Consider the following 242,889-nt stretch of genomic DNA (forward strand, 5'->3'; position numbering starts at 1 on the left):
GTTAGGATGAGCAGAGGTGGGTACATGGGTTTTCCAGCAGTCGGTGCAGTGTGGGATTTTCAGGTGGAGGAGTTCCAGCACGAGACTGAGGGTGGACAGGCAGCAGCTGGCTGGTGGTCGTGGAGGTATCCAGGAGCTAGGCCTAGCGGAGCAGCGAGGATCAGGTAATTCAGGTAGTCTGAGCACCAGGGGATGATCAGAGCTGGTTCTCTGAGGAGGGAATAGATGAGAGAGGAATCAGAACAAGTTAAACACAATAACAGCAGCACAGAGGGCCAGAGTGTACCACTATTGAAGCAAAATCATCTGGCATCTGCCTCACGGAAGCCGCTCCTATTTAAGGCCTTCGCTGATTGGTCTTGATGAGCACCAGCTGGATCCCGTCAGCCTGCCACCCTGTAAATGTAGAGAAACCACTCCCCTGCAGAACCCAACACCAATTAGTTTGACATGCATGGCAGAGGACTGTTGGAATAACCAGGGCATGCCTATCTAGAAGAAGAAACCCACACAGACATAGGGAGTACATGCAAAAAGTCACAAACAGAGGAAGCTACAACTCAGAAGACAATTATGGTAATACTTTATGAATCCATTTTTATTTATTGTGTTCTAAATAAAGCATTAGTTAATCTAAGATTTTTCAAATGTTAGAAACAAAAAAGCTAACTGCTTGTTGTTTTTTTTCCCTTATTAGATTTTGGAAAGCACAGGCACTATGGGTTGCCACTTATTCTCTATTGCTACCAGAAAATGCGTTTCCATTAACCATAGAATAGGGCAAATTTAAATCAATGGAAACGCTGCAATTTCGAAAAAACATGATTTCAAATAAAAATCTTTTGTGATGGGATGAGGTGGGTTTTTTTGGCCATACCAAAATAGATATATTTCATAAAACGGAAACACTTTTTTTATATCACACTATGCCACATCATTATCAACTGAGCTTTCCCAAATTCTTTAAAGACAGATTCATGTGATCATATGTATCTTCTGACTTTGAAGAAAATAAACAAACTCTTAAAAATGATCTAAAAAAGTTTTATCTACTATCTCGGCAGACAGAGAGAAAAAATATCACGTCTTAATTGATCCATTGTGGCTCTAATCCCTTTTGGATTGAAAATATGAGAGAATATGAACCAAAATAAACCATTTCCTACTTTTAGACATCATTTGTTGGATACACAAAATCACATCTGCATATAATGGATTACAGTCGATTGCTTTAATTCTTTGGCTGTTAAAACATGCATGACAAGACATGAAGGAATGCATAAACAAGACAGCTTTCCAGTTCCAAGAAAGTGACCAGGAGATATCCATAGTGATCAAAACAGACAGCAATCTCTTGTACTGTCATTTAACTTCTTTTTTCAATAAAGGAAGAATACCTTGATTATTTTTTCAGATTGCAGTCTTTATGACATGAGATTACAGTAAGAGCTGTCAGTCTTCAAAAAGTAAAATATATTTAATTCTTACAAGAACACCTGAGCTCAAGTTTTCCCGTCTCTGTAATTACCCGCTAACCGACTTCATTTAAATATCAAAGGGCCATTCAGGAATGTGAGAACAAAGATGCCTGACACACAAGATTCTTTGTGTCTGTCCCAGCTCTCCATCGCATGTGTATCTCCAAATATGAAAAGTGAGGTGATAAAGCAAACTATAAGGCTTCCTAGACTATAACTGCAGAAATTTACATTTGTGTGATGTGATGTGATGTACAGAAACAGACTTCAAACTACAGCATTTCTCTTTTTCTTTAAACATATAAAGTTTCTGTAAACCCAAAAAAAGGTGTTTCAGTGGTTATTATTTGGGCTGTATCAACAGATTCCACTTTCTAATTTCTAATGTGAGATAATTAAGGGGGAATGGGCAGGAATGCCTCCTGACTCTACAGTGAATAACTAGAGTATGAGCCGATAAATGAGGTGTCTGACTGTCTGGGCTACGGCATTATCTTGAAGCTGCTATGTACACCTGCCTGCTGTGTAGGTGGTGAAGGCAGGTGACAGTATGAGAAAGAAAAAAATGAGGGAAGAAGAGAGTTTGCGGGGCAGAGAGTGAGTGACAGACACAACGGCTTACCGAAGGTGGAGACAACCTGACAAAAAAAAAAAATCAGAGGTGGGGGTGGGTGTCCATGGATATCTGGTGTGTTAGGTATGTGATAAGTGATAGTGGATTTATTTTTTTTCCCCCTGCCACAGAAGATAGTTAGGATACCTTTGATGGTGCCACACCCCCCTCAGAGCAGAGCACAGCTGCATTTGAAGCCAACTCATGACTTTTCATCCCATGCTCAGGACAAACATCCATCATGAGCGGTGCCTGAAGGTGAGAGGCTCTCAGCCTGGGGATGGAGGCCCAGCAGGCACCCATACCCCCAGTCTACCGCCAACTCTGTGCCTCTGGTATTTCAAACGGAATGGCATACTTTTAATCAAATCACTTGTGAAACAATGACAGATGAAACAAAAAACAAGACACAAAAAATATTTAAATAAAAGACCTCACTTTGCGGATGAATAATAAAAGAACCATTTGCTCTAACTTGGAATATATTGTCACTTCTCTCCTTCCAAGAATTTTTATCACATTTGGGAGGATTTTAATAAAGAATGGCCCACAAACTGCTGTCTAATATCTGAGTAATACTGTTTCATTTGCTATGAAAATATTCCGAGACCCAGCAGATTCACATCATTGCTGTGTTGCTGTGCAGCTGTCAACTAGATTATAATTTATGAGCAAGGAAATGTTCCACACTTCGCCTTACTTATCATCGAATGGCATATTAAGAAGGACCAAATCTGCCAGAATGCCCCGATTTAGCCTCTGGTCTCAACTGCTTGTTAATTTTTGATTCAGTGACATGGCCAAATGTATTCTTTTGTTAATATATTGTAATATCTTCAGCAATCTATTGACAATATGTTATTTTGTTGAACCACACAGGCGATTCATAATAAAAAATTCTTGATTATGGCTACATTCCTTTTAGAAAATCTACACAGAATATCAGCCAAAACTGATCCATGATGTGAAAGACTCATTGCCAATTAACACTAATGCTTTAGTAGGCCAGTTAAGGTGGTTCTGTCGTCTAGTTATTATTTCTAACCAGTTGAAGTTGCCTTCCTGTTGCACAGCCAGTTATTAGGTTAGGAGTCAATCATTTTTTTTGCACAAGATCAGTTTGGAAAGCTTTTCCCCCTTATTACTGTGAATTAATTAGAGGGGATTTTCTGTATTTAATTGTTTCCCCTTTGTAATTTATTTTGAGATGGAATTTAACGCAGAATTTTGACTTCATACATCAAAGTTTGTTTTACCTTGAAAACTACGTCTAAAGTGAAATCTGTATCACTAAACCTTTTTAATTGTTTACACAGAGACTAAGTTGTGTCACAAATACTAAAACATGGATTGCTTGGATCTTAAGATGACAAAATTATGCAATGTTGTGTAAGTTAATGACTAATCTTATTTGACTCCGCTCTGCAAATAAAATGAGTCATAGAAAGAGTCTAAACAAAAGAAATGCTTTTAGAGAGCGTTCACTACTAAAAGTCAGGCAAATGTTTTCACAATATAATTATACTTCAGTGTGGTATTTTATAATAGCAGATACTAAGTATAATTTGTGCTACAGCACTCTTCATGGTTCTGGCACTCCTGGTAGATGTGTGTAAAACAGTCTTAAGATAAAGTTATCTTTCATAGTAATACACTATTATCTTCCACATATTTTTAACAGCTAAACTCTTACTTGGAATATATTTTATTCAACAGTAAACAAATCATTCATTAGGCATATATTATACTTCTTAATTATTAAAGTTGTTGACAATATAATCAATTCTTCAAAATATATTGAAAACTTTTTTATTGTACACTTTTTATTTTGGATCAGAGTGCTGAGGAACTTTCAGTATGTAATTAATTATTTCTATCCTTCCTTGTAAAGAGAAAACCACATCTACTTAAACTCTTAAAAATAGGAAAGAAAAGTGAGCATTAAGTTCAAGTAAGCCATATGTGTCGTTTCTCCCAAGTCAGGAAACATCTACAAGACATATCTACTCACATACATTTATTCAGATCGACAGTCAGAGCTATAAGTGAAGGGTTTAAAAGTGCTGAAATTGTAACAAAACAAGGCTGGACAAGCACAAAGGTTAATCTTGCCAACCCTAACACCGAAGGAAAGTTAAAACCTCTTCAAGGTTTACGATTACATTTTTTTAAATGCTTTTTAAGGTTTGTTAAATGTAGAATGTTTGTTGCATGTGTGGACATCAAGGGTGTGAAAAATCCATGCACAAAGGCCAGTATGCTGCATGTTTAGCTACCTCCTCAACATGTCAATATTGTGCACAGGCCTGCTAATAAGCCATCATTTCATCCAGGTGTGTTGAACCAGGCCTCAAAAGCCCCAAAATGCACACATACAGTACAATATCAGGTAAATGGAACAGTAGCAATTACTCATTGGTGCCACAAAAGACTAATGCAATTTTCATAAAATAAATGATTCCCTCTTGAAGGTGTTCCCAACAGCTGTTTCCAAGAGACGTTGGCTCAAGCAATTAGTTATTTTGAAAGGGACTCAGACCAAGAGAAGCAAAAAAGGGGAAATAAATATTTTTGTGCTGGTCAAAAATAAAGCACAGTTTGAAAGCCTAAAATTATTCATTTCACAGATTTAGATTTCTCGTTTTTAGAAATGACAAAAAAAGCATTTTTGGTTATACCTAAACATAACCAATTACAAATATTATCTTATTCAATATTGTTTCAGTTCCAAAAAAAAAATAGAAAGAAAGCTTCTCTTTAAAAGTTTCCAATGACTTCTAAGACCGTGAAATAAGCCATTGGTGTGAGTTCGCTCACAACTTGGTCGCAGTCTTTTGACACTCTATTGCTCAAATTATCTGCAGATTTTACCAGCCATAAAGTCAGCAGCTGAGAGCCATAGGTTCCCTATAATGAACCTCACATTTTGCTCGGAATACATCTTGACACCCTTGATGAATAGAAGGTGGCTGCTTGTCACTACAACCCTGCATCTACAGCTGTATCTCCATTTTGTCAAGATGTCTTAGAGCTTCTGAACTTTGGCTATGAACTGACTTTTCCAAGATACATGATACTGGGTAACTTATTTAACCCTCTGATGCGTGAGTGACTGGCTATACAGTCTTCTGTGAGTGGGTCTTTTTTGACCCTGGTAACAATCAATGTGTTTTTATGCTACTTTTGTCATTTTGATTCAAAATAATGTTTTGTATAATACTTTCTACTGTGTTTTATTTCACACAAGAATTTTTCCATGTTTGAAATATTGTCATTTTTCACTTTTTAAAACGTTTTTAGAACAATTTGTAGAACATTTGTGACAATTTGCAGAACATTTTTAAAACAAAATGATAGCAATAGCAATTTTACGACAGCAATGATGAAATGTCAATAATGGACAATGTCCACATCCATTATGTGTGTGGGTGTGTGGGCATGGGGGATGCGAAAGAGCACGTTTCTTGAAACTAGCTAGCTAACCAAGCTAGCTCACATTACTGTCTGTATTCTATTGTGGTGTGTGTATCACACATGTGTGTATGTATGGGTGTGCATTTATCCATCCATCCATCCATCCATCCATCCATCCATCCATCCATCCATCTTCTTCCGTTTATCCAGGGTCAGGTCGCATGGGGAGCAGCCTAAATAGGGAGGCCCAGACTTCTCTCTCCCCAGCCACTTGTTCCAGGTCCTCCAGGGGAATCCCAAGGCGTTCCCAGGCCAGTCGAGAAACATAATCCCTCCGGGTCTTCCCCGGGGCCTCTCCCGGTGGGACGTGCCCGGAACACTTCACCAGAGAGACAACCAGGAGGCATCCTGACCAGATGCCCAAACCACCTCAACTGGCTCCTCTCGAAGTGAAGGAGCAGCGACTCTGAGTCCCTCCTGGATATGTGACCTTCTCACGCTATCTCTAGGGGAGAGCCCAGACATCCTACAGGGAAAACTAATTTCGGCCGCTTGTATCTGTGACCTCATTCTTTCGGACATTTCCCAAACCTAATGACCATAGATGAGGGTAGCAACTTAGACCGACCAGTAAATCAAGGGCTTTGCTCTTTGACTCAGTTCTCTTTTCACTACGACAGGCCGGTACAGCGGCCGCTTCACTGCAGATGCTGCACCAATCTGCCTGTTGATCTCCTGCTGCAATTTTCCGTCATTTGTGAACAAGATCCTGAGATACTTGAGCTCCTCCACTTGGGGCAGGACATCCTCCCCGACCTGGAGAAGGCACTCTATTCTTTTCCAGCTCATTTATTTATGCATTTACTTATATAGCTATGAATTTTTATGTTATTTATTGAGATGATAAAAGAAAGAACCTTGAACACATTGATCAACATGTTTTGCATGCCATTCAACACATTCCCTCGCTTGGTTTTCTTATCTAGGGTGTCAGACACACACAGAGACACACATAGATACGGACACACAAATAATACACGTGCACAATAAAGTATAAGTGGTAATATTAGCTAGTTGGTTAGATAACTAGTGTTGGCTAACTTTGAAGAAGGCTAATATGTTGATTTGTGACAATAACGCTGTCACAGTACTCATGATTGACATACACACAATTGTGAGGAAAAAAATAAAGATAATACTTATATGTAAGGGTTCTTGCTGTGTAGAATATTATTATTCGGGGGTAGTACTTAGGACTCAGTGTGTATGGTTCACAAAAAAAAATGTGTTCTTGACAGTCACAGTTGGTAAAAAACAAAGGTTCCAATTAAATTCCATAGGAAATGAATGCTGGTCATTTTTGACCCACTCATGGAAGAATGGAGTAGTAATATAAAACATGATATTTCTTAAAATGTATAGAAGGTAAATAAAAAATTTTAATTGCATGATATCAGTAACATATTTTTTGAGGAATACCTGGAATATGAAGTGATGAAAACTTTTCATTACAAAGATATTGCAAAAAGATGACCTCACCAGGTCAAAATGGACACACTTACGCATCAGATGATTAATTTATCCATACCTATATATCCATCCATCCATTTTCTAACACCCTTGTCCCTAGTGGAGTTGGGAGGGGTGCTGATGCCTATCTCCAGCTAACGTTCCGGGCATTCCAGGTCGCCAGTCTGTCGCAGGGCAACACAAAGACAGACAGGACACGCAATCATGCACACACACACTCACACCTAGGGAGAATTTTAGAGAGACCAATTAACCTGACAGTCATGTTTTTGGACTGTGGGAGGAAGCCGGAGAACCAGGAGAGAACCCACGTATGCACAGGGAGAACATGCAAACTCCGTGCAGAAAGACCGGGAATCCAACCCAAGACCTTCCTGATGCAAGGCAACAGTGCTACCTATGCCTATATAAATTGTGAAAAATGCATAAAATGTTCTTAATATTACTTATTAGCTGTGAGAAACTATGGAAAGGCCAAATATAATTTATGTATTTTAAATATTTTTACAGTTTCTCTAGTAAATAATATACTATCAAAGGTACACTCCTTACAAAAAAAACCAGGAAAATCACATATTTTCACATGTGATCACATGTGATTACATGTGTCTTCCTCCAACAAATCATTCATTCTGAATTAATTTACAGAATGTAAATATTTTGTGCTTAAACTATAAACTAGGAGGTTCAGTACTATCTGAAATCATCTAAAGCAGTTACTCCAGATTTGTGCTAGGAATATTTCAGTGACTCCTGTCATCTCATCACTGATGTATTTTCCTCTCACAATTCTGCAAAAGAACTAGCTTCAATTGAGTATGCCAGGAAAGGTGCCAGATATTAGAGGTGGCAGGAGGAAGAGAAAGAAAAAATGAAAAAACTGGTAAAAAGAAGTCACGCTAAGAAAAGATGGATGGCTGTTGCCAAGTAATAGTGACAGGCAAAAAGATGAGGAGACAGGTATCCATAATTTTGTCAAACAACATTATGGTGGAGAACCAGCTTCAAGAAAAGGCATTTGAGTTTATGTTGTCATTAACCAGCAACACTTGAACAAGCCAATCACCAAAGAAGTCAAAAATCAAATAAGGGTAATTTAGTGCACTGCAAACTCCTCAGTACTCTTCAAGAGGTTATTTGTGTTTAAGGAGACCCACCGACCCCTTTCGTCTCCCTTGTTCTTCTGGGTGCGTGGGTACAGCGGGGTGGACATGTGGGGGCGTGCGAGTGTGTGTTTGAGGTGTGATCGGGCATCAGTGGTACACTAAAGTAGAGAGTGAGTGGGACAATTCAGGGGCACGCCTGACGCAAGCAGGGGGGCCCAGAGGGGCCCGGCGGAGGCTGAGCCTACAGATGGACTCAGCAGGGAATGTGTGTGAGCAGTAGGAGAGCTGAGAACTCTGAAGCACGACTCCAGTAAACCTCAGAGGGAGCTGAAAAAAATCAGCATTCAAAGTGCAAATAAACTGTAGTGTGAGTGGGTGATATGCCATATCAGACCACCACTGTGTGAAAGTGTAGGTGCTTCTGTGAGGTCTCAGACTGGAACACGTTTTTGTTTTTTTTTTCTGTTTTATGGATGTTACAGATTACTGCTGGTCATATCTGGTGTTTATCAAGAAAGACTATAGGCTTTTTAAAGATGCTGGAATATTTTAATATTTAGTTGTCACTCCCATAGCTGCACTTACCAATTTCTTATCTGATAAAAGTCACAGAGGACTGGAACATATGAGAAACTTTTTTGATATTCCTCCATTTTTTATGTTAGTAACCAAATCTGCCTTTCACTGTTGTTATAGGATTGTGTTTGTATGTTTAGGTTTTTACTTAAGTTTTTGAATTTGATGAGGGAGAGGGGTTGGGAGGTTCCTGTGGTCTTTTAAGACCTAACTTATGTACTGTGATATTTCCTATCACTCTTCATTTTAGTGACCAATAGATGCTTACAGAGGATCTATTGGTCCTCTGTATAGCCACACAGGTTTGGTCCAAACCTGTGTGGCTATAATTGGCACTGCATTAAGTAAACCTGGCAAGGATATATCCATCTTGCTCCATTAGTGTAATTTTATTGAAAAGACATCAAAAACATGACAAACAAACAACATAAAAATGTGATTGAAAACTTCAAGTTGAACGCGGGATCAGTTAAAGATGCCTATTGATGTCTAACTGTCAGATTCTCCTTTAATTTGTGCAGCTTCCCCACTTGAAAAGGGATGGATACAAATACGCAGATTTTTTATCAACTCGATTCCATTCAAAGGACCAAGTCGTTTTCTTCATTTATCCTCCATTTATTTTTCAGTATTTCAGGACATTTCCTTTACCGAGATCCAGAAGCAGGTAAGACAAAAAAAATAAATAAAAAAATTCAAAGATCTCGGTAAACAAAAAAAAAAAGAGTTCCCCCTAAAACACACACGTTCCATTGACCAAATTGGGTTTTTTTTACAGTTTTTGTCAAAAACTCACATTTAAAAAAAATTTAGATGTTATTTGAAATGGAAATTTAATATTTCCCAAATCTCCAGTCTGCTACTTTATAAGTTTTTTTGAATTATTGCAGTGATGAAAAGTTTGGAGTTTTCATTTGAGTTGCAGTCATTAAGTTTTCTTCTGGATTTCTTTAATGCAGCTTCTTTCACACAGTTACATATAATAAAGTACATATAATACATATAAGTACAATGTATTTCACAGAATATTCATATTCCTGAAACAAATTCAAAATGTATCTTATTGAAAAATTCATCATTTAACATTTGAAATATCTTTAACATTTCTTACCTAGAGCACTTGATATACTGAACTATACAACACAATGAAGATACCATAGTGCCCTATTCCAAAAACATTCATTTTATTACAGCTTCATGAAACTATATTTCCAGATTAGCTGTGTTTGTTTCAGAAGATGCTTGTTTAATATTTTTGAAAGTTTCTCTTTAATGTAATGTCTGGTGGCTTTAAGAATAATATATTGTCATGAAGGAAGCCATTAAATGATGTATTTTGTTTGCTAAAACTCAACTACAACCATTTTTCACATCCCAGATTTAATGGTATTCTTGTCTTTTTTCTGTGGTTTATGATGACAAACACATCTGTTTTTCAAATTGGTTGATCATTAGCAAGAATAATCACAAGTGTGCAGCTCATAAACCCTTTTACTTGGAATATTTAATTAAAGTCAGACTTATGCGATCACCAAGCATATGTGAGAGAGGAGAAATTGAGAAGCTTTTTATTAATGTATTTCTAGAGATTAAGACATTTTTTTAAGGGAACTAAGAATTTTAATTGGAATATTGGAGCGGGGGATAAAAAAGAAAAATCCACAAAGAAATCAGTCCTGAGTGATGCTCCCTAAAAAGGAAAAAATAAGCTCAACAAAAAATGAAAGTCTCATTTTAAGTTTGATGGCTTGTAAGGAAATTGTAAGGTCATGCAGTACTCTCAGATTATTTAAAGCAACGCAGAGGAAATTAAGTTTAATAACAAAGCAGTGGCAAATACTTTCATAAACAAGCCAGTGTTTCACATTCCAGTTCAAAATAAAACAATATTTTAAGTTCCTTAAAACATTAAAAAAGCAAGATCATTGACTGGAACAAAATGGCCAGGATTAATTTTTATGTGCAGACTATTATTTCATTTTTCAGACTATTTATCCTGCAGACTTGCAAAACTCCTGCATCATCCACTATAACTGCCATGAATGATCGCCAAGAATCTGATTAAGCTATGCAAAAGTCACACAATTAAGTCCTCGACTCTGTTTATGCTATGATCAGGGTCATTTTTACATATTATGTTGAATTTGTGTGATTTACTAGACTGCTCTATTGGCATGTCACATAACTAGCTGAGGTGACACTCAGTGAATTTGGTGTTGCCTGCATGAAGCAGGTAATCAGACAGAAAACTTCAATGGGGAATTTAAAAAGAGTTTTTCCAGTTTACGTTCCAAAGACAATTATTATCATTGTCCTTGCAGCCCTCACTAATCAAGTTGTATGTGTCAGTGAAATAAATCATTTGACTTGGTGAAAATGCCCTAGAATTTATGTCAAAATCTGTTTATAGTGGCTTTTCGAACATAGTGTTTGCTAAAACCAACAAATTATCCAGTAATCTGCTTCTTTGTGTTGATCTAAGTTTGTATGTTTTTTGTTTTTTTACTTTTACAATTCTTACTGCTTACTGTCAGTTCCTACTGTCCCCTAAGTGATCTGGATGGTCAAAACATAATTTGAGCAAGTTCTGCATCCTCCATCTTTGGTGTCTCTTTATAGGTTCTACGGTATAAAGAGACACTGTCTCTTTAAGAATCACCATCACAATATCTATCTTTGTTGCCCTATAAATTGGCATTGCGGTTGTCTGTCTCACCTTGGCTTTTAAACTGGCAACAGATCTAGGGTTTCTGTCGTCTGATACCTGATTACATGCGGCTGTTACCCTTGAAGCTCAACAGAATTAGCTAGAAAAATAAATGGATGTTCTTATTTTTGTGGACATTTAGTTATGACTGCTGCAATGGTCTTGCGACCTGTCCAGGGCGTACTCCACCTCTTGCCCATTGACCACTGGAGATAAACACCAGCACCCCTCGCAATCCCAATAGGGAAGTGTGTAAGATAATGAATGGATGGATGAATTGTTATGATAGTGTGGCTCAATTAATCCATCTGTATGATTTCTGGCACAATATCAACGGCAATTATTTGCTGCAGCTCTCTTCCCATGTTTTTTCTTTTTCTATCTTTGGCAAATATTTTGGGGGTGGGGCAAAGGGTTGTCCTGTCTTATCAATGGTCTGATTCACATGTCTTTTTGTCTTTCACAATATGTAGACAGACGGTGCATGCAAACTGAACTGTAAAACCGCCGGGAATGGATTTTAGTGCTTGTTAAAAAATTCTGTAGTGCTGGACAAGTCTGTATTACAAAGATTGACCTGCTGTTTGTGAGTTTCAAACTGTGTTTTCTTTGAGAAATAATCTGTGAACTGTGACACCTTCAGCTCTTATGTTTCCTGCAGCGCTATTACATGATATTTCTTCGTTTTTTGTTTTTTTTTCATTTTCTTCTCACAAATGTTTCAGATTTTTGAAAAAGTTTTAATACCCAACAGTGCTAACCTGATTAAATACAAAGGCAGTTTTCAAATTGTTGTTTAATTTATGAAGAAAAATTAGCTGCCCTTCCTGACTCTCTAAATATGTAATTGCAATCAGACTTTTGTGATAACAAGTGGTGAGTCTTTCATTGCCTTGAAGGAATTTTAGTCCAACTCTTCTTTGCAGAATGTTTTTTCATTCAAATGAAATTTTTGAGCACAAACAGTTTGTTTGAGGTGATGCTGCATCTTTATAACCAGATTTAGTTCAGACTTTTTTTTTACTTGCAGTACATGTTTTCAGTTCAAAATTCGAAATCATGTGTTTTACATGTTGAATTTGTGTACAACTCAAACCAACCTAGGGGTGTGCTGTTTTAATTACACCATTTCAGTAGAGATCCTGGGTCGCTTAGAAGAAAATTAGGGGTTGAATTCTTTGACACTAAAATTTCTGGGTTGTGCTTATACAGTGTCATTAACAAAGTGTTTCGGTCTCTCTATTGACTACCAGCATAGTTTAAAAGAGATTCTAAAATGCTCTTGCTGATAATGTCCATCCTCTTTATTGGATTTTCCATAGGCCCTCCAGACTCCTCAAGTCTTTTGAACTTTTTTTTTTTTTCTTGTTTTTTTTTACACCTAGACAGGGAACCAAATAATAGGCATTCATTTTGTATTATGACCCGCACCTGTGGAGCAGTTTTCATGAGGACGTGAGGGAAGGCAAGAGTTTGGATACTTTCAAAACAGCTAAGGAAACATCTGTTCAGTTTGGCTTAAAGTTCATTATTTATTATTACACTCATTATCTTATTTTTGTTTTAGATGCTTAACAACAATATAACATTATTGTACAATTTCTACAGTATTTTGCATGATCTTTTTTAATTTGTTGGGGGGGTCAATTTTTTTCTATTTTTATGTTGTTGTATTTGTTATTGTGTAGTTTAGTCAGATGCACAAGTGTATTTCCTAATTTCCTTATTCCTTGTCCAATGCTGCTGATTTTTGTGTTTGTTTTCTTAGTTAATAATTTCTATCGGTGTTTATATGGTAATCCATGCATTTTTGATTTGTCTGTTTGAAAAATGCAGGTAGGCAGGCAGATAGATTATGTATTTCAAGCTTTGTGATTTTACAGTTCTTGCATCCATGGTGGAGAAATAGAAAAACAATTTTTTCTTTTTTTTTTTAAACAGCTGTAAAATAATCCAGTTGCAAACAATTCACAAAATGATGATAGTGGAAGAAACAGTATAAAAAATAACTGTGTATAAGAAGTCTATAATAAAATAAGAGATCACTGCTGCTTAATAATTAATTAAGCCTGAACACATGAAACAGATTTGTTATTCATAGAATCAACCATTCCTCAGCAACAAAAATGCATATACTATAGCTCAGAGACTTTAATTCACTAAACTTTTATTGGCGCTCAAAGCAGTAATTTGGTTTTATAAACATAGTAAAACAAACAACTAAAGCACTAATCAATAAAAACAATGGAACAATAAAAGTGGGTGCATAAAAAAACTATATAAAGCCACCAAACATGAACCAAAGCAGGACGAAAGGTCAGTTAGCACTGATAGTTCAAAATGCAAAGTAACATTTGTATAATAATTGCACCAATTATAAACTATTTCTTCTTAGTGGAGAAAGAAGTGTGTGTTTCTTAGAAATGTGTCCAGTCCAGGCTGGACGGTTTGGTAACAACCAAACTTGTCTGTCAGAGATTGCTGCTGCAAGCCAGCTACTTTGTTGGCAACAATATCAATTTTGAATATTGCAAAATATTTGTGTTTTGCAGAGAAAAATTTAAGTAGAATGAGAATAACCAAAATGTTCAAACTCTATCTGAAATGCTGTGAAAATTAGTGAAATGCCTAACTTACCTTCCAGTTCATAAGTAAATACTTATTTGTGTTGGTCTTCAACATAATAGCCAAATAAAACACATTAACGTTTATAGTTGTGATGTAGCATAACATAAAGGTCAAGGTCAACTTCAGAAGACATGTCCTGGTATTACTTCATTTAATGCTAAAAACTCCAAGTCATTTTTTTCCAATACTGTAATTGACAAATGCTTGGTGTTCTTTCTGCGAAACACAAAGTGCTCAGGGCAAGGTCTCCATCTTCTCTCTTTGCAATTGGTTATGACAGCAAAGGCACAGGTGACGCGGTTGCTACCATAAATAGTTTATGCAAATGAAATGCAAAAAGGTCAGTGAAGGTTTAAAAAGATGACAGAATCATTGCTTTTGAATTAAGTTGGTCGTTAGACCTTCTGAGATTAATGCGAACATTATTCCAAAGTTTCTTAATGATCACCTATTTGCTGTAAGCTGGTAATCCATGTCATATAGATAGGGTCATATTTGCATGCAGACCAAACGTGTCACCACCTTGGCTTCCTCCGCAAATAATCACAGCTCAGCTTTAGCCACGGCCACTCTGTCACGCTCGCCACAATGAAACAGAGGCAAGCGGTGGAGCCAGAGAAGGGGAGGGTTTGCCAAATTGAAAACACGCCACTCCACAGCCCTCTGGGTTCGTCTTTTTTTGTGCAAGGAGCGTGCCGAGTGGTCTGTATTTATGGTGGAAAATCAGATTCTACAAATAACATGGAGTCCCCTCCAGTGGCGCTGGAGACTCCTCGTGCAGTGCGGGCGCGTGGTGCTGAATGCGGGAGGAACAGCTTGTCGGTTCCCTCAGGAACAAACCTGCCGACTACATGCAGCTGTGCTGAGAATTGTCATTTTTAAATATTCAAATATTTAATCAGCTGAAAAGAGTTCTTGGAGAACGCATACACACTGTTGCGAAGAAAGAGGTCTGTTTTAGTAAGAAATATGTTCATATTGGTAAGAGGCTTTTTGATCAAACACAGTAAGATTTGGGTATTATGTAGGGTTTATCCAGAAGAATTGTAATTATTTGCATTCTTGTATTATTCTCCAACAGGTTGATTTTTTTTTTCTTTCACACAAACCATCTAAATCCACTTGCCTAATATCACTGCTTGTTGACATTGACTGAAATTCTTCCTGGAATCATTAGAAATCTTAGATGCTAATGCCTCTAACCTTCAGGTTGCTAATCTGTCTCTATGCTTTTGTGTTTGTTCTCTCTGCAGGTTTAGTTGACACAGAACATGATTAGACTGACAAATGTCACAGTTTCTAAAGAATCGTGTGGGAGTGTTTAGAGAGCAAAACAATGACTGCACTCAGACTTGCATATAAGTAATGTTTGATCCTAGCGTAGTGCAACAGACTCAAAATCCCTTAAAATCTAGGAGAAATGATCAATTCTTTCACAGTTTTAAGGATGGTATTTAGCTAAAATGTCTGTTTGACCCAAAGCATCTCTAGGACATGAGCATTACAAACAATCCTTACAGATGAAAGCACAAATGAAAAAAATCTATATATTAATCTTCATTCTTTTAAAATGTTTAATTTCCTCAAGGTAACTTTTTGCAAATTTTAATCCAGACTTTCTTTCTACAATGACTTTCTTCTGGTTACTTTTCCAGAAGTTAGAAGGTATACACAATTATTGAGTGATGGGGTGTACAGTTTAATAGTTTTGATGACCAATAAGTATTATCTTTTCTGGCATCAAACATAGCACATAAATGTCAAACTGCTGCCGGTAAGTGCTTTTTGAAGCTGGAAAATCAGAACCCATACTTAGTTTACAATTTTGAGAATAACTCTGCCTGCTAGCGAATAAAAACTGTTTAAATATCTGAAGCACCATCAATTAGTTGCGGTAAATTAACTGGGGTACCGCCCCACTGTTTATGATACACAAAGTGTGAAAGACATCATCCTTAATCATGCAATGTTTTCTTGTTTAGTTCTTTTTTCCCCTTCTTTATTGGGTGTAAAAACACAATCCCATTCCATGCAAGGAGTGTGGAGTCCCCAGACAGCTGTGTTGTTTACTGCCGATTAACAAAGAGAATGGAAGTCAAGACTGTGGCACCAGGTACTGTGAAGGAGGTGTCACAATACCACAACAGAAACACAGTAAGAAATTCAAAGCCCAGGAGACTTACGGAGGCACAGGGGAGGAAATAAAGAGCTAAAATTTAACACAGCGGAAATAACAAGGGGAAGGTAGTGGATGAGAAAGAGAGAGAGTGGTGTGTCCTAATAATCTTTGCTGTCAAACCTTTTAATGTAAAATACTTAAAGAGTTCCTTTAAATTGCTCCTGATAATTAGATACAAAAGAAGGAGGTTGAACATGTTTTATCGGTTGTTGAGTAAAAGCTGCTACCAGTGCACAAAAAGAGATCATGTCAAGTGCAAAAACACAGCTTTTGAGTGTGATTTCCCGAGTCAGATCAATATCTTGCTTATCATGATTGTTCTGCATGTAAAAAGTCTGTCTTTTCATGCTCAAGCTCCAAAATGATTCACTGTTAGCAAATATGAGCAGGTTGGAATTCATTAAAGTTTATTGATCATGCAAGGATAGAAATAAATCTGTTAATTTAGGCATTATTGCAAATATTTTCCTTGTCTAAATCCATTTATCACTTTAAATATACTAACATTGATTAAATCATCTACTTAATCAGGATTTCTTTTTTCCAAATACAGATATGATCAGCAAAGAAAAAATATCTTCTGATTAACAGACGTTTAGATCGAAATAGCTGCTAATATAAGACAATGAGGGTTGAACATGAGCTTTTAAGTAAGAATATGAGTGATTGGTGTTCTTTTTTTTGGCACTGGTGGCCTTTATTTGACAATAATCCAACAGGGAGGGTTGAGACAAAATGAGGAAAAGACATACAGTACATATATGGGACACCCGCTCTAACCAACGTCCTGAAGATTGGTGTTTTTGACTAAAAGTTTGGCTAAAATCATCTTGACAACTAGGAGGAGGTTGATAGGCCTACTGGAAAGTAAATGAAAAAGAAACTTTTTGTAAAAAAAAAAAAGCATAAAAGAGAATTTAATTTCTAAAACACATCAGTGTAATGAGCTCAATAATGAAATTATTTTAGTTTTGATAAGTGGCCAACACCTCAGACACCAATCTTCCAAGCAGGATGTATAAATACAAGTTTATTTTTGCCTCAAAGCGCTGACAGTGTTGAGAAACTGAATGGCACAAGGTGTTTATAAATACTGTTATAAATTGTATGGATAGCTAAAATTGCTGACCGATACTCACAAAATCAGAGGGAATATTAGAACAGTTTATTAATCATATTAGTCTTTAATTAAATTGATTTTAAAAATCAGCACTAGCTATTTTTGAATTAGTATTATGTACTGTTTTAGTAGTTTTTTCTGTCTTTTAAATACTCATTAGTAGTTAAACCTGCAATGATTTATTATGTAATATGTAAAATGTTAAGTTAAAATGACTGCAATGGTTGTTTTTTACATTCACAATTTGGTTCACCACTCAGGGGAGCATTCTGTCAGGGGAGGTCCAAGTTAAATATTATTTTGCAGTGATGTGACAATATATTGTGCGAATATTAAAAATACATTGTTATAACAATAACAGTTTAACATTAAAAACATGAAAGCATTTATTGTTGGGATATAATATTTACCTTACAACTTTGATGAAATGCAGATAACTGATGTGTTTACCTGCTTCAATTTGCTTTTATTCAGCAGCTTAGACAGTACTGTGATTATTTTGAGTGTGCTGAGAAGGAACTTAAAACACATAGGGTGTTACAGGAGGAATAACCAGTCTGATCTGATTGAGGTAGCAGCTAATTAATCAACCGGAAGGGTACGGGGGACTCCATGGATACAAGCTACTCCTTCTGAACCACATTCAGACAAGTTTTATTGTCAAGTAGAGTACCACCTCCAAGCTATATCTGGACACGGTTGACTGAAAACAGAGTTGGCCAAAGATTACTTCAAATAAGTTAATGTGCCAGCTTGATTTCTATGACAAATTGAACCCTTTTCCTTGTGCATAGATGGAGAGATTCATGGAATTTCTGAACGTGAAATATTTTATGTTTGAACTACAAAAACATACCAATCTAACATTTATATGACATTTGCATAGTAAATAATCATGTTCTTACTACATATAAATTATATTGTAAGAACATGAAAGGTTCTTGTCATATTGTGGTGAATATAAATATTGCAACAAAGTGCTTCTATACATTATTGTTAATTCAAAATGTAAAATTCTTAGGTTGGTCAAAGCACAACTTAATTATTTTACACTAAATAGAGACTCTTTGAGATTAAAAAAACTCATTTACAAAATATAAAAGTGTTTACTGTATTTACTAAATTACAAAGAGAGCATTTTTTTTATTACTTTGACAATAGGACAACCTAAATTTATGTGAGTCTATACCTATTTATACATAGGTATAGGTATACATGTGGAAAGCTAACATTATCCTGGGCAGCACTCACGCAAGAAACACCTCTAAGTGTCTGTATTTTCTTTTTGTGAGAATGTAAAATATTAACCTTTATTAATAATGTACCATGTCAGCCGAATTCCGTTTCTGGAAGTGCAACAAACAACCTCTAGTTGTTACTGCTAAAATCCTAGCTGGACTTTGCCACTTTTACATAGAGAACAAAACAAGACTCTTCCAAAAAAAGAGGAAGCATTCTGCTTGCTTTTTCTGACATTCCATGAGAAACTAATGAGAAGTTGCTTGACAACTACTGGAAGCAAAAAGACACATCTACCCAACATTACTGCAGGGAACACAAAGCTTCTTCAGTTTTCTAATATCCTAAAAATATACTTGAAGCGGGATTGGGAGTCTGCCAAAGGATCAAACAGGCACAAGTGGTGCACCAGCTGGTTCCATGGAGAATACCTTGATTCTTGCTGCAAAGAGACTGACGTAGCACCCCACAGGTCAAAGGATTAGCAAGACTGTTAGTGACAAAGACGAGTAACAGGAAGGAAGAGGAAGGTAGAAGGTGTCGGATTTTTGTTTGAGGTGCTTTCAGCTGTTTTGTCATTATGTGGCAGTTTGGAAACAACTGAAAAGCTTCACTAAAAAGCTGTCATATGAAATTAACTGCTGTCATTTTCCACAGGAGAAAGGCATAAACACATTTTTTATGAGCTAAACTCTGTTTTGGGTTGCAAATTTTTAAAGAATCATAACATATCTGTGTAATTCTATAGAGAGGTTGTTTAGTTGTTGCTTTTCTGTATCAAAATGTAAATGAACATGTTCTCTATTTGGTGAGCTTAGGTATAACAGCACAATGGCTTTCTGTCTCCCCTCCGTAATTAGGTTACCATTGCTTGTTCTCAAGAGGCTCAGTGTCAGTTGCTTGAATGGGCTATTATATTTTCTCTGCCCTCCCTTGCTCTTTTTGGATGTCTATCAGCACACCTGAACAAATATTGCAGAGCACTGTACATAAGACTCAAGCTGGGTAAATATACTGGCACAGAGATACAGTCAGTTGGTAGGAAATCTTTGCTAAGACATAGCTTAAATATAATTTGTATGAAAAAAAGGGCTTATATTGTGAAAGTAGATTTCCTGTCTGAATACACTGAAAATGTCAAATCCTAATTGCGTGAAGAAACTAGAAATGTATATATATATATATATATTACAGAAATATATTTCTGTAATATATTACAAAAATTGTTTGTCCTGTACATAACTAAACTGTGTAACTAAAGTTAAATGTTATCATAGATTCATACATAGAAATGTAGTTTTTATTTTTTTATTTTTTTTTGCAAATGAATATCGGAAACTTGGGGCCTACAGTTGTAATTAGGTCTTTTTCTGAGATATTCATCCCATATTGGAAACTATTCTGTTTCTGATATTTAAAAAAACATCACCAGAATATGATTCTGCCACAATTGGCATAGTTGAATTGACATTCAACAGAGTACCTCGACACATACCTGGAACAGACAGATGGTGAAAAAGGCCAAAACTATTCTGGACAGCAGAGAACATCCCCCTTTTAGAGGAATTTATTCTTCCCTAAGGTAGAATGAACTATAAAGAGCAACTGGTACAAACCTAATTTTGCTCCAAGAATAAGGAAAGCGCAATCTTGGCATGTTTTAGAGATTGTAATCCTTGTCAATATTTTGATTATTGATTAAGTATTGTAACTGTGTTAACATGTGGATGTGTTCGACTCTTTAACTAGAGATTTCATCCAGCTTTCTTCCTACAGTTGGCTTCCATTCCTCCTTGAAGCCCAGATTTGTGGAAACAACAACTTTGTCTTTGTCCTCTTTGTTGCTTTTCTGATGATACAGAAAGCAGAGGTTGCCCAAGGCAGCATCTCAGCAAGAAAGTTTCTCCTTGGACAGCCATGTCCATGTAGGTTTGCAGCTAATAATAATATGGCTAACTATTAAATTTTCAAATTTTACTTTATGGCCTAGCTCTTTTCAAACTTCTCCTCATCTTTATCCCTGACCTGCCTGATGTATTCCTTGGTCCTCATTATGCTGTGCTTTACTATTGACTTCTAACAGACTTCTGTCTTCACACTAAAAAAAAAAACACTTTTTTTTTTTGTATAAAACTAAAAAAAATATCAGTCTTCAGTCTGTTGTCCACTTCAGACGACAGACTGAAGTGGACACTCAGCAGTGAAGCCATCTACACGATGAGAGAGAGTAGACTGTATTTTTGAGGAAGCTTAGGTCCTTCAATGTTCACAGCAAGATGCTGCACATCTTCTATAAGTCTGTTGTGGAGAGTATCATCTCCTCTGACATAATCTGTTAGGGTAGCAGCATCAGAACCAAGTACTAAAAGAAGGCTCAACAAGCTGTTCAAAAAGGCTGGTTCTGTTCTAACACCACTGTGGGAGATCTGGAGAAAGAAAAATTCTTCACAAAATCAAGAGAATCACAAACAACCCAAAGCATCCGCTTTATGAGTCTGTCTTATAGCAACAAAGTGTGTTCATTCAGAGGCTTCTTGGGAACCGATGTAATACAGATTACTACAGGAGCTCCGTCCTGCCCACAGTAATCAACAACACTCTGAAGAACCTCGAATAATATGAGTTACAAAGTGATTAAATTCAATTTAGGATCAATGAAGTATTTTAATTGAATTTATTTAGAGATACCAAATTAAAGGAGGCTGAATACATGTGTAAACCACACAATGGAATATATTTTAGTTTGTAGTTGCAATGTGACAAAATGTTAACAAGTTCCAGGGATTATGAATGCCATTGCAAGGTGCTGCATACAATTTCTACGAGGATATGTGCTATCCATTTTAACAAGTACATGAGTATAGCCTGCAGCAGGTGGCAGGGACACTGTCCTCAGGGTGGTGAACCCAGATTCAAGATCTGGTTTGCCCCGGCGCTTTTGAAGTTTCCCCGAAAACACTTTGAACCTCAGCCAGCTCCATGGACAATGTTGTGTCGGTGACCCCTCACCTGCCCTGTTGTGAGGAAGGCAGCAACCAAAATGAAAACTCCCTCTGGTTGACACAAAGGATGCCCGGGCTTGTTGCAGCACTGTCAGCTTGACCAGTCAGGAATGGTTTGATCAATATTTCACATGACTGCTTTCTGCTGGAGCTTCCCAGTTCAGTTCAACGTGTATATCTGCCACCCGTGAAAATGGTGAAATATAATATTGAACTCAAAACAATTGTTAAGAAGAATGAATGCATACTTTTTTTTCTTTTTTTTTAATAAATGCATTTTTAATGGACTTACTTATGAACTGCAGGCAGAATCACATTTATTAATCTTAATCTTTTTTAAGAAACTTTGTTGATAAAGAGTCAGAGCACTCGCAGCACATTTTGGATGCTCTGGTGTTTATAAATCCATCCTTCATTACAGCAGCATAAAAAAAGGTTTGAAAAATGAATCGTAGTCATTTCTAAGTTAAGATGGCACCTATCAGCCTAAAATGAAAGCTGTGTTATTTTGTTTCTGCCGTTTTGAGAAGAAATGGGCACGTGTCATATTTTTCTACTCCCAGCAAACAGAAAGTTGTGGCTTACTAATTAAAGTCCATTACACCCCAATCAACTTAAAAAGTAAAATACACATTTAAAAAACAATTACGGTGTCACTGAAGATTTTGCTCAAATCTTTCAGCTTGAGATTTTTTCCCCAGCGCAAAATGTCACAAATTAAAGTTGTTGTTTTTTTTATTTTTTATTTTTAAATAATTGCAGAGGATTAAGGACCTGCATTAAGATTTTAAATTATTTTAAGATTTTTTAACACATCTTTCTCAAGGTTGCCAATAAGTGTGGAATGCGCTGTACTGAACAATCATAACTAAGTAATCTCTTCGCTAGCTTATAAAGTACATTATTCCCTCAGTTTCAGCTTGATTTTATCAACTTTGTCACAGTCAGCATTTGGCTCTAGAGAAGACAAAAAGTGAGAGCTTGAGACCAACAGAGTCAGTTTTGTTTTGGGGTTTTTTTCACTATTTTTAATCTTTTAAGACACAGGGGTTTTTTTCATTGTTCTTGGATTGTAGGATATGGATCAAATTCAGTGAGACAGTATGCTCTAGTTGGAGTGGCCAGGAAAGAAAGAGGAAGGAAAGATGGTAGTCTGACAAAAGACAGATTCTGTCGATAGCTTACAATCTGAGTGGGCTATTTCTAAGGTTTAAAAGCAGGTGAGGATCCTATTGGTGGATGATTAGAAATCCAAGAACTTAAGGCTGCATGAAGTGCAACTCATGATTTCATTGTCCACTCAATTATATGGCATCAATTCTACAATCTAAGCCAATCCATAAGAGTCTCTTTATGGCCAATGTTGTGTTGCCAAGATTTGATTTTTGACAGGAACCCATGAGAAAACAGAAAAAATTAACATATAAAACATTAACGCCACCCAAAAAAAGTTGGACATCCATCCATCGATCTCATTTGCAGGGTCATAAACACTTGCGCTGATATTTAGATCTGAAAGTTATAGCTAAGGACTGTGGTTTGATCTAAAACCACAGTCTGTAAATCCTTGCAGAGTGAGGTGGGAGGTAGAATGGTCAGCAATCACAAGGCTACAATAAGCATTTTTAAATAAATTTTATACTGTCTGGATTTGTTTGTACTAGAGATGAACTATCGATCAATTTCCAAGTCGGCAACACACAGACACTGAAATACATACAACTGATCACCTGGTAAACCAGACTGACATGGATCTTTAGGACTTGTGGAACATTTCCACAACATGAATAAAAGATTTTTTACATTGCATGTTTATTCCAGATGTGCACCAATCTGACAGAGTTAATGCATTTGTGACTGAAATATTCTAACAATATTTTTCAGCAATGGCGTAATAGTAATGTTACCTATCTTATACTATGCAGATTTATTCACTCGCTTGAATTGGTGGATGCTTGAAACTGACAGCATTAGAATTTTTTTCTCAGACAGTCAGATTAACTGTTCATAAAATAAATAAATAAATAAACATGATAGACATCACAAGAACAAGTGGGCTTGATGCAGCAGAACCCTGAATTTCACACTCTTGACCCCAATATACACATACTATTCATAGAGAAACTTAATCAGAAACAATACATGCACTTCAATAATGTGACTAGATGTTGCACAAAATCCTGCTACCTGTGCTAATCACTAACATCAGGCAATAAAGACTGCTTAACAAACCAGCAATGCAAACATTTTAGCATAGTTTTTTAAAACAAAATAAAGGTAAAATAAAGGTATGAATGATTTACCAAACTGAAAAGAAGTAAAGAGCCTCTAAAACAAACCAAAAAAATAGCTTGGTATACATGCATATTGCATAAAGAGAAATCAAAATTTGCAGGTCAGAGCTGTGCAAAATCACTGAGATCTTTGACAAAATGTTTAAATGTTGTGTCTCTAGTATGAGCTAGCATTTAGAAAAGAGAACAAAACAATTTTAAATCCCTGGTACTAAATAACTCAAACCTCTTTCATTTTGAGAAGTTTGATTCTAGCCTTGTTGGGCTAGAATATGTAACTAAAAACCAGTGAGTCACATGAACCCAGAAATAGAATTAACATGAGTATACGTTGGTTGACACATTCCCACTTGTTTTGTATAGACACGGAAAAACATGCTGAGGCCTCGTGAATGTAGAGATTTGTGTGTGGGAGCACAGTTGTCAGTCATCACTCACTTTTTGTCAATCGCAGGTTAATGTGTGACAGACAAACGGTACACACAAAAACCTTTATTAACAACCAGTGTTTGCTCCAATTAAAAAAACTCATTAATGGATCGGTTTACTTCAGAATGTATCACTCAGACTGTCTTTTACTAATATATATTTTTTTTCTTCACTATTCCAACCCAGAAATTGAAGGACAGCATGTTGCAAACAAAATAAATGTTCTGACTAGAATGTGTAAAATATGGATGTACTTCTAAATGAGGAAAAGGTAAATATAACAACCAGGATAAGAAAAATTCCATACAAAATTTTGCAGTCATAAAGAAAGACAGGTAAAAGTCAAGGCTGAAAGACTAATAAAAGTGTCCAAAAGGAAACTAAAATACAGCTTAAAAGTCATCCAATTAAAACCCTAAGGTAACTTTGATATCAAGTTGAGATTAAATGTAGTCAGCATGGATCCCTAAGGTGTGTCATCATGACACGTAGATTTTTGTGTTTCATCAGCTTGTTTTGAATTTCTTTACTATGGTATGATGTGTTGTTTTTTAATATCTTTAAGAATTAAGTGTCTTTTTTATTATTTTTGTTCCATATGCCTGGCAGTTATCAGGTCTGCATGTGGTGACTGACATTAAATGAAAACATACAGTTAACCTATTTATTTGTGTGTACCCAGATTATCTTTGTCTGAAATCACTACTGATGATTTGAAATATTTAACAGTGAGAAAAAAGCAAAACAGAAGAAATGCGCAGAAGGACCAGTTCCTTTTCTCTGCACTGTATATCTATAGTGCTGTTAAAGGACCCCAATGCACTTCAAGTAAGTTTCTGCAAAGTTTTGTGTTTAATAATGTCTTTTACTATTAAAGACTCTTGAGGTAACTTTAGACATTGGATAACAACAATCACTTTTGTCCAAATTAAAGCTATAGAGTCTGTCACACTTCACTTGCTAGGTCTGAACTCTCTGACATTTAATTTTGTTCAAAAGCAAAAATTACAGGCATCAAGCATTGGTTAGTTTTTGCTTTGAATGGTACTAGTCTGGCAGCTGTCCTGTGAATACTCCTCCATTAGCTGCTGCAGCTGAATACAAGCCTATGCTATCCACTTTCAAGAAAGAAAGCTCTTGAAAAATGAAAAAAAAGATTTTTTTTTTCCTGTTCTTGAGGGGTTGTCAGGTGATAGCGGATCTGAAACTAAGTACTTTTGGTCCTTTTATAATTTAGAAAGCCTAATTTGAATAATATTCTAAAAAATGCTCATTTATGGCTGGCTTTTTATATTATTCATTCTTTGAAGACAGAAAAGAAAGCAACACTCCTAAAAAAGTCCTTCTTTGCTTGAATGAGAAGTATTGTACACAGGCATATGAGTCCTATATGAGTGTCAAGTGTAATCGAACTCAGTGCATTGATAAGGTTAAATATGTATGCATGAGCTGAATATAAATCGAGTTCTGAGTCGAACTCTAAAGATTCAAGGCTAAACCAAGAAAATTAAGCAGCTTGTCCTCCATTTGATCTGTTTTGATTCATCCCACATGAGATAACGATCAGCTCAGTGATGTAGCTAGGATTTTATTTACTTATTTATTTATTTACACCTTTTATTTATTTATATGTAGTTTTAAATACCACCCACGTCTGCTCCACATTCTTCTTGTCTCCTCGCTGCTTAAGATCTAGGCGCTGCAGCAGTGGAGCTGACAGTCTTTTTGCTTTGTGATTCAAAGATTCAAAAGCATTGCTTAGTGCCTTTTTACATCTGCTAGTGAGGTTTTTGTACACATGCCAGTCTAAGCAGGAGACTTGTTTGTAAAATCAGTTTATTTTAGGGTGAAATATATGTAATTTAGAAATTGAACAAATCCAATTCCAGTCAACTTACCATTAATCAAGAATACCTACTTACCATGGGTAAGGCTGATGCTTGTCTTCCATGATTGCCTGTTGGGTTTGTAGCAAAGCTCTGGAATGGTGAATTCCCAATCACTGGAAGGAGAAGACCCATTGCTTTGAATGGAAGTGTGTTGGGGTCTTGTACTTGTGGATTCAGACAGAGTTGAAGAGCATCTCTAGAAATGCAGATATTGGTCTGTCAAGATGAAACCAGAACTGATAAGGGAAAACTTATGTATAGATACAGTATGTAGCACTGTCAATCAAAAGTCATACGAGGTTTGTGCATGAAAAGTGAGTTTGATCTATCTTAGTTTTAGGAAAAGTATACATAGTGGACCACAAAATTTTGCTACACTGTCTGCAGAATGAGGTAAGAAATTCTGGAAGTGTTTTTAAGTGATTTTCCTCCTATCAGAGCAATACAACTTTTTCCATGTTTGCAAATAACATAATGAGTTGTTGGAATGGTGTTTCTCAGGGTTCACTCCTAGGTCCTGTTTTGTTCCTTTTATACATCAGCTCCCTTGATAAGATTAGCAGTAGCTATAATAAAGTGTCTTTCCATTTATGCGCTGACAATATTAAATTCAATAGTCTTCAGTTAAATTCTGAAACCTTTTTCATTGCTCCTGTACAGAAAGTCTCTTGGGCCAAACAGGCTTAGTGTTCTGTTTGACCAGTCAGTTTCTCCAGACAGATACTTCTGGTAATAAGTTGCTTTTATCAGTTGAGAGGTATTTCTAAATTGACTGCGACATTGCCCAAATCCGATGATTAAGATGATTATTCATGTTTTTGTTTCTTTTCATTTAGGCTATAGTGACTCCTTTTCACTTGCTTTAGCAAATCTGCTGTTACTTATATCCGGTAAGTTCAGAGTGCTGCAGCGAGGCTCTTCACAAAACCAGACAGAAAGGCAAACATCTCACCAGTTTTATCTTCTCTACATTGGCTACATTGTCAAATTTAGAATTTATTTCAAACTTCTAATCTCATTTTTTAGAGCTCCTCATGGACAGCTCCACCTTCAATAGCTCACAGAAATGTTGATCTCTTATTCTTCAGATTGTGCTCTTTGATCTTCTGAAGGTCCCTAAAGCCCAGATTAAAACTCCAGGTGACCTGTCCTTTCAGGATAGTAACCCCCAGGCTGTGGAATGTCCTTCCCCGTCTCTCCTTGGGGCCGACTCAGTTGATCCCTTTAAAAATCAGATTAAGGTACTTTTATTCAGACAAGCTATTAGTTCAGTGGTATTGTTGTTATCAGTTCTTTCTGTCTTTGTTTTATATTAAGTCTATATCAATATATATGTGAAACACTTTGTCATTTTATCTAAATGTAAAGGTGATGAATAGATAAAGTTTACTCACTAACTAAAACTATCTCAAGGGTAAGTCATGTCAAAAACAGAAACCAGAGTTTTTGACTGACAGTGTTTTTGTCTATTTAATGTGTGAATCATATTCTTTGCAGACACGTGTCTCTACTTTCTTGGATCAACTTGTGTCTCAGATGCTGACTTAAAGAAACCTTTGTGGAGGCGACAGAGGAGATGAGCCTGCACTGCAGCTTCCAATAGGTCTCCCTCTGGAACACGTCTTTATTTAGACATGCAAGAGCTCTGCAGCAACTTATGAGAGAGGAAGTGATGTTTAAAGACAATAAAACAAGAGGCTCACGTAATGTTCATCTGTATATGCAACAATAAAAAAAAGTGACATGAAAGATTTGTTTTTCAGGCATAACATCAGACATTTTTTTAAATAGAAATGAGATTTTTCTTTTGTTTGTTTTTGGGGGGTTTTTTCCCCAGATTGGGTTTACTGAGGTAGCTTAATTTTAGAACAGAATCACAGCAGAACCACTTGCTGAATGAGGACACCTATGGATCAAATTAAATATTGCAGCAATCAAAACACATTCTCCCTTTCTGTTGTAGCACAAAAATACTACGTAAATAAAATGTAACAAGTTATGCTATGATAAGTATGGGTAATTTAAGCAGGGAAATAAAAAAAAACTGACATTCTGATCCAACTGTTTTTGTTTTTATCACAGCAAAAGCTGGCTGAATAGAAATAAATCCTAAAGATTCATTCTATGGTATTTAAACTAATAAAATTTAAGCTAAGAAAGAAATCACATTCTGCTTTATTACATATATAGCCAAACCCACTATCCCCCATGACTCACTGCTGGTAGTCATTCATGTTCTCTAACATAATCTTGCCCAGAGTGGGGGAAGCAAGTATGGCAAACATTAACCTACAGTACTTAAGCTGCTATTTTCTCAGGGGGATTTGGAAGGATTTTTATACTTAGAACTAAGTGGCACACTTCAGAAGGAGGAGCAGACATGCATTGACTAAAGCTACTTAGTGGAAATGACACACTAAATTGAAAATGAAGGGTTTTTTTAATCTCTTGAATAGAATTAAATTTCGTACACAGCATTGATTTCATTGTTTGCTTCTTGTGCAGATATATAGAGACTGCTCTAAGGTAAATTTATTTTTCTCTGTGTGTGGGGGGGAGGCGGGGGGGTGGATGTGTCACAAACGACTTCACTCTCAACAAAGACCACTTGATTTCTCTGCAGACTCTCATTAAACTGGTAGCATCAAGAATACTTTATTTCCCAGAAATACACATTTGCCTCATCATTTTTAATCAGTACAAGCATTGATTTTGATTTTGATTTTGATTTTGATTTTGATTTTGATTGAAGAACTTGCTTTGGCCTTCCAGACTTGTCTCAAAAAAGCTTTTAAAAGCGGTTTAATAGGGTAATTGTTTAATGTTTTTTAAAAAATATACCTCAAAGAATCTGCTAACTTCTGCTGTTTCACACACACAAAAAGGTCACGTTTTCTACATGCAGCACAATCTTAATGCAGGCAAAGTGGGGATTTTTTGTTTGTTTGTTTTGTTGCATGTTTTCATTATTATTTTTCTTTTGTGGTCAATTCATTGCATTCTAAATAACAACCGGAAAGCACTACTTGTGATCGGCTGATTGGAAAAAAGCAGTTCTGACAGTATCTGGCATACAGTGTTAGGATCTAATTATAGTGAGAACTGTAAGGTTTTCAACATTTTATATACATTTTAGCTATGGTTAGGACAGATTCCCTTCGTTTTTTAAGCAGTTATTGTAAAAGTGATTGACAGGAAAGACGGATGTCAGATTCAAATCATCTATTGCCCTCAGTTGATCATGAAAACCCTGCTACAGACTCAAGTCTTTTTCTGCCTAAAAAGGTTTTCATGCAGGACTGTCCTGAACTCAATCCATCTTCTCATCAACTCAGAGTCCTGAGCACACCATCACACAAAGCAGTAACGTGTGACCAGTGGTTACTATGAGTACTTCACAGAACCGGTATGTTCATGCAGAGAATAAATTACACATAGGTAGACTTCATTAACTAATTAGATGAAAGCAATAGGTTGCGCTGGATTTTATTTATGGGTGTTAAAGTAAAGGAGGCTACATACAAAGGCTTCTTTTTGGACCTTTATTTATATAATTCTTGTAAAGCGTAAATCCTTTTTGGTCCACTTTGGTTATGTACCACTTTGCATTGCTCTATCACATAAAATCATCTTAAAACCCATTAAAGTTTATGGTTCTGTATATAATTACTGTAAATTAATTATTTGTGAGTGTATACTTTACTTATTTAAAGATTACTAGCATGTTGGAAGGACTATTATTTAACAACCCATGACTTACTGTTTCTCCTGTTTGATCTAGATGTCATGGCAGACAGGCCCATTCTCTTTATCACACTTCAAAATGGAAAAGGCACAAAAACATGTTTTTCAAATGAGGCAGATGTGTGTTGATCTTCATGAGTTAGACATTACAGTAACAAGATGAAGATAATCACCTAAATTTGCCCATATGTGCAATCATAGCGATAGAGTGGATGGCAAAGTACATAGCAATCTTCAAATCTCACTGCTACAGAAATACAGCAACAAAAGATTAATTTATGTTAAGGATTCTTACACTAGTTTTCCATAAACCCCAGTAATATTCAGTAAAGGGACAGCTGCTTTATTGAAACATTCCCATTTATTTTCCTTGTGTTGATAAGCAAAATGTCTACAGACCACTCAACAGTTTGTCACATTAATAAATAAAGAAATGCATTCTTTTATGTGCAGGAAATGTGTCTAATCACAGCTGTGGATATCTCCTTAGTTATGCTTAAGCCCGCTCCCTCAGTTCATTACTATTTCATGACCCATGGCCACTTTTACTCTTAAAACTGCATTACATTATTTACAAACTGGAAACAATTTGACAAACACTGTACTACAGAACAGGGAGTCACAAATTAACAGTGAATTATGAATAAGTATTTCATTTTCTACGCTTTGTTACATTAAGGTCCTTTATGTGGTGAGGAAGGAGGTGTTATCAAAAGAGACATGTCCCACACTGCTGTTTGTTTCTGTAAGAAGGGAAAAAAATCAGATCCAGAATAAATATATTTTTGCTTGATTCGTATATGATCTAATGGAATTGAAAATTTTCATGAAGAGTTTTTTCTCTTCATGATCACAGGGACAGAAAAAGAAAGGACGAATGGAGAAACTGGAGAGACAATGCCAGTACGATTATCAGAAAGTCCCAAGCAACAGGGGATATAGTAAGAATGAAGATAATAAATGACTCATTCACACAGTTCTTAAACATTCTGCTGTTAATCATAATCATTTGCCATTTTCTTCTTGACTCGTGACTTTCAAACAAGCCTGAAATCTGAGAGAAAGATTGATACACTGATGCTACTCTCCTGTAAGTGGTGTCCAATATCCCTCACATTCCCTTCAGTTTGGATCTTTTTTAAAAGACTTCCCTCCAGGTCCACTTTCAAGCTGGCTACTCCGGCTGTTTGTTCAGATCTATATCAATGTTAGAGATAGAACCCATTCCTCTGATCTCCTCCATCACTGCAAAAGAGAGGGAGCATGCAGATGATAAACACCACACTTTGAAGGGTTTGTGAACCCAAAACGCTGATTGATAGATAGCTAGTTAACTATGTATAGCTGACTATCTAGATAGATAGATAGATAGATAGATAGATAGATAGATAGATAGATAGATAGATAGATAGATAGATAGATAGATAGATAGATAGATAGATAGATAGATAGATAGATAGATAGATAGATAGATAGATAGATAGATAGATAGATAGATAGATAGATAGATAGATAGATAGATAGATAGATAGATAGATAGATAGATAGATAGATAGATAGATAGATAGATAGATAGATAGATAGATAGATAGATAGATAGAGATGTGAGGCACTCTCCAACAAATGGAGGGAATTTCATATCAGATGATAAAAGACTGTCTACATTTATCAAAATCTTGATGAATCATTCTCCAGAAATGATGAAAGTCTGTCTAAAAAGATTTTATATCTTTATATAGCTCATGAATGTCTTTTCTGTCATTTTTATAAGAAATATTGCCCTAACAACATCAGTTACAGTTGCAGTTTCCTGCAAAAGTATTCTCTTTCCTTGACCTTTTTCACACTTTGTCATGTCACAATCTCAGACTTCAGTGTATTTTTTGGGGGGGGGGGGGGGGGGATTAATGAGATAAAACAACACAAAGTAATAAAAATAATTATGAAATAATTTTTTTTACACCTAGAGTATAAATTTCCTTTGTGTGTAAGTTCAATGAAACTGTATCCAAGAACACCAAAAGGCAAAGACAAACAAAGCCTTCAACATTTTGTTGAATCAATCATCTTTACTTTCTTTTTTCTTTTTCCTTTAAAGAAACTTTTAATCAATCATATAAAAAAGCACAATTTATCTCTATTAACTGTGATGATCTGATACAAACATTTGGGCATCACTGAAGTGTAAAAGAATAGAAGGTAAAGCAATAGGTTGTGCTTTATTTGGGACAAAATCAAATAAAGCACTGGTTTGATTTTAAGAGTTAAGAGATTTTAATGTTACAAAGTAGCAGCTCTGCATTGTTGTTGTATTTAGGAATGAAATAGAAAAGGTGCACTGTGTTTTCAGCAGGCTGTGGCTACAGGTTAGATGGGTTTGTGTGGGGGGGTGAACTGTCAATTGTAGCCCTGCAGAAGAAGGAGTGTAAAGCTCTATCGGGACAGTGGCGGTTCAGAGTGACGAATGTGACTGCAATTCAATCAAGAGCAAAATGATAGCAGCCTGGCCCTTGACCAATAACAAATTGGTGGCAGGTATGTCATTAATTACACCTTTTTCATGTTCTTCTAGCATTGCACTTTTTATCTCCTGGAAATTTTCCATTTTCAAATGAACAGACAGATTCCACCCAACATCATGCTCTGTTTTCAGTAAAGCTTTAGCATAAAAGAGCTCTTGCTTTGTGTCAGATACAAAGACCTACCATGACGTACACGCTGCAGGGATCCTGTTGTTGGGGCAGAAGAAAAACATGGTCTATAACATCACTTTTGGCCATGTTGCCTCAGACCTACAGGGGATCTCCATTCCCGGTTAAACGACGAGCCGCCACCTGTTCTCATTTCATCTCTCTTGCATGCTCGCTGTGCCTGTTGGACCACCGGTGAAGGGCAGACACCCAGGTACTCCGTGAGGAATGGAGGCAGGGTTCCTATTCAGAACTGTCCCCCTGTCTATATCCTGATGGCTGCCACCTGTTCACCTTCTTCCACCCCTTCTCCACCACTACCTCACTGCACACACACCTTGCTCTCGTTTGAGCAATGGGAAGATTTTTCCAAAGGAAATGTTCTATTGTTTGAGTCACAGTGGGGTAAAGAAGGGAGGCGAGTCGATGATCCTCTATTTCCAGATGCCTCTATTTTGAATTATTATATAATAATAATCATCTTGTAACTCCGTCTTGGTCTTCAGTCTATTTAGCAATCTTCATTTTGTGTCTGTCTGGTGAATTTGGGGTTAAAACATGTTTGTTCTTCATTCAGTGAAGCAAGTTGGACAGGGAGTAACATTACTTCAACATTAGGTATGTAGAATTTAAGTATGATGCATTAAAGCTACCCCTAGAAGTACTTTTTTTTCTCAAAAGGTTACTAAGGTAAATCCAGTTCTAACCCCCTCTACCATCTTTGATATTAAAATTAGTTAAATGATCTGACACATGTTTTTTTTTTAAAAACTTATAAATGCAAAGTTGTATTTAGCATGTCATCATAACTCTCCATCGCTGATTCTTCCAAAAGGGAGGTCTTGTAACACTCAAGAATCTCATTTGCATTATTTCTTGCCATAGAATAAGACAATAAACAATCATGTACTACAAAAAAGGAAAAAAAAGTAAAGCTTGCACAAGGAAAAGCTTGCACATGAGGAGTTACTTCCTTGACAGATTATCAGTCAGATATCAAAGTGGCCAAATCCGTCTTTCCTGACACCCTGGAGCTGGGGCCATCTGGATCGGCCATTTTCTGGTCATTAACCACGCTCACATCTCCAGGATGTTCGATTTCTTGCTCTCTCGGTGCAAATGAAGCTGGCTAACTCAGTCTTTACAGCCTCCGCCTCTTTGTTTGCTAAATTCTGTCTGTTGCGTGGTGCAGGAGAGACGCCGTTTTTGGAAATGGACCGCGATAAAAGGCATCTTGATCTGGGCACCGTACAGCATGATGGCGTGAGCCGCATAGCTGCAAAAGCTGAACTTCAATAAACATACTCTCTCTCTCACATACATAAGGGAGAGTGTGAAGGATGATCACAATGACTACCACGACGAGGTGTTGCATCTGCGGGGACCTGCTAATGATGAAGGCAGTTGCATCTCTAACGGGACTAATTGGGATTCAGAGAAATCGAATGTAATGATAGATGGAAAAGGACGGCGACTCAGCGGTGCCTGAAACTGCTGGCAAAAGATCAGAGGCATGAATAGAGCTGAACCTTTTACTCAGGCCTCAAAGTCATCTGTTGCCAGCAGGCAACTTTGCTTTAGCATTACAAGCTTAGACTCAAGCATCATTTTCTTGTTGTTGTTTTTTGTGTGTGTGCCAGTTTTAAGCAATATACATGTTTGCTGGCCAGTTTAGACTGTCAACATATTCCCTGTTAGGAGGTGAAAAATGGGTGCATCACACAGCGCAGCAGATGGCAGGAATGGCTCATCAGTCTGAAACAGGAGACGAGTGATGTATGGATTCCCCCAGAGGAAACACTTTCAGAGTATGAGCCACACTGGGAAGACATTTTGCTCACAAACCAGCGGTTTTGTGTCCATGCTATGCACTAAAAGAAATATATAAACACATTCAAGCTGTTCACCTTTTGAGATTTAAATTACCTTGTACAATTTTTTAAAAAGGCATCCAGAAGTTGAATCACTCGAACAACAAATATTAGTACATTCCACCTGAATCGCACAGCTTTGCAGCTCCTTCACAGTTACCGTAGGTCACATCCAGGTGAGTTGCACCTGGTCACTTTTTTGGACACAACAGTCCAAAAAAAAAGTTGGACTGTTGTGTAAGAAGCTCAATAAAAATAACTCCTTTCAGTATGTGAAAACTCATATATAGCTTTGTTTCACAGAGTGAAATATTTCAAGCCTTTATTTTTTCAGCTTTTGATAATTATGTCTTAGTGAAGATGAAAACCAGAATCTCAGCATCCCAGGTAGTGAGAATATTACATAAGATCAATAAAACTTATTTTAAGCAGAAATGTCAGGCTTCTGAAAAGCATGTTCATTTCTAAGGACACGTGAAGCGGCCTTCAACTCACCTTCCTCATAGATTCTCTACAGGCCTCAGGTCAGGTGAGTTTGCTGAACATGAGGAGTCCGACATTTGCAGTGCATGTGTAGAATCCGTTTGTAGTGGGTTTTGTTGCGCTGATTTCAGTCTCAGTGCACTTCTTATGAATCTACCGCAAATTATCTGATGGTTTTTGCTTGAAAATCTTGTCAAATCTGCAATTATCATTGTTGTCAGTGACAAAAATATTGAGCTATTTCACAATAATGTATTTTCTTTCGATGCTTCTTTGACCAATGCTTTAATTTTTAGGGAAAAAAATTATAGATAACTGCAAGTGAAATAAGTTTATTACTAACACGTCTTTTTTCACAGGAGCAGCAGATGGCATGAAACGAGGGGTGTGAAAAATATAAAAATGATCACTGCAAACTAACATTGCTAAATTTAAAACTTTAGGAATGCTTGCAGAAAATAATGAAGTTGTGAAAAAATAAGTCAGGTATCTGAGCAAGTCATTGCAATGGCATAAAATGAAAACTTAACTCTTAGCTGAAGAGTTTATATAGCATGATGATCGTATGTAAATTGCCTTCTGGAGCAAATTAAATTTGACTGAATATAATTGATATACACCAAATTTATGGTTTGGTGTACAGTACAGACCAAAAGTTTGGACACAACTGTGTGTCCAAACTTTTGGTCTGTACTGTATATCAAATCATAATTTGATATACACCGAGTTTGACACTTTCCCTACCTTTTTAGGGTGATGTTAAAAACTTTGAGACTTGACCATTCACCGTTTCTTCTCTACCAGTCTAGTGCTTTTAAACTTAGTATTTTTGCAGAATAGCAGATGAATCTTTTGTTTCAAACTAATATCCACTGGGTGGTAATTCAAGGAATGTTGCTTTGTACAAACTAAGCAGGTCTAGAGAAGGTGGTTCGGTCAGCATCTGTTACCACTATTATTGCTTCATAGTGGACCCTGTCCTTGTTTTGGTTAAACCTGCAGAAGGTAACTCTTATTTTAATATATATATATATATATATATCTATATAGATATATTTGTTTGCATTTTGAAGTTCATTTTGGGTGCACGAAATTAATTTAAACAAAGCTTAAACAGAGGAAAGGGAATTGTAGTCGTAGATTTACTTTATGGATCATGCATAATAATTCAAATTAAAGTGTAATAAAAAGCCCTCCTTACTGTGCCCCTTTAAAATTCTGACTAACATACTCTTTTTTTTTTTTAAATCACTGTCATTTATGTTCTTAATGAATGATGGATGAGGTCAGCTGGTGTAACATAAGCAAAAAAATAAATAAAAAAATAAAAAAAACCTAGAAGTACCTTTTTTTTGTTTTACCTTTTAATAAACTCTTTAACCGTAATTGAGCCAATCAGTGCACATGGGTCTATAAAAAAAGCTTTGTTAATTGCAGTTGTGCTCTCCAAAATCCTGCAGAGGCCATCCACTCTCTGGCTCATTTTTAATGTTACAGCATACACTCTAAGCCAAAGTATTAACCAATTATTTGCATTTGGTAAAATGGATTCAGGCTATCACATTGCTGAAGGAATTTTAATTTGTCCCTATATGTTGAATGAGATGTACTATCTATTTAACATGCCTCAATAAGTGTTAATAACTGACATTTTTCTGCTGCTGTTTCAATATTTCACCCAGAAACACACGTAGCAACAACGTGTCCTCCAAACAGCCACACAAAAGTGAAGCACTGAAGGGAGGAAACATTAAGTGGAAGAAGCACCAAGGTTAGGGGGACAAACATCACATTATCTAGACAAAATTCAACACTGAAAAGATGGCGTGTCACCTCATGTCAAGTTCATCTCTTTGAAAGCAAACCCTTCCCAGTTAAACTGAGCGCATCGTAAAAAAAAAAAAAAAAAAAAAGAGTTTGAAAAGTTGCAAATTAGAAAAAAAGTAAACAGCAAAAACAGAGAGGAGTCCTTTTGTGATGATGAAGGCATCTCAATATGACATGCAACCACCAGTGCGTGCCATGAATAAATCATACTGAACCGGGCAGAGAGAGTAAACAGTTATGCATCTTCACCTCAGATGCCTGGAGAGGCCTGTCAGACAAAGAAGTTAACAAAGTCTACCTCCTCATCAGCATGCAAAGCACATTTCAGTAAACCAAAGTCCAATCCTGACACCATGCCCTTCTCCACTGTTTCCCCAAAGATCTCACACTTTCAACAGGCAAGTTAAAGAAAGCACGGCAACACTGCAGTTCGTTTTTACCCTGTCTGCTTCACTCTGATGTTTTTAAAGAGCACCCAGATTGCCTCTGTAACTTACACAGCCAGAGCTCAAGGTTTAGCTGCCAATTTGTACTTACTGCGGATAGACTCATTCAGACCTCCATAATATCACCTGTTAACACAGCTGCAGGCATGACTTGGCTCCTAACAGGTGTTGCTGCATCCAAGCTTTGCTCTGATGCAAACCATCTAGACTCTCCGCTGAATGTAAAATTGTGGTTGGATCTCAATAAAATTAGCATATTGTCAAAAAGGGTATTTCAGTAATTCAACTGAAAAATTTAAGCTCATGGAGATTCATCACACACATTAATAATATATATTGTAAGCACTTCTTTCAGTTAATTATGTCTACAGCTAATAAAAACCCCAAACTCATGTTTCTCAAAAATGGTATTACATAAGGTCAACAAAAAGTATTTCAATATAGAAACATCAGCTTGCTTCAAAGTATATCCATTTAATGCAGAGTATATGAACTCTGAGGCTTTAGGAAAGGCAAGGTTCCTTTAAAGCAGCGTTCAGCTCGTCTAAATTGCTGAGTCTGGTGTGTCGCATTTGGCTTTTGACAATACTTCAGACTCTGCAGGGTTTTGTTCAGGCGAATTTGCTGGGCATTTAAGCACAGTAACACCAGGGTCATTAATACTAGGTTTTGGTGTTTTTGGCAGTGTAGCCAGATGCCAATTTCTGCTGACAAAAAGCAGCATCATAAAAAAGTTCGTCAGCAGATGAAAGCTGTAAAACTCCCCTGGTAAACCACAGCACTGATTTTGGACTTAATAAAATCCAGTGGGTCAACACCGGGAAACACCAGAATGAGGAAGCTTCCTCGGGGACTTCTATTTTTGTCTTCACTTTTCCTCTGGACTCTGGAAACTTGATTGTCTTACTGAAATGCAGAATTCCACTTTTTTTGATAAGATTAATTGTGGACCACTGGGCATTTGTCCGTTCCCGTTTCTGATTTGCCCAGTATAGATGCTTCAGGAATGGCTGAACACAATGATTGTAACAAGCCACAGGCAAAACCTTGAATCTCTTAGCCAAACTCTTCAATGAGGTTCACATCACAAATATCTCATATTAATGTTGTTTCCATCATACTTTTTTCCCCTCCACTAAACTTGCAGTTAACTAGATAAAAAAAGTTTTTAAATTTAAAACAGAATAGTTATCACAGTAATTCAATTGTTTCTGTTAGAAGAAAATCATGTGAGTATGCATGAATTTTGATATTATTGATGTATACATGTAAATAATCATTTTATTAAGACTACACACAACAATTCGTCCTCTTTTTTTTAGAATATAGTTTTATTTATAATCGGCAGATACAAAAAACTCTTTAACTGTATCCAAAATGTGCAATAAATCATTGATTTTTTTTTTCTCCAAAAGAAAATACAAAAAGACTATCTACTTTGGAAAGTTGACAACCAATGTAAACTGGAGTGAACTGGTAATTCTACAGAGGCTCTACTAATTAATACTAATTCTCTTTTAACTGACTACAGTCATTAACAAATTGCAAGTTTTGCTTTGCTCTCCCAAGATGACAACCGAGTCATTATGTGTACATACATCTAGAGTGGCAACATTCTAGTTCCACCATTGTTAAATACAAGAAAGGCAATAATATCCAAAAGCAGCACGAATGTGTAAAACACATTAAAGGAATTTTCAAAATTGTACCAAGATGTTAATGTGAGGAAAAGAAAAGGGAAGGTTTTGTCCAAACATGATGTCGTAAACAATTACCTTCAATGACTGAGATGCACAAAGGGAGAAAAAAAAGAAAGAGTATGTTAAGTGCTTAACAGCTGTTACTAATTCAAATCAGCAGTCTGAACAATCGTCAACCTCTGGAATCGAACAATGAAGGCTTTAATGCACAAGCATACCGTCTGAAAAGGATTTGAATGTCGAAATCAAATGATTATTTCAAAATTAAAATGGAATTATAATTAAGATGGATTGAACACTATAAGAAAAAGAGACTAACATTTTGTCTTCACATTTTGACTGAAAAACATCCTCACATACACAAAAGGGTAAAAAAAACAATTTACATCCACATTCTCGCTATGATCCCATATCTTAACAGCCAATTAGGAATAGCTTTGAAATTATGCTGGCATGTGATCCCCTTAAATCACACAGATATGACCCCCCCCCCCCAAAAAAAAAAACAAAAATAAAAACAATTTTACTCTTACAGTTATATGAATACATCATGACAAATCTGTGACTTTTCTTTATAAATCTCCATCTGAGGGAAAACTTGAGGCAAAGAGAGGTTCAATGAATGTTCAAGTGCAAATTATGTGTCATTGTAGTCCTTATGTTCCCCATGCTTTCAGAAATGGGTCTGCAGGCAGATAACAGGATACCTCAAACAAGCGTACATTCCTTTTGTACGGCCCCATCCCCCAGATGGCAAATGTCACAAACGACAACAAAAACAACTCAAACAGTATAAAGAAAAATACATTTCTTGTAATATAAAAAAAAGAAAAACGTCCAGCCAGTTTGTGACATTAAGAAAAGAAAAAAAATCTCTCTATACAACCAAAACACATCTTAAATCCTTCATTCCTATACAACTCAAAGCCTTAAAACTAAGTGTTTAAACATGCAAACACCATTTAAAGATCCTATCTAGTTTCCGCTGTGCTTCCTCAGACGTCTCCAGCTAACTACAACTAAAACTATACCCTAAAGACCTACCAAAGTTGCCAAAGACATTTTGCAATACTTTTAAGGACACTGATGTCAAAAAAAGATGACCATTCATATTGTGAGGTGACAATTCCCTGTCAATTATCCAAATAAAGCACTTGCGTAGCATACTGTGTGCTCTTCCCTTTACTCTGACGCCATCAGCTCATTATAACTTGTGGTAGTGCAGCTCTGAAAGGACAGACTCGAGACGATATGAAAAACGGCAAAAAAAAAAAACTCTTCAAAATCTTTAGAACACCAACGATGGCATGCAGGTTTGATTTAACTTTTATCACATGCCAATACCTTGACATCCCTTCCAGGTTGGAGAAGACTCCTTGACCAATGTTTCCCAAATCTGTATTTCCCAAAGGCCTGCACCATCTTTCCTAGGTCCATATCTTCTTTCCAGCATTATGTTACCACTAGTACTACAAATAGATTAGAGATGCACCGAGAAGTCAGTAAATCCCCCAATATTCTGGTTCTGGAAACTAAATTGCCAGAAACACAAATTTAGATTTTTTTTTCTGATCAGCTAAAATATACCCAAGCTTAACCAGATGGTGTTAAGCTTAAGCACAGTGATCGGTGTGGAAGTCATTGCTGTTGGAAGAAAGTGTTCAAAAAGAAGAAACAGGAAGCACAGAGATGCTTTTGGTTGTTTAGCAGGAAACAGTCAGTTGTAGAACATGTCAAACCGTTGACCAAAAATCAGAGAGAGCAAGGGGAAGGCTGAATAAAATACAGCAAAACTGCTTTAACTTTTGCTTTCGTCTGCCATGGAACATGTTGAATCTATAAATGATTGAAGCCTTTTAGAATTCTGAAGATCCTATATTGTCTAGATGCAGACCGTTATGCTACCTGTGCTCATTTCTACTAACATGCTAAAGGCAATTTAAACTTCAATTCAATAATACCGTTTTAAAGTTATTAGTAAAGCCCTGTTTTGTACAAAGATGACTCTCTCTCACAAACACAATGTGGCATCATCTCTTTTACTAAAAAAAAAAATTACTTATTACCCCTCACGGCAGAAAAGCTAGGGAGCTTGGGGCGGGGGGAGTGTTTGAAAGCTGTTCCTGCGTTTTCCTCTATTTTAGTACTTAGACAAATAATCTGTATCAGTGGACAAAAGCTTTCGAAAAACCACCAATTGGAAATTGATGATTCTCGGTGCATCTCTAAAGGTAACTTAGTCGAGATTTCACATGAGATGTCTTTTAGTTGCAGAATGAATGAGGGCAAGGCTTTCAGACTCCCCAAGGTAAATGCAGTTGTGCACTGAATAACCTCTGATACCAAATTGTTTTCTCCCTGTTCAACACCTTCTCCCATGTAGTCCGACAATCTTAAAGCCTTTACTACATGCAGACAACACAAGCATTAGTGAAAAACTTAAACCTGCGGTGGAGATTTTGCAATATTTCAAATGCAGAATTGTCATTTTAATGTTACATTGTTTAGTCCATACATTTAGTTGATGCCTTTTCTAGAAAAAAAAAAGCACCTGCATCCAGCAGTAGAAGTACCATTAGGCTTGAAAAATGCATAATGATAAAATGCAGCCTTACAACTTTAAAGCTAATTCTCAGCCCAGCTATTGAAAGCATCCTAGTGGGTGACAAAATCTGGACATCTTTTGCTGTTCAGCTTTACACAGTTTGTCCTTGGCTTAGTACTTTAGTTAGCTTAAGAATTTTTGACACATAAAAATGTCATTTATTGTCTATGTTTGTACATCAGACTTTAACATTATTTTAAATGCAAAATTTCTCTATCCAAAATCTTAAGTTGCAATTTGATCATGCCTAAAGCAGTAAAAAAGACATTTCAACATTTAGAAAACTGATAGGCAAAAGATGTGCAAAGTCAGCCTGCAGAGATGAAAAACCAATTGTAGCAAACATTCATTTCTGTAATGTACAATCCAGTTGATAATGCAACACATTTTCAATTCAAAGAAGAACTTTATTTTTCCCAACTTGCTCAACTTTACTGTGGATAATTAAGAAACTTCTATTTTATGTTCACAGCCAAACAGCATACATCCATCAAAACTGCCAAATGTCTGCTCTTCATTGTTTCCAACTAAGCTTACTTTGCTTTTCACTTCAGCCACATTTTTGCAATAGATTAAGTATTACTAAATGCAGAACCTTCTGAACACCAGAAAAATAAAACATCACAGAAGAGTGGAATGGACAAGACAGGGTCACTTAAACATAAATCAGGAGCTACCAGAACCAGTCGTCTCAAACTGTGGTCGTCTGTAAACCTTGTGTAAAAATCTTATGAACACAAAAGTGCAAACTGCTACCACTGCCCTGTCTATGTCCTCAGTAGTGCTTCTCCTGTAGGTAATCTTTCATCTTGTTGGGTAAGGGCAGTTTCTGGATGAGGTCTATCCTTGTGTATTGTCTAATGACAAAGCGGCAAAGATACTGCAGGGAACGCACTTGCATAAATCGAGATACTGGGTTGGTTAGTCTGACGGGGTAGGTTGCAGACCCTGGAAGGCGAGACCTGGAATAACAAAAGGCTCCGTTTTCTGAGTCTCTAATGGAGTGTTCAATTAAATCAACGATTGATGTGTGACCCTCGACATCAGGCTGCTCGTAGAAGCTGAAGCGTCCGTTGGAGTGTTCGATGCGTGTGTGAAGGGTTTTGCTCTGCGATCGGAAGCTCAGGCTGAGCAGGTACCTGTCGTCTGAGCTGTCTCTGACCAGGAACGAACCATCGGCCAAGTTGATCAGCTTCTCCTCTGCCTCCCACCGTGTGATTGGACCCCAGTACCAGCCCTGCCTTGCAAGCTTCTTAAGCTCCTCGGTCAGACTGGTTACGACCATCGGTCCACTGCTCTGGACTGAATCGTACACTCGACTGACTCCAGGAGCTGAATTTGGGTCAAAGTTAAGGTGGTGTCTTACTCTCTCTGCTACCTGGCTGTCTGTAGAGCTGAAGCTGGAAAAAGTCCTAGGGATGTGTCCGTTACTTGTCATGGGCGGCAGAAGGGGGCTGAGGGGAGGTGGGACTTCCACCCGAGAGCTTTGGAGCACCATACCAGCAGAACCTAAAAGAATACTATTAACTGAGGTTTCCATAAAGAGGTCTGCAGGCATCCCATTAACCAGTTCATGCTCGTCCTGTCCCTGCTCCGTGTGGAGGGACCTGCTGTCTGCCTCTGTCACTACCTCCATGGGAGTAGAACTATCTAGGCAAAAGGAGTGGGACCCTTCTGGGTACATTCCATCATCTGAAGGCATTGTATACTGGATATAGTCCTGGGGCGTCAACCCCAGCACCACAGGCACATCATTTTCGTCGATGTTTAGATGCAGCTCACCGTTTTGTGGTTGTTGGAGATACTTTATGGACTCTGCTTGGTCCTGAAAGAGCCCTTCCATCTGGAAGTTATGAAATTCTTTATGAACACCATTTAAGGTGGGACTCGGGCAAGGAGAGTGGACCATGGCTTTAACCTTTACCTCCATCTTGATGCATGCCTCGTCAGAGTTGACCGGTCGCAGAGGCCACGGCGAGGGGCTGTAATGGTGACTCCGCAACGATGCTGATCTGAGGGGTCTCTGGGCTTTTACTTCATTGCTGATGGGCACAGAAGATGACGAAAAGTTGTCGTCGTCATCTGCCGAACACAAAGCTGATGAGCCACCTTTTGCTTTTGCCTTTTGTTTGGCAGACAGCCTCCTCTTTAACGAACCCATTAGGCCCTCACTCTTCGATCGACTTTTATTTTGGCCTCCTTTCTCGTCCTCACAACCAAGATCACACCCTGAAAGGTCTTTGGTGTAGCAGCCTCCAAAAAGTGATTCCTCCTTAGAAAACTCTGTTGTCACTGAAGGCTGCTGGAGCATGACAAAGTCACCCTCCTCTTTGCCCTTTATGCTGAGGGACTTGCGGATCGTCTTAAGGCTTATCTTCTTCATTCTGACAGGCCCTCCAATGTGGGGGCATGGGACGGCTCTCCTGATATCCTGATGAAAGCACTATCCACAATGTCCTTCCATCAGGCCACATGAAACAAGTCATCCATACAGTGGATCCAAAAATCCCTGAAGACAAAAATAGACACATCTTAGTCGGCTTAATAATAGATTCTAAAATAATACATTTTCTGGTTACATTGTTTTTGTTTTATAATTAATAAAAGAAATACCATTTCAAAGTTCACAAAAAACAAGTTTGGAGAACTCGCATAATTTCCCTAAGGTGCCAGAGATACTTTTCTACGCAAGATAAGGTTACTTTCAAAACAAAGTGATATAATGCTTTAGAATATTTCTATCCATATCATGTTTAAACTATTGGTAATAAAGTCTATATAGTTGAGATAAAGACATTTTTCCCCCAACTGTTATTGTAAAGGATATATTCACTATTACGTAGTTAGATTTGATGCAACACAGATCAGATGACCTCTCAAAACTATGAGAGGCAAACTATGAAAACCCAGCACTAATGTACCCAGGAGTACATTAGTGAAAAAAAAATTTAAAAAATCCAGATTTTCCAAAAAAAATAAATGTTCAAAAATACAAAATATGATTAATGGATGAAATGGATTTATTGCCCAGCCCTACTGTCAGATGTTACAAGATCACAATTCACCTTCAATGTTCCAATCTTATTTTATTGGAAAACCATGAACAAAACTCTTGAAACAATGCAAACTTGCATAAGGTAGTACTCTAAAATATAAATGAAAAGCTTAGAGAAATGTTGCCCAAGCCACTAAATTATCTAAACTTTCATTTTTTAGAGAGAAAATTAGGGAACAGAGCTGATTTTCAGACCTTTGCATAGGTATATAAAATTTGTGAACAATATGCAAGCGTCAACCGATCACTGATAACAAAACATTAAGGAAATTGGGGCGATCGATGCATGAATGACTGCAATCCCAGGATTGTGATTTTTACCCTGCCTGCATTGACATTCTGTTATTATTAAAAAACATGATATCAATCTATAAAACAGGACTTTTTTTCTTAAAATCAAAGTTTGACTGCAAAATAGAAGGCCGAGGTTGCAATTTGCTAAAATAACGAGGCAGCATCCTTATAATAAAATGTTATATATTTTAAAAGTCAGAAAATGTGTGGATCTAGTTAGAGAAGATTTGTTTGCAGAAGCAATCACAGAAACTGCCCAATTATGTACACAAAATAAAATCAGCTTTAGCCTTTCTGAAAGTATATTTGGCACATTTCCTACACTACAACATAAAAGTCAACTCTAGATACAAACAACTAATGAAAGAGTTAAAGATGAAAAAAACAGGTTATCCACAGGGAGTGGGGAAGACTGTAACCAACTACAAATGCACAGAGCCACAAAACAAGCATTTTTGGTAAGAGCTGCTAAAACCCTCACACATTACCTATCTGAACTGTAATGGAAAAACTTAGATGGACCTTAAATTGAGTAATTAAGCCTCAGAGTTAAAAAAAAATCTTACTGAGGCACTTTTGCTGGAAGAATTGGAAGAAATCCCCACAAATAGAAACAACTACACCACAACTAGTAACTATGTTACCTTCAGTTGTTATAAAAATGCTGGATATATCTAACATGACTTAAAAGAAATTTGGTGCCTTGATAAAGACCTATATCACTTTAAGAAGCTCCTACTCTTTTCAACACTCAACAAGTCATCAGAACAATGCTCCTTTATGATGCAGTTTACAACTGTTCTTAGGAGCACTTGACTGAGAAGTTGTTGGTATGAGCTCAACAGACCAGCACTTCCACCAGGTGTTTGCCAATTGCTGCTGTCGCTAGTCTGGAGGAACAGAGTGGGGAAAGCGTTGGTAGTTTTGCTCTGTGAAGCTGAATCTTCGCTGGGAACCGCAGTTCAGAAAGGGAGCTTTGCGTAAACAGACGGCGCTTTGTGAGAGCAATGTTTAGACACCCCAAAATGGCTGCCACAGGACATCAAGGACTCCTCAAACAAGCATGAAAGAATCAAAGCAAACACTCCAGGTGTGTTTTTGATGAGGTAATAAAATTATATAGATCTCAAAAACGTAATTTTACAAAAACACCCCCGCCCCACGCTTTAAACATGTAAAAATGTATATGGAAGGTGAGTAAAACATTTCCTTTTACTGAATACTCTTCAAATGATTAGGTATGTTAATGCAACAGGCTGACTTTACTTAGAAAATGGTTTTACCAATTGACCTAATAAATTGAACAGCATTGCACCAATCTATATGTTTGGATTGTCCTACTTTTGTGTTTATGGATAGGACTAGTTTGTTTTGACATAAATATAAAAACAATATAGTCTTGCTTAAACATTAAAATAAATGCCATTCATCATGTTTTACTTTTCTAATCAGATCATCTGGATTCAGCAATAAAATATTACAATCTGTTCATGTATAGTTCCAAAAAGAACTCTTTAGTTATTAGAAATTTTGAATCATTAAATATTGTAGACATATATATATATATATATATAATTCTGTTGAAAATTGTTCTAGGATCTGATAACATGCCAATTGCTCTATGGGTGGTTATGCAGCTGATATTTACCTTCAGACTCGACCCCACCTACATATGTTTACCTTGCATCATGCTAACATGGCTCAACAGTAAAACATTTCAGTCTTTCAGAAAGTATTTCCCAAATCATGTGAAAGTTACGGTTATATGTTTTTTCAACATTCAGAATCGTTTTTGCAAAACAGGACCACGTGAAGCTCTGAAACTGATCTGTTTGAAAATCAAGACAGCTGCAATCTGATTACTCACCATTATCTGCAGGAAAATGGTGACTCAGTTGGGTCAAATTCCACTTCCACCACCTTTCATTTACTGTTGAAATGAGCAAAAGCAAGTTGATATGCAAAGGTCTGTCAATATAACTCAAAATAAGAGGCCTTATAAAAAAACATAGCACCTAAAGACATGCAAAAGTCATAAACGCCTTGTGCTAAACACTAAAATTAGCCAGGTATGCCCTGACCTGGAAAGGCCTACGGACACAAGAGCATGCTTGGAGGTTAGCTACGTTTGTTAGCATTCTACTTATATGCTTTAAGTGTGAATACTCCAAATTCTTTCAGTCGCTTTTTAATTTAAAGATATACATTTCTCCTAAAAATATCCTACAGAGACGCCCATTATGTCATTAATGTTAAGACTGCGTGGAAGCCAACACGAAACTGCTGTTAGCAGACCTGTGAAAAGTAATTTTTATACGTTTAAACTTATCTAAGAAAGAATACAACATTGTTTCTTACCTTGTCGCTCCCAGCTTTATTTTTGTCGTAAAGCAGTGTATTAATGTTTAGTTATCCGTCAGTGAAAACACATTGAGAAATTATATGGTCCTTGGCGATTGTTGGCTAACGTTAGCGTAGCTACTGCTACCTTACTACCTAAGTCAGTTAGCTTTGTTAGCGTTCTATGTCGAAAACATCACCGCCACCGTCCCTCTAGTTCACTTCTGCGGCAAAACAAAGCACAAAAACACAAACATGGACGGACTTTGTAATTTTCTTTACAAACGGGTACTATTGGCGGCTAACAACGGCATAATTGATAGTACATCTTTTAACCTAGGTCAGCTAACTCTTTGTAGCTCACGGCCTCTTCCTTTCTTCCTTTGTTGCCTGTTGAATTGTGGGAGCTGAGTCGGTGTGTGTTCACATGCAGCGAATCAAAAGGCAGCAATCACCACATCCTCCAAGCAGGCGCAGGGGAAACATCACTCCGATAATAATAATAATAATAATAATAATAATAATAATAATAATAATAATAATAATAATAATAATAATAATAATAATTTGATTTGTATTCTTCTAGTTGGGTACAAGATAAAATTCTCATTTGGCCTATCTTTATTCATGATGTGTCAGTAAAAAGAAAAAAAAAAAAGATTTCAATCAGCATCAACCAGCTGCAAATAATAATCTTTTCTGTAATATGTTTTTAAATTATTATAAATATACTCGGACTAGTTACCACTCGAAATCAATTAACAATCTAATTTAATCAGTTTAAAGTCACTTTTTGTGTGAAAGTATGAAGCAGTATTTACTTATGTGGTACTAGATATTAAAACATTTGAGGGCCAGCAATTTGCTTGGACAATAAACAGAGGATGTGAGTTATGGGTTCATCTTTCTAACACCTACGCCTTCATTAATATTCCCAGTCGACTCAATCAGACCTTGAGACATGATTGAAACAATTCACTTGTCATAATTCGGTGACATGTTTGGGTCATTAAGTGACAATTAGTCAAAGACTGATTCAAAGGGATTGTATGCCCAGTGAGTCATGGGATTTTGGCAGCCACATATGCAACCTGAATAGCCGTATTGTTTGTTCTGACTATATCATATCAACCTAATACCTCAACATATGTTTTGAAATGAATAGGGTTTGAGATGAGAGGTGAAACCTCTTCAAGTATATGAAATTTCCTACAAACACAAAAAGTCTCTGCAATGTTTCATTGTGACATCCATTTATGACTTTCTAAAATATTGGTGTAAACTCATTTAGTTTATAGTACTTACCAGACTTTAACAAGTAAAACTATCCCTATTTCACCATATTTTCACTAAAATAAAGGAAAATGGTAAAAAATAAATAAATAAATGAAAAGTAGCCATCAAAGACAATACTCAGGTACGAGTAAAGCATTATTCTGCATTATTCTGCACTTAAGTATTGAGTAGCTGAAAGTAACATCTGATTCAATATTTTACAATGATCAATCAATCAATCAATCAAATTTTATTTGTATAGCACATTTCAGCAGCAAGGCATTTCAAAGTGCTTTACATCATAACAAACACAGAATCACAATGCAATATAGAATCAATCATTAAGTCAAGTTACATCAATAAATTTGTAATTGATTACATTTCAAATACAATCCTAAACAGGTGGGTTTTCAGTTGAGATTTAAAAGAAGTCAGTGTTTCAGCTGTTTTACAGTTTTCTGGAAGTTTGTTCCAAATTCGTGGTGCATAGATGCTGAAAGCTGCTTCTCCTCGTTTGGTTCTGGTTCTGGGGATGCAGAGCAGACCAGAACCGGAAGACCTGAGAGGTCTGATGATATCATCAGACCAAAAATTATAAAGTTATTTGGAAATTCTGATATTTTAAAGACTACAATGAAAATAAATAATAACATTTCACACCAGTTATTTTATTATATTTTAAAATATTCCACTATGGATACATACAATAATGTTTTTGGCTAAAAAAAAATTTGAATAGTTTGTTGCTTATGATAATTTGAGTTTAAGAGCCCAGGAGATCTAAACGATTTACAAATCAGTGTAAACGGGTTTAATAAATGCATTTGTCTGCTAAAAACTAACATTGACTAATGTCCAAAAAAAATGGAAGATATTTTGCACAAGATAATTAAAAATATTTTAAGAAAAGCTTGCTTCAGGGAAGCTAAAGACAAATGAACAAATGATGACTTTTAACAGCATTGTGACTGTTGGAAGACTTGATATGCACAACCATGAGGACATCTATTTTCCATTTACACTGTGATTATTTGAAACTTGCAGAATAAATCCTTCACTTTATTGTGTTCCTTGATGAGAAACCAAAGGAGGCAAGCGCTCTGCCCTGTATGTCTATTGTCATTCATAAAGCATGGATAAACTTGATTTGATCAAATTTTATTTTAAACTTGGAATGAATCCCAGTGATGTCTACCAACCCCATGTGGTTAAGCACAGTGTCATCATTAGCTGAAGACACTTGATTTGTCTGTCTAAAATGCACAGCTTGAAACGCAAACAATGTTCAGATATTGAGCAAGCTGCTCTTCATGATGGCTTGATTTCATCTTAAAAGTGTCTGCCAATCAGTTATGATGTTTTGGCCACAGCTTGATAACTCAATTCCCGTGTCATAGTGTTTTTCCCACTGATGTCACCAGGGGAGCTCCGTACAAAGACAAACACAAGCACAGCAAGGAGTGGAGACAGAAGTACGGGATGAAAGCTTCCCAAAAAATAATTTAAGCCCCAACAAGTGTTTATCCGTTGAAACTGAGACCTCTCTATGTTCTGAATCCTCTCAAATCAGACTGTTAATGGATACAAACTAAGACAGGGTTTTCATCACTTGCCTACAAAGAAGGGAAACAAATTTATTAGTGGTGATCGACAGTTCTGTTTCTCTGCCTCGTGGGGGGTCAGCTAGAACCTTTGTTACATGAATTTGCTTCAAATATTTTTATTAAATAAAAATGTTTATAGATTAGATAAAAATGAAAAACTGTTTACTACCATACTATATAATAGCATCTTACACAAATATATTTTATTCTGATTCCCTCTGATAGACCAACATTAAGTGGCTTCTCAGTGTCGTGAATGTGTTTGTGGATTCTTTGTGAAATCAAGAAAATTACAGACACTCCCGAGCATCCTCTGTCCGAGAACACTATATAACAACAGTCTTCAGTCAGAGGCTTCTTCAGATTCACTGTAATATTGACTGCTATGTTTATTTTCCCTCTAGGATTAATACAATATTTTTTTATTTAATTTGAATTGAATTGAATGAAAGTGATACATGGCTTGCAATATCCCTTACAACTAACTGTTTAGATAAAATATTGATCTGTCAAAGTCAATCAATCGAAGCAAACCTAAATCCAAATGAGAATTTGTAACACATCTTCAAAATGTGTATTCACAGATATTATCCAAGATTGAGCTGTTTTGTGAAGAAGAATGGGTATAAATTTCAGTGTTTGCCCCAATGGATAGGAATGACTCAAGATAATTTTTCATGGATTCATCTGGCTTTTTCTTCTTAGAGACTGGTTTTAAAATTTGACTTTTTGCAATCAATCAATCAATCAATCAAATTTTATTTGTATAGCACATTTCAGCAGCAAGGCATTTCAAAGTGCTTTACATCATATCAAACACAGAATCACAATGCAATATAGAATCAATCATTAAGTCAAGTTACATCAATAAATTTGTAATTGATTACATTTCAAATACAATTCTAAACAGGTGGGTTTTCAGTTGAGATTTAAAAGAAGTCAGTGTTTCAGCTGTTTTACAGTTTTCTGGAAGTTTGTTCCAAATTCGTGGTGCATAGATGCTGAAAGCTGCTTCTCCTCGTTTGGTTCTGGTTCTGGGGATGCAGAGCAGACCAGAACCGGAAGACCTGAGAGGTCTGGAAGGTTGATACAATAAAAGCAGATCTTTAATGTATTGTGGTGCTAAGCCGTTCAGTGATTTATAAACTAACAACAGTATTTTAAAGTCTATTCTTTGAGCTACAGGGAGCCAGTGGAGGGACTTTAGAACTGGTGTTATGTGCTCTATCTTCCTGGTTTTAGTGAGAACGCGAGCAGCAGCATTCTGGATCAGCTGCAGCTGTTTGATTAATTTGTTGGACAGACCTGTGAAGACGCTGTTGCAATAATCAATACGACTGAAGATGAACGCATGGACGAGTTTCTCTAGATCTGGCTGAGACATTAGTCCTTTAATCCTGGAAATGTTCTTCAGGTGATAGAAGGCCGACTTTGTAACTGTCTTTATGTGGCTTATGTGGTCTTTATGTGCAATAATACAATTTTATGTGAAAACAAAGTATGAAACAAACTCCTCCTAAAAACAGCTTCTTTTTTCTGAATCATACTAGATCTAAAATGCAATAATGATTCCAAATATGTGTAAATTTTTTGTAAACTGAAGTGTGGAGTCCATGCTGAGGCAACAAAAATGTCAAAAAGCACGTCGGTTTAGGCGATATTAAGTGGTGTTGATTTTATTTCATAGCTTATTGAATGCTCCTAGGTGATCTTCAAGATTTCATTTTACAGTCTTATTTCTCTACAGCCTGCAGCCTTTATTCAGGACGGTCTCTTAAATTTGCATTCACAAAACCTCAAGATGGCTCTCTAACGATCTGCAAGTGTTTCACACAACGGCAAAACTTGAACTCTGAAATGAAACATTGGTTCCCTAATTAGTGTCACCATTGTTTTAGAAGTGGAATGTGTTTACCGCTGCCAGGCTAATTTGGTCCATATACCGAACATTACATTGTTTTTTCCACGCTGTCAAGTGCATGGCAGTCCTTCCCCAACCTGCTTAGTAGCTGTGCACAGACAGGTTCCATGCAAAGACTCTAATTACCAGGCCCTATTAGGGTTGATCAAGCTGCCTCCTCTTGATGTGTCGACGCAAGAAGGGTGGGCTTGTTGAGGGGGGGAGTAAGGAGGGGCTGCAGCTATTAGATATAGAACCAAGGACACTGAGAAGTACAGAATGCAGTGTTTGAACAAGCTAAATTAGATCTGACAAACAAACTTTAGTGTGGTTGATATTTGTTACTGGAGCGTAAAAAGGAAGTAAATATGCAGCTGTGGGAATAACCGAGCTTTTCTTATCATGACAGGGTAAACAGATCAAACTGTTTCTAATATCTGGACTGCTTAAACTTTTTATTAAAAAAACTGTTTGTCTGAAAAGGGATTTATGACGGCATATGAGGGCCTTAAAATGCCAAAATTGACTGAATATTCTGAATAGCAAGTCAAGATGAGCAGCGTACACAAAGCTTGGGCCACACCGTTTAATGAGATACCACTCCATGTGAGGAAGCTCCTAGTGTTTCATCTTAATTTCAAATGAACGCTGCATCAGCCATAAATTATTTGCACAATATGTCTGTGCTTGCTTCAGCTTTGGCTGAGGCCTTTGACTCGACTACTATGCCGGTGGGAGGTTTGTCGGAGGGGAGCTGTTGTTGGGGGATGTGGACCTGTACACCCATCTTCATTTCCTCAGCACTCCTAGCAGAGTGTTAAGACTGGTAATGCAGGCATGTCAAGTATGTAGCTTTCTTTCAAAACATAAGTTTGTAAAATGACTCTGTGGATGTGCTTTATTATTTATGACACGAGTTGTTGAACAGGTAGTTACACGTTTCATTTTTACATCATTTTAATTGGGAGATGTTATTTTATTACTATGTAGAGTGTTCAAATCTGAATGGCTGAAAACATTTTATAGTAAAAAGACTTAATAATGATCACATTTTAGCTCCTTGAAGATATTCTTACACCAATAAAATAAATGAATAAAATTGATATCAGAAGGTGCATACCTTTTATTTGTGCATAGATTTTTAACCACTATTTCTTGAACAGAAATCATAATATTTAAAAGTTAAAAGACATTTAATGAATTGCTAAATTCCAGTAATTTTTTGAATTGAGCTTAAAGAAATAAAATTGTTAAATTATAACTAATTAATAAGATATATTCTGTCATCTGGTTTGTGCTCCCACTTAAAAAAGCATGGATTGTTTGATGTCTATACCTACTTATGAAGCTTCTTAGGAGCCTGGCAGGCGGTGTACACTGTGAACAGGCTGCCAGTCCATCAGAAGGCAGGGCAGAGAATTAAAGAACTAACAGCCAAACTAGTAACTTTGACTATAGCACCAGTACTGTTGCTAAACTAGTCAAAGTTGGATACAAGCCTACATTGTTGTACTTCAATACAGAAACTGCCTTAGCTGCTGCAGAGCAAGCTAAAGCTATATGCAAACTTTTAAAAAATAATTCCATGAAGGTGGCTTGTGAACATATTACAAAAAACTAACAAACGCCATTCATTCGCAACAACCATGAAGATTAAGAAGCCCTCTTCATTAGTAACTTTACCAATACCTAGTGCTATCACTAAAGTACAGTAGTTAGAAAAACAATTTTATTTGCTCCAACACAGATACTATTGCCTACATGTCTTAAAAAATCTGAACTTTTATTATGCTGACATATTTGTTTTGAAAATAACCCATGTCAACTTTCCAAAACTATTGCTTTCTCCTGGGCACTATATACAACCAATGGAAATGGATGGGTTATTTATTTATTTATTTATTACCAAAATTAATGTGCTAATACTGTTAGGATCATTACTGAAAATTATATTGAAAAATTGTAATGGCTAACATTTAATGGGTGTAATGACTCTTTTCATGGTATTCCTCATTTTTAATACTTCTTAGAAAAGAATAGCAGAGAGAAGACTAACAATTGAGAAGTATTTATCTTTCGTTGACAAGGACAGTATGTACAAAGGTTGAGCATAGAGAAGAAAAAATTACGTTTTTTTTTTTTTTTCTAAACTAATCTCTGCTAATTTTTATATTGCTCCTTTAGCATCTGTCTCCTGGAGATTCTTTTTGATTTTTCTCTGTCCTTGTAATTATTTACATTAAAAAAACAGTTAATAAATATAGCTCATTCTGAGTTTATTTAATTTCTTTTTGATTCATCCCACTAAGATGATTTTTTTTCAGCTTGCTCCCACATGTATTTCATGTATCCTAACTAAGATCTGTAAAGGGTCTCAATGCTGAACATGAAGACTAAATCATTTGATTGAGAGAATGTTTTATAAAGAAGCTCTGAACACTCTGAATCACCAAAAAAGATTCATTCAGATCCATTCAGTTAACTCTAATATATTTTAACATATTTAAAAAAGGGAAAAAAAACAACTCATGAAACCTCAGAAGCACTCACCCAACAAAAGATGCCAGAAGAGGCCAACAAAGACACAAACATTTTAACTGTTTCACAAGAAACAAAGAAATTGCGGTCTTGCAGTTACAGTAAACAGAGGAACTTTTCAAAGGGTGATATAGTGTACATGCACAAACAGAATAATATTGGTGGTAAAGAAAATTTAAGAAAGAAAGACCCAAAAATGTTCCATTATGTAAAACAATTTTGTTTAAAACACCATAAAAATAGCTTTTGCCATGAATTGTCACTTCAGTGAGAATCTGAGACTGCAGCATTATTTGTTTTTAATCTTTCCATCACTTTTCTTCATTCAAAGATAGGGATAAATAATAGTTCCCCTGAAAACAGTTCAGGATCATAAACTTAACAAAAATTATGAGGATAGAAAAAGAAAAAAATCTCAAAAGTAGCATAGCTCTTTGTTAGTCCTTGACGAAGGCATACCCAGAATTTTCTCTCAGTTATTACATATATAATCTTTGCCTGCAGGCTATATGCTCATTAGAGTCTACCATTATGTTAGGAGTTGAGTTGGTCATTATGTATATGACCAAAGGAAGGTTGTTGTACTTGAACATTTTAGAACCAATGTTGAAATAATAATAATAATAATAATAATAATAATAATAATAATAATAATAATAATAATAATAATAATAATAATGCTTATTTAATTTCATGTTGTTGGTGTTCCCTGCACCATCCATCTTACATGGCAGAACCATTGCCAGACCTCCATATCATGTTGGACTCTATTGTAAAGTAATAAAAAGACATGTAAAAATATGTTATTCTCAGGGAAAGGAGAAATACTGTAAATTCTATAAGTGCAAGTAAGTGAGACAAGTCCAGCAAGTGTATTTCAGTGTACACACTTCAGTCAAAACAATGACAAAGATTTCTAGAAAAAAAAACCCGGCTTGAAAGGGCTTTTCTGTGTGAAAAACAACTCCTTAAGTATTTCTGTCAACTGCTGGTAAAAAAATCTCAGCATACTACTGGATATGGTATTCTGGAAATAAGTTGGAAATAGCTCATTTGACTTTGGCAAATTGCAAAAAACATATGCTTAAATCACTAGAAAACATTTTGTAGTTTTCGTCCTCTCAAGCTCTCAAAGCATCACTGTCTTAATATGTTTGTAGAACATTCACTGCAAGGCTCAAATTAATTATAGAGCCTAAATCCCAATGGAATTCTTTAAAAGTGTGATTACATTATAATGATATCAAATCTTTTGCTAAGCATATTAATTATCACCCTGCTGACTGAACTTATCAGTGTCACATTTCAAGTGTGAGAGCTCATGCAGCTGGATTCATTTTTACACAGTGAATGATAATTTTGTTTTAGTCGAATGTTTAAAAAAGTAATGTGTACAGACCTTAATGCTTCTGAGAATTACTGTTGACGGGGTTTAGTGAACGAATATGTGACTCAACTCTAAACTTTGAGTCAAGGTGAACAATTGAGGGCAAAAGTTCAGCGTGAAATACTTGAAATAAATTTTTAATAACGTATGAAATCAAAATAATAATAAAAATAATAATATTAAAGCTATGCATAAGCATTTCTAATATGTCTTTAGATAATAGAAATAATATTTAATCAATTGATGAAATGTCTAAATCCATTAAACTGTGTGTGTGAACTGTGTAAACTATATTTATTTCTGTTTTCATTCAATTGTAACATATTTATTGTGACATATTTTCAGACAAATGTACTGAAAACATTCAAATTGTCACAGTGGCTGGTCAAAAAGGCCATAGCTTTGTTACCTGTACAAAAGAACTGAGGATTACATTGTAAATACCACTTGACCTATCGAACCTGCTTTTGATAGGTCAGGAAAGATAAAATAAACTGATAATGTCTTGCAATAAAGGACATTATTAAACAGAACTACTAAAACCATAGCTGCTTTTAACATGTAATTAAGTTTTCATGATTTTTAAAAAAAACCTTTAATATCAATTATGTATTTAACGACTCACTAAAATGTTTAAATAATTATGGATACATTTATTTACTTATAGGTAAATAAATTTAAACTTAAATAAACTAGAGAATAAACTTTATGAATTTCCAATGTTGTTCAAAGGTATTGACTTAATTAGAAATGTCTGATGTATTTGTGACATACACTGAAAATGGCATCTGTTTATGGAGGACTCCATATCTATTTAACTTAGAGACGTGAAGCCTTCTGAATAACAAAAAGATAGACGTGAACATTTACTAGAAAGTAACAGTCTGCTACCTTTGTAAGAATGTTTACCCATGCATAATTTCTACATTTTTGTCAATGTGCTATTTTATGTATTCACTTTAAAAAAAATTGTCCTGGCTACTAAAAATTTCAATATATCTCTTGGCGGTAGGTTAATTTCTCCTTCTGAAATTCTGAAAAGAATACATTTCCTACACAATTGGTGTACCTGAATGCGCCTTGGTTCTGACTTGTACAGGAAGCGCGGTGACGCTGGCGCGGTTGTTGAAAACAAACCCGGGGAAGTTGTTGACATGTCGCTTGAAGATAGTCAGAGTTTAGACACGCAAACCGCTGCAGAGCTTCTAACACACGGGTTTTGAACGGAAAGCCGTAAGACATCATAAAGCTAAACATGGAGTTATCTCCGCTTATAAAGAAAATAGGTAAGCCGAACCGCTAGCTGAGTTTTGCTCAACTTATCGCTAACACAACCCTAGCGATGAAGCCGTTAGCATTTCAGCTAATTTCCCGTAACTTCCCGTGCATAACTTTGCTTAAACTCCTTTCCAACTGTCTATTTTCAACTCACATGATTGCTTTCCTTAAATCTCAGGTCACTCTTTAGTGGAAATTAGAGTTCGAGCGCTGAAGAGCATCTTAAGTAAGCTGGACCATTCCCTCATCACTGTGACTGACATTGTTCAAGAAAAGATGCTGTTTGTGTATCTGCTTGAGTGGTTCAATTTCCCGGAGGTTCCAATGAAAGAGGAAGTCCTTGGATTGCTTTTAACATTAGCAAAGGTACATAATGCAGTATGTTTCCAATTTAGAAAACGCTATGTGAGACTTTGGCTGAAGAAAAACATCGCTATATTTTAAAGATGACTAGTTTGTTATTGTTAAACTAAATATGTCAGCTGGACTGAATAGTATTTAATTGTTAACAGTTTCCTGCAAGTCTTTAGTGCGCTCTATTTCTATTACGTATAATAGGAATATCTTTGATTATCAAGCCTATTCTTTTTTCCTGTGTTCCAATATCCAGCTGGAAATGCTTCATAAGCTTACTTAGAACATAAGTAGAATTTATCTAAAGTAAAAGCTACTGACTAAAGCTGTACAGTCACTATATTATATTTTATTGTCAATTTCCTCTCACTGAACCACAGTAGTTAACAGCAAAACTCACCAGGTTTTCAGCCAGACACTATAATTGATCATTTTCACCTAGTTTGACTGATTAGTGATTTACAGGTCAAACACTGAAGCATAAACATTTTATATCTTAACATTCAAGTGCATAAAAACAAAACAAAACAAAAAAAATCCTATCATTTTCAGCCAGTCAACAGCAACAACAGAAAACATACAGTTGTTGTTTTACTTACAGAAGAAAGAACAAATCTGACATACATAATTGGCGCATATTTTGATGTTGAGCTGTATCAAATGGCATGCATATTTTGCATTCCACTAATATATTTAGCCCTGGATGCCCACACTTGACATATATTTGTAATGATAGAGTAATTATTTGGAAGAGTGGTTTTGTTTATGAATGTAATTTCAGTAAACAAACTTTACACATAGCACATGCATATCCTATCTGACAAAAACAAACAAAAATATCTAGATTTTAATTGTAAATGTGAATCGGTTTATTAAACAAACATTTTTTGACCTAAAAGGCCATATTACAAATGCTGCAAAATGCATTTGTACACATTCAGTGTACATAGTCCACCATCAACACAGCCTTGTGTTCTTCAGTTTTAAAACCACAAGATTACATCATTTATAAATTTGAGTCAAATTTTTCAAAAACTTCAAGTATTGGAAGATTAAAGATGAATTGTATTTCTTGTGTTTAATTCAGGTCTGTTCATAAAATTCAAAATAAACAAATATCTATCTTCCGAGTTTTCCAGTGATTGCCTTGAATACAAATGAATCAAAAACTTTAGAGCATCAGACTAGTTAAAAATTATTTTTTCTCATTTTGTGAGTGTTTATTTTGTTTGTTTTTTATGTTCAAAGCATCCTAGTTCAGCGCAGATGCTGAGGGATGTCGGGGCGGTGGACTTTCTCTCTCAGCTTTCTCCTACAATCGAGCCCAGACTGCGAGCTGTCATCGATGGAACCCTGGACCAGCTGTTCCAGCTTCCTGAGCTAGTCCCCAGTCATTCAGCTGTCTACTCTCATGGACCGTGCAGCACAACTACAACAGGTGTCACAAGCTGAACCAAACATTTCTTTTACCTGCGAATGATTTTTATTTCACTGTGCTAAATTACAGCTGGCAAGTTGTCCTTTTACCTTCTCTGTTTAGCAGAAAATAGATGTTCTGTATCTAAGATGTGCAGTAACAAATGTCCTGTCTATTCTGCAGCCCCAACACTTGTTCAAGTTGACGATAATGTGCCTAAAATGGGTTATTTCCACAAGAGTATGCACTACAATACAAATGTCCCATCTCAGAAGATGGCAGGTAATCTTTACCCTCGCAGCTTTGTTTTTTCTAAAGGCGTATCCTATTCTTAATGTAAAGATTGATTTGTATTTTTATTTTTTTTCCCTCCTTTTATGCATGCAGTGCGTGAATCTGTGAGATGTCTGAAATTTTCTGTATTTCCATGGCTGACTTTAACAAACACGGACCGACACATACTTTCTTCCAATGAGAGGTAAGACATAACACAGCTTTTATTTTTCTTGTTATTTTTTCAGCTCCTGGCACGCTTCAGTTTTTAAGTTCCAGAAACTTTTGAATTTATGCCCAGCTCTGCTAACAGGATCACATTTATTTTCTGCTGTTCTTTTTTTATTTCAATTACTAGCTTATATAATGTTCATATTCAAAGTTTTTTTTGCGTATATTAAATATATCCACACTCATTAACTTGATGCAGCTCTCTGGGGAGCAGCAATCCTAACATGGTGAGGACAACCTGTGAACTTCTGTGTGACGTCATTCTGCAGGACTTTCCAGCAGAAATCTTCCTGCAAAGGCCTGGAATCGTTAAGGTAGTTTGAATGATCATATCTAAACAATTGTTAGTTGAACATACAATGCTTTGCAAAAGTATTTATACATCTTGAGCTTTTTAACATTTTTGTCAGATTGCAACTAAAACATTAATGTATATTGGGGGATTTTATGTGATTGAACAACACAAATTTAAAGTCATGGCTTAAGTGTAAATTGGACAGAGACCGAATTGGGGTTTCCAAAATTTTTTTTACTAATTGTCTAACAGATCTCAACCCCTTTTGCTGGAATGTCTTTAATAAAACCTAGTGCCATCAAATGCTTCGTTGTATTTAATTAAATCTCAACATAAACACAGTGTTGCTGCACCGTATGTATTGATACACCTGGAAAATAACTTTACAAATCAAGAGTAAAGAAGGTCATCATCTAAAAATGAAATGTCTGCATTCAGTATTCCAATTAAAACATGAACAATTGCAAAACAAAATAATAATAAAAAATGAAATTAAAATCAATGTAAAATTGAATAAACTTCATACAAAATATATTAAGAAATATGTATGGAGTTTAAAAGAAATACATTGATATTTACAGCTTTTTAAAATCTGCATTAAGAGTCTAAATAATCATCTACACACCATTTCTTCTAAGCTTGGTGATGGCGGCATCATGCAGTGGAGATGCTTTTCTTGAGCAGGGTCAGAAAAGCTAGTCAGTTGATGAAGATAAAATTAAGGTCATGTATATAAAAAATAGTTGGGTGTACAGTAAAAAATGTAAATAGACTTTATGTATTTAATATTGTTAATCTAGAAATTTGCATCGCTTTTAAATGCTTTGAGAATATTCTTAACTTAAACCGAAAGCGACATTTAGACATACTGGAGGAGAAGTGCAAGACTTCTTCTTTTTCTGCAGTTGCTAGAATGACCAAATTTCTGTTAGATTTATGTGATTGTTGCTTCACTGTAAAAAAAAAATAAAATAAAATAAATCAAACCAAAGAACAGCTTTCTTTTGGAAAACATCAGCTTTGGATACTGTGTCCTCGATCCTGTTGGAGCTTGTGGGGTTGCAGTTCTCTCAAGGTTTCTTTTTCTTGTGAGTAGAAGATTGCTGTGAGGATACATATTGGCTACCATGTACGTACATCATGGAAGGTGTGAAGGTCAGTGCTGCTCGGGCGTTCTGTTGCCTTACTTCTACCAAGAAATAGTCGTTCGCACTTTGAATAGGCACTGACCTTTTGGACTCAATACTGTGGAGACGTGTCAACAACGGATTCCGACATTCTTAAGTCTTCATTCTGTGACAAGTTCAGACATTCCTCATTTACAGATGCCTCTTCATTTATCTGTTGAGATTAGGTGTGTTTATTTTTGACATGTTGACATGTATAGATTGTAGTTTGATAGCATCAGAGTGACTTTGTTGACTGGGACTTCGTCTGAGTGTCTGAGGGAATATAATTTTGCCCAAATGAGCAACTATCAGTGTTGCAGTTTGGTTAATAAAGTGGGGCTTAAAATTACATCGGTCTCAGGGCAACATTAACACACTGTCACCCAGCAGTCTTATGTTTAGAGGAAAACATATCTGGGAAATGCTTTTCTTTGTGTTGCTTTCCCCTCATTTTGAGGTTTTACTTCAGTTAAGGGAAAAAAAAACAACTTAAACTTAGACACACGTCTTCATTAGCAACATGCGACAGGAAATTAGAAGTGTGAACAAATTACTGCTTTAGTAATTCAATTTCCAGTTGCCCTTTTTGTTTATTGATTCCTCCTATATTTTCTCTCTCGTTGTCTGGGTCAAGATTATGTATTAAAAGATGTATATTATTGCTTCATGGATTATACAAACTAATACAAATCTATAAATGAATAAATTAGATTTTTTTTTCATTAGTTATCCAGCAATAAAGTATGATGACAACTGATGCTCCCTTTTTATCTATTCTTTTTTCTTTTTTTTTCAGAACCTTTTGTTGCTTCTCAGGGTGGGTTCAGGTAAAGGTGAGGTCAGCTACCTCCACTCATCTGCTATGTCCTGCCTGCGGCAGCTTTGTGTGGCCCTGAAGAAGAGGCTGCGCTTTCATCAAGATCCAGGCTTCTATTCAGCAAAACAGGGTAAAGGACCTTATTAACCGGCTCTATGTATAAACCCTTCTGTTTATGTGCTCTTTGCCATGTTGTTCTTAGTTTTAATAAGACATTCTAAAGAAAGATTTTGTTATGTGTTGCCTTTGTTGTATTCTAAAATGCATAAAGAAAATTACATGTTCACTCATCAAAATATTTTGGGACTTTGAGTTATTTACTCTGGAACCCTTTGCATCACCTTTTAAGAGGTTTAGATTTTTGGTTTCCAAAGTGTGGTCTACGGGCCAAACTAGACCCTTGGAATGATCTTGTTCTGCTAATGACCAGAATTTGTAGTCGGCTGATGTAGGTGACCTTATTTATTTATTTATTCTTTAACATTTTAAATTGTAATGAAATGAAAAATGTTAGATAAAAACACAATATTTGTCTATTATGCTTTTAGCTTATTTTATAGATTCATAGTAAAAAGGACCAAAATATGCAGTCACTTTAACTCAAAAGCAGACTTGGGAGTCCATTAATATCAAACTTAACTAAACAGAGCAAAAGCGACATATTGTATTCTTGTTGCTGAGAATAGACAAAAAAAAAATCTAGATCAAAAAAATAGAAAAAGTTATGATATTGTAGGCCTTTCTCTTAGTAAGACAAACATTCAAAAATCCTTTCATGTTTTGGATCTGTAATGATTTATTGATGATGATATTGTATTTTGTAGCTTTATCATTGAGCGGGTATAAAAAAGAAATCACAAGTTCTTAAAGTATTTTTTTTAAAATTTGAACTAAAAGAAAGTGATGTTTTTGTGGTCTGTGAGCACTTTCAACTTGAAGCTTTTGTCTTGAGTGTCAGAAACCACTTGTTTAGTTGAATGTATACAAAAAATGTTTTAATAAAATTAAAAATCCAAGCATAATTCTTACTTTTATAGACACTAATCTTTTATAAAAAAACATTTGCAGTACATCCATAGAAACCCAAAATTAATGGTATTATTGGCCAGGGTTTATGCAAACCTGTCTAGAAGTATAAAGACAATTTTGTGGGATATGTTGCCATATTATTATAATTTTTCCAAGTATGCTTTTACATAGAAAAAAACCCATATGACAGGAATAGTAATGTTAAATTTCTCTGTGACTGTTCAGATCCGGTGTCGCAGAACTCGTCCTTCTCTTACACCCAGGAGGTTCGGGGGAACCAGCGCTCACAGGCCTCCTCTCCTGTGGCTGAGTGCTCTCCTCGGCCCTCTGTGGTGGGTCGCACAGGCCAGAGAGCCAGGGGAGATGGTCAGGATGGAGACGCAATCTCTAACAGGTGTGCTACTAACTAAGATTCTCTTTCCAGCTTTTTTTTTTTTTTTTGGATGCATAAGTAAAATAGTCAAGTATGACTAAGAATATTTTTCTGCTTTTCCATCATTATCAGCAACAGGAGCCCTCTCAGAGCTCCTTTTCATTCCATTTATGGCAAATTCTGTTGTCCAATCCAGCCTGTAATTCTTTAATTTGTTTGATCCGAAGGGATATTAAAGATTATGTGTGTGATTAATCCAGTGGCAGCTCACAAGGAGGTGGGGCAAGGGCCCCCACCCCGCAACAGTCGCCCCGTTCCCCTGCAGACGCAGCTCACCTGGAGCTTCCCGACCTGAGCGTGGAAGACGTTCTGGAGCTTCAGTTGCAGCAGCTCAGCGTGGCCCAGTTTACTGTTGCCACCATGCAGCATGCCATACCGCTGCTGAAGACAGGTGGGAGTCTGTTATTTTGCTTTCTTCTCTGCTTGAATAAACTTGAGATATTGTAAATATCCCCAGTCCTGCTTCCCTACATCAACTAGATTCTATCCGGTGTTATTTGATCTTGTCAAAAAAAAAAAGAACCCCCTTCCTCTGCTTTTGTTCTGCTCCTCTCTTCCTCTCAGAAGGTTTGCATGCGTTCCACCGTGTTCTGGAGCTGTTGTGTGATGCTCTCCTCCTGCTTGGGGACAGCGTTTGCGAGCTGGTCTGGGACGATCGCAGCCTGGTGGGGATGGAGCTGGCAAGTCAACACAACTCATGACAGCCTCTTATGTAGATGAATGGATACACTTCACTGAAACGGGGAGTTGGCTTGGCCACCAGACAGTTTGTCACAGACACACAAGCATACGGTGCTCAACTGTCAAGGAGAACTGTGGGCATGCGAGCGAGCTGAATGAATTATACTCGCTTGCAAAGAGCTGTACACGCAAACTTATTGTCTGCAGCACCTGGGTTAATCAAGCATCATAACTGCTGGGTTAGAAAACGTCTTCATTCATTATGTATATTAAGTCAAGACAATATATCGTGTTAAAAAGGATTGTGCCTTTTAACCGCACAGGGTTATTTATTATATTCGCTGGCAGCCTATAGAGTATGTTTTCTGCTGTGGGATTTACGCACTTGTCAAGCCGGGGCCCCCACGGCCCTGTGCTGTTTAATACATACTCAGAGTCATGCAACCTAAGAACTATTTTGTTATCTTTATGTGGGGAGCAGCTTTTGTTTGCCAGACCCCTCTGTTTCCCTGTGGGATCGAGCCCAACCGAGCGATGCACAGGACATGCACTGCCCCCTGCTGGTGTATCCACTCTATTGTTCTATGTCTGCATCCAGAACAAAGTGACTGAGAATAGATTGTTCCAATTTATTCATGCTGCGATAGGGTGGATCTGTATCTCGTCCCAAAATAACCCTGAAATCTGATTACATTCAATTCCTCAGACCCGGGAATGAACAATTTTTTTTATTTTTTTTCTCTACTGGCTCCTTGCCAGGAGCACTGTTAGAGTCTGAGAAAATGCGCTCGCTGGTGTGTTGCTGTGTGTGTGTTGCATGTGTGGCTTTTATCTACTTTTCTGTCAGTTTATGCTTTGGTTTACATTTCTCTCTCTGTTTGTTTCAGAAGGAGAAGCTGCAAGCCTGCATGGAGCATCTGGGGGATGTACTCTTCTTTCACCAGAACTATTCAGCAGAGGCACCTCACAGTTCCCAGGTCTCCCACAGAATGGCCTACTTAGGGACTGCCATGTTTACCATTAGACTCCTGCAGACCATACTCCCTCCAGAGAAGGTTTGTATAGTGCCTTGCCAGTTGTTCATGTTCATGTTTAAGTTACAACTACACTCTTTAATTAGTTTTAGTTGGGATTTTTGTGATAGACCAACATGAACGGCACTGAATTTGGAGGTAGGAGGAAAATGATATAAGGTTTACAAATTGCTACACAACAAGCAATCTTATAGTTTGGCATGTCTATTTATTCAGCCCCCTTTCTTCTAAATTCCCTAAATAAAATCCTGGACAACTAGTTGCCTACAAAAGTTGTCTATTATAGTCATAAGCCAGAAAAATAGAACATTTATCAGAAGAGCAAAGAAGAGGCTCACTGTAACTCTAAATTAAATTAGACTGTTTTAATTTAGGACTATTTATTGCTATTAGCTCTCCACTAATGAAACCTTCATGGAGTGGCAACAAGAAAGCTACTTGAGATAATGGCTATAATAACTGCCACATATAGGACACAGCAAACATGTGGGAAAAGTTCTCTGGTCAGGTGAGACCAAAATAGAATCTTTTTTCTTTTTTTTTTAACACATGCAAAGTGTGTGAAACGTGTGAGTAGTTTTTCATGTGAAACATAGTGGTGGATGCATCACGCTATGAGACAGTGACAGGGAAGATGCTTGAGTTTATCAAATATGGAGAGCTAAATACAGGGCAGTCCTGGTTGGAAACATACTTGGATCTTTAGATGCTACCAAATATTTAAGTCTGTGGCCGAGGATCGTCTAACCCAAAACATACAGCTGGAGGTGGACCAGAGTGGTTCAGATCTAAGCATATCATCTGCTAGACTGTCCCAGTCAAAGTCATAAAACCATTCAGCAATAAATTTATCTGCACTATTTTGTGTTGGTCTGTCACACACACACGATTCTAAGAAGATAATTGGTAGCTTTAGGTTGCAACACCACAAAATATAACAAAAACCAGAATCAATAGTTTTGTGCTCGTGCCACCAAATCATCAGTTCATTGCTGTTTGTCTAAAAGTTACTTTTTTCATGATCTCTGAACAGGCCAGTGAAAACCTCCCTGAAAATGCAGCAACAGCTATTTTCCACGTATGCTTGGACTCATCGCTGGGAAGTCTATTACCCAGCATGCAAGAGACAGCTGTGGCCTACTTGGAGCAAGTGAATTCAGACAGCCACAGCCTCTACAGGAGGATGAACAGAGCTGCGTTTTGGATGGAATCAACTTGTAACTTCGTGAAGGAGGCACAAGCTGAAGTATGAGCTGTAGCACTCATAAGCCCAAGATAATATTCATGTTTTACAGAAATATAGCTTGCAATTATGCAAACATCTCTTAAGACTGTAATCGATCACATTTTTCTTTCTAAAGGGGGAAAAGAACTGGTTGGACCTACTGGAACTTGCAGACCACGCAATAGACGGTCTTCCATTTCATCAGCACCTACCAATAGTCAAGGAATGTGTTCACATGTGCTCTTACTTGTAAGGCAATAATCTATAGATATGTTAGTCCATTTAGATTTTTCATAAGATGCTTTGAAATAATTTGACTTTCCTTGATGAGGTGGAAGTTTGATCAGCCCAGCCCCCTCCTCCAGACTGAGAGCCAGAAACTCTTCCTCAAGCTGCTGTCCCATCCATCTCCGCCTGTCAAAACGGAAACATATGAGTGTACTTTAAACCTGGTCAAGGTCAGAGCACGATGTTTTATAGATGGTTGTTGTTTAAATGAGCATAAAGGGTCATGGCTGAAACATACCCGCCTTATGTTGCTTGAAAAGGGGAGCTGCCTGCTCGCTCTCCGGTACCTAAATAAGTAAAATGGAGACAAATGAGGTACAGCTCTTTGACAGCATGCTATAAAAACCCTGCTTGACATTTTGAATCAGTCTCTCTTTTCATTTTGCCAATCAGAGTCTAGAATTGAGAGGGAATTGTATTTCATGAATGCGAGCACAAGTGAGAGGATAGTGATAATTTATGATGTGATTACATATACCCCCAGGACTGCCTTGGCATCCAGAATCTTTCGAGACAGGAAGCACCGGCATGCGCTGGCGTTAACTTCCTCCTCCACCACAGGGTCCTGTATGAAATGAGTGTTTTTGGACTGCAGGACTCTGCTCAAACGGTATTTGGATCTATGTTTGTGTTTTATGTTTAGATGTAGGAAGGGTTTTTGTGTTTTTTGTTCAGTTTTGTGTGTTCAGTGCCTTGCACAAGAATTTACACCCATCAAGATCTTTCACATTTTGTCGTGTTGCCACCACATACTACAAATATGTTTTTGATGATTGATGACCATCAATAATATTTGATGGTCATTCCATCAAATATTATTATTTTTTTTAAATTTTGGTCCTGAAAAAGTCTTAGTCACTGTTTGTGTTGATTTATTTTTAGTTGGGGCTTAGGTTTTAACACTTTAATTTTTCCATTCCCGTCTTTTGGTATTCATTCATTCAGCCTACTGAATGAATGAATACCCACATGTCAGCAACATGGATTGTTGCTTCTTATGACTTTGTTTCAACAATGACTTTCTTCTTCCATTAAAAATGTCAGGATTTTAAGTTCTACACCAAGATTTAAAGAAAGTTATGTATACTTTTTGAAACCCACATATCCTTTAGTTTCCTCTTCATAATTACATGCTATTTTGTGTTAGTCTAAAACATAAAATTCAGATGAATGGTGTTGTAGCATGACAAAATCTGAAAATGTTCAAGATGGTACAAATCCTTTGGCAAGACAGTGTTTATCCAGATAATTTAACCACCTTTAGTACTTGGTCGCATCTGTTTGACTTGGGCTTGTTTTGTGAACTCAGCTCTTTACCTGTGATCTATAGGTGAACGTTGCTGCCAAGGATATCCTGCTATTCCTCCTCAAGGGACGATTAATGATGACGGCTCGAGCCTGGGACAGATTCAATGAGGCACTTTACCCAGTCATACCCATATTACAGGTGTTGTTCACTTTGTGGAGATTACAGAGTAATTTCACTGCTGGGCTCTTAAACCAGCCTCCTGTTTGGAACTCGTTGCACTATTTACATAGGGATATGACAGTGCGTGTTCAAAGAAGCTATCATCTGTAGGGGGAATGTTAATATTCTCAGAGCATAAAAAAATGCTTATTGTGCCGCCTGTAAGGAAAAACATGGTCATTCCCTCATTTACATACTTTATGCTATATTGTTTCCTTTTTTGGGTGGCAGTAACAAACTTTTATTACTTGCTCAGTTTCAGGCAACGGGAAGCAGCCTCCTCATGAATATACATGAGAGTTTGACTAGGCTGTCAAGTGTGATTTAATTCAAACAGGCCATTGCAGGTTGGGCCCTCTATGTCAACAAGAGATGAAATGAAACTACCCCTAATCAAAGTGATGCAGATTTTACTTACTGTTGCAATGCTTAGCAGGAACTCCCCGCTGTTCACTACTTTGTCTTCCAACCCAGCCTGACAATTACTAGTGTATGTGTTTGTGGCTGTATTGGCAGGGCTATGCCAGCACAGAGGAGTCACTTGGAAAGTGTGTCCTGCTGATAAGTGACATGTCGGATGTGACAGGAGACGATGTTTTCCCCACTACAGGCAAGCTGAAAGCAGCGCTCCGACTCCTCTTCTCTAAACAGCCCACGTAAGTCGGAGCTCTGGGTCTTCCCATTGTCTGAGCTTGTTTGATTGTTAAGTGCTCAGACATGTGTAGGTGTTTTTTTTATTTTTTATTGTTTGTTTTTTTTCCCTTCATGCATGCATATGTTTGCCTGGTATGATTCTTCTGCATCTTTCTGTGAAGGGTTGTTAGTTTCATTTATTTTCTGATTCGAGTGTTTTGGTTGAGGAAAAAACTAATGGCAAAAGGTGACCATTTTGCTGTTTGACACATTTAGAGGTTGTATTTAACTTCACATATAGTACTCTGCAAAATATTCACACTCCTTCAACTTTTTTACATTTTGTCATGTTGCAGACAGCAAGCTTATGTGTATTTTATTGGGATTTTCAGTGAAACTGACCCCCCATGATTCCCTGTTACTTCACATGCTGGCTAAGCCTGCACAATGCATTGCTTCATTGCAGTAGGAATGTGTGAAACATTCATAACACAAATAACTGTTTGGAATGCAATTATTGTTTTACTGACATATTTAAAGTATTATAAAATCTCATTGTGAGGTCAGTAAATCCACCAAATCCTCTATGAGATATGTGTGATTGTTTTTCTGTATGTATATTGATTGTAGTTAACACCAGTGAATACCAGATACATTTTAGATCATGTTTTTATTTTCACCTCTACACATTTTTAATGTGGATTGATTGCAATGTTGGTATAATTTTAACAGACAGAGGTGTGACGTTGCAAAAATTTCATTTATTACTAGTTTCAAGCAATTTACATCAAAGGCTTCGTTAAGGTTTCTTAAAACTTGCTCTCAACAGTGTCAGAATAGCTGCAGTGCAACACATCCTGCCCCAGCTAACCAGCCATGCTGATGCAAACCCCACCAGAGTATTCGCAGATCAATCAGCGATCACGTCTCTTCCCAACCTCTTCTGCCTCAAAAACCCTGTAGACGTCACTCTGGACACCATCAATAAATCCATTCTAAAGGTATATATAGAAAAAGTGACTAAAAATACATTTTTAGGAGGCGAGACAGCTTATTTTGTGTATTTGTTTATGTTTTTTTTTTTTCTTAGGTGGAATCAGTAGAGAAGCTGTTTTGCATCTTGGACTCTAACACTGTAGACATCTCTCTCAGAAGATCAGCAGCAGAGCAGCTTTCTGTCGTGCTACAAGGTGACAAGTCTACAAAATCTTATTAGATTAGATAAAAAACAACTAAAGAACAGTATTGTTTATATGATTTATACCCTTGCATACTTTTTGATTGACCCACATGGTCTCTTTCTTCCATGCAGACAGAAAGTAGTTTCAAGCTTTTTTTTAAATTTATTTATTTTAGTCCAAAGTGTTATGCTCATTATAAATTGAGAAGCAAAGTTTAAAAGTTTGATGACTGTGTCTATTCCTCTTGTTGAAGCAGCAATTGGCAGATGCTTCTGCTGCATTTCTTCCTTACCGCTGCAATACGTTTAGGCAAACAGAAGACATAAACAAATGTTTGTTGCTGAAATTTGATCTCTTTTTGTCTCTCAGACAAATCAATGCACCCTGTACTGAAGAATCTTGGCATCACAGAGAGAGTCATTTCTTTTATCACAGACAATGTAAATGGCAACAAGGTAAAAAAAACAAAAAAACATACACCTTTGGCAAGAAAGTAAATGATTGTTGAATAAATCCTTTAGTCAAGTCAAATAAAACAAACCAGTGTACATGTTTTTGTGCTTGTGTGGACTAAAGCCACTGAGGCATGGATGATTGGAGAATGAAATGGCCTATGCTAATAGTGTCAGACAGGCCGTGCTCAACAGTGATTTCTGCCCTCAGCCCAAAATTACTTCAGTCTGCTGATCATTTCCAGTTCTGGAATCAGAAAGCGCCGTGGGTGATTGTCCAACAAATTCATGTAGGAGGGTGGATAATGACAAGAACTTAACTTAGCTATCATAAAAAGGCTGTTTACAACGTAGCTTTTTTTAAGCTAAGCCACAGTCAGTAAATTGTGGGTTAGCTAAAAAAAATTTTTGAGAGTATATCTGCAGCTTCATATGTTATTAATCTTGTACTTATGAATGTGTTGCTCCCCAGAGCCTCGATTGTCTTCTGGAGCCGTGTGTATGCATCTTGAGAAAACTGGTGTATGCTGATCCGTCTCTGAGGCACAGCCTGGCGCAACACAACCGCCTGCTCCTCACACTGCTCAGGGGTACGCACAGCAACACACCTCATTTAGTACCAGCTACACACTCTGTGTTGAGTGGTTCATGAACAAAAATCCCCAAGTCGTCCACTTGTGTGTTTGTTTTAGACATGTTGTTGTGCTTCAGTAAGTGGCATATAACATGAAGTGTGAGTACATATCTATGATGCAACTTGTTGATGTGTTGCTCAGCTTTACACCCAAACAGTGCTAACAGCTTGGTTTTTAACAAGAGTTGCTGAAAAGTAGTGCAGCTAAAAAATTTATCTTAGAATTTGTAGGTCAGTTTTTGTTTTCTTTCTATAATATGAAAATTGACTTGTGCTAGCTTTGGACTGTTGACTTGAGTTTTAAGTCTGATTTGGAAAAGAGAGATTTTAGCTAAATATGTACAAGGTTTTATACATGCTAAATATTTTGTTTTTTAAACTTCAGTTTTAAGTCTGAAGGTGTGAATTGGATTTTAGATTCATATTTTTAAAAATGCATTCATTAACTTTTGTTATTAAATGAATGTTCTCTTCATTGTAGCTTCCTTGATCTTGAAGGAGATGAAAAGCAATAATAGTGAGGTGGCCGTTCTCATGTGTTTGCTGCTTTTTGATGAGATCGCTTGCATTGAAACATGGTTGGTTCATATTTTTCTCACAATACATTGGAACAATACATTTTCCTGTATCAAAGTTACATACCAGGGTTTTTCTGTAAATTACCTTAAACAAATTTTAAATATAGTTTGGCATCTGTAGTACAACATTTAATGGGCAATTTTTTTTTTTTTTTACAACTGTTATTAATCATTATTTATTCAAGAAAAATGCAACACTTCCACAAACAAGCTTCCATCATACTTGTAAAAACCTGAAATGACAGCTGGATCTCCAAAATCTAATAAAAACTCTTCAGATTTGGATATCACAGAAAATGCCAAAAACAAACAATGAAATATTCAGTGTTTAGAGTAAATAAATAAACTTTTTTTTTTTTTGCAACAAGAATATTTTATGATTTTCTTCCACCTGAAGAAAACCAGGTGGAAGAACCTGGTTTCTTCTTAGCTTAATAGTTTTTAAGCTATTTAAAAAAATATTTTTTAAATAGCTTAAAAACAATAGTTAGTTTTCCTTTAATTATAAATACAAATCAGAGTACCCTTTTCTTTACCTTTTATAAACTTTATGAAATTCTGATGTGCTAATCAACATTTATGAACAGAATGTGTTTTATTTGAATTTTACAATCGTTTGTGAACAAAGTGCCTCTTGATTTTAATTTAAAACATATATTTTTCATCCATGATTATTTTTCTTGTTAGGTCAGATAAATCCACTCCAGATGCGACTCTTTCACCATTTTCTCTGCCAGTAGCTGCAGTACGGAGGTAGGCCTCGTCAAGAGACGTGGAACAAAATAGAAAAAATAAATCACTTTTACTGAGCTTTAGCTCATGATATCATCTAGAATAATACCCAAAGATTTCTAACATTTGACTGTTGTTTCCTAAAGGTACAACATTCCTTTTAAGACAGCAACTCATCACGCAGTCAGCCCGTACTGCTGCATCTTGGCTCCTTCCTCTGACCTTTTGACCTTGAGTCTGGCCCGCCAAGCCTTGCAGGTGGCCTGGAATGCTGCATGGCATTCTGGGATAGATAATGTCCTGGAAAAATCAAACAGTGCTGCCTGTGATGCTGATGAGTAAGGCTCTACCTTTAACTTTTTATATACAGTGGAATATTTTAAAATAATTTTCAGTGTACTAATGTCTGCAGTAAGCTCTCTCTCTCTGATTGATAGATAGATAGATAGATAGATAGATAGATAGATAGATAGATAGATAGATAGATAGATAGATAGATAGATATTTATTTTTATATTTTGGTGAAATAGCACCAAAAAGCATTTGTACGCTTTATACCAAAAGCATTTGTGTGGATAACGTATAGTAATACGGTCATATGCAGTATGTTTACTGATATAGTGATATATCAAAAACACCAGTTTGAAAAAAGAATGCTAAGCAGATGTTGGATCAAAGGATCAGAGCAATAAATCTATAACAGGATTTTCATGCGAACAGAGATCCTTCCACGTATTACTCTTGAACAACACTGTCTCCAGCGGGGAGTTCAGCAACGTATTAGCAACCAGAGTTGTGGCATATTGTGTTCATCCGTCTTCATTTTCTCCTAATGTGACCTAATTCAAACAAATGAGAACGTCTCTACAGTTTTAACCAGCTTGATTAAGACATTTGAAACACACCATTGGTGGATCAATCCATCTGAGATCCTGTGTGGTGCTGTGACTGGGTAAAGAGCAGATGCTTAACATGCATTACTCTTCATATTTGCATGTGCTGCTCTATAGCATTATGGTTTAATTATGTCTTGCTCCTACTTCGTGCTACTTGATTGTAACTAGTATGACTTACTAGGAAAAAAGAAATGTGTTATCTTCTGTTGGTTTGCAAATTATTGTTGCCTGTGGGTTATTACAGCTATACAATCTGGCCACAACTTACTTTTTTTAACAACTCCAACTTGACTCCAACAGATTTCACCCTGATTTGAAGCTGTCAAAGTCGCAGCTCTTGTTGCTCCGGGCAGCGCACCCTCCAGCTGCGCTCCGTGACTGCGTCCAGGCTATCGAGATTGCAGCGGGGCACAAATCTGTGGCCTCTGCCCTGTCCAGGCTCAGCCTCTATTTGTTGTTTAACAGACTGGCTCTCCCACATGTTCCCACCCACAGCTGCAGAGACATCCTCCAGTTGCTCGGCTGGCAGACAGTGTTGACCAGGTACTCTGCATGTGCATTCAAAAAATATTCATATTTGATATATAGTACTTGCAAATGCCCATGTCAGTAAATGTCTGCTGTTTCTGATCAACATTATGGGAATTATTATGTTTGGAAGTGCTATAAAACACTGATTAAATTGCATATTTGAACAAGTACTAAATCTTTTTTTTTTAATCAAAAATCTTTGATAAGTCTAAAATGTTTAGTTTTTTTTAAATTTCTTTTTATTTATCTCTTACCACTGAATTGATGAGATGTTTGATGGTGGTTGTTATCAAATGTTTCCATCTGAGGGAAAAAAAGAGAAACTATATTCTCTTTCTTTCCAATAACCTATTATTCATTGGTTTGTCTGATAAAATCACATTAGGTAAGATTTGTGGCTGTAACGAGACAAATTGTGCAAAATTTTAAGTTCAAGGTTTACCCCCAGAAAACTTGCCAAGCCCCAGTGGTTGGGTGCTTTCATTCATCTAGCGCACCGTCATGTTTTTGAGTTAAAAAATGTTAAAAGATAAATACCTAAACACTATAAAATCTTAAACAAAGCAAACAATTTAAAAGATACCTAGATAAATAAGCCTGGTGGGGGCACAAGTAAACCCTGGTGGCCCGCCAGGCTGATCATAAACTGGGTTTCCCCCAGTTTAAGGGTTTCCTCCTTAAACTGGGGGAAACCCTGAGTGTAAGGGGTATGGATATTTTTGCAAGGCACTACTTGTACATCAGTTATCTTTCATTTGACTCAACCTTTTCCAATAATGACCTTGTTTTAGTTTTTCTCTCCCTCCTGTGTCTTCCCAAAATCCGTTCTTGGTTTTTCTAGTTAATAAAGTTACTTTGTTATGTTTAATCATAAAGAAAAGTGTAAACAAAACAAAATGTGTTGCATAGTACTTGCATGGAATATGCGAAAAGCCTTTCAGCAGTGCCTCTCTTGCCAGGATTGTCACACGCTCTGTCTCTTCTTCCCTGCAGGTTTCTCCAGGTGCGCCCGGCCTCTATTGAGGATGAAAGGTTGCTGGTGGGAATTGTGACATTTTTGAATGCCTACTTCAAACAAATTCCCACAGAGTTTACCTCTGACCAAAGGGACCAGGACCTATGCTGGATATTGGAGCTGCTTCTCAACCAGGTGCAGATCATTGACACTTTATGGACAAGCATTAAAGTAAAACCTGCTGCACCAGTGTACTGCTCTGCTTAGGATTATGGTGCAAAGAAATAGTCACGTTTTTATGTTTTTTTGCATCATGTTGTTTGAGTGATGCAATAGTTGTGATATGGAACTGTTAGCTTTAATATGCAAATATAAATGAGTAATTTCTCATCAGTCTCAGCCATCTGAACCATATGTGCATCACATCTCCATAAAGTAGTTTTCTAAATAAGTTCCTCAATGCAGCTGCTTACAGTATATACCAGCAATCAAACCCTGAATGAATCAGGCAGATTGATAAAACACCCTGAACACATTACGGTCTCAAAACAACAGAAAAACAGCTTTTCCCTTTAGACATAGCAGATATTATTTCCTAAGCTCTTAAAAAAATGTTGGGGCTCTTATTTCGGATTACCCGTCTGTTATAGGAAGGAGAGCTACTTTCTGTCTTTAATCAGTCTCACCTTGATTTTCTCATTAATATGTGTGTAAACAATAAGTCCTCCCCCGGTGGCTGAAGAAGACTCAGATTTAATGCCTAGTAGGGGTTAGCCTCGCTGCTCTCCTCTGTTTTTCTGTAATTACTGGGCTGTTTCAGGAACATCTGTCACCTCATATACCCTCATGAAGTGTGCACTCATCAGTATATTTTTTATTTATTTATTTTTTTTGCCATGTGGCAGCCAAGAGATTTTTTTTTTCTTTTAAAGAAATACAAGTGTTTAGTGAAGCTGTGCTTACTTTAAATAAGATCTACTTGTATCAAATGTAGAAGAAGCAAGAGATTTCAGTATGTTCCTTAGGAATCAGACATTTTCAAAAACGACACAAAAATGAATACTTTTTATTAAAAATGTCAAAATTGATGAATAAAATTATGAATCAAATTTACCTCTCAGCCACTTTCACTTACTAATGATTAACTTCAAAACAAGAGACAAAAGATAACACCAACTCTGATCTAGATGCTAATAATTCAGACACAAACACTTAATCTAAGTTGATTAAAATTGATTATAAATCTAAGAACTCTCATGAGCTTATCGGTTTTTCCAGAAACCCCAGGGAAATATCAGTTTATAACTTGTTTTTTAATGCCTAATTTTGATGCTTGAGGGAAGAAAATTCGTTAACATTACCTTCATGGCCTATTAAAAAGAACACAGACCTTTATTCAAAGTCTGCCTTATTACAGTTCCATCTCCGATAAAGTCGGGCAGCATGACAGAAAATCTGACAACATGGATGAATATCGACTTCATCAGTCTTCATAAAATAGTCCAATATATGACTATTTTCCATCTTTCTGCAATTAGTGCCATTTTGGGCAATCCAATTTGTGTCCATTGTGAGCATCTGCTGCTGTGATAATATTCCTAACTGCATAAAAATTACTTTAGCAAGTAAAATGCCAGTACACAACACTCTAAATATACTCCAAAGATTAGTCTAGTTTACATTATCAATCTATCTTTAAAGCTGTTTCCTTTAGGCGTCAAAAAGATACTCTTATAAGATTCATTAATATAGAAAAATAATATGTCACATAAGTCATAACTATTGTGACTGACAGTGTTTCCACTTTCCTTCTTCATCATGTAATCCTGAGTTTGAATTACTGAAAAAAAACTGAATTATATTATTTTGAATTAAGCAGATTTGCAGACAAACCACTTAATTCCTTTTTCAGTTTCTTCTTCATAGCAAAATTCTCACCCCAGTAATGTATTTTAAAATATTTAAGTTGAGTAAACAAACTAATAAACACACTAGTAATCTATTTGAATAAATAATTGATTTAGATAAATGAAAATGAGTTAGAAGACATTTAAATATTAAGCACAACATCAAATTTAATCAAATCATACAAATTAATTCTGTTTATCCACTAATTTCCTAGGAGACTGCTGCTCTTCTTCATTTGCTTCTTGGTATGGAGTCGCAGATGTTGACTCAGAGTTTAGAAGATCCTGAGGAGATTAAGAACCACGTAAACCAGAGACTGCAGAGGGAACTCATAAAGTTCTTTAACACGCTTCTGATCAGGCTGTCAAATACAACTGACAGGTAGGTTAATATCAGACATAAATCTGTTATCTTTTACTTTAACATCCTAGTGTGTTATTTCATCACTGTTTGTTTCAGATATAAAAAGATCAAAATGGTAAAGCTTGAAGAATGAAGAAAGAAACCATTCTGTAATGTTTTTCAGCTTGCCTGCTGTGTAAGAATAATAATAAAAGAAGGGAACACGTACTAACATCAATTCCTAATTTTCCTTCCACTTTATTTCTGTCGTCTATTTTTCTTTCTCCTCTGCCTGTCTGCTTTGCTTCTTTTCTCGCTGTCTCCTTTTCTGTCTGTCCAGGCTATGTTTGGCATTAGCAGGTCCCTTCAAGAGCCAGCTGGCGCTGCGCTTGCTTCAGAGCTTGCGGTTGTCTGATGCCCCGCGTTTCTATGGCCTTCCCAGCCTGGAGAGGGCACTGCAGGGCATGGTCAGCCTGACTGCCCAGCCTGGCTGGAGCTCCCACTGCCCTGACCTGGAGCCCAGCTCCCTCTGCTCCAAATATCTCAGTGGATTATTAGAGGTGAGTGTGAATGCCCCCGTCTTGTATTTGTGTGTGTGCTCATATGCTCGTGTTTGGAAGGGGCTTGTGCCAACCTCCCACTTGTTATGCAGATATTAAAGTGCCTACGGAAATGTTAAAATGGTAAAACATGGAAATTTCTGAGGAATGAGTAAAAATGCAGCAAAACGAACTTGTGAGACATGAATTGCAATTGACAAAAACCTCAGCGATCAGACGTGCCACGCCGAGAAGATGCTGATGAGATTAATCACCCTCGCTTTTTCCATCTGTTCAGTTGTGCAGCAGTGCGTAAAACAATCGACTAACAAAGTGAAGACCAGCCTGTACAACAATCATCAGCACAAAGGTGTCAAAAGTTCGTTGACACCCTGTGGACTCGCTCTGTTTATATCATAAATACGCATTTTTGTTTTATTCTAATACAAATGTATAATAATGAAACAAAAGTGCATATTTAAAGATAATTTCTTTTTTCAATTTACTTAATTAATCTAAAACCACAGAGTTATCCTCTTTTTAATTGTCTGACTGGCCTCTCCACTGACTTTTCTGGCAGCGTGGGGTCCTAGAGCTCTGCAGGCCTTTGGCTCCTCTCTCCTCATCTGCTCTTCTGTGCAGTCTCCCATACTGATGGCACACAAAAACAAACTAATTAGTCTCTCAGCTGTATTAAAGTTTCATTTGGGTGCAGTGCTTGACGAGCATACAATTGGCTCTGAATAAATACAGAACCTACTGTAAGCTGAGGCTTTCGAGTTTGCTTTGTACTGTCAAGTAAATGCTTTAATGACAGACATGCACACTAGACAAATCTGTCTTTGGATTATATTTTTGTATGATGTGTAATTTTTAGGAAGACATTTTCTGTATCACTCACACAGGTGATTTCTTCATTTTACGTTGAGTGGAGAGGGAACTCCTTGTCATTCATGGGGAAAGGTGTGACAAAGAACGCCATTATTTGCTTGCTTCACCTGTCCCATGAGATGATGATGGAAAACAAGGATAAGGCAAGTCTCATTGTAATGTTTTACCATTGTAACCTAATATAGCTAGAATTATTATGTTACATTGTAACTACATTGTAATGACACAACTCATTGTATTTTTATGTGATGAACCAACACAAATTATGACATAGTTGTAAGGTGGACAGAAACTGTTTTTAAAAATGTTTTAGAAATATGAAGAGAATAGAGTGTGTTTATATCCGTCCCCTTTATGCTAATACCCCTGAATAAGATTCAGCAAGTTGCCTTCAGAAGTAAGGTAGTCAACAGAGTCTGCTGGTATGTAATTTTAGTATACACCAATGCTTAAACAGCATCATAAACATCAAGTAACAAAGCAGATAGGTTGGACAAACCTGCGGTGATTTTTTTCCGGAGCATTAATCACAGAAACATCAAACATGTATAACCTGCTCCGAACATACGAGACGAAAACTGAAAAAAATTTGAAAAAAAAAATGAAAATCTAACACTGCATAAAAACCTTGAGCACAAACATGGTGGTAGTAGCATCATTCTTTGGGAGCTCTTTACTTTGACATTGGCTAGGAAGTGAGTCAGAGTTGAAGGAGAAAATGGAGGAAGCCAAGTACAGGACAGTCCTGGAAGAAAACCTGTTAGTGGCTGGAAAAGACTGAAGACTTGGTTGGAGGGTCGCCTTTCGTTTGAGTGGGCAACAACTGTAAACATACAGGCAGAGCTAAATGGAATTCAGTATTTAAAATTGATGTTCCCAGAAGCTCCTTTACCAGATGTGAACTGTTTTATCTCCAAAGAGGAATGGATACAATTGTGCCCAACTGATAGAGATTTGCTGTTAAAAGGGTCGTAGCTGCAGTGAAAGGTTTTGTGCTCTCTAATAATGAAATCTTTATTTCAAACATGTAAAATAACAAATGTCAACAGATAAAAATACTTAAAGGGAATAATAACTAAGCATAAGCATTTTTGCCTGTCGCATAAAATCCCACTATAACAAAATTGTTACAGTTCAAGAAGTATGAATACTTTTGCAAGGCACTTTCCTACGGACGTATGGACGAGTAGTTTACAGAATGTTACATTTAAATTGAGTTTTTTTCCAACATTAGGACTTCATAAGCCAGTGGTCTTTTGGGGCTAATGGCACCACAGAGGAAAGTAGCGGCTCTCAGCTTGGTTTGGCGTGGCTTATCCCGCTTTGGGTGGACCGAGATCAAGAGGTAAGGCAGTAATTTTTCAACATACCTTCAAGAACTCTCAACTTTTGCATGTTTGGCATTTTGGACATTTTGAAACTCATACCAAACGTATTACAAGGTAAAGTGATTTCCCTAACTTATGAGGAACCAGCTGGCTTTGATGTGCCATTTTAGCATGCGTTTTCTCCTTTTCTGTCAGGTGAGGTTTGCCAGTCTGAGTTTAGGCGCTGCTCTCTCCTCCATGCCCAGCGGCTGCCAGATTCTGTGTGCCAGCTGTCAGAACATCAGCGGAGGTCTGTGGGGCACGCTTCTCAACATCCTCTTGGATCAACAGGAGAGCAGCATGGTTCGCAGAGAGGTGCAGTGGAAAAAACTCCCTTGTGATGAAAGAGTTCTTTTGTTGTTTTTACTACATTACATGACTTTTCACAATGTGTCAAAATGTAGCTATTTGAGTATTTACCACTTTTATTTCAAGGTAATGTAACTTATGATCTGCCACCTTAAATAAGCAAAACCACTGAAGTGCTCAGAACAATGTATTACCAACCAAAGACAGGCAGATGGCAGTGTTGCTGGTGCAGTCCACCTTAACCCAGTCTGTATGTGTGTGTTTCTGTGTGTGTGTTTCTACCTCTCCTTGGTTTGTGTGTCCAGGCTGTGTTTATCTTGCAGAACTTGCTGGTGATGCCTATGCCTGCCAACGCAGAGGAGGCCAAGGACTCCCACTGGCAGGTCAGCAGATCTGCCTGCCAGTTAAAAGCCCTTTTACAGACCATGAACTTTTTCTACCCCTTTTCTTTCTGCTTTCTTCCATCTGGATCTGCTCTCTTACCCTCCCCAGATCTCTTGTTTATAGAGAAAACTGCTTTTGAGTTCAGATCAGGCATGTTGCTGAATTAAATATAAATTTAGATTTAGGTGCGCGCATAGAGAATTCACATCCAGATTAATTAAGCGCTCAGTCAAAACTCCAAAGGCATTCTAAAAAAGGATGCAGTTACTCGGATAGAGAACTGTATGTGTGAATCAGTTTATAAAGAAGGCGCAGATAGAAGTTCTCAAAAGAGTTTTTGCAGGAGGAGAATCTGAAAGGATTGAGTTTTGTGAGTAGCTGTGTGGGAAGCATTTGGGGAAAGAGGAACTAAAAATCTAGGACACACAATGTCATCTCTTTGACATTTTTGAAATGTCACCTTTATCCATGTTGCAACTTAACTGATATCTTTCATCTCTGACAAGTTTTTTTCCTATGTCAAAAATGTAAGAGAACTCAAACTAAAGTTATTTTTTTCTGTCTTTCTCTTTTTTTCCCCCTTCAGCACCCGTGTGTCCATGATGAGGTTTCCGGTGTGTCTTTGGTGGGTCTTCCAGCACTGCAGGCTCTGCTGTACCACTGTCAGTATTTCCACAGTGTGGCTCTCTCTGCCTCGACTTGCTACCGTGGCAGGTACACCTTCGACCTGCTGCCACGGCCTGGTGGGAGCGGTAATCCCAGCCTTCAGGAAAGCTCTTTAGCTGGTAAACCCTGATTTCCTTACAGTCGTCATGATGGATTACAAGCAAAGAAAAGGATTATGCTTGTTAATACCCGATAACTATGTGTCACATTTGTGTGTTATTGTGTTTAATTCTGTGTGTATCCTGACTTAGATTCCGAAAATTCCCTGCTGCCTTGGAGATGTGACCCCGCACCTAGTGTAACCTCTGGAAGAAGTTCCAGCTCCCTTTCTACTTCAAGCACTGCAGTCAGCAATGCTCTAGTATGTAAAACCATCTGCTTTGTTTGTTCGTTTGTTGATTCATTCATTCGTTTGTTGTCAATCCATCCATCTCAGGGCTTCCCCCAGAAAACTTGCTAAGCCTGGTGCCCAGGGCGCTAGGGCAGTCATCCCTGCCTTAGCGCAGGGATGACTGCGCTAGGGTCATCCCGTGTTTTTGAGTTAAAAAATGTTTAGAGTTGACAGGAAATATGCAAATATTACTTGATAGTTATGCATTTTTGAAAGACTGGAAGATTAATACTTAAACACCAACTATAAAGTCTTAAAAAAGACATTAATAAAAAAAAAAGATAAATTAACGATGCTTAGCCTGGTGGGGGCACAAGTAAGGCCTGGCGGCCTGCCAGGCTTGTAATACACTGAGGGAAACCTTGCGTCTATTCATTTGTGCATCCATTAATTCATCCATCCATCCATGCATCTTTAGTTTTTCAACCCCACTTTTTTCCCTCGTCTTCTTCACACTGAAAACTTCACAGGTTCTATATTCACGTTCTAACCATAGTAAAAATCTGTACCATAAATTCATTTTTCTTTTTATTTTCTTCTTATGTTTGGGAAATTGGGTAAAATGAAGTAAGAACTCAAAACATTTGAGGCAGTAAAAGTAAAGGATTTTGAAATGGGGGCTTATTTTCCCCATTTTTAAGGTCTAAAATCTTACCAGGAAGTGAGACATTTATAATTAATTGAACATTGTATGAGAAAACCAACAGGATGACTAAAATGGGTTCTGTTCAACACAAGAAGGTACTATATTCAATAAAGGACCCGTGTCTTTTTCATAGTTTTTGTTGTTGTGTGGTTGGTGTTTTTACTTTTTTATATACTAGAGTTATGTTCAATACATTTGAATGTTAATGAAAAGTAAATTTACTTATTTCAGTAACTATTGATACTCAGCTTTAACCTCAACAGTGAAATCTGTGATTCAATTTCATCTCCTCCCGTTAGGTAGGCCTACTGATGTACTAATTGCAAATGTATTATTATTATTATTATTCAGAAAGCGACTTTTTGATCTACACAAGTGCCTCCTATTAGGAAAAGTTCAGCAATGAGCTTTTACCCACGTGTAACCCTATGAAATAATAATTTTCTTGTGGTTCTTCCTTGGAGATGAAATTTTCATTCTCATATCTTCAGTTATATTTGCTCATCAGGAATAAAGGAAACTACTCAAAGATTTTGGAAAGGGAAAAAAAATTACGGTAGCTTAGAAATATCTGTGTCTAGAAGTTCTAATCATATATTCTTTGAGCAGAGTTTTGTTGATTTTCTGTTTTTGTTTGGTTTACACTAGTTTCACCTCTAACAGAGTGTTCCGACAGATCGTATGAATTAGATCAATTTCCCTCAGAATATTTCAAGTGAAATGAATCCTCATGCTCTCCTGTTTTATGTTGCAGAGTAAAAGTTCAAGGCTGAACACTCCCAAAGTTTCCTCCCCAGTCAACATCCCAGACGATACTCCTGCCAGGCTGGTGGCTCAAGGTACTACAAGGAGTAAAATCTGTCTGGACTTAAACTCACCACATAGACTTGAATATTGTCTGTCTTCGGAAAATGTAAACCGTGATGTGTTCGGGAACATTAACCAAAACCACTGTAACATATACAATTCTGAGAGTGAAGCTCTCACTTCTCGTAATTTTACCTCGGCCCAAGAGACAGACCAGGATGTGATTCAGTGGCTATTGACTTGTCTCGCAGGTCAGAGTGATAGAGACACAAGCAACTCGAGTACCTCACGGGACTCCCAACCAGGCAAGCCTTCAGGCATGGAAGCGGTTGTCATAGTAACTCCTGACCTCTTGACGGCCCAGTGCGGCCTGCTGTATAATCTGCTGGCCGTCCTGCCAGACTTCACCCTCACTGCCATCCAAGAGAATCAGTTACTGCCGGTTTTGAGCAGGTAAAAGGCCACAAGTTTTGTTCGTGTCTAATCAACATCTTTCTAGAATGTTAAAAAAAAACAAAAACTATGACTGGTATGTTCAGTGTACCATGTTGTACCTTTATTTCACCATTTACACTGATGAAACTATAATATGAATGCTACTGGTTCTCTATTCACTTCTTTGCAGACAAACTTATCCCATCATATTTCTTTCTCCCTTTCAGTATAGTAGATGTTGAACTCATGGAGAAATGTCTGAGCGAGCTCAGGACTCCCGGCATCCTTCTCGGAATCAGAGAAGACGTCAAGCGTCAGGTACACAGCACGGAACGGCTCAGCATTTCGGGAAGTCTTCCAGTTGTTTCTTTATTATCATAATCCACCACAAAATACGTGGGTTGGAACTCTGTGCCAGTTTCAGAACAGGTTATCTAAGTGCACCTCCACATATTCAGTGTGGGTGGAATACTTAACAAGCTTATGCTGGAAGCATACAATTGGGGTTTGTTTTTTCACCATAGTTACCATTTTCTTGTTTTTTCTCTCCAACTTTGACAACTTAACAAATGATTTTTGTGAGGTAGGAGGGTGTTATTATTTTACCTGCACTTTGTTAATCTGTGTTCATTTTTGTGTGGCTTCTCAGTTTGTCACTGCACTTCGGTTCCTGTCGAGCTTTTGCAAGCTGCTGCAGTCTTGTGTCATGGCAAGCAAGGAGCTGATTGGTCAGATGGACTTCCTGAAGCTTCTGTTGCCTAATCTGGTGGCTGCACTTATGCTGGAAACCACATTATTAGGTGGGACTCTCATGCTGTGATTAAATAGATTGTATACAGTGCCTTGAAAAAGTAATGATACCTCATTAACATTTTTTGTTATAACCACAAACATCAACCTTCTCTGGGATTTTATGTGATAGACCAAATCGATTTTCTTTTTCTTTTCTGAAAAGGAAAGAAAATGTCCTTCAATCTTTTCACAAATAAAATGTGAATTTAATGTCAAATCCTGCCTCCCCGTGGTGAATTTTACAGAACCACAAGTGTTCTGGGTATGCAGCTGGCAGCTTTGCACATCTATACCCTGAATTTTTTAACTGTACTTCATTGGAGAATACAAAAAGCTCTGCCAGGTTGGAATGGGGGAGTATCTGTAAACATATATTTTCAAGACAGTGCTCTCAGTCTGTTCAGACTTGGCTCTGAAATTTTGGCTATTCTAACACATAAATATCCTTTGATCTAAACCATGCCAGATTTATAGTCTCGATTTTAAGGAACTCAAGGTTTTTGGCTGCTTTGGAGTTTTCTGGAAGTTTGTTCAAGATTTGAGGATCATAGAAGCTGAATTATGCTTCTCTGTGTTTGATTCTGGGGATGGATAGTAGACTATTACCTGAAGACCTTAGTGGCCTGGAAATTTCATACAACAACAACAGATTTTAAATGTATTTGGGTACTAATCCATTCAGTGATTCATAAGCTAAAAAAACTATTTTATTTTAAAATCTATGGACTTAAGAACTTGGGTGATGTGCTCTGTCTTCCTGGTTTTAGTGAGAACACGACCAGCAGCATTCTGGTTCAGACACTCAGGCACTTGATTCTGGTGCAGTAATCAATGCCACTAAAAATAAATGCATGAACACGTCTTACTGTGTTTGGCTGCCACATAACATCTCAGTTGAACGCATTGATGTTTGTGGTTGTAGCATTACAAAATGTGGAGAGGCTAAACCGGTGCGAACTCTTTCATGATGCTCTACACGCTCCCTATACAGATGACCTATACAGATCAGTCGTGTTCTGTTTAGCCATTTTCTCAGCTCACTCTGCAGCTTAACAGTAGCTCTTACCTCTTTGTGGTTGTCCGCTGTCATAAAATTTGTGAGTCACTCCTTCCCCTCCTCAGACGCAGGTACGTGGGACGCGGTTTGCGCGTGCTGGACAGACGTGTTTACGCTTCTGGCTACTGTGGTGAGGAGAGGCGGCTCGGTAGCTCACCCATCTGTCTCTGCCGCGCTGGGCAGATGCTGGCGGACATTCGCAGGTATATGGATACCCTCTCTGAGAGGGAGTTTAAGTGATGAACATAATTTTGCTGGTTTAGAGGGCGAAATTATTTGTGTGATCATGTTATGGATCGCCTCTCAAGTTTCTGTCTCTTTAGTGAAATTTACATCTTCATCTTGGCAAACAAATAAAAGAATAAAAATGTTAAGCATGCTAGCTGCATCCTTACTGTTGTATAAACTTTCTGTAACAGATGCGAGGGTAGGATAATTAAACCACCTCTACCCCTCCTACTCATATCTTCCTCCCAGATTAATGACGCAGCAAGGACGTTTAATGAGTCCAGTAAAAGATGAATGCTGGGCCTTTGTGCTCATGTGTGTTTTTGTCAGCAAGGATGTTTATGACATCTGGGCGTTCAGACAAATTTAGATGATTAGTTTGCGCACGCTGCCTCAGTCACATTCAAATATCCAGCTGTCACTGGTTTTTATGTTTTGATTTGCTTTTTTTGTTGTTGTTGTCATTGTACTGTGACTCAGAAAGCATTTGTCATTCATTACAGTCAGCGATTTTTAAATTTTTGTCTGCAGGAACACTATCCCAGTGTCTGGATGAGAAAAAGGCAGATTTGCTGCTCCACACAGCAGCTCTGCAGTTCCTCTCCACAGTTTTCACAGAGGAGACGAGGCTCTCCAAAGCTCAGCTCACAGAACTCCAAAGCTCCACATCCAAGCACAGCAGCACGCTGTCAGATATCCTAAATGGTCCCTCTGCCAGTGAGCTGTGTGAACTGTTATTGCAGGTAGGTGCGAATGTTGCAGTCATGTGATAGTTTGCTCAGTTATCGGAGGTGCTGTTAATCCCAGGATTGCCTGTGTGTTCGTGGCCAGAATTTTAGACTTCAAGAAAGGTGTTTGAGTGTACAGCAACGCTAACCTGATTGTTGTTGTTCTCAGAGCTTTGAGAAAAGGACCCTTCAGGACCCTTTAAAGAAGCTCACAGCCAGAGCTCTGATGACACTTCTGGCCTGCAGTCCCACAGCTCAAAACCACGCAGCCACTGGTAATTCCCCAAAAACTCAGCTGACAACTGTGTGACTGATTCTAAAACCACACAAATAAACTGTGCAGCAGCCTGTGGCACGTCTTTCTAAATTAAACTCCAGACAGCTCTCTGGCTGTTTGTGTTTGTGAAAATGTGTTTTAGCTGCAAAATGTACCACCAATTTTGTCTTATTGCAGTATTAGTGTATGCATATTGCAAAGAACTGCCTGAACAACAATAAGGCAATAAATTATGCAAATAATTTAGGTACCAACCATTTAGGCTGCCTGTACTATATTATGTGGCACTTTTGGTTTGTAGCAGCATAAATATTTTTAGGGATTGAAGAAAGTGGTAAGGTTGTCAAATTAGTAAGACGGAAACAAAGATTTTTAGGTTTTTTTTCCCAGTAGCTGGATAGACTTCATTTTCTAAAGTCTGCAATAAAATCGAAGTAGAAAGACATTATTGCGTTTATTGCAAGTCATGCTGTTATTGCAACATTTACCAGTACTATTACATATTGCATGCTTTTCTTATATTTGTGCACATATACACTGAAGAAACGATTTGCCTCTGCACGTTTCTTCTTTCACACTCAAATGTTCGTGTTACAGAATGAGAATTATCTGAGTAAATGCAAAAGTTAGCTTCCACATTCTACCTCTGATTGGATAAAAAAAAACAAAAAAACAATCTGATTGGATAAAAAAAACAAAAAAAACAATCTGAAGCATTATGGTAGCCTAGTCAAAAGTCTGAACTTAAATCTGACCGACAAGCCGCCTAATTACCTCAACAGGCTTCATATGTTGGAATAGTTCTACAAAAAAAGACTGATGCAAAATTCCTCCACAAAAATAAAAAGATGGTTTTATTTTTTGTTTTTTTGGATAGTTTTATTTTCATTATATCAATATATTTGCAGTTATTGCAAATACCTGATGGCAGTTGTTGTGGCCAAGGGTAGCATGACCAATTATTCAGTTTAGGGAAAAATGACTTTTTCCCTAAACTGCTGTTGTTGTTTGGATAGGTTGCAACTAACATGGTTAATGTTTTTATTCTAAATGAAATCACTTTTAAATTGCTTGGTTGAAGAAAAACATTGTATTATTTTGAAATTTTTGAATGCGACAAAAAAAAGTAAAAAAAAGAAAAAAACAAAAGAAAGAAAGAATTTTGAGGGAGACAGATACTTGTTGTTTTTAGCTACTTTGATGCTCCTGCTGTCTTGTGTTTCAGCCGGCTTAATTGACAGCTGTGTGGAGCAGCTGAAGCAGACTCATTCCCACCTCCACCTGGAGTCCATCCGACCCAGCAAGGCTTCTACCCGCAAAAAGGTGAGCACAGGCCGACGGGAAACTTCCCATCTCAGCACATTTCCCTCAGTTGGGTTAAATAACAAACTGAGGCTACATCAAAGTGTTTTTAGAAGAAATGCTTTGAATACATATTGTACAATCCCAGGTGTTCTCTTATTATTTTTTTCAAGTGTTTATTGCAGCCAGGAAAGGCTGTTTTGAATCCAGAACAATTAAACATGTTGCTTTTTGTTTTGTTTGTTCTCATATTTTCAGGAAGGGGGCCATTTAAAAGAAGTCAAGCTGACTGCAGGGATCCTGCGGAGCGCTCTTTATTGCAACGATGAATGCAAAGTGAGTTTCTATGGCTGCTATTAAATTCCCCACAGTTAATTGGTTTTTAATGGAACCTCACAGTACAGGTGCCTCCAAATGAGATCCAAATGTGCAAGATGCTGCCAACATTTTCACTCGTTGAGCTCCTTTATTTCTCTGTTTTTTTTTTACTTTTAGAGGAAATGAGCTGTTTTTTTTATTCCTTGTCCTTTACATTTAGAAGATATTGAGCCGTTTTAGGCTGATTACAGGTATCTTTGTCAGCATCGGTTTGTCACAAATGTGCCTCTTTCACTCTGCAAATACCTAACTTAAAGCTTTTTCTCTTTACAAGTACATTAATCTAATCTATTTATGTGTATAGGTGGTTGCTATGGATGCACGTTTAGCTCTGAGACTCTACGCTCTGTGGCCTTGGCTCTTACTGGACGACCCCACAATGGAAGCGGTTCTGGAGCTCCTGTGTGTGTACACAGCCGACAGCCAGCCAGGTGGGAACAAGATGTTGCGCATGTTGCGTCTCTCTGAGTGTTTGTGCTGGCTCTGCGCCTGTTATGCCGCCTCCTTCTGCGATTAGCAATCTCACTGAGTCATACACACTTTGCATTAAAAGTCCCATTGTCCTTTGCAATGACCACATTGTGTTTCACTGTATAAGAGCAATGCGTGGTTTGCTTGCCGGTAACAATGGGCTCCTTGTCAGAATCGATCAGGCTGCATGTCAGTCTCACTGCAGTTTCAGACCCGTGGGACATGATGTGAAAACAAGAGAACATCTCTACCATGTCTGAGATGTTTCTGTTTGTTCTTGCCAACCAGCTGATTTAGGAAAAAATAAAAAACTACAGTTCAGAAGAACAAATTTCAAGAGAAAAACAAGCTGGGAAACAATCACTCATGCGTCACTTGATCTCTGTGTGGATTCAGTTATGTGTTATTGATATAAAGTTTCTTATAAAAGTATTCATTTCAGTTAAGCTCTTGTCACATTTTATCATATTATAACTACACATTTTCATACATGGTTGTCGGATTTATATAGCAGATTAATTGTGAATCAGAAGAAAATATAAACGATTTTTTGTAAGTATAAATGTAAGAAGGCAGCCCAACCCATGAGGAGTCCGATCAGCAGTTTTTCAATAGTCATGTAGTGGACACAACAAACAGATGGGAAGAAGTGTTCTGGTTGTGCTTACCACAACCAGAACCAGACGTTGTGAAGACCACAACTTCACTTTTTGGCCAAAAAGGGAAACAATATAATTGGTGAAAAGCTAACATCACTCCATCTGCACAGTGAAACATGGGGGTGGAAGCATTATCCTGTGGGAGTTCTTTTCACCAGCAAAGACTGTGAAGCTGGTTAGATTGTTGGAAAGAGAGATGGAGCTAGATGCAGACCAAGCCTGAAAGAAAACCTGTTTTTGTGTAAACTATATACTGGTGTGTAAAGTCCAAACCTATATCCAATTTAAGTTTCTGTGGAAAGTCTTGAGAATTGATTTTTCATAATCATGGTACCAGCTAGAACTATATTAGAAAATACAACAAAACTTATATTTTACATCTGTTATAGATGTACCAAGCTAGATTAGCTTAATCCCAAAAGACCTTTAACTGGAATTACAAGGAATGGTGTTTCCTAAGGAGATACAGATATAAACCACGCTTTTCAGATTTGTAAGCTGTAAAAATGTTTTACCTATTTTTGTAATATATTAATTTCACTTTGCAATTATGTCCTGAAAGCTTTTACAAGACGCTGCAGTTGTTTCATCTGTGAGTAACGGAAATTTCTCTTGCTTCACTAATAGTAATTTGTGATAACCGGAGTTCATAAGTTTTGACAGGTTTGCGTAAGTAACTCTAAACGTGATTGGCAGCAGTTCTTCAGTGGACGTGTGCACACACTCGGATCTAAACTGACTTTTTCTTCAGACCCCCCTCCCTCCCGCTCACCACACCCACATCAGCTCAAGCTGGGAAGCTGCAGAAATCAGTGAAGTCAGGCACAGTGTTTCCCTAAAGGTTAACCGAACAGCAGGTTGAATTTGGGCTTCACGCAGCCTGGCTTAGTATTACACCATCCACCCTGAGGCAACCACCGAGTCTCCTGAGACGCCTACGTTTCTATTCGCTCTTTCATCTCCTGTCTACCGCCTTCATCCGAAACTTTGTTAGCGTTGCTAGTTTAAGTGGAACTGTTGTTTTTTTATCTGTTCCTTCCCTGCTTATTTTCAGGAGATACTTTTGTAGTAGCCTCAAAACCTGCTCTCACAGCCGCAAGGAACGCAATAAATAACTGCATTTTTTTTCTGCTCTTGTTTGAGATGAGACATTGCTTGTATTGCAGAGTACTTGATTAGATTTAAAGCAGCACTTGGGATGCTTAAGATCTTATCAGAAAGATCCCATGTTAACCCTCACCAATATCATGATGGCTTCCTGACAGGCATAAGCATAACCTGAGGCTAACAGTCGCATTTGAGGGACCATTCTAGGATTAGTGTAACCAACAAGTTGTGATGTTGTCAATTGAACAACATCCACTAGTGTCAGAATGTCATGAGTGATTTTTTTCTTTTTCTTTTCAGTTATCTTTTACTTCCTTGATGCCTTTTGGAATTTGCATTCCGGATGCTTCTGCATAATAAATATCATCTACAGCCTGAGGCTGCTAAGCAAAATAATTTGCCTCCCACCAAGAGTCAGAACACCACAGTTGCCATAATGAGGCAGTCATTTCAAGGTGAACCAAAATTAGCAAATGAAAATTGCCACAAATGTTTTAAAGCTCTCTTATAAAGAGCTTCTGTTACATTTCTGCAATTAAATAAATTAACAAATTATGTATTTTTTCAGCATCATTTTGCTGATTTATGTTGATACTATTTTTAAAAAGGGGGGGAAAAAATGTCAGTTTGCTATGCTGTCATGTTTAGGTGGCCATTCCACATTTCTGCTTCCGCTGGTTCGGCAGGCTGCCAAGAACTTCAGCAGAGCTGAGCGGCTCCACTAATGTTTCATTGTTGCACTTAACTATTCTTTCAAGGGACGAGCTGTGTGGTTGTTATCAGCGGTAACTTTAAATTACACTCAAAAGCCTGTTGCTGGCAAGAAATTGCAATTCAGAATGTTAATTGGCCTGAGTGGTCTGTTATATTTTCAAGAACTCTGTCTTTATTTTTTATTTTTTTTAGATAAGATTGCGACAGATTGACATAAAACAAAATGACACAAAAAAAGTCAATTAAGGAAATGTAAAATCCTTAAAGTCGTGATCCGATTTGTAGTAAGCCAGTTTAGCCATAAAGACGTGTACAGTGTGATTCATTTCTGAAGAGATGCGGCACTTAAAATGTTGGAATGCTCTTTAAGCATGGAAGCTCTGACTTGATGATTTACAGTTTATGAAGACAGAATAAGTCTTTTAAATGCTATGTTTTATGGTTATGAGATGCATAGTTGGCTAAGTGTATCCTTTTTTTTTTTCCATTTATGATAAAATCATTTTTTCTCTGTTCCCAGCATGCAGTTCCCTCTGTGTTAGCAGCCCCAGTGGGGTGCCAGGATCTAAGGGCTCCTCCAACGCCTCTCTGATGCACTCAGTCATGAAGCTGAGCTCTCTTGCCCCAGACAACAGCCCCATCCAGAATCTATCCTTCTCTCTCCTGACTAACCTGGTTGTGTCACGAGACTGTAGGTGCATCCTGCAGAAGGTACAACATTATTAAAACAAAAGTAGCAAATCCAAAAGATTACATGAGTTATAGTTTTCCCTTTTTAGATGTAAAGTTGTACAAACTGCAACGTGTTTAAATTACAGCTGTTTTCCTTACTTGGTAGAATATAATTTCTGAAGATAGTATTTAATGAGGTGATCCATAATGCTATGCTGTAATCTGTCTCTTTTGTGATCATTTCTTGTGATTCTCAGAATAATTTCCTTCAAGCCCTCCTGTTGGTGCCTGTCCCTAAGGTGGCTGGTGCTAAGGCTTCATCGGTCGGTGGTGGTGGGAACCTCCTGAGCCTGTGGCTGAGATTCCTAGTCAGCCTGTCCGCCACAGAGGACGGGCAGCAGAATATTCTGAAAGTGTCCGGAGTTCTGGAACTGCTGGCTGAACTGGCACCGCATCGACCACACGCACTTCTCACCCTTCACAACCTCTGCTTCAGCCCCGCCATCAAATCACATGTCATGACTAATGGTATGGAGCAGAAGACAGGTTGAGATTTAACTATTACATAGAAGTTTAAAAAGCACTTTGGTGATTGTTAAGGTCATCTTTTTAGTGTGCTTTTCATGAACGCCATTCAGTTTGCTCATTCCCATGTCTAGGAATTAAGGACATTAACTGAATTTACAGCTCAGACTCCTTACACATTTCCACATTTTGTCTTGTCATATGAAACCTATGACTGCAGCGAGAGTGAAGTAATTAATCAATTAGTCACAGATAAATTATGTTCAGAGCTCTAGGGAAGAACCAAATACCAAATTAATTTTATAGCATATAGAATTCAATCTCTTATTTTCAAAAGAATGTATACAACGTGTGACAAATATGAAATGCATAACAGTTTGGGGTAGCAAAGTCAGACCAGGTAATTCTAACTTTAGCAGTGTTTTGCTGCAGTTTCAGTTGTATGAAGATGAAATAACCAAAGGCTGAGAGAAAATGAAAGCGGAGGAAGCTGCTGAGACTGAAAAAGCTTGTGCAGGTGGGCAGATGTGTCCCACACAAAGTTCACTGCAGGTGGTAGTTGAAGGACCAGCTGCGTGGAAAATGTCGTGTTACCACATTTTTTGTTTCCTGTGGAAGATTTGGCATTTCCTGTGTCAGCTGTGGTTTTTTAGTGAGACTGAGATCATATTTATGATCACATCATTTGAATTGTTGTTGCCTGTATCCCAGCATCTAACTTTTTCTTTTTTTTTGCGTCTATTTAAACAGTATCATGATTAAAACAGTCATTTATACAGTATGAGTTCATGATATTATGAAGATTACCTATTATCTACATGTTTGTGTTCCAGATAAAGCCATGAAAGTTTTGTTATGGTGTTTGGAAAGTAAAGAGCTGGAAACCTGCTGTATCGGAGCGTCTGCACTCTGGGCTTTGCTCCACAACAATCAGAGGGTACACACACTAACACACACTCGCTATATTCACCTCAGTATTGCTCTGAGGTGAGTATTGCACCTCAGAGCAATGCTAATGCTCTGAGGTGGTCTATTCTCTTTGCTTATATCCTTTCCAGTAAAGTCCTAATTTATCTTTTTGTTTTCATATTTAATTTTATGCTTTCATGACAACCTGAAAAACCTTCTTAACAGCTATTATGTCCTCTCATTTGCATACACCCACTTCCTCAAAGCATTATAAGCAGAAGTTATCTTTCTGAATCAGTTTATTTTTTCTCTTGACAGGCGAAGACTGCACTGAAATGTCCATCTGTTCGATTAAAAATCAAGGATGCACTGACCGTCTCAAAGAAAGGCATGCGTGTTTTCATTTTGATAAGCAAATAATGTGACTTCCACACACCAGATTTTTAAACAGTGTGCCTATGGTTAGAAAATCGGGTATTCCCATCAGAAGCCATTAGTGAAAAGGAAAAAAAACATGTACTCTATTAATTTTCTTTTTGAAATAAATAGTATGAGATTGAAATGAAAGTCTTTTTTTAATGAAACATGGAGGAATATATATTAAAAATTGGCTTGAGTCCCTTTTCAATTTTAAAGCAAAAGCATTTATCGACTGAGAACAAACAAAACAAAAATCTAATTTTTTGTCATATTAATAGGCAGCGTGTGACCATCCTTTAATGTGACTGTTGGAGGTGCTGTTTCCTCCTTAAACCTATTCACTGCAACACAAATAAATAAGAAGTAAAACATACAGAATGAGGACCTATGTAAAATTGTGATGATTTGGGAGAGGATGAGTAGTTAAAAAAATGTTTTTTTTGTTTTGTTTTTTTTTTGTAATTGCATAGAGTTCAATGTCAAAAACTCACCTTCACCTGGGTAGTGATTTCACAGGATAAAACTGATGTTTTATTAGTGTAAGCTGAGGAAAAATGTCAGAAAAAAAACACCAAATTGTCTCATTTTCTCCTCTGAGTATGAAACAAAAGCCTAATTTAAATTTCTTCTAATTTATTTTTCCTCTGCTAGAAAGAAAAATGTCTCAATTTTCATTTAAATTGTACTTTAAAATAAAAATCAAGTAACCGCTAGTGTGGGGGTTTTTTTGTTGTTGTTTTTTCTACTGTTGCTTAGCACTACTCTTGAGAAAATCTGATTACCTAGAGATGCATTCATCAAAACAACAAACCTTTTATTTTGTTTTTAATCGTTTTTTTTGTTATTCTGTTCTGTAGATGCAGAGAAGAAGCAGGAACCTTTGAACTCCTACCTGCAGAAGTGCCTGGATCAACTTTCCCAGCTGCTAAAAAGTTGAATGTAATTGATTATTTTAATTGTGTAGTTTTGTATCATGTTTTGTTATCTATGAAATATGTCATTTGGATATTAAAGTGATGTCAACCTTTCGTCCTTGCCAGATCTCATTTATCAGAACTTAGCTGGCGTGTGGCTTTGCACTCGTCACTGTGGCGACAGTGGTGTTTGGCAGCTGGTTCACACTGAAACACAATTGTTTTTGTGAAAAGCCACAACGTAGAAACATTTTCAAATGGCGAAACCCTACATTTAGAGGAAACCCTCACATTTATTATTACTGAATGTTACTCATCTATTCGTGGCAATTCTATCATTTTTTAATGCATAAAATGCACTGGTTTTATGAAAACCAGTTTTCAGTGTTGAATTCCATGTGGGGAAAACTTCATTATAAACCCCAACATGCAGAATGATGTCGTAAGTTTGCCATCCATCCCCAGCCCCAGTGATAAAGAGCCTCTCTGTGTTGAGCGTGCCAGCAGTGGGACACCATGAATTGTGGCCCTGTAGCTGAAGTGCTTCTCTGTAGCCAGAGATGGAGCAGGAAGTGCAGCTCGGGCGCCTGTGCACTCGTCTCATCAATGCAGCTTTCATTCTTCCTTGGTGGGGCAAGATGGAAGCTGTACAAAAGGACTACTGGTACTTCATGGTACTCCTCTTTCTCCCTTTTCTTAAAGGTAGGAATATTTTTGCTTTATGTCGACAAATTTGTCAATGTTATCAGGTTATATATTTTTTGTTTATATTTGTTATGAAGTAAATTCATGTAAAACTTGTTGATTGTGACTTTCTCAATGGTGTTTTGTTTAGTAAAAATAACTGTTTTTATTCAATATATGATGTAGTTTTATGAATTTAGAAACTAGATTCGGAAAAATAAAACAATGGTTAATTTTGTTCCACTTTTATTGAATTAAAACATGCTGAACTCGCGTGATGAGATATTTTCTCAAGACTGTTAAATGTTTTATTTGAATACTGAAGCTTTATGACGAGCACACATAGGTAGTTGTTCAGTTTGACTCGTTTTCTTTCCAATTCAACAACGCAAATTGTTATGCACCTTGTTAAAAAAAATATATATATATATTCACAGTTTCCTTTTTACAGACTGGACAATTTCTTTTGTGAAAAAAACTGATTGCTTCACCTTTTGCTTGTTACCATTGAGTCTAGACTGCTTTGAAAACTGATCAGATCAATTACAATAACTGTAAGAATGTGAATATTTTTTTACTGACTTTTAGCCCAAAATTACCTTTTAGCACAATTTTTAATTATCAAAAAGCAATCACTGTTATTCTGATTAATATAGAAGAGTTGAATGGTTGCTTCAGAAGAGAGACTTGATAGTAGGTGTCATTTCTTTGACAACACCGCTTTCCTTTTCAGAAAATCAGTGTCGGCATCAGCCCTGGAAATCAAAAGAGCTTAACAGGCAAGAAGTTTACAGCTTGTAAGATTGAACTAAATCAACAGCTTATTGGAGGGAGAGTTTTGAGAAAAACTTCAGAGTGCCCAAGGTGCTAGAACCTAAGCAGGGGACAACTAATTGAGTTGCCACCAACTGCAGAGTTTTCTATGAAATGGCAGCAGTCGGGTTTTTCTGTAGCTATAATAAAATAAATACTTTTGGAAGCTAGTATGATGGAAGATAAGTGACTTGCGTCCAAGAAAATCATGGGAGAGAAATGTTTCTTATGAATTTGAGCTGCTTTGAAATTTTGTGAAGTATTTAATAAACGGTGTACCATAGAAACATTTGTCATGGAGATTGAACAAACCAAGGTTTTTCTGTCTCTCTACTTTGTTTGCCTTTGGCCGTGAGTGCTTAAATCTGAACCACGTTGTGTCAAAATCAGAATATGAACAGTGAAATTCTTGTCTAGTTGCTGTCCAGCAGACAGACGTTGAAACGGTACGGCTGGAGGAAGGGATGGTGCTGGCCTGCGTGTGTCCCTGGGACGGCCAGCTCAGCATGGTGTCCTGGACCAAAGCGCCAGACAAGAACCCCATTGCTGTGTTCTCGCCTGAGTTCGGAGTCTCCGTCCCTTACACCTACCGGGAGAGAATAGAGTTCCTGAGGGCGATGCCTATGGATGGAAGCATTGCCTTGAAGAACGTCACACATCAGGATATCGGGCTCTATCACTGCTCTGTCCAGACGTTCCCTCAGGGACCCTGGACTAAGGACTTTCAGGTGGAGGATTTAGGTAAACTCCATGTTTTCTAAGACCGATCTGCCTCTACCCCAAAAGAAACATGCGTCGTCTTTTAATGTTTTTATTCTGAGATGTATTTTCTTTCATTCTGCAGATGAGCCACCAGAAGATAACAGCACAGAGCCCCTTCCCCCAGAGGAAGTCATAGTAGACTCAGAGGTGGTGGCCGAGGAGAGCAGCAACCTGACCATCAGCTGCAAGCACCCACACAATGGTACCATCTACCAGGTCATCCTGGAGAAGATGCTGCACGGCCATCCGTGGGTCATCATTGGCATCTGTAAGAAGGTGGAAGGGGGTCTGGTGGGCGAGGACTACAGCGAAAGGGGCAGGGTGAACTGCGCCGACAACCTGGATCTCAGTCTGCACCTGACTGACGTTGCATCGGGAGACGATGGTTTATATCGCTGCACCTTTAACACGGACGTGGGGGTGCAGACCACCGTTGTGCTACTCAGAACAGCTCCGCCAGGTACACTAAGCAACACACCGGATGTGAAATCAGCCACTCAAACAGACGCTGTATCATTTCCCATGCTTATTGCCATTTGCACAAGTATGCTGCAGCACACATAGAAAAAAAAAAAGGCTTATGACACGTTTAGAGGTGTGAAAACCACAGAATCTTGTTCATTGTATCAACTCATGCTTAGAGCAGCTGTAACATGGTATTACATGCTGGTCTGGTATGGTTCAATTTATCTGGGTAATGACATAAATTCAGATGTCATAAGAAACATAAAAATCTGTCATTACAAACAGAAGAATCCATGTATTTGAATTTCAGGTGGTTTGCCTCGTCTTTTCTACAGTCATGTTCAGTAAATTAGAATATGCAGTCCAGTGAAGCTCATTTGTTAGATTAAAAATACCTTTTGAAAATTGACAACCTTTACACACTTTTCATTTAGGCACATTGTTGAATGATCTATTTTTATTAGTTTGATATAATATTCAAGTTTTAGATATTTTTTTTAGCTGTGAGTTGAAATTTATCATAATTAACAGAAATAAATTATTTAAAGCATCCATCTGTGTGTAATTAATCACTATATGTTTCAATTAGTGATAAAGTCCATGAAATAAATGGACCTTTCAATAATACTCTAATTTATTGAATGGGCCTGCAGATATTTCATATTAAATTATTTCTTTTTTTCAACCAGGTGGATTCAGTCTGTCCCTATACATGCTGTATGTTTACATCGGCGCTGGTGCTGCTGTACTTGTTCTATTCATTTCCTTCCTCATACTTGCCCTGAGGCTAAGGTATTGTCAGTTAAGGCGATATATTCTTGTTTTAAATTTGTGTGCGTTTCATTCTTTTGGCTCATAAATGGACCGGTTTGTGTGACAATCATCACAGGAAAAAAAAGCGGCGAGAGGAGTACCGAGTTAAACTGCACCCCACTCAGAGACAGGTAGGCGTTAGTTTGTTCATTGTATCAACTCTTGTCTTTACACTCGACTCCTTCAAAGCTCTCCCTCACCTCCTCATAAGACACGCGCTTAACTACAAGGCTGTTCCACTTTACAGCTAACGTTAAAGCAACACATCCCATCTGATACAGAGAGCTTAACTAGTTCCTCAGCTGTGCAGTCTGAAGAATCTGGAAGAGAGCTGGTGTCAAAAGCATTCAGATTTAAAATAAATAACACAATCATCCGTTAGCCAATGAATTTTGTTGTTTTGACATCTGCAGGACTTTCAAAAATCATGCTCTTCACTTTTACATGTTGCCGCAGTAAAATCACAAAACTCAATATATTCCACTGGGATTATGTAATTCACCAAAATATGAAAGTGTGTTGTTTGTATTCAACCCCCTTTAAGGCCTGCACAAATAGAGAAATACGTTTTCTTTTTGTTACCTTTAAAACTGTATTTAAAAGTTTTTGTTTCTTTAGACTTCTTTCTGCTGCCCTTGGTTAGAAAACAGGTTTCTCTATTCTTAAGGATCATCAGGGCTTTACTCTGATGATCCTGACTACTGTAGGTGGTGGCAGCATTATGCTGTAAGGACGCTGCTCTTCAGCAGGAACACGCCAGCGCATCAGTCTCAAAATGGGGTGGACATTTATCCTCCAGAGCATAAAGCCAGAGCCACAAAGCAACGGTTTTAATCAGAGCATATTCATGTGTCAGGAGAGAAAAGAATTTGTGTGAAGACTTCAAAATCGCTTTCACTCCAGTCTGACTGAGTTGAGCTATTTTGAAAAGAAAAGACACAATCTTACCACTGTGTAAAGTTGGTAGACACATAAGCCCAAAACGCTGTAACAGCAGCAAAAGTGCTTCTCAAAGGTAAAAACTCAGATGAAATGCTACGTGTGTTTTGTCACACAGTACTTTGTTGATTTATCACATGTTTTTGTAAAATATCTTTAAGTTTATAGTAGTAATGTGGCAACATGTGCTAAAAATTTGAGAAGTGTGAATGCTTTTGCAAGGCCACTGCATTTTTCTTTATTAACCAATCAGCTGCACTGCTGGTAAAAACCTGTCATGTATGTCTGTCTATTACCTTAAAGTCTACTAACATCCACTACTGCCTCCTCACAGCCGAATATCTATGAGAACGTCCCTCTGTGTCCCAGGATTGTGAAGAAATCCAAGCAGACTAAAAGCTTCCCCATCTATGCCAACCTGCCGGCCGGGCGCTCGCTCCAAACCAAACGTCAGCCTCGGGATCAAAAAAAAAAAGGCGTGCTGTAACTCTTGTCGCTTTCTCACATCTGTCAGCACGCTCTCAGCTATTCACACCCCATTCACTGTACATCAGAGCGAGGATAAATAAATGTCAGCAAGCGCAGACTGTAATTATCCATTTGAGTTTTTAATCAAATGCGGGGATCATGCCGGCACTGTTTAATATTCACACGGCGGTTTGAAATGAGTTAACAAGCCGGTGCTCATCTCGGAGTCAGAAAGCTGACGGGGCCTGTTTGGGACCGGCCTTGCTCCCCCCTAATTAAATGTACTATGTAATTATTGTTGAGCGGATGTTTGCTTTTTCGGCAAAACAATATTTGACAGTAACCATCACACAGAGGAGAAAGACAAAAGCCTGTATAATCATTCTTTTCTCTTCTCTAACCCCCTCCAAGTAAAACGATTGACAAAAGCCTGTGTAATTGCCCTCTTTTCACTTTCATCCCTCCTGGTTTCCATTCAAAGCTTGACAATAGTGTCTAATCATCTAACGGAGAAGAAAAGCAGTCGCTCAGCAATGTACCGCCACTTGAGACTGCTTCTTTCCCCTTCCCCAACAGGCTCTCTGCTCTGACTGCATTCTAGTTACAGCACGCCCTCAGTGTGAAAGCTGAACTCTAATTAGCAAATCCTAGGCTGCAGTTTATATCTCCTTTTACCCCCTCTGACTGCTTTTTGATGAATATCTGTTTTTTGTTTTTTTTTACCCCCTCCTTTGGTGTATAAAATGTAAAAAAAGATCAACTGTTGAATGTTATTTCCCCTTTGTATTTATTTATTTTTCTGAGTTTGCTTTTGTAAATCAATATTTGCGGTGTATGGCAGCTGCTGTAAAATTAAACTCTGTGCTGTTTGTGTAATTTAATTCATTTATCTCCATAGAAATGGAGGAGGTGGCAGAGGCAGTAATGGATAAGCGGGTTATTCTGCTAGGAAGCAAGACAAATGTGGAACATAAAGGGACATTACAGTTTTGGGTTCATGTGTTTCTTTGTTTTTTTTGTTGTTGTTGTTGCTTTCGTTTTCCCTTTGTGATGTTTTCTGAAGAAAACGTAAATGCACATTTGATGATACTTGAGATTCTCTGTGTTCAACCAGCTGTATTGAAACTGATAGTTATGACTGATAAAGACTCCTTATGACAGAAATAATACCATGTCTATGTTTCTCTGTCTTATGGTATGGGAGTGTGTGAAAAGAAATAAACCCACTACGCTAAAAAAAAATATGCAGCGTCTAGAAGAATTAAAAATGAAGCGTTAACCATAAACCACCGTCTTTTGGAAACTTGAAAGAACTACTTCATGTGGTATGGGATCTCTTTCTCCTTTTTAGTCATGTTGATTATTTTCAATCAAATGGAGCAAATGACATGTGCTTCATTTTCTATTTGTTAAAAAAAAATGGTGTAAAGCTCCTTTAGTTCACTTTTTTTTTTATTATTATTAAAATGAGTGTTTTAAAAAGCGTTGAGAAAAAAAAATTTATAGGAGCCCTGACAAAATGATAATGTAAATATGACTTATAAGGGTCAGGTAGATTTTGTGGCTCTAAATAAGTTTTATTTAGCAGGAACCGGAGAAAGACTGTTTAGATTGTGAAGGTCGCTAGCCCCTGTTCTTGGTAAGATCACTCTGTCTGTACTTGTCTTGTGACAAAAGCCACATGAAAGTTTCCATATGACTCATGACATTTGTCGTGAGTCATATGGAAAAACTATAAACTTGAAAGCTGCAGCTTGTGTCTAAACCAAAGTTAAATAGGTTCAATGTTAAACAATTAGATGATGTCATGTCAGGTTGCATCCAGCTCTTTCCTCAGATATTTACCCCAATCTGTTTTTCTTAATAGCTGCAACTACAGCGACACTCAGAATAATCTAGTTGTCAGGACAGGTTACTAGGTTTGGAGAACATTATTTGGATTTACACCAAAAAAAGAAAAAAAAACCACAGCTTGCTCATTATATGTTGATTTCCCAATTAACATATAATGAATTCATCTTGGTGCTCGAAAGAAGAACATTTTAGAAACAGCAAACCTTCATATTCAAAGACACGCTCACCGTATTTCCTGTTGGTTGTTTAAGACGTGTTTGTTTCAGAGCTTCCTCGGTTCTCGCCTCTAGGATTGAGACGCCTTTGACTTATGCCTTAAGAGAGGTTGAGGTCACACGTGTGTCACTGACCCAGTTTACCACAGTAGTGGGCGCTTGCACCTGTGGGTTGTTCACCTACTTGAAACGTGAAATACAAAGGCCACATAAATCAAGATGTAAATGTTTCTGGCTGGGGAAAGGAGTGCAGGCTGGATTGTGTGAGAACATTTCCTCTGTTCAAAGCAAAATCACTTGTAGGACTTGCTTTACATTTAATTACACATTTTTAGCTGTGGTTCTGGCATGTTTGGCACCATAGGTAAACCCCCCAAAAAAACAAGAAATCATAACAATTCTAGAGCTAAATAGAAAGCGGTGCAGTCCTTCACTGAACACATAAGATCATTTAACCTATTTCAGCAGTTCACATAGGACACCAACTCTCCAATGTTTTCCCATCCATAATAGCAATAGAAGAATTGACCAAGGCACAACCAACAGATAGTTTTTTTTGTTGTTTTTTTTCGGTATGGGCTCCCTTTTCTAATACCACCCTGGGTAACTGTCCATATCAAAAACCACCACTGGTTGTAACTTTACCGCTTTCCCCAAAAAAGGTATTCTAAAGGTTAGAGTATGTTTGTACATTTATGCCTAAATTCAAACCCCCTTATGGTATGAACATTCAATTTATTACCCTTATGTTCATCAAAAACATTACATATGTACATTTGCGAAAACTGCAGTCCTAACCAGTGTATTCAAAGTGCTATTAACATATAAAGTTAGAGAACACAAAACATAACGACATCTCTGCAAACAAGTGAATACAGGAAACAACAAAAAATGGCAAATGAGCACAATCAGCTGTAGCTTTTATCCAGGCGATTCAGTAAGTGCAACCCCAGACAGAAAGGGACTATTCCACATACATTTCACCACACTGCAACTAAAACAAGACAACTAGGGCACTACTGTGACCCAACGTTTCAACATATGTCTTCCTAAAGTGAAAGCATAAATAAATTAACTGTAAAAATAAAGGAAAAAGTATCTTAAGACAAAATGTGCTTGTAACTTTCCAACTAATTGGGTATAGGAGTGAATTAGTGGGCATGAAGCGGTGGCACGACAACGTCAACAACAAAAGGACTCAAATGTGAAGAAAACTGCTTGGCAGCCTACATTTGATTGTCAATGGAAACCATTTTGTTTTTACCCACTTAACTGTGCAAAACAGGAGAAAAATTTTCAATCTCTGTACTAAATATAGGCATGGGCCAGTTACCAGAGTCCAAAATGTCTTACCATAGTCTACCATTCCTGTTTTTTCTTAAGAAGCCAGTAAAATCTTTGGGAGTGATTGGAGTTTTCTGACCTGTTCCTGTATGCTAGGTCATCTGGTTAAACTGAAGCTGAAATGTTTTTTTTTTCTTTTTCTCATGCTTAAATTCTTTTAAAAATATTTCTGGTTGAGAAAATAATTTATAATCCAGATGTAAAAGTCAGCCTTCACTTTAAGGTTACTACTGTTCTAAGCTAGAGTTGCCTTGCTGTTTTAAATACAATCAGTTAATTTGGGTAAAACATTTTTTTTTTTTCCACAGTGACTAGATAATTAATATTTTTCTTTAAGATTATCATGAGAATCTCATACCAGCTCATGCCTAATCTCGTGGAACATTCTGCTGATTGTGGACATCAAAGTAGAAAATGCAACCCTAGTCACATGGCCTTGCACTGGGTCGAGAATATTTCCAGAATCTTCTAAAGTTGTTTAGTTTTTAAAGTAAATCACAAACTAAGGTGACAATGGCAAACTTAAGAGAGTCCAGTGTCTGCTTTGGTTGGCTGTCACCATCTGCGGTCAGCATCTGAAGGCACTAGGGTCTTTGTCATGTGGAGCTGTGTGTTTTTAAAAATATATTTGATTCATGCAACAGAAAAAAGGATTTAGTATTATTACCATATTTTAACTACACTGCTAACATTCCTTCTCTCGCTCATTCTGTTACTAGCACATGAAATACTTAAATTCACTGTTTTAAAATAGCTTAGCAAAGTTTTAGGCAATATATTGTTAAAAGGAGATTAATACCACGTCTGTTTTTTAGCTATAGGACTGACAAGGCAGCTGAGCTTGGCAATGAGAACATAATACAGAGCAACATTTAGCTTCCTTTTGAGCCTCTTTAGAGGCCCTTGTGCTGGATAGATAACCAATATGAGAAATAGTTGTGACAAGCAATTTTTTTTCCCCCTTAATACAAATTTAAGACCCAGCTATACGCTACATGAAGTAGCTAACTGATTTTACAAATCTGTGTTTGCTTCATAAATCAAAGTAAGCTATTGTGAGCCCTAGTCCGGTTAGTGCCTATTATCTCAGAGCAAACTCTGTATGGGGCATTCATATACATGTTAGTTTGGATATATGAAAGTCTCAGTTCTTAACACTACTAATTAGCCAAAAGGTGCACACTATTAGTATTGAACCTAAACCGTTCTCCACAGAGGCCATTAAACCACATCTAGGGAGTTTGCAAAACCAGTAAACAACTCAGACTGATTGTATCTTTCTTTGAACTATTTTTCACTCCCTTTAGTACCGTGTAGCTAACAAAGGGGCTCCTCATTAAGAGTTGTTGCTATGTTTAGATTAGCGGCAATAGGTAAAGACTTCACTGAAACGTACATTAGTCTCTACTTGACACCCTTAGTGTTTAAACTCAACAAGAAAATAGAAATAGACCAGGTGTTTCTTTTACAATCGAAAGTTCCCATTTAATGTACTTTGCATTAGCCTCACTTTTTAGAATCATTAAATAATTTTTTTTCTGAAAACATTGGGAAGAGGAAATGTATCTTGTTAGTAAAATGCAACGCTGCCTTGTTAACCTACCGATTCTCCTTCAGTGACCTCTTGTTAGCAGAGACCGTGGGCACAAAAAAGTCTGGCTGACTGATTCTCTGTTTGACATACATATTGTGCAAGTTGAAATGAATGATCCAAGCCGCCAAAACACCAGAAGCCTACCAAGTATTGTTTATACCGCCGCACTGTCAGTGGAGCTGCAGGAACAGATGGATTCGTAATTGAGGCTTTTTGTCTCTGTCCTGCCTTTCTGTCACTTTATTCTTGGATCAATGATGTTCTCTAAACTTTTTTAACCAATATTTTAGGAGTTTGTTTGACAGTAATGATGGCGAGAAAGGCAGGAAATAGGAGCAAAATAGAGCAGGACAATGACACCGCAGATGGTCAGATCAAGGTTAGAATGACATGATGCATCTGTCAGTGTAATCACTAGTAGAGGAGTTGGTTAATTGAGTGAGTAAAAAGGTTTTTGCTATCTTTATTACGAAGTGCTCATTTGAGAGGAATATATCTGCTTAGCTGGGTTTTACGTTCTACAAATCATGGTTAAAAAAAAGCATATGAAGTGGGGCTCTTATTCTGCATTTTAGTAAAAAGTGACTTGACGGCTTGTCAGACACCTGGACCTTTATTATATTTGCTTAAAACCTTGGTCTAAGATAGTCCAGAATAGCAGCGCTCACAATTTCTCACATTGCTACAACAAACTTTTATGTATTTTATTGGGAATAGGATCGACTAAAACAAGGCAGTTCAAAATTGTTAAGGAATCCCAGTGGTGTGATGCTGCTACCATATCGTTTCACATTAGAGAATGGTAAATTCAGGGTGATGTTCAATGTTCAGTTTTCTGCTGCACATACATTTTTGTATGCAGGATAAAAGGCTTTTGGTAATGGAATGATGAAAAGGTCCTGGAAACGTAAAATAATTTCCATATTAAATGTATTTCTTTATACCCTTTCGGACTTGGAAGTGATAAAACCTAACTCCATGCTCCACCAGTTGGAACCCTGGAAAGGCTCATATTTGCGGTTCTGCTGAATCACAAATATTTCCTACACCTACACAAAAACATCAAAAAGAGCTTTCCCTGAATACCTCATGTCATGTTTTCCTCCTCAAGAAGCATTCTCTTAGCTTATTATGGACCCCAAATATGAATTTTATCTCTGATTTGCATAACCCATCATGTGACCCCTTTTTTTAACACCTTTCTGCTAATGAACAGCTTATCAGTAACTTCTGACAGACAGAGCTTCAGAAGGGCTCAGATGCTATTAAAGTCAATTTGCTGTAGTGAAGAGTAATGCCAGCAGCTTAAAGCAGAGCCTGCAGGAGGGCTGCGCTTTTTATCATCTCTGACACGACGGTCCGCCCCAACCCATTTATGAATGACTTTTTTTTTTTTTTTTTTTTTTTTGCTGGTTGAAGCCGATTAGAAAAGTTTAGCTGATTCATCGCTGCCATGGACATCAAGCTGTTTTGTTGTGTGAGGCATTGATCGATTTCACATTCTCGCGACAAAGCTGATGGGGGAGTAGTAGGGAGGCGAGGGGGGATTTGTGTCAAAACTGGTGGAGTTTCTCTTGAACTGGCTGCTGAGGCAGCACCTTGCCGGGTTACGCCTGATGTTATTTCATTAACTTCAGAAAAAGAGTTTCTTAAAGCTGTTTTACAGCAGATATTTGGGTAATAGTGCCTTTAACTTCTCTCCAAGTGCTTTGCTTAAAAAAAATAAAATAAAATAAAAAAATGTTTTGAAAGTAGAAGGTCATGCAGAGTTAAACAGAACAATGGCGACGAGAAACACTTTAAATAACACATAGAGGATTTTTGGTGCACTTTTAGAAGCTATCTCTGCAGTCACACTTCACAATCCTCCGGGATCCTTCTACAGCTTCTACAGGTATATTACATGTATCACTATACAGATTGCTGAATCCTCTCTACAGTGACGGCTTGAGTGTCCAAGGCTGCTAAAGCTGCTTCCTGTCATTGAAGCGGTCCGAGGCTGCAACTGGATTCGCAGCCACTAGAGGGCGACGGCGCCTCTTCTTGGTGGCGGTGACTCCTCTCCTCCTGCTCGGGCTCGTCAGACAGAAAGCTGGGGAACGTCTGTGCCCGGGGGATAAAGGTCTTCGACAGCCCTGCTCCTGTTCGGGAGGAGAAAAAAAAAACAACTCAGCTGAACACACCGAAGAATATTCTTTGAAAGATTCCTATCAGAACAAATAAAAACTGAAATAAGTTGGACGCTTTAGTCCAAGTTAGATTTGCTTGTCAGTTTAAACAGCTTCATTTCCCTGCGTCATTCTCCTAGGCCCGTGTCCTGCCTGCTCCCTCTGCACCTTAATTCAAATTAATTGAACCAATTTGCTCCGCAGTTCATATCGGTTAAATGCACTGAGAGGGAGTAATGGATACTCGACGGCGAAGGGCTGCTCCTGTCTAACCGTGAGAGCATTAATAATACATTAGTGCTCTGTTTGGAAGTGTGCACACCGAGGTGGGCCGAGGATAAAGCGACTGGCAAGCTGCTGATCGTGCACGAAAACAAGGAGGAAGTGGCCACTGATCAATATTTCAGGAGGTGCAAAAAAAAACAAACAAAAAAAAAAAGCAGCACAACACTATAATCAACTTTAAACTGGTGAGTTCATGCTAACAAAGCCGGCCAGGAGAAGTGGCTGCACTTCAAAATGTTGCTCTCTTTAACTCCAGAACTGTTGCAGATGCAAAAAAGGAGCTGATAACTGAATCTGATTGGAACCTGGGCAAATCCACAAACACAAGTATTCACACACCTCACACATTCAGTCACAACACAACCAAAGACCTCCCTCAATGTGTTTTACTTATCATGTGATAAACCTGCTTTCATGTTGTTTCTGTGCATAGCTTCACAACTATGCACAGAGGGTGCATAGCTGTGAAGTGAAAGAAAGATTCTACAGTTTTGTAGTGATAAATATGCAAATTATGTTTCTATTCTTAAGATGTTTCTATAGCAGCTTTACAGACCTGGAAATTGATATCTTCCTCAATTTCTCAGTTTTCTTTTTGCTCAGTGAAATGTGAACAAACAATTTTCAAGTCTTGATACAGATAACCAATTGGATTTAGACTGGGCTTTGACTGGACCATTCTAAGCTGTGACTGTGCTCTGGGTGTATATTCAGGGTTTTGTCATGAACCTCCATCCCAGTGTCTACTCTTTTGCAGCCTCTTTCTTGTTTTTTCCTGTGTAAACTCCATCCATTCTTCCATCGACTGTGACCAGGACTCTTGTTGCCACCTAAGACAAGGACCATGCTGCCATGGTGGTGGCAGCATGGTCCTGCCACCACCATGTTTCACCATGTCAGTGTTGCCTTTTTGTTTACATAGTTTTGGTCTCATCTGACCATGCAGTGCACCTTATACCACATATATGCTGCCATTGCTTGTGGCAGACTTGAAGTAGAACTTATTTAGGCCGTCTCTTCTGTTCTTCTACAGATACATTGTTTTTTTCCAAACTGAATATCAAATGTAAATAATTATACTTATATTTTCCCCCATAACCAAACAGCTCTGCAACAGGCTAGAAACTTTACATTTAGCCTCGTCTCACCAGAGTACCTTCATTCATCTATTTATAAAACTGTATAATTTACCTTCCACTTTAAACTACCAGTAATTTGTGTTGGCCTATTACATAAAATCCCAATTAAAACGTTGGAAGTTTGTGGTTTGTACGTGTTTATTTACCAGGATTGCTTCCATGACTCCGCCAACTGGGACTTGGAATATACGACATGACCCAGTCAGGCTGGTAATCAGTGTCAAGTGACAGGGTGAGTGCGTGTCAGAGCAACAGGGAGAGACAAGTCTAGTTAAAAATAAAAAAAGAGGTGGTTTGGGGAAGGGGTGATATGCAAGGAAGGAGAAGGAGAAAGTGAGAATGAAAAACACAGAAAAAGCATTTTCATGTGCGAGCAGAGGGAACGGTTAGTGGGAGGAGGCACAGAGGGGCTGGCGTGGGTGTGAGTGAGGATGAGAACGAAATGGGATGCTCGGCGGCAGGTGAGTCATGCATACACACCTCTGTCTGTTAGTCTTTCCTCTCCACCACTCCCTGAAACAAAAGAGAAATACCAAGTTAGAAATGCAGCTCAGCGCATGCTACAGGAAGCCAAAACAGAGACGGGGGTAAAGATGGAGGAACGCTCCCCTCTTCCTTGCAAGTTGTATTTAATAGATTGCTGAAACGACTGGTGTGCAACCAGGCATATCCTTTTCACATCTTTGCCAAGACAATCCCTCTCCTCAACCACGGCCAATTAAGGCTAAAGAAAAAAAAAGAGAGAGAGAGAGAGAAAAAGAAGCGAGGCATTGAGCCCAGAGAGGAAGGAGAGGGTGAAGCAGAGCCCATCATCCTCTCAGTCATAAACACGGCTGTCTAGGGACAGACCCCCGTCAAGAGCCCTGCTTTTGGACGAGAGACAAACATGTAGACACACTTGTGAGAAAATAACAACAAAACCACAGAGAACAGCAGAGGGGAGGAGAGCGGGATGATGTTGGCGTCAGCATCCCTCCTCCTGCGCTCACACTATGAGAAGCAGACAGTGATTTGTCAGTGCCTTTTCATTACTGGGGAAGGTCATGTCATCCTATCTGGCCTGGGGTGGCAGCTGCTGGGCCAGAGCAGACAGGACAGGCAGCGAGAACACACACACACGCACGCACACACATTAAGCGGAAGAAACAGCAGACCTGGATACACAAGCAGCTCTTCATGCATGCATGTTGACACACACCTGTCCACACCTTCATTCCTCCAACTGTAGCTGCCCAGATGGCAGTCTAGCAACAGCCGAGATGCTCAAGGTAACGAACGGCTCTAGATTATGTGAGATAGCAGCCCCTGTGCCTTATTTTGCTGGGATTTTATATGACAGACCAACACGGATTAGGTGATGCATGTTGCCCAGGAATGTTAAATTTAGTCCCACCTGACCAGAGCATCTCCTTCCGATTGTCTGCTGCATCTCCTACATGGTTTATGGTAAACTACGAATGGGACTTTTCTGGGTTTCTGTCCTACAGCTCCTCCAGAGTCATCATGGTCCTCTAAACTGCTTCTCTGATTAATGCTCTGGTTTCTTTGCCTGCCAGGCAATCCTGTTTTGGTTGCAGCAATCCCTACACTATTTTGACTGTCAGATGATGGATTAAACTTTGCCCTCTGACATGTGCAAAGTTTGTGACTTTATTTTATAACCTAACCCTGCCTTAAACAGCTATAGGGTTAGAAAACATGCACCCTAACTCTTGGTCCTCTTATCAAAAACTTGATTTAGTCAACATCAAGTTTGATAATAAATTAATCCAGAACAAGACTGCTGAGCTCAAATCTACCATTTGCAACTTTTCTTTTAGGAGTTCATATTTTGCATCTCTACACATTTTTCACGCTGCCTGCTGGAAGGCAGGGAAGTGTCATCACCCTGTTCTTCCATCATTCTGTCTTTTGATTCTTCCCACCTCCTGGTAAAATCCCTTTAGTATCACTCCCAGGCGGATCAAACAGAGTACAGCGCTCCACTTCATTAGAATTGCTAATGCTCCAGCAGTAAACTTTGGAGTGCAATAAAGCACAGAGTGAGCAGGAGGATGAAGGGACAACTTGTAAATGGGTAAACAAAAAAGAGGAACGAAGAGAACGTATGGATTATAGTCCCTTTTCCCTTCCAGTATGAAAGCTGGTAATTGAACCATTTCTGACAGGCATGGTACCTTGCTTCTCTGGCTCCAAAACTTTAAAGTGCACTTATTTCTTTGCATCAGCAAACCTGGAGAAAATGGCAGTTTTTCACTGAAATGCAAACGAGTGAATCCCATTAAGAAAGCAGGGGTGGAAAACAACGGAAAGTAGATATATTGTATTCATAGAGAATACACTGCAAGTTTCCGGGGGAATAAAACATTTATCTGACATCTTTCTAATACGCTCTGTTCTGCTTTGTAATCGTAGTAAACAAAAGTTCTGGGAGGTATTTCTAGGACATTTTCAGCTACAGAAACAGAAAAAAAAATCTGATGTAAAAACATATTAAAATGAATCAGTTCTGCTTCTTTAGTGCCTGGTTCCCCGATAACTCAAGCAAACAAACAGGTGAATCAACCTCAACAGGGCGAAAAGGAGCCGTGTTCCTTAATTATTTCTCCATACCCACAGGGTATTTGAAAGCAACCCAAGCATGACTCAGCAAATCGACTGTGCTGATTGGATATTCATCATGTGTGAGCTGAAAGAGCCAAGGAGCAAACACAGCCAGCCACAGTGGTCCAGAAAACCTGTTTTCTGACTGCCATTGAGAAATAAATGACACAACAATAATAGCAAAACTAGAGAGTAATGTAGCATTAAACATGCACCTTTTTTTTTACTAAATGTGTATATTTCTTTTAAAATGCTAAATGATTTTGTGCTTTTTTTCCAGAGATTTGAGTGATTGCTGATCTTTTTTTTTCTTTTTTTTTTTTTTTACAAAAAACAAAAAAGATTAACTTTTACATTTCAAACTACAATTTCAAATGTAGTTTGAGGGGTCTTATGTGATTGACCAACACCAAATAGCACCTATTTTGAAATGAAGCAGCATAGCAACATATGATTTCATTTTTTTGTGGAAATAAAAATATTCTCAGTCAACATTTGCAGCATTATGCTGTGAGGTTGCTTCTCTGTAGCAGGGACAGTGAACCAGGTCAGAGCTGATGGGAAGATGAATGAAAATATATACTAGTTGATTCTGCTAGAGCCTGAAAAAAGACTTGAGACTTCAGCAGAGGTTTACCGTTCCGCTGGACAACGACCCTGAACATACAGCCAGAGCCACATATGGTTTAGATCAAACCATATTTATGTATTACAAATGGCCCAATCAATGCCCAGACTTAAATACAATCACGGACATCTTGTGATACTTGAAAATTGCTGCTCACACATGCCGTCCATCAAATCTGACTAAACCTGAGCTAGTCAGAAGACGAAGTGTACATTTCTCTAAATGTACAAAGGTGGTGTAGAAATGCCCTTCTCCCCTGAGATGTAGCAAGATGTGGTTCTTTAACACATCGAGTTTGCATTCGTAATGTGGTAAAGTTCATTAAGTATGAACACTTAAGCCCGGCACTATCATTCGGGGAAAACCCATATTTACTTTGAAAGATTGCTTAAATTCTAAATTAATTCAAGCCATTTAAGTTGATTCAAATATCGAGTTGGCTGGGACACTGCACCAAGGACTCTTCAGTGTGCAAGAGGTATGCAGAAAATAGTGTACTCAAATAGAAGATGAACACCTAGAATAGTAATTTAAGGTCATTCTACTTGTAATCCCAAACAGAATGAGCCTGAAGTACAGAAGAGAAACAAACCTGTGGTCTGAGTTGTCCAAATGTGAAACTCTGTGCAAATTGAGAGCTGCGTCCTCTGGGCCGTAAGGAGCAGAGGGACTATTTTATCAGTGTACAGTTCAAAAGTTAGCACTGGTCATCATGCAGGGATGGATTAGAGCACATGGTGAGTAAATGTCATGTCTATGTATTAATGTTGATTAATTTAGGCTTAAGAGGAGCATACAATATACCGTGCCAACAGCATTCACACTTTTTGGCACCCCTGAAACAGAGGTGTTATAAGACTTAAACGGAATTAAGCTTTTATCACAGTAGCACAGTATTACACTGAGAATTTTCTAAAAGCCTAGCCTTTAATTTTAGATATGTTGTTTAAAATGGAAGTTATTTCTATAGCAATCTTCCGCATAGTCTCCTCCTATAACAGGAATCGTCAAAGGCACAAGGACCTTTGATGATTCCTCTCAGCAAAATCCCTCTGGATTGTCATAGCTCCTCCATTTCTGCTCACCCTGCAGGTTTTCAAAAGGATTTAAGTTTGGGAACTACAATGGCCAGGAAGGTGGCGTCTACTGTCTTCATCTGGCCAGATGTTTTTTTATTATCATCCTGCTGAAAGACCTAATGACAACCCCTGTTTTACTTTCTTGTCAAAGACCATCAGATTTAAAATCACTTTATGATGACATGCACTTTACCAAGGGTCCATTGGAAGAAAAACAGTCCCATAACATCATCATCATCTGATCGTCCACCGCTGGCAGTAGGAATGAAGTGCTTTATGCTGAAAAGGTCAACCTTAGATTCACCTTAGCAAAGCTCATGGTTCCAGTGGCATTTGGCAAATTGGACGTTTCATTTGTAATAATAGCACATAAAACTGTTTACTCTGGTATATCTTCCAAACAACCAGTTGGCATGTACATTTTATCTAAGGGTTGATATGGTCTCTTTTTGAGCCTAAGCAAACTCTGTTTGTTGCAGCTCTCAAGTAGGTTGAATTTATCATAACTAATTTATGCAATTAGGTATGATATTTTACCAATTCTTAGTCTTTTTTTTGTTTTCTTTTTTGGTAAGATAAACACACAAATACCTTAATTTAATGGCACGTCTTTTCCATTTTGAGGAGTGGCTAAGGAAATATGATCTCTAAAAGTTATAGACTCTGATTAACTTAAATATTCTTTACACATTGTTATAAGAGGTTCCACTACGCACGCAGGACACTGAAGCCGCCGTTCTAAGGAAAATAGAAAATTAAAATTATATCAATCACCAAATTTTTTATGTTTATTTAAGAGCATCAGAGTAAAAGACGCTGGGTAGACTGTAGGGTAATAACCTCTATGTATGAAAGCAAAGGCTACAAACCACTGTGCTATACGTTCATCTTGTATGTCCACAGGATGTAAATTTCCTCCCAAAAGTCAGAGACCTGTTGTCCATGAGGAATCGATGCAGTAATTCTGTGGTTGGATTCATCCCAGAATGACTTGTTTCCATGATAAAGGAGTTGTGTGTCTTCCCGTACCCTTTTACAGTCCAAACACATGTTACAGTTTGAATTAAACTCCCAGCACCTCCCAACCCCCAAGAATCACCTTCTAGACCTCCTTGTTCGACAGAACCTCAAACACACTGATGCGTTCAATTTATTCATGGGAAACGAGGGGACGCAACGACAGTGCTGCATCCGTATGAGCAGAAGACTGCGGAAAGGTTGCTGCGAACCGGACAGATACACGAGGAAAGTGTGGGAGGACCGAGGTGCCAAGGTGATGGATCACAGAGAAGCTCGTCTGCTCGCCGTAGTTTACAGAGCAAGAGTTTGGCAGCAGACTTTGCAAAGAGCAAGCCGGCGAAGAATTAACCCCGAGGTGAACGTTTTTCACCGTTTGGTTTTTTGCGATGCACAAACATGTTGATGTTTGGAACAGAGAGCTCACAGCTTGCTTTCAAGCTTATCAGGACACAATTAAATGATAATGAGAGGGGAAAATAACAGTCTTGACTTTTAAAAAGAAAATGATGACGTCAGAGCGACTTTCATCTTAGCCTGGCTTTCGTTTTTTTTTTTTTTCTCTATCAGTGAAAACCATAAGGCCCATAATCCTCAGATAAGTCTTCTAATCAACTAATACCATGGACAGAGGATAATCGCATCAGCTCACTAATCACCTTCCTGCCTCTGGTCTCATATAACGTGCAAATACTCAGACATTTACACTTCCTTAAGTGCATGTGCAGAAAAGGAGCACGGAAAGGACACATGGTGCCATCCTCGGATACTACAGAGTAGCTGCTGCATTATTAATGTATTTGTGGTCAGTTGAATGCATTTTTTTTGTAGAATGTACTGAGTTGATAGTCATAGGTAACTTCAAATCTTGAGCGAGAAACAGGTAAACATAGGAAAGGGTGTTCTTGTTATTGATGGCGTCTTATTCCTGCTCCAACAAGCAGCCCACATTATCAATCTACTTTCACCATGCTTTCTTACTCAGTAGATGTTGTAAGTTCCTGTTTTTTAAAAAGAAAAAGAAATGGACTTGACATATCCAACAAACGGTTTTGAAATGAAGTTACAAAAATGCTTTGCTTTCGTCTGTGTAGGCCCGCCGGATAATTCTGCACGGCAGATTTACAAACATGATGACTTCACAGAGGCGATTTGATCCTTCTGGTAACCCACGTCTCCCACCGCAACTTTCTCCATTGTAGCTTTAAAATGATCCACAAACAGAACCAGATTGTTTTCATGGGTCAAGGTTTGGCGTAGCACAATATAGGATAGGGATCTAGGAAAATGTCAAATGCTGGGTCTCTTTTCACTTCTTTTAAACAGAAACTAACCTTCATAGAAACTAGGAGAGAACAACAAACATCCCTTGCTCGTGAGTAAGCTCTGCATATGGCAAGAATGTAACTGTTTCCTGGCAAATTAATTTAAATCCAGTAAACATTCCAGAAATGCCCACCCAGTTTGAACTAAACACTGCCCTGTAGGCCACTCAGAAGTTTCATTTTTCATTTTCCTGTTATGTAAAAAGGATTATGTTTCAATTAATACAACCCTAACTTCAAGGTAAACAAGTAGCTATAATGAACTGAATAACCTCTCCTGAAACAAACAGCCATTACAATGTCCATGCTTACCTGTTGTAACAATGTTTAAATACTAATTGGCCTTTGTTATAAAACCAGTTGGTTTCATTTAGCGTTTCAGATTAAACTCCTGGTAATAATAGTATTGCATAAATGTACAAATGGCCTGCCAGCACACAACGCAACAAACAAGACTTGGGTTTATGTTTGTTGAAGTTCATGTTTGTTTGTTGAAGACTTGGGTTCATCCAGGAGCCACGTGTGGCACTTCAGGATGAATCGGTAAATAGTATCCATGGCGACAACCACTTCTAGAAAGCTTCAAACCAATGGGAGGAGCAGTGATCAAAATGTAGTGACAATGGTTGTTAAATTTCTTAAATAAGATAAGATAAATACTTCTTTGTAATATTAGGTGCTCTTTTTTGTTCATTGTTTTGTGTTTCTAGCTTGAATATATTCAATTCGATTATCATAAAAAGTTAATTAACTTAAGCATTTAATTCATAGAGCGAAACTCAAAGAGTCATTACACTGGAGTGATGCATTTCATGTTTTTAATTCTGTCAATTATGGTGATTATAGCTTACAGCTAATCAAAACCCAAATTCAGTTCAATTTCTCTGAAAAGTATGATGTTACATAAAGAATTTGAATGAGAAATGTAATGTCTCGACCTTGTTATGGCCTACACCAGTGGTTAAAAAACATTTCAGTAAGTAAATTAAATAGGGACATATTGACAACACAAACAGCATCAAAAACAATATAATGATTTTTTTCTTTTTATCCTTTTTGTTTTTTAGTTTGATTTCTTAAGAGGTTCTCAAGACTCACAACTGGCTGATTTACGTCAACTTTGGAAACTGACACCTTCACCAAAAAGGTTAAGCATCAAAAGGTGCAAAGACAGTGACTAATAAGAGTGCTATTTGAAGCACATTAAGTGAAAGTTGAGCAAAAGAAAAATGTTTTAGTGAAAATGGTGCACAAGCAACTGAAATAACATGCAAAATATGAAGCAAACCCATACTAATGTTTGGCATGGACTGTGGGTACAACAAAATGAACCCTGAGTATGTATTGATATACATGGATATACTTTTCAACAGGCCATAATTGCTATATTTATATCCTACTTTTATTTTTCTGATGTAATATTGTTGATAAACTGAATTTTGGGTTTTCATTAGCAAAAAAATTACCATCAGCAAATTTTCATCAGCAAAGAAATAAATCCCTTTAATACATTCCTGTCATAATCTACATAAAAATTAAAATAGTATCGTCAAAATACATTAACTTTTTATTACCTTCTCTATGTATTGAGTGCACTCTCTGCACAGCGCAGCTAAAGGTCAGTCATTGTAAAAATCCTCATTAGCCGTGTTTGTTATGATCTCCATCTCAGTGTAGTTTCAGGTAAAGTCGAAGAGCTTCATGGTGATTTTGATAATTAGTAAATTCTCCCGTGTACCTTGGTAACTGTAGAGATCCCCCACACTGGCTTGGCGAGTGATGTGCTGCCAGTAGGCACTGCGTGGCAGGGAGATGGACTTGGTTAGCGTCTCTCTGGAGTGAAACTGAAACAGACAGAGTCAGACAGCAGTGCATCTCACTTTTCTGTCACTTTCGGGAGAAAGCTGATCTGCATTTGTCAACGCATGAAAAGGTGTGAATAGTAGCACATATTGAAGGCTGAGCGGCATATCTCCAGGCTGAGAAAGTGTTTGATGGATAAGACAGGGATTCATTTGGGATTATTATTATTATTTTTTGTCTCTGGCATGTTGTGGATTTGATTACGTCTTTCCAACTTCCAAATCCTGATCCACAGTGCCTTGCAAATGTATCGGGAACCCTTAATCTTCTGCAAGTTTTCTAATGCACTGAACTTCAATGTGCATGTAATATACCAACACGACATTGGGCGCAACTGGAATGATGATTTTATTTTATATTTTACAAACATAAATCTGAAAAGTGTGGGATGCATTTGTATCCAGCCAAAGAGCTGCAAGTCTTTGGGGTATGTGTCTGTTGGCTTTGAACATCAAGACACTGATTGTTTTTTTGTTTTTTAGCCCATTTTCTCTGCAAAATTCTTGAAGCTCAAATTTGTAGAGTGCACAACAAATAGAAATAGGACTCCCTTTGTCAGATTCTCCCACCTGAGCTGGAGATCGCTGGAGCACCTCCAGAGTTACCATACACCACTTGACTGCTTTTCTGTTGCGACTTTTGAGGGAAAGTGCTTCCACTGAATTATGACTACAAATGAAAATCAGATTTTTCATTTAGTTTTACTTTTTCTTCCACCTCCCAATTGTGCACAATGTATTATGCACCTACGTAGTTTAAAGTTCCAATAAAATACATTGAAATTTGTGTTTGCAGTGCGAGAAAATGCGGAAAAAACGGTAAGGACACTTTTGCAAGGCACTGTACAAGAAACTTTGAAGGTGTAAAATGTACCGATGCTAAAAAAATTGCAATGTACGCACAGTTCTTATCGCTGACAGCGGCTGCTTTTGGAAATGTTCCCTAAATTGCAGGGTCCAGGAGAATGGCCATATGGTCAAGGCTCATCAGACATAGGGCATGACGATGTAAACAAAGAATGCAGATGACAGTGAAAAGGAAGGAAAGAAGGAAAAAGGAAGGAAGTGATAAGCGGGAGAGAAGGCCAAGACTCTGGGGTGTCTGAGAGCTCCTGATCCAACACACGATTCAGACCAAAATCAGGACTTCTTAACTTCATGTGTCTATAAAAAACACAATTCTGATCATCCAAGCAGAGAGTGAAGCCATTTTGCAGCTTTTATACACACCTCTCTGTGTTTCTTTGAGACTGATGTGACGAATACAATGTATGGAATAAATAAGTGACTCTAAAATGGGTTTGCTCTGAAATATAACCACAGTAATGCCATGTGCAGCAGCTGATAAGAGATAAACAAACCCAAAACACACAAGCGTACCTGGGAGCTCTTTTCCATCTCCTCTATCATCCTCTCATGCTGCTGGGCGATGGCCAGCGTGGCCGAGTGGACCCGCTGGTAGATCATCTCGCCCTCCCGGGTCTGGAACGTAAACAAACCCTCTCCTGTGTCACACATCCTGTGCCAAGAACACACACACACACACACACACCCACGCACACACACAGAGAGACACTTTGATTGCGGTCACTCTCAGATTGCTCATTTACAAATATGCATGGTTGAATGTTTAGGCTGCAGTGAGGACAGTGAATGCAAGTAGACCCCTCTCTCCTCCCCCCGAAGGCAAAAGACACACACAGATTGAGACAGTTTCAGAGAAAAGCCTGTCACATCATCATCATCATCATCATCGCCTGAAGGCCTCAGCATCATATATCCCAGGATGTTTTTGGTTTTCAAAGCTTCTTTGTGAAAAGTTGCCACTGCATTTCCATAACTGTGTTGTTTTTTGTTGTTTTTTCTCCCTCTTGCTGCTGGCTTTTAAATTACACAAGCCAGCGGAAGCACACACACACCTTCCGGACTCAAACGTGAACCAGGTGGAGTCCCGGCCGTATCTGCGCAGGGAGCTGAGGGGCCACATGACGAGCTTGAGGCGAGCATTGTGAATATCCCACAGGTAAATGTTTTCGTGGGTTATCTGCATGGTGCACTCCCCGTAGATGTCCAGGTTCGGTGTGGGCATGAGGTACACGTTGAAGCGCTCTGAAATAAACAAAATAGAAAATCCATGTTTTGAACGCCATGGTTAAAGTTCAATCAGAGAAACCTTTACAACTTTACAACAAATAGAAATTGGTATCAGCCCACTAAACTGTGATCGGAGCATCTCTGGTCTTTTTAGTTACGACTGAACATCTGCCAGCTACTAAATGTATTTATATGGACTAAAATCTCAGAGAGAAAAACAAGAATGCGCAAATTATTCTAATTCTAATATTTTTAAATATATTTAGTTAACTCCTGCTCAGGATATATTACTTTGACCAAGTTTTTTTAGAGTCTTTACTCCAGTTAACAATTAGTTGATAATTAAATTAGTTGATGATTATTTCAATAATAAGTTCATCACGATTAATGAGATTAATTGTTTCATTACTAAATCAGACTAGACATTTCCTGCTTGAGATCACTCAGGATTACCAAAATATTCTGTTTCATAAATACTAAAATAAAGACTTAAAGAAGCAGCAGAAAGATTGTTTTATTACTTTTTTTTCTTAATTCCGAAGTTGACATACACTAAGATTACTACTATGCCTTTAAGCAATTTCCAGATGCCTGAAGGTGGCGACACGTTCACCTGTTCACACAATTATACACAAACAAAAACACCCTGTTAATGTCCAGATGTGTCCTGTGTCTCAAAGCTGAATGTGTTTTGAATCAACCCCAGAACAAAAAGAAGCAAAAAATAAAAACCTTGTGGAGATGCTGGCTGAAGCTGGCAGAAGAGTGTCATTACCCACAGTGAAAAGAGTCCTGTACCAACATGGTGTGAAAGGCTATGCAGTGAGAAGGAAGCCATTACTCCAAATATGAAAAGCCTGATTAAATTTTTCATGTGCACTCACGCATAAAAATGAAGACGTTCATTTTCGGAAAAATGTCCTGTGGTTTGTTGGAACTAAGACTGAAGTGTTTGGCTGTGTCGAACATCATTACATTTGGAGGAAAAAAGAGGAAAGGCTGCCATTTTGAGAATACCATCTGAACTGTGAAGAATGAAGCATGAGTGTGGGGACCTCATGTTGTGTGGGTATGAACTTTAAAAAAAAAAGTAGATCATTGAATGGGTAAATGACACGAATTGGAAATATTGAAGCAACATCTTAAATTATCAACCAGTAAGTTGAAGCATGGGTAGCAGTGGATCTTCCAAATGGACAATAAGCCCAAGCATACTGCCAGTTGTTTACAAAGTGGGCCAAGGACAATGAAGTCAGTGTTTTAGAGTGGATATCACAAAGTCTTGATCTCAATATCAGAGTAAACCTTTGAAAATATATGTGGGAGCCCATACTGTTGCACCAGTTCAGGTGAGGAGGAATGGGTCAAACTCCAGCAAACTATTATGAGAAACTGACGGAAGGACACCAAATCATCTGACCCTAGTCACACAGACAGAGCGGCAATTCTACCAAACACTAAAAACTGTGTTCTACAAAATATGTAAATATCCGGTTTCAACTGCAAATTTATCAACTTGCTCTGGCATGTCGCCCAGGTGTTTTTGCTGAAGTGATTTCATTCCCTTCCTATTGCATAATTATATAGTCTGAGCATCATAACAGTTACTAATGATGGGTTTCAGTTATTAAATTTGCTTGTTTTTCCAATACAAACCTCTTTAAATACACACTTTCCTATGATGGAGGAGCTTGTAGAAGCTGACCTAAAAACAAAGTTTTGAATTAATTGCCTAAATAAATAATTTTGAGCCACCTTTCAGAGGAGAATCTTTCCTCCAGGTTGTGAGGAAGGGTTAATGTGCGAGGAAGAAATTCCTCAACTGGGTTCGCTGCGTTTCTTCATCGCGAAATTGTAGCTTTGTCACATCATAATGACACAGCAAGAACTGCAAACTGAAAAAAAACACTATCAGAGAACGAAGGATGAGCAAAGGAAAGACAGATGGAAGAGAGGTAGGTCATAAAGAAAGAATAGAAGAAAAGACAGAAAGGAGCAAAGACACAATGAGGGAAACAAGTGAGGGCTCAAGAAAAAGAATAAAGAGAAAGAAAGAGAAAGGGGAAAGAAAAGTAACAAAGGAGACAAGGAAAGAAGAGATGGGAATAAAGGAAGGAAAACAGGAAGGAACAAAGGATCATTTAAACAAGGTGACAGGGAATAGAAACATTCTTTTCATTCCTATTCAGTCCAAGAGAATACTGAAATCAAAATGTAGACTCTTCCAGAATCTAGTTTCATTTGTCAATTAATTCTCCATCCAGAAAGCAGAAGCATAGTGCCCTACTTTTAGACAATATCATGATCTATGTTCCCAAGGCACTTCACTAACCCAAGGGTTTGGAAAAATAAACTCTGCCCCCTGCTGTTCTGGAGGCATCGAAAGTTTAAATGATAAGTTGGAGATTCTGTGTACACTCAAAGCAGCAGCAGAAATGTGCTGGTTCAGGGTGCTTCAATCTCGCACTGTGTGAACGCTTTATTTGAACAAACCAAAGAGGGGTTGTGTCAAAACCTTGCACTCTGATATCTTACATAAAAGAGGCCAAGTATAGTTGGGGAGCACAATTTCGCTTCATAGCTGCAGGGAAATGAAATCCATCAAAATGAAAGCAAGTTTTTTTCTTCTTTTTTTTTTTTCCAATTACTTGCTCTTTTAAAACTCTAAACTGCTCCGTTTGGACTGTTGCCTTTTCAATTTCCTTCACAACTTTACAAATTATACACAGTGAATGAGCTGCTCCACGACAGCGCCCCCTCTTCTTTTTGCTTTTTTTTTATTCCCATTTCCTGAGAGTGGAATATTTGTAGAGGCACATTTATTTCGCACGGCTTTAGGAGCCATAATCTCATCCATCTCTATGACAAGCTTCATTACGAGGGAAGCCAGTAATGCACAGCACTTCTCATTAGGCCTGGAACAGAGCCCCTGCCAGAGCCTGTGACCTGTACTTCCACACACACACGCCCACCCCCGCGCGCATACATACGCCGGTTTCCTTTAACATCCCACATCAAAACAAACCTCTGAAGCCCAAAGCTGGAGGATAGTGAGCTCATATGACAAAACTCTCTAACAGGGGACTTGAAATCAAATATTGACAAAAATGGCCCTTATTAGCAGAGCCTAATTGGACATTGTCCGCTTCACTCCCCTAACCCTCTGAAGTCGTGGGTGCTTTAATGCAAACAGGCCCCATACGCAACAGATAAGTGCTTGGAGGAGGGCTGATTGAGAGGGATTGACCCCGAATAGCTGTGTGTGTTAGCTGGGACTAATTGGGCACTCACCGTTCTGCTCCCGCTGCACTCCTGCTGCTAACAGGTCCGGCTCTCCGAGGCTGATGTCGTTGAGACGGGTACCCAGGCACTCCACGCACAGCAGCTTGCACCATTCCTCGGCGTCCAGCTCTGCACACAGCAGTAAAGAGTCAGTGCAGTTTTATGTCAGACTGTGTATATATATATTTAAATGCAGTAGGATTATAACAACATGTGGGTCCAACCTCAGGGTGCTTTCATACAAACATGAATCCCTTGAGTGAGTATTCATAATAAAGTGATGCATGGAAAAAAAACAGCTACAGCCATCATTCGCTGGTGGATGAATGTGAAAATCAGAACTATGTTTATGCAAAATTTGAAGCCAATCATTAAAGAAATGGTTCCAATATTCCAATCTCAAAGTCTGTGTCTGATATTTCAGTGGCTTTTTTTTCTATTAAGTGAGGAAAAACTGATAATGGTCTTAATTTATGATAAGTCAAACATCCAAGGAGAAGCCAAGAGGGTCACAGTAACTCTGGAGGAGCTGCAGAGATCCACAGCTGAGGCAGAAGATTCTGATGACAGAACAACTATTAATTGTGCAGTTACAGTATGTAATCTTTTAATCTGTGTACAATTAATAAATTCATAAATCATAAATCTAATACAATTGATGATTCATAAATCTAATACCTTGCATAATTTTGAACACGTGTTGAAATGGCCCAGTCATAGTGCAGGCCTATATCCATTTGAGAATCTGTGGCAATGACGATGTTTTGCAGATGTGCAAAGTTGGGTGTTATACAAAAACTTGTAGTTATAATTAAAGCAAAAAATGCTTCTACAAAATATTCACAAGGTTGAACTACAAGCAGTTTCTATGTCACAGTTATATGTGCTGCTTTGTGTTGGCCTAACATATGAAATCCTAATAAGGTTTGGATTAAAAAAATTAAAATAATGTGGGAAGGGCTAAGAGGAACAGGAACTGTGGCACTGTACCCGTTACTGACCCGTTTTCATTCCCGTCAATCAATACAGATCAAAAGCTTACAGAACGGGTGTGAGAGGCATTCAATCACTGGAGAGCATTTGGCATAAATGGTGGCGTTATGCAACAGCCTGTTTGTTAGATCAACTGGAAAATGCAGATTGGACAGAAGGGTTAAGGAAAGGTCGGCTGCTATTCGAAGCACTTTATTCACACACAGGAGGAAGCAGAAACACGGCAGCTCCGGCAATTCAGCTCTTTCCTCGTGCTTTCATTAACTCCCCTTGCTGTGCCCTTTAAGTGTTTCTAAACTCCCACACTTTTTTAAGGCCACTGAGTGGAAAATCAGCCAAACAAACACTTCATCAGCACAACGGCGTCCAGGCCATGCTACCTGTAGCGCATCGGGAGAAAGAAAGACGTCTTCCGCGTGTGCACGTGTAGGTGCGTGAAGGAGGAAAAACGGCGCCGCTTTTTGTGTTAATGAGTGTTTACAAACGCACGGCAAGCCAGAGTCAGGTATGCAGGAATCAAATCAGGAGACGCTTTACATTTTTCGGCAGCAGAGCAGCAGTCATTACACAGACGGATACAATATGTATATCTGCTCGCATTCATATCTGTCAGAGGCAACTCCTCGGTGGAATTTAAGGAGCTGACATTCTCAATGGTAGTCATAACTCAAGGTCACACTCTCATCTTTCTTTATGTGCATATTTGACAGTTGCACCCAGAGCTGTCAAAAATGCGCGATTATTTTATTTTTTCGCTCGCTTCGCTCCGTGCCTCATTGACAGCACGCTGCTTGGGAGGACGCAACAAAGGTTTTGTGTTTTAAAAGTAACATAATAGGGGAGACTTATAACTGCTAAACACTCTTTTTTTCCCCCCTAAATAAAACATGCAAAAAACTTTTTTTTTTTTAAAACGACATATTTAAATGATGTCTTTAAATAACAGCACAGTACTTGCTAATATTCATCGTTGCATTAACACATCGTTAGACATCGCAAGGCAGCAGGCCAAATTAGGGCCCTATGAAGTGAGTTCTTATGCAACACAAGTTTACCATTTTAATTCTGTAATATGTAAAAGCTGGGAAAATTCTCAGTTCTGATTTTCAGCTTACCAGTCTGACAAATCTTTTGTGATCAGCGAAGATCACAACAGATCTCTCCATGGCTTATGGGTCGCAGTAAGAAAAGCGCTCTTTACTGATATTGTTACCGAGGCAAAGAGACCTCAAAGTTAGTCGATTTTAGTTTTAGTTTGAAAATTAAGTCTTTTCCATGGAGACCTGCTTTCGCCTAGACAGACTTGTAGAGCTCTTAATCAAAGATTTTACAATTACTATTGCAAACCACACTAACTGCTAGTTTATAGCAGTTACGTTTTAGACGAATTTGCATTAACCAGCTCTCATTCGGTGAGTGACGCAAACCGAGTGCGATCTCGTATCAACAAATAAGTCTTAAAAAAGAAATTAGTGCATAATAACCAAAAGAGATTTTTCAAAACTTAAAAAAATGTTAATGTACAAGTTCACAAAAGAGGTGCTAAAGAGTTGGGACTTTAACAAGAGAAACAGACCCACTGTATGCCTATTGTACCTGCAAGTGGGCATATAGTGTTTTCTTTAGTTATTCAACTTTTGTTTCACTCCAGAACCACCTGGAACACAAATAGCTTAAATTCAACACATTGAATTCTATTGCTACTTGTCTAACCACCAAATAACACTCCAATGGCAATGTGTGTTCTAGTTTGAGAGCTTGTCAATACTCAACAGTGTGAAAAATATCTGTATCTATATTTGGTTGGACATCAGTTCTGTGATTTCACTACTACAGGTCAACTATGGCGTTTAAAGGCTGAAAGGAGCATTCCGTAACATTTGAAAAGTAACATGAGTGCTATTTTGAAATATACTGTCATAACAAGAAATCAGGAAGCTAAAAGACATTTTTTGTGAGAAGGCAAAACAAAAATAAACCGTTCCGATTTGGATGGGGAAAGAGATCAAACCACATTCATGAATTAGATCCATATCCCTCTAAAACCAGGGAACCCAACTCCACAAATCAGCTTAGCGGGAAATAGCACAATAAAATACATAGATTCATTTTCTTTGCCCAGCTTTAGGCTTAAATAAAGCTATTTCAACTTGCTTGGGGAGGTGTGGAGCTTCTTTGGCTTTCCACCCACGCATTGATGCAATCTCCGTTGTTACAGTGCATAACAGGGTTGAAAACACCACAAATTATGCCCAATATTGGTTTTCATACCTGCACAATGAAAATCAATATTTCAGAACCCATCTCCCAACCTCTTAATATGGCGGCAAATGAGCATCACTTGGCTAAACTCAGATCCACCATAGCCTCCATCACTTCTGTTTCTCTTTTTTGTTTTGACCCAACATGCTTCATTCTTCTACCACACTTGTTTTTGTTTTTTGTTCCCAAACCACATTTGTGGTGTATAATAGCATAACACGTCTTCAGGAGGAAAACAAAATACCTTTCTCCCCTTATTTCCTCCTACTGTGGTTGAAAGCAACTAATTAGATTTTTGCACAAAGAAAAGGACACTCACCTGATTCGCAGGCAAACGTCTTGGATGTGTCATCGCAGAAGATGATGGCGACGGCGTGCTTCTTTGTCTCCCGTGGCATCCGCGTGATGTTCTTGATGTTATGGAGCTCAGTGATCTACAGAAGTCAGGGAGAGCAGCAGCAGCAGCAGCACATGAATGAACACTGCAGCAATAACGACGCGGCTTAATTGGTATCCTCCACAGCTTTTGCTGAAAGTGCAGCGGGGACTTAATGATGATGATGTAGAGCTGTAAACTTAAACAGAGGAGGTGATCTTAAAGAACAAATCACACTAAGCAATTTTATGAGGCTTAAAAATCTAATTTGAACAGAAATCACACACGCCAGCTAGCTGCTCTACTCCTGTATGATGTTTAATATGCAGCTGCAGAGGCTTGCTGCATACAAGGCATCCTCATTGTTGCGCGTCTCCTTGAAAATATTCTAGTTAATACAGAGGAAACCAATCATAAGAATCTAAAATCACTTTACCAGGTGGCTCATAGTGAATGAAAAAAGGAGGAGATAACTTTTTTATTGAATATCACCAGCATTCACTGGACATTTCATTCAACAGCCTTCCTGCTGCTCGCCGTCTCCAGCAGATAAGGCCCATTACATTAATGTAGTCTATTGTGTTCTAACTATAGGCCTCTTGCCAAACTGTTACAAATGAATTAGCTGGGCTCATTGCCCATACAGTACAGCTTGACTGCTAAAGGTTAAAGACCCTATTGCACACACACCGTATTTGGACCACACATTTCTTTGTTCGATGGGGTGACATGTAATGAATTTCTCTCTACAGTTAGGTACCCAGTGCTCAACGTTCAGGCCCAGCTGAGGGATTTCCACAAGCCTCTGGGTTTTCTTTTTTTCAGACTCAAGCTACAATTTTATGTGTTTGTCCTATCCACATGTACTCAGTTTAGTACAATTCCAACTAGAAATATGTTTTTCAGCTTTTCGAGATTCATCTGAACTGCTCTTTTTCGGGGTTAGCTATTGATACAACAGCTCCAATGAATTTCAAAAGCAAGAATTTGAATTTTCACCAATCCACAAATAAGCTTTATTCGTTCCAGAAACAGTGTATGTTTGGGCTCAATGTCCTGTTGCCACTCTTGACTGGGTTCAGGTTTCAGTTGTATTGTAGCCAAAAAACACATCATTGTCTCGTCTGAACCGAAATCATTTCTTCAGAAGGCATTTGTCCATATAAGAAGCAGAGAATTTATTTTGACCTTAAAGTTATTCATTTTGGAGCAGTGGCTTCTTTCCTGATTACTTCGGTTGACAATGCAAAACTTGCATTAGGACAGTGACACTAATTTCTAGTTAATGGTAGGATTTGGACTTTAGTGGTTCCTGGGTTATTGCTGAACATCTTAACCAATTTATTTTCATAAAAATAAATAAAGGTGACAGTTTGGCTGAAACATACAGTTGTGTTTTTCGGGGTATCGTTAGGTAAGTAAGGTATTGCATCGTTATCACCTTGAGCTCTAAAACTGTTTCAAACCTTTTTGTAACCTACCTCGGTTCATATTGTGATAAGAAAAGGTAGTCAAGTGTTTTGGGCATTTGACTTATTTCCTTTATTTAACTTCTTTTTTTTCATTATTTTATTTCCTGTATTCAATTTCTTTTTGTTTTCAAGGGAATCCATCTTGTGCGCAACATTGTTCTTGATATTTAGAGCCTATGTAGTTCAGACGTTTTGCATAATGCTCTTCCTGCCACATAGCAAGCCTTGGCAAGAGTAAAACTGCTTGAGTTTTCAAGCAAGTATATGTTTTCATATACAGTAACTTTCAAGTCAACAATACTCAGAAATTTTTTTTTGAAATGCTTTTAACAGATTATTAATGCACGATTCTCAAACTCTGCAGTCATGATTAAAATGACAGCAAGAATGACTCAGTTTGCATGTTGTCTCCATGTCTGCTTGACTTCTCCAGCTTTCCCCTGCAGTCCAATAACTTCGGTGTCAGGTGAATTGGCACTTCGAAACCGACCTTAAGAGTGAGTTTCAGTATGCGTCTCCTGTGACTGTGTTGGCCCTGTGATGGACCAGTGACCTGTCCAGGGTTACTATGTCTCTTGGATAACCTCCAGAATGATTAATGTTGTGCAGCAGCATCCTTCTGGGTGTTTTTGGGCTGTGGGATTTCAATGTCAGATGTGTGGAGAAAAAAAAAAAAAAAAACAGGGCTACAACCTGGAATCTCAAAGCACCTGTTTATTTCCAAAAGCTTTGGGGGAAAAAAAAAACAAAACATAAAACAACTACTTTTACTGGTCTGTTTTTAAGGTGCATCAAATTCATTAGAAGTTTTCCCTCAGGTTGAGCATTGAACATTTAATTGCTACTCATCGACAAAGGAGAGAACAACTTATATACTGCAGTGAACCTGGTAACTGAAGAAAGTAGATAAAACATTTATAAAAAAAACATTTATACACATTCAGCAGAAAAGGAACATTTGTATTTCTTCACAATCAAAAGTCCTGGCAGGTGTGTGTATGGTTTCAATTGTTTCCATAATTTTCTTACTTAAATCTCATCTATCATGTGGGGTACATCAGACTAATGTTATTTGCATTTTATGTGTTCCATTCGTGTAAATTATTAAAAAAGCACCTGTAAGTTATGGATAACAGATTAAATATGAAAAGATAAATGATCTCCTTAAAGATGCCTTTTCTGAGTTAAGAATAATTGCAAGTTTAAGACGCATAAAACACAGTGACCTTAAAAAAAACATCATGCATGCCTTCATCTCAACCTACCTGGACTATTGCAGTAGTTTTTATGCTGACATTGGACAGTTACAGATTGATCAGCTTCAATTGGTCCAAAATGCTGCAGTCCAACGTAATTAGCACACACTAAGAAGACCATTACTTCTATGCCAGCTTGTTTTTCAATGTGCATTTTAGACTTCGTTTTAGGTTTTTATTGTTCATTTTATTGTTACTTTTAAATGAGGTAGCTACATCAAGGATCCTTTAACTCTACATACTCCAATTAGACCACTAAAGTCTGTAGAATAATTGGTTGTTGTTTCCATGTCCAGGTTGAAGCATAAAGAAAACTAGTCATTTGTTTCTACACTATTGAATAAGACAACTTCCCCTGTGCACAAGAACCTCACTTACATTACGCATTTTTAAATTCTGTTTTAAAAAAATCATTTTGTTCAACAACTTATAGAGCTCTGGAAAAAACTAAGAGACTCTGATTGTACTTTTACAGGTATATGTTTGAGTAAATTTAACATTGTTCTTTTATTCTATGAACTACTGACAACATGTCTCCAAAATGTCACACAATAATTTAGCATTTATTTGCAGAAAATAAGAAATGGTCAAAATCACAAAAAAGATGCAGTGCTTTCAGACCTCAAATAATGCAAAGAAAACAAGTTTATGTTCATTTAGAAACAACAATGCTAATGTTTTAACTCAGGAAGAGTTCAGAAATCAATATTTGGTGGAATAACCATGAAGTTTTCAATGGGGTTTAATTTTTTTTCCCCAGAGCTGCATGTAGAACCTAAACCTGTCAATATGTGACTAAATCTAATCATGCCTTATTGCATTATTCTTAATAGCACAAGTATGCAAACTATCCACTTGTGCTCCAATGCAGCTTGGCATTTTTGCAATAGCTGTCTCAAACCAGAGCTCAAGGGGCTTCCAAGACAACTCTACAGGAAGCTAAAAATATACCCAAAAATATGCAGGATCTTTCTTAAAGCATGGGCCAGTGATCTGCAGAGAGAGAATGCTGCAGAAGGAGGGAGAGAGAGAAGGAAAGGAAAGAAAAAAATGTGAATGGGAAAAAAAATTCAAATCCCCTTTGTGTTGATTGTGTAAATCAGCCACCAGTGCAGCCTATTTCCCACCCACAGCACTGCGGCGTTCAATGAAGCCCTGAGACGGGACCTTTTCTAGATCGCGGTGGCAATGCATTACCAGGTTCAGCGGTGCATGCGCGTGCCCATCGCTCACTACAGCGTGGATGTATGCAATGCCTCAGAGTGGGGCAGTTTACAGCCACACGGGTTGCTTCATGTGACAGCATGATGTAGTAAGCAGAGATGTGTCTAATTCACAATACATGACTGATATTGTGGCAGCAAATGGTGCAAACAGATTGGATCAAAACATCAAGATGGTTTGTGGCTACATCAATAGATACAGATAAAAACAAAACTGGAAAGAAAACCTCACCAATTTGCCTCATTATCACGGGAAAGAAGAAAGAACTGAATTGCCTCTCAAACTGCAGCCACAAAGTTTACTCCGCAGTCCTCCATTATCTTCCCTTATCTCCTCTCATTAGGATAGAACATTGTTCGTGGCGCTGCTCCTTTAAAATCATCTTCACTTACCGGGATAATGAATCATAATTGGTGCATTTCAAGGGGCTTAGGAGGTGTGGAGAGAGATATTATGTTGAGGATTACTACTTTTCAAAGAGAGGGGAAAGGCCTAAAGGGCGAGATAAAAGTCCCAAAATGTCCCTTAATAAATCCTTAACTTCATCATCTGATATCATTGAACAGAATTGTAATGCAAAGATAAAAACAGGTTTCCCACTGCATGTTTAAAACAGCTTAGTGCTCCATGAAGCACAGTTGAGCTCACAATAAAAGCAGTACAAAATCAATAACCAGATCAACCTAATTTTTTGGTAGAAAATGTCTTTCCATGTGGCATATAATTTACCAATAGATGTTGTAGAGTAACAGAAAACTATCAGATCAATGAGAGCTGTCATTCCATAAAAACAAAAAATAAACAAACAAACAAACAAACAAAAAAACAGGTGGTGCCTTATTTAAGGAGGGAGGCAGCCAGTGGTGGTTTAATGATGGTTCATTGCTAACTGACTAAAATGAGATGTTTAAAACACTATGCTAAGGAACGGTGTGATTTAATGAAAAAGTTGATATGAGAAAGGGGAATGTGATACGGCGCTATGCTAAAATGATCCAAAATGCTTGAAAATTCAAGAGACCAACAAATCATCCAATGTGCCAAAAGATATGTTTGCACGCTTTGAATAATATTGAAAGTTTGAATGCATGTTAATACTTAAAAGGGTTTAATTTTGAAGAAGAATTTCTATTTATCCAGTAAATGTTTGAATTTGTAAAGAAAAATTAAGAAACAGCTATATTTTGAACACTGATATTTTGTTCCCTCATTTCAGCACATTTGACAGTCTCCAAGATTTGTTGATTTGGAATGGAGTAAGCCGTGTGTATTATAATTTACATGTATAGAGATAAACACTATTACAAAGAATATATAAACAAATATAAAACTAAGAATAAGGATTTCTTGCTTGTGTTTTTCAAAGATAAATCTTAAGCTTAAATGTTATTCTCTTGTTGGCAAGGAGGTCTCAGCTGATGTTATCACTCGACGCTAATTAATTTGAGCAGTTTGCCAAATTGCAAAATGAAACTCTTGGCTGTTGCCTGGTAATTATGCTCTGCATGTCTGTGTCAGAGGCATTTAGACTTTTTTTTTTTTTTTTTGCCAGAGGCAGCTGCCTGAGGAGCTTTATGTAGTTGAGAAGACGGCGTGGACAGACAGGCATTGACATTCGACGTCCTGTTAGCACCACCTGTACCCACAGCGTGCTGCAGGGAAGCAGACACTGGTAACATTAACAAAGACTCAAATAGAGACGGTTATCTAATGATGGCAACGAACAAAAGGTCAAAGCATTTCAGAATCAATATAGATCATACTTTGTAGAATATCAATACTTAATTTCATGGCTGTGTAATTGCTACATGATGCAGCTTCCCGAATATTGAATGGATCAGCATCATCAGCATAATAGACTACACCACTCCAAACAAAACTGTAGATTTGACTGTCTGAGCTCAATAAAGTCTGGTTTCCACATTCAAAAACTATCAATAAAAAGACATATAATCTAGACAGCATGGTTTACTTAGTTTTTCTTTTCTTAGAAATCCCTATCTAAGGTGTACTTTGTAGTATAGTTGCTTATATTGAAGTGTTGATGTAAACAATGATTTACTTTAACCATACTATATTTTTGGTCTCTTTTTCTCTTTGATCTGTTTTTTTTTTGTTGTTTTTTTTTTGGTATGTTTGGTCCAAAATATACATACTAATATGAAATAAGAAAATCATAATAATACCACTTTCATGTCCTCACGCAAAACTAAACCCATATTTTTGTAAGTAAAAAAAGTCTTACTTCAATTATTTGGTATTGTCTTACGTCAGTCTAGGTGCATTACATATTAAACATATTCGTCAATATAAGGTGACATTTTTCATGAATTTATTTCTGTTCATCTGATTATCAGCATAAAACTAATAAAATCTCAAGCTTTTGTTCCTTAGGAGGGTTGCATATTGCATAAGAACAACTTAAAATTACTGTATCCTGTAATACAGGAATGCTAAGCTTTGGCATATAAAATCACAGGAAAATCTTGGCTAAAGAAGCTGCTTTTCAAGCATAGGACGGGCAGTTAAGTGAACTGGGAAAGTGTGGTTTAACAAATATCCAAAGGGATAACAGAAACTTCAAAAAAAAAAAAAAAGAAAATGAAGCGATGCCCATTTAAGAGTTTAGGAGAGGCTAATTAACTCAGACTGAGAGACATTTAACTCAGAATTTGGCAAAAATGGTTATGCTAGGTTCTTATTTTATTAAAGCTGCACAGCTTCATGCTCCAACAAAATACAAAGACTGATAACAGAACGGCGTGACAGGGATATTAGAAAAACAATAAGACAAAAAAGGGGCTATCAAGAATGAATTAAACAAATAAAACGTTCAAGACTTTGATGAGGATCTTACCTTGTGGAAACTTCTAAAGTAGGCTGCCTTTTCATCGGGATACTTTTCTAGCCTCCTGGGCCCTTTACTAGAAGCCTTTTTAAACACCAGCCAACACCTCCGGAAGATCTGACAACAAAGAATAACACTGGCACAGTTACACAAGCAATGCACAATGATTACTGAAAAACACTAGAAAACAACAAAAAACTGGAGGCAAAACATCCACAGAGGTTGACTGTGACCACCCAACCACCAGGGAGTCTCCTTCTGTTTGTTTGTCAGGTTGGCCCTGCCATTAGAAGTAAGAGACGCACCTGGGGCCGGTGCGCCCCTCTGCTCTGCTGACCACCTCTTAGGTTTAGTTTTTGATTTGAGTTTTGCTTCGTATAAATTTCTACTCCAGGCAGAAATTCTAATAGTTTCTATTTGAATTTATCTATGAATTACAGCGTTTTTTTTAAATACGTTTATGAACAAAAAGTTATACATTGACCAAATGACTCAATCATACAGTTATTAAATAGTTAAGCTCAGATATAACTGTTCATACTCATCTTTAAACTGTTTATAGATGATGCCATAAAAAATGTTGTTGTGCCCAAAAAGTGGCACCATTATCTGGAACTGATACCATTTCCTGATTTTGCAACAAACGGAACGCTCTCTCTGTAACATGCTCAAGCTAGCAGCAACCCACAAAAAGACACGCCGCCATAGGGGAATCATTTTTGGCACCATTTTGCCTATGATAGGCCATCTTTTCTCCTGATATTCTGGGGTTTAAATATTTTTGACTAAAAATACAATAACTGGTGTTAACCGCTTAGCATATTAGCTAAATATTTAAGGTCCACATTTTAATGAGAGGATATAATACTAGTGATCACCCCCCCCTTCATCAGGGTTTCCCCAAGTATATTATAAGCCTGGTGGGCCACTAGGCTTTACTTGTGTCGCCACCAGGCTAAGCATTGCTTATTTATTTAAGTTGTTTTTTTTTTTCAATGTTTGCATTTTTAAGACTTTATAGTTGGTGTTCAGCTATTAATCTTCCAAAAACACATAATTATCAAATGAAAATTTCAAGTTTCCTGTCAACTTTAAACATTTTTCAACTCAAAAACACAACAGGCCGCTGGATGAATGACTGCCTGAGCGCCCCAACCACCGGGCTTAGCAAGTTTTCTGGGGGAAACGTTGCTTCACAGTACTTATTAAGGCAACTCAGTGCATTGCATAAAACCTGCTGCCTGTGGCTCAATGTTACTGGTTTTCTTCTGCAAATATTATCCAGTTAACATGAGCTGAATGTAGCATTTTCATTACAGTGGTGTGAAATGGTGTGAACACACAAACAGGGTCCAAAATGTCCTCGTGGGAGTGGGTTTAACAAGTAAATGTTTGTGGGGGGTTTTTTCCACTATGAACATAAATTTAGAAGAAGCTTAAATAAAAGAGCCATGCATAATTCCATCCACTGCTGAACACCCCTTCATTATGCAACTCGTGTTTAAGGGTTGGCATTTGTGGGGCTGTGATAAATGATATAATTAGACTGAACAGTAGTACAACTAAATCTTATTTTAAATTCTCTAGCCCTGCTTCAGAGGAGCGGTCCTGATCAAATTTAATTGAAGCTGACTGAAAACGAAAGACAACAAACCCCCAGCTGTCACAAGATTCAGGACTAACATGTTGCTCGAGCCTGACTGGTGCACAGACATGACATAACCTTTTCCCTGCGGAGCACCCACCTCTTCAAAACAAGGATGAAATAACCAAAACAGCTCTAACCTGACACACAGAGAAGGTGATTCAGAAAAGGTGTTTTCAAGCCTTTTCTGTGCCGCTCTGGGGCTTTTCGCTGCTACACAGAGGCAAATTCTGACAAGCAGTTGTAGACTGGAAGAGAACTGTCTAAATCCCTTTGAATGCAATAAAAAGAGAACACTTTCCTTCATGTTTTTTCTTTGTCATCTTTGAACGAAAAGTTACATTTAAATATTTAGATTGTCATAAATTAATATGCTATACTTAATCTTTACTCGGATCTGTATTTACCTTTTTTCAGTACATTGAAAATCAGGGAAATATGTCTTGAAAACTCAATAAAATCTGCTTTCTTCACTGAAGGAGGAAAAACAGATACTTTTAAAGGCAAAAATATGTGTTTAAGTGTTCAAAGTGCTTCAAAATAGGCAATTTAAACCTGAAAGCTTTGTAGAAAATACACTTTGTACGAGCATAACAACTTTATAACTTAGTTTGAACCTTAGGAAATGGGTTTCCATTTTTAGGTGCTCAGCTGCACACGCTGTTCCTGCCTGTTATGATGTAATGTGTAGCCATGCACAGAAACGCACACACACCTCAACAGCAAGTCACACATTTGCCCTTTTTGACCCTGAAGATTACTGTACTTTAGTAATTACTAGACCGGTCTGGCCCATATTCTCAATGTGGCTGACACCGGTGCAGCTTGGAGTACCTGCTTCAAGATCAAACCATAAATAGGACACTCGACTGGAAATGGGTCGGCCTCAGATTTTTAGGTACACCGCAGTTTTAGCCAGTCGCAGTTTCAAAAGGGCAACGTTTTTGGATCATGTAATTCTAAGAGTGTACCGTATTTTCAATGAGATGCTGCAGTCAGTGATGTTAGAGGAAAGTAAAGCTTCCTCCACCACACCAGCTGCCAGTCCATGGTGCATGACCAAAGTAGAGGAAACCACCTTTACATTTTTTTTTGTTTTTTTTTTTAGTTATTTTAAAAGTTATCCTGTAAGGACAATTTCAATAATGCTTGTTTTAAGGTAACAAAAATGAAAAGAAAAAGAAACAGTTGTATAGTCATGTTGTATTAGGGTACAAAAGAATCCGCTGTCTTACTGACAGACATTGTGCATTATTTACGGTTACTTCAGACAATAAAATATTAGAAAACACAGAAGAATATTATAGTAATTCTACTTGGTCTTTCCTCAGTAAAACATACGTGAATTGCCAACAGCTAATCAAAATGCAGCTGCAATGCTTCTGGCAAGATTCTCCAAGCACTCCCATGTGACACCTGTATTGATCACGTTGCACTGGCTCCATGTTCAATATAGAATGAGTTTAAGCTTCTGGTTTGGATGCATGGTGACACATCTTCATAAAGTTCCAAACTAAATAGAGTATTTCACCAGCAAGTCTCAGGAACAAGGCTGCACAAAATATCACTAGTTTGTCTTTGCAGCAATATCACTGCACACAATGCATGTCGCAAAGAAACGCCTTATAAATGTCTATAACTTAACAAATCATTATCATTATCCTGAATTCAGACTGTATGGGTGTCACATATTTGGTGAGACTTGTTGTTTAATGAAGCATACAATTTGGTGTAAAGCCATCGATTCATTAACAACTTACATTTATGTTGCAAATGCCAAAGCAGCAGAAGTCTGCCAGAAGCAACTTTGTAAATAAAATGTTGTTGTTCAGATTGAAATATTAAATATCACTTATTTTCCAGTAGTAGAATATTCTACTTTCTGTCTGGGATCAATGTTTGGCAACAACCCAAAGACTTTTGAATTATTTGTTACTTGTCACAAGTCTTACGTCAACATTTACCAGTTTTGTTGTTTATCACAAGTTTTTCTTTTCTGTCTACTGCTTAAGCCTTTATATTTTGTATATTTCAAGAAAAAGCTACTTATTTTGTTTGACTAAAAATAAATGTATATTTACTCATTTACTTCTTAAAATTTCTATTAGTAAACTCATCTACCTACTGAAGGGTAGGTACCTAAGCAGAGAACAAAGCTAAATATGTGAACTTGAGGCTCTGAATTTACCTTTACATAGATGCAATAGCAGTAATCTTAGCTGCATTTCTGTCTTTTTAAGCAAGCACCTACTGTATTTCCTGTATGTATGACTAAGGTTAACAAAATCTGTTTTATATTGTCCCATGCCTACAAAAACGTGAATGTCGAAACCTATTATTTTGATATTGGTTTCGATCCATGTGCAGAACTCTTCAGACAGTCATATGTTTGGCTACTTTATTATTCTCACGGCTAACTGAAGCAGAACAGTACAGTTGAGAGGCAGAATAAGTATGAATGGCGCAAACCAGCGGGTCCTCGGCGGTTGTCTGTCTTTAATAGTAGAAAGCTTTCTATTTCCAGGTGGAGACAGTTGCTATCACTCTATCTGATGTATGATTGCCCTGGGCTGCATGGTTGTGCTGGGAAACCATGGCTGGACGATTAATTTGTTTACCCAGCTGGTGTACTCTATAAAAGGCCCACTGAGTTGAACTTGGCACTTTGCAGTAAATGACTAAAGTGGATCCCTAGGTTCTTATTGGTCTGCTTAATGGGTCTCAATTCTAGTTAGGTGTTGCACAGGCCCATAATAAGCAGCACATAATAAAAATGCCTTGTAGTATACCGTCTACTTTGTTGTAATGTACTGCCAATAATTCTTCTCTCCATAATTATAACGCCCCAAGGAAATAAAGAAACAAGTTGGGGTGACCTCCATTTATCTTTACTCTAGTTTCTATAAACAGATACCAAAACTGCTTACTTAATAAAAGCACACATATGTGACTCTCTAATGTAGACAAAACTACATTCTAAACTTTAAAACAACCAAATTAAAAGTGGCCACAATTCCCTTTTGGGGGCTTGAGTCAAACCAAGGTTCGATGCCTACAAAGTAATTCAGCTAAATAGCATTTGGATTAAGTAACAATACAGTGGCACAAAAGATGAGATAGCTTCTGCATAATAAGAACAAGGGAGTATGAATAGAAAGGACTTAATTTTACTTGTTCCATAGTTGCAAGTGCTTTGTCAATGCAGCCCTATTCTCCAGCTGCTGGTTGGGTCCTATTCAGTGACACTTCTACACTGATTGTAATTACACACGGGGAAAGGGAGTCTCTTTATTGGGTTGGTGTGACTCATGATGGCACAAGGGTGAAAAACATACTGTTTTGCTATGCAAGTCAATTTACTAGTACAAGAAAGAAACTATGGGATGATGAAGAAAGGGACAGAGAAAATAAGCCTCCAAGATTAAACCTTTCCTCGAGTTTATATATGGTGATATTCAATTGTATAGCCGTCTCTATGAACTGTTGCATGCCTGCAAATAAGCACACACAGTGCATATTACTTCCATGAGGTTGTCAGAGAAGATGCATCAATAAAAAGAAAAGCAGCCTTTGAATTTGCTCAATTTGAATTGAACAAATTCAAATTGAGCCTTTACATAGATCTCATATGCACAGTCTCTGAATTCAAGTAATTTCAACAACTCTGAAAAAGCCATCTGCCCTATCTTACCCAAGCAAATAGGGGTAAGAACTGAGTGGTAATACAACACGAAGGTATACAGAGGTTATTAAAAATGGAATGGTATTTCTCTTATGGTCATTAAGCACGGCTATATTCATTGTCAGTCAAGCAATGATTTGTTTAAATTCATTCCATTTGTTCTTTCTTGTGTCTTGAAACCGTATTTCCTCTCAACTTTTTTCTCACACCACTTCTTTTGGTATCATTTGCTCTAACCTCCTGTATTTAATAGAGTGACAGCAGCGAGTCTGATTCACAAGTGTATACGATCGGCAAAAGTTCAATATGTGGCAACGTTCTGCAATTATATGTTTATGTTCAGTTGAATAAAAGTTTTAGACTGTTTTAATTTTAATACCCAATCAAGACAAGAACAAGTTGCTGCATTCATGAGGTTAGATTGCAGAAGTTATAGGAGAACAAGAAAACAATGCAAGCTAAAATTGAAAAAATAAAACTCTGCATTAGGTAGCCATGAAAACATTAATGCATGTGAGGCAGAGGAACAAACAAAGGTAAAAAAAAATCAGTGTGGAGTGAAAATTTGAGAGAGACTGTAACACATGGAGAAGAAAATGGTAGGGGTGTTTGCCTCTGTGTAGCCATCTTAAAGAAGGTGTTTCGCTTGAAATATGCAGCCTGGTGAAGAGACGAAGAACAGCTTACATGCACTTTAAAGGATGAAGCCACATCCCTCAATAGCAATTTGAAAGAAACATCAATTAAGAAGCTTTATAACTTGTTATTTTGTAAGATCTTGTGATACAGGACCCCGCTACTCTGCTGCTGCTACGCCACTTTTAGGAGACAGGAAAGCTTTACTTTGGTCCACAACTATGAGTACCATTTTGCTAAATTATAGACCAAACATTTCAATAGGTGGGACATCTATCTTTGCAAGACAACCAGTTGGAGAAAAACAGTTTGTCTGACTGGACCTGCTGAGTAACGAGAAGTCACAACAGAAAAGCTTGCCGACTTGACCTGGCAAGTGACTCAACACAGTAGCACACACCCAGATAGGAGGAGAAGGTATTTAGTTTAACTCACACTGAAAACCAGCAGCCAATCCAAGCTGTTTCTTTATCTGATGTTCTCCCATAGGACAGTTAAACAAAAGCTATTGATCCAAGTATACATACTGTTGTCTTAACTTTGTCTATTTTTTTAATCTAAGCTTTGGATCAAAGTTTAAGGCATGTTGGTGCTTAAAATTTAAGTATTTTTTTCTAATCAACTTTGATTCATTTAAGAATGCTAGTACATTCCCAGTATTAGCAGTGAGAAATCATCATTCTTAAATTTATTGTCTGTCAATTAGAAGGTAATAAAATAATCAGAGCTAAATATGTGTACATTTTTGTAATTTACCTGAAGGAAATAGCTGAAAATAAAAATAAAGTTCTTGCTTCTTCTTTGTGCTTAAAATGGACACATTTGCATTCTCACACCTACTGATCCTAACAAATATACTTGTACAATTCCACGACAAAAATTTATGAAGCCGGGCCTTATTGCAATATTCTCAGTGCTTTTGAAAGAAAAAGCCTCCACAAAATTTCGCAGATCCCCCACCAAACTTATTCTTAGTTTGCCTCAAACCCCTAAAAACTAATTGCATGTTTGATATCAAAAATGCTGAATATCAGTTTTATCTAACCAAAGTTTAAAAAGTGCTTTAATTATATTTATTTAAAAGAAATGATCATGAGTACCAAAAAAATTAGACTTTATTAAGAGTAATTTTTCTTTTCTTGTGATTTTTATCCTGCAAAAGGCATTTTCTCAAATTTAATGTTGAATATTTTTAAGATTTTCTGCATGAAATTATGCCACAGCAGTAAAGGAGTTTGTTTTAAGGAGTTTTTCACATTTGCCAAGGTTGGCAATAAATGTGGCTGCCACTGAGTGTACTTAAGAACAGAAAATCTGAGGTCCCTTTTAAACTAGAGAGCCCTTGCGGAAACACCTGCTATAAAGAAATCTAAGACCTATCAACATTCAATGTGGCAAGAAGCCTGAAAGGACTGCTGCAAATTTGGAAATGCATACACCTCGTGGGTCAAAATAATGAGCCATTTTTAGAGTCATTGTCATTTTCTGTAAATGGCCTAAAACACAAAGTCCATTCACACCAGGGAACATTATGAAACTTCTGGCATTATTGAGGAACTGTCTTGCCTCTCAATAAAATATGGGTCCCATTCCCCCTACAGGCAAAAAAATCGCTCATCATTTGGATGAACTGAGGAACTGTCTAAAGACATGAAAATGATTTCCAATGACAGCTCGTCTCAGCTTAATGACTAATCACGCAGCGGAATAAAAATAGCTGTCTGCTAGAATGGGAGAATCAGTGAATAATGAAACACAAATCATAATACTTAAGAGGTGCAAATACATTTACGATTCCTTTTAAAAATGGAGCGGTTTGAGGATTAGTACCCTCTTGCAGATTTGTGTCCAGCAAATGATGGTTTAAAGATGATTGCTGCTGCACTTAAATGCAATACAAAACATGAGAACACTTCAATCAAGGTAGCCCCTATTCACTACTGCACAATGGTAGCAGGCTGGATTTGGAAGGCGCTAAGGCTGGTTAATATCTTGATTTTTAATCGTATTCAGGGAGAATAACTTGACCTTGAAGTGATACGAATCATTATAAAGCATGGTTCTGTCTGTGGTCTTGTCTTCTGGCAATTTCCAAGCGGGAGAACGAGGGCTTCATCCTCATTCAGGTCTGCATACGGTTTAGGGCTCCCCTGGTGAAAATGACGTCTGATGGACTATGACAGACCAGACCCTGCAATATCAGCTCCTGGTGCTAGCAATCAATTTCAGACAGCGGCGGGGTCTGCGCTGGGGTGTCCATCTTTATAATTTGATTTGTTATCCCGTCGGACAGTTGTTACAGCAATCATTGTGGCGATCGCTCCTCAAGCCGTGACCCCCAAGCTTACGGCTCCCCCCACTGCAAATCCCCTCATGGCTGCTTCGCCATTCCGACAATTCTCAGGCAAATGCAGCAACCGAATCAGAGCAGGTTTCTCCTAATTGCGCCGCTGTTTCCTCCGTCGCCGGCTGTCACCTTTGACTTCATGCATGACTCTCATCCGACAAACTGCCTCCCACCTGCTATATCAAAATACATTTCCTGCTGCATCTAAAATGTTTGGACATCCCATAATTTTGAAATCCCCCTGACTACAGCTGTTGGCAGGGTTGCACGCCAGCTTTGCCCCAGTTAATCATAGATTACTTTATCTGGGCCATTTGAAATCCTCATCTGTAACGCAGTGCTACCTCAGTCAGCAGCAACTAATCACACCGCTGTAGACACACGCATACAACAACCTCATTCTCACTTTCTATTCTCTTCTGATTTGCCTTTTTGCCCTTCCCTTTAGACTAAAAGTGACTAGATTAAGGAAAATAAATAAATAAAAGACTGCAAGATAATTGTTACACAAGTTAAAAAAATCATATGATTATGTAAATTTCAATTTTGTACACTGAAAAATAAATACCTGCAACACATGAAATGCATGAAGAATGCATATGACTAGTTTAAGCTTTCTTGACTCAGTAACAGGATTCACTAATGAACAGTGTTGTTGTCAAGATGAACTTGCAGGGCAAGGGCCTGCAACTCCAGACCTCCAGTGTTCCTGTCTAGCAACTTCTGGCTACAATTCTGCTCCAACACACCAAAATCAAATAAATAATTGATGAGCAGGCCTTTCTTCCTGCCATACCAAGGAGGTAATTCAGCCTTTTGATTCAGGTGTGTTGGAGCAGGAGCGCATCCAAAAGTTGCAAGTCAGTGGCACTCAAGGGCCCCTGTTGTAAAGCTTAGTTTGGTGCATTCACCGGCCAGGAAACAAATATTTGTGCTGTTTGCTTTAATATTGCATGTGCCATAGTAGATCAATTAAAAGCTTTACAAATAGCAGTTTTTTGGCTTAATTTTCAGTTTAATACTTTTCCAGTTCAATTTATAAATGCAGTTTTTTATCAATTGGTAAAAAAAAAAATATTCTGCTTTAGACCTCAACACAATTGTCCTTGGTTCAATTCCTGGTCTTGGGCCTGCAGGATCTTGTCTCTCAACTCTTTATTTTGTCAGATAATAAAAGGCCACTAATGCCAAAAAAAATCCTTGAAAAAGGTGTGTGCAAATTGCTCAGCTGTCCAGTAACATCAAACATATTCAAAACACAGATTGCTGTAGTGTGAGGTGATGCTGAGAGACAGTGTGTTGCAAAAGTTGTACATGAATCACATTACACCCACAAAATATGACATATATGTATACAGTACAGACCAAAAGTTTGGACACACCTTTTAACTCAATGAGTTTCCTTTATTTTCATAACTATTGACATTGTAGATTCACACTGAAGGCATCAAAACTATGAATAAAACATGTGGAAATATGCACTAAACAAAAAAGTGTAAAACAACTGAAAATACCCCTTATATTCTAGTTTCTTCAAAGTAGCAACCTTTTGCTGTGATTACTGCTTTGCACACACTCTGCATTTTCTTGATGAGCTTCAAGAGGTAGTCACCTGAAATGGTTTTCATAGGTGTGCCCTGTCAGGTTAATAAGTGGGATTTCTTGCCTTATAAATAGTCATGAAAATAAAGAAAACCCATTGAATTAGACAGGTGTGTCCAAACTTTTGGTCTGTACTGTATATATATTTATGTAGCCAACCAACATAAATTATATCATCATTCTGAAGAGAATGGAAATTTTTTCTTATCTCATTTTGAAAAAAATATTTACAACTTCAAAAATCTAGAAAGTGTGGAGTGTTAGCAAGAAGATGAATGAGGCTAAAAATAAATTGATCCTGTTAGGCTGAAGTGAAGGTTCACCTTCCAGAAGAATAAACATACAGCCAAAAGAAGAATAGAATGGCTTAGATCAAAACTATTAATATCCTAGAATGGCCTAAGAAGAGTCCAGAATTAGTCCATTACAAAACTACATATGGCAAAGCTTAAAAGCTGCTGTTCGCATATTCTCACCAACATTTCTGACTGAACTTGAGCCATTTACAAACAATAGGGAAAAAAATCAAGTCTTTAGATGTGATGTATCATTTCCTTTCTGCTTCACAATTATGCACTGCCCTGTATACGTCTGTCACACAAATCCTGGTAGAAAGCATTCAAGTCTGTGTTTGCAACTTGAAAATTGTGTAAAAGGTCAAGTGGTATAGATACTTGCCAGGCACTGTGAAAACTGATTTGAGACGAAAACGATCTCCCTGTGCTGTGATTCTGTGATTTGGAGGAAGTGAGGATCACAGTTTACTAAAATCAGAGCTCAGTGTGGCATAAAGATATGAGTCTAGCGTGAAAAACAAACTGATTCTCACTTTCTTTTACAGAACCAGCCTAGAACAGCCTCTTCCACCAGCCCCGGTTCAGCATTGGAACTCCTTTACAGGAAAACCATTAGAGGCAGCGAGGTTTATGTTTTGATTCAGATCTAAATCCTGTAATAACAACCTTAAGCTGTATAGTTCAAAGGAATCACTTTTCCAGCATAACAATGTAAAAGTACAGATAACTAGTTTTCAAAGTATCTTTTTAGGGAAAATCTTTTAAAGGTTATTTAAAGAATAATGTTAAGATCCAGGGAAGTGCATCAACTGCTTCCCTTTTCTGAGGGGAGACAAGGGAGCTTTTTTGACATAAGCCAGGCTGTGCAGCCTTGAGCAGGAAAATTTTTTTTTTTCAATGTCACATGCTCTGTGTGTATCCAGCCATCATGCATGTGGCAAAGCAGTTTTTTAAGCACTGAACAAAAATAGCAACCAAATTATTCTGAGGGAGATGTGGGTCAGAACTGAAGTTTTTCTCTCAGGTAAGAGGCAGTAAAGTGGAGAAGGGGGGGATTTTTTTTTTCTGTTATTCTATAAACAAGTGATACATTTGTTTGCATTGGCTTAAGCTCAATCAGCTTTTACTCTGGGATGCTGGACGTCTAGACAAGGACGGTAAACACTCATTTTACAGGAAGAGAGAGGACAAAGGATTATACTGTAATCATAATCCCATAATCTCCAAATACAGCTTCATAACATTGCTTCCTTCGCTGTGATGTAGTTATTGTATTGTAAATTTTAGCCACTATTGATCCGGCTGACACCCAGGTTGGCAGGCACAGTCGGTTACCGTGTTCCGGGCTGAGACGAACTCACATGGGAAACATCTTAATGACGGGACTGTTCTGGTTTAAGTCATCATTATGACAATTGCCCGCTCTTTAAACCATCCCTCTTTCAAAGCTCTTTATGTATTGCTGCTTTACTCAGCAATCCACTGCACGTACACACACACAGACACACACACTGCAATTTTCATTTAATCCATGTACAAGCTGAAGCTTTCACAGTCAATAACACACAGACAAAGAGGAATTTGACTATGGCACAGTGCCCTCGCCGACAAGCATACTTAGACGACCGCAGGAAAAAGTGCACCAAAGCAGTGCAGTGTTATTTTCTTTACACCGATGTCCACTTTGTATTCCTCATCCAAATTGAATATTGATCCAAATTAAATCCAAAAGTAAACAGAAAATTGTCTGATTTTGTCATTTTTTCTGTTTTAATGGATGCAGTCTATAATTTAAGTTCTTCTAATTCTCCCTAAAACATTATTTTATCATTCTAAAGGAAATTTTCACATCATGGATTTACAAAAAACACAATCGTGTATGATATTATTAAAAAGGAAAAACCTCAATGAAAATTTTCTTTCTACGTTTTGACCCATATCGAAACTACATTGCATGACCCAAATATTTTGTATTTAGTTCATTTTAAATGAAAAAAAAAAATTATATATATATATATATATATATATATATACAGTATATAACATGGTTCATAGTTAACGAGGTCGTTTTTCTCCATCACTGCAAGAACATCTCATTAAATCCCCATTTGTTTTGGTGTTCTTCAAGGGCATGATTCTGGTCCTATCTTGATTTTACTATAAATGCTGAGTTTAGGATCAATATCCATAAAGTACATTTACTTGCATTGGTGTGCTGAGGATACAATATTGGATCATGACAGAATAGAACTTGATTAGAATCAGCCAAAGCAGAGATGTGATATTGTCTAATCGGATTTCATCTATCGCTGTCCCATGCTCTTGCAGAAAAATCCTTTTTTTTTCCTTTCCATTTTTCCATTTTATTTTAGCTTCATAAGCTACTTTTCTGTAGCAAGACTGCTCATTGCTGAGAGTTGTTTTTTACCTTTAACAAAAACTAAAAATATATATTGAGTGTAAATGAGTGATCTTCAAATTTTATCAAATTTATTTGATGTGTGTCTTACTATACAAGAGCTGGTCAATATTAATAAACTGATGAAAAGCTATTCAGAATTTAATTTGGACTAATTGCTATGAAGTTCCAGTCTTCACTATACTAATAATTTAAAGTACAGAATATTTTTTTCTTGCATTGATGTACAGCACTTTGCTATTGTCCTACATATTTATCCATATTTAGTAAAACCATGTATCCATATTTAGTGATACTTTTGTCCCCTTTGTTTTTCTATGTGCCCTCACAGTTAGAAATCTTGAAATATTTTTAGATCTTTTAAATAAGAAAAGCAATTAAGCACAAAACAACATCAAAAGACTGTCAATGCTAAGGCTCATCTTTCTTGAAAATTTATATTATTGCTTTTGCCCCCCATAAATAGAGACAAGTGCAATTCTCTATATCATAGTATTGAATAATTATTTTTTCATGGTTAACAGTTAATCATAAATACTGCAGTACTTCTTCTGAAAACATAATTTTACCAAGCCCAGTTTTGGGAAACCTAAACTGGCTGTCTGTTTCTGCATTCATTTTAGCATTTCTTAAAAGTTTAAAGTTTCCTTGTAAATTTTATTGTATTTTGTTTTATTTTATTATTGTATGCATTCAAAAATAAAAAAAAGAGATGAAGATAAGCTGCAAATCAATGACGAAAACTCATTTAAATTCTGGTTTAGGGTGGCAAAATCTTTTTTTCCATTTTTGCATTTTGGTCCTCGCATCGCCTGCAGCTTGCTGACCAGAAAATTAGCATTTAGTCCAACAGGTGAGGAGGTGGGCACATGAAAACCAAATGCTGTTCTTTAGAAGTGACCGACTTGTTGGAGCAGAATACATGTGAGGAGCTTTTGCCCAACAACCATCAGGTTTCTCCTCCTCATTTCCATTAGCTGACTACTTGATTATCACATCAATAAAGATTGTAAAATCAAATGAGGCACAGTGTTCCAGCAAATATTTGCATGTTGAGCAGGATGTTACAAAACAAGCGTTTTATGGGACACTTTGTTATTTGAAATTCATTAAACCCCTAAAAGCAGTATGCACTGGTGCAGTGATCAGCCGCCCTCCACCCTCTCCTCCCTGCGGATTAATTCTAAAGAGGTGCCCGCTCACTGATGTTCTGGGCAGCTTCTCTGATACGGTTAGCGGGGAAAACGTCGGGCGCCGTGTCTGCTATAACTATCCCCTCACAAGCAGAAAGCAGAGATTTGTGCTTGCTGGAACTAACTTGACTCAGCCACATTTGCTCTGCAAATCAAAGGCGAAGCTTCTTGGGAGGGGGGGAGGGAATAAATTGTGCATGTGTGTGCAAGGCCAGGCAAATGCAGACTTTTATGTCAAAGAACAGGCTCCAATGGAGTTTGTCATATTGTTTTTGTCTCAATTCCCCCCAAAGAACACACACTCCCTTGGAATAAGTGGGCAGCGATTCGGTGTCATTCTGTGTCTCAGCATGAAATCATGGAGGAATGCAATTATCACTTTGCCCAACAGACATTTCTCTGAAATGAGAGTGAACAATTGGGAGCATGAGAGGGGAAAGTGGAAGGAGGGGTAAAGGGTGTATGAGCAGGGAGGGGGAAGCGGCATCAGCTTAACCGACCACAGTCCCAGCTCTGCTTCAAACTTCATTCTGTTAACTCTGCTAAATGTGAAAGTGCAGGCAACTTTATATCACATGAGGAGTGAAAAGTTTCCAGAGGGACTTTACATCCTTCTGTTTAGTATTTTCTCTCCTCAAAATTGGGTCCAAAAACTCGACGTGGATTGATTAGAATATATATTAAGACAGGGTTACTATCATAATTCTTTTGACATTCAGAACTCACGTAACATGTAGAACTTGATCTAAAAATACCAAAATGCTGCCAATGTTCCCAAATCCTGCCACTTCCATCACAAACACAGGCTGGAAAAAAAAGTACTTTTACCATATTTCATTCAGCCTTGTTGTTACCTGCTGAAAGTGTTGCTCTCTTTCTAGCAGCATGAATAACCCACAGATAGCATAGGTTATGTTGTTGAAAATATGAATTCCTATCCAGTTGTCATGAGAACAGTGCTGTACTAATGGACCCATTGGTAAACATGTAAGTGTTTAGGGGGTAATTTTTAAAGGGTTAATAGTTTCTTGCAATATTTTGGTTTCTGCAACTGCATTTTTAAGCAATGTAATGATTCTGATCTTCTTCAACCAATTACTGCAACCACATCAAAGACTGTTGCTGTCAGGGCAACCTGGTGTCACTGGGTATGGTGTGTTCACTGATTCAGACAAAAAAATAATTTCAGTTAGTCACTGGTCAGAGTCGACTGATGTAAAAACCACCACTTCTGGTCATCAGTTGATCTCAATGCATGTTTATCCAAATTATTTTGTTTTTATACATGTTAAATAAGAATCTGTCTCAATTCTGACATTAAATTGCACTTGCTTCACCATATGGGCTGCTGAAGATGCTTTGATGACGATGCAAGAATTCAAAAACTCAACACATCATCAAGCTTGTTTTCAATACATTTTAAACTTCCCCCAATTACTGATCATATTTTTTTTATGTTCACAGACAGGATCTCAAGGCGTAATTGAGAAATGGCCAATGTCTGGTGTGGGAACTTTAGGGTCTCAGCTATCAGTTTTGCAGATAATGTGGTTCGGTTGGTATTTATAAGTACTGACAATCAGTGTGCACCGGAACAGTTCTTAGCAGAATGTGAAGCACTTGAGATGACAATTAACTTGTCAAAATTTGAGGTTCTCAGTGAAAAAGGGGCTGACGGCTGACTGCTCCCACTGTGTGACCTTCCATTGCAGGAAGGTCACTGCCTATGCAATGTCGTTTGATTCTTGTCCTGCCCTTCTGTGTTCAATCTGGGATCTGGTTGAACTTCAACCAAGTCAATCAACAAACAGAAGGAGTTGTGAACGATTGATGTTGACTGCATTTTAGAATAGCAGTCTGCCATGGTTGTAGATTGGCAATGGTTTGGCCCGGATAGACCCAGAACTTGCTGGAAGAACTATATCTCTTCTGTTGTCAATCTCTGTGAACCTAGCTTACAGCAGCTGGATGAATTGATTTAACAAAAGTCTGACTATTACAGCTACTTTTGTGCTTTCCATTTTCTCCTGGGAAAATGTATCCCAAATTCATTGCCAGTGCAGTATTTCATCGGCTAAAAGCTGTTAAACGGCAAGAAGCTCAAATTGCCTTGGCTTACACTTGAGACTATTTTGGTTTATTAGGAAGGAGGGCATATTTAAAGAGCACGTATCTTTTGAGGCCAATGTGAGCCAGTCAGCTATGAGTGTTTCAAGCTGGGCGGGCCAAGTACCAAACTGTCACCCCCCAGAGCTAAGCGAGAAGTAAACTGTCACCTCCTTACTATTAAAAGAAGCCCCCTAAGAAAGAAGAAGGTAGGGAGCCAGAGCAAAGTGTCCAAACAAATAGAAACAGAGTGTTTCTGTTGCTTGTTGTTGTACCAAACACCAATAACTCTGAGGTCAAGCTTTTTTTAAAGCCAAAGAAAGACCTCACAATTATTAGCCGTGAATAGGTGGCAGCATAAACAAGGTCTTCAACAAGGCTACTCCTGTATTTAATGCAGAGCAGGTGTGATGTGTTATTTGTTTAGCAAGGCCATAATAGTGTTTACCTATGCACTACAGAGAGTAAATTAAGAACACAGACACAAAGACAGGCCCCTTAACATACACAGACACAGCTGAAGCTATCTTTGGCCTCACACTGTACTGAATGTGCTTGGCAAGCAGACTGATGAAAGGTAACTGCAGGAGACGAACTCATTATAGACACTGATTCAAACATAAAAGCTAGGTGAGACTTTTCTCCAAGAATAACTTAATCTGACTCCCCCAAAACCTCTACGTGCACACATGAATTTTTTTTAGTTTTAGTTTTTTTTAACACTTTTCAAAATAAGGTGTTTTTGAAGATCAAATGACTAAATAGGTTTTTGAAGTCAGATAACTGGCTGATGAAGGACTTATCAAGAACACTCTGACAGTTCTGTTGTGCATTGTCAATAGACTGAATTCTTAATTTGGGTAGAGACCCTAAATTCACTTATATAAAAAATAAAATTATTTCCATGTTGATTATTAGCATACACATGCATAGACTCCTCCGCACATGCAATCGCATGCAAATCCAGTTGAACACAATGCCCTCGTATTGTACCCCCACGCATGAAGACGCACACTGAAAAGAGAGCTTAGCTGCAAAGTAGAGCCCCGGGGGCTGGTCTGCTGATTAATGAGGGGAAGAATCCAAGGAGAGGAGGATGAAACTGAAGTGTTAATGGACCTATGATAGATTCCTCCAGACCCGTTGTTTGGTAGGCGAATCCCCAGAGTATCTGAACATTGTAGCATCACAGTAAAACTCTGCAAAGCCAAAGCCCAGACTGGAGGTAAAATATGTTGATCAGCCAGAATACCTTTACTCTCCAGAATTATATCATACATTTCATATCACTGTGAGAGGAAATGAGTTCACTGCCAGAGAACAATATTACTGTAGATTCGCCTGAATGTTTCTTTTCTTTTTTCCATCCACACGATAAAGATTTAGCTCCAAAACAAATCTACTAAAACAAGATTAACTCTGTAACACACTACTGAGAGACCTACACTTGGAAAGCCAACTTTCTGATAACACAGTGAAGGCAGCTGGAGAGATTCTGCATGAACAGCCAATTTGTTCATGACTGCAGGCAGGAGAGGAAAAAGCTCAATGAGGTGGGATGACAGTATTATGATGGTCTTAAATATAAATAGTCTCTTCCTAAAAGTACTTACTACCTTGAAAAAATATGCGGTAAAACTCAGGCGCTGAACGGGGATTTGTTCTGTTGAGAAGTTCTGTGGTTTCTGGATTGCAGTGGGGTCTGCTCAACCGTGACAAGGACAGGAAGAAACTTGCATACCTCGACAAACTGTCAAAATAAAGTGATAAGTTGCCATCCTAGACAGTTATTTTTTATGCATTTTATACAAGTGGGATAATTATTGGCTAAAGTCAAATGATTAGGAGGAGTGTGTGTACAGGACATATTTTTACATTTTGCTTAGCTGACACTGATCAATGTAAAAGAGAAAAAGAAAATTCACTTTTGAATCATGTAGGTACACGTACTGTCATATATTATACTGATATATGACATATTGTAGTCCCTAATCAAACCAAAATGTCTATGTGTGAACTTCTGATGATAGATTACGCAGTTTGGAGACACAGAACCAAATGTTCTTACAGTCGCTATTACTACATTATGGAAAACCCTTTTAATTAAAAGGTTATCAATGAGAAACGTCTTCAAGGTGAGTACAAATTAACTCAGAAATTACTCTTTTCTGAGTCTGGAAAGAAAAGGCTAAATTAAATGTACAAAATTGTAAGAGTTGCATTGATCTTCACCACTGAATATTTGTTTGCTTATTTTTCAACAGGATAATTCAATGGATTAACCATTGATGTTACCAAAGTTGCGGAATTGACTGAATCTCCATTATTCAACTCTTAATAATTCCTGTCTCAAATTAGTAAAACACGATAAAAAACAGACATCCTTTTCAATTTAGAGATGTTCCCCTCTCAGCCATTCACACATTCAACTCAGTGCCACATTGGTGTGTGTTGATAAAAAGGAAGGTATCATCATGTGTGAGACGAGTGACAGCATTGTTTGCTTTTGTGCTGCGTATTCTGTAACATCCCTCACTTCGCACATACAAGCCAACTCGTCTCTTTGATTCTCTCCACTTGTTGGCTAAACTAAAACCTTTAATTTAATTTAAATACTTCTCTTGACACCAAGGCTTAACGACATGAACTGAAAAATATATATAATAACAATGAAGAGGCATTGCATCACTTTACATCTTCTAAAAAAAAAAAAGCATCAATAGATCCTTAGTAAATGATTACGAAATTATAAATCTGCACCTAAGCATTACCTAATATACACATTTAAAACGAGCTATTCAAAGTTCATAAATGAGGTCACTAGAAGTTTTGAGGACACAACTGAGAAGTGACATCATATAATAACTCACAAATGTCAAGGAAACGGAAAGCCTTAGGCTGAATATTTCCATGAATCCCCAGAGATACAACTACAACATTTGAAGAAGATTGAATGAGCAGTTGAGGGGAAAAAAGCTCAGAGCAGGGTTGTGACTGCAGCCATTTAAGGTCAGTGGATTGTCAGTCTGCAGGTTTCTGTGTTAACTATATCCAAGTACTAGGGCTGTGAAGGATGGGTCCGCTAAAAGCTCAATGTATAATGACTCCTAGATGATGATTCACTAAGAGCTTAAATATTCAAGAAATCTTATTTAATTTGGTGACAACATTCAAAAGACAGACTGCCAATAACGGAGGCAGAAACAACACAAATTGCAAGAAAATTTGCTGTTATGACTTTCCAGTGTCTCATTATTGTGGATAACTATCAGTTAGCTTTTAGACATTGTGAACCACCACTCCCATTTATCCATGTTTTCTATTTTCTATAATTAGCAACAGCATGAATCACTGACAGAAAATATTTAAGCGCGGTCTAAGCACAGATTTATTCATGAAAGCGACCAAATAATAGAGGCACATTTTTCACCATGAATAATGACTGTTGGGCTGTTGTTCCCATATCCTGCTAGAGATGCATTTCATCAGAGCCAATAAGTCTCGGTGATTTGTCTTGAGGTCTTTGTCTGATGGAAGAAACTGATGAAAACCAAAGAAAATGACCACGCAATTTATAGCCCTGCATATGTGTGAATTAATGCCCCGAAACCCAAGAACATCCATCAAAAGAAGGAGGAGCTTAAAGTGCACCCACAAAGCACAAGTGAGGTAATAAACAGATGATGGCACATTAAAATTGTTTCACCTGCTTCAAGTTGAGCATCTGTTTACTAGCTACTAAGAAAGGGAAGAAACAAATTTAGGACGCGAGTGATGTTTTTTAATTGATTCAATTCGTTTTCATCCTGTTTATCAGCTGTTTGGAAGTCTTATTTGCAGAAACTCTTGACACTTTGTATTTTTGTCAGCTTTAAACTGAATGTTCAGTCCTTGAAATGGGATGAATGAAAATCTGCTGACAATCACTTCTCGACAGTCTGTCATTGTTAACAGTGAGAGCATGGAAGTGGTAAGATAATATCTTAAATGCCTGTGCCACCTCTAACAATAGAAACATTGTTTTCTAACTCTCCATTTGCTTTGTCCAGTGCTTGTCAGCCGACAAGGTAGAAAATAGCCACATAATACTACAGAGCTTACACTCCATTTAAAGACCACTGGTTGCAAAACTGAAAATGCAAGTAACAAGAACTTGGAATCCAAAATGACATGAAATAGTTGAAAGGTACAAGTGGATATAGTTTTTAAGACACAAATGACTGTAGAGAGCAGAATAGAAACTAGAAATGTGGTAAATTTCCATCTTTTTAGTAGCTTCACCACAAACACCTGCTTTTTGTCTTCACTGTAATGGGTTGTAAGCTACAATATAAGTTTTAGACAGGTCTTTGTCAGTTGCCAGTATGCCAAGATTACATGTCTGCTAAACTGTCTGTCAAACCGTAGCTGTGAAAAAGTCCTTTTAACAACCAGAGTGTCTGTTGAGAACTCCCAGTCAGCTGGCTGAAAATAGTCCCTTTCCTATGCTCAAAAGAATTATAAATTTTTCTACTAGTACGTATTTCAAAGACTATTATGACAATCTTTTATCAGTACACTTGGCAAGTTAAGAATAATATTTCTGTTGTACTGTTGAATCCAGGCTGGCTACAGGAGCAGATCACTTAACTAAATAAGGTCATTGATATAATTTTGGTATATATCAAAATATGTATGCTTTTTATAGATCTATTGTGATCTATAAAAAGCAGAAGAGAAAAAAAAATCCAGTGAACATTTAGCCAGATATGAACTTTTACAACTGCTACTGAATATAGCAGGTGTTTAATCTCCTTCAAAAGACTTTATATCTGAGGGGTGCTGGATATTTTGCACCTTTTTGTAACTTTGCAATATTTGGTTGATTAGTATCTGACTTTTTGGGATACCAAAGGAGCCACCTGCTGTCGGATGTTTAACACTGGCAGTGTCTTAGTTCTTAGCAGCACAGGGGGTATATTTTATACCTACTAATATAGCAAACAATGTATTGCAGTTTTCTACATTCCTCTTACTTTCTGCAATAAATAAAGTTGGTTACATGATTTAGTTAAATATCTACCAGCAAAGTCACTTATGGTTATTTTGGTCTGATCAAGAATCCTAATCTGTCAAATTTCATAAAAATCAACTACCCAAAATAGGAATCAAAACCAAAATGAAGTAAATTGGGTGTAAAACAGTTTATAGTATATAATTAATAAAATGTAAGATTTGAGCCAGTTATGTTCAAAACAGATGCAAATACCTAATTGCAAATAATAATAATTGGGATAAAAAAGTGGATTGCTAATATGTTTGAAGTAAAAAAAAATAAAAAATTGGTAGTACTCTTTTCATAACCTTCAAATAAGGTATTTGACTATTCAAAAGTAAAGAATATATACTTTGTTTCCAATTTTAGAAGTGCAAAATACTTCCGTGAGAAGCTAAAAAGTAATTATATGAGAAAGATGTTAAGTCAGTTCTTTGCTTAACGATTGCATAATAATTTTTTAACTTTAAATTGAACTGTAGCTCATCTGTACATTTACAACCTTCATTTCCTCCCTGACAGAGTGAACATGGAAATACTCATTGATTAATCAATTCCCATCCTTCGTCTTATGGGTAAACATTTATGATTAAGTGTGCAGCCATAATGCGAGAACAGCACATACAGGTATCAACATAATTGGATGCAGTTATTGCTCACAGTCCTCTGGACCATATTTGCATGAAACGCTTCTTATCTTGTGTTTTCTCAGTTCCTGAAATCCTCTCTCCTATTATGTCATAATATAACAAACACTGTTTAAAATCTAATATTCTGCAGTTGTTTTTTGTTTTGTTTTTTTTTAATAACAAAGAGCTATTTGGAACAAACCGTACTGCTTGCATGCACATTATTGTGAAAGGGCTTCCTCATAAAAAAGTAATTTTTAAAACCTTAAATCTCTCTAAAGTCTACAGACAGAACTGTGAGGTGTGAGAAGATGAACAACTTCAATTTGTCTGGATCCCTGCTTATTGGTTTGCTGATTATTAATTTGCAAACACATGCTTATATTTTCACTCCTCCTCCAATACCAGTTCTGATGTTTTCTTAATGTGTTTGTAGCTTCAGCTTTTATGGCTCTATTTGGCCAATAAGCTCTCAAAAACTTATTCTTGCTATTGTGACTTATTTTAATATCTTACTATGCACACTATATGTTAATGTTTTTTTTTTAAATACACAAGTAATGTTAATGCTTTTTTGCCAGCTAAGTGAAGTGAGACCAAGAAGCAGCACATGATTCTCTATTTGAACATACCAGTAGAAAATCAGAATTTATTACATCAGGTTGCAATATTTTTTCAGTAAAATTAGTAAAACATATTGTCAGACTTAAAATAAAAAAGGAAAGCAATGGTGTTGAAATTATTGCTCTCAAGAATAGTCATACTTGTAAAATTACTATGGATTACTTACTTGGATCTCAATGAATTAGAATATCATTAAAAGTTTATTTCACTAACTCAATTAAAAAACTGAAACTCATTTGATTCATTACAGAATACAGGGACAAAATTCAAGTGTTTATTTCTGTTAGTTTAGATGTTTATCGTTAAGGGTAGTTCAGCATAAAATTTGAATATTACGTAAGATCTAAAGGAAAACGATGTAATACAGAAATGTGACATGATGGCCATTGTTTTGGCCTACACATTCCTGGGCAGGATTCACATTTCCTAATACATGGCTATGCTGATTTTAGTCTTGACTGTGAAAACTTCACACTAGAGCTGATGCAACTTGGATATTGTGCCTCTCCACTCTCCAGACTGTGTGACCTACATTTTCAAGTGAAATGCAAAAATTTACTTTAATCTGAAAAGAGGACTTTGGATCAGTGAACTTCAGTCCTTTTTCTCCTCAGTCCAGGTAAGACACGTCAGATCTCGTTCAACAATGATTTAACAGTAACAAACCAAGTCAGACAGTGAGTAGGATCTACGCCTTCTGAGTCTCTATAAAAAAACTTTAATAAGATTTGGTCATCCCTTTTGGTTGGGGAACTTTTTGTACCATGCTATTTCCTTCTACTCTGTGACTTAAAAGGTCATTCTTTAGCATTGACCTTTTGCTGCTTACATCCTTCTGAAAGTTTCAATGACCATCTTCAAGACAACGGTCAAGCTTTTCCAATTAAAGAGGTTGGTTATTAGCTGTAAACCGTAAACATAAAAAATAAACACTTTGAAAAAAATAACAGTGTGTAATGAATCCATATTAGTAAAGTCTTTTGTTTACTGAATTACTAAAATAGATTAACTTTTAAATTATTTTCAAATTTATTGATATGCAATAGTACACATGAGCTCTTTACCTCTATATTTAATAATATGAAAAAGTACCTACAATTAGGAAAAACTGCTGAGCTATTGGATCTTAGGGTAAAATATCAAAATAATTATTTTTTTCTTGGCTTCCAGCTTCCACCATTTGTTCTGAACTGTTTGTGGATGGCAAAACGGACAATCAAATTATGTATCCACAGGACATCTAATGCTCAGTGGCACTCTTACTTATAGTCAAACTCTTATTAATCACATTGTCCTTTATGTCCAGGTATCAAAGTCTCTGTAAGAGTGCAGAATTGCACTTAAACTGTCAAGTTAGTTAATATGATTTTCCTGTCTGGCCTCAGTATCGAACCACCCTACCCAACCCCATCACAGGTCAAACCCCTTGCTGTTCCCATTTTTCCTACAGCTCTTAAAGAGAAATCGGAAATAGATAAAATCAGTACCAGCTCATAGCTTCTCACAAGCTAAAATTCTGAACTCTATCTCTGTTGCACAAATTTGGCAACTCTGACACCACATAGCCCCACTATTAAAAAGAATCCAAATTTACCTCTAAAAGAGGTTTCTTTAAATATGCCTGCCGCTGCTGAGTTTAACGTCTGCATTTGATCTACCAGTGTACAGTTTCAGTTGCTAAAAATTAAGCATCCTCACAGCTGACTACATTGTATTTGTTTCTGAGGTCTATGTGTTCAGAATTATTGTGTTCTTTAAACTATCACTCACCTTCCTTTGAGTCAGTATCTAATCTCCAGAGCAATTAACGAGACAAAACACCACTAAGAATTAAGGAACTAACAGCAAACTAGCAGTGGCCAAAATTGACCGTTTTTGGTAAAGCTGCAAGAAAAGCTGGGCAGACGATCAGAAAATATTCAACAGCTGACCTTTTCCGTTTACCGCAGTGATCCTAAGCCTGAGAAACATGTACCTGCTCAGAGACTGAAACACACACTCAAAGGTCACATTATTCAGACTTTCAGGAGGCGCCCCATACCACTGATAAGCATCCGTTTTTTTCTTTTTTGCACTGATAGAAAAGGAGCTTGCACTGACCACAGCAACATCACATCTACTGCTGTTTCCGAGGCATTTTCTGTTTTCTTTTCTTTTTGCTCTGCTGAGAGACACTTCTGTTTTTGGCTCTTGCGAGCATTCAGTCTGTCTTTGTGCAGAAAGAAAAATTTTACCGTATGTTGGAACGCAACAGGGTTAAAATTAATTGAAAATCCACTGTGTTTTTTGGCAGCAGATTGTTTACTTGTTTGTTGTGTGTATGTGTGATGTGTGTGCCAGTCCTTCAGTGTTGAACCGAGCCAATTTGTGTGTGGGGGGTGTGTGTGCGTGTGTGTGTGCGTGTCAGGGGAAATAGCCTGTTGGGGTTATAGAGGGTGCAGCGTGGGGTGATGAATAGGATGCTTTTGTGCTCACTCCCGCAGCTGTCTACAAACCATGGAAGGGGAGAAAGGTGAGAAAGAAAGAGGGGTAAGGTTAGGTAGATAGCCAGGTAAAATAGAAAAGGAAGAAAGATAAAAAGAGAAGAGAGATGAGAGTGACACTGTTAGGTGTGTGAGACAGGGGGGAGGAGAGAGGTGACAGTGAAGGTTTAGTCGAGAAGAAAGGAGGGGAGAGTGTGAGAACGAAAAGAAAGCACTTGTGCATTCTAGAACACAGCAGCTTCTTCAGTCACATAAAGAAAGAGACAAATAATCTAGCTATTATAGGAAATCATTGACATTCAAGTCACTGGAAAAAATCAAACAAATATCCCAGAACAAAGAGAATCAGAAAAAGAAAGTGCCCCAGTTGGTAATTGTGATAACTGTCCCGAACACAGAACTGATCCCATGACCTAAACCTTCACACATGGTGGGGTTTGGGAATGAGCCAGTCATGGTGAACAACGTAATAGGTTCAGGCCAAAACTGTTTGAGTTGCTACGGCCACTTTAATGCATACTGCATAAGGAGAAACTAGTCAACTGTACTACATTTCAATAAAAATAATGTATAATTTATTTTTAAATGGCACAGCGTTACATTAGAAACCTGAAGTGGGAGGAGCTGAAGGTCAAGTGAGATCCAAAGTCCTGATTTGAGAGACCTTTAAAGCCCTCATCAGGTCATATGCTCATAATCTTCAGTAAATGCATGCATTTATATATATATGAAAAAAAAACACTTGAAATGGTCACTCTACATTACAGGCGAAGAGCAATTATAAGAATTTGTTAAATAAAGAGAGCATATTTGAGTTTTGTAAGGTTTCTGCTAAAGTATGAAATAAATAAGCAATGATCTAGCAATAGGCGTTCGGTTTGTTTCTTTGCTGTTTCACAAAGGTTGAAGACATTGTTTAATTACTGCTTTATCTATGGATTTTGGCAAGTGCTGCATGATGTACACTTTGCAATGACAGTACAATCTGCAGATATTGCAATGATGATATCTTCTGAAATAAGTAATCATACTCCTCCCTCTTTCATCTGTGATTCCAAGACTCCCTACGACCTTTAGCATCTTGGTTCAGTCAGTTGTAAGCATTAACTGCAGTGGGACGGCACCCAACAGGCTGGATAACATATCAGCATGCAATATGGAAACTCACAACATTTGGAATATATTAGTCATAAAATAGTCCTTTTAAATATTAATACTGTGGGCAATAACATTACAACAATGATAAATTCACAATATGTTGTGCAGTCCTCTAAGGCATGTAGCCATTTTCTCGGTGTCCTTCATGACTTGAGAGAATAAGAACAAGAATTCAATATAGGAAGACCTATACTAATACTGAACATCCAGATATTTTCCAGCCTCCACCCAGGAGCAGTCATTACGTAATTGTATTACTGAGCAGAGACAATGTCACACTGTATGTGTAAAAGAGATGATCTCATAAAGCAGAATTTACTACTATTTTAAACAAAGATTACATGGTTGCAGAGTTGACATTTTGAACTGGCTTAACATCTCATATTAAACAATTAGCATGATTAACACCGTTAGAATCACTAATTGAACATATCAGCTTGTGTTTTTTCTCAATGTGTATTCAACTGAAGATATAAACCCTTACAGAAGCCTTTTAAACTCTTACTATTCAGGGATTTCATGTTAACATCATACAATCTAGGTAGGCTTTTGATGACATCTTTCTTACCCGATTATTCAAACCCTGAAAAGTGAGGCAGGAAATTAGGAAAACTGGGAAAGTAATAAATGGAGAACAAGTAAAATAACAGGCAGACGCCAAAATCCCACTCTGTTGTAGCGGACATAATGAATAAAATCAGCAGGCTTTGGTAATGAAGGGAAAAAGTTTCCTTTTAAATAGCTTCGTACACCTTTCCTGCTTCTTTTAAAATACTTTGCTAGCACTAAAAATGGAAACTTTGACTTTTCTTCTCATTGCAACAATTTCCTTCACATATTGTCGCCCAGGGGATAATCAGATATAATCTGCCAACACCACCAGAACGTAATAGTTCTCACTGTTTTATGAAAATTCTCCAAGACACATCGCACCCAGGACACGCCCTGCTTGATTCAGCTGTATAAAGACCAGAACCAACAGACTGAGAAACAGTTTTCACCCATCAGCCATCACCAGGCTCGATGTTGCTAGGTGGTCAATTTGACTATCCGTTTTAGTTTAAAGATAACTTTTTTTATCAAGGAATTAATACAATGCAAGTAATTATTTGTAGACTTTTTTTAAGTGAGACATTGTTTTTATCTGGAGAGTTGCACGCAAATTTTATTGTACGATATTTCATTTTTACAATGAAGATAATGTTGCGGTTAGCGTCACCTCACAGCTCCTCAGTATAATCCATTGAGTGATTTTTGAAATCCTGTCAGTCAGGATGGGAACTGCTTGATTCTAATCACCAGCTGATTTCTTGGTAAGTCTCTGACAAAATTTACCCTTACTTGAAAGTTTTCTTGTCTTACTTATTTTGAACAGGGTATGTATCCATGTCGCAACACACTTGTTACCATGGAAACCAGAAGTCATAGATCTTTAACAAAATGCTCCTCAGCACTTCAATCAACCTAAAAAAAATTAAAGCTCATACTATAAGTTATTTTATTGGAGTTGATATGGGCACCATTTTGTATTTCTCCACATGGAATGGTTTTGGGCTTTTTTCACTACTTAAATTTTTTTTGTGTGTTTAAAAATGACAAAAAGAAAAAGGGAAGTGATGATGACAAATTTTAATAACGCCCCCGCACCTCATTTGTTAGGTGTCAAGCTAAATTTTGGAGCCAAAAATGAGTGTCTGTGCAAAGAGTAGCGCTTTACTAAAACTCAGTTATGTTTCAAAAGACTTTATAAAACTCAACAGAATAGTTTAAATGATCATTTGCAAACTCTCCTGCATTTCTTTCATGAGTAAATGTCTTTTTTAATACAACACTTTTTTTTAGTAATGCCATCTGCAGATTTTTCTGGGAAGACATCAAGTTGATCTCCGCTGTTCCTGTTAACAGCCACTGAAATACATCATGAGCAGAAGATCAACGGGCTAAAAACACTTTGCTTTCTTCCTAAGCAGCTCTCTTGCATCGTGGACATGAATTTTTATTATCCGAGGACTCCGAAGCTGCTTAGAGTTGCCCATGGCCTCTGATTGTCAGGACATGGTGTGAGTCACAGCATTCATAAAGCTTTGATATTTACATCGCATGGCCTTTATCTGCTGCTGAATGAGGCAGTCAAAACAAGCTGACAGACTTCTTGGTGAAAGTTATCTGACAGCGCAAATCTGTTAGGATCTCAAGGCTTTTTATTGATATTTCTTTTTTTTTTGTGAAAATAAATAAGTGTAATTAAAGATTATGCTTGCATTTATATATAATGTTCTTCATATATGTACATGAAGAACATTATGAGGTTCTTCATATACAGGCCCCACTTTCAAAAAAAATATTGACAGTCTCAAGAAAAACAGCAAAGAAGTCGTCACATCTCCGTGTGTGTTGCTATATTTGAAAGTATAAATTAAACCTTCTGGTCTGTATCTCTGTATATAGCACATGAGGAACAGGATGACTCACTTCACACCCTTGAACATCACTGAGCTGTGAAATTAACAAAAAAAAAACCCTGCATAATTAAGAAAAATATGATGAATTTAAAGCAATGCTTAGATTTACATTGAAAATAAACTCCAAAACAAGTCTGTCTGTTTTTTTCCTTTAAGCCTGTTGTGAATCATCTCCCACACCACATTTTATTCTAGTACGGTAATCCTACATCTATAAGTGCCACACATAAAGATTGTCATATATCCAATTTAACACCTTAATTTTATATATTTTCCCCCTACGGAGAGAAAAGGCTCCATACCAATTTCAGCGCACAGACGCCTAAAGCAACCCAGTTATCACTTGATTTTGTCTGAATCAGAATGTTAATCATGCAGGAATAACTAACCCTACCGTGTAAAGATAAATCCTTTCAGCCTGCCCACACTGGGGTCTTCCGAGGCTATCGCAGCATGACTTTTTTTTATGATGAAACAGCGGCAAGCGGTGGAGGGGCTGAAGGGAGTGGGCGATCAGGACACAAACAGTTTTTTCTTCAGCAAACAGCAGGGATGAGATGCAGAGCTGGCAGCGATATGGCATCCACACCTCAAGCACAGCCAACACGGCTCCTCGCTTGCCTTGGAAAGTCATAGGCCATCGACGGTTAAAATAGCTTATGCAAAAAAGCAAATAAACTGACTCGAGTGGATCCAAGCTGGTTCGCATGTTGACAACTAAACTCTTTGGGTATTTGTGGGCTGCTATGAGAGCATTTAGGGAAAAAAATCTGCAAAATTACAATATTAATTTGCATACGTTTCTATTTGAAACAGAAAAATATCCCCTCTACTTCTAATATTCTGGTTCTAATTGTTACCATTAGGTTTTTTAAATAGTATTAGGAAAATATAGAAGCAAACACTAAATTCATGGGGTGTTATTCAAACACTCGTTGCACAAAAAATAACACATCTTCTAAATAGAGTGATACAAGTATACAAAGCAATTGTTAACTGGATAGTCAGGCTATCTGCACAAGTTGTCACTTGCACCTTCCTTCCTATAATTTTACAGGCTTGTCATCATAAGTGAGGGTTGCCGCACATTTTGTTTTTGAGCTATGGACTGTCTTTGCTTTTCAAATCAAAACAAATTAGTCTATTTTGTATGAGAAGAACAAAGTTTAGAGGGATGTTTGTCAGTCAGATGAGCTACAGTGCACAGCAGGCTTGAGAAGTTGCTATTATTATTAATGGGACAAAAATGGTGGTATCTCTGGCACCTCCTCATTAAAAAGACTTAAAAGAATGGTTTCAGAATCAGAATTTCTCCTAAATGTTTAGCAACTCTGAGACAATAGCTGGAAATAAAATTGTGAAAAAGCCCAAATGCACCCTTTTTACACCCAGCAGACTTGTGTAAAAAGGGTGCAACATGTGGAGGAATGGCACCACTAGATTACTCTGTGTTCCTTACAGACTGAAGCGACTCCTGGCAATCAAACATAAACCCTGTCTCTTGTTAAAGGGACACCGTTCAAATGGTGTGATGAAATTAGCCTCAGCAGTACAGAGGGAGTAATTGTTCAAAACTTTCGTATACAGTGAATATAAAAAGTATGTACACCCCAGTTAAACCCAGATTTTGTAGCATTAAAAAATGAAAGCATTACAAATTCTTTCAAAAACTTTTTCACGCTTACGTCAACGCAATCTTTAATGAGTTGAGAAACAAACAGATCTCAGAGAGGGCAATATAGGAAAAACAAAAAGCAGCAACAAGTTGGTTGCAAAAGTGTGTACACCATTCAAATTGTACTTTGTTGAACCACCTTTAAGCTCGATTTCTGCATTCAGTCTTCTTTGGTAGGAGTCTGTCAGGAACCCTCATTTGGACTTCAAAATATTTACCTGCTCTGCCTTGAAAATATTTTCCAATTCTATCATATTATGAGGACATGTTTTGTCCACAGTCTCTGTCAATGACCCTAAAGATCTTCTGGCTTGACCCGTCCAACACTTTGTACATGAGACCTAAAGGTTTTTGGTCAAAACTGACTTTTATTTAGGATGGTTCATAATCTAATTTGACTTGATTAAAAGTCTAGCTCCAGATCAGAAAAAGTGTTCCCAGAGCTTGATGATGCCACCTCAGTATTTCATCATGGGCATGGCATTTTTCAGCTGTTGCACAGCTTTTGTTTTACCAAACATAGTTGTTTTTATCATTTCTACTGTCTCTTTTGCATGTCGCCAAAACCTGGCTTTGTTTTTTTTTTTCTTTTCAGGGGTGTGTAATCTACTGCCTTCATGTAATTTTTTCAACATAGATCAGAGGGTTCTCTTTGTTAACAATGATTACTCTAAGTTAGCCTCGGAAGCTGCTACAGAAGTGAAAATATTGTTGATGAAGCCAGGTGATGGTGTGAGAGCAAAGACATCATTAGCCCCCGTCATCACACTTCATCAGAGGAGAGGAAGTGTGACCGCTCTGCAGGCATAATGAGCTGGAAGTATGAACAAAAGCAGATGGCTTTATGAGTCAGACAATGGGGTGCTTGTGATTGAACGTATATCATTCATTTCAATTTAGGCATTTAGGGCATTTTTTCTCTCTCTCCTCCTTGCTGGATGTCAGTGCAAGTCCATTACCAATGAGCTGATGAGCTCCTATCACTCTGAATCAGACAGAGTCTCTCAATGCTGAGAATAATTCTTTGATGCAGAAAGTGTACAGTTAAACTGTGAAAATGTATACATTTCCAAAGGTCTACTATGACGTGTAGTTTTTGGATGAAATAAGTAAACTTTGAGCTTCTCCAACAAAATAAAAGCTCTAAACAGCAAAAGCTGTAAACAAATTTATTTTTACAACCACATGACAGCAGCTGTCAGTCATTTCCACAGGTTTCACTGTATGTCTTTGTTGACTAAGCAGCACCCAAAGAAACTTATCTGCTCCGTTGGAAGAGCCCACAACAGGACGGCTGCTATGGAGCAATTAAGAGCTGTTTCTTAATCCAGCTGCCCTTGAGTGCCAACAAATGGGGCTGCTCTCCCTCCAACTCCTTCTCCGCCCGCGGTAGACAGCAAGTGCAACAGTGGCTACTCACCCCCAGTTTCTTACTCCGTATCCTCACGTACCCCTGCTTCACTATGTCGTTGAAGTTGGAAGCCATGGTGAGAGGAAGCGGGTCGCTTCCTATCCGAAAGATGCGGTGAAAAATAAATAGCGTCGTGTATGTTTTTTTTTTGGTTTTTTTTTCAGTGGCGAAAGCTTTAACTTGAAGCTACGTCCGTCTGACATCCAACAGGAGGAGAGCAAGTGGTGCGAGCAACCTGCTCCAGTGTCAGCTAGCGCTCAGGCTGGCCGGGCTCAGCGGAGCGATCCATCCGGGAGAGGAGGGAGATACCATTCGTCAGCTGATTCACTGAAGCCGGAGAGAGGTGGGAGGCAGAGGCGCTTCCTGGACCACACCATCCCGGGAGAACGAAGGGGATGGAGGAGGGGGGGGGGGATAGCTGTCGAGGACAACCTGGATTTCCTATTCTGTTTTGGTTTGAGAAAGGCAGACAGATAGAAAAATGATTTCATTATTAGCCCATCGTTTCAAAAAAAAAATCAACAAAGTAACAAAAAGACAAGTCAACTTAAAACTTCAAAGAACAGGGGTGCAGCCTGGGGAGCATTTACAGTCTTCCGGGGGATCTTATGTGGCCAACTAGTACAAACAGTAAGACAGATTTCCAAGGTATTTGTCTTTAACAAATCGTCTTTTTTTTTTTTTTTTTCCAATTTCATTTAAATACAGTCGCGGACATTCATAGATTTTACTCCAGAGCAGTTTAAGAAAATCACAGTGAAATTATTTTAGCTTTTTGAATTTAAAACAATGCATGGCTTACAAGTACTTTTAACTTGAGGATTTTGGCCAATGGGATAAAAGGTTTATAAACCGCTGGCCAAGGGCAATATTGAAAAGTCTTTTAAAATGTTTAATCTAAATTCAACAGTAGTTTAGGTTATATGCAAATACTTAATAGTTGCTATAGTATCTGAAAACTTGGTATATCTTTATGCCTCATTAGCGCATCTAAGCTGAAACCCTTTGTGCTTGGAGGGACATAGACTTTCAAATGGAGATGGGTTCCAGGGAAGATCAGTTTCAAGTTTTTGTTTTTTTTGTTTGTTTGTTTTTTTTGTGTACACAACTGATGGTTAATATAAATGATCCCAAATATAGGAAGCTGTTCATGTGCTGTCTGCACCACTACAAAGAGAAAGAATATCTGTAGTTTCAGAGAGGGAGAGGGATATTTATCGGCTTAGAGCCTTTGGACACTCTCTAAATTTTGCCTTGCTTAATCTAAAAAAATTTTAATCCAAAATTTTTAGATTTTCAGTCTGCCTTACAGAGCCTTCACTTATGAATCTCACAGAGGCATATTATAGACAACACCCATGATAAAGAGTTGACTGACAAAGACAAACATTGAACGTGTTTAACTTACAAAGATGCTGGGAACATTTCTTCAATGCATGACATCATTGACTCTTTAAAATACCTTTTTTGTATCATTTAAATGCAGAGTGAACTTTTAAAGTAAACTGAAAAGGTTCTGTCTTGTGGTTTTGAACAGGATTAAGTTCAATACAATCTGACAAAATTTTATATATTTTTTAACATCCTTTATTTAAGAATATTATGAATCCAACATATATGCATATGTATATTTATACATGCACTTACATAAAAAAAAGATAAAAATAAAAAAAAAAATAAAATAAAAAAACACACTAGGGGGCTCAGCAAACATTTAAGTCCATTTACATATCACAGGTTTACATATCCAGTGACTTCCATTAAAAGAGAGAGACATACAGAGGAGGCTTTTTATAACCCATAGCATCTTTATCAGTGTGGCCATCCACAATCTGACAAAATTAGCACAGACATAGATAAACATAATATCAAACTTCTTGCAAGGCCATCTAATTTCTAAAACGTAAATCTAGAAGAGAATCTGTGGAGTTTCCTGGTGACAGTAGCACATACGACGGGGCCCTAGACTCTGATATCAAATGCTCAAAAGGAAATGTCAAAGGTCTGTCTCTCTGTACAAAATGTCAAAGTAGAACGCTAGAGTATCAGTCTTAGTTATGTATGTATGTTTTCTGCTCAACTGCCAGTGATTGCAGCATAAAGGATATTATTGAGGCTATATTGGTTCATCATAAGTGTGCAAAGATAGTTTCTCAAAAAGTGTAATCTCAGGATATCAACTGTGCCCAGTTTGATTTAAATAATAATTCAAGTCTTTTTAGAAATAGGTCTTTTTGCTGCCTTCAGCTTCTTTGATGTGAGAATTTTTCTGCTTTTCATCATCCTGCATGCTAATGATAATATTATATGGACTCTTAAGTGAATAGATAAGTAAGTAAAAGATGACCTCATTCTTGGAAGGCATAAGTTGTGGATGAAATGTGTCATACATTTTTCAAATATTACTTTTTCATTTTCATCTTTTAAACAGAAAGGGCTCATGCTTTGGGCAATATGCATGGTTAGTATGAGTACCAGCATCTTTAATAGATATTGTAGCCTATAAATAATTTCTGCTGCCAAGTTTTTACTTTCACAAGTTTTGTTCTTTTTTGGGGCATTCTAAGGCATGCACAGTTGAGTTAAATGTATGGGATTTAAAACCTTAACATTATTAATTATAAGCTGTGCTTGGCATTATGTTTCTTTAATGAGAGCCATTCTCTTTCAACCTTTGACATTTTTGGTCAGACTACCGACTGAAACATAATATGCAGGTGAAACGGCATTGTCATCTCCAAGTTTGCCTTGTGGTTTAAATTCATCTGGATTGTGGTTACTTTGTATATCCTCATTTCTGTGTAAAGACAGAAATGCTTCTGTTTTCTCAGTGTGTGCAAGGAGATTGAATCATGCACACAAAATACTAAATCTGTGTTGCAACTGACAACTGACTACACCACTGGACAGGAAGACAAGCTGGCTAATGTGCAATATGGAGGTGTGTGCCATTGTCTCCAGTAATGGGGACCAAATTCGCAGGGTAAACCTATGTGGATCTCTCAGTGTGAGACGGTTATACTCTGTCCAGAAACTGTGGATTGCTCATTTTATCTGCTTGATGAAATCATTTTGGTTTCAGCTAATACAGTGATCAGTGACCCAATGTGTGTAAATGTTACAATAAGATGCTTGGATGGTGGTGTAGTTTTAGCATTTTTGCTTTGCAGCAGTAAGGCCTTGGGTTTTCCAAGTTCTTCCTAAATGGAATTTGCATGAATTTCCCCTTATGCTTGGGGTTTTATTACACTTTCTTCTTCCCTCAGTTGAAAAAAAAAATTCAAGCTTCCACCTCTATACGAGTTATGTGTGTTTTGTTGTATGTTCTGTGTGTCTCTGTATTGCCACAAAAACACAAACATTAACTGGTGACTCAGTGACAGCTGGAGATATTCACTGGAAAATGCATTGAACATGGTTGAATGGATGCCTAATGTCTGCTTCTACCAGGGTGTTTCCTTCATCCAGAACCAAAAGATTCTGCCACCACAATAATGAATTACCACAATCTCACTTTGTGAATGTTCAAAACAGTTTATGTCATGGCACTGTCTCAGTTCACTGAAAAAAAAGTTTTTCTTAGAATTATCCAAGAATTCTTTGCCTGCCAACATATTTGATCAAGTGCCTCTTCTTCATTATTTATACTACGCCGTAACTCCCCTAGAAGGATGTCACAGCCAGCAGATAAAAGTATGTAACTTATTTGTCACTTGCACCTGAACAAATATTGCTTATTGTGCATTTGGAGTCACTGTGGAGTCGGCACCCTTCTTACTGCAGAGAATAGGGAAGCTTTCTGTTAGACTGCACTGTGTTTATCCCCAAATCTTTGATGATTCCCTAAATTTTGATCGGTTAGCAGGTGGCAGACAAAGGGGTTCAACCAGGCTAGCATTAATGCAAGAACCACCACTGACAACACTAAGGGTTTGAATTGGGCACATCTTCTGTGAATTTTCATCATCATCTAACTAAAGGAACCATTCCATCTTCTTCAACAAAAGGTTTGACGTAAATACTTTAAACAGCCTAGTGGTTGGAACATTTCATTCCTTGCTTTGTTCTTTGTCATTTGGTTGCTACCTGTCTGAGCATGGATATTATCTTCACTTTTTTTTTTTGACAGATAGCATACAACTAAGTGAATACAATTTTAGCCCACCACTGTACTTTGGCTTTTTTTTCATCATTAGCATGCAGTTCTGAATTGATGTTGGCCAACACTTTGAACAATGAAACTAATTGTGTGACGTAAGGATTGGCAAAGGAAATGTGAGTCAACCGTATTATACAAGGCATCCAACGACAGCTTTTATACGAAGATAGTGTGGCAGATAAAGTGGTAGTGAAAGCACAAAGCTATAATTCTGACTTGGTTGTGATGTGAGATGTTGAAGTTAATATTAGGTGGCAGAAGGCACAGGTGTATCAATTGGAAAGGCTACTGGTGTAATGTGAAATGCAACGTAGCAGTGGCTTATGTAAAAGAGTTATGTATGTTGCACAAAGTTCATAAGTACAGTTTATGATTAAGGGCTTTTCTAATACAGATATTTTACAAAATTAAAAATGTCTCTTTGATTCCATCTTCTGTCCACACTCAAGTAAAAGTTAGAGAGGAAAAATTGTTTCTAAATCTAGTTTCTAAAGTGGAGATTGTTCTTGTGATGCTTCCACTAACATTTTGAAAATTCATCTTTGTTGATGAGCTTTAAGCCTTTAAGGTTGGGATCTTGGCATCATCCTAATGATTATGTCCCTCTGGCTGAGCCCAAAAGGGTGGTATTACTTGGATTTAGAGGAAACTAGTTGTTAACAATTAAAGATTACTACCTTAAACCTAAAACTTCCAGGGGTATGAATAACGATTCAATGTTACGGTTGAAACCAGATATTTACATGCACCAAATAAAAAGACCTTTGTACATTTTTTCCTCACTGTCTGAAGTTAAATCTTACCAAAGCTGTCTTGTTTTAGGCCAGGTAGAATTACCCAGGAACAATTTTTTGATATTTTTTGAAACTTTCCTTGAATTCAGAAGTTTGTATACATTTGGTCAGTATCATTGATAACTGTCTTTTACGGTTTATGACTTGAGTCAAAAACCTTTGGGCTTCCTTCCACAAGTTTCTCAGTTGCTGGAGTTCTGGCTCATTCCTCCTGACCACTTTTGGTCAGATTTAACTTCAGACAGCAAGAAAAAAAGTGTGTCTTTTACTCTGTGAATGTAAGCATCTGGTTTTAACCGCATATATCTGAACCTCTAAAAATCTAGAATAACATGTTTTAGTGATATTGGAGACAAAAACATAGCTAGAGTTGCCACTGGTCACTTTTTTGAGAAAGAAATGGTGGAGGGACTCGAAAACTCGTTAAATATAATGACTAAGTTAGAAACATTGTTTTTGATTAGAAATCCTAGACAGATTTAAAAAGATAAAGTATCTGGAGTACAGTAGCTAAAATCTGAGTGATAACTGAGGTTTTTCAAGTCCAGGACATCAAACTGACTGACACTTTTCTCTGAACGAAAAATGAAAACTCACTTTCATCTCACCCTGTCTTTTTTTAATCAATTAAGTGAGTGCAGCTTCTTAGTAATTGTAATTTCTCGAACAGAAGGCAGTCTGACTTTTGAGGACCAAGAGAGGAAGTTTAATTGCCGTCTGTTTCAGCAAGTAGAGCAATCTATCCACAATTACTGTTTCCCTCGCACTAAGTCATGTACTTTTTTTTCGTTTTACCAAAACACAATCACTCCTGCTGAGAGGAGGCTTTATCCAGTCTGCCCCTGACAGGTGCCACTTTGAGAAGTGTTATCCTGCCAAGTGCCAGCATTTGAGACTGCAGGTGAATCTCACTTTCTCTCTCTCTCTCTTTATGTTTTCGTGTTGCCGTTCATAATGTCACCATAGTGTCGAGAATAAACCTCTTTGAAACGAATGGTTTGACTTTGATCTTTTTCTCATCTCCCTGGACGTGTCCTCAAATATCAGACTTGTCAGCGTTGTTTTGTCTCCATAATCCTCTTTGTTCAACATGACCCTGTTGTATTCCTACTGCCTTGACATCCTCTCAGGAAGAAACCAAAGCTGACAGGAACCTGAAAATCAACCTTTTTTGTTCATCCATTTTTGCCAAATACCCAGTTCTGGCTACTGCCATTTGTCATCCCAGTTTTTAAGAAAAGTAATTGCCTCCCACAAAACAACACTAGCAACCAGTTTGGGCTCCTGTTGGACTCAGATAAATTGGCAGAACTCTCCAAGTAGACTGACTACTCTGCTTCTCCAGAGTCAGAACCAAACATGGAGAAGCAGCAATCAATTTTTATGCACCAGAAATCTGGAACAAGCTTCCGGAAAACACCGAAAACACTAACTTTATTTTAAATCTAAAAATCCATGTTTAGAGTTGCCTTTGATTAATAATTGGAAGTGTATATTTGATTATGATTATTCTTTGTGATTTTGATGAAGGCATTTGTCTGTTGCAAGTTTGATAACTAGCCGTATGTGTTTACCATGTAAACCTTCTCCTGAAATGTGCTATACAAATCGGCTAGACTTGACTTGACTTGACACATAAACCAACATATGGCCCTGACATTCATGAGTGCTTGCCAGTGGGGTCAGATGTGTTGAGACTCACTCAAGAGCAAGTAGACCTTCACCAAGGACACATGCAAAGCAGCCAATTTCTGCTGAGCTGTGGAAACCAATCCACGTCCAATATGGCAACTTATCAGCCCGGAATCTCATAATCATTGCCATTTTTCACTCTCGTCTCACATCATGTATCAGTCCCTTCCTGTCTATGATGATTGATAGTGAGAAGCTGTACCATCCATTAAAGAAGCAAGCATTCCTTTAAAAAAACCCCAACTTGATCTGTTTATTCAGTCGCTACAGGGGCGAAGATGATTTTAATTGCCTGGTAAAATATTAAAACCACTTTTGCATTAAATGCTTAGTTTGCCTGAGCGCTCCTTGGCTCATGAACACAAACAGCTAAATAATTAACACTTTCTAAAAAGATAAGCAAGGAAGAAAAAAAGAGAGAGCAGAAGTGAGAGAGAAATGCGACTCTGTGGTGAGCTGTGTGCCAGGTAGGCATTTTTACATGTAGGCGACGAAAAGAAAATAGAGATCACACATTATGTTAATGTTCTGCTTTGGGTGCCTGTACTCAAGCTTTTTACAGCAACTCGTATCAGCCTGATATGTTAATAGTCACAATGGGATTTGGGGTTGATTAAATGTCAATGCCTGGAGGAGGAAAACTTGAGTGCAGAAAGGGAAAAATTTCTTCAAATAGCAGAAATAGTTAGATTTGTGCAGTGCAGGTCCTTAGTCATGCAAGAATGATGCAGGTTACATGTGTAGTATGCAGTCTCAGGGGATCAGGCTATGATATGTTTGCCATTCACCCCATTACATGCTGAAGTGGTTGGAGGGCTTCACTGTCCTTCTGCAGAAGGTGAACCATGAGAGTGGGTGAACCAAGAGGGTCCTTTACTTCAGTCAATGAATGAACAGAGTGTATAAGCCTTTACAAGCGCTCCTCACATTACCAGATTAACACTCAGAAAAAGAACTAAGGGTCTGATTAAATTTGCAGCAGCATGTCATGTCTGCCTCTGTGAATTAATTTGCAAGATGTTTTAGTAGATAGAGCTTCAATTTTCAATTTCGTCCCATCAGGGTTGAAATAAAGAACGCATTTACATTCAAAAGTGATTTTTACAATTTTTCTGTCAATTTAATCCATTATTGAGCTTCTGGACCTGAACGCTTTTCACATTTTTCTTTTCTTGCGGAGGGCACATTTTTAATACGTTGCAAATAAAGCCAGAGGTTAATCACTCATCTAGTTAAAGAGACCGAGCTTGGTTTTGAATGCTCTAACATTAATACATGTAAAATATACATACACATGATTTCTAGTCAGTGTAAATGGTTGTGTTATATTTAGGATTTTTTCATTTTTTTACATGTCAAAGATGTCTGTAGTGATGGAATTCTGTTTGCTAGAGTTTCAAATGGTACAGCAAAGGCAGATACAAAAGGTTTGACAAGTGCATGACGTTGAAAATACTTTTTTTAATATACCTCTTTTAATTTGTGCCACCTTTTAATTGTTTTGTTTTCATTGTCTGCACTAAAACAAACATTGGTCACACAATATTTTTAATGGTGGATATGGGTGTTTAAGTACTGACTGACTTCATGCAGCTGCACCCAGCGTTAGCAAGCAAGTTCTAGAGGTACATGCTGCATGGCCAATTTTTCTTTAAAGTCACATGACAGTCATTCTTGAAAGTTGCTGAGGACCCAAATATACTGCTTAGATTTTAAAGAAACTCAGTTCATTCGATGTGTCTAAATTATCCTGTTAAGGATTGCAGGATTATAGGAATTAACTTTTGTCCTAAAATGAACATTTCTAAATCAATTTAAGCGTATATCGTGGAAGATTAATATGTTTTAAGTTTTTATTGGATGATTTTGTAATCACAACATTGTGTGATTATCATCTAACTGAAGCTACAGTGTCAGACAAAAAGTAAGATAAAAGGTATCAAATTGACATCTTCTCCAACCCTCCACCATGATACTGCAACCTTTTGTAACAGCTAAAAAATGACTTTCACTTGTTAAGTAATGACCACATTGCTCCAGTATTTAAACTTTCACTGTCACATAAACACAGCCGTAAATGTAGAATTATATGGTTGATTTGATGCAAAATGGTGAAGTCCCTCTTTTTAAATGAGCACATTAGTCTGACAAAAAGCTAAACTCAGTGAGCACAGCCGGACACATAGCAAGACAATGAAGACAAAAAAAAGGATAAACACAAAACAGAATGAAGTGTAGTGGAAAATAGAAAAAATAGGAACTAGAGAGGCAAGATCACGTATAGAAACACAAAAGAGAAGTTGATCACTCTCAGGAAAGGAAAGGCTACACCTCCCGTTTGCTTGACCCAGCCTTTGTCTCCTAAATTGGGGTCCATTCTGCGTCACAACAAGGCTAAACCCAAGGCGAGATCTGTGGAGTCTTTTGTGGCGCTTACTGAACTCTACTAAGATTTTAACTGCGTGATTTTTGTCAGATGAGGTTAAGATTGAACTTTCTGGTAAAACCCCCCCCCAAAAAACATAAAAACACAGGGGTTTTCAACATGAAACAAATGGTAAATAGGTGTAAATGCCAGATATAAAGGTATAGAAGAGGGTCTGAGAGGCTGTCGGTTTGTTTCTTGTTTCTGAGAACCTTGTTGGATTGCATTGCGTCATGAATAATTTGAAATAACAGGAAAATGTAAATTAACATCTGATCGACTCAAAACAATAAGCTGAACAAATGGCTGAATTAACCCATTTAATCCCAATTTTTTCTCAGAGATGAAAATATTAAAATCATATGTCACTGATAGGCCTTTGAACTAATCAAGGGTAAGTAATTTAAAAAATTGTGGAAAAATATATGAAAAAGTGTGTTTTATGATCAGTCACAATTGTGACCGGTGGGATAATGTATGGTGTTGTCATTAAGGTGAGCTAAAAGTGTGTTTTTCCAAGTAGAGAAAATCATAATATGTGAACATTGTTTCTTTATTTGAACATACGTTGCCACAGCATTACTTTAGTCCAGCAAGGGAAGCGTGACTAATATCTATGCCCTGCAGAGGGCAACATTGTCTGCAGTGCGAGGAGAACCAAGTGAAGCTGAAATGAGGTCCTCTCATCTTTTCTTTTTACATAAAAACAGAACAAGTTAAGTCAAATTCATTTCTAACCTTCTTAAAAATAGAAACATGCAAAGATTTTATTAATATATTTTCTTTGTAATCTCTCTTAATCTAGATATTGGAAAGCTAGATTCAAATGGTTCTGCACTGGATAAAAATGGTTTTCGCTCAATTCTTTTCAAATAGATAAAACTATATTCAGTGTTGCAGTGTTGGCATCTTAAGACCTTGCAGGTTATTGAGTTCTGTGTTTGTTCTGACAGATTTTATATAAAACAGGTGGTTTGTGTGCTTCTCTCAGTCCCTGTGGCTTTTGAGTCCTACTTTAGAACTGGCACAGGAACATGAGTCCAGAGCTCACCAGCCAGGTCAGGATAAAGCTACTCCTTTTACCACTGGGGTGGTGTCACAACGTCCCGTGTGTAAGAGCATGAAAAAACTAGTGGAAATCAAACCTCTTCCATAAATATATGAAAGGTCAGCAATTTTATCCCAGCCCTGGCCCAGGATTCTGCAGATCATCTCAAGTTTGTTGTAGCTCTTTATGTTCCAAGAAACAGGACAATGACCCAATTTTTTTTAACTAGTATTGCTATAAATTGTGGCTGTTTTAATTCACCAATAATACAATTGTGGTTTCCTTTATGTTGTGCTTTTGTCACATTACTATCACTGACCAACGGAATTTGACATCAGCCTGTCACACTTTTTTTGCTTCATCATCTATGAAGGCAAAGAGCAGAATGTTCCCATTTGCCACATATGCCCTGATTTTTAGCTATATTCTTAAACTTGGCTGTGTTTAGCTTTTCAGATTCTTTTTTAGTTTGTACAGATAAATATTTCTAGATAAGTATGCCAAACCTTAGACAAGCTGCATTTATTGACACAAAGTCAAATTTCTATGTTGCTGAAGATTTATTGCTCAATCCTCAAGTATGTAATAAATCCCAGATCACACCACAATTATTTCCTATGCAAAATGCTATTTGTTGGCTTTAGAGCACAATTCTGACCATTGTTAAATACAACATAAAGACATAAAAGAAAAGTTGTCAGAGACGGGTGATGTTGGGTCAGTGACACACACCCAGAAACAAACACCATTGCAGTGAGAAAGATACTTTTTGTTTCTATCTCCATGCACTATATGGTTCCAAATTCTCTCACAAAGAGGAACATGTTATAATTTCTTTTAATGCCTAGATCTGATGCAGACCTCACTTTATTTATTTGCAGTAGCAGAACTAACAGCAGTGCAGTCTGGGAGGCAGCCAGCCCCTCCTGGAGAGGTCCAGTAAGCAAAACTTTCCCCTTTTGCTTGTTTTAGGAAGACTTCGACATGTGGCAAACATCTGTATTCACAGCGTAAAAGCAGTCTGACTGACACCTTTTTATACAGGGACAAATGTCAGCAGTGGTGGTACACGTGCGCAATCTGTTGACAATAAATCATCTCATGTGTGATTTCTCCCCCTCTCCTAGCTTTGCTATTGAAATATTCAAAAATAAAGTTGTAGCCTTGCCAGTAGTTAAGTGAGATGAATGTAGGTTAATCACTGTTAGAGCACTGCGAGAGAGGTGAAACTCACATGAGACCAATTTTGTAAATATACCTTGATAAATCATATGGTGTTTTGTATATTTTCTGACAAAATGTTGCTAACTGCTGCAACATTAGTCAACATTGTATAATTTTCATTAAAGAGAGGAAGCTTTTCTTCTGAATGGTGTGTTTTATTTGTGTTGGAACAGCACAAATATTTGATCAAAGAGCCCCCGGCAATTAGCTAACACATGTACCGACTCTGATTTGCTTATATTACAGCTATTGAGACTTCAGCTCCTTCCAATTGTACTCCAATTGCACTTAAAGTGCACATATATTTTAGAAACAGAAAACCTAAAAACCTCTAAAGGCTAATACATAAATGAAACCAGAATCAGCCCCTCTGTCGTTTTTCATAACAACAAAGTAATTTTATCATGTATGCAGGAAGTGTGCATAAGTTCCTCAATCACAAAATACTGCCTCTGCAGTGGAGACACCACAACCAAAACCCAAGAAAAGAGGGCACAAAACAGTTTGTACTGCAAGAAGCTCAACACAGGACCACCATGAAGACAGAGGGTATTGTTTGTGAGCAGAAAGTTTATTGGATAACACAATGCATTTTAGTGAATTTGTAGATCACTATTTAATTTCCTTTCCATCCACCACAAGGTTGAAGTGACTTGAGGCCAAATGTGAATAAAACTGACTGCGGACTGACTTGTAGATTTAAAGTGGAGTTTTGACAGCTGGGTTACTGTTGTACAATAAAATTTTAGTCATGCGGTCATGAAAGTGTAGTCAGACTTTCATAACCGCAGTATGCACACTAATATGAAGTGAACTATTCCAATGAGTTTGTGGGAAGAACACACTGTACACACAATGATGGTCAGAGCAGGGGGAGAAATTACGGTTATCTGAGAATGCTTCCAAAATGTTAATGTTATTAATTTTTGTCACAAGCTATCACTGCTTAACGCTCGTCACGCGTAATCACATTCCTCCAAGGGGGGTGATTTTAAAACGCAATCCAAAATGCCGGACAGTGCAACTAGCCCAGACCGGCCTAGACCTTGAGTTTGCACGGCACGGTGACGTGACGTCGTTTTCGTGCAGACCTCGCTGCTTTTGTCCATAAGAGGGTGTGAGGGTCCGTTAATTACAGGTGTCCACAATTAACATTCCAAACAAAAATATCCCTTTTCGACAACTTTTTGCTAACTTGTGCTAGCTTTCTTCAATGCTTCTTTACATAGAGTCTTTGTTTTGATCAAGTAAATAAATAGCTCATGACAAATGTAGTTAAACAACCGGTGTCATAATGTCCCATGTTGTTCTAATAATGGCGCCTGCCAATTTACTTAAAAAAGTCACCCAAATTAACTTGTTTTTCACCATCAATTTCAAGTGGATTGCAGTAGCAATTTTAGTACATGCTACATGTTTCTAAATTGAGTGTGTTATAATGACTGGTTATTATAAATCAAATGTCCAAGATTTTACGGAGGCTTAAAATAGCTCAATAATTTCATGAGTCACCTTGCCACTCTTGCTTACTCTTTCCTCACCAAAGTACTCTCACCATCATTGCAACAAAAAAAATCCTCCTTCACAGTGTGCCTGTTCACATGCAATATTTTTGGATCACAAGGGCAGCGCAAACCCACTCCCTGTCAAGTGTTATGTTTTGTTCATCTGCCAAAGTAAAGGTTTGACAAGGAGGAACATAGTCATTAGCACTGGCAACCATAACTTCTCACTTCACTTCTGACTGTATCACCTCCATCTGATTCCCATCCAACTGTACTCCGGCCCCAGACAGCACCAAGAACATAAACAGGTAAGTAAATGTAAAAAATATTAATAATAATAATAATAATAATTTGAAAGTAAACATGTATCACATCCATATTGACTTCACAAATTCACAAACACATCCAGACACATCGACTTGCTCCCTCTCTCTCTGTTTTCCTCAGGTATAGATGGTCTCTTTGACACAGCCTGCCAGTCTGCTGCCATGCAACGCCACATTTAGCTCTGCAACAAGCGCCAAACTGCAGCGGAGCACAGCACAGTGAGGAGGTTATTAATGGCCTTCTTTATTTCCAACGACAGTCTAAAAACACTGGTGGCACCATGCAGACCCTGCTTGCTACAAGCTTGTCTTTCATCCCATCTGTCTTCACTCCCTTCACTCTCCTTGGTCCTAATGGCCCCATGGCTTTCACTCTGTCACTTTTGCTGCTAATACATGCTTTTCTGTCTGGTAAGCACCAATAGAGGGTCTTATTGACTTTGTGAAAAAGCATCTAACAATCTTTTAATACCACAGATGTGTTGCACTGTTTCTTTAATTATTTTTTCTATAAACTGAAGAATCGTGAACCGTTTCTCCCATAGAGTTAAGCAAAGAGGAGAACTTCTGAGCACACAAAGCCAAGAGATCATCAAAACTTTGTAGTTTTTCCCCTAACCTTCAAGTTATCTCTGCTGACCTTCTTGCCTTTCATTTCTCAGAGCCTCATAACACCTATCCCTTCACCCTGCTGTGAATTTTGACACCTGTTTGATGTATCCCTCTCTTTACTTTTGGGTGTGCAGAAATGGCCCATCCATCTCCCAATGCCCTGCAGAGCGCAGCCAATCATGAGCCAAGTGATTCCGTTTGATAAAAACCGGATATGCTTATGTGCTAACATTATTGTAAAAAGGTTTTTTACGTACATACTTGTACATACTTGCATTCTACATTCATTTCCAAGAATGTAGAAAACATGCAGACTAATTTGTGCATATGTTTTTTAAATTTAGAGAAAACTTCTGGTTTCCAAGCAAGTTTGCATGACAAAAAGTAAATAAGAAATGTCTGTACATGTAAAGAGCATCAGCCCCATGTATTAAGTATTATGAGGTCTAAATCTCCAACATGCAGATTATTAACTCAGCAGGACAGTTTTCATATTTCTCTCATACTGCTGCAGCCATGTTAGTACACCCTAAGCCTACATAGTCGAATTTAACAGCACTTCTCAGTGGAATAACAAAGAATGACAACTAGAGTCTAAGCTTATTTCAGTCTTACAGACATCATAACACTCATGGACATGGAAATGTTGGAACCCATTATGCACTGGTAGCTTTTTTTGCACTGCTACTCAGAAACAAATAAGTTTTGATGACCTATGAGTTCAAGCCATCACCTGTGACTGGGAATAATATGGGAGAACTGCTAACCTAACAAGACATGACCATATACCTAAACTGAGAGGCCAGCCATGCAGAGCCTTAACCAAAAATGCAGCCAAAGGCTCCATGGTACCTTTGGAGAAGATGCAGAGATCCACAGCTCAGAGTGAGCAATCTGTCAACGGTACAACTAGTAGCTATAAATTCCACAAAGCTTTTTATATGGAAAAATGACAGAAGAGCATTGTTCAGATGAAGCAGTAAAGTTTCCAAATGTAAAGTAGGGTACAGAGCAAATTTGTGGAGTAGGCTAACTTCACCTTGAATACACTATTCAAGGTGAATAGTGTATTCACCTTGAATACACTATTCACCTGTGAATGCTTTACTTTAACTGAAAAAGAAAAACCCTTAAACCTGGTTGAATTTCTAGCAGAGTACAGTAACACACCAAAACATGCAACCAGTGCTACAAGGTAATAATTTAGCTGACAACATATCCATGTATTAGAATGACTTAGTCAAAGTTCAAACCTAAATCCAGCTGAGAGTATGTTGACAACATATTGACAACAAATGTTTGCAAAACATTTTGAAAATGAGGAATCATTTTCCTTTCCCTTTTCAATCTTGCCCTGCTGTTGGTCTGGGCGAGAGAATGTAGAAAGGTTTAATGGTTGTGAATACGTTTAATGCAAACATATGATTGAGATTTAACATCTTTCTATATTTTTATTGGAAATAAAACTTCATTGTTCTTCCAAAGGAAATAAATGTGTACATTTTGATGCATGTATGACATGATCGATAACAGTGCAGTTAACTGCTATAATTATTACAGCTCAAACTGCAAAAACTGTTACATTGCTTTATTTCTGATTTTATTAAGAGTCCTGTGAAAGGAAATGCAAAATATAGAAACAAATATTTTGATGACCATAAGACCACTCTGTGGGTTGGGTGGACTTCCTGACCGGCAGGAAATTTTAGCTTAAGTTCCTTATTCTGGAAAATAAAAACAAAAGCAGCCAGGTGGGTGAATACAATACACAACACATTCAGCAGCATCCAATACAAGTTATATTGATACATAGCACAAATATGTACAAAAAAATGCATATCAATTTTCCCTTTATTAAAAAACTACCAAGAGAACTGCCCCAAAGCACCAATAAAAATATGCTGTACATAATATAATAAAATGGGATTTCTCTTGTATGTGCCATTATGATTTAGCATTTTTGAAATCCATATTTAGACAAAGATACTGTACTTGGTAAACAGATAAGTCAATGATGCAATGGAAATAATAATAAGAAAGAAAAAAAAACTATGTACAAATATGTACAGCAAAAATTTCAGCTATATTTACAGTTTACCATAAAAGAAAAACAACATTTTAAAGAGGTGGGATCTTTTTGAGTTTTTTCTCCTGGGTTTGCATTGTCAATGGTAACAACCTCTCACCCTTGAAACAAAGCAGAGCCTGAATGATTTCAGTGATTGTGTTCGATAACGAGGCTTGAGGTTTGTCTTGTCAAAAGCTTCAAGTGCCTCGAATGATTTGGTTAAACCGCCTCCTTTACTGCTCAGATCACAGAGAAGACCCGGAATGCCTTCCCTCCAGGAGGGTTTTGAAGGCTGCAGGGGGAGAGAGGGACAAGAAGAGCAATCAGTCTTGGTGCTGTACTGTGTTTCTCTTCAAACATCCACCTAGACATAATTGATAGGACCATCCAAACACAGTTGAAAACTTTCAGAAACTTACAGAAAACTATGGTTACAAGGTTGACAAAAAAAAAAAAAAGTTACCTCAACACGCAAACGGATGGATCGCTATTTATACAAAAAAAATCCAGGGGAGAGTTCCATGGAGAAAATCACTGCTGACTAAAAACAGCACACAGGCCTGACACTTGCCTTAAAAACATTAAAGACCCCCAAGACCTTTGGTGGAAATGTTATGGGGACTGAAAAGAGAAAATTGGAACTTGTTGAAATATTTCATTTGCTGAGTCTGCAGAAGAGCTGATTCTTTGCAACTCATACATTTGAATTATGTGAGCACTAGCTTGGCTTGGGGTTCTAAACTTTTCAAACAACCATCTTACAAGCCAATTAGTTCATTTTCTTTCAAATGGGTGTGAGTACATCCCAAAAATGAGAGGTTAACTCTCAATTGTTCTCCTTGGATAATGCGTAAAAATCTCTGCACTGATACGATCAAATGATTTAGATACTGAAGACTGTATTGAAGTGCATTACAGCTCCTTCAACACCCTTAGTAAAGATAATAAAAAATCTAATTATGTTGTAGCATAATCTGTTACATATATTTTTGAAAAATCCAATATTTAATTTGAATACTTTTACTTAGTTTTTTTTTTTCTTACTAAATCACCAACGGCACTCTAATTGTCACCTTGGCAATAGCTACATAATAAATGCAACTGCAGAATTTTTATATTATTATTTACATTTCTTAGTTAATCAGAGTAACTTCTAATGAGTAATTCATTAAAACCCTAGGGTAGAAATGCCACATGACAGAGCCTTACTTACTTGAGTCACTCATCAAAATATGAAAGACAAGAGAGCATGCTGTTGAAGTAAGGCAAAGTATTGATCTTTATTAGTCAGAAATAGTTGCTCCCTATATTTGGTCATTTCTATAGTCTGAGCAAAAATTAAGATCCTTAAAATGAATCCAAAACTCACAGAGTGGCATGTTGAATTCCATAACAAATTTTAGAGGTAATACACCTGCTAACTGGTTGGGCAGAAAACGCTTTTTCGTTCCCACCACCACAAACCAAAAAATGTGTGAAGTTTGCTTAATGAAACTTGAACTGGCGTTATGACCAGCATGTTTAGAGGTCAGATAAAACTAAGTTGGAGCTTTTTGACAACATACATTCCAGGTAGGTCTGGGAATGAATGAAGTGTGAAGAAGCAAAACCAAAAACTTGATGAGTTGAGTAATGAGTCACCTCAGAATCTACATTTTAAGCAGCTGTAATTTTTCCAACGCTTTATGGCTGCTGTAACCGCATTATACGGTCTGTTCCTGAGTACTGTGTGAGAAAAAATACGACACTCGAGCAATATAAGAGCTATCTCCACAGGACTGAAAAACAATCTGGAGACAATTATTATCACTTTACGCTTGGTAAAGACTGAACGAAATGCTTTAGATTTTATTTTTTCAACAATATCTCACATTTTGGGCGACATCAAGTCCCAAGATGGAGAAAATGCCTTGTTGTTAAACAGCATCTTGCAATGAAGGTTTTCTATGGGATAAGTGGTGACATGAGGAAGGATGTCCCAGACAATTTAGCAAATGTGCTCAAAATTTCAAAAGCTTTGTCATTACACATTTAAAATAGTGAGGAACTGATATTTTCAGGTTGTGGGATGATTACTTAAAGGATGTTATCTTGCTCAGGTAATGATGACTGTTTTCTCAAGACTAACAAAAAACAACTAAGATAACTCACACTCAGAGACACATGAAAATGCTACACTCATCTTCTCAACAATAATTGCCCAGCTTTTAATTATGTTCAATTCAAATCATGCCAATTGCCCTCTGAGGCACCCTATATCAGAGTTTTAATAAAGTGTCTGTATCATGAAAAGATTAGGGCCTCAAAGAGGAAAGAGTGTTTGAATTTCTCTCAACCTGTGAACCATTCATTCAATTCAACACAGAGACTACATCAACTGTAATTCTTTACATTGGGTTTTTCTTTCCTGTTAACTACTACTCCTGATGTTGCTACAGTAAGGCTCCACTTGTTAAATTAGGTGGCTGTTTGAAGAGCAAACTCCAGAAAGTATACAAATCCTGAAAATAGAAATGTCACCCTTCTATTGGTTTTCAAAATATTTGGAATGAGCATAACAAGGGCTAAAAGTCAGAAGCAAATAAAATTATATGTTGTGAAAGAATAAAATATGCAGTTTAACTTCATGAGGACAAAATCTCCAACTGAAAATGCACATACCTACACACATTTGTCTACACAATACATATTTACAGGTCATTCCTGTGATACCTCTCAGAGAAAATCCCATTTTGATATGAGGAAATATAGTGATTCCGCTTGTCCACTGGCATCACATCTATGTATCCACCCACACCGTTCCTGATGACTCCAGCATGGACAGCTGCCCGACATACGCTGGACTTCTACAAGGACCAGTAAGAAGAAAAAGGATGATGAACCAAAACTTTGTGGAAGGTTGGCTTTTACACATCTTCCAAAAACAGGAACTTACATCAGAGTATATTTTGGTACCAATGACTCTGGACAGGCGAGGGTTCTCCTCTAAACAGTTCCTTGGGCAATATAATCTAAAAATACAATCATTTCAGGATTTGACAAAACCAGAGAACAATACTGGATACCAAAGATTAGAAATATATTTGGTGGTCAAACAGTAAGTACATTAAAGTTCAAACCTTGGACAGTGTCTTGAAGGCTTTTCATATGGACACAATTGTTCAGCTGTGGTTTCACATGTAATGGCTTTAACTATATATAAAAAAGCACACAGAAAATGTCTACAACTATTGATGCAGCAGCACACCTTATAATGAGCAATTCTATATGTGTATAATACGTAACGTGTGTCACACTCTTAGACTTACCTGCCACTCTGGAAACTGTGAAGGAGTTAGCACTGTGATATTTTCTGTCCAAAGGAAAGGCATAACACACCATTAGATTTCGTCTTTTCCTTTCAGCTTCGATTGGATTGTAATGAGATCACTACCGAGTATCTCAAGTGTACTACATATAAATACCAATTTTGTTTCTAAAATCCCTGCCTCACCCGAGAGACTGGACTCCATTCTTGTTGGATTTGATGAAATAGTTCTTTCTGCCTTGCCTTGTCACGTCCAACCAGCCCCCATCGTTATCTATGACGCCAGCATGTAGACCAGCTCTGCACACACTCGATTGCTGCACAAACCAGAGATATTTTTGTGTACATTTTGCTGACGCATCAGTCAGAACTTACGAAAGTTTTCAAACAGTGGTAGAAAAAATTTAATTAGTACAAAAATGTAGGAAGTTTGTGTTTGGCTAATTATTTCTTTGCGGCTACAATTATTCTTGTAAATAAATATTATACGGTCTGTTTATTGTGCTGTTTTTTCTTAAACAGTGGCATCTTCTTAACAAGTAGATAAAGTTCTCTTCGATCTACTTTTGACCTTTTTCAAAGTTGACTGACCAAGCTAAAATTGGTACCTAATGACTGAAAGACTAACTATATGTTTTTTGTTGTTGTTTTATATATTTGTTTTTGTCAACTGGTAACCTAGCACTGTCATACAATAGATGACACTTAGACATTATAAGCCAGTAGAGTATAATTGAGCCATGATGTGTTGACTCTAGTGGAAAAGGGCCACTAGGCTTATTTCATAACAAAATTATATATTATCACAAGGTTTATATTGCCAACAAAATATCTTCATGAAGACTTGATTGGTATCCAATCAAAAATATTGCAAACTTTGATCTTAGCATGGTTAAGACTTTAAAATTGCATATCAACCTGTTTACCCACCATTTCATAGTGCACTGTTCCAACCACTTTTTCTGTTGCATCCAGGCATCCAGCTGGACACTCGTACCTGTACGTCAATATAGAAAAAGCCATAGTTTAAAACTCTGTCCATTTCTCTTTATGTGTCACTGTTTGATCTCTGTTTTACCTATTACATGTTGTTCCTTTGCACTGATCTCGCAGTTTGGTATCACAGGTGACGAGCTGAGCTGAAACACAAACATTATGACTTCTCAGAAAATGCTCCTACTCAAAACTGCCTCCATAAGTCAGCTGTTTTACATTGAGTATAACTAGTTTTGAAAATCCCAGGTTGAAAGAAACCCCAGGGAAAGGAATTGGTGCATTGCTTCCAGAACAAAACACACACAAAAAACCCCACAACATATTTCAGGGTGGTCAGCAATACTAGAGGAAGTGTCTCATCTTACACTCTTAGGGCCCTTGCACTGCAGGGAGGAAGCCGTTCAAAAACCACAGCAAGCCCCTTTCACTCCCGCTCAGCAAGCCAAAAACAAACACATCCTCAGGGGATCGCTCTAAAATTAAGACCCCCTCCTCCAAAGAGTAACTTGCAGTATTGGGCCGGGTTTACAGACTGTCAAGAGTCGATCAAGTGGATAACAAGTAAAGGCTACAAAGCATCAAAGAAATCTTACATAAACTGTAAGTACGGTAAAACATTGTTCAGTTATGATCTGTTTTCTTTCTATAATCCAATACTGCTGCTTCCACACACAAAATTTCTGATTCTCTGGTTCTAACCCAGCTTCCAGACGTTTTTCCTTATAGTACATACCGTACTGTACTTCCCAGATCTGCTGGTCCCACCCCTTAAACCAAGCCCCAAAGCCCACAAATTTAAGTTGAAACTAGATCCAGAACAAACAGTTAAATGGCAACTTACACATCTGCTGAATGTTGACCACTTCATTCTTCTGCAGGTCCTCTGTGGGGGGCTCGGTGGGGGCCGGGGCTGGGGCAGGGAGGCTGGGAGGTGCAGGTTTGGAGGCCCGAGTCCAGGGTTTCGTTCCTCGAGGGCCCCCTGGCTCAATAAAGTTGCTCTCCTCTGTTTCCTCCAGTGGTGGGTTAGATCTGTCATCTTCAACTAGAGATACAGAAACAGGGAATGATGAGTCGTTTCACTGCACTTTTGTCTGGGTTCTTTGTCTTTTCCAGTGTGACTCATGGATACCTTTGTAGCACAGATTATCCTTGCATCCTCCTCCGTAGCTTGGAGGACAAGAAGAGCATGGAGTCCCATGTTTGTAGGGGGAATGTCCCCACCAATTTCCTCTGTTATAATCGATATTCAGTAAAACTGTTCAAACATTGTAAGTGAAACATGTTTTTTTATTTTATTTAAATTTCCTAATATGACTTTATTCTGCTGTACTTACTTTGGTGAATAGTTGCAGACCAGATATACAGCTTTCTCCCAAACTTGTCCCCACACATTCATGTTGTAGCAGAGGTTGATGGCACAGCCAATTCGGCTGCTAGTGGCCCATACCAGCTACAAAATGATGATGTAGTTCATTATACAACAAAAACAGCTGACACAAATAAATAAAGTCAGGTAGGTTACCTGTGTGTAATGTGTGCAAACAGGTCCGGAGCATTTGAACGGGCAGTAGGGATTGCACTCTTGAGGATAAGGGAAGGAGTAATCTTTCACTTCATCGTACCAGGCCTGCACATGGGACGTAGGGGGCCGATACCTAATAACAGCAGTGACTATTATAATTCACACGAAGCTAAAAATACAGTGATCTCTGTCTCATAGTGAGTCCAAAGACTCTTTGAAGCAAGAAGCAAAAGAGTTCCATAAAGTACACATACTCAGTCAAAGTTGTAATAATTAATTAAATGACCTACAAGCTTAGCAAGGAAAAACATTACTCTAAGTAATACACCTCCACCATGTATAATTGCCAACCACTGATAAACACACCAATTTAGGCACTCCTGTTATGATGGCTCTAATTGGTAAGCACTGCCACGTTACCAAGGCCACAGGCCTGGAACCAGGTGCTGAAGGATAATTTGATTAAAATGAAGCATCTTGACGGTGAGGTGAACTGATTAGATGCAAAAACAAGATTTTCTTATGTGAGACACTGACGTTTGTAGAGAGATTTTTTGAAAGGGGTGTGAGTGAGCAAATGGAAAAACAGAACCAGTGAGAGTCTGTGCTGTGTAAATCTATTGGGCTGCAGTGTGGGATCATAGGATCTCAGGTATACGTCCACAATAGGTAAACACTGTCAGCAGTTGTTTTGTATATGCCCCTATGTGTTATTGGTTGGGACAGGGAAGGTTTTCTAAATAATAAGTATTTAGACTCGCACATGGATTCTTTTGTGTCAGGAGATGAAAAGAGTAAATTCACATTCATTTAGACTGGTCAAACCTAAAGTGAGTAGTTCTAGTATGACAGACTTTGCACTGAAAACTTGTTAAAATGAAAAAGACTTACTTAATTTTTGTGAACCCAGTAATTTGAGTTGTACATTGGACAAAGAAGGAGCTGCTCTCCCTGGTCAAAATTAATGTTAGATTCTCCAGTGTTTGGACTTGAAATAAGGTGGTTAGTTTTATTTCAAAGTCCCACATTATTAAATCTTGTGTTTTAGAAGATAATGGGACAAATAAATCCAAATGCTGAAGTTAGACAGTTCTCTGTCATATACTGTCTATACTGTGAAAGAAGAAATGTCAATGTTCTCAGAGTAATCGGGAAAGCCCATTATATTTGTATTTCTCCTTTCCTTGTCATTTCTCCAGAGGAGAAAAAAAGAAAAAGTTGCTAACTTGTTAAGAATATTCTAGCTTTTTATTGAGAGATAATTTACCTTCCCCAATGCACACCCAGGTTCTGCCCAATCTGTGGGAGTAAGCCCGCAGGACCATGCTCCCACAGGCAGGTCTCTGCCCACTCCTCAGCAGTACGTTCCAGCTCTGTGTCCCACACCTGATCAGAAGAATAAGATAGACAATAACAAATAGCATCAGTTTGCAGAATATTTTGAATAAAAGCTGGAAATTTGACAAAACGTTATCCAAAGCCAATTAGATAGAGAACTGATGATAGAACATGAGGTTTATCAATGTCAAGTTAGCGAGCTGGTAATGAGCAAAGACATTTACAGCCATATGTGCTTTTTCTGTGGGCAGTGATGTGCTAAACCCATATGATGAAGTGCTAAGTAGCTTCATCATCTTCACGTTAGCTGTATCTTAAAACTGATGTCAATGTGGAGACTTATTCACTTTATTTCTGCTAACCAGCAATTAAACCCTCAACAGGCCTTCTCTGAATTATTTGTAAATTAATTAAAAATGAAAAAAAATAAATAAATGAAAGAATGCTGGAGCATATCTTTCGCTTTGCTGCTTTGCGATTTACACTGTGTCAAGTTCTGGGAATGCGAAGAGAAACCCATGTATTCTAATAAAAAAGAAAAATATAGCCAAATTTCTCTAAAGAACAGTATGTTCCTATAATCAGAGTCAGAATCAGAATATACTTTAAGGGGAAATTGCTATGGTTAAAAAACAAGTCTAAATTTATAAGTAATTTAATTACACGCCTTTTTATTCACATTCAGGGTGACTTGTGTTTGTAAAATCAATAAGAGTGTGTGCATGTGTATGTAATGTTAAAAAACTAGTCAAAGGTGTCAAAAATGTGTTTTTAAGCCTGCTCTAAAATTAATAGCTGACACAGCTGACGTAAATACCAAGCCTGTAAAATGCAGAACTACTAAATGCTAACTGATTGCCTGTACCCCTGCAGGAAGCAGATCACAGCTGATGCCATTTAAAGTTGCCTATAAGGTCGAGTTGTTCCATGCTTTATAATGACTTACAGAGTGTTGGTTAAAGCAATAAGGAGAATTTGTTCAACTCAAAACCGCACTGCCCTGACATGACCTCTATTTGCGGTGCGCTGACTGAAATGTCAGCATTATCATCTGCTTTGACATCTGTTTTGGCATTTTAAAGCTGCTGTCAAGCTATTTCTCAACTGGACACATTTTTCCGGTATCTAAAAACACATTTTGTTTGTCTAAACATGAAGAAATTAGAAATATTTTGTGAAACATGAAGTGCTGCCTATGAATTCAACTATAATGTGCCCTCTAGTGCCTGTGTATTGGAATGAAGAGAGATGTACAGTGTGTCACTCATAACCGAGTAAATAACTTTTGTTGCTTCATTATTTTCATTGATCACCAGATTGTCTTGGGGTTAGTGCTCTGTGCTCCATGAATAGACTGTGAGTATTCCCTAGTTATAGAGCAGAATTGTCAACCATTCAAAATGCATGAATCTTCTTTAGTGCAGACAGTGTATCTGCATGGTTTAGGATGAGATTACATAATCTTATCATTTAGTCATTGCTGTGAAATGTTTTCAGACCAGTTTATTTTTAAAAATGGGTGAATACATAATAAATATTAGCGCTTAAATACATGAAATTAAAGCTACATGGCTTACGTCCAACTCTACTCCCACTAGCAAGTTGGTGTTAACAAATTTGGTTTGAACTTTTGAGTTGCACAAATTCTCCCTCTGTGGCACCAACGTGTGACATATAGATCCAGAAATGTGATGTTGGAGCATTATTTACTCAAAGAGGGTCATCTTCAGATGCCATTGATGGTAGTTTGCAATTGGGTGTCAGGGAATAATGTTGAATGCTAACGAAAAAAAAAAAAAAACACTTCTCTGCATGTCCCTGAATATATTCCTGGCATTAGGTTGACAGATTGTCACAATGTTCTGCTCAAATTGCTGTTGGCTTTGTCCAAATACTCTTAAAAAGCAGACCAGTTGATGCTTTCCAATTTCTTGCAGTTAAGAAGCCAACAGCTTTCTAAAAATGAAATAGGTCTAAAGCAAATGTTTTCTGTTACTTGGCAAGGAGTAGTGCATGGTCATCATGAGGGGAAAACAGCTAGAAGAAACCACTCAGATTTGCCATTCAAATTATTTTCACATTTCCTTTTAGTTGTTGCATCTGTACAGTGTACAGCCAGGCTGTCAAGATGCTGTTGTTTGCACAGTTACCCCAGGAGGAGGAGGAACCCCGTAACCACAAACCCGATGCTGTCCGCCTCCCGCTCTGACAACAGAACCATGAAGAAAAGCGCCCCCACCCTTGCGAACATTTTTCAGCGTAGCTCACATGGCATTGTTTGTTTCGTTTAACACTTCATTTGCGGTCTGGATTTCTTATATTTTCTTTTTCACTTTGTGTTTGTCTGGCTGCCCTCACAAGATACTTCCTTTGCAAGTATGAGTTTCCTGTATATAATCAATGGACCATACTGAGACTACTGAGAGGCGGAGGAAAGATATGGCAACTGGGAAAATAAAGTAAAAAGAAAAGTTAGAGAAAATGCAAAGATAGAAATGGTTGACTTTCTGTCATGAACTCTAAAAGAAAGAAGAAATTAAAAGAGATTGAATCAAAAAAAAAATATTGTGAAGTAATTTACATGTGTGAATTTCCATTCAAGTTTTTCAAGCACAACTTTCTAGCAAATTCCATTAAATGGTTTGAAAATGGCAAATGAAAAGATTGTACAACCAATCAAACTTTAAAACGTTTCACGTGGAAATCAGATTCCATGTGAAGCAACTATTGACAACTACAACTGCAAACATTCTATTTGATCTGAGTAAATACAAAACTTGCTTATCAGGAGTTAAGGAAATGACAAATCATCTCAGAAAAAGAAGGTGGTAGGCTGTAAGAAGAATGTATTCTGAGTAGTTTTGTAGTATGGAAAAGGTTGATTAGAAATACAAAGAACAACTGCAATGCTTAAACAACTGTAGATTGTGTTCCTAATTTATGCTTAAAATCGTACTTCCTGAAACCCTAGTATTTTTACTCACATCCTAAAGTGTTCTATAAAGAAAGACCAGAATGAATGTTTGCCAGCAATTATGTCAACTAAGATGTTTTTTACAACAGGATTTTCCATAGCCAATAAATGCTATGTCAAATGGATTATGAGTTGTCCATGCTGTTCTGTATTTTTTGTGCCCTGTGTCTCTTCAAGGATTTGTGACAGTGATGATCCCTGGACACACTGACGACAAGAACTGTGGCCAGGGATTTAGAGCGAAAGCAAAATTTGGAAAATAAAGGTTTTGTATTCATGCAAGCTGTTACATAAAGAGGATGCAACAAGTCAAAGGGGACGAAGATCCAGACCTTCAGGTTTCAGTGGAGCCTAAGATGTGATGTGGAGTCCAGGTGGTGCACTGTAGGTAATCTGGAGCAATTCTTTAAAATCAAAGTTTCCATCTGATCTAATACTGGTGTCAGTGGATAAACTAGGAACACCTGTTCTGAAAGCACTCTGGCACCCCCCTGTGGAGATCTTCTTAGTATAACTAATCAATCCAGATTTCTAAAATAGTGGAAATACTGGATCTCTTAGCTGACTTTTAGGGTCCAGAAATATTCCATGCCACAGCTAATCAGTAGTTGCCAGATCACTTTAAAAGCCCTGGGCTTAGATATTGTTTGACTGCTTTCCACATTGACTAAAAAAAAAATATCAATAGAGCTTTGTCATAATTCACTAACAGCACCACCACCACAGACCCGAGTGTGGTGCAGCAAGGCCAAGCTAAACATCAGGAAACGTGGGGCCCGTTCCCCCCACCAAGATGCCGTCTGTTTGTCTTCTACTGCTTCAAACACTGACACCTTTCTTTTTATACCTGTGGGTCAACATCTGAGTGAGAGGCAGAATCGCTGTCCCCGTGTTGAAGCCATTGTAAAGCGTAAATGCTTATTCAGGGAATTTTTGGGGCCTCTGTGGTGCATAATGACAGAATGGGAACGGAGCCACAGGGATAAGGAAGGGAGAAGCAGGGAGAAAGAAAGAGAAAGGGAGGGAGGGAAGGTAAAACAAAAAATAATTTTAAAAAACAGGCAGATGAAGGGGGAGATAAAGCAGTGGATCTAAACTGATGTTATCTTCAATGATTGCCTCAGAGGGTCACTGGGGTTGTGGTCTAATACAATGGAGGACAATAGGAGAGCTGATGGGCAAACGTTTCTCTCTGTGCACATGGTTTCATGCATCTCTGCATGCATGAGTGTGTAACTGGAGCACAGCCAAGCATATCTACGAAGTCTTCCAGCAGAGTGAAGCTTTGAGCCTTCTGGAAAGTGACAGCAGTTGGGGAAGAAAAGGCATTTTGAAATAAAGTGGAAATCAGTCACAAAAAGATATGACCTGTAAAGCTGACCAGTACCTCAAATATTGACAACTACAACTGGAAATATTATTTTCCATAGTCACAGAATATTGTCTTTTCTCTGTCTGCCTATCTCAAATACACATAGGGCGATTATCAATATTAAGGTATATCAAGGTTTTTTAAAAATAGTGGCTTCAAAACAGTTTATATTGTATAACATTTTACCAAAGAAAGAGCCCATACAGATACTATATAGTTGCTTCTCATATAGTTACTAATGTATATTAAACACTTAACAGCTAAGTAAATTTTCTTGCCACCCTCCATTGAAGAATGGAGGCTGCAAAGTTGTATTAAGTTTATGGACAGGCATGGGGTGTTGTATTCACACTTAGATTTAAAACCCACAAAAAAACCCTCATAAATCAGAAAGTTAGAACTGCTAGTGACACTTTAATTTCTTGAAAACGTCTTTTTGCATTTATTTCAAAATGACATAGGTTAAGTTTGGTAGATATGGGGAATGCCTAAACAATTGTCAGACTGAGTATTTACACTGAAAAGCAATGTCAATGTCTTATCCTTTTAAAGTTCACTTAAATTATATACTTGGTCAAGTGACTCAAGACTCAAAGTTCAAAGTTAAGTGGTTGGGAACTGACTTGAGATTTGACTTGGAAAGAAAAATGTCAGACCTACAGCCTGCACGTACTCTGCAAAAACCAATAAATGTGTTAGTTCTCTTTTAGTCACTTTCTTGTGCCCAAGCTGTAGCATGCTGACTGATGTCCTTCAATATTTTCTATTGATGTTCTATCTCACTGATGCCATCTATTTTGTAAAGTACACCGGTCAACTCTGCAGCAATACATCCACACATCATCCAACACAGCTTCACATTTAGGATTGAATTCTCAAAACATTTTCCTCCTGATGTAATAACGATAATCATTTTGACCAAACACTTCACGTTTAGTTTCACCAGATCAAGGGACAGCTTCTTCTTTGCCGAGTGCTCTTTCAGCCAATGTTTGTACATAGCTTATTTTACTGCAGATAACGATGCTCTCTCACCAGCTCTAGCCAACATCTAAATAGGTACTTTCTCCTTTGATCTGGGGTTCCCACTAATCAAACTATTTTTTTTCTCCAAGTTATCATATTGTGAGAGTCTCCTTTCTCTCTTGCCTCCTTTTCCTTTTTAATTCCCGCCATTTAATGTTTACCTTTCATTCCCAGTTATCTTTCACTCCGTCTCACGCCTCACATCCTCTTGTTGCATACCTCTACGTGCTTAACCCGACTGTGCCCTCAGACCCCCAAAAAACTGCCTACTGTAACTGGAGATGGTGAAAAGAGCTACACTCTGCCTAACTCAGCAGTTTTTCACACCCGTGTGCCTCTGTACAGACGTACGAATGGTCCCCGAGCATAACCTCTCAATTACACAATTACACAGTCCAGCAAATGCCCTCAGCAGGAACTGTTTATTTTATTTTACTGGAGAATAATGCAAGCTTTTGTTCTGTTTCTCTTTAAGTGACAAAAGGTGATAAAACCTCATTACTGTCTCCACATTGTCTTGATTTAGTTTTTTCTTCAACCTGAAATGGCCTTGCACTGCGGAGGCCAAACTGTGCCTACATGTAGTATGTGATCTGGAAAAAATCCAGATCTCCGCCCAAGGTGTGGTGTATGCCTGCGTGTTTAGCCAGGGTAGTTAGACAGCTGGTAAAACAAGGCCCTCTGTGCTGCACTCTTGATTCTAATTGCACTGTGAAAAGCGATCTGGCGCTGCACACTCAAGTGATGGCCAAAGGATAAAGTCAAACAAATCTCTAGGCATGAGTGTTGGGGTTGAAAGGAGGGGCAGAAACGCAACAGAAATGTGATTATTGGCAAGTTGGCAAAAGTCTTCTGTTTTTGCAAAGCAGCTGCAAAGTCATGGGGGGTAAAAAGTTATGGGTTCATGTGCAGAGGTACTTTGGAGGCTGGCATTTGGCACATTTGAGCAAAGTTAGACTGCATGGTGCCAAATGGTTTGGTGACTTGTTCAGCTCACCAAATTACAAAACTTTTCAACAATCAGAAACTGAATTTTCTCTAAACTCTCTGCTGATTCTGACCACAATGCTGCAAGTAACAAAAATATTTACAAGATTACTTATATTTATGCATCAAAGCATAAATTTACTAAATAAAATCTATATATAAGACTGGCTAACTCCAGCCTCTGCCATAGTTATTGGTATATCTCCAATCTGTAAACTTCTTTACAATGTCAAACATAGAAATGTCACATCTGAGTAGGTATGGGCCAATTACTAGTTAGCCTGAGCATTCATGATAGTACAGAACTAGCATGTACTAACGACAGCAGATAAACTGTTTTTCTGCAACGGTTAGTTGTTTTTCTGCTACTAGCTCATTTAGCAGCAAAAACATGAGGCTGACTGATAGTTATAAGACACTCCTCCTGAGTTTGGCTTTGGTGCTAAAGTAGAGACAATGGTGATCTTGTATTTCAATCATATATTCATACATTTTACATCTTTCTAGAAATCTTCTTATTCCATTAGACTCTAACATCAGCCCATGCACCTTCATGCACCTACCATGTACTCCATGTTGGAGGCAGGGGGGTAGACCTGGCCTCGGAGCTTGTTGTGCAGGTCCAAGATGAGCTGAGAGTCACTGCTGGTGATGGCCCTCTTCCCCCTCTGCTTGGCTTGCCACCAGTCTCCGTCCTCATCCAGATACTTGTCCAGCATCCGCTCCCATCCTGTGGAGTTTGGAAGCATCACCATGGACATGGAGGCTTGGGCCAGCAGGAGCACGGACACGCCTCTCAGACACCTCATCCTTGGAGATGATGGTGATAAGGAAAGGTGGTGGGCTTCTCAAACTCCACCAGGAGGAATTGGAGGGGGACAATAAGCACAAATCCTTCTTTACCTGCACAGGGGTGAGGGTGCAGATTCATTGGAAGAATTAGTGCTCACCACAAGAGTTGCTGAATAACTTATGTCAATATTGAACTTGGTAGGGACAGTGCATTAGCTTGCAGACACACGATCTGGGGAAGTGCTGTGGAAAAAGCTAATGGGAGTTCAGTGAGGGTAAACTGGCAGACTGAGAATAACTGCAATAAAGTAATTTAAACTGTCCTTGAAAAGTTTTACAACTGACTTTTAAATCCCAAACAACCTAAGTGATCTTAAACGGTTCGGAAGGAATGCTGGTTGCAAGAGGCATGCAGTAATTTAACAAAGTCCAGAAAACTGAAGCTCATTTACTTCTAAAGCCATTATTAACTTAAGCCTTTTAGTATGCAGAAAACATGACGATATAAAGAGCCAATAGAAGTGAACACGTATTGGAACAGAAAGTGATTGGAATACATTTATGGAGACAGTGGAGGTAATTTACCTTGAATGAACTGGAAAGGAGCCCAGTTTCTGAAATTTTGGGGATGAATTTGACAGCGAGGAAATCTTCAGCTGCAAGAAGAAAACAAAAAGTCAAAGTTGCACAGCTCAGGTGCAACTTGGATCGACGTTTTGCCCTTTTTCTTCTTTTTTTTGCATGAATTTAAAGTATGCAGTAGGGTCTCCTCTCTCGTTTTCTGCAGCTTAAAAAAATATATATAAACAAATAACCGGCCTTTCTTCTTGCGGGTGTTGTGCTCCAAAGCCGGTAAAGCATCACTTGTCCACATTTTATCCTCAGTTTTGCTGTTCCACGAGAGCCGCCCCTGACCCCGCCTCCTGTCAAGGCTCATGTGCGCTGATATCGTTCGTGCATGAAGTGGTTTATTGTAGGAGAATCTCTTCATTTTCTCTTCCCAGAAACTCAAAGCTGAACTTTTATGGCACAGGGAGACAGAACCAGTTCAGATCCCCGCAATAAAATTCTGAAGTTGTGAGTTAAAGTCGCTTTTTTTCTTTTAAATGTTGCGCATTGACATCTTTGTGTGTGTGTGTGTGATAGAGAAACTATCCCGTTTTTTGAAGATTCCATTGGCTTAACTCACGGTTCTCAAACTGTGGGGCGACTGCCACTTGTAGCACTTGTCAACTGTTCAGTACTCAAAAGAAATGAGTACTGAACTGTCATAAAGTGGTGTGGTGAAGGGTGGTGAGGCAGACGCAGCAGACCCAGGATGAGATGATTATGGTGATTTAATTGTGAAAATAGGCTTAAATAAATCCCAAAGTCCACAAAACCTGGCAGCACAGTTGAGCAGAAGGCTAGGGCTCAGCACTGGTAGCAACAGGCTACACGCATGGACAAGACATATTGACAAGGAGACGCTGAGACACAGGTGACATTAAATACAAGGGAGGGTAATCACAGAAACGAGACACACCTGGGAAACAATCAAGGGGAAGACAGGACAACACGAAGACTCAGGGACACAGAAAACTCTAAATAAATACACAGAAAAACACAGAGCATGACATGAACAGTCATAAGTCATTTACTAAATAAATTCAATACACCTAATAGACAATAGCAGTCAAAAAGATGAGTTCTAAACTTGGATTTGGCATAATTGCAAAAACAAACAAACAAATAAAAAACTTAAACGCATTCATCCAAATTTTTACTGGGTATTGTAGCTTTGACAATGAAATGGCCGGGCAAACTATAATTAGCAATACAAGCTAACATCCAAAATGATTCCTGAGCAATGCAGCAAGTGGAGAATCTGCTCCACTACTTTTCAAAGCTTGGTCCAAATTTTTGTTTCTGTTTCCTAAATTTTTGACCCATAAAACAGATAATGCTTTTATACATCAGACTGGTTTGTTCCATAGATGTTTTCATTTGTGTTTTTGTTTTGGATAACTTCTTTGTTGATTTATTACTGGATTTTGCAATATGACATATACATCAGCTATGTTTTATATTACAAGGCAACAATGTCAGATTGTGAGGTCAGAGTTGATGAGAACTTTCTTGATCTCTTGAAAGTCCACTGGACCTTTCTGTTATTTATTTTTCAACTGAGAACTTGACACTAAAACCCACAAACATTCCTATCCAGTGGGACAATTGTAGTTTTAATATGTATATTATTATTACACCACTGGTAGTAGAACTTGGAAAACCAAGTATTGTCAGGATCTGTGTTTTTCTGTGTTTATTTAGAGTTTTCTGTGTCCTTAGTCTCTTCGTTGTCCTGTCCTCCCCTTGATTGTTCCCAGGTGTGTCTCGTTTCTGTGATTACCCTCCCGTGTATTTAACTCCACCTGTGTTCCTTGTTCCTCGTCGGGTCCTCGTCAATGTTAGTGTCAATGCCTAGTCTGTTCGTCGTCGGTGTGTCTCTGTGCGAGCTGCCGTGTTACTGGACTTATTTATTATTTTCATCATTAAATCCTCATATTCATCATTCCTGGGTCCGCTGCATTCTGCCTCACCACTCTCACCACCCGCACCCCTGACAAGTATTTTCAGAGTAGAAATGTTATAAAGAGTTTACACTGTGAACCATTAGTCCAAAGTGTTCATAGGATAACCTTTGAAGTTCTGGGAAGAATTAAAATTCAATCCAAGTCTTTCTGTCACCTGATTCTGTTGTCACTATTTCCCCACTCTTTGCTGTATTGTGGTCCCAACTCTGTTATGGAAACAAGCAGGTTGTTTTGTCATTTTCACTGGTTGCTATGGCACATGTAGAAACGGGTGAGGGGCACCAGAATGTATTTCCCACCTCCCATAAGGGGGAAAACCCAGCGTACTGTTTCACCTAAGCTACGTCATAAGTCAAACATGGACCAAAGTGACGATGAGTGTTTTGGTCAATTTTTATGTTGTTTACATAAGTCCTCATCAGCTCATATGCAAGACTTATCCTACAGGTCAGCCAAGGGTCTATTTTACAATATGTGGCACAAAAGTCCTGAGTTATATCAAAGTTTTCATGGTAGCCAATTGTTGTTCTATCCAGTGGTTGGCAATAGTCTCTTCTACTTTTATTAGCTTTATGATGTAACTCAGAAATCCATTTCAGTGTCAATAGATAGACCCATCACTTTGTCTGGGTAGGAGTATGTTAGCTTTTAGCACAGCTAGCGTGTCCAGTCAAAATAAGAAACATTCCTTGCGCAGCTGTTCAAAAAACAAATCACAGCAGTTTGTGTGTTTACTAGCAGCTATAAACATTTTGTCTTTTTTTTTTTCTAAGGGATGCAGATTAGTACAAAAATGCAGTGGTGTATTTTGCTGCTGCTCGAAGAGGAGAGATTGAGACTTGGAAGCAGACGCATTAGCTTTGCCTCTATTCCCTTGATAAATAAATACAAAAGACAAGTTTTGGCAAATATTGAGTCATAAATGCTGCTGGATATTAAATCTTATTTGAGCATGAATAAACACAGGGATGAGACTGGATAATTGGCAAAGTGATTTAATAAAAATAAAAAAGATGAATTCACAAGACAAAACTGGAGGTTGCACTATAGGAAAACAAAAAGAGCAAAGTTAAACAAACCGATAAGGCACATGGATAGTACTAGTCGAAAATAGGCATGATAATGGTTATGAAAGAGGAAATGACTCTTGGAATATAACAGAAAGAACTGAGGCAACAGAGATTTGTTTGCTGGGTAGATGATTCCTAAAAAAAGAATAGGGTAGGACTGATTAACTGAATGGTAAATCAGTGTAGAACCCCATATAACAAGATGAACCTGAGAAACGATGAGATAAATTACTGAACACAGGGAAACACCTCAATAAAGGAGAGCAACACATAAACAGGCTTTACAACCTGTAGTCAAGAAATACTAGACCAGAACTGACAGAATAACACAGGAAAACGTATTCAATGGAAAATAGGAAAGAAACAGTGCATACAAGAAAACAGTTTATCAAAAATAAAGCAGGAGCTACAACTACACATTATAAAGCAATAAAGAAATACAAAACCAAAGTAAAACTAAACTCAGATGCAAACATACTGCATGCATGTTTTCAGCTAGCATCACTGAAAACATGCATGCAGTATGATGAAGATGATCAGTTTTTACATCAGCAAAGTGCTAGAAAGTGACTAAAGTCGAAATGGGTTTCAACTTCACTGATAGTTTTAAGCCTTTACTTTGTGTAATACTTTGAATGTTTTAAAACTAACATTTTTTTGAAAAGTGTAAATTAATAAACAAAAAGAAATGTATCTTTAAACTTCATTAAATCCTGAATCTGTCGCTGAATCAGATTCTTGTGTAGGAAGACAACAAAAATAAAGATATTTGCTGCCTTCCAGTCATTGATCCGTCTAACCTACTTTTCTAGACGTAACACAAGAACTCTTCCTCTGGAGACCCACCGCATGCAGAACGTCCATAAAGCCAGTGTTTACCGTCTGCTCTTTGGGTCAGTAGCACGGGCCTGGGCCATGGCCCCAGCACCGTTCCTTTCTCTGCGGTAAGGCCTGGCAGGACCCCCAACCCGACTCCTCCACTTTCAACACAGCTGAAATAGCAACACTCTACCTTTGCTCACACGTCCCATGAGGAAAGCAACACTCATTCAACCGCAGTGGAATTAATGCTGTAACTGCGTTTAGACAAAGTGTCTGTGACAATATGAAACCGCAAAATGAGAAAGAGGCTACAGGAGTGTGTGTGTTTGCACAGCTCTTCAAAACCTTACACACTGACTAGATATTTAAAAAAATAAAAACATACAATTATCTCAAGCACTTCTAGAAGGTTTGGAAATATAAAGAATGTAAAGAAAAAATATGTTTTCCATCAAGTGAAATACATAAACACTGACTGTGAGAGAGGAATGTTTCAATTCCAAGTAAAAAAAAATGTAAAAAGCAACTAGAGGAAAAATTGACCAACTGCTAAGGGGGTTTAAATCTCTGACGAGTGGTGATTTAAGTCTCTGTAACAACAAACTCCCTGATGATTTTAATCACAATGCCAGGAAATAAACAAACAACAAACTTATTTATTTAGAAGTCTGGTTTGTGTTACTTATAGTGTTATAGACTTGTGCACAGTCATTCCTCGTTTCTATTCCCAAGAGTTCCCCTCATTCTGCTTTTCTCCCCCCGTTTCTATATCTCACCAACACAGTCCCGGCTAAGCACTGAGCCCAGGATGCTCCATTCTTCACTTCCTGTATTCAATGTGATGTCTTGCGACATCCCCCACAAACCCAGCAGAATGTTAGAAACGGTGCCAGGTCCCTGCATCCGCAGCCCTTCTTTTGGACAGAGCCGCAAACCACACAAACACTCAAAATCACATTTTCTTTTTGTTGGCCAATGTTTTTCAGCTCATTACTCCCTAATGGCTCTGGTAGAGCTGAATCGGGGTCAGATTGTTGGAACAGCGTCAGGGGGAAGACGGGAGTAAAGAGCACCAAGTTCATCTGGCAGATGTTCAACCTCGCTGCTGCTGTGACACTATCAGCTGTGCTCAGCAGAAGGCTGTCTGAGATAGCCTGCTAAGAGCTGGGCATCTCAGAACATAGGCTACTCACCTACACCCCCTCCTGGTGTAAAAAAGCCAGCGCATCTGCTAGAAAAGGTGAGGAACCTGCAATGTCTTAGTAGGCAGAGATGCAATCAATGTTTCTGTTTAATGTTTCCAAACAAGGGAGAGAAATAAAAAACAGCAGATGTTTAACAGCAATTTTACATTATTTGAAATTGTACTTAATTTGCAAGAAGGTTTTTTTATTATTATTAAACCGAGAAACAAGTAAATCTGTTGGAAAGGAAAATAACACACAAAGAAATTGGAACAAGAGGGATACAATACTTTATTGAAGCACCTTTTGAATATTTTTTAGCATCCATTCATCTTCAGCATCTGCCATCAGTTTTAGTCAATCTGGTTAAATAAAACTGTATATCGTTTAACAAAACATTTGCAGACAGGTTGCAAAGGATAAAAATGATCTTATTGAGAATATGAACAGCAGTGACATAATTAAAGTAGATATTTTGCCATGGTGGCTGAAAAGACTAGATGGAAATGGACCAGGGAGTCTGCCAAGAGTCTGGTTGGCAGCAATACCGAAGGAGCTTCTGGAATTTCTGGTTAATGCTGGTTTTGTTCTAGATGTGAATGTGAGAATAGTCTCCTTTATTCCCCACATATCTCAGCTCAGGAGTTGTTTCTTCCAAGGAAAAGATCGGGGCCTGCATCAATATAACACAGTTTGATTAACCTGAACTTGAACTTCTGGGCCACAAAAAAAAGTATGTTTGGCACAAAAAGCCCCACAGAACATCACCAAACCAGAACCGTACTTCAGTCAAATATGTCAGTGAAAGCGTCGTGATTCAGGGTTAATTTTATTTAGATGGAACCACACTTTTGCTAAGGTGAGTGAAATCATAGGTACTTCTAATACTCAACTAGTTTTCACTCAAAAATCTTAAGACGTCTGAAGGAAAGTTTTCTGGAAACATCTATATATTTATAGGAACAAAAAAAGACAAAGGGTTCCCCTAACCAGCAGGTGTCAGTGTCCTTTCACGATAAAACACTTCTCAAAACCAGCAGGTCAGACGATGTGAATAAGCTGGAGTTCCAGTTCAATATTAGTTCATTGTGATGAATTAAACTGCTGCCACCCTCCCCAGCTTTTTACCATGTAAGGAAGAACCCATCCTTGTTAAGATAGGAGATTTAGGACCTGGGAGAAATTGTGTAACTGTGTAAACAGTGGAGAAATCAAAAAACTCCATCCAAAGATTTCATTTTACATAGTTCCAGTTTGCCTTTAGGTAAACTGAAATGCATGTTGACAGTGTTGCAACTTGCAACTAAAACCAAGAAAGGCAAAGAAATCTCGTCGTAATGCCTAAAGCTTTTTTCTTTGACGTCACTTGATATATTGTGGGTGGAATGGAACCGTCTTGTGTTTCGTTGTATTTGATTTGAATGTTGGCCTGCTAAACTGGATGCTGAACATCTCTCAGCAAAATAAACAAAAACTGACTGAATTGTACAATGACCAACACAAAACGTTGCATATGTGCAAGCAGAAGGGAATGATTCAGGGGTGTCGATTTATTTTCTAAGTAAATATGAAATGTGTGGCTTTGTGTTGTATTTAGCCCCTTTCACCCTGACATGCCTAAATGAGATCCTCTAATTGGTAAATTGAGTTCACCTGTGTGCCACTTACTCACAGTATAAATTCAGCTGTTGTGTGAAGATCTGATGTTAGTTAGACATCAGCTAACAAACAGCATCTTCAAAAACAAAAGAAAACACAAGAAATGTCAATGATAAAATTGTGGGGCTTAAAGTGGCCTTGGGCTGTAAGCAATATTCCAAAACTTTGAACATCTCACATAGCATTGTTTAACTCGTCATCAAAGTATGGGTAAATAATGATATAACTGCAACCAAGACACAGTCTTCCACCTAAACTGCCAGTACAGACCCACATTCATCCTCCAATGAGGATTCTGGAGCTGCTGCTGATATCCACAGCTCAGGTGGGAGAATGACGGAATAAAGTCCAGTCCTGCACTCTACAATCTGGCCGTTAAGGAAGAATGGAAATGACAAAGCTATTGTTGATAGAAAACCGCAAGAAGTTTATAGTTTGCCACAACAAGTCATGTATGGGACAATAAACAATGTCAATGCTCTTTTTAAATGAGGCCAAAGTTAACATTGTTGGCCTACATACACAGTGCTTTTGTCACATTAATGGCTTTGAGCCTTTTATGAGTTCTTTGTTTTTTTTCCTCATGTGTTCAGTCATTATTTTACCCACTCTTCTTGTGCTTATCTTTCTTTCTCATCTTTTGCTTTACAGTCTTCATATCTCATCTCTGGTGAGTCTCTCTGTAAATGAGTTCATGCTCCCACACAGCTGTTACTCATTTAGTTTATTGGACTCACCAGCTCTTTGTTCCTCTAATTAATCCTTCCAGTATATTTATGCTCCCACTTTCTTTGATTCCTTGCAAGATGTTTGTTTCTGTCATGTGTCCGTGCTCTTTGTCTTATGGTTTAGGTTTCTTTCCTGCCATTCTTATTTATGTATGTTTTGGAGTATTTATCAAATCTCGGATTTTCTCATGACTCTGCCTGCCATGTGCTTGCAGTTGGGTCCAACAACCTACAACATGGCAGATATGTGTAGAAGTAGAAGGAAAGATAATAGTGGCAGGATCATGCAGTGGGGATCTTTAACTTAGCATAAACAGTGAAGCTGATTAGCATTCATGTGAAGGTGGGGGAAGGTAAATACAGAGACATACCAGAAGAAGACTTTTTTTGAGTTTGCAAATGATTGATGACAGAAACGTACTCTCTGACAGGTCAATGAGTCTAAATGTTTTGGAAAAAGCTACAATAGGCTGGTTCAAATCAATTCATACTAAGAAATCTGATGAAGAATGTTTGCAAAGAAAATTGATGCTCAGAGATCCAATCTGACAAAGAAGAATGAGGAAACAGACTTCATATAAGTCCTTAGGACAAGACATAGGAGCATTGAAATCAGTGAGCAGGTTCAAAGTCTCTCTAAGCTTGGCATGAAACTGAGTTGAGAGCAAAAGGACGAAGCCCATCTGATTAAGCACCAGTTTCCCAGCACTGTGCTTCTGAGAGGACATTGATTTTGGCCAGGATCTTGCAGCTGCAGGATGTCGCTTTGCTGAAGTCCCTGCAAGGAGGCCCCTCATGGGCTTGTCCACGAGAAAGACTGCAAGAGGGCAAAAACTGAACTTGGGCCAAATGTGCTTTAGTTTGGGTTCATAGACTAAACCATAGGGGTCAAATCTAGTTTTATTTCAGCATAAGACATGATGTTTTAGGTTTATTCTTGTCCTCTGAGGCTCTAATGTGTTAGGCTCACAACATACGATTACCTTTACTGCCACATATGAGGTTGATTATAGACTATACACTTTTATGACATAAGAGCAGCTTACATTCTCTGCTCTAGCAAGCAGTATCTACACCGAAGTATGTCAGGTATGCTTTTATTTATATTTTACTGGAGCATTTTCGAAGGAAAATCACCAGACAAGAAAAGGGACCATAACATAAGCCATTGAGCTTAAACTGTATCCTATTTCATTGTGGCAGATTGCAAGAAACATCGTCAGATGCTTGCGTGCTTCAAGCACACGGAGTCCATATAAATCTAGCCATAATAAGCTCAGCGAAATGACCCATATTACCCACATATTATAAAAACCTCATCCTAAATAAACAGCATCAAAAACTAAAATAGACAACGGAGAGTCAGAAAGACCACAAAATGATCTGTGTAGCTGAAAATTTTTATATTTTACTCTTTGTTTGAGGTAACGGCACCCAATTTACAAGAACAGATACAAAAAAAAAAACCCAACTTACTTTTTGCTGAAAGACATTTATATATTAATAGCAGTAAAAGTTTCACATGCTTATACATTTATTTAACAAAATCTCATGACATTAGTCAAGAAGCTGAGATCCAATTTTCGGAGACTCTCAACAACCTGACCTGCGCAGAAAAGGTATCATGAAATCAGTTTGTGCAATTTTAAAAGCCTTTTAAGATGCAAATTCAACGTATTTCTACAGTAAACATATGTTAACTTTTGTGGAGAAGAATTTTGACAGTTTTTTCAAACATTGAAAAAGGTTTTGTATACTTGTATAGCTCTATTTAATGCTGCAGAGCTGCTTTGCCAAAGAAGGATATGGGAGGGATATAAAGTAAGGCTTGCTCAGGGTATGGGGTGCATTTCCGCTGGCAGAACTGCAAGAGGGAGCTAAACAAACATAGCTGTTGTGCATCCAAGAGGGGAATGAATATAAAAAAAGAGAAAAAATACAATGAATTAGAGAGAAATCTCCTCCAATAACCCTCTGGAGGAACAGCGAAGCCAAGTTTTGAAGCATTCTGTGAAGTCACGGAGGGCAGAGAGGTTGTAGAGTACACTTACAGTAGAATAAGAGAAGATTTGATGCAGCTGTGCAACAATCAGCAGAGAAGTGTCCCACTATAGGTGTCCAAAGTGCCAGCATGTTGTATTTGTCAGTGCATGAAACATGATTTGTAAAAGTGAAGTGTTTATAGTCATAAATTCTATTATTAGATTAAGCCAAAAAACTTAATATGTTCATGCTGATTGACTTGATAACAAATGTAAACACTGTAATTATTATGTCATGGCCTAAACATTTAACGCAGTTCAACATGATTTATTCCTGACCTTGAGGGTACCGACATTTCCTATGGCAGCCCTTGCTCTGCGTCAACACAGCTGAATTATCAAAGAGGCAGATCAGCTGCGGCAACAAGGGTAGATGCCCAGGGCGGCATTTGGAGAGGGTTCCACAAGCACCAATTAAAACAATTTTTTTTAAAGTCTTTGTCCACTGTTAAACCCTGATAGAGTTTATGTTGCATTTTTTCCATATAAGAAGCTGGCAGCCCCCTGTGATAATTAGGTGTTCCAATAGTTATGTTTTGGAAGATTTTGGTACAAGGTTTGGGGATTCAGAAGGAACACCACTTTGTGTTGCAGCTCAAATATTCACTCATCACAATCAAGGTATGTGGGATACCACCTGCGACCACAAAACGCATCAAACACTGGAGCCCATTCTGTCAGCTAAAAAAAGGAGAAATCTTGCCTTTTCGAAACAGTTGACTAAAATAGTCCGAGAAAAACTTCCCTCCTCACTTATTATCCCTTCTTTCTTTTTGTTTTATTAATCACTACTTTCTAGAAACTACTTTTCTGTCCTCTCAGCACAACTGGAATGTAATAACCCCTTGTAGACTTGGAAATGAACCACCCTAAAATCACCCACTGCTGTCTGTCAGTCTGCCATGACCCATGTGAAGTCTCGGTCTTCTTTTCAAATAAACATTTCATCACGTTCTTACTTCAGGGGAAACTGGTTCAACAAAAACAGGTCAGTGAGTCAGATGAGCTATCAGGGAAAGACGTTTACCTCAAGAGTATACAGATGTGTGACAGTTGCCACGGTAAATGCTGGAAGTAGGTAATAGTACTACATGGTCCACTTGAATTTATTGCTCCAGGTACTGGTGGCTGGAAATGTGCTGTATTTCACCATTTCTCCTTGAGTGATTAACTGTTTTTGGTCTTAATGCGAGCTCCTTCAAAAATGTTATTCCTTTTGGTTGGATTTTCAATGTAATGCATGACATTAACCCAGTCACTGCACACAGATGCAACACAACACATGCCATAGAACCACACTGAATCCCTGTCCCAACACTAGAACAGGACAAACTCACCAGTTAAAAAGCCTCAAGCAGCTGTTATACACCCATTGATACTGCAAGATCAGCCCAGTTGTAAACACCATTAATTGTCACTACCCAACCAACTAAAGTGATAGTGAACCCACATTCGAAAAGGGATGCAGACATGCTGTAACCATCCTTCCAGCTGGCATCATCCAACCAGCAACACCGACATCTCCCTCTGGATGCCACGGCAAACAGAGCAGGAAGAAGGGGACAAAGAAGACCAGTGACTTCTTCTGATGAAGGCAACTTTTCATCAGTGGGGTACCTGAGGTTCCATCTTCATCCCAGTTCTGCAATTCTTACACTGGCTCCCTAAAGTTCAGAGGACAGACTTTAAAATGCTTTCAGGGTGTGCCGTGGTGGTGTAGGGGTTAGCGCGACCCGTATTTGGAGGCCTTGAGTCCTCGACGCGGCCGTCGCGGGTTCGACTCCCGGACCCGACGACATTTGCCGCATGTCTTCCCCCCTCTCCTTCCCTGTTTCCTGTCAGCCTACTATCACATAAGGGGCACTAGAGCCCACAAAAGACCCCCTTGAGGGGTAAAAAAATAAAATAAAATGCTTTCAGTGGTTAATAAATCACTTAATGGCTTAGCACCAAAATGCATTGTTGTTGTATCAGCCTTCAACAGCTCAGTCTACTTTTTATCCCCAGGACTGAGGCAGGACCAGGTTGTTAAGCTCCACTAATATGCTACAACTTCCAAAAAAATTGCAAAGGTGCTGGAACTCTGAATTTGTTTAAAGCAATGCTGATCACTAATCTAATCTTGCTTAGAGCTGACTTTGAATAATAACTGGAACATGAATAGTTTTAGTCTAGATTGCAACTTTTCATCACTTTTTTATTTTACTACTACAATGTAATATTTTCTTTTTTTTGTTTTGTTTTTATCATGAAAAGCATTTTGAATTGCCTTGTTTCTGAAATGTGCTATAAAAATAAACTTGATGGTTATGATGAGTATGATGATGACAATGATATTTACCTTCAAGACAGAGTGGAAAATGCTATGGCAGTCCAACAATCCTGATGTTTCTTAGGAACAGGAATTGTTTCCATACTTGCTAAGATGAGTTCTCATTGGTTTTGATCTGTCTGCTGTCATTCTGTTAGTTAGGATATAAATATAGCAAAGGACATTAAAAAAACAAAACATTTACTGTTTTACATCCACATTAAGTTAGATGGTTTTCATTAGTTTTTTTATATATCAATTCCTCTCAAATATTATATAAACTATTAACTTACTATAACTTTCTTTCCATAGAAAAAGAGGAAGAAAATTGTAACAAAAAACCTCACAAAAAACACAGTATCATCCCAATTTTAAATAGAAATAAGACTGAACACACTTCATAGAAAACATTAACCCAGAACCCTACAGCACTGTTAAAAACAGACAAAAAAATGAACGATAAAATTAAACATTTTAATACAAGTCCAACACATAAAAAACTGACATTACAGCATTAATATCATTGCTGATTTAAAAACTGTCAGTGCTGAAAATGTGATTCTTCCTATTTTTGTACTCTTCAGTATGTCGAATATATGCTACCATTTCACAAAACAATACAAAATTAATATAACTTAAACATACAAAAATGAATAACTTACGGTTTAACCTTTTTTTTTAACATAGTCAAGGTATGATTATGTACACATTCAAAAAACACTCTTTTTATTTTTTTGCTATTTTAGAAATTTACAAACAATTAAGGTGCACTTGAGTGCCTGAATCCTAAATGAGTGATCATATCAAAATATAAACAACATCAATACACATGAAGGAATGTAATAAACCAGTAAACTTACATGGTGATATATTATGTTATCACAGAGCAGATATGTGTCAGACCTATGTCTAACATAAATACAAAATATGTGAATAAAATCTGTGAAAATGCCCCAAAGGATTGTCATTGATATGACATTGAGGTGAATTAGTGCAGATTAAAACTGAAAATGTACTGCTTAATATTTCAGGAGGTCTTTCAAAACACAAGTGTTTTCCTGAGCTGACATCAGCCTACAAAACTATGTCTTTCCAGTCAGCTTTATTTAATGCATGCACCATGGTCACAAGAGACTGAAGCCAGAACTGGATTGTGACAGAAAGGTAGGCCTAGCTTAAAAATCCGAGACAACTCAACCTAAAGCCGGCAAGTTATGATAAATTAGTGAACTTGGCAAGTCACTGTTGGCATGAAAACGCTGCAAGTGGAGGTTCCCCTCTTAGGTCAAACGCTTTGGTCCTGTTTGATCAAAACATTTTTGTGTAGGCAGAGCACCCATCATGAAGGTGATACCTGTAGCACCAAAGTGAACTGAAATGAGGAGCTGTGATGGCTGCTATAAATACCACATTGTCAATGGGTTTTAATACCGCATAAAGTAAGCACTGTTAAAATGACCCATTTGTCATATAAATATATTTATGTATTTCATCATTTCTAATTTATGTAGGAAACTGACAAAAGAGAACATGACTCATTTACAGATTATTCACAAGTCACTAAAATCATCAGGTGCCTTCAGTTGTATACGTCTTTCCTTAAATAAGCCCATATATACAGAAAAGCATTTTTGCTCAACTGTTGTGCAAATCCTTACTTGATTAAAAAAACAAAAAAAAACAATGTCTTTGTGGTACTGTGGGTTGTCGGCTCATGTTGGTTGTGTTTATTTGAACCAGTGCAGGTAGTTAGTCTTGAGCGCTGGGAAGCACATATTGTTGCTGCATGATCCCCCGTAGCTGGGAGGGCAGGCGGAACATGGGACGCCAACTTTATAAGGAGCTTCTCCAATCCAGTTACCCCTAAAAAGCCAAAAACACTCACAGTGAATACAGTGGTTACAAAAAGGCAATAAAAGTAGTGTGTAAAAGAAACTGATATTGCATCAAACATCAAGCTACTTAAGTCTTTTGGTTGCCTATAGCACCTTTGTTGCAAGTATGTTTGAATAATACATAATTTTAATGAATCAAACAACTGTGCAGTCAATGGTTAAAATAGACAAGGTTGAATGAACAAGACTGAAAACATTCTTAAAGAGCTACTTTATTATTAGACACACAAGCAAAAATTTTAATATCTTGCCTGAAGAGTTAGGCCTTTTTTTTAAAGAGTAGAACCTTTTGTAGCAAAAAGATGTTCCCTATCTTCATAAAATGTTTACTTGAGGATTTATTTTTCAAGTGAGGTTCTGATAAAAGTCCATAAGGGGTTGATATCCGACCTGCTGTATCTGTCTTACAAATATGCAGAGGTGTATTTACGCTCGAAGTGAAGGAAGGAGGTGATGCACACTGAAGATCTTCCTGTATGAAACGCTTATAAGGAACAGAAAGTGTAGCAGAAAATGTCCAAAAAAAAAGGTTGTTTAAAAAGCAAGAAAAATTTTTAGATCAGTTATCTGAAAATAGCAGTTATTGTGAGCAGAAATGCTGCACATGTTCTGCTTTTGGGCAGTTTTGATATAGAAAGATTATTTATTGCAAACTCTAACAGTCATAATTGTGGTCTCGTTTTAGGACAGTTTATGTTGCTGACAGTGTTGTTACAATCATCAGCCACCATCCCCTGTAGAGAGCAGCCCACACTGCAACACCACCTCCTTCCCTCAATTAATATGTAAATAGCTGGATCCATCCCTTCTTCAGCAAATCCAAATTACCTCCTTGACATGTCAGCAAGTTTTTCAAGGGTCTAGTTATGAACCATTCATTTGATTCAGGCGTCTTGGAGCAGGGAAGCAACCAAACGTCGCAGGACAGTGGCACTCAAGGACTTCAGTTGCAGACCCATGCATTTGGCAAAACGACCCAACTAAAAATAAAAAGGAACTGTATTCTAATACCTCTCATTCATTCATTATATGCATGTCAAGCAGGAATTACTCACAAATGTTGAACCTTTTAAAGGTGACAACAGTGACTTCTGCTGACAGGAAAGTGGGATTACATCTAAATTAAATGTCTCTTCTGTGCTGTATGTTCCAAACCAGATCATGAGTGAGTCACAAGTTTGGCCCTGCATTTTCTTCATTTTCCTCTGGTAATGCAGGTTACCCTTCATCACCATGGGTGGCATTTTATAACTCAGCACAGAATATAATGGGCATACTTCATAAATCAAAAAGACTTTCTGCACTGTGAATAAACCCTAAATCAGGTTATGAAATATAACCCCCCCACTTGATGTACAGTGTACTTACTTTGGTGAATAGTTGCAGACTAAATATGTTGCCCTTTTCCACACAGCACCCCATACATTCATATTGTGGCACGTGTGGACAGCACAACCGATTTTGTTAGATGTTGCCCAGACCATCTGCAAAAATCAACGAGAAAGAATTTGATTACAATCATAGCTGCAGGAGTTTTACTAGTTAAAAAAAATGCTTGATAGATATCTTTGTACCTGTGTGTAGTGGGTACACATGGGCCCATAGCATCGAAGAGGGCACCTTGGGTTGCAGTCACGGGGGTATGGAAATGAATAATCTTTCACTTCATCGTACCAGGGCTTCACCAGCTGGAGGATGGACCGATAGCTGTGAGCAGAATACAGACAAACTGAATGTGTGTTCATTTAGCGTTTGGAGTGTTTGTAAATGATTTGCTATTTTGGTTTCTGTGTTTTCTTCCCAAACCCCTTAATCTCATCCCATCTAATCCCATCCTGTCACATCTGGTCTAATCTGACCTATCTGAGAAATGTCTCAGATTATTGTTTTTATGTTAACAAACACTGACTTTGTGGTTTCATGGTTAATACATGGGCATCGTAATATTTATGTGTGAAGCAGACGTGTCCCCCTCACATTTGAAAGCATACCTTAGGAGCCCCACTTATTTACAGTAGAATATAATTTCCCTCTGTGCTCTTTTCGTTGCTTCTATCAATCAGGTGGAACTGATTCATTTGAAAATACTTATCTAGCTAAAACTCCACTTTGAGTTTTCCTGGTTACCTAGAAAAATCACAGCACCACATGCTTCCAACATGAACAACAAAGTGAACTGCTAGTGTAGGCTGCTGCAAACTAGAAAAGATAATGTCCGTCTCCTTGACATCTCATAATGTTTAGCTTGTGTCATGGGTGAGCGGTGATAAAACATGGGGTGTTTTATCACCTCATGATAAAACATGGGGTGAAAAATTTTAATATTTTGCCTGAAGAGTTAGGCTTTTTTTTTAAAGAGTAGAACCTTTTGTAGCAAAAAGATGTTCCCTATCTTCATAAAATGTTTACTTGAGGATTTATTTTTCAAGTGTGGTTCTGATAAAAGTCCATAAGGGGTTGATATCCGACCTGCTGTATCTTTCTTACAAACATGATAAAACATGGGGTGATAAAACACTCTAGTTTAACTGTGCAAGTGTTCATGGTTAAGTTGAAGTAAATGCAGCAGAGATAATTGAACTGCAATCATGTCTAGATGCTCTTTGACAGAAAGAAGTTGAACAGGAGAGAGCAGGTGGCCTAAGGTCAAGATACACCACTTGCGTCCGACTCTCCATGCTCTGATCCTGATAAAAACGCTGTGACTCGATGGAGCGTTCTTGATCATACTTGCAAGATTGAATATTCACACAAGAATATATACTGAAAATCTAGACAGCATAACTACAAATTGGTCTGACAGTTGCCATTTGAACAACCTCAAGCAAGGTTGCCGTTTCACTCCTAAATGTTTTTCTATACTTTTGAGCTCCTCACACTCAGTTTGCTGATTTTATGGGAGTAAAAAAATGTACTTTGTATATTCCCTTAAAGCATATGCATTTTACTTTTCCATGTGTCTCACTTCCTGTGACACTCATGACATTCCTGTCAGACTGCTGTGTAGTTCTGACCAAGATATACATGGTTTCTGATTTGGCATCACATCCAAAAGAAAATTGTGTTGGATATATGCAGCAATTAGAAAACACTAAAGTTAAAAGAGGCTCGCAGAGCACTAGTGATTCCTTAAAACTCTGTCTGTGTCCAACCAAAATAGTCCTCAGTGATCAAATCGGAGCCTGCATGTTAGGAAAAAAAAAAAAATCAGATCAGAATGTGAAGAGTTGGACCCAAACAATGTGTCTTGGCCTTAACTCTAACAGGTTCTAATTGGTACATATGTCATCCGGTCCGATTAAAAATTGGGTCGAATGCCAAATCAGATCAGGTGTGTCTTACACTTTAGCCACTCCCAGCCCAGCCAATGTGTCCCACGCACATTACAAGTGCTTTGTGGATTAATAGTTGAAATATGAATTACTATGACTATTTATACTTTAGTGCACCATTTTTACTGCTTATTTACATAAAATATCATTCAGAAAGTCTATGTGATTACTGTCACTTTAAACTTTATCTGGTGTTTTGGCATGTAGAGACAGATAGCAACAAAAATGTTGTTGACTTTTAGTTTTACTTAAAATGTTGGATTTGAGTTGCATCTCAATAAAATCTGAAAGTTTAGGCTTACATGGAGGTAAAAAATGAAAACTCAAGACCGACTACAGGCCTGGGCTTTTCGTCTTCATGGGTCATGGCTAAAACTACATATTTTTTTGTTTTGTTTTGTTTATAGAAAGGGTCACAGAAGCCTTCCTACAGCAGTCTGCAGGTCACAGTTCACAAACCTTTAGGAGAACCAAGAAGGAGGCAACAATAAAATGACCATTACTGCTGAGAAAGCGTTCCATCCTGAGAGGAGCAGCAGATGTGAGCAAAGAGTAGTCTAAGGTCACTCACCGTCCTGTCCTGACTGAGAGGTTTTGACCCAGGAACCTGAGAAGATGAGGAGGTCCATGTTCCCAAAGACAAGCATGTGCCCAGTCCTCTGCTGTTTTGGCCAAAGTCTCATCCCACACCTAAACACAGTCATATATTGGAGGCAAAGAAATCAATCATAGAAATCCAAAATAATTAAGAAGGGTTTTCTCTAGAAGGATTCTTAAAGCAATCCCATAGTGCTGTCTTATGACACTCATTGAAAATGATTTGGAGGACATACAAGAATTTCAAACAGTGGAAAAGACAATACTGTTATATTTCAATTGCAGATAATGGAACAGGGAAGAAATGTTTCCTGGTACAATAACATCTGCATTGAAACTACACATTTTTTACTGTAATGTCTAACTTATCACTGCTGTTTTGTCCAGGTTTTACTGCCAGTTTGCAACCAGTTTCATAGGCTGGTCCTGCTTGGACTAAAAGAAGAAAATGTTTGAATGAAAGCTTTGATTCACCATGTATTCCATATTGGAGGCGGGAGGAAACACTCTGCCTCTGACTTTGTTGTGGTAATCGAGGATGGCAATCATGTCATTCTGACTAATATACCGCTTCCTTCTGGTTTTGGAAACTGTTTCGCCTTCTCCGTGGCCGCGCGCCGCGCCAAGCCCGGTGATGTTGGCACCTGGCGCGAACGTTGACGCAGCAGGTATGCTCGTTGCCAGCGCACTTGCTCCCCAAGATATGCACAGAAGTAGTAAATCTGTGGCAAATAACTGGAGTTTCATGTTCGATTTCAAGGAAACTGCAGACGGAATGTTTCTGAAAATAAACCCACAAAGCAAGATTTTAATCCGAGGCATCCAGACAAGCTTATGATGCCATATGGCAAAGAAGATTAAAAAAATCTTTTACCTTTTATAGAGCGTCGCGACCTCCTGTTGGCTTTGCCAGCGTTGGCAGAGCAGTATCGCTCCTAAAGCTTCTGTGACGGATCGCAGAGAGACAAAGCAGCGATGGATTGCTTCTTTGCAGACTTTGTAAGTGTATCAGGAAGAGTCCGTTTTTGCAGGTTTATATAGTCTATTCTCGCAGTGGACAGTGGAGGAAGTGCGCTTGCCTCAGGGGTAAAACGCAGCCCCTCCTTGTCACATGAGACGCAGCATCATTTTTTAGTGTGTTTTTTTTTTACGTTTAAACTTCCTAGAAAACTTGTTTAGGATGATGAAATGATATTTTATTGAAAATGAGCAAAAGGGGTGTTGCTTAAGCTCACAAAGACAAACATTATAGTGCACAACTTGATCCTTTGATTTGGTTTATTGGATTTTACAGGCACAAGTGTATAACTGAAACATTAATCTCATCTGACATGTAATGCATGTCTTCAACTCTTGTGTTTTCAGTCATCGTTAGGCATGGAAATGAAGTTTACCTCTTTTTTAAAAAAAAATATTTGCTTTCACATTTTCACTCAGGTGAACATGTGTTTGAGTTTAACAAACTAACAATTCTATTCTGACTGAAAACTCTAAAGTAATATGTATATTTATATCTTGATAACTAATATGGTCACATATTTGGTCAATTTCCAATAATGTACATAAAAAAAAGATTACTCAACTTGTGTTTTTTGTCAAAAGTAACAGACTAAAATAAAGAAATAGGGTTGCATGTCAAGTCCCCCATAACCCAAGAATAAGTGGGTATAGACAATAAAACGATAACTGGATGAACCTAACAGGACCTATTGGCTCTAAAAATAAAACATATATATATCTGATGCAGAATTATACAAATCAAATGACTCCCAACATTTATAATTTTCAGCCAGACATGGTCGAATGGAGTCTGGGCTCCAAAAAGAAACACTGGAATAGCCCGTTAAATTATTTAGAAATTATGAACTCTGTGAACCATGAATCTCCACTTCAACGTCATCCGACAAGTGAAGAGCCATAAATTTCTCAGAGTGCTTAGAATGTGCAAACCACATTGGCATATTGCCATTGACTGAACATGCAAGTAAGCAAACAGGACAACTGACACATTACTATAATTGCCTCGTGGTGCAACTCTGCTCACCATCTTGACATACTTTGTGTTAATAAGGTAATACAAAAGGTTGCATGTCAACATTTTATCATGTAGATGCAGGTTAGGTTTTGTTCTTGCACACCAGCTTCTTGTGTAGATTAGTGAATGTTTCACCTAGATTGATCGGGATGTGGGAAGGAAGTTATTTTACAAGTAAAATCAATGCAAGTCCTCTTTGTCACATGCTGTACAGTATAAAGATTACACTTGTTCAAAGTGTGGTTTTAGTTGTGCTGTTTGCCAAGGCAAGGATGCTAAGCCAAGCAAGAAGAAAAAAAAAACCCTTCTCATGGTTTTCATTGGCAGCTGGAGAAGAAATTAAAGTAACGTGACGCAGAAGCAACGTTCCCTCCCCTCCTTTTTTTGCTCTCCCTTTTCTCTTTTTCTCTTTCTTTCTTGATACAGAGAAGACTGTTGCCTTCCCAAATAACAATAATAAAAAAAACCTTCTTGGAAGTGATGAACTTTTCAGGTGCTGGATTTGCAGTAGAGGGGAATATATATCACTCAAGGGTGGAGCGGGGCAAAGACTTTTCTCCTCGGTTTCACTCCCTCTATCCATCTCAGCTCCCGCTCTGAACTGTTGCATTTCCTCAGTATTGCTTTACTAAGAGTTTCACATGCAGACAGAGCATAAATCATGACGAATGTGTTGAATATGCTTACTTCAGAAACCAAAACCAAATACTTTGACTGATATGATGCAGGGATGTCCTTTAGTCAAAGATTGTTTAAAACAGTTTATGAAAATATTTATAACTAGTAGATAGTAGTAGATAAATGTGTTTTTTAATGGATTGCACACAAAAGTTTCAAACTTGGCTATCAGTGTTTTATTGACTGATAGGAACTTTTGCCAACAACTTGCAGTCCTGCTGGACTGATTAAGGAGCTTTGTGTTTCCCGGTTTCTCAGTGTACCTATGCAAACGCCGCATCTGCTCAGAACTTTGCCTGATCCTCTCATCTGGGATCTGTTATCAACCACCAGCCAAATATGCAGATGCAGAAATATTACCCACTAGTTTGATTACCGCATGGAAATCTATACCAAGCTAGTCATACTTACTGACGACATGGTTTTAGTTTACTTCAAGATTAAACTAATCTTCACAGCAAACGTGTGAAGAGAATTTTGGTCTCAGATCAGACCAAAGTTGCACTTCTTGACTGATGAAGCACTTTGTTGGAAATCTGATCATCTCCATAAAAAACCATCCCCAAATTGGGAAACATGACAGTGGCAGTATCATGCTGTGGAGATGTTATTCTTTGGCAGGGACAGGAAACTGGTCAGAGCTGTGGACAACATTTTTGTCCATGCAGCCACAGCTACAAGGAACTGATTAGTTGGAAGCATTTTTGTGTGCTAAAACTGTTTAGTCGCACTCCAGACCTAAATCCTATTATGATATTTTGGTGAGACGGATGCAAATATCACACTTTTATTATTTCATTTGTAGACCTTGTCAGTTTCTTTCCCCAGTGCATGACACTTTTTTTTTTATAGGTTTACAGCTTAAAATCACAATAACCTGTATTAAATTGAGTGCTTCCAAAAAGGTTAAAATGTGAATAAAGGTATACATTCCTTTGCAAGTTTGAAAGGACACCTGTTTCCCAGCCCTTGTCAAAGACAGTGGCTTCAGATTCAAGATTAAACAGCGGTTAAATAAGTTCCCCTGCAGCTGGAAAAGCTGGAAGCAGAAATACTGTACATCAAAAGTGAGTATTTCTCCCTCTTTTGTTCCAACAGATGCATGGACACACACAAAATCCTCACGTGCAGTCTCTCCAAGGCCCTAGATGATCTTCTCCGTCTGTCTCAGATGGCTGCTCCTCGTTTCTCTGGTGAACCCAGTGACTCCAAGAGGGGCTGAAGAGCTGTTATCATATTATCAGAGGAATAATTAGAGCATTATTTGGGTTGCATGCTTCTCTGAGAAGGCTTCAGTGTGTTTTGAGAAGGCATTCTTTTTCAGACAGAGCATTTATTTACCTATAATATATTGTTTCAAGTCTCCCTCTGCGCTCTCCCCCTCCAGAGGCCTCCCTGAACCAAGAGTCAATGCCAATACAGCAGAGGGAATGAGGTGCAGTGGTGAGCAGAGGGGAAGAGACATGAAACATACAGACTCAGCAAGTGTTCCACTGGTTTTCTCGATGGCAAGAATGGTTAAAAAATGAAATGCAGGAAGGATTTGAACCAAATGGAATGGACAAGATTTTAAAAGAATAGGACACTGTGTGCATTTTGTACCTAAAGATAAAGTATAGGTAAGATATAAACCTATAATGAGGACCAGTGTAGTCTTTTGTCTAAAAGTGACAAAAGACTACACTTTTAGGAAAAAAAATCACTTTTATTTTTCTAAAAGTGTTTTTTTTGTTGTTGCAAAAATCATCATGTCTTTTTTGTCAAAAGAAAGAAAAATTTGCAAAAAATGACCATTATTTTAGAAAGTGACATCTGTCACCGATGTGGCTCTTGATGAGCTGACTCCAGCCTCAGTCCATTCCTTGTGAAGGTCTCTCAGAGTCTTAAATTAATTTTACTAGTCAATTGTCTTAAGACTGAATTCCTTGTTGCTGGAGCACCTTTTTCCTTCCACTCAACTTTCTATGAATATCATTTTCATTCCTAAAGACGTCAGGAAAAAACTATCAGAAAAGACAAAAGAGTTGCCACCATCATTATGCAAACTTTCTTGGGTTTCAGAAGGATGATAGAACGGCACTAAAGTATAGGCAGGACTGACTTTACAATAATTAACTTTCTAAGATATTAGTATTGTTTTCTGATGATTGTGTGGTTATGGGAACAGATGAGAATTATAAAATGCCTGGAGGGAGGTTTCAAGCTAATATGTGGAGTTTGTGGACTGCCTTTTACACAATTTCAGCCCTTCTGCTTGTTGACAGTGGAAGACGAAAATATCCATCATCTCCAGTTTTAGAGTGAAAGAGACTAACTTTCGCTCTAAAACTTACTATTAGAGTTGGATAAATAGGGCTGGTTCTATCTCTCTACCAAACACACACACACTGGATTTTATGCTTAGAATATTGATTTTACTGTAGTGACTTTTATGTCACAATGCTTTGATGGTTCAAGGCTTTAAGGGGTTTCCTCTCCTTTTAAATTTTTGTTAACAATACAGTAGTATAATTTAAGGAGGTCATATATGTAACAACCAACTTATTGTGATGCCTTTACACTTACTAAATACACTATTTTTGTGCATCAGTTGTCCCCTCCAACAAAGGGTTGATTAGTGTTCTGAGATTTCGTAAAAGGTGACCATGAAGCCATGGTTAGTGCAGTGAAATAGTGATGTCTTTTTGTTTTGGCAGAGGGGCTAACAGAGGGGTTTACATTGGTAAAAAGCCCAGTTTCTAACATCAGGTCGGCCAGGCTGATTTCATCCACACACATCTGTTAAACATTTTATCTTTTGAATATAGAGTTACACAGCAACTCCCGTAAGTTTCACACAGTCTGCTACGTTCACAGCAGGTTGAACGGTGAAAAAAAACTGTGTGAAAATAGTTCAGCTCTTTGTCCCTGAAGTAAGTTCAGTAGTAAGCTGCTGTCCAAGAATTAATAATAGTAATTTGGTCAATAAACATTCTCAAATTGAAGCCTTTGTGAGCCTTAGTTTGGATATTATTTGTGCTTGAGCTGTACATAAAGCAATACACTTCTAATAACAACTAGTTGCTGGTTATTATATTGAAGATATGACAACTTTTTGTTCAATAAATTGGATTGGCAAGTAAGAGACTAGCCACAGCTGGTGTTTTTGAACTCTGAACTACCATCGGATGTTTAAAGAACAGCACCTTCCACAAACATGATTGTCGAAGATGTACTGCATGCTGGATGTTTCTCCCTGCTGTTGTCAGGAGAAACCAAGCTGCAAGACTGGTTGCTGTTTGACTGCTCTGTGGATTGGGCAACTTTCTCCCCAGCATTTTGTCACAGGGAGGAAACAGGCCTGAAGACAATAAAGGCAAGCTCAAGGACAGCCAACTCCAGCTGTCATTGGGAAAGACTTGGGGTACAGCCTGTACAGATTGCCAGTCTATTACAAAGTAGAGACACTCTAGACAAATAACCATTCATGCACACACTTGGTACTAGAGTAACCAGTTAACTAAAAATTTTTGTTTTTTGGATTATTTGAGGAAGCTGGAGTACCTAGAGAGAACTCGTATACACTAGGAGAATATGCAAACAAGATTCTAACCCAATAGCTTCTAGCTACATGTTCTAACCCCTAACATATTCCCCTGTGCTATTGATTTCACACACGAACCTGTAAAGTACTTCAGAGAACCATTAGCCACAGTGTCAGCAGAACACACACAATGAAACTCAATTTTTTTTCATAACACTGTTTACAATGTGGAGGAAAACACTAAAGGATTGCTAGGTGGGGCAGAGTGAGGGAGAAAAAGGTTATTTCTCTGGAATAAGTCACTCACAGTGTGTATGTATCTATTTTTAACATGTTACATTCCTTTGCTCCCACATATTCTCACCCATCTATAAGACATTTACGGCCATCTTTGAATCCAGCGCCTTGTTAAACTGGACAGAGACGGGGCTGTGGTCACACTCAGACGTTTCTCAAGAAGTTCAGATGTCACCTGAGAGAGACAGGCAAACATGAAAAATCCAACAAAGTCTAACATTGGAGCAAAGACTTTTTATGATGTGTTTTTTTATTATTATTATTTTATAACAGGGAGAAACAAAAACTATCACCAGGGAAACCAGACTGAGCTGTGGAAGCCAAAATAAGCAATACAAACTGTAACCCCCATAAACTATGCTGATCTGTCTGTATGTTTAATGTGTTTGTTTGTTAGTTCTTAGAATGTCCTGTAGAGGGCACTAGACCCACATTTCTCCTGTGTCGGTACGAGAAGAAGAGTAAAGAAGAGAGAAGAAGAAAAAAGAAATGGCAGACTATGCAGACTAAGCACATTTCAGCAGAAGTAGAGAAGTTACTACGCATACGTGCTGTTGTGATATGAAAGAAATCTGTTTATCTTGAACTGGATAATGTACATTCTGTTCTGAGAGTTCTCCGGTGAGTCTGTTGTTTTATTTTCAGCTGCTTACTTACGCAGAATGGCTACCTAGCTGGAGCTAACGTTGCTCAGTTTTTTCGAACTGTAAAAAAAAACCAACCAGAGTATAAAGTGTCGCTCTGTAAGCAGCATAGCTCTGTGAAATGAGACCGTTTATGATGAAGTGATGTTTATTAAGTAATTTCTTTATTACTGAGCGTTTTGGGTTTATTTTAAACGCTAATTTGATTTTCACTGAGAAGTAATTGAAAGATTTCTATGATTTCCGTATACCTGTATGATCGGTTAACGCTCTGCATGCAGGTTGGGTTTTTCTTTTGGACGATCGATACCTGAACGAGCCAGTGGTTCCAGAACCAGGAGGGTTCCGCCGCCATCTTTGTGACTCGGACTGAAGCCTGGAAAGACGGAGGGCCTGGTGCTGCTGGAGCTGGATATTTTGCGTGGACAACAGATAAGCTTATTGAACAAAAAGGGCCCCCAAATCTTTTATTTTTATTCCACAAACTATTTGTTCATGAACATTTTCATAACGGACAACTTGTGTGCACATTGACTGAACTGTTATATTGAAGGACTAACTGGAATATGTAATTTCTTTTGTTGAAATAAGCTTTAAAGCTACTGTTTAAAAAAAAACTACCCTCAATTTTCTATATATTAATCTGATATTTTTATATAAGGGTGGACAATTTAAGTTTTATACCTTAATTTTATTAAGGTAATTAGTGTTACCTGGATTAGTATTTTTTTTGTGGGGAAAGAAAAATAAACTTGAGTTGTTAAAACTTGTATGCTTATCATCCTCCTGTGTGACCCTAGAACAAAAGTAACTTTCCTACTGAATTTATTACTAATTAAATTAAGTAGTGGTTACACAAACCTTAATAAAAAAAAATTAAAACAACGTTTTTTGCAAAATAATTTGAAATATTTTTAGATATTTAAAATTAGTAGTATTTCTTTGAGTGGGACTAGAAAGTTAAGTAAATAAATTTTAGCTAATCAATATCCTCTGTGACAAAACATTTCCAACATACCAGTACTATAGTGAGCTTTTATAAATGATGCCTACAGATCCCAAAGAAGGATTCAGTAGAGCTCATCCTGAATAAAAAAAGGATTGAGAAACTATGTCTATGTTGGATAAATATTTAATATTTTGGCAGTTTTCTGTACTGACAAAAGCTCAGTCTTTTCTCTGAAAGTAAGCACAGTGTTATTTTATAACAACAACAAAAAAAGATTCTTTGAAGCCATTTAAAGCCAGGTGGGGTGTTGTGATACTTTATGATTGGCAATGCCAGTGTAGACCCTACAGGCAGTCTAGACAGGAGATGAGCGATAAGCTGGGTCCTGGTAGCCTGCCTGGTACTCTTATGATCACGGCCTCCGGGACTCAGAATTCATATTAAATGCAATTGCATTGCAGATATGTTCCAAACTTGTGATCATGTCTAATTCATCCGTAATCAGGCCATCTTTATAATTACTTATTGTTGTAATATAAATTCTATGTTTAAGAGCCTATAACTCTGTGAGGGCGATTTAAGCCCTGACCCTTGGTTGTTTGGCACATGCTCAGAGCTCCTGAGTGCTGGGAAGCACAGGCAATGCCTGCCACCTGTAGCTCTGGTGTTCAGAGTGCAGCGGTGACATTTGGTGAAGTGTACCATTCACTGTTAAAGACTATGCAAATTGTAAAGTTGGATTATTTTTTATGTCACACTTACCTCATTGATCCTCTTAGAGGTCATTCAAGTAGCTTCCTGCCAGCAAACCCGTGCAACAAAGTACAATAACACGAGTGATACCATTGTTACACAGCTGGTTACTTCTCACATGTTCTAGGTAGAAACCGTTCTTTCATAAGTTTTGATTGTGCGTTGCTTTAAATCTGGATTTCCGAACTATTTTTGGTAGATTCAGAGAGATCACAGCTGAGGATCAAACTTACACTTTGCTATATTTCATGAATTGTTTGAGTTGATTAATATCAGACTAAATGGAAACATTGGATAGCTGCTAGGAAAAGACGCTCCTTCCTCTCAGAGGTTCTGTGCTAATTGACTTCTATTCCATTGCAATTGCTTCTAGAGCTTTATGTTACAGCAATAACTTCACAAATTGTTTTAGAAGTTTATTTTTCACGGTAATTTCATGCTTTGAAATTGATCAAAGAAATCTGTCATTCAAAATCTTTAAAATCTAAGTCCAACCTGACTTCAGCATATTGCTTCCCAAAAGAGGGATATTACAAATAATCAAAACATTTTCACTCTCTTACTTTTGATTTGATGAGTAACACTGCAGTGTAAAAGAAATACTGGATGTTTATTGTTAGACTGGTTTCTTGCGTCTTCATCTCCTTTATCTCTGGGAGAGTTCGGATCAGTGACGTTGAATGTACAATCATCAATCCTTCATAAGTTGGCTCTTGCCAAGGTCATATTTATGATGGTATCAGAGTTTGTCTTGGCTCCTTCTTATCAGTACAGCTCAGGCTTTCTTGCGCTGTCTGTGTTCCACACCAATGACGGATTCTGAGTTAAGCCGAAAGAGGGGTCTCTGAGGAGTTCTGGGAATTCCCTCTTTTAGCCCCTCGTCTTCGTCATTTCTGCACTTGACTCTCCAAAGTCCTTCCAGGTAGTTATGACTGGTCTTAATTTCTGAGTATTTCCCACCAGATTTGCCAGCGCCTACTCAGTGTTGCTGATAAATAACGAGGACATGGCAGAAAATATCTCTTCAGATGACTTGTGGTGGTTTAAGAATGCATTTTCCCCTCTTAAGCATAATTCAGCTTTTACTTTTCAATCCAAACAAAATATTCATCACCTTCTATTTTTTGCCGTTCAGACCCGTGTTGTGAGACTTGCATGTGCTCTGTATTATAATTATTCGAGAAGAATTGTAAAGGCATGTAAACATCAGGACATAAATAACGCCTCCCTGATCAGGTACTCCAATTATAGCAAACACTTGATGGAACTACGAGTCAGCTGAGCTCATCATGTACTCTCCAGTCCATTGCTTGGTTAATGGCCTAATGAGAAGCATTGTTGTGATGATGTGTTGAATGTGTAGTGTCAGAAAGAGCAGGAAGTTCTTAAAGAGACAGAGGCCAATGTCAAGGCCTCCAGTTGCAAAATCTAATTTCTTTTAAGTCATGTTTTATATATAAATTTTTATAACAACTGGAGGTAACATATTGTTTGTGACATAAAATGGCACAATGTGCCTGGACAATACATAAAACTGACCCTTTAAAAAAAAAAAATCAATAGTTACGAATAAACTTTTTTACATTTTACATTTGCTCATAGTGCCCAAAAGTCTTTAAGTAGTAATATATAACACTCTAGGTCAAAGGTGTGACTTGACACAGGCCTATTTTTGCTTAGTCATACTTCAAATGGGTAAGACAAGGAAAAGAGTCATTAAAGGAAGGCAGGTGTGTTGATCTTTGAAAGTCAGGAAATTTGTGGCAAGAAAATAGATAACCACTTAAGCTTGACTAGGAACATGGTAATAATTGAAATAGGGAGGGCAGGCATCCATGGCAACCATAAGTTGCTATCTAGATGCAAGCTGCTTCTTCGTAACTCATTCTATAAACAAAGATTTTTGTCTCATTTTTCACAAATTGTTTTCAGTAGCATATAAGATCTATATTCAAAAATTTCCAAGTTTTTTGGTTTCTATTTAATAGTATTTTATCATCTTTTTCTGTAAGTACTTGATTGATTTACAGTTGTTTACATTATTTTTACTTATTTTTTTAGTGTGCTGTCATAGCAAGTGATTGATCCCATTGTGGAATATAGGAATGTTCTATTCTGTATATATTCACAAACTTAAACACACGGTGTTGGTTAAATGGTTCTAGGTTTTTAACTGGAATAGTGTGTTTTGATCACTTTTTTACTTCCTTGTAGTTGCCCAACATTAGCTGGTGTGGTCAATTTAATTCAAACAGAAATAGGTCAAACAAAACAGTTCATATTCAACAAAAGTGAGATAAACAATTCCAGGTTGTTTTGTCCCTCTTTCAAAACACCTCCAGCATTAACTTTGCAACATCCCACTTTTTCCAAGAAAATAAGTCTCCAAATGAACGCACACTGAAGGAAAGCACAATCAACATCTCCCTGAACTCAATTTTGGCTTTCTATATCTACGAATGCTGCCAAACTCTCATTCACAATCAGGCATCATACATGAAATGTTTTGAAATTCTACTATTTTCCAGCCTCTCTGCATCGTAAACCTTCCCTTTGTTTCCAGAACCCTATAAGCCATGCGATATGAACTTGCAGACATTTGTCCGGCTGCTGTGAATTTCTGTAGCTGTTTCAATCTGCATTGCATAAGACTGTTTTGATTTTTCTCCATTCATTCAGGTATACTGACGTTGGTTCCAACCTTGTTCCTATTTTCAATGACGCTGGAGCTTAATTGACTTAAAATGTTGGAGTCATTTCAGTTTGTCTTGAATTTTCACCTGTAGAGATAATCAGATAGCAGACTTTCCAGCCAACAGAGAAAGCCTGGATCTTTTGGAAACTAGAAAACTACTGAGGCAAATATTCCTCTGTTTTTCTGCAGTAGAGGAGCACATCCAAAGTTCATTATATCAGAAAAGGGGAACGTTACATCAGCATTGCATAACGAAAGATGGCTCCTATATTTTAGCCTGACCTGAACAACTTGTTCTATTATTTTTTTATTCAATTCAATTCAGCTTTATTTCTATAGCATCAATTCGCAACAAATATTGTCTCGAGGCACTTTACAGAAAAATATGTCAATTCAATCACACATGTATTCCAATTGATCCTAATTATCAAACAGCAGCATAAGCTCAATTATTCAAAGTAGTCTAAAAACATTGTACCTAAGGAAACCTATCAGATTGCATTGAGTTTTATTATAAAGCTGTACATTTTTAGGAATTTAAAAATGATGAAACATCCCAAAATCCAAGTCAAAATTTGTACAATATGTCTACGGGATAATTTAAGATCTATAAGCCCTAAACTGCAGTGCTCACTCTGACAGGAATCACTTGTTGTCAACCAGGAAATTTGTCTGGGTCTTGGTAGACCTTAGAATGAGCAACTTTGAGCCAAAACAAATCTGACCAGCTGCTGGATTTCACCTCTGGTTTGTTCAGCAGTGAGTGTGAGCGATGTATCCTGACCTCCCCAAAGCCAATGCACATTTCCTGCCCCTGCTTCCTCTTGAATATCAAAGTGCTATGGGGGTCTCATCAAGAGAGGCTGCTGCTACACAAGCTGTCTGTGTTCCCAAAAAGCTGCACATGGTTATGATAATGGCAAGACCATTTGTTATAATGTGTCTTTATTGACCTTAAACAGCTGAGTACCATCTAAAGATGCAAAACAGAGATTTAATCTTGACAGTAGGCACTTTTCTCTCCGACATGGCGGGGCAATAGAAACTAAATCATGTGCAATGCTTAGAACAGCCGTATTTCAAAACCTTTCTCGTTTTTTTTGCTCCATTCCATCTGCCTTTTCATATCAATATGATCAAGAAAATGTGGCATGTTTTTCTTTTTTTTTCTGTTTCTTTAATAAAAATTACTAAAAAGTGAAACCTGATTTCTGCAACATGATAATTTAAAAATATGAGACATAAAATATGTGATTGCATAAATATTCCCACCTTTTAAAGCTACAGTATGTCACTTGTCTGTATGTAACAAAAATATGTTTAAAAACTGTCACTATATCATGTCATGAAACGGATGGTGTGAACAAAATCAAGCTCTGCCTCCTCCCTGTGGTCCTACAGCCAAAACCTGTCTGCAGGAATACACTGATCCTTCAGAAACAACCAATCAGAGCCAGGAGGAAGGTTTGATTTTCTATACTTACGCTAAACGGTGATGCCAAAACAGATTTCTACTGCAAGTAAGATATAACTGCTAAGCAAAACATTAAAGCAACATTTTTAGCTATCACGTTAAATATGCTATTTAAGGTAGCATATTTACATTTCTACATTAGTTTGAGTTACCACTAAAATACAACTAAAATTACCACTAAAATAGCCATAATGCTAAAATTCAAAACTCACCTTTGCCCTGATAAAAACAAGGTCTCCTATAAAGACGTTCCACAGCATTAAACTGATTGTTTTGGTGTCCCATGTTGGTGAAATATGACATGAAAAATTGGACAGGAAGAGATTTCGGACTGTTGAACTGTTAAAATATCACATTGTCGTAAAATTGAAAATATCTGATCCAGAAAGGATCTTCAAGTCCAAGAAACTTTACTGATAATGCTGAAGTTAAGGGGGAAACATGTTTTGAGTTTTTCCAACAATGTTGAAGTCTTTAACATGGCAGAAAGACTGTAAGCTTATATGTAGCTTAAAGATAAGCATACAGACACACTGTCAGGCTGTGAACAAACTATAGATCATGCTGCACAGTAAAGGCCAAGCAACAAGGTCTAACACCAACTTGCAAGAAAAACAATTCTGTATCTTATGTGCACAGCTTTTTTTTTTTTGCAACATCTAAAGTGATTGCGACTCCCCCAATTAAGCACTTCACCTCTTCAATTACATATCTTTTACTGCTTGATGAACCACAGTTCAACACAGTGAGCACATGTGAGGTATTTCTCAACAGCGTTTTAATGACAAACCTTTCTCTGCCCTCTGACCTGTGAGACTGAGTCCCCAGACACGCAGCAGCAGAATGATTCCAGATGGAGGAAGTCTGCGGTGGGAAAAGTTTTGCCATTAAAGGATCACCACATTTCATGTTTCATCCAACACAGGCCAATCTCAGGCGAACCGGTTGTTGGTTATTCTCATTTTGCGATGTTCTCCAACAAATCTCGAAAAGTTTCTCTGTCAGCGTGAGAATCGAGCCTATTATCCATGCATCAGGTAAAGAATACTAAAGAGCGATTTTCAGATTTTGTTCCCTAAAGGCCCCTGGAAAAGCCATTTCAGTCAACATTTACTACATGTGTATTAAGTAAAGCACAACGAGTACATGCTATCATTGACTTCTCAACCAGGTACGTTTTCCCCTGCTTCAGTAACACTGTCTGTGAACTTTCCTAATGGTATAAACATGGATGTCAAAAAGAAAAACAGGTGCTTTTTATATGTGATCCGTTCATGTCAAACTTCACTTTAGCTTCTTTAATTACATTCAATTTTGAGAAATACGTGCTTCCAACGTCTATAGCCTCAGAAAAGGTGGAAGCATTTCCAAAATATAGCTTAATCACCATAAAAAGGTTATTCAGTCACTTTGTTCTCGTACAGCGAGTTTATGTCCAACTTCAGCTGGAGAAATCACTGGACAGACACCCAAGTGGTGTCAGCTGCTGCAGGGACGCATATGCTCAAAGAATTATGTAACATTACCTTCTTTCAAAAATCTACAATAAGACCCATTGGCAAAAATATTAATTTCTCTTTTTATGTCTTTTCACAGTGCCTAGTGTGACTCAGTAGCGGTTGTCTGGACAGGATACTCTTTGGATTTGCTTGTGGACAAAATGAGTTGGCTAAGTTTGGCATGTGAAATCCTCTAATAAACATGCACACATGCAATTAAAGGTGAACAGCGTATGTCTTATATTACACTTCACTAAGGTAATGCAGGCTGAGGAAAAAGAGGAAGGAGCAATGAGCAGTGGTTGAAACAAAAGCCAGTTTGTTTGAGGCAAGCCATTGATGTTTATTTTATACTTGGACATCATTCAGTTTTCAAAACAAAAAAAACATACCGTAAAATGCAATGCGGAGCTCTCATTAGGTGCTTTCTTCAACATGCATAGGCAAGCTAAATGTGACCATCGTGAGCTAATGTGATTGCTTTCAAGCTATCTTTTTTGTCTTGGAAGTTGGTGTCTCCAAAAGCATGTTTTATATGTATTGTTATGGCCCCAGGTATTATGAGCTGGGCTGCAGGTGTTTGTGTGTCTGGCCTTGAGCTCCTCCACTGTTCAGGCGTTGGTGATCTGGATCCAGAGTGTGGAGTATATAAAGCTGTCTGTTTTATCCCTCCGGGTCGCTCTCCACCTCCACTCTTTCCGCCTCCTGACTTGTCAGTGCTCTGCTCTGCTCTGCTGCCAGGCTTCATTTCCATCTTTTTTTTTTTTTGCATCTCAGCACTCACATACACATACATGCAACACTTCCAATCATACACATTACGCCATTGATATTCACACTCACATTTATCTGTGATAAATCGTTCCTTTATGCACCTTTACCCTTAACAGGGTCTCCCATTTTTGCTACATCACTGAGCCAGTCATAATAGTAGCCAAACACAAATTAATTTAAAAAAAATAAAAATAAACAGCAATATGTATCACATCCAGTATTTGATGTCTGCTATTTATGATGGGATGAAGGGTGTGACATCTATTTATGGCCTTTGGAAAGAGCAAGGTAGTTTTTGTCTTGATGTCTACATTCATTTTTTTTCATTCATTTGTTTTGATCCAGTAAAACACTAACTAGGACATTGGTGGCAACCTTATATACCTAAACAATGGAGTAAGTACCATAAAAAAAATACTGTGTTTTTGCAATTACAGATTGTGCTTTATTATTTTTGGCCATATTAGGCTTAATTTTTTTTTAAAATTTCTGTCAGATAAAAGTTTTCAATATCCTGGACTTTGCATTTTGAAATGAATTATTTACTCTTCATGATAAAGACACTTGCTCAAAGTTCATTTTACAGCAAGGAACTTTTTTTTTTCTAAACCTTACTAAGTTCAGGCACCTAACACTCCAGCAACTAGGCTTTTTACCAATAATGAATAATAGTGTCTTTTGTAATGCATTACAGTGACACATAAATATGATGAGTCTACATAGTTTTTTAATGGAGTCAAATCCCATCTATACGGACAAATCTGGGATCGCTCATTGTGGTTTTTTTGAACACTTACAATTGCTTGGCCCTCAAATGCAAAACCTTAAGACTCAGGTATGTAAATACAGGGCGGGCTGAACATAAACACCTCTATCCAACACTTAGTTGGCTCAAAGTGGCATCTTAGTGAGTTTTAGCAGACTGTTTTATTTGGAGAAGTCTAAACAGCTAAGAACATACAGCAGAAAACCTGGATTTCTAAAATCACAGTGTGTGAAATGAATCACTCATTTAGTGTTACTTGATTTTACTTTTTTCCCTATCAGTGCTTTTTCATGCATAGAAGAGTAGAATTGCTATTGTAGACAGTAAATTAGTTGCAAACAATGCTTTTTCTGTTGTTGTTCTGACTATAACTTCATTTCTTTTATCGTAGGATTTCTGATCTGAGCCAAGGTCTCCTTCCTCTTTTTATGTGGTACTAAGGCCAAGTCACGCTCCATACAATTTCCCTATACATATATGGAAAGTTTCTGGGCCCCTCATTCAGATTTGGAGTGAAGGGTGAAACTAAATACTGATGAAACATGAACACCAAAAGTATTTGTGTTAGATTACCAGCCCAATGAGTTTTATGTAATTCAGCAAGCATTTCATTGCGCATGGTGATACCATGGATCAGAAGTCAGAAGTAATCATGCACAAATGTAAATGTGAGACGCTATCCACTGATCAGCAGGAGTATCACATTCAGACTTTAAAGCTTAAAGATGACTGATTTGTTTTACTTTACGTTTTTCTGTGTCTACACAACAAACTCTCTCATTGTCCTCCTGGACACAGCTGAGTCGTCCTCCTCTTCCACTTTTGAGAGACTACCTAAATTAATTTCATGCTAAGAAAAACTCTTGCTTCTTTGGTCTCCTAAAAATCTATATTAGTAAGAAAGGGCATGATTTGGAGTTGAGTGTACTTCCCTGTGGTTCTAAGACCTATGCCAACAGCAGGCACAAGGCATATTGCTTCCTGTGTGCAAAGGTCTTTGCTGTGAGAATGTTTTTGGCATGTGGAAAGCATTCACTGGCAGTTCCTGTTGTGCTCTGAGGGTGAAGCGAGGACATGCTATCTACCACCTTTCATTGTTGTTAGCAGAGAGGAGGAAGGGTACAATTACCATAGCAGCCAAGGTTTCCAAGAACATGACAATAACTTACTTGGAGTACCACAGGAATGGTGTGGGCATGAGGGCAGAATGGACAGTGAACTTTAAAATTATAGTTGAGCAAGCTCATCACTAACATACTTATACTATGGTATGCATGCACAGAATAGTTGGAACCCTCATGTTTCACCAGGAGTTATGAAATGCCCACTGCACACTATAAGACCTCTCATAGACCCTACAAACACAATCCACATTTCAGCTGAGTTTTGTAGATTTCTTTGAATCCTGTGTGGAGCGAGGTCTAAAAGAATGTTTTAGAGCTAAATTTATTGATACTGCCATATGGTTTGGTCAGAAACAAACTTATATTCTGTTGTCATTGGATAAGACCAACCCTGAGCCTTTTTCTACCAAAGTGGATACTATAAAACGCTTCATTGTTGACAGAGAGTAGATGTAATAAATTAACTCTTTGTGTTTTAACAATAATGTAGTACTAATAAATTACTTATTCATAATTGCTTTTAGGATTTTAGGAAATCACAAAGAGATCTGGTGCATCGGTACATTTTATATAACTGTTTAAACTCAGGTTGTTGTGTAATTTTCCACTTTCTTTTTAATAAATGCGTTCCATTTTCTCCCACCAAAACCAAAGCAAAGTCGGCTTGTATAATTATCACCATCAGTCACAAGTTATAGATGATAATCTATATGGTTTTAATGTTGATAATCCAACACTAAAACCAGCTAACCTCCTGCCAGTACATGAATTCTCTGGTCTCTTCTCAGCATGTGCAGTGTCAGTTTTGTGACCCTTGTCATCAAGAACAGGCAAAGGAAGCACATTCCTGGAACTCAACCATACGCACAGGAGAAACCGTGGGTGGTAGTGACGTAAAAGACCCTCAAAGAACATACTATTAAGACCCCGCCAAAACAACATTCGCTTACTTGCTGCTTTTCCTTACACCCCCCCGTTGCAGAATGAACGGACCTACCAGACACCTTGAAAGAACAGCATCATATAGTTTCACCAGTCATCCAAATCTTGCCAGTCAGGCAAGCCATAATTTCCTTTCTTGTTATGTTATTATAGCAACATTTTGAAACAGCTGGATATACATTTTTATTAATAGCAGTAGAGATATGGTGTGTAATAAGCAAAAACAGACTTTTACTGAACCAGGGTGGTTTTAAGACAGTTGCTTTTTCCTAAATCTCTGGGATTTATTTAGTTGATGTAATTGTGTTATTACAAAGAGTCATTAGAGGAGTGACGAAGCCTGGCACAAAGACATGCATTTAAATGCATCCATTTCAAGAAAGCGCTACATACACACACATACAAACCACAGTGTATGAGTGGTTTGGGGGAGAGATTATTAAATAGGCCCGTGGGGATTGTTGGCAGAACCACCTCCAGCCGACTAAGAGTAAAATTGCACAGCAAAAGGATATGTGTATCTCCGTGCACATGCACAAGATGGTCACTCCATGTACTGACTTAGTGTGCTTTGTTTGTTTCTTTTGGCATTGTCAGGTACTTTTGGTCCCACTGGGTTCAACTATACAAAGCCAACAGTTTAAACGTCACATATGAGCAATGTTCAACTCAAGCATGCCTGTGAACTTCCCATATTGCATAAAAAGCTGACATAATATCTGCAAAAAGAACACAAATATATGTTCCCAGCTTTTTACAGAGAGGCCTGTTTTGAGTTTATGACTGTGATTTCTGGACAGTGATCGGACAACTGGCACTTGATAACGCAGCAGTTTTGTATAAACAAAAAAAACTGTTTGCGTTTGAAAATGAGACCTAGTCTCAATATTTACCATATAAGCAGAGGTAAAATTGTGAAATTAGATACACAGAGAGATTGTACATCTATTTTGTCAACCAAAACATAAATGTTGTTTTTTGCTACTTACTTATGTCAATAAGTAGCAAAGTATATTCCATCCATATTGTGTCATTTTTGTGTACCTTCAATAAGACCAAATGTCTTCAGTCCTAGACAAAAGGCATATCTATTATTCATTTTGAGTGTTTCCATTCGTATTTGTCTGTGGAGTCATTTGTGATGTAAAAAAGAAGTTGGTTAAGACCTTTTCACACTACTTCAGTTCTCGGTTGTAGTGTGATAACCTTCTCTAAATACTTTTAAAATAACATTTCCTCACCCTACACATCAGCTTTTTATAATTTGTCTTCACTGTGCTGCACAGAACAGTCTCAATAGTGGGACGTTGATGGGTTTCCCCAGATGAACTGCCCTCTTCAAGTCATTCTGCAAACATTTATTTTGGATTAAGGACTTGGCTTTTAATATTCACTTTCGTCTTCTGTGTCCATTTTATGTTAAAGCAATCTGCCTGCTTAGCTGCTATCCTGTTGCATGACTCACTTTTTCTTGTGGTTCAGGTCACAGAGACATTAACATGTTTTCATGACTGTCAGTATTTTATTTGTTTATTTTTTTATGTTCTTGGAAGGTCAGACGTCTCAGTTCTGTATTTGTTTCTTACATTTTTAAGACTTTTGTAAAACTATAATCATTTTAAAAGATATATTTTTTTCAGAAATATAAATGCATTTAAAGAGTTCACAAATCTTCAAGTGACAATATTACGATCAGCCATTAAAATTATCCCACTAATATTTTTAAAACTTGCAGGCTTGTGCCAGGTAGCTGATCAAGCAGATGTGCAGATCCAAAATGTCTTTACAAAGTGGTCCTGCCTTGAAATCATATCTTTAAAAAAATATGAAAAAGAAAAAGCACTAATCTTTAAGTGAAATGGTTAAAGTTGACCAGCGCATAGCTCAGGTTTTGAGAAATAAAGTTGTTTTAAAAAGACGGAGAGGAGTGGGGATGCTGTATATCTTATGTGAGTCTGTTGTGGAGAGTCTAGTCTCTTTTGCAATCATCTGTTGAAGTAGCCGCTCATAAACAATCCTCTTTATGAAACAGTTATTCCAAAAAGTGTCTCTTTAGTGAGAAGCTTCTCGAGGTTTGCTGCAATATTAACCACTACAGAATATACTTCCTGTTCACAATCATTTTGTGCAAAGTTTCAGACATCAAGGATTTTAAAATATGTATGTATACTAATTAGATTGAGTTATATTGCCTTGGCTTTTCTGCAATGTGGAATCTTTTTCTCCTCAAACTTTTTTCTTTTTTTTTGCGGCTATCATTCAAGCAGTACTTCAACTACAAACGGCTGAGCCATCAGAATATGACACATCTTTCTCTCTCTGCTGTAAAATACTTGATAGTTAGGGATAATACACTTTATTAACCCTAACACCTCAAAAGTTCATCAATTTAAAAACTGCTCAAATTTTTACATATTTTTTTTTGCTATTTTGTTATTTCTCTGTCTTATCTACTTAATGTTTATTTTATTGTAAATAAATTATTTAGGCATCACAGAAAAAAAAATGTTTGTTGGGAAATACACTTTTTGGGTAGTCATTAAAGTTCAATAAATTGGTTTGATTTCATTTGAAAAAAATGGCCCCATTCTTTTCAGCCGTGACACCACTATGATTTATTTTAGTTGCCAACATATATACAGAGGTGTAAAAAAAGAATTACCACCTAAAGATTTCTTCTTTTTTGTCTTTTCATCACACATTATATTGTCTGCCTCATCAAAAATGTCAATATTAAACAAAGAAAAGCAGAGGAAATACAAAAAGCCTTTTTATAACAAATTATGATTTTATTTGTTAGCAGAAAAGTAGTTCCAATCACTTTGTCCTTATTTGAAGATGTTTGATATTTGTCAAATTTTATTAACCTCTCCCAGCTACAATCAAACTTGTCAAGTACAGAAGTCCCTTGAATAGAACATCCTTGACATCAAAAGTAAGGCTAATTTTCTCAAAAATGTCTACCTTTCCCCCACCTAATGAAATCTAAGAAAGGAAGAGAAAAAGAGTTATTGTCCCCTGTTGGTCCAGAAAGGTTAACACAGGATATTTCTAAGACTTTGGAACTCTGCAATCACAATTAGAGTCATTGTCCACAAATGGAAAAACCATTGAGCATTGAGCAGTCGTGAACCCTCCAAGGAGAGGCCAGCCTACCAAAATTACTTGAAGCACACGTCAACAACTTCTCCGTGAGGTCCCAGAAAACCCCACATCATGTAAAGCGGCACAGGCCAAATAAGGTCAAGTACAAATTTAACTGTGGGAGATTCTTAATTTGCTTCTTTCCCGTTTTCAGTTTTATTTTTCTCAGTATGATTCACATTAACCCTGTTTGACAAAAGCATTTTTTTTGGTTGGAAAGTGTGTGTTTTTTTTTTTCTTTGATATGAGGAGCTTAATGTTTCCAAAAATATATATCCAAAACATATTTGGATATTATAGGCGGTACGTGGGTCGCCCTCAGGGCTGTCCACTGCTTGAGCAAAGGGACATATGTGGGACCTGTGGTGTTTAGTTTAAGGGACAGTGGCCACAGCTTGGGTTGGATCGAGTCTTGTCTAGACTGCTTCTGGTAGAAACAGAGTAAGGCAGGACTGAAACAAACAGTGGTAAAAAGTCTGCATGATGGAACGTATATTACGAAAAAAAAAAATCTTATAGAAAATAAATAATTCTGTTCTTCATTAAAAGTTCAAATGGGGGCAGTGTTTGAGCATTAGGGCGTCATGTCTAAAAATTCCTGAAGCAAGTCTTTGGCTGTAGCAACTGTGCACCCTATCACTTGCCAAAGTTCGGAACATCTTGTTACCACTAGTAGCCAAATGACAGAAGGGGTGTGATGTTTCCCTTCACCTCATCTAAACTTAAACATGATGTATTTGATAATGCATATTTTCTTCAAGGAGCTCTAATCTCAAACAATCTGTTTGCAGCTGTACACAGATTAACTTTTGTATGTTGAATGTGCTGTCCTCATCTAAACAACACAGAAGCTGGTTATTAGGTATTATATTAGGTTTTAGGCAGTAGGTTAAAAGACACTTCAATGAACTTGCAATGTCGTGCAAGTTCTGTGTAATCCTTTTTTTTTTCTCGTGGCTGCAAAATATGATAAAATATGATCAAACAAGTTAAATCAATCAAGTTTATTTCTATAGATCATTTTAGCAACAAGTCAGTTCAAAGTGCTTTACATCACAAAAACACAACATACAGTCGACAATTGAGGAACTAGTGACTTACATTTTGACGAGTGCTATTATCAAAATCGTCCACACACGTCAAATATATTGGTCAGTGTTCCAGCTGTTATGGTTCAAAAGCTACTCTAAACAGGAGGGTTTGCATGTTTCAAGTAAATGCAGGAAGGATGTTTTAGCAACTTATTTTGTCAATCTATCTGGTATTTTACTAGTCATCTTTCTTGGATGTAATTTCAAGATCAAAGATATCAAACAGTAGGAGGAGAGAAATCTTTCCACTGCACTGATGTTAATGGGTTCAGGCTACCCAGGGAAAACAGAACACTAATCCTCCATGGATACAGTCAAATCAATAAAACCGGTCCACCATTTAATACCTCCCTTTGTAGCAATAAAATACTGGGGAGATTCATGGCCAAACAAGAAACTTTAACCGTTTTTTTTTCACTTGACGCAACTCTTTTGTGTCTTTGTTTTAAAGTGAACAGAAAATAAAAAAGCTTTTGAAAAAAACTAATCAAACAGGAATGGGTAAAGACAACTTTAGGATGTCTTCAGGCTCATTTTACATTGCAAGTTATTTTTTTTATTTTTTTCCAGGAAACATGCTGTTTGTTCATTTACTCCTTCTGTAGAGCATCTCGTGTTATCGGGAAAAGGAGTCCAGAACTGGAAAGGTTTATTATAATTCACCCATAAAGCAAGCCTTGGAAGCAGTTATGAGTATAGCTTTCATAGCCGTCTTTATTTCCTTTGAAATGTTTAGTTTCCTCCTCAGTGTTCTCCACCTTTCAGACAGTTATAAAACAGACAGAGCTTTAATTTTATGGGACGTGTTGTATGGGAATATTTCTCTGGCTGTGAGCCAACTCCACCAAATAAAATCAGCGTTAATGATGTAGAGTAAAATGTAGCCTCCTATGTTTGCGTTTGGCTTGTGTGGGGTTTGGTGGATTGTTCATTCTGAAACAAGTGTTTCTCATTATGTCGAGTATTGTGCTTGGCAGGAGGCTCCACAAATCCTGCCAATGCTTAATCTGCTTTCCAGAGCCTGCCTAGAATACCATATATAGTTTCACCTGTTATCCTGCTCACTGCTTAGAGATAATCCACAAAAGTTTTCATGTGTTTTTTAAATTTTGACATGACGTCATGTCAAACATGACGTCAACTTGTCCGCCAGTTTTGCAAATATTTAACTAATTAAATTTTGATGTTGACATGTTGGTGCAAATGTAGAAAACAATCCTCTGAGCTTACTGGATTGTCTCCAGTGACCTCTGCAATTTTGCTGGTCTTTGAGTTCAGACAGAGCTGAACTCCACAAAAAGGGAATGCTATTTTGGATGCAAATAGTAAGAGCATCTATCAAAACTAAAGAAACTGCACTTAATCAGGCCACACTTCAATTTGGAAATCAGATGCTGTGATGGTTGATGCTTCAGAGCTAATAGAACAGGGATCTAGTTAATCTGCAACAAGAATTTCTGGTTAAAGAGAGATTTGCAGCACTCTTTAACCAGATTTATTTATTTTATTTATGAAAATAAAACAACTTATTGGCTCTCTTACAGATGCCATCTGCTTTTGCTTTTTAAAATCACATTTAGATGTTTCAGATTATTAAACAAATTCTAAAATCACACTCTAGAAACTAGTGAACATACAGCATGCCATTTTTAAACATCATCTCAAGTGTGAAGTACAGAGGTGGCGCCACCATGTTGTGTAGGTATTTTTCTGAGGTTGGAATGGAGCTCTGTGCAGCAGAGAGGGTATCCAGAGAAATAAAAATGATGTGAAACTATTGAGGCAATGTCTCAAGACATCAGCCAGAAAGTTTAAAGCTCGAGACTCTAATAATACAGTCAAGTTAGTTGCACCTCTCTCTTAAATGTCCCGCAATAATAAGCAGGTACGTCAAATAGATGGATGGATTTCATTGTTGCAGTTTATTGTTATTTAAATGGTACCAATGATTCCCGCTAGCAATATTCAGATTTTATCCATATTCCACACAGCAACTTTTCTCTTCTTAACAGTCATGCTGCAGTGTGGAGCAAAGCAAACAAAAATGGAAAAGTAAGGTTAATTTTAATCACCACAAGCTATTTTCCAACAACTCCAGACATAGAACTTGAAGTTGTGGAAATTTCTCCAAAGGTTATGTCTTCAAAGTAACTCATTTTGTCTGTCTTGTTGGTTTTTAACAGAGACGTGGAATTTGTAACACACCGGTGAGAGCTCTGCAGCTTTGACCCATCTCTGTAAATAGAGCATCTCTTTGAAGAAGTGCACATTTAAAGTACTACAAGACTCTTTCAAAGGATTCACGATCAAAGTTAACCTGAGATCCTTGCAGCTCACACGGGCCACGCACAGAACAATTGAACAAAAAAAGATCTTACAGAAACACAGAAAGCACAAATCCCTTTCCAACTGTCCCCACAACTCCCACCAGGAAAAACCTCTTAGCTACTAACAAAAGTCAGATTGTTTTTTTGCGTTGCTTTCCCCCAGGTCAAAGAGGACAAGCTGACTGTGGAGAACAAACTGCACAACTCAGCTGATTTTGATCAATTCAGCAGTTCTTTGTTGTTAGAACAAAAATAACTCATAACATCACAACTGCAGAACAAAAGTAGGCAATCAAAATAAAACTAAAAAAAATATATATAACATCATTTTGAAAGGGAGATTGCCAGCAGAACCCAACTAGGAACAATGGGCTGCAGAACATGGTTAGCCTCTGGGATTGGCTGATTGAGAACTAGTGCTGGCCAGCTGACTAATAATTCAACAAATCAATCAACTATATTGTTTTAAAATCTATATTTGAATCCACTTGCATGCTCAGTATTTATATATTGAATTGTACATTAATCCAAAGTCTGTTGGGTAGTTTTATCCAAACATTGGGTCAAAGGAGCCTCATGATTGTTTATAGACAGCCACAATCTGATCAAATGTCTCTAAATTTCTTTAACAAGCTTAATTTTACCATATTGGGATCATAAAAACGTAATAATAATGTGAATATTAGTGGGTTGTGTTTGTGGCATTAACTCATACTAGAAAACAAATGTGTTTACTTAACATAGCATTAGCCTGCTGGGTAAGTTAGCACAAGCCAGCTATGTTCAACAATCATTGTGATCAAAAGATTAGTCAATATTTTATTCAGGCTCATATACTGACATACATTCAAATTGTTGATCAAAACAAGGTTGATGTCACTGTTTTGTAATCATTTGTTACAGAACAGAAGCAACAAATGTAACTTTTTTTAATATGAATCTCTGATCTTGCCCTGATCCTGCATGGATAAATTGGGTATAGGACATGGCACCCTTGTGTAGCCTGAACAATTACAGATTTAAATCCTTTTGTTTAGTTTGAAAATCCTCTAACCTATACCACATACAGACTGCTTGTTCAAACCCATAACGTAACTCTACTGAGTTAAATCAACCCAGATATGGAACAATCTATTTAACTCAGGGCTTGTTAGCTTAGCAGTATTTTTCTAAGTTTAGCTTCACTGGATTTCAGTCTTTTAGTATCACAGTTATTATCACACGTTACTCTCATCTTCTTCAGTTAACGGTGATAAATGTCACTAAACTGGAACCCAACTGGCCTTGGGTTTCACATTAGCAGAAGATTAATGGATACAGCACAGTTTTGATAATGGCCCAAAAATCTTGGTTCCAAATTTTTGGTTTTATTTTAGGTCTCTTCCTTACCATGACACAAATTCCAAACAATGGCCTGAGACTGGACCCTTTTCACAGTTCAAACCTAAAGTGTGATGCCTATCATATCAAACTAGCAGGCAGTGAACTGATTCCAGAGGAGCTGTCCACATAAGCACTACAGCTTCAGCCTCCAAGTCTTGAAAATTCTGGGAACAACTAGTACAGACTGAGAGCAAAGAGTTCTCCTGGACTGATAATGGACAATGAGTTATGTAGATAAGATGCACCCAGGCCATTCAGGGTTTTTACGCCATGTTTTTGTCTCATTCTGTAGCCCATAAATTGTCTTTTTCAAATGGTTTTATGTTCTATTCCTGTGCTTTGTGAAGTTGTAAAGTATGAGTTGTTATTTCATTATGTTTCAGTGAATATTTGCTTTATCAAATGTTTTCTTCTGTGAGAATCCTACTTTGTTTATTGTTGCCCTGTTCTGGTTTTGTTTTAGTATTTCAATTTTTTTAAAGTCATTAGATGTCATCACTAGTCCTTATTTTCAGGTCCGTATTTCAACACGTGTATTATTCTGAACTTGAAAAGCTCTGTAAAGATCTTAACTCAGTCTGAAATGGGAAATAAGAAAATCACTTCAAACCACAGGAAACATCGTGTGTCCTCATGTGTCTCCTTTTTTACCAGGAGGTATTCTCACAAAAGGTGTAAAAGGTTTTTCTTGGTTAGTTAAAATAAAGTTATTTTACCTAATTTTATTACCTAGTTATTATGAAAAAGTTGAATATAATTTGTAAGGTTATCAATTTATCTTTCTTATTGCGTGCATTTCATTTAAGCAATTGTGATCCAAAAAAATCATGAATGCAATTCACTGAAACTTGCAGAAACCCTTTGCTTTGTGTTTTATCTGTTTGTGTTTGTTTTGGATCTCTGCCCTTGTAAAAAAAAAAAAAAAAGATGCTTCACAGCTCAGGAAAAAGATTCAAATCACTTCACACCTTGATGACAGGCCAATTCTAAAAATGCTCACAAGATCTGGTCCTATGTGCAATTTCCGTTTTGTTTGCAGATAATATTTTGGATTTGCGCCTCAATCAAACCTCATTGCCAGATCAATTCAAGGTGGCAGAAATGTTTTCAAAATGAGTGGCAGGCTTGGTATTTACACTTCCATATCAATATGACAATTTTAGACAAGAATTCTGGTGTTATTTAAAAATGTGCTTTAAAATTTGAAAGATAATCTCAGATCTACTGTAATATTGAAACCTATTCTATTCTTTAACAGGGATGTTATCCTACATAGAATCAGGTCGTTAACACAATAAAAAGTTTTCGGTGTGTTTGACTTGGCCACATTGAGCCAATTGACCAAAGATTTGTGATGCTCCAAATGGCGCTGGGTATCATCTCTCTGGCCCTACAGTATTTGTACAGGCCACGGTTAAATATTTGAGGAGCACATGTTGGGATGAATGGTGACACAGGATTTCATCATAAAGCCGGGAAGCATGAGTCAGCGGGGGGTCATTTTAACAGTAGTGTCAACATCATGAGATCCCTACTCCGTCCACTTGGCAAACAGTGCATCGCAGACTTTCTGAAAGGTGGGTGCTTTCTGGAAGGGGCCGGTGCTTTCTCAGAACACCTTTTCAGTCGAGTCAACACATTTTTGACATTTACTCTCTTTGATTTTACATAGTGGGTCCAAAGAAACTGGAGGGCTAGAAATGAAGCACGTGTAACTTCTGTGCTGCCAGGACCTTTTCTTTGTGTCAATATGGAAAGAGCAACGTTTTACATTCTCAATTTGTATTAAGCAGTCAGAAAATTTATCTCTGGTTTATATCACCATTTTCTTCTGATTCTAAGATTGAGTGTTTCTTTCCCCACTAAACCCCAGCTGCAAAATGTCTGATGGAAGTTTCCAAGATCCCATCTACTGGGCTGACATGGTTTATCAAGCTGGCCGTCAGCTGACCGTTGCGGGGGTTTCTGTTTATCCAGCCTGCCTGTCTGTGAACATCCAACACAACTCAAACACTGTCACCTGGCAGTCCACCTGTTGTCCTGTTAGCACGTTCAAATTCAGCAAGAAATCCTGCTTAAGATAAACTAAACTAAGACATTTAAAGTAAAACAATAAGCAGTTTTCACGTTCTCTCTATTCATACATGCATTTCTGGGTTCTCGGGTTTTCTCCCGCAGTCCAAAAATGTGCATGTTTGGTTAATTGATCCCTGAAAAATGTCCCAAAGTGCGAGTGTGCAAGTTTCTTTGTCCTGCTCGTCAATGTGGTGCCCTGAAATGAATTGTTGACCTGTTCAGCGTACACCACATTGACTGCTGGAGATACTCTGCAAAAATAGAGCAGGGATAGAAAGATGTTGCCCCACCTGCACCACTCAGTTTTACTCTCTTATTCCCTGACATTTCAACTTTCTGCCCAGTTTGCTTGAGGTTCTTCCTCCAATTTCTAGCTTTCCATTTCAATCACATAAATTCACCGTAGTGCAAGCCTCTATTGCTACATCCTATATGTTTGTCTTCTGGATTTTCTGATGCAACTACCTATTTCCAAAGCAGACACCTGCTCTACTTCTTCTGACACAGACTATCTACCAGAAGGAGCAAAGGGAAAGGGGTTGTGGTCAGAGAAAAGCAAGATGTTGGATGACAGATCAACAGAGGAAAATGAAAGAGTTGTTGATGCAGACTGCTTTATTTTAACAGGAGAAAAGATGAACATTTCTAATGTTTTTGGTGGTCTGACTGGATGCCAGTCACCATCTCTAACATACACCAAAAAGGTTAGGGAGGATAAATGATGTTTTAGTTGGCCTGGTTACATCCCACAAGTGGCGCAGAAGGACCAGTAAAAATGTCTTAAATGCCACATCATCGGTGTGGACAACCTTCTCCATGATGTCTCTTTTTACACAGAATTTAAGACTGGAGATTGTCCCTCATTTCAAACTGATCTGCCTGTAATGACATTAATAAGTTCCAAAAAAGTTGCTACTTTGTTTAAAATGAAGGCTCTGAATAACATTGGTGACTTGCCATTTGGTTTTTACCTGCTTCTAAGGTACTCTGCTTAGAGTACCAAGTATTCTGCTCTCAAGCAGAAAATCCAGAAGGTGAATACCAAGCTATCAGTTCCTGACTTTAAGTACAAGCATGCTTGGGGTTATGCAATAGGACAATGGGCCAAAGCACACAAGCAATCCACTTCTGAATAGAGATAGGCACCAGCACCCCTTGCAAACCCACTAGGGATGAGCGTGTTTGAAAATGGATGGATAAATAGCATTTAGCTAATTTAGGAATGTGCTGTTTTAGGGCTATGTCACTATTATGCAAATAAGCTGCTGCTAGCCAAGCTCCCCCAGCTCAGTGTTTTTTATTAGCATCTCAGTGAAAATGGCAATAAGCAGATGCATAGTGGTACAACCACACATCTTTCACTCAGAGTATGTGTTAAGAGTTAGCTTGTGCTAAATGACAATTCATGTTGACACTGAATAACAATATGAAACACACAAGACATAATTTTGTACTTACATCACAATCATCTGCAGATTTGTAATGAACGGTAGGACCAGAACCTTACTTCAGTCAAAGTCCTTTGGCAAATCCTGCCATACGCTGTTGGTAGTTTTCAAAGTGACTTGTGCAAACTATAACTTTCACAGGGACATTGCAAGCGAAAATGAAACTAAGCCACGCAGCTCTGTTCTACCTGACTGTGAGAAAATGCAAGGACCCATGCGCTGCATTGAAGGCAACAACAAAATATCTTCATTTTCTAGCAGCCAATGCAGAGTTAGCTTAACGCCTTGAATGAAGTGGGTGGAGCTCCACTTGGGTTGCCAGGTGAGGTGCTGGGCTTGGCTTGGGATTGCTAGGTAACAAAATTGTGATGCAACAATTTAGAGATTCTTGAGACAGGTCCTTTTGCAGACTCGCTTAGGCAAAATATTACTTTCAGTTAAAAAATTAGATCCTTTAGTGATTTTTGTTTTATTATTATTAAGCAGCATCTTTTGCCCCTGCCTGAAAGAACAAACATTAGCTTCTCTCTTGTCAGATGACTATGAGGAAACACTGCCATCTGGTGGATAAAACATACAATTGCTAGTTTTTGACCACACTGACAAAAGTATGGATTTTCAAACTGTTGGCTTAGAAAGAAATAAGGGGGCCTGTAATAGGGCCTCTGTTACGTAACTCTAGAACAAAAATGGCATCATTTTGGTTGATACTCAAAAACACTAGCAGGATTTTCCAATGCTAATGTGCTCGTGTGAGCTAATGTTAAGTTTTTGAGTTTTTTTTCTTGACATCTCAACTCTCATGTGGCTTCGACACGTGTCTGGAATTTCCTTTGACAGCCCCACAGAGCAGCTCCTTGGACACCAAAAAACAAAAACGGCAGACTTTGTTGAAAAGTCCCTGCGTCTGTTCTTATGTGAGGCTGAGCTCACGTGAGGCGGAATCTGAATGGAGGCCATGCACATGTTAAATGTCAATTTGTTGAGGTGTGGGGGAGGCTCTGACTGGGAAAACAGATTACTGTAAATGTTGACCTACAGGGCTTCGCAGGAGTTTTTCACTCATGGTGCTTCACATTTTTTCAACTTATGACCACAAACTTCAAGGTCAAGGAAACTATTAAGAAAGGAAAGCAAAGACACCCACTGTGTTTGTGGAAGAACTGCAAAGATCAGCAGCACAGGTGTGTAATGTATGCAAAATTTCAAGGTGTGACATTTCCCTTATTTTTAT

At 37.7% G+C, this 242,889-nt stretch overlaps 6 protein-coding genes and 1 long non-coding RNA gene across 11 annotated transcripts; 3 read left to right on the forward strand and 4 right to left on the reverse strand.

The window, feature by feature from the left end:
- Window positions 1–38,574: 38,574 nt before the first annotated feature.
- On the reverse strand, window positions 38,575–47,671 carry socs6a (suppressor of cytokine signaling 6a). The gene is made up of 3 exons (XM_032551522.1): window positions 47,278–47,671; window positions 46,787–46,849; window positions 38,575–44,079 (listed from the first exon to the last, which is right to left on the reverse strand). Exon 3 carries the CDS (start codon window positions 43,951–43,953, stop codon window positions 42,346–42,348), a length of 1,608 nt encoding a protein of 535 aa, XP_032407413.1. The 5' UTR covers window positions 43,954–44,079; window positions 46,787–46,849; window positions 47,278–47,671; the 3' UTR covers window positions 38,575–42,345.
- A 9,412-nt stretch (window positions 47,672–57,083) lies between these two features.
- On the forward strand, window positions 57,084–94,499 carry rttn (rotatin). 3 transcript variants are annotated; one of them, XM_032551447.1, is made up of 49 exons: window positions 57,084–57,249; window positions 57,420–57,607; window positions 58,844–59,033; window positions 59,196–59,294; window positions 59,400–59,490; window positions 59,716–59,830; window positions 61,777–61,927; window positions 63,052–63,220; window positions 63,460–63,650; window positions 63,824–63,939; window positions 64,828–64,995; window positions 66,008–66,220; window positions 66,336–66,448; window positions 66,531–66,657; window positions 66,972–67,097; window positions 67,818–67,934; window positions 68,472–68,611; window positions 69,418–69,589; window positions 69,679–69,778; window positions 70,139–70,224; window positions 70,694–70,811; window positions 71,337–71,433; window positions 72,121–72,186; window positions 72,312–72,503; window positions 73,362–73,604; window positions 74,586–74,742; window positions 76,670–76,836; window positions 77,138–77,357; window positions 78,242–78,370; window positions 79,462–79,572; window positions 79,751–79,909; window positions 80,209–80,286; window positions 80,874–81,072; window positions 81,205–81,314; window positions 82,745–82,829; window positions 83,049–83,250; window positions 83,460–83,550; window positions 83,882–84,032; window positions 85,147–85,284; window positions 85,841–86,052; window positions 86,207–86,312; window positions 87,540–87,637; window positions 87,875–87,952; window positions 88,299–88,425; window positions 91,466–91,656; window positions 91,875–92,145; window positions 92,976–93,079; window positions 93,370–93,439; window positions 94,329–94,499. In XM_032551447.1, the coding sequence occupies exons 1-49, from the start codon at window positions 57,219–57,221 to the stop codon at window positions 94,406–94,408; spliced, it is 6,753 nt and encodes a 2,250-aa protein (XP_032407338.1). In that variant the 5' UTR covers window positions 57,084–57,218; the 3' UTR covers window positions 94,409–94,499. The 3 variants fall into 3 exon arrangements, with proteins under 3 accessions (XP_032407338.1, XP_032407339.1, XP_032407340.1); XM_032551448.1 differs by having other exon boundaries at window positions 63,827–63,939; XM_032551449.1 differs by lacking the exons at window positions 91,466–91,656; window positions 91,875–92,145; window positions 92,976–93,079; window positions 93,370–93,439; window positions 94,329–94,499 and adding an exon at window positions 90,532–91,459.
- Window positions 94,500–94,611: 112 nt separating this feature from the next.
- Window positions 94,612–100,503, forward strand: cd226 (CD226 molecule). Of its 2 annotated transcripts, none has more exons than XM_032551451.1 (6): window positions 94,612–95,087; window positions 96,300–96,623; window positions 96,727–97,104; window positions 97,799–97,901; window positions 97,999–98,053; window positions 99,196–100,503. In XM_032551451.1, exons 1-6 carry the CDS (start codon window positions 94,946–94,948, stop codon window positions 99,346–99,348), a joined length of 1,155 nt encoding a protein of 384 aa, XP_032407342.1. In that variant the 5' UTR covers window positions 94,612–94,945; the 3' UTR covers window positions 99,349–100,503. The 2 variants fall into 2 exon arrangements, with proteins under 2 accessions (XP_032407342.1, XP_032407343.1); XM_032551452.1 differs by having other exon boundaries at window positions 100,228–100,503.
- Window positions 100,504–102,113: 1,610 nt separating this feature from the next.
- On the reverse strand, window positions 102,114–163,952 carry dok6 (docking protein 6). Of its 2 annotated transcripts, XM_032551598.1 has the most exons (9): window positions 163,663–163,951; window positions 132,260–132,367; window positions 125,394–125,508; window positions 121,829–121,948; window positions 118,363–118,552; window positions 117,824–117,962; window positions 116,320–116,425; window positions 108,409–108,441; window positions 102,114–106,477 (listed from the first exon to the last, which is right to left on the reverse strand). In XM_032551598.1, exons 1-9 carry the CDS (start codon window positions 163,726–163,728, stop codon window positions 106,317–106,319), a joined length of 1,038 nt encoding a protein of 345 aa, XP_032407489.1. In that variant the 5' UTR covers window positions 163,729–163,951; the 3' UTR covers window positions 102,114–106,316. The 2 variants fall into 2 exon arrangements, with proteins under 2 accessions (XP_032407489.1, XP_032407490.1); XM_032551599.1 differs by lacking the exon at window positions 108,409–108,441 and having other exon boundaries at window positions 163,663–163,952.
- Window positions 163,953–178,863: 14,911 nt separating this feature from the next.
- On the reverse strand, window positions 178,864–194,670 carry crispld1a (cysteine-rich secretory protein LCCL domain containing 1a). Its single transcript, XM_032550810.1, has 15 exons — window positions 194,406–194,670; window positions 193,592–193,931; window positions 186,599–186,717; window positions 185,332–185,464; window positions 185,144–185,259; window positions 184,939–185,039; window positions 184,651–184,851; window positions 183,892–183,952; window positions 183,744–183,810; window positions 183,000–183,130; window positions 182,815–182,858; window positions 182,626–182,698; window positions 182,442–182,517; window positions 182,219–182,352; window positions 178,864–179,798 (listed from the first exon to the last, which is right to left on the reverse strand). Exons 2-15 carry the CDS (start codon window positions 193,835–193,837, stop codon window positions 179,747–179,749), a joined length of 1,554 nt encoding a protein of 517 aa, XP_032406701.1. The 5' UTR covers window positions 193,838–193,931; window positions 194,406–194,670; the 3' UTR covers window positions 178,864–179,746.
- Window positions 180,720–197,926, forward strand: LOC116711497 (uncharacterized). Its single transcript, XR_004337252.1, has 3 exons — window positions 180,720–180,760; window positions 197,575–197,578; window positions 197,915–197,926. It is a non-coding gene; the product is annotated as an uncharacterized LOC116711497 (long non-coding RNA).
- An 8,736-nt stretch (window positions 197,927–206,662) lies between these two features.
- On the reverse strand, window positions 206,663–213,107 carry pi15a (peptidase inhibitor 15a). Its single transcript, XM_032552224.1, has 6 exons — window positions 212,908–213,107; window positions 212,508–212,814; window positions 212,008–212,126; window positions 209,679–209,811; window positions 209,473–209,588; window positions 206,663–208,072 (listed from the first exon to the last, which is right to left on the reverse strand). Exons 2-6 carry the CDS (start codon window positions 212,778–212,780, stop codon window positions 207,937–207,939), a joined length of 777 nt encoding a protein of 258 aa, XP_032408115.1. The 5' UTR covers window positions 212,781–212,814; window positions 212,908–213,107; the 3' UTR covers window positions 206,663–207,936.
- Window positions 213,108–242,889: the final 29,782 nt, after the last annotated feature.

Source organism: Xiphophorus hellerii, chromosome 21 (assembly GCF_003331165.1).
Source record: "Xiphophorus hellerii strain 12219 chromosome 21, Xiphophorus_hellerii-4.1, whole genome shotgun sequence".
Lineage (NCBI taxonomy): Eukaryota > Metazoa > Chordata > Actinopteri > Cyprinodontiformes > Poeciliidae > Xiphophorus > Xiphophorus hellerii.

Coding starts and splice junctions, on each gene's coding strand:
- socs6a (XM_032551522.1), bottom strand. CDS start 43,953: ATGAAGAAGATAAGCCTTAAGACGATCCGCAAGTCCCTCAGCATAAAG.
- rttn (XM_032551447.1), top strand. CDS start 57,219: ATGGAGTTATCTCCGCTTATAAAGAAAATAG. Junction 63,651..63,823: donor CATACCGCTGCTGAAGACAG/GTGGGAGTCTGT, acceptor TCTTCCTCTCAG/AAGGTTTGCATGCGTTCCAC. Junction 72,187..72,311: donor CCAGTAGCTGCAGTACGGAG/GTAGGCCTCGTC, acceptor TGTTTCCTAAAG/GTACAACATTCCTTTTAAGA.
- cd226 (XM_032551451.1), top strand. CDS start 94,946: ATGGAGCAGGAAGTGCAGCTCGGGCGCCTGTGCACTCGTCTCATCAAT. Junction 96,624..96,726: donor CTTTCAGGTGGAGGATTTAG/GTAAACTCCATG, acceptor TTCATTCTGCAG/ATGAGCCACCAGAAGATAAC. Junction 97,105..97,798: donor ACTCAGAACAGCTCCGCCAG/GTACACTAAGCA, acceptor TTTTTCAACCAG/GTGGATTCAGTCTGTCCCTA.
- dok6 (XM_032551598.1), bottom strand. CDS start 163,728: ATGGCTTCCAACTTCAACGACATAGTGAAGCAGGGGTACGTGAGGATA. Junction 132,368..163,662: donor TACGGAGTAAGAAACTGGGG/GTGAGTAGCCAC, acceptor CTTTGTTGTCAG/ATCTTCCGGAGGTGTTGGCT. Junction 121,949..125,393: donor GACGTTTGCCTGCGAATCAG/GTGAGTGTCCTT, acceptor TGCTGTGTGCAG/AGCTGGACGCCGAGGAATGG.
- crispld1a (XM_032550810.1), bottom strand. CDS start 193,837: ATGAGGTGTCTGAGAGGCGTGTCCGTGCTCCTGCTGGCCCAAGCCTCC. Junction 183,953..184,650: donor GGTCAACATTCAGCAGATGT/GTAAGTTGCCAT, acceptor TTTGTGTTTCAG/CTCAGCTCGTCACCTGTGAT. Junction 179,799..182,218: donor AATGGGATTTTCTCTGAGAG/GTATCACAGGAA, acceptor CTCCCCCTGCAG/CCTTCAAAACCCTCCTGGAG.
- pi15a (XM_032552224.1), bottom strand. CDS start 212,780: ATGAAACTCCAGTTATTTGCCACAGATTTACTACTTCTGTGCATATCT. Junction 212,127..212,507: donor CCTCCAATATGGAATACATG/GTGAATCAAAGC, acceptor GACTGTGTTTAG/GTGTGGGATGAGACTTTGGC. Junction 209,812..212,007: donor CTCTCAGTCAGGACAGGACG/GTGAGTGACCTT, acceptor TTCTGCTCACAG/CTATCGGTCCATCCTCCAGC.